This window comes from Apostichopus japonicus, chromosome 3 (assembly GCF_037975245.1).
Source record: "Apostichopus japonicus isolate 1M-3 chromosome 3, ASM3797524v1, whole genome shotgun sequence".
Lineage (NCBI taxonomy): Eukaryota > Metazoa > Echinodermata > Holothuroidea > Aspidochirotida > Stichopodidae > Apostichopus > Apostichopus japonicus.
The window spans coordinates 25,568,004-25,806,611 of NC_092563.1; the positions used below are offsets into that span (position 1 = coordinate 25,568,004).

The window sequence follows — 238,608 nt, forward strand, 5'->3', positions numbered from 1 at the left end:
TAAACGTTATACCAAGAGGAACACATTGAGAGAGTCAAATTTACCAAACACACATATCTTTATTTACCAACATGCAATCTTGACAGGTGTTTTAGACTTTTAGGATAACATCATATACAGCAAATGTGGAATTAGCACTGCAAACAACAATGTAACAATATATTACACTAACATGGACAGTTTAGATATCATTCCAAGACAGGGATAAAGTGTGAATTTGTCTACCAGTGCGTTGAAAAACAGTGATCTTATCATACTACTACTAAACTATCTCAGCATATTAATCTGGACTTTCCTGATGATATTAGACTTCCAAAGGTAAAATACTATTTAAGCAAGATTGATAAATGCTGAATAGCAGGGGGTCAATTTACCTTATGAACCTACCAAGGATACTGCTGTCCATTGTAATTAGCACTCTTACAAAGAGATAGTGTCTAGAATGAAAGAGCAACGACTAAAAAATACTACTCTATGACATACTAAAGAAATAAGAAACAAAACAATAACATGAACCTGGAAACCACTTAAGTTGCATTGAAACTGAACCTGAAACAAAAAGCTATAAACAGTGTGAAACTCAAATACTATTTATATGCTTAGAGTACTTAAAAGGATTTCTTCTAGTAAAAATACTTTGTTTCGAATGAGTACAGTTGCTACTCTTGGAAATAATATAAGCTTTACTGCTATCAGAACAACTCCCAAATCAATAGAAAGAAAAAAAGAAAACAGTTAGATTGATGGACAATGTCAAAGTGATGAAACTTCCATTGAAATGCTCAGGCACACTGGGATATTTTTTTGCTAAAATGAACCCTTTCCAATATATAGAACAATCAGAAAATCTACTTGACAGTGCTCAAATTTGGATATTTTTATATAGTTACATCCAACTTGTACTGCAAAAGCTATGAGGTTGTTCTGTACAGAATCATATTTTGTATTTCAGAATATACAATGTTTGGTTAAAATACTTCTGAAGCAAGCAGATTACCTTACTGTTTATTAAGTATTTTAAAAATCAACTTTAAGTTACATTGTAACATGAATCTGTAAAATTTAGTGATTTATAGCAGAATAGTTCACAGAGTCAGTGCTTTTGAAATGGAGGTATCATTAAACAAAAAACAAAAAGTATACGGCATTAAACAAAACAAAATTAAATGCAGTTAAACCAAGTAGCTTAATACTTTTGGCCACATTCACTGCATATCTCACTCTCTACTTTCCTTCATCCACTCATAAAGAGAAGTTACTTTCGGATTTATACACCATCTGTAAGATTTCTTTGCCCTAGACCCTCTCCCTGGATCAATCTCGAACAGTATTCTGTAGGGAATAATTTGAAAAAAGTTTCATGAGTCCAATCTATCATTGTTTACCAAAAACATCCCAGTGCTTAAAACCTAAATTTATTTAATTTTGGTAAAAGTATCCCCAAAATTAGTAAAACTTCACACAAAATTTATATATTAATATATATATATATATATATATATAATATATATATATATATATAATATATATATATATATATATATATATATGTATATAAGTAAAAGTTTTTATCCGTTTTATTATGTATAAACTGTTGTAATTTGCATGCCGTGACAGGTGCACTAGTAGTTTAATGAAAACATTTAATGTTGCACAACATTTGTTGGCATTGACACTGACATAAAGCTATTACTGAACAAACTGAACATGACTTTGCAGTTCTTCTTGCAGGATCTCAACAAGATGGAGGAACTGTAGTTTGAATGCACCTCCTTTGTTAATCTGTTAAGAAACTAGGTTTAAACTGTACCTCTGTATGTATTCCATGGTTGCTTGAACCTCTGTGGGATAGCATATGTTGAACACATAGTAGCTCATGAACAACATCTTCAACGCAGCAATAATGGATGTAGGATACAGCAGAGGTTCCCGATCAACTGTTATTGCCATTCTGTTTCTAAGAAATGGATTGCAACCTGTTACATAAAAACAAAAGCATTTTTTATTAATATCTTCAGTGGCGTAGGAAGGTACTTTTGAGTGGGGGGGCTGAAGACTGATTGCCGGCCTGGGGGAGGGGTCTAAGGGGAGGGGGTGTCCCCCTCCCCTTTGGAATTTTTTTCCATTTCAAGGTGGCCTCAGATGCAATTTGGTGCAATATAGCACACTTCAACCCACCCACTCGATTTTGTATATAATTTTGCATTTTCACCTGGCCTTAGATGCAATTTGGTGCTCCAAATGAGATTTTTTTCTCATTTGGAAATGAAAAAGGGGTTTTCTGACTTGCGAAGCGGGGGGGGGGGGCAGAATGATACTTCCGCCCCTCCATATTTTTCACTGGGGGGGCTGGCGCCCCCCAGCCCCCCGATTCCTATGCCCTTGAATATCTTAAAGTATAAAGATCCATGGATTATAATTTTAAAAGCAATTTCTTTCAGAAATTATGCAAGAGTAGCCTGCAAGTGAAACTCTTGCACTCTGGATGAGTCCAGTGGTCACCGTGACGCACTTTACCACGAAAAAAGTGAAACCCGATGATCTAGTGCATAGATATGTGAGACCAATCATAGTCTTATTATAGTCTGAATAACTTACAAAAATTCTGTTGCACTTTCTTCATGACACGTAAATTGAAAATTTGGTTGATTTTGATGAAGCGGGTAGTGACACATCTTTCTAGCTGCAGTATCAGAGTGAACACCACATGAACAAGTAACCATCTGCAAGAGAGTAAAAACATATGGAAATTAAAACCTTTCGGAAATGGGTCAGGCTCTCCAACAATACATTACAAATCCGGTGCCCCTGACTATTCCATCTCAGGTTTAGCCGAAGCCTATCCTATGAAAGGAAAACAATAAAACACTTTTGGTTACATATATATTGACAGATGACAAATCTTATCAGTTAATACTGTAAGTAGGTTACAGTTTGGCATAATTCATAACACCCACAATCAACACATTCATGCTAAGACCAGGTTAGTATAGCATACAACAGTGCATACATCAACTGATCATGATACTTAAAGTAGGCTAGGGGCAATTAGCAGCTCAGGCACAGTTCTGGATGGGTGGGGGGGGGGGGGGAGGAGGGCTAGGAGGTAGACTTTGCCTGTAATTTTTTTCTAGCCCGCAATACTCACATTTTCCCTTTACAAAGAAATTTCCTTCAGGAATTTTTTGTATAGTTAACTTCCACATAAGCCCTCTCCCACTCAAACATACCTATAAATACTAAATTTCGAGTTCAAACATCTTGGTTCTTGTGATATCGTGTTTATACGCCAAGGCATCAAATGACAGGCACATAGTACATACAGGGTTTCCCCATTGCATGCAGTAGCATCCTTCAGAATTGAACAAGGAATAACAAGTGGTTTTACCGACCAAAAATTAGTTTTCAAAATTCAGCGAGAAAAACAAAACAAGTTGTATTAGTAAAATTCTGATTTATCACTGGAAAAACGTGATTTATCAGACAAAAAAACCTATTTTATTGATCGATGATCTATTTTAGTGATAGACCAGAGTTTGTTAACCATAAACCTAGCCTAGATTGTTCATTTCTGAATTTTACCATTTGGCGTGCCATAGGGGACTGCACGACTCCCCCAAGATTCAGGACAGGGGACTGCACGACTCCCCCAAGATTTAGTGTAAGCCGATCGGGGGGCTTCAAACTAAACAGTAAAAGTGATATCAAGAAGTTTCCTAAGAGAATCTATGTTATATAGTAAAGCATAGACACTGATTGGAGACCTGTGTCTAGGCTGCGTTATATCATAGCCAATAGAAACGATACCGCCAAAGAATGAATGTAAGCTTAGGTTTGGTATGACTGTCAAAACAGCTACGACGATATGCTAGAAGTAAGCGATCGTATATGCTCGCCAAACAAAGAACTGCCATAGCATCTTGTGCTAGTATGTACACAATGGACCGACAGAGAGCTGTGCTTTCGGCCTAGCCTTCTTGCTTTGCCGCTTATTTCAAAACAAACAAACCAACAAACGAACGAACGTTTAATAAATGCTTACGTAAAAAGTAACAGTTTCATATGACTCAATTCACTATAGTTGCACTCATGTTAGATTAAAAAGGACTGAAAAGCTTTGAAATCATAACTTACCGTAATTACAGCGGTTTCGGACCATCGGTGCGCGCCCAGCGTCATTCAACTGTAAGTAGTGTACAAAGGTCATCTACAACTTTGCGACACAGTTGTTAACTTTACTATTTCGGAAAAAACTCATTGATTGCGTAAGACTAAACGTATATGCTACTTTCTAAAATTCCAACAACATGTAAAATACGGTTCTCGTTTTATGATGCAAGATTCGGTGTAACGTTTTCGCGATCACTTCGACCGCATAATGAAAACTTGGATCGAGCCTGATGCTTTTGTTCCGACACAGCAGTTGATGTATTGTTATGAAGATTTTGTTCCCATATACAGAAAATGTTGTTACAATACATTTTGTAAATGGACAACAATTTTTTTTAACAACATGATTAATTTTAGTAGATGAACGGTGTAAAGCTGTTATATCACAGACATTTTTTACAGTGTATTTGCTATACTAGAGAACGCCCGCGGCAACGCTTTCGTTTGATACTAGGGTCTTATATGGAACGCCAAAAGGACCACAGGTGGCGTTGCTACCCTAAACAGGGGGTGCTACTACCCTAAACAGGAGGTGCTACTACCCTAAACAGGAGATGCTACTACTCTTAACAGGAGGTGCTATACTATACCCTAAACAGGAAGTGCTACTACCCTAAACAGGTGGTGCTACTAGTACTACCTAACCAAGAGGTGCTACCCTATAGCAGGAGGTACTACTACCCTAAACAGGCGATGCTACTACCCTAGACAGGTGTTGCTATCCTAAACAGGGGTCGATCTACTTTGTAACTACGACCCGTTTCTGAAGCAAACCGCATTGAAGGATAATGCCATGAAAAATCTGCTGGTTATTCTTTTGCGGATACGTACACCTGCCATTCGGCAGCATTAGAGAGATACAATGTTTCAAACTTAAAGGTTAATTTTCAGCCGCTTAACATATTTGAGAAAAGTTTAATGGGTACAATTTTCTGGACGGAAGTCAAAATGATATCATGAGAAACAAAAGACAGGGCTCTTTCAACCCGTCTGTCAGTACAATGTTAAGTAAAACTAGATGCAGTACTATTCATGCCAAATTTTACCTGCCCAAGTTAGAGAATATTAACGTACTTTTATGCTATGTGGGTGTCTGGCGGGCATTTCCCACAACTGAAAATGTCTGACAGTGGTCATTCATGATACTTGTGACCAGTAAGAACAGTTCCTATAGTTTTTCATAATAGGTTAACGCATGAGCTGATCTACCTCACTTTTGGGGTACCAGTAGTTATTATAAGGTCTAGCGGGCCCACGTACCCTATCACTTGAAATTTCTAGCAATGGTTATTCATGATACCTTGGACTATGCCCTTCAGACGACATCACCAGAACGTGCCCGGCATACGGTCATTTCTAATATGGTCATGCACATGGATCATTGCTATATACATGAACATTGGTTAACTTTCCAAATAGGCTGACCCCTTTGCAGCTCCCGCGGTCTAGTAGTCAGTGTAACACATGTATTGCCAACTGTCCGTTTTTAATGCAGGTAGGCTGATTACAGACTCAAGATGACCATTGACCATGCAGCATATATAGGGTTAGTCTTGATGAAAAGCATATACTCAGTCAATGAGACACGAACCCTGCAGTTCCGGTATGGCGGATTTAAATCTCGCCCAGAGATGTAAAGTAACGCCATCGCAGTGCGCTTTCTGAAATTATAATTGACAGGAACAAGGCGGCGAATCTTTTGGGGTTGACGTCCGCTATGACGAGTTGCAAATACTCGTCATTCCTGCAGGCTCAGTTAAAACCCCACGATCAGCCAGGGAAAGGAAACAAGGCGAGCCCACATAAACACATGAATTAATTCACAATTAGATCCAGGAAAATCTACCAATACGAAATAGACACGTGACAGCTGTAATGCACTTGAAACGTCCGTCTTCCTAAAGCCTTTAATACCAGCATATTTTGATTGGTGCATATGTACAGGTATATGGTAGGCACTTTAAACTTTCTTACTCCGGGCTAGGCTAGTCAGCATAACATGCATGCATCAATTAGATTCAAGACAACGAGCAAAGCCTGTAATATCTTCTATATCGATTACGAGTCTCGAGAGGCATTGCATTGTGGGACACCGCAAGCAAAACTATTATCTTTTAGACATTACGGTATCAAAAACAGCAGTCGGTTGTGTGTTGGACAAATAACATGTTAGACCAGTCCTTATAACTGCCGATCGGTCCATACATTTGTTGTGTGTATATAGGACCAATAAAATGTTAGACCAGTCCTTATAACTGCCGATTGGGACATGCATTTGTTGTGTGTCTATAGGACTAATAGCATGTTAGACCAGTCCTTATAACTGCAGGTGCGTAGCCAAGGGGGGGGGCCAAGGGGGCAGCCGCCCCCCCCCCCCTTGAGCCTATTTTTTTATTTTATTTTTAAATGTTTTTATGATATCGCTAGTAATTTCAAAAGAGAAAATGCTAAGATGCAACTTACAAGGCCTGGGAAGTGCCATTTCCAGCGATCTGGGAGGCATTTTCAGCCAAAATTTTCTTGTACGCTTCGCGCCAACTCATGGTGGCGCTACGCTTAGATAGTATGCAATGCCATATCTACGGCTCTGAAATTTTTTCTACATTTTCGCCCCTCCCTTGGCAAATTCCTGGCTACGCGCCTGTATAACTGCCGATTGGTCCATACATTTGTTGTGTATAGGACCAATAATATGTTAGACCAGTCCAATTATAACTGCCGACTGTCTGTACCCGATTGTATTCGTGATCTGAAAATGGTTACAAATGCTAATTCAAAAACAAACTATGTAAGGGAACACCAATTTTAAATCGGTATATATGTTACGCCCCCCCCCCCCGCCCCCCGCCTCCTGCCTGAAGATGTGGCATAAATGTGAAATTTGAATTCCAAGTAATTCACACAAAACTGGACTCAGTCGTAGTCCGACTCGGAAGCTGGCGAACATTAAAATACTGATCAAGAATTAATTGCTGACATTCAGGATTCATGGGCTATATACAGCACTGAAACTTGTAATGTACTCTTCAATGTTCAATGCCGAGATTCGACAAATGATCGCTTCATCAACTTGGATATTCCCATCCTAATCAATTTCTATGGATATTCCACATTTCGCATGGATGTTTGCTATACTTAGTATTTTCCACATATATGATCAACTTTAGTCAACCGAACGACTGTTGTTATAGTTGTTTTAAGTTGTTGTATTTTTTTCCATTTACGGTCATAGCCACATTCAGAACAAGTTTAGTGTACTGGGTGTTTAATTATCTAGAAATGATATCATTCAAGTTACCATGGAGGTAAAAACAGTTACCATGGAGGTAAAAACAGTTTTACCTCCATGAAGTTACCGATTCGAAGAAACCGTCAACGTTTGGAGGCAAAGTTAAATACTTATGTGCTACCACAACCGCACGTTATTTTAGTTTAGTGCTATTGTTTACCGTATACGCGTACCGCGCACGGCGGAGAAGATCACATTCACGTTCGTTATTGGGGGAAGAACGGTTGTGTAAAGCAAAAGCTTACTTCCAACACCGGTACCGTGCTTGTGCAACAGAATCACGAGTGACAATAAACTACTAGTAAACTACTTATGTAACACCGTAAGTAGCCGGTCATTCTTTCACTTCATATGCCGCAGTTATTCTCATATTTGGCGATCAGTAAATTTAGAATTATTAAGCCCTTCTATATGTCTTTTGCCCAAACGTGAAACGGTGAAAGGTTATTTCTTGCTTTGTAAATTATTATAGTAAGCTCGACATGTAGGCTGTACTATACAGTAGTAACGGCTACAGTAGGCCTAACTTAGTACTGTAGACTCGTTCAACCGTAAAAGTAAGAGGCCAACGTTACACTTACAGGACGGATGAGCTTCGACTGACTGAATATGGTGCTATGTAGGCCTACGATAATTTTCCGTGTACCCTCACTTAGTGGAGGACTTGGAATGTCAATCTGTGTCATATGTAGCTGCACTGTTCAACACCTATTGTTTCCAAGCTTGAAAGTGTAACCATTCTTTTTTTAATGCATTAACCAAGAGGAAAACACCAATTTGGCCCAATCATACTATACCTAGCCTACACTAGTCTACAGTGTTTGTATTTGTAGTATATTGTGTCAAATCCGGTTTAAAGGAATAACAGGGATCAAAGACAATTCATATTGTTCAGTAACCTCAAAACTATCTAATATTCTATTTTTTAAGTGAATCGCTTTCTGTTGGACTGAATATGCTCGCTTTGAAAATTGGCTCCTTTAAACAGTAGTATTATAGCAAAGGGTCAAAATCAAAATCAATCAGCACATGATAGCCATGAATTAGTTATGGTAACATAGGTAAAATATTGGTGTAGCATGATTTCTGCATTGGAATGGCGACGTAAACTGATATAGGCCTAGGCAAGACTAAAGACAGAGTCCTTAACATTCTGAGTCTGACATTGTCTTTTCTAGTTTCTCAAGTGCAAAAGACAAAGTTAGGCTAGCCTAGAACTAAAATACAGTACAGTTATGTGTATGGAAGTAACCTAACTATTCAGCAGCATGGAATGTAATACTCACAGTTATTGCACTTGTTTCCTTTTTCTAGGAGTGCAATATAAGTACAATCATTGCGATGAACTGTTCATCTGAGAACACGTTCCATGCAAAGAATGCAGTTAAGTCCATTCATCTCAGCAGAGGTGAGAAGGCCATTGAATTGTCCTCGCAAGCAGTACAGTAGCTGCAATCCTAGTTGATGCTATTTACCTAGTCTCAAAAAGAAATTCTATCAGAGTGAAATGACAAAATCTGACGTAAACGTTCAAATTTTAAGCTCGGACTGACAATGAAATAAATATCAATAACTCATATGTCCTATCATAAATGTTTGGAGAAAAAATAGCTTCTGTCTTTTATTCATGCAACATCATGCCGTTTGTTGACGATATGGCGTTGTTACAACTTTCTTCAGAACTGTATCATGGTTGCAGTAACAAAAAGACTGAAGTTTTCATCTTGTCAATAGAAAAAGAAAAATTAGACTTCATTCCCAAGTTGAGCATAGGGTGTTCATAAGCCCCAGTGAAAAGTTTACATGGACTTGGATTGTGGATTTGTGGATGGATTTCCCGATGCCGTTTATTTACCGATTGTCTGATAATTGGCCCGATGCCGATTATAAGTCGAACACTTGTTGCAGTACAGTCCAGCACCTTGTTATACAGTATATCTAAAAGTATGGTTACCGATAAGGTTAAAGGTGGGCTCGCTCGTAGATTCTGTCCTTCACACCACCCGTCACACCACCCGATTCAAAATAATATCAATACTACCCTCTACTGGCTCGTCGCTGTTGTCACGTAATTTCTTAGCAATCCCGTATATATTACGGCTAGTAAGCAATATAAGCGGGAGCGGTGGCCTTGACAAGATTCCTGCATAGTTCTTGTCTGTGGCAGTGTCAGTAGTATGCGGTAAATTATTACACCGCATTTTCGTGTGTGTTGTGTGATACAAAACTCTGTGGTTTGTATATATACGTTCAGAACTGTTCACGACTAGTGGGCACACAGGTTACGGTCGAGTTTGCATCAGGCGTAGGCTTCTGTTTTTACCTCCACGGTTTGACCAGGGAGCTGCTACTCTAGCAGCTCCCTGGTTTGACTATTTTTAGGCCTACATGGTGAGCAGTCAAAGTCCGAACTGCTCGAGTGCCCTGGTTTCGTAGATGATTCACCCATTAGGAAAGCTTTGCATGCTTTATCGAATATCAAAAGTTTAGCATATAGAAGTGCAATAACCTAATGCATTTTTACTGTAACAGACCAGTGTATTTTTAACTTTTCCAGAAGCACCAGTCTTGTACTAACTGGAGTAAAATATTTGTAAATATTGTAACCGAACTTCCTTACTCTCATTCTCCCATTTCAGCGCCCCTCTTAACCCGGCGCCCGGGGCACGTGCCCTCCCTTGATCCCCCCTAGCTACACCACTGCAGTAGTTTATAACTTTATACTAGTGTTGCACCAATTATCAGCATACTGTACATCATTGCAATGAGCCGATTTTGATGATATCAGTTTCAATACATTTTGAATCAACTGCTGTTGTTGTTTCAAAATTAGTTGACATTTTTTTCTGAATACTTTTCATATATTTAGCCTCATGACAAATCCACAATCCAAGTACATGCAAACTTTTCACTGGGATTTATAAGCACGCTTCTGTACGCTTGACTTTGGGAATGCAGTCTAATTTTTTTTGGGGGGGGGGGGGCTATTGACAAGATAAAAACTTCAGCCTTTTCCTTAATCACAAAGCCCAAGTTCTTCAAGTTGGGATTAATGGTACTTTCATTGTGTTATCCGTATGCTAATCTACAAGCAAACGTAACATTTGTGAGTCTTTCTCCGGAATCTTTTTTGTGTACTATACAGTATATTGGATTGGATTGTGTACTCTATGTACAGGGAGTGTATCACTAGTTAAGCTCACAAGGGTTTCTTGATGCACTCCCTTTCACATTCCATAATTCTCTATATTCCCTACTTTTGTTGTATATATGTTGTGAAAAAAACAAATAAATTAAACAAAATTGAAGGCAGCCAGTCTAAAACGGTACTTGTAAGAATTTCTGCTGGCAAGATACAGACCTACAGTATAAACAACTTAGTACTGTAATTGTATTGAACCAGAAATCAGCCTTATGAATGAGTCAAGGGTAAGACCTGTACCATATGTGCTGTGACACAGATGGTGGGTGGTTACCCATTAACAGTTTTTATTCGAATACTGCAGGTTTTTTCAGTTTTTGTTTGGATAAAGTCCTGTCATAGTCATATACAATAGCCTAATAATTAGTGTTCAGAAGTAACAAAGCTATTCGTTGGTATGCTACTGTGATGAGTTCTCAGTGGCGTCTTTGAAACTTTCAACCGCCTGTTTGAGTTCAAGTTTAACTACGCTTGTGAGTAATACTCAAAGTTAAAACAGTTGGATAAATTTTTTTTTAAAACATGAGGACTTTCCCACCAAATAAAGTTTCTCACTCACCCATAAATAAATCATTATGCATTGCACAACTCTAAAAATTGAATGCAGACACTTTTTGATTCCTTGCCGAAAGGAAAAGTTAATCTTTGCAATGGTGATGGTGTGTGTGTAATGCCCTGGCAGGTAAACATAGTAAGTCACCAAGCCTACTGTACATTGCATGTACAGTACTTCACATACATTATATAGATTTACATGTAGAGTTCTTAGCTTTTTTTGTTATTGAGCAAGGTCAAAGGTCGTGTGAGGTCACTAGTGGCCAAAATATGAAAATCTTTTAAACAAGCTTAGTGAAGTAAGCTGTTATGATTTTTGACAGTATCTTTGTAGTGCTCATGGAGCTTAGCCAAAATAAATATAGAAAAGTGGGGAAGGGGAGGGGAAGGGGGTGTTGAAATCTTCTGTGCATTATAATACTAAGTTCAAAACAAACATGGAACATTGCAAACAACTCCTATCAGCTTTTGAAGGAAAATCCCAAGTTACAGTGTAAACAGATACAGTATGTGCCAAAGATGCTGTGTCATGCTAAAGCTCCTGTAGGTCACCTTGTCTGAATTGTGTTAATTTTTAGTAAATTTGAAGTGAAGTTGTTTATTCTATTGTTGGTAAAGTACAAAGGAGCTCTACCATATGAGAATGAAGATGTCACATGATCATGTTGTGTCTGTCGTTTGTTTCAAATTGGCAGCTTCTATATCTGATCAACTTGATAAGAGTACTACTGGGTATTATTGTGTCCTGTTCATTTTCGATTTTTTTTTTTTTTTTTTGAACATTTTCATTCCTGTTCATATTGGTTTCTTGCATAAAGTAGGTCGGCAGTTGTAAACGTTGCCTAGATGCAGTCATGTTGTTGTTGTCATGTATGTGAGCAGCAGATATCAAAATTGGCACAAAATCTCCAAACTGTCTTACTCTTTCTTTGTTTTCTTTCTTTGGGGGGGTGTGTGGGGAGGGGGGAGGGAGAGTGAAGATGTATGGGTAGGGTCATCTGAATTCAGCAAAAATAGAATTTCAAGTGCTGCCTTCCAAACCTCATACTTAACTATTGGCTTTGATAATCACCAGAAGTTTTTAGAACCCTATTGCTGAACTTTTTCCGGTCAGAGGTAATCGATGTTCTGGAATGATATGTCATGAAAGAATGAAGTGTCAGTTAAGAGGGTTAATCAAGATAGATTCATCAAAGTGATGTTTCAGAAGTCTCTCTCCTCTGCTTTTGAATACAATTTTCTTTTCATTGTTTGTCTTTTTTTGTTGTTGACAGGTACCAATATTGAATCAAGCACCGAACTAGGAAATATTTACCAGTTTTGCCTGGAAGATTTTGAAGCTGGGGGATTCAGCCAACTATTAGACAAATACAACCTGTTCTATTGCATCACATCTAGCTACTGGCATTAATAACTCAATAATAAAAGAAGAACAAAGTTCAAACAACATGGAACGGCGGAAGACGTTGAGGAAAGCTCTAGTGTGTCTGTTGGTGGTCTTCTTTGGGACTGGTTCTTGGGTCGCCATCAACGGTATTTGGGTGGAGCTCCCTCTACTGGTATCCCTCGGTATTCCCGAAGGTTACGGACTGGCATCCTATATCATCATCATAACCCAGTTTGCAAATCTCGGTCCCTTGCTATTCACATTAGCTAACTTCTTGACATCGAAAGATGTCAAACTTGAAGTGCCCACCGTGTACCTGATCACCACGGTCGGCTGGATCACCTGTCTGCTCATGGTATTTTTCTGGGATAGTTACACATTCTGGGCCGGGGAAACCCACAGCACTGCCTTCCTGATTCTATGTCTGAGCCTAGCCGTCGTGGACTGCACCTCCTCTGTGGCTTTCACACCTTTCATGGCGCGATTCAAGAGCGTCTACCTCACATGGTACTTTGTGGGTGAAGGCATGAGTTCCCTTCTCCCCGGGGTGGTAGCTCTGATCCAAGGCGTAGGAGGAGACGGCGTGTGCATCGCAAACTACACCTATGAATATGAGTTGGGCGGGAAGACCTACCAGTGCACCGATTGGATCGCTCAAAACAAACCAGCTAGATTTGGTCCCGAGGAATTCTTTTTGTTTCTGTTTGGTATGATGGTCCTTTCTTTTACCGGCTTTCTCCTCCTGAATGTACTGCCAGTGGTGAAGAAAGAACACGCACACGATTCACCGTCGCAGTCGAGTGTAGATACCGTGTCCAGTAAGGAGAGTAACGAATCGCATAACATGTTAGTCACAAGTACGAAGAGCGAAGTCTCGTTACCAGAGACGGCCGAACCAGCAGTCGATCTGAGCAGTCCCCAGCAAATCCAAGGTCGCCCTCTCAGGGACTTTGTCTACTTGTTTACAGTCTTGGGTGTGGTTAACGCCCTTAGTAATGGCATTTTACCTTCCATTCAAAGTTACTCTGCCGGTGCGTACTCCCTAACGACGTACTTATATGCTGCCACCCTTGGTAACATTTCTAACCCTATAGCTTGCTTCGCTGTGATGCTATGGCCCTTTGAGAGCTTGATCATTGTAGGCATTGCTGCTGGAGGGGGTATACTTGCAGGGATCTATGGTCTGTGGACAGCTGCCAACAGCCTGGAGCCACCATTGGAGGATCAAACAATCGGTAGTGTACTCGTGGTAAGTCAAACAGCAGAACTTGTAATCTGTGTTTTGATCATTCTCATCCTGTTTTTGTGTACTTACAGGGACCGGAGGCACACTTTGAGTTAGGTTCAACTCGAAGAATTATCAGTAAACCTGTTGATTTTCCCAACAAATTCTATATCATTAATTGTTTGTTTGGATAAGATAGTCTTTTGATGTGAAAGCAAGCAAACTATTCCAGTGTGTATTTCTGATTCAAGGAGCAATCATAAAGATAATGAAAGGAAGCAGATGCTTTTCAATGGCAAGGACGCTTGCCTTCAACTTGTCATACAAAGGTTCATTGAAGCAGAAGCTCATAGCCCTAGATCTAGCAACATAGCTTTAAGTAACCAAACTGTATCCCACATTAGGACAAGCTATATTATGATGGACGTGTGTCGTATCGGTGTGAAGCACTGCCTTCATGTGTCATTTAGTCATGCCAATCGCTAATTCAATTAAAAAATCTTTCATGAGTAAGCAATTTTCTATCAAGCTACATTACAGACAGTTAATAAAGGACTCAAGAGTTGCATTTAGACACAAGATCAATGACATAATTTAGTAATGACCATTTCATGTCATAATGGGTGTTGTGACTGACTACTCACATCCTTATCATGTTACCCTACTGTGAGTTTGACTAATTGCATGGGACCAATCCACCTGTGTTAGCCTGGCAGACCTACATGCTGGAATATTGCTAATGTATCATGAATTGGAAGCTAATTTTCAATTATATTTTAATCAATTAATGGAACTCAAGGGAATCAAGAAAATATTTGAGGGTACCACTGCAAAGGACTGGTTGCTGATGGCAATATCTAAGTGTGTACACACAGAGAATATAGTTCAAGTAATCTATTGTACAGTCAGTAAGAGACTCTTTGTAATGATACAACACAACACATTGAAATCATCTAACCTAGTCTTCTTGTCTTCTCTCCCTCGGTCATCAGGTGTTTGCATGGATATGTGTCGTGGCATTCTTCTCATACACCAAGGCAACAATTGGGTGGATTCTTCGCCAGGAGCCCAACAAGAGGACCCTTCTCATATGGTTTGGTGCTGTCACTCAAATTGGGTCGCTGACCGGGGCGTTAATCATGTTCCCAATTGTGACATTTACGTCGGCCTTTGTGGCTCCGTATCATGATCCCTGCGAAGGTAAATTAAACTGCACAGAAATGGTGACGATGGTAGTCGATGGGATCGAGTACCTGACGACATGATGACGTATATTTGCTAGTATTCCAGCTACCATCGACCAGTCTGAAGAAGAAGTGTCTTTGATACTAACAGACTTTGTATCGAAGAGTGGTCTAGATAACAGAATACCTCGTGGCAAAACCGTCTTTTTTTTTTTAATATGCACTGTGACCAACCATTACAAGCAACCAACAGGGCAAGTAGGCTTGTTTATTGCTTTAGTCAACAGAAGTTACAGTATCCACGATACTGAAATGTTCATTGGCCAAAGTGGCTAGAGGCCAGGATGCTTGTTAAACCCTTCCAGTCAACAAGGGCATGTAAAGGCTTTGTGCTTTTCAAAGCTATCAGTATGTCGGCAATTCCTCATCAATCTTTGTAAGATAATGCCATGTTGTCAGTATGTAACATTAATGTGTAACATTAATGTTCCCTCATCAGAGCAACACTGACCATGGTTTTAAAAATTTATCCAAACATTTTACCTTGTAATATTATTTAATAATAAGTTTGTTGTGGAGGCATGTACAATCCTTGATGCATCATATCTATGATACGGCCCATATATGCCATAGTATATCAAGTTCTTGACATCATTTCAAAGGGTGGAGTTATTGTGTTAAATGGGGCCACACAAATTTCCTTTCGGAAAATAATACAGAACCTCAATATTTTGCAAAAATTTGGTTAACTTTTTAGTGCATTGCCTGAAGTCAATTAGGTAAGGTTATGTTGTCAAGTAACTAAAACTTGACAATTTGGCATATAAAAATCAGATATCTTTCTAACACTGTGGTTCTTGTACAGTATCTCCTTCCAGGATCGCAGTTCTCGTAAAACATACTGAAAACCAAAATGGAATTAAAGATGTGTATCCATCTTGTCAAAGTGTGACAACAACTTAGAATATTTTCACATTAGTTCTTGCTGTTACATGTGCAGCAAGTGTATTTTAGTAATAGTGTTACCATAAACTACTTAGGAAGAGAAGGTGATGTACATAATATCACTATTGATGTAGCAACATCTTATGCAACTTTCTATTTTTCTTATGAATCACTACAAGAGTCCTGTTTGTATCAAGAGATGTCATTTATGAAACCATTGAGTTTATAGCATAATATGATAGTCACATTGAGAGTACTAATTGGTGATTATGTTGAATGCAGGAAAACCATGCAGCCATACAATATGACTGATATGGAAAGTATAATCCCCTAGCTATATTACGAAAAAAGAGATTAGCGAGGGGATCAGGACCACTATCCAGCTGCATAATTTGTGGTTGTTCAAAAGTCAGACGATTGTGTAACAGACAATTTGCCAGCATGCGACTGAGTATGAAAATGAGGTGAGTTAGGAAAGCTTAAATTGCTTAACTAAATGAAGGTGGAAAAAAATCTGAACTTGATTGATTTATCATCTTTAATTTGCTGAGAGGGTTTGTAATTGTAATAGATGTCTGTTTCCATGTAGACCAGCCACAGTAAATTGTTTTAGTTGGAACTAATAGATGTAGTTCCACAGTGTTTACCTCTAGATGCATTTTCAAACTTAAAGACACAGTTTCCATTGGACAGACATGTACACACAATTACCATGCTGGGCAGTTGAGTTTAGGAAGGCAGTACTTCATCTGCCACTTGCATGGTACATAAGGTGAAGCTTTCAAAGTCACTTAAAAACCAAATGAGGTTGATATCTACATTTCAACTCCAATCCCATTATATGGAGACCAAGTTCACCATGTGATGATGATGGTGTTGACTCAAGTCACTATTAATGAGTTCCATAGACAGGAAACAGATACCACTATACCTGGTGCATGGTCTACTCTGTATCATGATTGAATATCTTCTAGAGTCTCTGTATCCAATGCAGTTACTGTTGTATGATCAACATTGTATACATCTGGCTATCATTACTTTAACAAAGCTTATTGATAATTGAGGCAAAGCTCAATCATTTAGCCCCAATACACAATATGATTAGTATCACCACTGTAGGTGTTATATACAGAATTATACAGGTAAAACTCAAACATTGAGCCCAATACACAATATGATTAGTATCACCACTGTACCTGTGTTATATACAGAATTTATACAGGTAAAACTCAACCATTGAGCCATATATACAATATGATTAGTATCACCACTGTAGGTGCTATTTACCAAATTATACAGGCATAACTCAATATTGAGCCCCAACACAATATGATTAGTTTAATAGTATCACCACTGTAGGTGCCATGTACAGAATTATACAAGAAAAGCTCAACCATTGAGCCCAATAAACAATATGATGAGTATCACCACTCTAGGGTGCTATGTACCGAATTATACAAGAATAGCTCAACCATTGAGCCCAATACAAAATATGATTAGTATCACCACTGTATGTGCAATGTACAGAATTATGCAGGCAAAAGTTAACCATTGAGCCCAATAAACAATATGATTATAGTATCACCACTGTAGGTACTATGTATATAATTATACAGGCAAAACTCAACCATTGAGCCCAATAAACAATATGATTAGTATCACCACTGTAGGTGCTATGTACAGAATTATACAGGCAAAACTAGACCATTGAGCCCCAATACACAATATGATTAGTATCACCACTGTAGGTGCTATGTACAGAATTATACAGGTAAAACTCAAACATTGAGCCCAATACACAATATGATTAGTATCACCACTGTAGGTGCTATTTACCAAATTATACAGGCATAACTCAATATTGAGCCCCAACACACAATATGATTAGTTTAATAGTATCACCACTGTAGGTGCCATGTACAGAATTATACAAGAAAAGCTCAACCATTGAGCCCAATAAACAATATGATTAGTATCACCACTCTAGGGTGCTAAGTACTGAATTATACAAGAATAGCTCAACCATTGAGCCCAATAAACAATATGATTATAGTATCACCACTGTAGGTGCTATGTACAGAATTATACAGGCAAAACTAGACCATTGAGCCCCAATACACAATATGATTAGTATCACCACTGTAGGTGCTATGTACAGAATTATACAGGCAAAACTAGACCATTGAGCCCCAATACACAATATGATTAGTATCACCACTGTAGGTGCTATGTACAGAATTATACAGGTAAAACTCAAACATTGAGCCCAATACACAATATGATTAGTATCACCACTGTAGGTGCTATGTGCAGAATTATACCTGTAGGTAAAACTCAACCACTGAGCCATATACACAGTATGATATGTGCCATCATATAAGGTGTATGTACAGCATACAGACAAAACTCAACCATTGCATCATATCATTTGCAGGAAAAATTTTAAAAAAAATTATGGTCATGTCTGGTTATTGACATGTACTTATTATAAAGTGCAACAATTTCATTTCCATGGAAACTGTCTGTATTGTCTTTCAGCACAAGGTGCAAGTTCAAATTTGAATACAATTGTCTTTGTAATAATAGTTATTCATGGAAATATCATGCTGATTTGATTGATCCAATTTTTGCTAAGGGTTCATTTCCTTTATTGAAATAATAAAAAATAAAACAGCTGTGCTTAAGACTTTTCTCAGAAGTAGTTCCTCTACAGGGTACAAGCAACAAAGCTTTCTACACTCCAGTCTTTCACAACTCTAGATTTCATGGAATTCACCTTTCCTCTATACCTGCAGTATAGCCTGCCAAACAGATGGTTCAGCATATGGTTATTACCCTATCTGGAACACTTTCTTGTAAATTTGCAACAGATATCTCACACTTAGATAAAAGATAGGAAATACCCAGATGTGTTTCAAAATGTGCAGAAAACATTTAAAACTTTAAAAAAGTGACCACTTTAAAGGCATTGAAGACTCGCCCCAACTGTGTGCGGCCATCTGAAAAAGTTAACTTTCTGTTGCTTGCAAGTGACGTTTTGTTCGTGCGGCTAAAAAAATGCAGACAGTAATGAAACGTGGTACCTTGTTATATTTAGCAGAACCTGAGATGTCCATCACTGTATCGTTTGTATACTGTGCTGTGTGTTTTGACCGCATCTGTATGTACTGACTGTACACTAGTGTCTTATTACCAATGGTAGCAAGCTGTGTGTGTATTTTCTGGGATGGATGGTGGTGTTTAACACTTCTGTTACACCTCATTTGAACTAGGTCATATTACCAGCATTAGATAGGTTTTTTTTGTGCGAGTCTTCACACCCTTTAACCACAAATATTTGATTGTACTGTAGTTTGTGTAATATGCTCTTTAAGTTTAAGCCTTGCTGCCAAAAATTATGATTATTTTCTTCTTCAACTTTCATAGAGTGTCAGATAGTAAACAAAGTTGTAAAAATTCCTTCAGACAATTTGATAGAACTATATATGTATTGGTGTTTACCAGGGTGTGTACAAAGAGATTATTTATTATATTTGTATATATTTGATCACACAGAGAACTTATCAGAAGTAGAGCATTAATTTTACCCTGTGGTTAGTAGATGTCTGCAAACTTGTTGATTTTTTTTGTTAATTTTGTGGTGTCTCACTAGACTGCTGGGAAAACCAGTTGTCCACATCCAGGGGCTGTTGAAGTTAAATTATTCAGTCTGTAATAGATAGCGGTATTTATACATTATTAAAAGGATGTTTGTCATGTATGCAGTGAAAACACACAACAACAAAAAATGTTATATAGCAGCAAGCTTACAGTCATAGGTGGGCAATTTCCTACACTATCTGTCTGCCTCTCTTTGTGTGCTTTTATTTGTAAGCAAAAAGGGTTTTAGACAATGTTTTGCATAAATAACTGTTAACGAATCTAGAGTCTTTTAAAAAAGTAGAGGGAGATCTTAAAGAATGAAACTAATATTTTGAGGCCGTATTGTATAATGCTGGCACAAGTTGATATATATGTTCAAGTTTGAGTCACTCCCAGATTAATGTATGTCGACCAGTTACAGATTTGTTGACCGTTGACAATTCATAATCATGGACGTTAAAATATGAATGTAAGAGACTGACTTCGGTCAGCTTGAGGCTTTCATAAGCCAATGAGGCTTCTTCGCGAGTTCCTGCTGGTAGGAGGATCTAAAATACTAGCATTACTAGGTACATTAGTAATTTATGTAAGATTAAGTTTCAATTTTTGTTTGTTTTTCTGTTTACATACACCTTATATACATGTCTAAGTACCATACTAGCTGGGGTAATACCATATCTCTCCACTTGTCTCTTGAATAAGCATTAATTTTATTCTAGATGAGGTATGTGATTGGTAAATTGTAGTTTAATAACGTTCCAGGTACAGTATATACAAATGGCCGTGTCTATTATTGACTAATTACTGAAATATTTTGAGTAAATATAGCTGAATAGTTAAATGTATGATCATTGTCCCAATAGATTTGTATATATGAAGTGTATAAAGGAAGGCCTTTAACATCAAATAGCAGTGTGCACTGTACTGCACCATCACAACAAAATATTTAGTTGAGTTTCTTCATGTCTGCCATTCTCACTACTGAACTTCCTCCCTAAATTGAGTTGCTCCAGCATGCATCTAGGTAGTGTCTCTATGTCATGCTACAAAACTTGTCAGTTAAGTAACTGTGATATTTATTGATATGCAGTTAAAATGTTAGTGTATACACATCATTTAATTAATAATAGCTTCCCATAGCAGTGAATGCTGTTCTTAGACCTTAAAGGCTCACACTGGTGAAGAATTATTCAAACCTGTTGCAAAACGTATTACCAGACTTGTGTGTTGGCTGTTTGTTATTCCATATTTACAATAAGCTCAGTCTTCAACCAGACTGGTGTGTTGGCTGTTTGTTAGTCCATTATTACAATAAGCTCAGTCTTCAACCATACTGGTGTGTTGGCTGTTTGTTATTGAATATTCCATTATTACAATAAGCTCAGACTTCAACCAGACTGGTGTGTTGGCTGTTTGTTAGTCCATTAATACAATATGCTCAGTCTTCAACCAGACTTGTGTTGGCTGTTTGTTAGTCCATTATTACAATATGCTCAGTCTTCAACCAGACTAGTGTGTTGGCTGTTTGTTATTGAATATATATTCCATTATTACCATAAGCTCAGACTTCAACCAGACTGGTGTGGTGGCTGTTTGTTAGTCCATTAATACAATATGCTCAGTCTTCAACCAGACTTGTGTTGGCTGTTTGTTAGTCCATTATTACAATATGCTCAGTCTTCAACCAGACTAGTGTGTTGGCTGTTTGTTATTGAATATATATTCCATTATTACCATAAGCTCAGACTTCAACCAGACTGGTGTGTTGGCTGTTTGTTAGTCCATTAATACAATATGCTCAGTCTTCAACCAGACTTGTGTTGGCTGTTTGTTAGTCCATTATTACAATATGCTCAGTCTTCAACCAGACTAGTGTGTTGGCTGTTTGTTATTGAATATATATTCCATTATTACCATAAGCTCAGACTTCAACCAGACTTGTGTGTTGGCTGTGTGTTAGTCCATTAATACAATATGCTCAGTCTTCAACCAGACTTGTGTTGGCTGTTTGTTAGTCCATTATTACAATATGCTCAGTCTTCAACCAGACTTGTGTTGGCTGTTTGTTAGTCCATTATTACAATATGCTCAGTCTTCAACCAGACTAGTGTGTTGGCTGTTTGTTATTGAATATATATTCCATTATTACCATAAGCTCAGACTTCAACCAGACTTGTGTGTTGGCTGTTTGTTAGTCCATTAATACAATATGCTCAGTCTTCAACCAGACTAGTGTGTTGGCTGTTTGTTATTGAATATATATTCCATTATTACCATAAGCTCAGACTTCAACCAGACTTGTGTGTTGGCTGTTTGTTAGTCCATTAATACAATATGCTCAGTCTTCAACCAGACTTGTGTTGGCTGTTTGTTAGTCCATTATTACAATATGCTCAGTCTTCAACCAGACTAGTGTGTTGGCTGTTTGTTATTGAATATATATTCCATTATTACCATAAGCTCAGACTTCAACCAGACTTGTGTGTTGGCTGTTTGTTAGTCCATTAATACAATATGCTCAGTCTTCAACCAGACTTGTGTTGGCTGTTTGTTAGTCCATTATTACAATATGCTCAGTCTTCAACCAGACTAGTGTGTTGGCTGTTTGTTATTGAATATATATTCCATTATTACCATAAGCTCAGACTTCAACCAGACTGGTGTGTTGGCTGTTTGTTAGTCCATTAATACAATATGCTCAGTCTTCAACCAGACTTGTGTTGGCTGTTTGTTAGTCCATTATTACAATATGCTCAGTCTTCAACCAGACTAGTGTGTTGGCTGTTTGTTATTGAATATATATTCCATTATTACCATAAGCTCAGACTTCAACCAGACTGGTGTGTTGGCTGTTTGTTAGTCCATTAATACAATATGCTCAGTCTTCAACCAGACTTGTGTTGGCTGTTTGTTAGTCCATTATTACAATATGCTCAGTCTTCAACCAGACTAGTGTGTTGGCTGTTTGTTATTGAATATATATTCCATTATTACCATAAGCTCAGACTTCAACCAGACTGGTGTGTTGGCTGTTTGTTAGTCCATTAATACAATATGCTCAGTCTTCAACCAGACTTGTGTTGGCTGTTTGTTAGTCCATTATTACAATATGCTCAGTCTTCAACCAGACTAGTGTGTTGGCTGTTTGTTATTGAATATATATTCCATTATTACCATAAGCTCAGACTTCAACCAGACTGGTGTGTTGGCTGTTTGTTAGTCCATTAATACAATATGCTCAGTCTTCAACCAGACTATTGTGTTGGTTCTCCATTAGTGAACAGAATGGAAACAATTCCATTGTGCAGTAGATATTGCAGCCAGGATCATGTAATATACATTGTTAATCTCAGTTGTATTGATGTGGAGTCTTATTGTATTTATAGCTAAAGCCTCAAAAGTCACCAATTATTATCCCCATTTGCCCAACACTTTATTTTAGTGTTATTGTTCCTGCTACACATAAAAAAAAATAAAAAAAACATCAGTATTACTGATTCTGCATTGTCCTACCCTCTTTTTGTATATAATTCTGCCTGTAACCACTTCCCTCAGAATTGACCTATCCACCTTTTACCTGGGACCCCCAATTGTGTCAGCTACTGTAAAACCACAAAATGCAGAATTGTTGATTTGTATGTGTTCTAGCACATTTCTATTGCATCTGCATTGACCTGAAAGTTCAAAATTTAACCTATCCACTATTGTTCTAGCTTCCAACAATGTTTTTCATCCCTACAGGCTTTATCTTTATGTAGCTTTCACCTTTTGTTTTATTGTCTATACAAGAATCTATTTGTGTTTCACAAAATTTCGGTTATATGGTTATGGTTATAGTTTTCTCAATCTCGATAATTTTACTTTATACGTCTTTTTATATTTTGTTTTATTTAAGAGTACTTTGGTATTGATGTAAATTTATATTGAGCAGGCAATGTCAGTGTTGTATTCAATCAGGAGGTTGAATGGGAGGAACACCTAAGAGGAGGGTGAGTTGGGATGGAATGAAAAGTGCAGAGGTGCTCAGGTGTGTATAATTGATTAAGTAAGACAATGTATGAAATGTGATTGGATGAACAGTCATCAGGCAGAGGAACATGTTATAGTATCTGTACCATTAGTATTGTGGTGATAGTATTGTTATATTAGTATTGTTAATATTGTTTATATTACTATTTTGATCACATTGGAGATATATATATATAAACAAATCTGTAGTAACAATACGAAAAGCAATGGCTGTCATCAACAGCTACAAACTGTGACCTCACTCACTTTCAGTGATTAAAAAATCATATATTTAAATTCATTGACAATCAACAATTTTGTTTTCCTTTATTTCTTTATCTTCTTTATTTTTTCTCTTCTTGATGTTGGTTGTAATGTAGGTCTCTTCCCAAGAAGAATTAATGTATAATAAAGGTGTGTTTGTTTAGTCAAAGTGACAGCATTAAATAGCTACCCAACATAAGTCAATAGTATTTTATAAGAGAAAAGAATAAATAATAAAATTTGAACAGGAGTCCCTGACAACCTTTCAAATGATCAGTGGAGAACACATCAACATCTTCATTCATGAAACTATCCAACAGGGGCACCAGTGCCCAGGGCAGGAAGTTTGTGCAAAATCTCAAAAGTTCCCCTTTGGATATTTAAGAATGTCCTTTTTGCTGAGAAATTGAGGAAATAATTATGGAAAGTGTCCTAAAACATGTTCAACATTTTGTTTGGTAGTGATGGACCCCATCTGTACATGTTTACCTGTTTGGTAGTGATGGACCCTATCTGCACCCCTTGCAAGTTTACATGTTTGGTAGTGATGGACCCTATCTGCACCCCTTGCAAGTGTGGTAGTGATGGACCCCATCCCCACCTCTCTGAAGTTTACCTGTTTGGTAGTGCTGTACCCCATGTGCACCCCTTGCAAGTTTACCTGTTTGGTAGTGATGTACCCCATCCGCACCTCTCTGAATTAGACCTGCACAGTAGTGATGTACCCCATCCACACCTCTCTTAAGTTGACCTATTCGGTAGTGATGGACCCCATACACATAAATGAGGTATAGAGAGGGTGTATGTGTTGCGTCTGACAAAACTAGCTCCTAGATTATGTAATGAAGTTGTTCAAAAGAAACTTATTGTTGAATAAGATTACACAGATCATTGAATAGTTTCATAGCCTGAAACAGGTTGCAGTAAGTGAGGAACGGTGAGACCTCTAGTTACCTTCATGATCATTGGCATTGGATTTTTATTTCGAACAAAATACTTGTTTTGGGGTGTTTTAAGCTTTGGCATACTTTTTAATGTAGAATCACCAAAACCTTGGTGATCCTCAAAATGCCACCAACCACAGTCAACAGTAATGGTATTGAAACAAAATCTGAAATTCATAAACTTGAAAAGACCAAATACACTTTCATGAGTTTGTCTGGAATGATATTAAGAAGAAGATATGAAGAACAAACATTCTTGGATATCTTAGTACTTTATTTTATTGAAGGCAGAAGAGATGTATAAAAGACAAACAGAATTAACAATTTAATTATTGAAGAAAGGTAAACAACCATCTGTATACTAATGGATCAAAATAGCAGGGATGGGAAAGCTTTTTATGCCTCCCATGAATTGTCTGGGTGTGACAATGCATGTGATAAGAACTTCTGTAACAGCTACCCTGCAATTGTGAAGAGCAAATAGTAATGATACAATCATAACCTCTCTCAACATAACCTCTTACTCCCAGCCCTCCCTCCTCCCAGCCCTCTCTCCTCCCAGCCCTCCCTACTCCCAGCCCTCCCTCCTCCCTGCCCTCCCTCCTTCCAGCCCTCCCTCCTCCCTCCTTCCAGCCCTCCCTCCTTCCAGCCCCCTCTTATCTCTCCTCCCTCTCCAAACCCATATGTTACATTGATGTTTTCTGAAGCTTGAATGTGAATTATAACAGCAATTTTAATTATTATATTTTAATAATACTGTTCCCAATGCTTGTTTCATTTTCAGCTCAACCAGCTTTGCTGGGTTGAGCTATTGTGATCCACCACCATCACTATATCTGTCTATCATGTCTGTTCACAATTGTTTATACAATTGTTTAAGTGCTCTGGAACACTCATTATTCGATAAATTTTTTACTGCAACTTGGACACAATGTTTGTTGGATGTTGGGCTACTATCGACCGCCCGGAAGTGAAGGTCAAAGGTTATTTAGGGGTCACTACAGGCCATATTGTGAAAATTTTCAAATGTATCTCCTCTTTCCCAGAAGACCACATATTCTTGAAAGTTGGTTTTAATATTTCTTGGTTAGCGTTTCTTTCAGGGTGTACAGGGATTTTGGATGGGTCATTAAAGGTCATCAGAGGTCAAAACAGTCTGTCAAGAGCTCTTGAATGCTCATTCTAAGATTGATTTTGATGAAACTAGGACACAATGATTGTTGAATGTTGGGCTATATATTGGACCACCAGCAAGTTAAGGTCAAAGGTCGTTTACCGATCCTTACCGTCCATTTTGTCAAACCTTCAACATCTCTTTCCTAGAGCGACCAATATTACTGAAACTTGGACAGTTTTCATTGGGCTACTTTTGACCACCAAGAGTGAAGGACAAAGACATGCACTAATTTAATATTAGCAGGTACATCCTCGCTGGAACAATATTTGCAATAATTCAGATTTGAACGATTTGAGCTATTGCACCATCAGTGCTCTAGTTCTTTCATTTGAAACAACAAAAAAAGCATATTTAGTAACACACACCAGTATAATTTGGTTAGTACAAGGAAAACTCATATCTGTAAATATAATTTAGAAGTAAATGTTCAAATAAAGATAAGAAAGACTACAGTTCTGAGCACCATTAATTAAACATACTCAAAAGTCCTGCAAGTTCCACACTTGAGAACTAAACAGCACAAGTGATGTAACATACTGCAACCAACAGTTTGTTTCAAATATTCATTGCTTAAAAGATGATAGCTTTGGAACCAGTGTAACTACAGTATCATGGGATGCCACAAACATACAACTCTGCTGTATGATTCATATTTATTAGGAAGGAAACACCAGCATGTAAAATGATCAAAGATTCTACAAGAATATAAAGATATTAAACAAATGTTAGTGTTGATATATAAGTCACATCAAACAAAGGATGTAGCACATGCATTTCTTTAGTATTGTTTTTTTTTTTTGTATGATGCACTAACCTAGAAGAGAGACTAGTATGTGTTGTAAATTGCAGCTATATGGGCAACTTGTGAGTATACAGGTACGAATATGGTAAACAGCCTCCACATGCACTAATGACTCTGTGAATGTTAAGAATGGTAACACCATTGTTAACTGGGCCTTCAGACTCCTCTACATGTGAATTAAAATATTAGAAGTATCAGACACACTGATAATGACCATCCATTGTATCGTTAAGTTTTAATGGACTTTTCAGGGGAAAAAGGCACTTATGGTCAAGTGTAGAGCACTTAAGCATAAAATGAAAAGTCTGTTTTTTTTCTTGGTAGGTTTTAAATCAATTTTTACATAGTATTATTTATGCCAGAAATCTAGAATGTTCATTGCTTTCAAGGTGGGCTTCCAAGGAACTTATAACAAAAAATCTGTGTATATTAAGCTCTGATGGGCCTAAAGTAAGGTTGGCTTCTCATTCAGAGGTAATCCACAGTATTTTCATCTGAAATGGTCTTCTCAATTGCAATATTCCGGGAAAAAACAAAATTGGATAGCGGCCCAACATAAATGTTCGCCTTCTCCCACATACACAAGTTGAGGCTTAGCATCATAAAATAACTGTTTTTTCAGGATGATATTGACAAAATCAAAACCTCCATTTGGAACATCTGCTTCCAACTTCAGCTGAATTTAGATACTTTCATTAGCAGCTGCTTGCATCCAAATATCCTCTCAGAGTGAGGCCTTACAGTACCTCCTGTTATTAGACTTTGCCTGACTCCCTCCTAAACTTCAATTCTGTAACCAAAGAATTGCTTGAATTGTCTATCTGTGTGGTTAAAGTAGCTTGGTGATTAGCTTTGGCCTCCCTTTTTGGATTAAGTCAGTTCAGAGGGGCGTGACGAGGTCACTGTTGGACACACAGGGAGGCATATGCGAGCACGGATCTGGATAATAGGGCACAAACCAGTCTGTGTAGTGTACAAGTGGAAAGATGACAATGGCTCCCAGTAAAGACCCTATTTGATTGATGATGCCGTAACATATCAACAGGACACGATTATTTGGCTCCATTCGTAGGATCCATCCGATGGTTGCCCGTACAAAATGAAAGCATCCTGATGACAGAAACCAAGCCAAAACCTGTGGAAATGAAAAACAGGGACGAATGACTTGCCTTTATAAGTGTTGGTTATACTAATTTTACTGATTTTAATGAATTGTTGTAATATTTCCAATTAGAGCGACACATCGATTATCAGTTACTTTTCAGCAGTATATATTTAATATTTATTCTGCATCTATAGATATATTGGTTCTCGACAGGCCATTTTTTTAGCTACAGTAAGGCAACCCTCGGTTATTGGATGGATTCTTTGCTACCCAATGTAGGGTTGTTATGGAGAATAATTTCTGGCTCATTTTGTAATGCACAAATTTCTTCACACAGTCATGCTGACATTACAATTCAAGCCTTTTTGATGTTGCAAATTAAAATTGGAAAATTATGAGTTATATATTTATTTATTTTTGATTGATTTTTTTTTTGGCTCTTTCATCCCAACAGAAATGTAAGATGACACAATCCCTCCCCCCCCCCCCGTTCCCCCTCACAGAAGAACAATTAGGTTGCTTTAAGGGATACAATATAAATACTCCACATTATGTTTACAGACGATCATTTGGTGAATTCTGGGGCATATTTAGGCTATTAATTAGGTCTATTGTACATGCAAGGTTGTGCTAATAACTACTGTTAATGTTTTGTGTGAGGTTGGAAGGTGCAGTGAACACTATCAGGATCAAGAGTAATCTTAAAGCAGCATTTTGCGTCCTTTTCTATGATATTTCTCAACCTCACTGACTGCACTATGCCATAACGACATACATAACTAGCTAAATCTATTTAAATCTTACTTCAAATGGTGGCATAAAAGTCGAAAACTTTGCAACTTTCAACTTTGTTTTTTCTCCAAGATATTTTCCATTGGGATCCAAATAAACCTCGCCCATAATATGAATATTTAAATGCTACGAACGTCATTGACCAATAGGCCTACGTAATACAACACCATGCTTGATTTGTGTACAGTCTATATGACAGATGTACCAGGGAGTTCCATAACAACTCCCTGGTTGTACCAACGCAAAGTCTTGAATCTATTTTTAGCAACGGCTCATAACTAAACCTGCATCTCTGATTGGTTGAATTCAAACTAGTGGGTTTGGGGAAACCGTATGCGATTAATTTTAACCGTGGAATTTGTCGTCCGTGGACACTTTTCTCATCTGCAAAAATCCTTAATTACTCGCCAATTAACGTTGTTGGCAGGGAAAAACTTGGCTAATATCTTACTGTAGTTTGCTGTTTTGTGATTGATATATGTAAAAAACTCGATGGACATGTCAAAAAGTAGAAAATGGCGACCAAACGCAAAATGCTGCTTTAAGGGAGCAGTGTTTCATTTTAACAAAGCATAAATTTGAAGAAGCACTTGCTCCAGTGAAAGGTTCCCCATACACAGCACTACATACACACCTAGTAGTGCGTGTGAGATGGTGCCCGATATTTTCAGTTACAACCATTACTTGACATTCTACTGATTAAACTAGCGACTTACCACAAGTATGCTGCCCATTACACTGTCTTGTAAAGGTGGCAATGGACTCGTTAAGGCAGTCACAAAACAGTAGATCCCTGCAACTGTTCCTAAGGCAAAAACAGTGATGACCAGAACAAAACTCCTGGAGGGCTTTAGCATCACAACAAAACACGCTAAGGGATTAGCAATGTTGCCGAATGTTGCGGCTAACAGGTAAATGTTCAAACCGTATGCACCGGCCGAGTAGCTCTGTATAGAGGGCAGTACACAGTTCACTAATGCATTGGCTACACCCAAGATGACAAACAAGGCAACAAATTCCAGAATACTACTGCTCTGTCGTGGTTGAGACAAGACCGAGGATACTTCTATTTCATCATCCTCGTCTTTCTTGGAAGACACCATTTCATACTGCCTCTGCCTTTGGTTGCCCCCGGCATCAGAACTAGCTTCTCTTTGTTGGTTCAGATACTCAGGTGCATACTCTCTCCGAACAGATGGCAGATGGTTCAGACAGACAAATGCTACGAAGCAAGACAACATCATGACACTCAAAAATGAAAAGAAGACTTCGGGACCAAAGCGTGCCGGTTTAGTTTCATGCGTCCAAGATGTACACTGTCTTAGCTCTCCCGAGTCGTCATAATCATTGTACGTATAATTTGCCACACACACTGGGGCTCCTCCTACTCCTTGTATTATGGCAACTAAGCTAGGAATCATACCACTCAGGCCCATGCCGATGAAAAACCAGTTCATGTACTGGCTCTTCAATCGAGCCATGAAAGGAGGGAAAGTCACATTCGAAGTGCAATCGACTAATGCCAAAAGGAAGACAAATATCGTGAAATAGGTGCTGTGCAGTTGGTTATCTAGCTTCCAGATGGTGAAAACATCCCAGTAAAATATCAGAAAGACACATGTGGCTGTTCCAACCGCAGATATTAAGTAATTGGTTGGCCCCTCCAACTGGTATCCCTTTGGTGCCATGTAGTTGATGACTGCGAACAGAAGAGGACCAATGTTTGCCACCTGGATGATAATTACTAACCAAGAAGCGATCTCAAACTGTTCTGGAATACCCAAAGAAACAAGCAGAGGCAGCTCCACCCAAATTGAATTGATTCCGATCCATGATCCTTGCCCAAACAAGAGGACTAGAAAGATCACAAAGACCTGCATCGTGGTAGGTTTGCTAGTACTCATCCTCAAAGATGGCACTTGTACAACTTAATGAACTTGCCAAAACTGAAAAACAAAAGAGAACAAAATAATAAATTTGACATGAAGAAATCTGTAGAAACTTAAGTAAGAAAAGAAATCTGTAAATGAAAATTCTGCAAGTAAATTCTGTCAGAAAAGAAGTCTGTTTAAAAGTCATTTTCCAGACAAGAAAGTTCACAATTTTTATGATGCTTTAACTGCGTTCTTAGAAACTCACTGTTACTCCAGTCTACCCTCTGCCCCAAGCTGAGCTTGAGTAAGCCTCAAGATTTTTAACGTAAGGACACAGTTCACGATCAGATCTTTCAAACCTCCTCCAAAGGTGGATTGAACATCGGATAACACCCACTGTGTGTAAATAATCATTGCAGTAGGCGTTCCACCAGATTGCAATGACCTCGGCTTCTAACTTTCGGCAAATTTTGCTAAATTCCAGAGCCTGCATACTCATCTTTAAATAAGCTGATTGGGACATAGGTCGCAACCACAATATGTTTGGGGTCTGGGGCAAAGAACATCTTTTACTACCTCCGGGTAACACTGGATCAATGGGAACGTGCCTTTATTCACTCAAGAGTAACATGGGTACTGAAACCAAACAACTTGAACCACTCTCAACTTTTGCCTACTTTAAAACAAGTTACTATGTGACTTAAACCTTGATATCATGATGGTGATATAGCAATTGAAGTATCTTGAGTCCAATTCAAACTTCAAAGGGGATAGATACTAAGAAGTTTGTCCTTAAGTACCAGCTAGGCTTGGTAGCCTAAGCCTTAGGTTAGAAGGTAGATTAAGATTTAAGAATTTACTTTCATCATATTTTCATAACAACATACTGACATAAGCTAATCTTAGTCTGATCAAAGGTATAAGAACACACCTCATTACTATTTCAGGCTCAGTACACAAAGTGTGCGATTCACCTCTTACGTCTTAGGCGTAACTTAGGCCTGACAGTTTAGGCTAAGGTTTCAGTTGGGCAGCAGCTTAATGCTGATTGTGTAATATCACTATCAGATTGGTTACTTAACTAAATTTACTAGTAGCACAAACAATATTATTACAGTAGTTTGGATTAATGACGTTACTGTACTTGATATCACAGGAGACAAGTTGACGACTATTTCGGCTCAAGTCAAATTCATATCCATGACACCGTGAAAATAGACAACTCCATTTATGTTTATAACGATAGTTCATTCATTGATATTTATATTTATATCAAGGCACGAAATTTAACAAAGTAACAAACCTCCTCGCAGCTGTTCACTTCACTGCCTGCCACCGTTGTCTGCATACTTTTACAAATGTAGCCGATCGTCGCGTTGCGTAAGCAGCAAAAACTGTGGTCAATCAGCTGATCGAAATTCCCGGTCTGCAGGTTACGCAACAGTCAATGTTTACCCTGACTTCTGGCACATGTGTCACTACGGGTAATTTCTGTGACCGGCGGTATCAATTTGTAAATGAATTCCGTGGGGAGGTTTGTGGCATCAATCTGCAGACGGCAGTATTACAACAAAAAGATTTTCCCAAGGTCTCAGTTCGTAACAAATGGTATAGTATTTTGCACATTACCTTGGAAAACGGCACTTATTTATTCTCCATACTGGCAGGTGATATGATAAGAAACAAAAACATAATTAATTACGCGATCATAGCGGTTTCAAAAGAGGATTACAAGACTTTTGCTGCTATAGAAAACGATGGAAATGATGGAAATTATACGTATAACAAGTCGCTAAGGAAAACAAACATCAGTTACCAGGAAGGAATTGGAGTTAAGGGTTAGGACAGATCAGTGGTGTAGCTATATAACAGGTAGGTGCCCCCTCGCACACACACAAAATTTGGGACGGCCAAAACTTGCATACACACAAACTTTATTCTAAAAAATTTCTATCAATTATACTTGATAGGCTACTTGTGTTTTTGGCAGGTTTTGATCTGCTTCTCAGGTTTTCCTCATAAGACATAATAATAACAGATTTTATATATCGTTTGTGGTCCGGGGGATGAGTTCAGGGTAATTTAATTTACCTCCTGAATCCGGCACGTTGGTTGCCCTTCATATATCATAATGACAGAATAGTAAAGATATATTTGTTGCCAATCGTGTATGCACAATTACATTGTACCACATGCTGACTCATCTGATAATGTAATGGCGAGGCTAACAAAGAGAATAATTATGAGCAAATTCAACTGGGGTAACACTTACGAGTATAAACTCGTCTCTTCTCGGCCACCGTAGACAAATAGCCTACGATCTTAAACTTGTCCTTTCTCGGCCACCGTACACTAATAGCTTACCCTGGAAACAGCATCTGGCGCTATTCAGAAATATTGTGGTTGTAAACGTACAAACTGCATGTAAAGCAAACAGCTTCCATTGTTAAACAAATAACTGGAAAGTTTCTGTATCTGTTCGTCAATACCACATCCTGACAGCAAACATGAATTGTCCAATGTTTTCTTTGTTTTGTGAATGCATTTGCCAACAGAGTGATTGTCCTTCATCACAGCAATTTCGTTGAAAATAATTTTGTTTTTGCCAGGTTTTGAGAGAGTAAAATAGTATTTCTACAGTTTTAGTTTTTCTGAAGTTCTAACTAAGAGAACATTAAACACTTTTCGAAAAGATGTTACTAGAAGTGTAACACTTTAGAACAGCATCTACAATACTGACATTATAAACCATCTATGATCCACCTTCCAGGAGGGATGAACCAGACAAAGTAGGATGCATTCAAATCAACCGCCATATCTCAGGCTATAGGGACAAGATATTGAAATGGGGTTGTCATATCATCGTCTGGTATATTTTCACCTCCATTTAAGTGATATGTTGTTTACCACCAGGTAGTGCTACTTCTTTGTAGATATACAGCCCATTTCATAAACTATGCCAGAGATGGCGTCGTCGATCATTGTTGCTGATATACTCTTTAAATGACTTATTATCTACCAACATAATATGACTCTACCAACTTAACTCATGTGGTGGGGTGTCATTGTTTGGATATTCCCTTATTATTGAATTTTTGTTTTCAAACAGAGAGAATGATCTTTAGAACAAGAAGAAGCAGGAGAGCTCCAGCATCATTGAGTGGGGGGGGGGGGTACAGGGAACAAAAGTTGAGCACATTAACTACATCCTCCTCTTCCCACTTATGACCACCAATTTAAATGTCCTCCATACTAGACCACTGTCATGGGACACAACCATGGCAATATGGTAAAGAGTAACCATGGACATCATTTCCATCAAAATATGAAACCAACAAATATGTTACAAAAACGTCTACTATATTTTATTACTAATCATATACAAGTATGTAAATGCCATAATGGAAGTGTTGACCACTCTCCAAATCACTACAAAATTAAACTTGACAATGGAAATCACACTAAAAACTATTGAAAACAAAAAACAAACAAAAAACAGACAAGCTAGCAAAATAAACAGGTTACATTGGGCCTACGATGACAATGCAAATAAAATTGTAGTCTTTCAGAAGGTTCAACAATGAAAAATGAGTCTTTAAATGTTGGTTATAAAAATCAGATTGCCCATCAAGCACATCCCACTCCACGTCAGCAAACAGCATACATATTCAATTAGTGTAAAGGGGTTATGATAATATTCCATGGAATACAGCAATAAATGCACATTTTTCATTGCATACAAGTTCTCTCTGTGACATAGCAGTTTGTAGTTACAAAGCACACGTCATCACATAGGTTGAAATCACAAGACATTTCATCATGTAATTTGTAATTTCAAGCATTTCATCACACAGGTTGGAAATGGCATATATGTGTGTCATCACATAGGTTGAAATCAATTTTCATCAGATAATTTATAATTTCAAGCATTTCATCACACAGGTTGGAAACGGCATATATGTGTGTCATCACATAGGTTGAAATCCAAGTAATTTCATCATATAATTTGTAATTTCAAGCATTCCATCACACAGGTTGGAAACGGCATATATGTGTGTCATCACATAAGTTGAAATCAATTTTCATCAGATAATTTATAATTTCAAGCATTTCATCACACAGGTTGGAAATGGCATATATGTGTGTCATCACATAGGTTGAAATCAATTTTCATCAGATAATTTATAATTTCAAGCATTTCATCACACAGGTTGGAAACGGCATATATGTGTGTCATCACATAGGTTGAAATCACAAGTAATTTCATCATATAATTTGTAATTTCAAGCATTCCATCACACAGGTTGGAAACGGCATATATGTGTGTCATCACATAAGTTGAAATCAATTTTCATCAGATATTTTATAATTTCAAGCATTTCATCACACAGGTTGGAAACGGCATATATGTGTGTCATCACATAGGTTGTAATCACAAGTAATTTCATCATATAATTTGTAATTAAAGGGCATTTCATCAAACAGGTTGGAAACAGCATATATGTTTTCCATCACATAGGTTGAAATCACAAGTAATTTCATCATATAATTTGTAATTAAAAGCATTTCATCGAAGAGGTTGGAAACAGCATATATGTGTGTCATCACATAGGTTGAAATCACAAGTAATTTCATCATATAATTTGTAATTTCAAGCATTCCATCACACAGGTTGGAAACGGCATATATGTGTGTCATCACATAAGTTGAAATCAATTTTCATCAGATATTTTATAATTTCAAGCATTTCATCACACAGGTTGGAAACGGCATATATGTGTGTCATCACATAGGTTGTAATCACAAGTAATTTCATCATATAATTTGTAATTAAAAGCATTTCATCAAAGAGGTTGGAAATGGCATATATGTGTGTCATCACATAGGTTGAAATCACAAGTAATTTCATCATATAATTTGTAATTAAAGGGCATTTCATCAAACAGGTTGGAAACAGCATATATGTTTTCCATCACATAGGTTGAAATCACAAGTAATTTCATCATATAATTTGTAATTAAAAGCATTTCATCGAAGAGGTTGGAAACAGCATATATGTGTGTCATCACATAGGTTGAAATCACAAGTAATTTCATCATGTAATTTGTAATTACAAGCATTTCATCACACAGGTTGGAAACGGCATATATGTGTGTCATCACATAAGTTGCAATCACAAGTATGCTATCACAAAGGTTGCAATCACAAGTGTCGTCACAAAGGTTTTAATCCGAAAGCTAATACTGACAAACATTAAGTTGCAAGTCCACAATAATTATAACAAGGTCAAATGCTTGAATATTGCTTAATGACTTATTGTTAATTATTGGATTTTTTACACGGCATTGTTTTTAGAAGCAGAATTTAATTACAGTTCCCCTTCTGCTCTTGTTCCCCTGTGCTGTCAACTTATTCCAACATGTTCAAGTAACCTTACCGGTGACTTTCTTCATATATTTCTTATGTGCGTGTTTTAGAGGATTTCAAAGAAGGTCCCACACTCTTTAACAAAAGGCATGGGGGTAATACACAATAAGAAAAAAATGACCCTGAGAATAGAAAAGATAAATAAATATTTCACATGGTTTTAAAAAAAAGGGAACTGTCGTCTAGCACACTGGAGAATAAAGATATTTAAATGTGAGAAGCAAATAGCAGCCTTGTCTTTCTTTGGAACTAAACGTTGTTCAACATTGCTGAAAAATAAACCTTGTTTTCTTCTCAGACATTACAGGAATCTCAGCCCCATAAGTCTCACAACAGTAAGCTTTAAATACACTTATAATTCCACAGAGTTCTTCAAGACATAACTAGCAGCCAATTCCTTGAAAGGTGAAAATTAGTCATGGCAAAACACTTAGCTGAGCCAAGTTATCTGGTGTGCCAGATTTACTATTAGGTCTTTGAAGTGTTCACCAGAGTTGAGAGATCCACTATGACATAAATACATCATAATTTAGTTTATTTTGAAGCATATTTGATGATGAGAGGAACTAAATTAGTTCTTCTATCTCATTTAATAATTATTCTCAGCAATGATTTTTCATTACAAAAAACGCTTCATCTTTAATACTATACATAGTAATGAACTCACTGCTATGTAACAAAATAACAGTTTTGTTGTCTCACATTCTACTACATGAAAGTTGCATTAAAGATCTACACTACTCATAAAAAACCAATCTAATCAAACAATCATTTCTGTACAATAGAAGAATACACATCAACAGTTACTTGATAACCTTTCTTAATACATATCTGGAGATTTGGGAAGGAACAAAAATTGTAAAATCTTCGATACACACTTTTCTTTCGTTGTAACAATGAGGACATCGCGATACAAAGGAAATGTTTCTTTCAAAATGATCCTATATGACAACGCAAATGTAATAAATTAAAATTACAAAAATTACAACTGTACACTGGTAAATTACATATGTTTTACAAGGAATAGAGTAATACCTCAACAGATCTTAAAAATCACACAGATAATAGAATACAAAAATCACAGAAAATGCCCATAAATCATCACACACCCACCCTCCCCCTCCCTCAGCCCCCTGGCCCTGAGCATCAACATACCTGTAGTAATTCATTAACATACAATTCCAATTGGAAATACAATAGAACCTGAAGAGCAAGCCCAGCACAGCTCACTACTCAATGTACTCAAGCCCCTACTGCCGTAACTGCTAGCTCCCTATCCAATCAAGTGCCAACACAAACGTTCGATCAACACAATCTGTTCACTGCCAACTGCAAAGAGCAGTACCCTACATGTATGTATGTTTCTCAAATCTCATCATCATGTCAAAAATCTGGATCTTTGCCATTTCAACACCTGTTTGCTCCCAATCTTCACATCCTCCACACATACATAAGGTTTCCCTTAAGCATCATCTGTTTTCTGTACATATCCCCCCCCCCATCAGATATTCCCACTGTATGCCCTCCATCTACATCTGCCCAAACCCCCCTCCCTACCTCTCCCTTCTGTCTTTGCACAAGGTCTTTAATGTTTTTTAAGATGTTCTCATAAGATGCCACTGTCAATGCCATCCAGTAAGACTTAAAATAACATTTTCCTTTCAGAACTCTTTTTTTATTGCACATAGACTTAGCTGAGAGATGGGTTATACTTAGTAACATCTCCTTTGTGTAGGTAACAGTCCCATCTAATTTTTAAATATTTCAAGTCTTGTAAAAGACTAAATCCTTGCAGACACATGGGCTGACATCATACTTCATACCTCTCCGAGAATAACCAATCATGAAACTAACAGAGTGGAACAGTCTGTGAGAATGGAACACATATGAATTAAATACAAACATACAAGGGACTGATGCCATTGTATGGGAGAGCAATCACAATACATTTTATCACACAGGGGGTTATCTCCTACAATGACTTCAACCTTCTGAACTAAACAAAGTGTTTTAGTATTCATAACCAATTGGTGCTATCAGCCAGCAGTTGTGTTTCCAAGAATTTTAACAGAAAGTCTAGTTGTACACTACTTGTAGACTGAGCAACACAAACAGATGATAGAGTTGATATGCATAAAAAAAAATAATATTTGTAGTTCTATGCCAGAATACATGCCAGAAGAAGGCAATTGTCATTACTAGATCACTATATCTGCTTTTCTTTCTTACTTTATTGCAGTCTTTAACCTTGTTTCCTCGTATAGGGGAGGTGAGAGACCTGCCACCATCCCACCTCGGTACACTAATTTCTACGATACTGCAGGAGAACTGTCCTCTCATCTACTACCATGATGTAATCTATGATGTGGAGGTGTACTCAGCAGAACCATCGGTGCTCAGGGAGAGAAAGAAGCAGTCAGCACTGTCATAACACCAAAGAAATTTATCAAAATCTGTCCTCATGACCTCCACACAAGCCTCTGGTGTCTTCTTGTCTTGTTGCTGGGCTCACGGCACTGTTACAAAAACAAAATGGAAAATTCAAATCCATTACAAGGTGTTACACTTCCGATTATTTCTGTACAATAGAGAAATCCCAATGGAACTTAAAAGGAACAAGGCAAAACATCTCAATTAATTGTGCTAGTTTATTCATTATGCAAATTCATTATGCTAGCTTCTATCTCACAACGTGCATTCACGGGCCAGCCATTTCATGATCGTTTCCAAATTTCTTTCTCCTTTTTCAAGGTGCATCAAGACTTACTATTGTGAAATTTAGGCTAAATAATTCAAGAAACTATTTTTTTCTTCTTTTCCTATTAACAATTACATAGTTACATCCGAATACCTCCCACCCTGTATTCTTTCAGCCCTGCAAGACTATGACAAATAAGAAGGCCTGCTTTGGGGACTCGAGAAGCCTAGGGTCAACAGTTCATGTACTGTACATATGACAGGATATATACATATGAACAATGACCATGGAAAACTTTCTATTCTTTTATGTAACAATCTAATGTAATGTTCCATTTCATACTAGAACGCACATCCTTAAGTGTTCTGGTCACAGTAACTTACTTGCTTAAGTTGCTGCAAACTAGCAGTTGAATACAAAATGCTGAGCTGTAAATGTTTCAGACACAACACATCCCAAAAAACATGATTACTGGACTCAAAATAATTATGAAAAATAGACTACTAATGCATACTCAGACTCAACACAGTTAAAAATTAGCATTATTTCACAACTTTTGGGGTTTTCCTCTTTTACAAATTTATGGGTGGCAGAAAAAAATGATGAGCATCCGACCTGTCAAATCTTAACTTTCACCTCAGTTTACTTATATACAGTATGTGAGAATGCACTAAAAATTTACTCCAGCCTTTGATTATTTGCCAGTCATACACAAATTTCTTCTTCATATTCCTTGGTTTATATAGTGAGAATGCACTAAAAATTTACTCCAGCCTTTGATTATTTGCCCGCCATACACAAATTACTTCTTTATATTCATTGGTTTGTATAGTGAGAATGCGCATAAAATTTACTCCACCCTTTGATTATTTGCCAGTCATACACAAATTTCTTCTTTATATTCCTTGGTTTATATATCTTTGGCAAAGAAAATTTACACTAGATTACAAAATGTGTGGAATCGTGGTTAGCATGGTCATCAATTATTGGGATTATTGACAAACTAACTGAAAATCTCTGAGATTTGATTTCAATACATATTTACCTTCAAGATGACCTTTGAGATGTTCCACAAGACTTTCTTCAGTATTGCTCTGGAATCCACACTGCGTGCATTTGAAGATGAGGATAGGAGGCCCAGAGGCAGTAGTGCCATCTAGTGTTTGGTTGGCAGGCTCCGGTTGAGTGGGTATTACCATGTTTCGCAAAGAGGCAATATAAATCAAGTTCTGTTGGCCAGTTGGTGGATTACCATGGTCAGTTGGTGCATTACCATGGCCAGTTGGTGCATTACCATGGCCAGTTGGTGCATTAACATGGCCAGTTGGTGCATTACCATGGCCAGTTGGTGCATTAACATGGCCAGTTGGTGCATTAACATGGCCAATTGGTGCATTAACATGGCCAGTTGGTGCATTAACATGGCCACTGGTAGGGCTTGCATCTTTGATGATATCATCTACCATGTTGTAGTCAAAGCCAGGATCACGGGCATGACGCCACATATGTGACTTCATGGAAGGCAGGTGACAACTGATGTAACCACATAGTTTACATTTGTACTGTTCGCAAGACGTTTGAGTCACCATTTCAGAGTTGGCGTGGACCTTCAGATGCGAACGCAGGCTCTGTGGGTAGGCGCCACTAAAATTGCAGAGGTGACATTTGTACGGTTTATCCACGGCATGAAACTTCATGTGGTTCTTTATGCCACTCGGAGTGGCCGAAGTGTACTGGCAGAGAGCGCACTTGAAAGGTTTCTTGTGACTTTCCGTCAAATGTTCATTGAGTTCTTTACGGGTGTTGCCGACAAAGTCGCACTCGATGCAGGGGAACTCCTTCTTCTTTGTCGTGCACTCTTGCTCGTGTAGGTACAGAGATGCTTTTGTTCTGAATTTCCTGCCACACAAGGTGCACTTCCTGTTGGTGCTGGTGCCGATGCCCTCTGTGCAGGTTTGTACCGCCTCCTCGGCTACCTGCATCTGCTGAATGTGTATCCGTTCTTGCTCCGCTTGAGCTTTATTTGAGTTAGCAACAGCAGAAGCGGCAGAAGCAGCAGCTGGTTCAGTACTGTGAACCCGTTGATGGGTGATAAGTTGGGTTTTAGATGTGAACTTGGCTGGACAGGACGGGCAACTGTGCAGGATCTCATCCCTGCAATGATCCAGTAAATGCCTCTTTAAGGAAATGAAGCATGACACCTGCTCATCACAAAACGGGCAGATGATCTGACCGCCTGTTGACCAACCACGGTCTTTTTCAACAATCTCTGAACTACTGCTCTTAACTTGAGGTGTTGTTGGCTTTTCCACTAAATCTTCCACGACATTTAGAAGCAACTTACTTATTCCAGCAGAATCTTCCTTGGTCAACTTCTTTGCACTTGGCTCCCCACCTGATTGTGGTGGTGTTAGCAACCTCTTGATAGCGATTTTCACATCCTCCTTGACGAGTGATGGAGACGGTGCACTTGAAGGATGCGGTTCTTCTGATGTGGTGACCTCCACTACCGAAGCTGTATCCTCTAACAAACTAGTAAAGCCTACATTCTCCACTACTACGATGATACTACCATCATCACTCGGCATACTCATGTCCTTAGTTTGGGGGATTTCCGTGGTCTTTTCAACTTCCTTCTCACAACTGGATGGACAACAAGATTTCTCTGCAGACTTACAGCAGGTTTGACCATCTACTGACCTCTTCTTACCACCACAGACAATATTGTCCACTTGAGTTGTAGCACCATCTCGGTCCATCTTATCATAGAAATCATCAATCAGAGTAGAACATTCGTCCAAAACATGTTCCACCTTGTCGTTCCCCCCCTCCTTGGGAGTTTTTTTAATATCATCCACAGAAAGGTTCTTGTTCGACTCATCAGCTACTTGTGCAGTTTCAGCTCCTCCCATACTTTCATCATTTCTGCATCCATCAGTTCCTACAGGTGCGACTATCTTGCCATCATCGCTGACTGCCTCTGCTGTTTTGTTAACTATATCATTGAGGATAACTTTTAACACCGGTTGCTGCGACGCTGGAACATCAATGGACTTACACTGACATTGCCCAGCATTCTCAGAGCAGCAAGCCTGTCCTTTTGTGCCACAACAACCGATGGCCAAACGACTCAGATCCTTACTGCTGTCCATTGTCTTCTCGTCCTCTGATCCATCAGGGTCGGAACTATCTGGAGAATTTCTCATCGAGCCAGTCGATAACTCCTTTAGTTTTTCATTCACATCAATGGATGCTTCATCATCACTCTCCTCTACGGGGTAGGAGCAACTCTGTTCGCCAGCATGCCTCCAAGAGTGAGATTTCAAGGTGCTCAGCTTGTCACAGCTGTACCCACAAACTGTACACTTAAACACGACTTCATCATCCTCTTCACCCGTCTTGCATACGTCACCACATTTGCGCACGACCTTCATCCCTGTGGGTTCGATGATATGGGTCACCATATGGTACCGTAAGACTTCCTCCGATCGACAAGTGTAACCACAGACTGAACACTTTAAGACCAGCAACTTCTTTTGGTCATGGGATTTCAAATGCTCTTCCATCCTAGCAAAGTCGTTGGTCGAAAACTTACAGAGACTGCAAACAAACTTGTTGTTTATTTCTCGGGGGCGATGACTAGCCTGATGGCTCTCAATTTTTCCTTGTTTGGTGGTCACAAAGTCACAGAGTTTACATTTAAATATCTGTACGTCGGTATGACTCGCCAGATGATACAACAGACTGGTGTAATCTGACACCCATTGTGAGCAGACGTCACAGACAACTTTCCAAGACTCCAAGGGAACCACTTGTAGAGGAGTCGCAGTTTGCTCAAGTTTCTCCTTAAGAGCTTCTGCTTTTGCCTGTTTCAACTTTTCACAGCAAGAACAGAGAATCTCTCTCTCTTTCTTCAAATCCCTCTTTCTGATGGCAAACAAGCACGGACAGTGAGGACATTTATAAAGTTGCGACTTGTGACGCCTCTTTCGTGGTTTCTTCTTACTCTCTATGGCCTTTGGGGGCGTGTTAGCACCCGAGGAGCACCCGGAACCATGGGCTTTTTTGTTGGCAGGAGAGCAAAGACTCTCGCTACTTTTAACAAGTTCGGTTAGCTTCTGAATGACCACCGATAAAACGTCATCTTTTTCTTGCCGTGCTTGGTCTTTTTTCTGCTGTTCGTTTTGTGTTGACATTTCTCGACTGACTCCTTTGATTTCCTTTGGCATCTCTGCCCTGCTCATCTCTCCTGACTGTTCAAATCTATGTTCATCTATTACAGATTGATCTCTATCTGAACCCTCTCGGCTCTGACCTTGTTCCTCTCCGTAACTCGCTTGTTCAATGACATCAGAAGACATTTCCAGCGGTAAAACAGCTTCGACCACAACCTTCTGCGACTGTCTCTTGCCTCCTTTCAAGGGTTTAGCAGTTTGGTGTTTCTTCTCATCTTTACTGCCCATCTTCTTCATTTCATTCCGTGGACTTGACCTCAAACCAGCTCTCTTTGCTGTCTCCATAGTCGTACGGTCAGTTGGGTCAGCAGCAAACAGAAATTATGGAAACATCCATTCTGTCAGTCAAATATCTACATGTAAAAATTTAAAAAAATTGAAATAAATAGATCAGTAAAAGGAACCCTGAAATTGCAATATGTTAACTGAAAATTACTCATCTCAACATCTTTTCTCATTTCCAAACTAAGTTTTTGTTTGTAAATTTGGAGCCCCAAGTAACTTTATTTCATTTGATTTATTTGATTTTCCACAGATAATATACATGTATGTGGAGGGAAGTCCTCTAAAAAGCCAATTCAGGCTTAATAAGATAAAGGACTCCCAAGAAAAAAGGAGCTAACTTCACATTTCCAGTTGGGGATATTAATGAACATGGTGAGCTGTGTTACATGAGATTATATTTCACTTAAAGTTAAAAACAAAATATTAAAAATATACTATGGATGATTTTAATGGAATTAATGGAATTTTTGCGCAAAATCAACCGATGTGGAATGTGCAGGTGGTATGCATTCATCCAATGCTACTGGATAAGGCCTACTCCATGTCCATAGTAATTGAGTCTGAATGAATGCAGACCAAGAAATGAAGAAACCTTCATGTGTTCATTGTGTCGCTTCAATGTTTACTTCTAACTTCAACATATGCAAATAAGGAATCACCACACAAATTAAATGGCTTAAAGTATTCAATTGTCTTCAAATTTATTTCTAAACCCTACAGTATATCTACCGTTATCAACTCTGGCTCTGATTGGCCAATGTGGCATCATGTAACCATCCTGGTAATAATGACCATCTTGCTTAAATAAGTAGTATGCAAAAACAATGACAAGATTGGGGCATAAAATTGTGAACATTATCTCACACTTTTACCATTAATGAGGTGAAATCACCTCTTTTTAATGCTGTGGTACGTGATAACTGACTCTTATTTTCAAGCTAAGATATTTTGACACTAATTTAGAAAATATTCAAATGTCTAGAATGCTCTTTGGATGCTGAAAGTAACATTGAATGGGAAGCAAACAGTATTATCACTATCAAACCAGTTCATGCAGATATATAAATTGTACTCATATAACATGTCTGAACCAAGTCAATATCCATGAAATAGTCAAGTATTCCTTAAGCCAAGATCATATGTGCTCAAAATGTTTTCTATATATACTATATATATAGAAAGTGGGAAATCGGGATCCCTGTCTGCAACAAAAATATCAAATTAATAAATCTAAACTTATCTTTCCTACTTTTTCAAATGCCTTACTTTGAATGTTACATTTCAGTTATCCATCACTGTGTTATAACAATGAGAAATTTAACAAAGAGATGAAGTTAAAATGCATTTTAAGTACTTTCAACTTGGTCAATACTGGACCAAGAATTCATACAATGGAGAAAAGATCAACTTTGTATTCTGACTCTGAGGGCTGAGGCACTTTATGAATTGGATTTTACAGTTAACAACTTTAGAATTATTAAATTAATCATGCCATAAGTTAGGCCTAGCCTACTTTTATTTTACCTTGCCTTATTTTGACCCAAATTGTAGAAAATATGCAGTCCTGATGTTATCACCAATTTTGTATCATAGTACCGATACATATATGGGCCCTTTTTTCTTCTTAAGTTGTTAAGATTTAATGTACGTACGAACTTGAGGTTTCTCTTTACTTACCACTTGGTCCTTTGGTTTGTCCAATTGCTAACGCTTTACCAGTGCCAATTCTGTTAAAGTTACTTTATGCCTGTCCCTAACTGAAGTTAGGCATAACATTAAGTAGGCAATGAAGTATTATACTTAGTTATAGACTGATATAGTTATGGTTGTATGGGCCTAAGGCAAAACTTGAGTCTTACAGTTAAACCTAAGTTAGGCTAGGGTTACTCATCGGTGTAGGTCAGTGTAGGTCTATGTCAGAACGTTAGCCCTTACGTTCTATAGTACCTAGGCCTACCGTCTTATATTACGGCTGCTATACCCTAGGCCTAACACAGGCCATAACTTTACTTTAGGCGATGTCTAAAATGAAATAAATTTATATTAAAATCATATGACTTATACCATTACTATTCTTGTTATTCTCTGTACTCCAGTGAACATTGCATTGTCAGATGGATCCGGCATTTGAAGGAAAAAACGTCAGATTATTACATTCGAATTTGGGTATCTTGGTCAAGACTGATACTAGGTTCAATCACTATTTTGTACCAATACTTCTGTGATAGATATACGAATACTATATGGGCCTACACTGTAAGTTATTTTCGCTTGTAGCAGTGCAACATTGTGTAAAAGATGAAAACGCAAGAAAATAACCGGCTCGCGCCGATCACGTGACTAATCAGGTCAGGTGGTACATTATGAATAGTCATCAGTTCTTTTATGCAAATTAATACGATAACGTGATGGAAGCCTCCTCTCTCCGCTCACTTGAAAGAAACACCTGCGAATCTGTCGCCTATTTCTGAAACAATCCTGCATGTCTGGTCAGCTACTATTGCTGTATCTTCATCTTTGGTATCCTAAGAAGTACTTGGAGGTAGTTTTTATTCGGCAAAGGGGTAAGAAATAATGCCATAATCGTCTGAAAATGAGTGTACACGATGTTATCTTTTATCGTAAAACGTTGTTTTACAGTTACTAACGCGCAGCCGTTACAGAGTAGGGTAACCGCCATACATTTTGTGCACTTGTACTTTGAAGCAAAATCTATGGTAAGGCCTGAAAACGGGAAGCCTGTAGGCGAAACATTACCTCTAACAGATTCCGTCTTGAAGAACATAGCACTGGATGGGTATATGCAGAAAATTTCCAGTAACTCTCGCCAAGTATGAACAGTTAGTAACAGTTAAACTAATGCTACTTTTAAGATGGATCTTGAGAGTTTTATTTTCAATCGTATGGAGTTGGCTAACTTGGCTTAGCCTAGTGTTGTTATTAATTTTACCGTCAACTAAAAGCCTATCGTTAGGCTATAGGCCCCAGGCCTAGCCAAAATAGATAGGCTGAGCATGTAGTCTATGGAGACTTGACTACCAACTATACCACAATGCTGGGATCACCTGTCTTTAGGACCATGCAGTAGAGTAAACCTAGGTATGCGTAGATTCTTTGCCAGTGCATGACACTACTCTTTATCCAACATAATTTATGGTATATTATTAATTAAGCCTATTCGGTGATCTAATTCAAACATACAGGATTGTTCATGGTTTGGAGAATATTGAGTATGTTTTAAATTGTTTACCTTAGATCAGTCTGCCAAACCAGAGGGCATAGCTACAAGATTGCTTAGAAGCATTGCAAGTCATACACACGTCTCAACTATTTTTCTTACTTTGTTATTGTTAATAGATGGAACTCGCTTCCTGAGGTTGTAGGCTCTACAACCTTCATTGAATGATTTTAAGGCAAAATTGGATAGCCAATGGAATCTTAATGATGAGAAACTGTATATTTTTTAGGCAATTGGAATTTTACAATGTATCATTAGTGTCAAGTGCTGTTAGTCTATTTTTGTGTTTGTGAACTTTGGATGTTTTGTGCTGAAGTTGGAAGGGTTTAAAAGGACTTTCCTTTCTTGGAATCAAAAATCAATTACTACTAGTACTAACCTATGAAGTACCGTACTCTGTAGGTATAGCAAGCCATAGGATTTCAGATGTAATGGTAAGTTTTTCTCGGGTTACGTGATTTTTTATTGTGGTAACCCATTTAGGGTATGGTGAAAAAATTCATGGGAAACCATTTTTTTGTGATAACTCCCACATTAAAAAAATAACAAAATGTAATGTTAACCGACTCATGTAAAATTATTCTTCCCTACAATACATGAAGGAAATCATCTTGGGTCATTTTAACAAAAATCAGAAAATCTTTTTTAAACAAAATTTGAAAAATAAATTACATGTTTAGTTTCCTGTCCAGTCAGATCGTGCACTTTTAGTTTTCAACTTATAAGTATTTATAACCAGTATGCATTTTGATGTGAGTAGCATATGTCTTCCATCTTAATTTTTCTGTCATTTTGAAAAATAATTCCACTCATTGGAGACTTCATCAAGTCAAATATTTCCTTGTTATTCTGGCTTCCTATGTAGTTCGATGTCATTCTCTATAAAAAGGACTACTTGGCAGATTTGCAATTTGAAATTTTCAACAGTTTGTGTGTGGAATACAACATGTTAGAATGACGTAGTGTTAGAGCTGATTGCGATTTCTGCTCTTAAATGTTTCGCTGTGGTACGTTCTTTGTAAGCAAGTTGCAGGTTGTTCTATTATTGTATGGATGTAAGTTTTGGGAGCTATTTTGGGTTTTCAAACGTGAAATCCACAACATTTTAACAGATTTAGCAGAGGAATATTGTTTTTACGTTCGTTCTCTAAGTGCATGAATGAAGTGTATTTACTGTCAGTTCTTTTGGTGCAATTGGGCCTTTTTTATCCATAGAAATAATTACAATAATCTATTGCATTAAATAAGTTTGTGACAGTGTTTCCCAAAAAGGAGATGGCACAAAAAGGGAATTAAACCATCATCCTTCCTATGTCAATACAGTATAATGCACTGTAAGCAAACGGATAAACTGCTACTTTCTTTGGGACCATCTCAGCCCCAAAAATTCCAGGGCAAATTTTTAAGTGCTGGGTGGGCGCAGATTTTTTTAGCCCAACCCACTTTTGTGGGTAGAGCATATATGTGAAAATTTAGCTGGGAAAGCATACATGTGTTATTTATTTTAAAAAGCCTGCACAAGTACAATTGCTGGTTGACTTTTGTGAAATTTACAGTGAAGGTGCCACATTGGGATGGCAATATAGCTTGTTCATGAATAGATGATTGGATAAAAGGAAGTGGTATTTATTGCAATTATTCATCTTATTTCAGTGTCTTAGCATTCTTTTTAGAGTTCTCACTCCTTTAATAATGTGCTTGTAGGATATAGTAGTGAGCTGTATCTGGAGGGAGGAAGCTCATCAGAGTGCGGAACAGCAAAAAGTCATATAAGCCATTGCATATCAGGAGGCAGATCCTTTCAATACCAAGTAGATACAGTACTTACCCATGGGTGTGTTTTTTGCCCTATTGGTGTATCATTCCTTACCCTCAATTGATATATGTAAAATGTAATATTTGTTGCCAGTTGATCTTGGTCTTAGTAGGGAAGAGGTCTAAGCTTAGTGACCATGAGTAATTTGCTAGAATTGGGGGGCAAACTGGAAAATAGGGGGAGAACAGGGAAATTGTGGGGAAATAGGGGGACTGGGAAATCAGGGACAAACTGGGAAATGGGGGTGGGGGTTGTGCCAAATTGGGATATTGGGGTACTGGGAAATAGGTGGTGAACTGGGATATCTGGGACAAACCTGCAATGGAGCAATACTACAGTACTGTATGCACATGAAAACAGTAATTGCTTCAACCTTCAAAGAAAACAGATATAAAAAAAAATAACCATAATGGGCCATAACTTCAAAAATAAGACAGTTTTGCAGTAGGAAATGTAACTTTGGGAATTCAAGCTTGACAGGTTGGATTATGTGCAGACATTGTCTAGTTAGTATTTTCGTGTTAATAGGGGCAATTCACCTGTATGCTACCATATATACTCTATAAACAAGATGTTCCCGACTGGATGGTCTGCCTTGCTTGATGCAACTTTGTTTTCTGCTTGTCAAATTTCATTGAATGTCAAAGTTCATATCATGTCAACAGATTTCAAACTTTATGTAACCATTGTATAAAAAAATTCCTATTGAAGGTCAAACAATCCCCAAATTGTTCCAAAGAATAGTCAAGAGGTTTTCATATGAATGATAGGTAACCTGATAAATACAAAACAGCACTTCACCAAATCATGTGATTTACAGGTTAAGAAAAAACAACACTTGAAACTTACAACAAGCCCCAAAGAGACACTGCACAGCTGCCAAAACAGGTTTGGATATAAGTCTACAAATGCAAACAGATTTTTGTCATTCCGTATTCCTCACACTGATTAAGATCTGTATTGTTGCGATCCACTCACGATGCTGAAAGTTAACATATTCACAGTCTTATCACAGATTAGGAGCAAATGGGTTGAAGCAGAGGTGAGTGTGCCTCTTAATCTTATTGATTATCTATTGGTGTAAAGCACACTTCATTTAGTTGGTTGTACTTGACTTGACTTCTGTAATGCTCTGTTGTAAGTCACAATTGTGCATATTCAGTGGCGGATCCAGGATTTCGCCGAAGGGGGGGCCCAGATGGGAAATGCCTAATCGTCGTCCTGGGGGAGGGGTCTAAGGGGAGTGGGTGCCCCCCTCCCCTTTGGGAAAATTTCACAAAATATGGAGGTCCTCGGTGCAATCTGGTGCTACTTTTCGTGAAAGTTTGGAGTAAAATTTATTTCCAATAAATCATGTATTCATGGTTTGCCGGGCATATATTTGCAAATTCGAGCAATGAGCTGGGATTTACGTCTTTGGGGAGTAGGTGGTGATGCAAACTACTTTTTGGTTCCTTGCTGAAAGCAAAGGAACCTATGTATTCAGGTTGGCGTGTGTGTGTGTGTGTGTGTGTGTGTGACGCTTAAGCTTGTATGCACGATAACTCAACAAGGGATTGACTGATCATGATCAAACTTGGTGGGTGGGTGGCCCATAGTGAGTAGATGAACCCTATTGTTTTTGGTGCCCACAAAGGTCACCAAAGGTCAGTTATGGTCCAAAAACCCAAAATACTAAAACTGCAATAACTCCCAGTGCCAATGTGCGACAAGGTTGATATTTTGGGACAAGTTGTGAACTGGTTAGGGCAATATTTTGAAACTTAACGGTCATGTGATCTGAGGTCACCAAAGGTCAATTAATGTTAAAAAACTAGTATTTTTGCGATAACTTGAGAACGAATTGTCCGTTAGGGTTGGGAGTTGCTTCAGTGTAATCCAATTGTCGACCCACATCTGGGTGACCCTTGACCTCAATTTGACCTCTGGTGACCTTTTCATGTTTTGGGGATTTTTACAGTTTCGATGCTATTTTCAGATGTCAAAGGTACCTTCCGATCATAAATATCGATAGGTTGACCCCCGTGTGACCTTTGTGTGCGAACTTATATGGGGTCAAAGTTTTCGGTCAGAGTTAGGATGGCTGTACAGACTTATCGTGTTGATTTTTGGAATCAGCAGATCAAACTACATTTGAAACCAAGGTCAAAAGGTCAAAGGTCACATTAGAAAAAATGTGCTTAGTTTGGGAGAAAATGGGCGAAAAAGAAAATGTTTGGTTTTGATGCTAGATTTGGATATCAAAGGTACCTTCCGATCAAAAATGTCAATGGGTTGACACCCGGGTGACCTTTGTGTGTAAAGTTATACAAGGTCAAAGTTAATTTTCAGACATTTAATGCAATAACTCCCAGGGCCAAGGTGTAACAAGGTTGATATTTTGGGACAAGTTGCAAATGGTATAGAGGAATATTTTCAAACTTAACGGTCATGTGATCCGAGGTCATCAAAGGTCAATTAATGTTAAAAAACTAGTATTTTCGGTGAGAAAATGGGCAAAGAAAAAAATTGTTTGAATTTTTACAGTTTTGATGCTATATTCACGTCTCACCAATCAAAAATGTCAATAGGTTTACCCCAGGTGACCTTTGTGTGTGAAGTTTTATGAGGTCAAAGTAAATTTTCAGACATTTAGTGCAATAATTCCCAGTTCCAAGGTGTGACATGGTTGATATTTTGGGACAAGTTGCAAATGGTATAGGGGAATATTTTCAAACTTAACGGTCATGTGATCCGAGGTCACCAAAGGTCAATTAATGATAAAAAACTAGTATTTTTGCGATAACTTGAGAACGAATTGTCCGTTAGGGTTGGGAGTTGCTTCAGTGTAATCCAATTGTCGACCCACATCTGGGTGACCCTTGACCTCAATTTGACCTCTGGTGACCTTTTCATGTTTTGGGGATTTTTACAGTTTCGATGCTATTTTCAGATGTCAAAGGTACCTTCTGATCATAAATGTCAATGGGTTGACCCCCGTGTGACCTTCGTGTGCGAAGTTATACGAGGTCAAAGTTAATTTTCAGACATTTAATGCAATAACTCTCAGTTCCAAAGTGTGACACGGTTGATATTTTGGGACAAGTTGCAAATGGTATAGGGGAATATTTTCAAACTTAACGGTCATGTGATCCGAGGTCACCAAAGGTCAATTAATGATAAAAAACTAGTATTTTTGTGATAACTTGAGAACGAACTGTCCGTTAAGGTTGGGAGTTGCTTCAATGTAATCCAGTTGTCAACCCGCATCTGGGTGACCCTTGACCTCAATTTGACCTCTGGTGACCTTTTCGTGTTTTGGGGATTTTTACAGTTTCGATGCTATTTTCAGATGTCAAAGGTGCCTTCTGATCATAAATGTCAATAGGTTGACCCCAATGTGACCTTCGTGTGCGAAGTTATACGAGGTCAAAGTTAAAAATTATTAATGAGGTCACGGGTCAAACGTGAAAAACTCCCAAGTTGCAATAACTTAGCTACTATTTATTGGAATTTCGTCAAACTTGGTATGATGATATTGGTAGATAGTCTCCACACACTGATGTGTGTTGCAATTGATATAATGCATGTTTATAAGGGGGGGGCCTAGCATTATTTCGTTATGAAAAGTTTGTATGCACAATAACTCAACAAGGGAATGACCAATCATTACCATACTTGGTGAGTGGGTGGCCCATAGTAAGTAGATTATCCCTGTTGATGTTGGTGCTCATTTCATGAATATTAATGAGGTCATGGAGTCAAACGTGAAATACTCCAAATTGCAATTACTTGGCTACTATTACTAGTCGGAATTTCGTCAAACTTGGTATGATGATAATGGTAGATAGTCTTCACACACTGATGTGTGTTGCAATTGATATCAGGGCTTAGCATTACTTTGGCAACAAAAGTTTGTGAGCATAAATTACTGTTGTTGTATTAGGGCTTTGTTAGAAATTTCCCTATGAATGGAACTAATGAACAGCAGCAAGGAACCATGAAATGTTTTCATTCTGGTTACCAGGCTACTCCAGGCCATTTCATCTTGGATGCCCCCTTCCAGATGGAGACTATTGATGCAGTCAGAGTGCCCCTCTCACCTTCACTTTATCAGAATGATGGTGTACTCTTTTTGCAAATTTATTTTACAAAAAATTACACGCACAGTGGCGTAGCTAGGATTTTTTGAGTGGGGGGGCCATGGGGGGCTGTTCTTTCTTGTGGGGGGGCGGAGTTAACTATCTAAGCGGAGCGCCACCTTGGTTGGCGCGGAGCGTACAGAGAAAATTTGAGATTTCAGCACCCCCCAGATCGCAGGAGATGGCACCTGTGAGGCAAAATAGCAACCAAAAAGATGTGCAACTTTGGTGACAGAAATGCAAAAAAAGTTTTTTCTCTTTCATGCTGACTGGCCTTGCCAACTCAGCCAGACTTTTAACTTGAGGGAAGTTGGCATCATTTGTCGTTTCAAGCTGTCAAGGCCTTTCTCCCAACTCAAACCCCTGTGGGCTACCGGTAGATTTGCAGGATATGCCCACATGTGGACTTAAATAGCATTAGAGGAAGGGGTGGAAGACTAACACGCATCGATGTTTCGGTAATGGTCCACATTGATGGCTCGGTGCTTATTAGGCCATTTATTGGGTTTCTTGAGGCAGCTGTCATCAGAATCTGGCTTTTTGTGCCAATCGATGACCGATAACATGTATTGGTATGTAAATTTCTTCTTCATATATCTAGCAACACTCTAAAAACAAATGAGTGGATTTCATTCCATTGGAGTGATCACTCGGCGCGCTTCAAATTAAGAGTAAAATTTAACTCTATTGGAGTTAACCCTCACTCCTAATATGAGTGAATATAACTCTATTAGGAGTTAAGATTTACTCCAATGGAGTGGAAATTCACTCTTATACCGGAATGTGCTCAGTGATCACTCCAATGGAGTGAAATTCACCTATGTTTTTATCAGTACAGTACAGTGCATATCATCATAGACGTACGTACTACGTACGTTCGTATATCAGACGCACTCGATACCCACGATACGATACGGTCCTGGAGAAACTATTTCCACTCATCATTTTTTAAGGCGATACAGTAGTGAGTATTGAACAGGCACAGCCGCATGTTTGCAGGAAATTCAGAATTCCCAATATTTTATATCTCTACCAATAGTGAAAATCATGTTTCGACAGTTTCGTGGACATAAAAAGTTGTTTTGTGGAATATTCAATGACATATCAGGGGCGGATGCAGGATTTGTGACAGGGGGGGGGGGTCTGACTGGTCCAGCCGCGCCTGAACGTAAGACTATCTAAGCGGAGCGCCATCATCGGTTGGCGCGGAGCGTACAAGAAAATTTTTGGCTTTACAAACCCCCCAGATGGCCGGAAACGGCACTTCCCGAGTATTCTAAGCAGCATGTACCTAGCCTGAAAATATGGATCTCATGTCTGCAATTTCAGGCCCCCCGTAGCTACGCCACTGATCACGCATGGGGCACTTTCCCTCGAACGCGGTAAAAAAAAAAAAAAAAAAAAAAAAATCAGGATTTTCAAAAAGGGGGGGCCCGGGCCCCCCCCCTGGATCCGCCCCTGATATTTAATAATGACACTACATTGATGTAATAGAAATATTGTGTACTATTATTGCTAGGAAGGGTTTTTTTGTAAGTGGGAAATAGCTGTAAAGGCCCTAGTAATAATTTGTTGAAATGACAAGTTGATGATGTCACAGCATTTGAATCGTAAGATTTAATTTCAATGCAGCCCAAGTGATTGAACAGACTTCTTTTGGAGAATTAATCTCACTAAATCCATAGACACTGACTTGCTAGAGCAACCATGTCGGCTACATTCATGTTAACCACACTAACAGCACTGTCTTAAGACCTTCACATTCCAGTTGAGAATTGTACTCAAATGTGCTTGTTACTTTCTCTTATAAGATATTACGATTTGAATCAACAGCTATACTGCTGACCTGAGCTATCTACTTCCTAGTGGGCTTAATGAGGTTCAATGTTAGGCCTGAAGTTCTGAAGTTTTTATTTAAGTTTTAGTTAAGTTCTTAGTTGAAAATGAAATTGGCTAAGCTCCAAGCGGGGATTTTCTATGAACAAAGGAAGCCATGCAAGTGAAGTGATCTTTTAGAGTGTTTGATGTCATGAAAACAAAACAAGCAACGGAAAACTTTGCTTTCAGAAAAAACCAAGAAAGCAGCCCGAACATGCCTCAGTAAGGAAGGAAACAAAATTATGCAGTATAGTATGTTGATATGTTATAGTTAACACAAGTTTCTTGTATAGTATGATTTATAGAAAAAACTTTTATCTTAATTGATGCATTACTGTCAGACAGCTGAACTAGCCTGCTCTGTAATCACATGCAATTTTCCTACTGTACCTTCACAAAGTAGAACTGAGATTTTTGACATGTTTGCAATCCAGCTATAGAAAACTTTCATTTCAGAAAAACAAGAAAACAGCCCGAACAAGCCACAGTAATGGAAAAGAAACAAAATCATGCAGTTAAATATGTTATAATTTACACAAGTTTCATGTACGGTATGATTTATAGAAAATAATTTATATTAACTGATGCATGACTGTCAGACAGCTCTTTCACAGTGAACTAGCCTGCTCTGTAATCACATGCAATTTCCCTACCTTCACAAAGTAGATATGAAATTTTGCATAGTGCATGTTTGAAATCCATTATATACATCAAATTAAACTACTGTAACTACCTGTAGGTAGTGTTAGACAATATTAATTTCTGACACAGCTTTCAAAAAGAAAACTTGTTAGAATATTTTCCATATAGAAACAGGGGTGTTCAGTTGATAAGATGGTCAGCAAACTAATTTTTGGTGAAGTGTTCAGGATAGAAAGTCAAAGGTATGAGGATAGCAACTTTGTGTGAAGGAACATTACCATAACCGCTTTTTGTTTCAAATGATACAACCATTTCACGTAGTTGCAAATCATGCTACAGTAAGAATCAATGCACTAGAATTGGTAGAGAGCTATTGAGAGAGAGAGAGACACATGTATTAGAGTCCTGCTGGTTGTTAGCTATTTGGACCAATTCTCATTAAAAAAATATTTGAGAAATGCATGGGTAGACATCTATAGGCCTAAATTTAATGAAATATCAAGGTGGAAATTAGTCCATGATGCATACTATTTTTCTTACCATATTATATACTAAATAGATCTACAGTATACTTTGTCATCATCTGACTGATAAGAATTATGGCTGAAAGGAAAAGTGAAACAATCTTTTCATTTGTCACAGTATCATACATCTAAATGAAATAATCAGACATTGATCAAAAGAAAGAATTTGTCTACTGTTAACGATACCATGCTGTCTGTGAGGCATCCCCTTTAGTCACAGTAATAGGTGGTTTTTAGTGCAGAGTCAAAATACCCTTGTACTCGTATTGCTCATACTATTCTGAAAACTACAGTGTAGGATAGCTAAATCAAAGTGGGCAATGTTGAGAAGTGTGATAAGGCCTAGTATAAGCCCCCTCTATACAAATGCCATGGACTTGCTTCATGACAGCATAGTGTGTTCAACAGGTTGCAATTTCATTTTGGGCAGGTCTGTGTAACATTGGTGGAGTAACCAAATTGCATTATGAATATGTACAGTCATGCTAAATTGCCCTTTATGTTGCTGTACAGCTTCCATTGTTGTACCAGCAGCAGCATAATGCAATAAAGACACAACTGCACTTTGAACACATTTTGATGATGAAAAAGCTGACATTGCAAATTATGCAAGTAACTGCTTAAAGTAGCTGGTAGATCATAGGCAATGAAGTTGCTTCCATTCTTAGTAAATTTGACTATACAGAGGAATACTATAGAAAAACTGGATGACTTTGCCATGATATCAGTTTTGTATGCATTAATTTGCATAACAGCTAAGTACTTTGCAGACATCACATACTGTACTGTTGGCTGATATGATTTGAAAGAAGTCAGAAAGTGGGTTATCGATACAAATTAAGACAATGCAAGACACTTTCAATATGAAATTTGAGCTATATGTGTGGAGTCAAGTTTTATTGAATTATTCCAAATTACTTAGTATCCTAAAGTACCTGTAGTGCTTTTCTGCTAGAGGTTGTTACAGTATGGGTACAAAATCCATTGATTCAGCATCATTACTGGACATTGTTAATGTGCTATCCAGTTTTCATGTTTGCTAATCCCAATTCTCAATTATAATTTGAATTGTTATTTTGAGTCATGAAATTTCCCATAATTCTTTCCTTTTTTCTTAAAGAGTTTTTTCTTAAATACATTTAACACAAGTTTAATAACTTGCTGCATTGCCAGATTTAAAGGGTAAAATCTGTCCCTCAGAGGTCCATTGTGAAGGTACATGCATTGTAATGTATTTTGAAAGGATTGTCCAAATAGGAACTTTATCATGACGCTAGTATTGCACCTTTTTATCTTGCTACAGTACGTAGTTTCCTCAAGTTGGACCCTTTATAAGTTAACAAGTTTTAGCACAATTTGCATCCGTCTGTATGTGTCACTATGTTTGGAATATTTATTGAGAAATCACTCCGCTAACATAATTCAGTCACAGATGTCATATTGTATAATTTATGTACATCTCATTAAAGGTCTCAAAATGTATCTTTCCTTCCACTCTTTGTTCTCTAGGTGATTAATCAGCCAATTGACAATCATGGAGGAAGACGATGTCCATTATTGCATGAAGTGCAAGACAGAGATCCAGGGCCTTGAGCAATACATACAGCATCGTAAAGATGGTTGTCCAGCCAATGCAAAACCACAAGGTAAATTTAAGTGATGATGTGTTTGATTCATTTTCATTCCTCCTACAAGGTGGCCTAAAGGCTGCAAGACCCCCCATTTTGTGTATGGCTCATTTTCACTTTGTGAAAAATATATACAGATGAAGCCTCTAATTCATCAACACGGTTGGCATACAGGTCTGTGTGTTTTACGTTGTGCAAGATTCCACACATGGTAACATCCTTTCTATATCTTTTATTTCCCTTAACTTAATGTCAATGTCTCTTAGACAGGAAGGTTGCCACATAGTTGATAACTTTGGCATATCCTACCTCAACGGTGACAAGTATGCATACACAGCTAGCAACATTAGATATATCAATATCTGTTATTACTAACCTAACGTGACTTCAAAATATGTACACAGCTAACATCATTAGATATATCTATGTCTGTTATTACGAACCTATTGTGACTGCAAATCCTGTTGATATTAGTACATTGTAGGGCAAAGTGTAAATTAATTTGAACAAAGTATGAAAACTAGTATACATGCAAAATATGGTAATGATAACATTTATCCGGAAATGAAGAGGTGCAACTCTCAGAAATGTTTGCTGTATGGAGAAGGACATCCTGCTTCCTGTTAAGAATCTGTCAAGAATCAAACACTAGGCTGATTTTATGACTTTCATTATAAATTCTTGTTCTTATTGTACATCTATGACATAATTGAACTAACCGGACTAAAAAATTTGAAAGTTAAATTTTTGTGTGGAATTTTCCATTTCAATGTGGTAGTGTAAATTAATGTGTAACTTCAAGGAACTTGCTCCAGATACAACAAAAATTAGATCATATAAGTTACAATGAAACTTTGCATCGCTTTGTGGGATACAAAAGTTTCTGTTTTAGTGTGAGCAGTTCATAGCTAGATCTTATAAAAATACGCAGAATATCGACATGAATATCCTTGTTATATTATTATAGGGGTAATTCCTTTGTATAGGAATATTACATGGCTTGGTAAATATGATGCATAGTTTTTTCAGCCCAGGGCGAGATGTTTGCCTGAAACTTAGTGAAAGGTTGAATATAGTTGTATATAAAATATATATAATATATATAATTCAATTTTAAATTGGAGGTTGAGGCGAGGGGGGTTGGGGGGTTGGACATGATTCTTACAAAACCTTTTTTTTTGCTTCCTTGCTGGAAGCAAAGGAACCTGTGCCACAGGTGTGTGTGCGTTTGTGACACTTGCTTGGGTCCGTGATAACTCAACAATTGAGTGATGGATATTTGTCATACTTGATGTGTAGAAGTATTCTTGTGAGTAGGTGTGCCCTATCATTGTTGGCGCAAACCTTATGAATATTAATGAGGTTATGGGGTCAAACATAAAATCTTTACATTGCAATAACTCCGTAACCCTAAGTCGGACTGTAGCCAAACTCGGTATACGGTTGGTAGTTAATAGCTGGTACATGTAGGTCGTACAATTTTTGTGACCATCTTGACTCAAAACAATTTCAGATGCATTTTAGGGTTGGGTGGGCATAGGATCATTCATAAATGACCAAGAAGAAACAATATTTGTATATAATGTGGGAGAAAAGTAGTACGCATTTTGTCTTTGCTACTGCACAATGAGGTGACCGTGTGTATAGGCCTATGTCTGGGGGTTTTTTGGGGGGGGGGTGTTTTGTTGCATGATTTTGTTGAATGATGAAAGAGTTGTAACAATCCTGGGCAAATCCTTAAGGTTTTTTTCTGGTTGTCCCTGGGATTACTTGGTCTCCCATTTTGGTTCTCCGAAAAGCAAATTTGGTTGTCCGAAAAGCAAATTTGGTTGTCCGAAAATGTAGCACAATCATAGGAAAGCAGTAATTTGTACCAAAGAAAGGTAACGCCTGCAGTTCTCATATTTGGAATGTGGTTTCCCCATTATCGTATTGTGTAGAGGTCAAAGGTCATTTGGGGTCAACAGAGGGTAAGTGAAAATCTTTAAAACGCTGTGTCTCAAGAACTTGAACATCAAAGGAGCTCATATATGATTGGTAGGATAGCCTCATGTAGTGTAAAGTTTTTACCCAATTTGGTGTACAGTAGATCAGAGTTCATTTAAGGTGACCAAGGGGCATCACTTTTAATCCTTGTAAACACAATATTTACCATTAGGAGACTTTCTTGGCTCTCATAGATTGCATGTGGCTCCCCTACAATGAGTACAAGAACCTTATTGTTTTTGGTGGCCAAAGGTCATTGGGTTATCAAAGGTCACACTCTGTAAAGCCTTATAAACAAACCTTATAAACATGATAATTTAAGTTAAGTACATTTTCCTAGCTCAGTTGTCTAGGATAAATGCTCAGCCTACATTACTCTATGAAGAAATTGTCTAGGATACATGCTCAGTCCCTCTATTCTTTCTTCAGCAGCTAGCAGCAAAGAGAGCAAATCAGAGGCGGAGTCTGAAGAGATAACCGTGCAGCTACCTGAAGATGACACAGAGGACATTGCTGCCACAGTACAAGCAGAAGCTTTAGTAGAGGAAGCACCAGCCAATCCACCCAGAGGGGGTAGACCCAGGCGCAAGCAAAGGACACCCAGGGTCCGTGCAATGTTTGTTGATCCTGATCAGATATCTGAGGATGAGGACGAGGTTCAGTACAAACCTCCTGCGAAGAGAGGCAGACCACGGGGATCAAAGAAGGCGATCACTTCATCCCAGTCAAAGATGACAAAGGTTGATAGGAAACCAAGGAAACCACCTGGCAAACAGAGAACATGGACTAACTGTGAAATTTGCAACTTTTCAACGTCCACCGTAAACAGACAAAAAGCCCATGAAAAGACCCCTATGCACGAGGAAAACGTTGCACGAGAGGAAGGCATCGAGCGGCAGTTCAGATGCCACATCTGTGAAGAGACTTTCTGCCTGGACCGGGCATTACGTTCACATAGCAGAGTCCATTCCTCTAAAGCTGTCTGTCAACAGTGTGGGATGTCGTTCCCTACAAAGGTTTCACTTCGTAAACATCTGGAAGATAGTGGACATTCCACCAAATACTCCTGTAACATCTGTAGCAAGGAGTTCCCTATCGAGGCACACTTGAAAGTTCACATGACGGTACACATGGAGGAGAAACCCTACACTTGCAATGAGTGCGACTTCAAGACCAAGCGTAGAGCCGATCTGAACATTCACATGAAGAGGCACTTGGGCATCAAGCCCTTCAAGTGTACCCTCTGCACCTTCAAGAGTGTGAAAAGATCGGTACTGACGCGCCACATGGAGACCCACAAGGACCGTCCCAGGGACCTCATTTGTGAGCTGTGTGGTGCTGCCTATTGCTCCAAGATGGTCCTCCAGCATCACATCTTCACCCAGCACCAGAATGGTAGACGGTACAAATGTGACTTTGAGGGATGTACATACATCTTCTGTTACAAATCAGAACTGGTGGCACACACCCGGTCCCACACCAAAGAAAAGCCATACCTGTGTTCAGTCTGTGGGTATGAAGGTTCCAATACCTATGCTCTCACCAAGCACATGAGGATTCATACTAAGGAAAAGCCCTTTGTGTGTCCATTTCCAAGCTGCAAGTATGCCAGTCGTTTCTCTGCGCATCTGGTCAGGCACAAACGCTTGCACACCGGCGAGAAACCCTACAAGTGTCCTTTTTGCAATTATCGTTGTAACGCCCAAGAGAACCTGAGAAAGCATGTGAGAAACACTAAGAAACATGCTGGAAAGAACATGTACATGTGTAAAGACTGTGAGTTTACCACCAACAGCTACAAAGACCTTGTTCACCACACCAGACTGAAGCATGGTAACGAATACATCAAACTTCAGGATGTGTCTAGAGTTTGTGGTATATTCCAGCCTGGAGCAATGAGCAACACTGCACCTCAGAATATCGTGGAACAGGCCTTTGCCGAGAGCTTGGTTGGTACCGACGGTATGCAGGAAGATGGTAATGACGTGGCCAAGGTCGTCCCTAACCAGAAGAGTAAAGGACAGGACCAAGAGACTCAGGAGGAGGCAGAGCTTGTGATTGATCAGACCGGTCTCATCCATCAGGCGATCACTCAAGCTACAAGCAACATTGCAGGAACCTCAGATGGGAGGAACGGAGAACAGCAGCACTTTCAGCTTCAGGCCACTCCACAAGGGAATGGAGATTATCTGGTCATCGGTCCTGTCTACAATGGAGCACAAGGCCAGACTCAGGAGGTGGAACCACAACAGTTGGAAATAGCCTCAAGCGGAGCAGCGACTGCGAGCCAAAGTTTTGCCGAAGCGATGAGATGTCTGGCTCAAGGTCCCGACGAGAGGTCCCACCAAGTGAGCTTTGTGGTCACAAATATCGTCCACAAGGATGGTGGATTGCCCAGTCAAGGGACCCCTGCACAACCTCCCCAGGAAGTAGCCATCCACACCGTCCCCCAGGCAAATGGTTCCGCTCAGTACTCCTACTACAGTAATGGAGCTCCTGTAACAGGTCAACCAAGGCCAGAGGGAGAGGTGGTTGCTACCCCAGTGCAGATAGTGGCAGCTACTTCAGTAGCTACTACACAGCAAGGATATGTCCCAGTGGGTCGTGATGACCCAGTGGAAATCAGGACCATCCCCATGGCGACAGCCTACCAGACAGTCGCGGCCGATTCTCTGCCTTCGACGTCTCGTCAAGTTCAAGTAGCCACCGGAAGTGGAGAAGGAGGCCACCTACCATTTTCACAGAGTCTAGTGCAAGCCGTTCAGCGTGTTAGAGAGACAACAGATGAAGTCACAGCTGTCACAATCTTGCAAGAAATGGATGCCAATGCAGACAGAATTCTCCAACAAAAAGACAATAATTGAATCGCCTATTTCGCTAATTCAATACATATTCCACACCAAATAGCTGTACATAAAATGGATTTGTACCTCTGTGCGATTTAACACATACACTAGAGTGTACTGTTTCAACATCTGGTAGGTGATTTATATTCTTTAATTGTACCATACATTGTAGGCTGATTCTCATGTTACTGTTTACCATTTTTAACCAATGTTGCAACACAGAAGTAATGAATTGTTATAGTTTTTATTTGTAATTTCCTTACATTTGCCTTTACAAAGCTAATTTCTCTTGAAATCATTTCCCAGCTTTTTATTAGGGTTGGTTGACTGCAGTTGGTTGTGATTCCCCAATATGCAGTAAATAAAATATTGTGTCATCTTACAACAGTACAACAGTATGCAAATTTATTACGTGATAAGCCTAGTTTGGGGTGAATAAATACTGTACATCTTTATGTACAACAAAGGACTAAAATAGTTTGAGTGTGATAAGTACTCAGTTGGGAGAGCGTGCTATTCCTGAAGTAACTGGTTGTGCTATCAATCCTGGCATCGTGTATTTTCTGAATAATATGTAGCCATGAAATGCAAAGTTTTCATAAAAAGATAGTTGATTGTAAATATAAGGAAAAGATATTGCACATACTGTCAATTATAGTACAAGGGTGTTTTCATCTTTGTGTTATCTTTCAAGACTATAAAAGCAATTTCAAATGATGCTTCCTTGAAATGAGATAAACATTGTTCAGCAATAAACATCAGAGTAGATCATGTTAACAGAGGAAGCAATCAAGGATATAAACACATACCATTGTTCAGAGAACAATTGTTCAGAAGAGGATGTTGTCTCCATGCCTTCAGTACATTAGTAATAATATATCTTTAACACTGTAAGTAAACTTTGTGATATGGAGAATATTAGTGGGGATAGGATGTATAGTTTCAGACATATAATTATTCAGGCACAGAATCTGGCATAATAAAGTAAACCAGTGATAGAATTAAAGTTATCAAAACAAGTTATGTATTGTGACTGCAGATAGTTGAGACTTGGTAACTTGAAAAATACAAGTAGGTTGGTCTACGTGGTCAGTTCAAGCTAGACTTACAATTAAGTTGAAGACAATATTATTTAGCAATTTAGCTTATTTATTGGACAGCCATTGATCTCATTTATTTATCCCACAAAGCATAAATGAAAATCAAGAATAATTGAAATATTGAACTTATCAGGTTTAGCTCAAAGATAATATCTCACGCACATTACAACTGCTAAAGTGCACCACCGTTATGCAAGAATAGCTGCAAAGAGACTATTAACCAAGAACTTGTCAGTTGATATCTAGTGTGTAAAGAAATGTATTAACTTGTGTTGAGCTGTAATGTTGTAATTAATAGTTCCATTGTTTCTACATTGTCTTCTTCTTACTTGAATATTATTAACAATACAGTCTTCATGTATTTTATACCAAATCAATTAATACATTTATTAATTAAAAAATTGTTTGTCAAATAGGGTTGGTTACTCCATACCATAGTGGGTTCTTTATGTAAAACATAATTATGAACAAAATAAATGTGGATGATAAATATGTTTTCTTAATTGCCGGGGGGGGGGGGTTGGTAGGGGGGGTTGGCAGGTTATAAAGATGTGTGTATCAGCATAATTGCACAGTTGGATATGAAACCCATCTTAGCAGTACAATTCTTGAACTTTGGTTTCAAGGGGAATCTAGCAAAGATTTCATACCCGGATATTCTTCAGTATATGAATGTTTACTCAGGAAGTTTAAGTTATTACTAATAACACATCTGGAGATGTTTGCAAGGTGATTCTCAAGATAAGTGTAAGTCTTGTATTATGTCCCATAAAAGTAGTTTGAGCAAAGCACTATCATTACAAGCTACATTTGTTGTACTGTGTTCTCAATTGATGGCAGGGATCCGAGTTGTACAACCCGCTAATGCATGTTTAGTTACAGGGCGTGTTTTGTTTGTATTGGGAACTTGTTGCCAAACTGCATCATTCTACATAGTGAATGAATTCAATGAATGTTGCTACCAAGTATGATAGTAATTAAAGAGAATCAAGCTAAAATACCTTTTAAGAGATAATTATTTTTTCTTTCACTGAGATATTCAAATAAAAGCCAGTGTGTTTAAATCATCTGAAGCGGTGGAAGAGCTGAATGCTGCATGTGTACCCAGTGTGTAGTGTAGTTCAGCTACTTGCTGAAATTTATAATTTGGTGATCAGAGGAGTACAGCATGGATGAATCATGCATGAATTATACTGTGGGTAGAATCTTGGTGTGTGTGTGTAGCTATTTTGATACTGCACAAATCAAAGAACTTACCTGGTGTAGGATCCCCTTGCCAGTTAAATTGTATTTTATGATTGAGGAGTTCAAACAATTTTATGTAACATTTTGATCTTTGTATATTTAGATAAGCCCATATTATTGTTGATATTGAGGCACCTTCATTATGTTCATCAATGTTTCTGTTGGGATTCAAGGAATGGAGTGAGTTGGTTGGTGGAAATTGAAATTTTATGAAACAGAATGGTTGCAGGAATACACACAGCTGTTGGTGGTATTAATGGTGTATTACATCCCTCCATGAATATTGCTTACACAGTTGTGTTAAAGAGGATTGAAATTTGCTAGCCTGTTACTTGTCGAAACACAGCTTACACACTAAGCCTAGTCTAGCCGACTTTGTGCAGGAGTTGGGCAGAAATTGTTGGGATCTCTGGCCACTAGCAAGGTCAAGTTTTGACTCACTTATTCACCTTCATAAGACATGCTTCATAGAGTTATGAAGTTGCACCCATGATTGGTTTTGCTAGTTGTTTAAAACACATACCTGTGTATCTACCTGGCGCATGGTGTGATTGTAAGTAAGCCACACATTGCATTATAGAATATACTGTATGACGTATGTGAATGCGTTGTGGAGGTATTTATGTTTAAATAATCACTCATATTACAGAAATCATGAGTGATGTATTTACTCATGTCATCTCTATATATTTAACACAGTCCTTGTTAGGATCTAGCTAAGTCATGATCAAATATGTTTGAATCTTTTAGCTACATGCTCAAGGTAAATGTTTAGATTTGTATTTCTGTATTGAAGTATGCCAACTGAAGCAAGGTTTTAATCAAACATCTTGGTTACAACAGTCCAGTGGCCTGTGTTACATCACACTATTTCCCTGTATGTCTAACAACAGCTCTTTCTGAGTAAACTGCCTAGCACCATCTTAATTGATTACAGCACTTCTATTTTATCAGGACCCTCTCTCTCTCTCTGTAAAAAAAAACTGAGAAAAGAATCTTTGCAATCGCGCAATTGAATTCCAGGATTTGATAAAATGAAAGTAATAGAGCCGTTTAAATCTTATTTTGTGATTATCTATCCAACAGCTTATGGTAAAAGCCTATGGGATTAATTTCAGCATGAAGTCATTGTAATACTCACATTGTAGTAATAATTATCTAAGATTAATTTGAGATATGAAGGTCATCACAGAACCAAGTGTTATCAATTGTAACGATGGAATGTGATCAAAATACAGCAGCCTGAAGGCAAAGTTGTGTACACTCTCTCTTTTTATGATGAAAACTTGTGAACATTTTTGGGAGAAAGCATTTCAGTGGAAACTTCCCATTGGTAGAGATAGAATAGAGTACATTGTTGTACACAGTGATATTCTAATTAACTTTCTTGGTCATTTCTTTCCCCTTTAACATTGTTATTTGCTCTTTTCATTATTGTGTGGCCATCAAAGGTAATATTTTCTTGGGGGAGGGGACATCCTGATGTCAACATATTGGAAACAGTGGTGTGTTCTGGGGGCAGGTGCCCTCCCCCAAAAAATATCGTGCCCCCCCCCAGGTGGGTGCTATTTGTAGTGTTACAAAGAAATACTCAAACAAAAACTTTTTTTACAAAGGAGGAAACGTATTATGTTCATCAGTAAAACTTCTTTCCAACGACTATCACAATAACCACTTGTTTTCTCACTAAAAAGGTCATAGAGCCCCCGCCTGAATTGCTACTGCTTAAACTTCACTACTACCCGGCATGAATTTCAATTTTCAACACTCGAATAAACATCAAAGCAAAAGGGTTAATTTCCATTTTGTGTATAACCTTTTAGTCTGTCCAATTAAAAACAAATATCGGACAGACTATCCCGAAAATTCTTGAACATAAAGTTACTTCATGTTGCAAAATATAGCACCAGATTGCATCTAAGGACCCTTCATTAATCAAAAATTTCTCAGGGATACCCCCTCCCTTCGACCCCTCCCCCAGGATGGCATTCACAAATAAACATTCTGTCCCCCTAAGATTGAAATGTTTGCCGACACCACTGATTGGAAAGTCCATGAATTCAACAGGACAGGTGGGTACCTGCTTATTTATTTAGGTAAATGATCACAGAAAATATTTTTGTCCAATTTAACCCAATGTTCCAATAACAGCATATGTGGGGAGGGGCTTCAGCCCCCCCCCCTCCCAACCAAAATTTTTGTGTGAAAATTCGGGCAATATGCTGACAACTTTTCAGGCACCTACTGAAAGAAAAATAATTTGCAATGTGTTTTTCAATGGCTAAACTGGTATTTTTATGATCATTATAATTGTAACGACTTCCCCAATAATTATAACCAATATGGAAGAGTAATAACACGGAAAATGATTGTATGTTATTGGCATGTGATGTAATAACCGATGAATGCCTATATGATATGCACATTTACATGTTGAAAATTTTGGTTACATTTTCGGGCAAGTCGTTACAGCCCACCCCCCCCCCCTTCAAATCAAATTAGGCTCCTACGCCGAAGAATAATGGCATGGTAGCGCTAATCTTTCAATAGCACAGTTATGAGGTCCAGTTAGAATTCCCCATGATGTCTACCTTTGTGATCTTTGGGTTGTTATATCTCAGCAGTATGGATAAATAAGCAGATGTGTGTCATTGTGCAGTTGCTACAAAAGTTATACGCTTTAACCCAGCTAGTTGAAGGGGAGATTTATCATGTGGACAATTTCTTTAGAATCCTGTCATTTGTCTTGTAAACTGACTAAGTATGCAGCTGTAACAATAGCCAGTCATAACCACTGATCTGTACACTAACTCAGTGGTCATAACTTACTGTGCGTGAATAGCGCCACACTTTATGGACTTAAGCATGTTGCTTAAAACATGCCAGTAAACTAAGGTGAGCAGACGTCCCCGATTTTCGGGGACAGTCCCCGATTACAGTGTGCTGTCCCCGATGAACAAGTGTCCCCGAAAATGTCCCCGATTCGTCAAAATGTTCAGGAATTTCGAAAATATCCCACATTACTAGTAAAATAATTGTAAAAAAAAAATTAGTCAAGTGTGCAGTCGCAGAACGGAGCTAGCCAATAGTTCAGATGGGCCAGTGTAAAGTGGAATATGCAGATCGATCTAGCCTAGCACTCTTACGTAAAGTAATTAAAATTAATCTAAAAAAAAGCTACATTTTTGAAAATAAAATTGATATAAAACGTGCTTCTAAGTATCACCATTTTACATCTAGGCACTTAGGCACCTTAAACCCCTCCCCCATATCTGTCACGCAATAAATTTCCCTGATTCCAGTCAGGCAAATATGGTCACCTTACAGTAAACTATTATTTTAAGTTACTTACCACTCTATCCCAATGTCAGCATTGGTGGTATAGACAGAAAGGAAAAGAGTGATGTCATTAATACTTTTTATTTAAAAAAAAGTCGCCCAGGAAAGAACCTGGGCACGAAAACCAAACTACAGAACGACTGATCCGCTCTCAACCCCAGTCCCCTTGCATCGGGACTGTGACTGTGTGATCATCGTTGGGTGTGCATCACCATTCCTTCGAAAGGGAACAGATACTACACATGATCTTAGCCAAAAGGCCGAGAAGCGAAAGGAGGGATATCATTAATTGATTGTGGTATTTTTACTTCATTAAAATGGTACCATCTTATAATTAACAGCCCCGCTTTAAACAAACTATCCCACAAGAGATTCGCTGTAATTAAACCCAACAACTTATTCGCACATTCATTGCTACGGAAGCGTAGAAGAGACCTGTAACTTGACGTTTTCGGAAGAGATGCAACAACTCGTCAATATGTCAAGAAGTTGAAAATTACATTTTGACGACAAATTTTAAATCATCAAAATTTATGTTTTGTCGAATTGCATCAACTGAAAATGTGAAAACAAACATCTTGACGACATATCAACTCGTCAAGATGACAAAAATCTAAAACATGGTGTTTTGTTGAAATGCATCAACATCGTCAAAGTGACAAAAACATGAAAATTACCAACTTACACGCTTCCAAATCTGGCAAAATGACATAAATCTGGTATTATGTCGATGAAGCGTCAATCTTTATGTATACTCCATTTTGACTTGTTATTGCATCTCTGGCAAAAATGCCAATTATCAAATTGTTGACATTTTGACAAGTTAATGCGTTTGTCAAAACGTAAATTTTCCGATCCTATTCACTTTGATGAGTTGGTATGATGTAGTCAAAACGTAAATTTTCAGATTTTTGACATTTTGACAAGTTAATGCGTCATCACAAAATGCAAATTTTCAGATTTTCGTCATTTTGATGAGTTGGTATTGGTCGACAAAATATCAACTTTATATTCTTGACGAATTGTTGCATCACATGACAACGTCAATTAACATGTCCCTTCTACGCTTCCGTGTATTGTTAATCTCCGCTCTTTCATATACCATTAGCTAAATGCCGCTTCCTTTAGCGTAAATAAGTTCTGTTCATTTGACTGTCTCAAGCAGTTAAATCAAAATATTCTTTCACAGCAACGATTTTCACGTCGGCAATCCTAACACCACTGAACTATGATTTCTCCCTCCCTCTCCCGTCCTATCCAATCTGAAATCCCTCACGAGGTCTGCATCATAATGCCACTCGAGAAGTTAGGCTAGCAAACTAGGATAGAAAGTTATGATATTAAAGTAAACACAAAAAAAAAGTTAAATGATAAGTTAAGTATAAATTTTAGCGCAAAGACACTTCCGGCAAAGTTTGTGTGTACTAGGCAGCGATGTATAACATTGAATGTAATCATAATTAAAAGTTGAAGAGCCTCTCATCACATTACGTTGCTATAGTCTAGAAATCAGTGGAGGTGGTTCGAGGGTACCAAATGTTGAATAAGACAGCGGTTAGTATATGCAAACATGAACAAGGGGACATTTTATGAGTCCTTTACCCATTGGAACGAGAAAGAAACAGCTTTCTCTCCTGTTACTCCTCCATACCAATGGCGTGCGCACAAAGTGGGGGGGAGGGGGCGTCCGGGGAATGGAGGGAGCATTCTCCACCCTGCCTTCGAACTACACTCGAGGGAGGTCAGGGGCTTTCTGTATTCAGCAGTTAAAGAATTGGACCTCTTTCAACCTTACAGAAAATATTTATTGGCAAAGCCAATAAATAGTTGAGTGCTTTCAGTGCTTTTTATATGGAGATAATTTATATTCTAAATAGGCCAATGCCTCAGAATGTTTTTTTTTTCTGGGAGAAGGATTCCCAGACCTCATACATAGGAGTCGACTTCGATTGCTACAGGCAAGTTCCCTCTTTTATAACATTCTTCATTCGCCTTGGGATTTACATACAAGTTTACCTGATTAATTATATATATCAGTCGGGGATTAAAATTTTGAATTTGTCCGTCCCATCTCCCCACCCACCCTACTTCCACAATCACCACATTTGGAATCCTGCGCACGACACTGAACCATACCATGACATACTTGGGCTTTATCAGTTGAGCAAATCATTTATTGCACGGGGTGGACTGACCGTTCGGGCAATCCGACAGTGCCCTGTGGCTATATGGTAGGCCCTTCTGAATCCATAGCCTCCTAATCGAATTAGATGTTTAGTACGTCGCTTGCGAATGTTTCGTCAAGTGTAGTGGGTCTTATCCATGTAAAATGGGTTGTATTCAGAAGTGGGGTGTGCCCCTTCTACAACCACACACTTTTCATTGATGTCACTCTGTCTATGCCTTCAGCTTCGAGTGGCGCTCTGCATATTTCCGTTTTATTCATAGAAATTGGATCTGCCCCACCTCTCTACATAGTTCTCCGAATCCTTGAGTTATTTGACTAAATCAAACGCGGGGTAAGCAAACCTTCACATTTCATTTTAGTAGAAGTATCGCCCCTCTTCTCCCTTCTCTTCCTCTCTTTTTTTCCCTTCTCTTCTCTCCCTCCCAACAATCAGTTTCTGAATAAAGAAGAAAAGTTACGTCTCCCTCTTTTTTGTTTACTTTTGCAGCTGCTGAAGGTTTAAGCCACGCCTACTTTGCTACTCATCATGCATGGCCATATTGCAATTGCAGGGTTTTCTATTTACACTAATACGTATGTTACCTACTCTGTGCATTGACAATAGCCATCATGAGGATAAAAATTGTTCTAACCTTTCTGCGAAGATTAACATATTCTTCATCGTTCTTTCGTTATTAGTTACAACTAAGTCACTATCAGAATGCCAAGAAGGAAACAACTTACTCCAAAACGTCTTAAAGGTAAGGGTCTTACTTTGTTTAGTAGGCAATAGTGGAATGTCGTCTGCCGAGATCTGTCGCATTGCAACAGTAACTTTTGTACGGTCTAGCACCGTTGAAAGTTTGTGTTATGGTCCGCTCTGTATGCAGCTGTTGTGACATCTCATTTACTATGCGAAATCGGCGGTGTTCTTTTGCAATTGACGCACAAGAAGTGACAGATTTGATCGCAAATTCTCTATGTTACTGATTGACGGATGTCGGTCAAATACCCTTGAAGCCTAAGTTGGGCGTCGTAAGCGAGACTTTCAATCTTTATTCAATCAGTCCTCAATTGTTGTCGGCGATACGTGACACAAAGTAAAGGGAGACAGTCCCGACTTGACGACGCCGAATTAAGGTTTGACAGGACCTTGGAGAGATAGGGTAACCGAGACCATGTTGTGTTAGCTTCTGTGTATCAATGCTTGAATCTTAAGCAGGTTTTTCTGAAGAATGTTGGCAATGCATAAATGGTAAATTTCTTATGTGAAGATGTAGAATAATCTGAAAATAAAATCATACTGACATGGCCAGTTACTTCTAAAAATTATAAAATGTTACAAAATTAGATAGTCCTAGGCTACAGTGTTTTATTGTATTGAGACGTACGGTAGGCCTATAACTAAATTCTCAAGTAGATTTCCCAAGGATCCCTTTATAAACACAAGTTCAAAGAGAATTGTTGGGGAGAGGGTGGGGCAGAGGGTGGGGGGGTGGGTCTGTACATTCATTCTTGAAAGAGTTATGTCTGTAATCTTAACATTATTTGAATTGATAGGAATTTTCTTCAGAGCTCTGCTTCCTAACTGACATTTAGCCCAGGTGAAAGTCTAAAACAAGCACTGTACCAGGGCTTTATCTGCATGACTTTTATAGGGCATGTTTTCTATAGATACAAAAGTGGATGAGCTTGCATTGGTCAGGAGTGAAGTCACCTGAAAATGAACACCATTAATAATACTGCATACATAACATCGACCACTGCTGTAAACAATTACAATGAACCACACTACAAGTAATAATATAAGATTGGGATAATAGACAGTGCTCCATTAAAGAGAAAATTAATCATCCTCATGCAAGAGTTACATGCAGGTAGTGTGCCTGTTCATGCAGTCTATCCTGTTGTCTACTGGGATGTCTGTTAAGGATCAGGATAGCATGACTATTGTGTATCAAGTGATGTCTGAATAGCATGCATAAACATTGTTTCAATGCCTTATATAAAGCTTATATCCAACAACACATAGTGTAATTTGTAAACAATTTATGTACCTTTTGACTATAGAACCCACTCATTTTTTAAGTATATAAATAACATATTTTGTCAGTATTATACATGTCTTGTTTGAGACCCATTTCTACTGTAGGAAAATCATGGTAACTAATGATGAACATTCCATCAAATCTTTTCCCATTGTTGAAGAGAGGCATGCATTGTTTAGAAACCCCTGGATGTTCATATTCTCCCACATACACACACACAAACAATGCAACCACATAAATTACTTTTTTTTAAAGTCCATCCAATGTAATTATGTCACTGTATGTTACCCACCACTAAGGCACACTAACCCAACAAGTTGCAGTGCTGCAAGTGCAAATTGATGACACTGGTACAGTATTTCATACCCAGTAGTACATGTAGAGATAAAAATTCTACATTTCTTCAACCATCAAGTTAATTAGTTTTGTACTTTTCTTGTCTTACATCTGTACAAACTTAACTTGTGCTTTCCTAAAAAAAATGGCAACACAAAATGTTATCTGAGAGCTGGTTTTCCTTTGCAACCTGTCACCAAGTATTTACTTTAATGAACTGTGATTTTTCTGCCATCAAGTTTTACTTCATTAAGACTGAAGAGACACCTCTGATTTTATGCAGGTCTTTAGTTGCCATTAATCAATAATATATATTCCAGTTATTATTGATGTTACCCAAAAATGCCCCTAGGGCAGTGTTTTAGTGAGTTAATAGCCCACTAATTTTTAGGATTCAGATTTCATTCCTTTGAACTTGCATATGTACTATGTTAATACTAACTATATTAAACATTGGGTGTTTAGACCCCCCAGGTGTGTATTTGATGTCATTCATGCGTGACAGGGATTGTGTGTGTTGTTTTCGAACATAACCAACCAATCATAGAACTCAATTGGAAAGAGTAATTTGCTGTAGATTTCAGTTTCTATAATATGTTAATTTGTTTTCCGTTAAAGCATGTTTACATGAAAATAATTGAGAAGAAAGCCCTTATATGCCTCTGTCTAACACAATAAAACATTTCATACAGTATGTCCACACTTGTTGTCTGTGCAACTATCTGGTATTCTGGTTCATGTTTTGGGACTGTTCAACGACAGGGATTAATTAAGTTATAATGGAATCATTATACATGTATACTACATCAAATTGTCAAGTTCTTTTCATAGGTTTGACTAAATTGATGACATGTCTTGCGGAATTTTATGATGGACAGGTTTCCTATCCCATTCCCTTCTCTTTCACTCTCAAACATTTGTCCTACTTCTCCGATGGTCCTTTCGTATGAAATGTCTTGATAAAGTGTCAATAAATGAATCAATGACATAAATTTATTAAATTACATTGCCCCAATATCATTCAAATTGCTCTACGGTGGATGAAGCACAAATAAAGTTCTGCTGATATGTCTCCCTGAAACAGGTGGGCTTCCTTGGAGATTCCGGCAGTTTATTCCAAACACTCTGTTAGTTTCTAAATCCTACCCTCTTGTGCTCTGTCTTATCGCGTTGTGGACCTGGTTCCAATCTCCCCACTTCCATTACCAATGTTCATCCAATCCTCTGATGGGCCTCTCTTATATGCTGTCTTATTTCTTGGTGGGCCTGGTTCCAATCTCCCCTCTTCCATTACCAATGTTCATCCTATCCTCTGATGGGCCTCTCTTATGCTCTGTCTTATTTCCTTGTGGGCCTGGTTCTTGTCTTTTCCAAAATTAGCAAGTCTCCAAGACAATGTCCTCGACTGTTAGCTATTTCTCTTTGTGTAGATGTATGTGAGTAATGTGACGAACACTTAACAGAGTAGAAATAGACAAATGACTTATTATGAAACTAAGAGATAACATGCAATGATATATAGACTAAGGGTGGCACATTGTCTCAATTCATTTCCTGTGTTATGGCTCCTACCAGGAAGGAAAATAAACCATTGGTAATACATTTGACTATGCTGTTATACATGCCATTTATCATAGCAATATACTACTACACTTCTCTTGAAGTCTGGGTCTTCTGAATTATGATTCAAGAAGTTGGAAACACCAGTTGATGTAGCAATGATGTTTATGAATCAGTCTTTGAAGGATGTTATCGGGGGGGGGGGGGGGGGGAGGAGAGGCGGGAGGGAGAGAGGACAGGGTGGAGGTTTAAGGAATTTACTTCATCCCTTATTTATAATAACTTTTGATATATATGTGTACTAAACTGGTCATTCAAGGCAGGGTTTGAGTTAATTTTGATAAATTTTGGATGTTGTTTGATACATAAATCCCACAATGATAAAAAAAGAAGGTAAATTGTCAAGAGTTCTCTTCTTTGCTTAATATAAAATATCTTTAAATAAAACATAAATATAAACAAATTGGTTGAAATGAAAAGTGAAATCATTTATTATAAATTGTTCAATGATGCTTACTGTAATCTCAAGAGGATGGCTCAATTTGACCAATTGTACTTTTCTATGATTAATACTTGCCAATCCAATGCAACTGAGTTGCCAAATAGCATACATACTTAGTATTTTCTATGGCAAAGGTCTTATACATAGCATATATACTTAGTGTGTTCTATGGCAAAGGTTCTATGGCAAGGGTCTAATACATAGCATAAACTTAGTGTTTCTATGGCAAGGGTCTAATACATAGCATTAGTGTTTTCTATGGCAACGGTCTAATACATAGCATATACTTAGTGTTTTCTATGGCAAAGGTTCTATGGCAAGGGTCTAATACATAGCATTAGTGTTTTCTATGGCAACGGTCTAATACATAGCATATACTTAGTGTTTTCTATGGCAAAGGTTCTATGGCAAGGGTCTAATACATAGCATAAACTTAGTGTTTCTATGGCAAGGGTCTAATACATAGCATTAGTGTTTTCTATGGCAACGGTCTAATACATAGCATATACTTAGTGTTTTCTATGGCAAAGGTTCTATGGCAAGGGTCTAATACATAGCATAAACTTAGTGTTTCTATGGCAAGGGTTTAATACATGGCATATACTTAGTGTTTTCTATGGCAACGGTCTATGTATAGCATATATACTTAGTGTTTTCTATGGCAAGGGTCTTATACATAGCACATAGTTAGTGTTATCTATCTATGGCAAGGGTCTTATACATAGAGTTTTGGTTACTTGGAGTTAATGTATGTATGTTCCACAGGAGATATATACCCAAGCTTGCCTCGGCTTCTGTATTACATTCTTTTGGTTACAGGCTCAGCATGTTCTGTATAACACACAGTACAGTGTACTGATAAGTCTGGTCAAGTATATAATAGTTCGCAAACTTGGAAATGTTTACTTGTCAATTTCAACTGTTCACCATTTGTTTTGTCTTTTAATTGTTTTGTTCAGTGAATTTACTTAAATGGTTTTAGTTGTGAAAGTACATAAATACAGACTCTGGTACCTACAGTAACTAAAACCTAATTTAAATTATGGCATTCTGTACTTACTATAATGGTGTTCTAAACCTGTGTAGCACTTAAACCGTGTCACATTGTGACAGCTGTCCTTGGAGTGTGAATGTTCCATCATTTCCTATGAAAGCAAAAGCTTTCAATATATTTTCCATTATATTGTTTAATTGAAAATAGAAAGTGTGCTTATTTGTGTGTGAAGGTCAGTAATATTTTGCATCTTTTTTATCACTCTGCAGCACACTCTTAAGCTTACAATATTGTTTACTTTAATAGTACTTTATTATGTTATACAGTTAATACACTGCATATATCATTCCAGAATTAATAGGTCAGGTCAGGTTGTGTGCAAAAAGTACAAACGACCTTGATGAAATCAAGGTCAGTTTGTAACCTCTTACTGTTTTTGTTTTATATTTCAGTTGGTATAATTGTGCGATTGTGATGGACCAGAAATATTGACGGTTTAGGTTGCGGGTTGGTGTGTTACTGACAGCCACATTTAATACCATCAGGTGGACTTTTACACACTTATAACACAAGATATAAACCACATGTTACTACAGTATACTGACATGAATAATGTATTTGGCTAGTGTTTATTGTTCAATAAATGACTAGGATTTCTGTTAGGAAGGTAACATAAACAGTGAGGATTTATTCTGGTTAGATTTGAAAGCTGAGGCATCACCTCAGTGGCACAGTTAAAAGAATGTGTTGTTAGGGGGGGGGGGGGGAGAGGGTGCATCACCTCAATGGCAAAATTAAATGTTGGAGGGTGGGAGAGGGAAGGATCACCTCAATGGCACAATTAAAAGTTGTGTTGTTGGGGGAGGGGTGGTGAGAGAGGGTGCTTCACCTCAAATGCACAATCAAAAGTTAAGTTTTCGGGGTGGGAGAAGGGGCATCACCTCAATGGCACAATTGGAAGTTTTGTTGGTTGGGGGGGGGGGGAGGGACATCACCCCAATGGCACAATTAAAAGTTGTGTTGTTGGGGGGTGGGGAGGGGGAATCACCTTAATGTCACAATTAAAAGGTATGTAGTTGGGGAGGGGGGCTTCACCTTAATGGCACAATTAAAAGTTGTGTTGTTGGGGAGGAGGGTGGGAGGGGGAATCACCTCAATGTCACTTGTAATTAAAAGTTATGTTGTTGGAGGGGGGAGAGGGTGCTTCACCCCAATGGCACAATTAAAATATATGTTGTTGGGGGGGGGGGGGAAGAGGGTGCTTCACCTCAATGGCACAATTAAAAGTTGTGTTGTTTAGCGGGGGGGGGCCCTCCATGGCATAATTTAAAGTCATGTTGCTGAGGAGATCACACTGGTCCCATGCAGGCATCTATACTGTACCATCTGTGGACATGAATGAAGTATGTGCTACAGCTTAGAAGAAGTACCTAATGTAGCTGTTAAATTTTCAAAACAGCACTGGGCATTGAAAACTCCCATATGTACACTTGCTGCAGTTATGTGTTATCTAGCCCTGAGGTGATGATACAATGTAGATCATTTGTAAATTTCTCAGTACACAGGCAGCTGCTGTACATACAAGAATCCACAGTTTGGTTTATACTCAGTTTACAGGTCACAAACACCCATGATCAAACAATGTCAGTAACATTACATATCTCTCATACATTACAAATTCATTATAACCTTTGGTGAATTTGCTTGTATACTATGTATGATATATGATCCGAATTGATTAGTAAGGTCATATACTAGTACCCATATATACTGACATTACAAATTTACTAGAATCATTAAATTTTTATGTGCAGTAATAAACTATCATGAAATATTGACTATGTCAATTAATTGCTAATAATAATATAATAGTACTACATAATATTGTTCGTCACAATTAACAGCAGTGATGTTGTACAATAATTGTACTAAATTGACAAACCACAATTAATTACTAATAATAATGTAAGTTAACTACAGTATTATAAATACATTTGTACGTCACAATTAACAGTGCTGGTGATATTGTACAATAATTGTACTCATGAATTGACAAACCATAATTAATTGCGAATAATAATGTATAGATGTAAGAACAGGGTTATAGCTAGGAGATTGTGAGTGCTGGTTAAATAAATTTGCGAAGCGTAGCGAGCGTAGCGAGTGAAGCTCTCCCATCTCACAGCCGGGGGTCCAGGGGCCCGCTTAAGGGCCCCTGGTGGGGTCCAGGGGCAACGCCCCGGTGGGGGTCAAGGGTATTTTGGTAAATAACAGAAAAAGGTGACGTTATTATCATGTTTTACGGCAAGGGAAAGATAAATTTGTTACTTTTGTTGTATTTCACAAGCATTGTACTATTTTTTTGTGCCGGCCAGTGGACTGTTTATTCACTTCCAATGCCGGCCGGCAGGCGTGGCTATAACCCTGTGTAAGAATATGTTTGGGCATCAGAACCACTAAATGGTTTGGTTTTCTGGTTACTTAAATCACAAAAGACTCATCAAGGCCCAGTAATTGATACTTAAATGTCTTTTACATATTCATTGTATTACTAGCTTTCAAGGTGCTGTTCATAAAACATGTTTTAATCAAAGCTAGAGCAGCCCCCTGGTTATATGTTATATAACCAGCTTGCCTTTAACCAAGGTAGCATACTGTATTTATAAATGTTGTCTCATACCTACAGTAAGGTACCCTGCTGTATACATGTTGTATCATACCTATAGTATAGTACCCTGCTTTATGTATGTTGTATCATACCTACAGTATAGTACCCTGCTGTATGTATGTTGTATCATACCTACAGTATAGTACCCTGCTGTATACATGTTGTATCATACCTACAGTATAGTACCCTGCTTTATGTATGATATCATACCTACAGTATAGTACCCTGCTTTATGTATGATATCATACCTACAGTATAGTACCCTGCTTTATGTATGTTGTATCATACCTACAGTATAGTACCCTTCTTTATGTATGATATCATACCTACAGTATAGTACCCTGCTGTATACATGTTGTATCATACCTATAGTATAGTACCCTGCTTTATGTATGTTGTATCATACCTACAGTATAGTACCCTGCTTTATGTATGATATCATACCTACAGTATAGTACCCTGCTGTATACATGTTGTATCATACCTACAGTATAGTACCCTGCTTTTGTGTATGATATCTGCCTACAGTATAGTACCCTGCTTTATGTATGTTGTATCATACCTACAGTATAGTACCCTGCTGTATACATGTTGTATCATACCTACAGTATAGTATCCTGCTGTATACATGTTGTATAATACCTACAGTATAGTACCCTGCTGTATACATGTTGTATCATACCTACAGTATAGTACCCTGCTTTTGTGTATGATATCTGCCTACAGTATAGTACCCTGCTTTATGTATGTTGTATCATACCTACAGTATAGTACCCTGCTGTATACATGTTGTATCATACCTACAGTATAGTATCCTGCTGTATACATGTTGTATAATACCTACAGTATAGTACCCTGCTGTATACATGTTGTATCATACCTACAGTATAGTACCCTGCTTTTGTGTATGATATCTGCCTACAGTATAGTACCCTGCTTTATTGTATCATACCTACAGTATAGTACCCTGCTGTATGTATGTTGTATCATACCTACAGTATAGTACCCTGCTGTATACATGTTGTATCATACCTACAGTATAGTACCCTGCTGTATACATGTTGTATCATACCTACAGTATAGTACCCTGCTTTTGTGTATGATATCTGCCTACAGTATAGTACCCTGCTTTATGTACAGTATGTTGTATCATACCTACAGTATAGTACCCTGCTGTATACATGTTGTATCATACCTACAGTATAGTACCCTGCTTTTGTGTATGATATCTGCCTACAGTATAGTACCCTGCTGTATACATGTTGTATCATACCTACAGTATAGTATCCTGCTGTATACATGTTGTATAATACCTACAGTATAGTACCCTGCTGTATACATGTTGTATCATACCTACAGTATAGTATCCTGCTGTATACATGTTGTATAATACCTACAGTATAGTACCCTGCTGTATACATGTTGCATCATACCTACAGTATAGTACCCTGTTTTTGTGTATGATATCTGCCTACAGTATAGTACCCTGCTTTATTGTATCATACCTACAGTATAGTACCCTGCTGTATACATGTTGTATCATACCTACAGTATAGTATCCTGCTGTATACATGTTGTATAATACCTACAGTATAGTACCCTGCTGTATACATGTTGTATCATACCTACAGTATAGTACCCTGCTGTATACATGTTGTATCATACCTACAGTATAGTACCCTGCTGTATACATGTTGTATCATACCTACAGTATAGTACCCTGCTGTATACATGTTGTATCATACCTACAGTATAGTACCCTGCTTTTGTGTATGATATCTGCCTACAGTATAGTACCCTGCTTTATTGTATCATACCTACAGTATAGTACCCTGCTGTATACATGTTGTATCATACCTACAGTATAGTATCCTGCTGTATACATGTTGTATCATACCTACAGTATAGTACCCTGCTGTATACATGTTGTATCATACCTACAGTATAGTATCCTGCTGTATACATGTTGTATCATACCTACAGTATAGTACCCTGCTTTATGTATGTTGTATCATACCTACAGTATAGTACCCTGCTGTATACATGTTGTATCATACCTACAGTATAGTACCCTGCTTTATGTATGTTGTATCATACCTACAGTATAGTACCCTGCTGTATACATGTTGTATCATACCTACAGTATAGTACCCTGCTGTATACATGTTGTATCATACCTACAGTATAGTACCCTGCTGTATACATGTTGTATCATACCTATAGTATAGTACCCTGCTGTATGTATGATGTATCATACCTACAGTATAGTACCCTGCTGTATACATGTTGTATCATACCTACAGTATAGTACCCTGCTGTATACATGTTGTATCATACCTACAGTATAGTACCCTGCTGTATACATGTTGTATCATACCTACAGTATAGTACCCTGCTGTATACATGTTGTATCATACCTACAGTATAGTACCCTGCTGTATACATGTTGTATCATACCTACAGTATAGTACCCTGCTGTATACATGTTGTATCATACCTACAGTATAGTACCCTGCTGTATGTATGATGTATCATACCTACAGTATAGTACCCTGCTGTATATGTTGTATCATACCTACAGTATAGTACCCTGCTGTATACATGTTGTATCATACCTACAGTATAGTACCCTGCTGTATACATGTTGTATCATACCTACAGTATAGTACCCTGCTGTATACATGTTGTATCATACCTACAGTATAGTACCCTGCTGTATACATGTTGTATCATACCTATAGTATAGTACCCTGCTGTATACATGTTGTATCATACCTACAGTATAGTACCCTGCTGTATACATGTTGTATCATACCTACAGTATAGTACCCTGCTGTAGACATGTTGTATCATACCTACAGTATAGTACCCTGCTGTATACATGTTGTATCATACCTACAGTATAGTACCCTGCTGTATACATGTAAAGATTGATGTTCCACATGGCAGTTCTAGACAAAGGAAACTGACACATTTCTTCTCTCCCCCCCCCCCCCCTCCAAGTAAAAAATCATCCTTCTTGTTTGGCAGACAATTAAATCTGTTGCTAATACTATATTTCACATTTATATGAAATATATTGAACTTACATACCAGGTTACGGTCATATACCCTAGAACCGAAGAACCACACTACCTTCAGGACACTTAACCTATGATCTCAGAAGAGAAGTGTTTCCTCTGTCCATAGAAGTTCCAGCATTAATGAGACCACAAGGTACTGTGTTTCATTCATGCACTAGGTGGGTGTGAAATAACCACTTGATGACATCCATCAGACATTGAGCTCACAAACCAGGATACTCACAGTAAGAATAACATAGCAGACCAGCAGAGCAGAGCAGGGGAGTTTGCCTCATAGCATAGAGATGTTTAGGGGTGGGAAATATATGTGAGCCAAGCATGGTAACAGAGTCAGTGAATAAGATTTTGTAATAAAATAATTCTTTATTTCAGTCCATTGTAAAGTAATATTTCCTGACAAATGTTAGATGGAACCAAAGTGCTTCCAACTTTTTAATCAACTTTCCTGCACACTATTGTTGTACAGTCAAGGAAATTTTTCATCTTAGACAACCAAATTTCTGTTCAGGCCTCTAAAGGAGGTTGTCTGGAGGAAGACTAGTAAGACAGCAAATTCAGAATTCATCGCGATTAAATAAAACACCCCGCCCCCACCCCCGCCCCCGAAAAGTGAGGAATTGGTATCATCCTCCATGATTACTTTGAAGATATTTTGAAATAAAGAAAAGGCAGTGGTAGGCCTATAGATGATCCTGCAAAAGGGATTTTACTGGCTAATTAGCAATTTTATGTGCTGTGCATCATCATCAGTATTAGGTATCAAGTTTACTGTGACATCATTGGCATGGTCACACTTACAAGTTTGCTGTGCATTATCATGTACAGTATGTGGCATTAAAAGGTATAACTTAAGTAATTATTATTTAAACAAATACTAACTTTTGACAAGTGATTGAAAGACTCCAATTTGTTGTATGGACAAACTCAGGTGTTCAGATGCACTGGATTGTTTTTTTTTTCGGGGGGGGGGGGGGGTGTTATTGTTTTGTTATGGTCTTATTGTCCTATTGTATGAAATTGTGTATTTTGCTTTGTTGTACTTTGATTGGTTTCTTTCTCTGTATTTTAGGGAGCGCAGCACCCCGTCAAGCCCGCAAGGGTTTTTTGTTCCGCTTCCTTCACTTCATGTATTATTCAATACTACTTCATGTTATTTGTTTTTTTGTAAACGTTTAAATGCATGTTGTGAAAAACAAATAAATGAAATGAAATGAAAAGAGAATCAAACCCAACCATCATTGTATCTTTTCATGATAGAATTGTATGTTAAGAACAACTCCCAGTGTAGTAAACTCCCATCATAGGGCTGCCATTTTGTTTTGTAAATCTACAAGTGAAACCAGGAACATTGCAATGCGCTCAATGTTCTTGTAGATATTGTTACATTTCCATAAGGGATTTTTTTGCTACTTTCATTTTATTATTGAAACACTTGGTGACTTTTATGACGCTATTAAAACTCCAAAAGTTTTGTCTTGCATCTGGACTTTCATTGCTGCGCATGCTGCAATGTAGTCAACCTGAAGTTAAAAGAGTTCACCTGTCAATAAACAATCTGCCAACAAACTGTACACCCCTCCTTACTAATGGTTTGGTCCCTATCGTCATGCATGTTCCTGATTCATGATAGCAGAGTATTCAATTAAATTATGTCACTGTATAAATACATAGGCTTTATATGGACATTACTTGTTATGTCTTCTCCATGGGCTCTAGACATTTCACCAGGGCAAAAATCCCAGATTGGATAGATCTGATACTGCAGTGATTGACAAGTCAAACTTGGGCAAAATCCCAGGGTAGCTTCCTGACTCAGGAAACAAGAACAAAGGGTTCGGTTAACATGAAAGATATGTCATGTCAGTGGGAATTCATACTATCCTGTCCTGTGAAATGAGCACCGGCAAAAAAATCTGTATGTAACTGCTATCCCTGCATGGTGCTATAAGTCTCTCAAGGACATTATGACCTGAATGTGGATAAATAACTTTAATGGGAACTTGATTACATTATGGGTAGTAGACCTCACTGTAGTCTAATAAATGGTGACATGCCTTTATATAGCCCATGGCATAATCCCAATACCACTTTTACCAAATGTTGCATTTAGGCTGTGTTACAATACCTTAGATTTCCCTTTATATTGACTGGGAAGTTGCAAGGAGGAGTCATGGTCAGATGTTGAAAAGTTTCATAAGCCCAAGATACTTCCAGCTGTGGTGACCTATGTAGTGCAAAGGTCAGGCGAGTTGATGCTCGCCTACCGCTGACCCTAGAGCACGTCTCACACCCCAACATTGCAAGCCTCGATGATCGACCCCGTTAAAAGTTTCTTCAGTATCTAGGAAAATGTAGGAAGAGAAAACAGGACTCAAAATTTAAAAAGCTTTTGCAATCTGTAATATAGTTACCTGTAACTGGTTCTAACATGAATGATTTGTGTGAGTCCTTCCTTAATTTGTATCATTTCTACTCATTTGTTTACCAACAGTAGTAATCTTGGTACTCATGTTTCCCTGTGGAGTACTCTTTTATTCTTTCTTGTTTCTGCACAAAGGTGCGATCTTGGTCCTCATAAACTGTGTCCACCCATTCAGGAATACAACTTCTACAAATTGGTCTAGCAAATGGTTATGTTTGTTCTCACTAGTACTTGAGTACTTTCTATACTTGCTTACAGTGTGTTTATGAACACTTTGCAATTATTTTTTTTGTTCCCTTCATGAGGAATTACACTTTGCAATTGATTGTTTATTTCTCTATGTGTTTATTCTCTAAGAACTCAATATTTCTGTATAATTTCAATTTCTCTCTGAATACAAAATCGGAGCAAAATGGGTTTCTTTGATGCTGTTCTGCATTTGAGCAAGATTCCATCTGGATGCCGATTGGCAGTGACAGACCAATTTTCCCAGAGCAATTTAGTTAAACTTCTGAAAATGCCAGTATAAAAATATTTCCTATAACATACAGTATATGACCACTAAAGGAGAAGAAAACCCAGCCATCGTCACTGATCTGTGACTGTGTATTATAATAAAAAATTTCCTAGGCACCTAGAAGGCAAAAATATCCATGTTGAATATTCATTCACACATATGGCTGATGGCTTGAGCAAGTCTAAATAGGATTTCGTTGTGACTAACATTTATAATGCACTCTGAGCTACACAGCTATTCATAAATTGGTAACAGCTTTTAGCAATGCAACCCTGTTGGCCCACGTCCAGGTCAGTGTCCACACCCTCTCTCAGATTCTGAATTTACCATTATGAAGCTTGCAAAGGTTGCTTGTTGGGTTCTTCATATTCCCTGGAATCTTGTTGGATTTATGATACATCATTTTCAGTAAATTAGAGGTGCAGAGGTGAACTCTTAAAATGAACTTTGTACTTCCATTGGGTTCAGACAGTGTCAACACAGTTTATGGATGCCTTAAAAAATGTGAAAAGAATGGATTTATAATATTTTATAATATTAAAATGAATCACCTTCTAGTATGTGGGACGATGACTTCTACCGACAAAGTGTCCCTCCCCTCTCCTCCCACTATACGCAACCTCTCAAACCCTCGTATATCCCAGTCATTTTCCTTCTATATTTCAGGAGATGTTCATCACAATGATCTCTATGTAAGCTAAGGATGATTTTTCCTCCTTTATTAAGTGTTTTGTTTTTCTGAGTACAACATTGTTATCTCCTTCACCTCTTTCTTTTGTTGTTTTTTATTCGTCGTTAGTTATGAGGAACAGCCAGATTGTATTTATTGAGAACTAGTGTTAATGTCTGGACTGTAGGCTGATGATGTGTCCAGGCTGTATGATAATGCAGTATAAAGCTGTACAGTATATACTCAAGGTACTTGACTATAATGCAGCACTGGTATTAAATTTTGCTTTGTCCCTTGCCTGAGCTATATATTATACACACATGCTCACAGCCATAAAGCATTATTTCATTGGATGTAATGCACATAGATATCTGCACAAAGCTTGTCATAAGGTAGGTAGAACTGTACATGATTAATGTTGGTATTCTCATTAAGAACGGAGATAACAAAGTAAACACATTTATTGTGAGGGATGGAGATAATCTGTCATTCCTTCCTCAGATGCCTGTAGCGATGAAAGAAGCAAAAACATTAGATTCCTTGCAAACTCTACCAGCGAGCAAACACTAGTCAATAAAGCTACATAGCACATTGGCAATAAATCTAAAGAGCACATTGGCATAATGGAAATACCAAATAAGAAATTGTTGACAGATTAAACTGCCTGTTTAATAATTTTTATTACCAAAATGCAGCTTTTTAGTTGGTGTATGGCAGGAAGTATCGACACACGTATATAGTTGAAATTATGACAAAATAAACAATTCTGAGTGCAGGTTTTCATCATTTATTTCCCTTAAAATTGTTAGAAAATTATTGCAGGAAATGTGCTTCACTAATAATGACAGCAAGCTGTGTTGATTACTTATCATTTAATCTTAGATGACTATGTTTCACTATAGAGAGATATGTAGTATATAATCAGGAACATCAGACTCACTGGCTATACAAATGAGCACAACAATATTGCAACAGTATATTATATACACTTACACTATTACACTATATATACACTATTTTTACTGTACTGGAGTTTCCAACTATATTCATTTGCCTTTGTCGTTTACCTCCATTTCATTAACATAAAGTCTGTTCAAAGTATCTCTTTCCAGATCCGGCTTTAGGAATCACAAATGATTTCGAGTTGGTTAGCATCATGGTTGATCTCTAGAGTAAGGCAAAATATGTCACCTAAACAGAACTAGTATTGTTCGATACAGGTGACAAACGCCTACAGTGGAATTACGACCTTCCTTACCGGTTTCGAACCTTTGGACATACAATCAGCGTCCATAGCCTAGTGGTCAGGGAGTCTGCATATAAAGCAGGAGGCCCGGGTTCAAAGCCCGGTGGAGGCTGGAAGTTTTTTCACTGTTCTGGATTTTCCAACTCATTACAATTTCAATAGACAAAGCCTACTAGTTTACTTGTTAGACCAGAGAACTGTTAAATAATTGTCATTACTTGGCTAGTTCAATCATATAGCTACCCTGTACAATACAAGGGGAAACCCTTCCAGCAATGTTACTTACTACCCAGCTGGTGGAAATAGAAGATGTTCAATGATGTTGCTATGGTTCATGTTGCATATTATAAGTTATTACTTGGTGCCTAGGTCTTCTCATTGGCCTACATTCACACATATTCCATATAATTTCCCACTGGCTTACACACTGAATCGCCAAACTGATGCGGTCTTTAACTCGGTTAAAGCTATCGTTCACTGGCTAACTGACATCTCGGTCATTTCTGTCTCCTTTAATTATCCACACCGTGAGTCCGTGACCATGTAGACTTGTTGTGACAGCCCAAACTTTTCTTCACTGTAATCCAAGCCTCCTTACTCACCAGTAAACATATTTCCTATTCTTCTCCTTGAAAGCACAAAATGGTCTTAACATAGCCTCAGTTGCCTAAAGCAACCCCCCCTCCCCCCCCCCATTGCATCTGTGAAATTTACAGTAACTAAAATTTATTGATTAGACTGTACATACATTATATGCCAGTGTACAGTTATCCACATATAATTCTAACCTCTCTGTATTTACCATCAATCTGTTTACAGCATCCTTTGATTTTCAGTATCTGATCGCTCTGTGATAGCGAATATTAGCTGAAGTAGAACATTTTGGACATCATCATGTTATTTTTGTCAAAGTAGACAGTTTCACAACCTGTTCCTTATTCAGGAAGTGACTATGTCTTGTACAGTAATAATGGTACCTGTTCACAGCTGTTCCGTGGAGTATTAGGAAGGAAGTTATTTTCTCTCACCAGCTCTCACCTGTTTATTTAAGAATGTAGTCTTCAAACTATGTAACACTAGATAATGAGAGAAAAACGTGGGTAAGTCGTCTGAAATAATACTACCAGTCACATGAAAGTGGCTAGAATTGTTTCTACCGATGTTTCAAATTCTACCTCTCCGAGGCCATATACTTATGTTTTTAAACCGAAGAAGAGAAGGATCTTGTTTGCCCTTGGGCAGGTAATAAATCTGACCCTGGAGTTTTTCTTTTCCTGATATGATAATTCAGATTTTTCATCGATAAACCAGTATTTTTGACTGCTACGGTAAACCAAGTTATGAACCAGGATGATCAATCGATAAAAAGGGTTTGTTGGGTTGGTATTCCAAGTTAATTTGATATTAAATCAGGTCTGTGAGTCCAAAATCTATTTTGTTGGTGAAATAATCCCTTTGGCTTTATCAGCCCACACCTCCATGTGTGGCACATAGGTAGGGATGACTCACACATACTGAAACATGTGTTACAGTAGAAGCATGTCGGTACAATATCAATGGCTCACATGTACTGTATTGCACATGTGGCCCAGTAGCCATTGAGAGACATACTATATCCATTTTACCTCCATGCTATATCTAAGTGAATCCTACATAACATGAATGGCATTCTGTTGTGTGTGTGTATAAGATTAAAACATGGTTAACCTTGTATGCATGGCCTTGAACACTTGTATTTGTTGTGTGAACATGATGTAGTTACTTCCTAAACTTAAAAGTCACAGGTAAACTAAGAACAGATTGGTGCATATTGCTTTGATCATATTTTTTGGTATACCGTACTGGTCACATCAAAGTACTATTATAACTTGAAACAAGGCCAAAGCAGATGCTATCCCACTTCATTCTTCCATGGTCCTAAAAGCTTTGCAACTTCAAGTTATGCCTATTTGTTTAGTTCACAGCCATGGAAGAGGCACTTGGGATAATATTCCATGGTTACAGTGTGCATATTGCATCCATAGTGTTGTGTATACTGTTGAAATTTGCAGATTACCAAATACCTGAGTCTCAACTGATAAATGGTTGAACTTTCACACTGCTGTGTGCAAGATTGGAGAGGCTTGTGACAAATGATAAATAGTCTGATTGACAGTTGTCAATTAAATCAAGGGAAAACAAAGTTGAAAGAAGAAAGAGAGGGGGTCAAGGGGGGACATTCTGCTAGATCCAGGGGCCAAGAGAAACATCAATCAAACCCTCTCTGAAAGACCACCAATGACAATAGAATTCTAAGGTGGAATTACTTCAATCATAGATAGAACTTTTTGAGTTCCAAGGTTGTCACTTTACAGAAACATTTGAGTCTGGAGTCTAGCGACCAACTAGCTTAAAGGAGCTGTATGCATTTGGGCAGTGATTCCCTAGCAATATTTCACCAAAACCAACCAAGTGTTACTTAAAGCAGAATTTTAAGCTGTCACTTAATTATTTAATGTGTCATTCCATTCAATCCTAAAAATGTTGTCCCTCAGAGACACTCTTTTGTTCTTATATTTAAATCACATATAAAATGCAGATATTATTTTATTAGACATATATTACAATGCAATATGCCATAATATCGACATGCTTGTTATAGTATCAATTCTGTTGGAAGCCTCTTAGTCAGAACTACTCCAACATAAGGAATCTTGAAGCAGACCAATAATTCTTTTCAATTTGGACGTCTTAGTTTGGGCAGGCCATGAGGCAGGTATTTTTTACGACCACAAATGTGGGAGAAGCCCGCAGGGGCATATGGATTTTCATCATCATGTCGGGTGGCTTCCAATTCAACATCTTAACTTAAATTTGGAATCTAAAACTAAAACTTCAATATCATGCATGTGTTACAGCAGTGACACTGTCGCTATTTAGTTTTTTCATATCCATTACTAAACTCACATATAAGCATGGTCTAGCTCTTATTATGAGAATCTTTTTTTTTTTTTTTTTTAAATACTGTCAAATTTTATGCCATTTCCATTAGTTTTATCAAATATCACGGTCATTTTCAGTCATTAAATGACATGTTAGATCCATGAATAATACCGGTGGTACATTGAAGAGTAAAGACAAAGAAAACATCATATGTTTTTCCCTTTTTCGGTACGCACGTAATCACTAACTTTAAAGTGTGCATTGTATGAGCCATCCCATTTTATGTACAGTATATTGCATGGTCAGCCATTCCTTTAACATGTACTGCACAGGCCTAGTTCCTCAATCATAATAATTTTTGGCCAGGTATTGGCAGGTTTCATGTAAGATTGAGTAGATTTACTTCGCTCTTCGCTTACCCGTCTCCCCACAATCTTAGCACTCTCTTTCTTCTGTGCCTAGAATGAACTGGTAACTGTGTGCCCTCTGTGACCGACCCTTCCGGTCAATGCCCTTGCTTCTCATTCTTCCACCCAAAGATTGAGTAGATTTGTGTATAAGCATCAAAGTAGCTTTTAATTTGTTTTTTACCACAATCCTACCCCCCCCCCCTTCAGTCCCCATTTTGACCATACCTTTACATCTCTTCCATACCTTCTCTTCCCAAACCTTTGCTTTATTGATAAATGTCCTTTCTAAGGCAACTGGTATTACTAATTTAGTTGGGCCTACAGTGCCTCATTTGATAAAATTGTACAAATTGCCTGCAGCCCAGTATGCAGTATATATCTAAAGTATACACAAAGATACATAAAGTGTACAAAACATATTTTTTTCCTGACATTAATTGTTCCATGTGTCTTGTGTCAATACCCTGTGGCACTGGAATGACCTTGAGGTCACTTGCAGCTATTGCATCAGAGGGTCGGAGGATATCAAAAGTACCAGCTTTATTAATTTAAAGGAATATAATTCAAATCAAGTTACCAAAACAGTAATAAAGAGAGGTGAAGACAGGTATGTGGAAATATCTATTGCACTGAGCATGCAGGTACCGTATTGTATAGTACAATGTGTTATATATTAAGAGTTTAGTGACATGTGCAAATAAAAGAAGTTTGTGTGCAATATGTAGATCGTGTGCACACCACCCTAAGTATTATTAACGGCCGTGCATACCTTATGAAAAGCCATGCATACCAATTTTGTATTGTGTTTAATAATGTAATGAAAATAAAGTACTCAGACACATTCTGGCTGTTGACCACGAAAGACCGTCTCCGGGTACTTTATAATATGTCTCTCTTGGAACCTTTCGGGTTTTCTTTACACCTTTTCCACTTGGATATAAAACAAAGCATATGATATCATATACTAAAAATCACATTATTTCTGTATTTAATTGACATGGTGGTTGATCTGATCTGAATGTTTTGCACATGTACAGTATATACTATAATGGCAAACAAAAGCATCGCTGAAGATATTTTGTGAAATTTCTTCTTACTTCTTGGAAAAAAAATTCTACCACTCTCTTACACAATTGCACATATTGTACCGAGATATTCAGCCATTTTTCTCTCAAACCACAGTTTGTCTAACTTGTAAGGCGATGACATCATCATTATGTTCACAAATTTCCTTTCAAGCACAGATTGTGCCGCCCGCTTCTTTGAAGAAGCACTTTGTGAAGCAAAGCTTCTCATCAAGTCAGTTTTTGTTACCATGACATAGTACAGAGAGATTCTATAAAACCATACAATATGTAGGAGAGATTGAACCAGCCAGTCAGACAGAATAGCTGAAGGCAGTGAAATGGTTGGTTGATGGTGATCAGGATAATAATTTAAGTGCTTTGAACTCTCTCTCTCTCACACTCTCTGTTTATACTGAGATGAACTCCTCCGTGTACTATTATCATACTCTGTTAGTGAAAGGCAGGGTCAATAAAGGAAAGACATACATATTTTGTAGCTTATCTACAATATATCTTAGAGCATGGGAATATCATCTAGTTACAGAATTGATGATCAAGCCTTTGGACTGTGTAAAGTTCAAGCTGCACGAGTAATTATTAGGTTTGATGATACATTTTTCATGAGGTTAGAGAGAGTCAGTCGTGTTTGTGGTAGTTTACACACGGATGGATCTCACGCTATACCGACCTAATTGTCTTCTAGAGGGCCTACTTAGCCGCCTGTAATTATTCCCTTTTCTTATTTGATATTATAAGTTGTCTGATTAAAATAATATTGCAGCCGGATTAACTTGTCAACTGCATTTACGACAAGACAAAGAACCTTGTGCGTTGAAGTTAACATTTAATGGGCTCGTTCTTTGTGAGGGAGCTGAAATTTGCGGAGAAAATATATACCTGATATTTTATAATTTGTTTGACTGTCAAGAATCTATGAGCATTGATGGTGATGATTTGTGCCATCAGGATAGGTATAAGGTGCTGTGTGTTTGACATAATTGATCATTGGTCATTAGATATTACATATCAACCGAATACTGTCTCTAAACCAGTGGACGAGGTGCAGATAATTTCATGCACTTGTTTACCTTACAGTGTCCTCACAACTTACAGTGTCCTCACAACTTGCAGTGTCCTCACAACTTACAGTGTCCTCACAGCTTACAGTGTCCGCACAACTTACAGTGTCCTCACAACTTACAGTGTCCTCACAACTTACAGTGTCCTCACAACTTATAGTGTCCTCACCACCTTACAGTGTCCACACAACCTTAGTTATGTACCTTGTGTCCTCACAACCTTAGTTGTGTACCTTGTGTCCTCACAACCTTAACACTCTCATTTTATCGTGCCTAATGTTCCTTGGTTATTACATGTTTTGCCCTTTTACATCAATTTAGAGCAGGGTTGTCCAACCTTTTGCAGAGGAGGGCCACATGGAATGATTATGATGAAGGAGGGGGCCACATGAACCCTACGCTCGATCTTTTGCCCGAAGCCCAAGGCAACAAAATGTGAGCACTGCGCGCGGAGCACACTGATTTATTTTCGTTCCTGATAAAACAGATGAATAAAGTACAGCCGCCCGACCCCCCCCCCCCTCCTCCGCTGAGAGTGTCACACAAACTGACCTGTATGCAGTTATTTGGACCCAGAAGGTTTGAATGATTGATTATATAGCTTCAAATTGTTATCAATAAATCTGCTCACTAAAATTTCGCACTGTACAGCATCTCTGGCGGGCCGGACGCAACCCTGCGGCGGGCCGGACTGTGGCCCGCGGGCCGTAGGTTGGACAACCCTGATTTAGAGAGATCATGGATCATGCATCCCCAGTTTTATACTCCAGCTCTTTCTGCCACCCATTTTGTGGCCAAGTTTATTATAATATGGTTCTGATTATTTTCCTCATCATCTGGTTTATTTTGGCTAAGCAGTTTTCTTTTCTTTCACATAGCTCTCCACATCAACAGTATTCTACTGTGTACCATGACTACTTTAGGACTAACAAGCATAACAATATGTTTCTCTCCCTTCCCATCATCTGCCCTTTTTCAAATCTCTAAATGGCCGATATTATCAGCTTTGGTAATGCTTTTAAAGAGAGATTAATAAAACAAATTAGTCTTGTTAAAGTCAGAATATTTATTGATTTTAGTCCTATACTATGACCTTGCTAGAGATCAGCATTTTGAGTAATTTCATTCATATGAGAGATATAGTGTAGAAAGCAGAGCTTAGTAGTCCCAACCCACTGGGCTGTTGCCATTCAGGCAGACAAAATGTGCCAGAATCTGGAAATCGTAGCAAATTTTTTAAATTGGGGATAATTCCAGCACTTGATTAAAAGTTGATAACAACTCGTCATGCATGACTACAATTTTACTCATGTAAAGATAAGATTCACAGCAGATTACAATGCTTAGAGGCTGTGTTGCTATGGATTGTAGTTTGTAGTGTTAATAGTTCTGTGCGATTTACACACAAATTCTAACATTTTATTGCACGTGTATATTTAATTTTCTATGAGATTGTTTTTTCAAAATGGAAATGATAAAAGTCATTGTGCCAAATTGATTCAAGTTCACTGAGGCAATTGTAGGATAAAACGAAAAATGTTATTCAATGGCTTCTTCAGTTGTCTGATATATATTAACAATTGGCAAAGCTGAATTATCCTGTAACTTCCAGGGAAATTATTGAGGCAAGGGCGGCGGAACCGGGGGGGCACAGGGGGCACGTGCCCCCCCACTTTTCCTCAGATGAAAAATGTGCCCTTTTTCTACATAAAATTTCTAAATAAAAAAGCGAAACCCAAAGCGAAACCCACGTCAAATGAAATATTTCGGGAAGTTTTGTTTACTACCACAGGCGTAGGAGCCCAATTTGATTTGGGGGGCTGTAACGACTTGCCCGAAAAATATTACCAAAATTTTTCGCGCGCGTTCAACATGTTAATATGCATATCATATAGGCATGCGTTGGTTATTACATCGCATGCCAATAACACACAATCATTTGCCGTGTTATAACCCTTCCAAATCGGTTAGAATTATTGGGAAAGTCGTTACAATAATAATGATCATAATAATATCAGTTTAACCATTGAAAAACACATAGAAAATTACTTTTCTTTCAGTATTTTGACATATTTCATTTGCTTTCATGCATGTATCGATCGCGTGTGCAGGGACTTGGACTTTATAATGATTTCACCTCATTTTGTTTTTTTTTCCTTTTTTCCCAATTTGCACATTAGATATTGCAGTGCTAGTATGCATTGTTTCCTTGGGGGGGGGGGGCTGCGTTGATGGAGTGATGTGTATACGCAAATAAGATAATACAATAAGAGTTAAAAGGGTACTAAATATCAGGCTGCATCAGTCCAATCGAATTTCTGCAAAGTGCCCTTCGACGTTGGTGCCCCCCCAGATTCAAAGTGCTTCCGCCGCCCTTGTATTGAGGGATGTCAAAGATTGAATATTTCTAAGCACTGATTGTATCGTAATGCTAGCTGTTAATGTGTAGTAACTTAACATTGTTTCCACTTGTTACCTTGACCCATAGGCGTAGGAGCCCAACTAAATATGGGGGGGGGGGGCTGTAACGACTTGCCCGAATAATATAACCAAAATTTTTTACGCACTCCGCGCGCATTCAACATGTTAACGTGCATATCATATAGGCATGCGTCGGTTATTACATCGCATGCCAATAACATACAATCATTATCCGTGTTATTACCCTTCCATATTGGTTATAATTATTGGGGAAGTCGTTACAATGATAATAATAATATCAGTTTAACCATTGAAAAACACATTGCAAATTATTTTTCTTTCAGTAGGTGCCCGAAAAGTTCTGAGCATATTGCCCGAATTTTTCACAACAAATTTTGGTTGGGGGGCTGCAGCCCCCCAGTCCCCCCGCCTCCTAAGCCTATGCCTTGACCCAGTCATTGAGTTGCATCAGCAGTACAGTAGTTATCAAGGCCTATACTGCAGACAAAGTACAAAATTACATTACAGGATGTTTGGCAAGTTATGACACTAGTTCAATGAACAATATATACTGAATATTGGTTTGGCAAGGGGGGGGGGGGGGGAGATCTATCATTATTTAATGAGATGTAAACATTTTAAGGAAGTCGACACATTAAGTGTTTGCCATGGAACCAAAGTCAGATAAATGATAATTTATCTGTTTGCATTGTACATGCTGCATGGTTATATCAAGATCCTGGTAATGAGCGACTTTGGTTTACACCTGTAAAAAAAAGTACAGTTACCTTGCACATGGTTCCCATAGGGAGAGTCCTAGAACTTCTATAGTGCCTTAACCTGTCACCACCCGGTAATTATACAATTTCATATTTTTGCTGGCATTTAATCTTCAGAGACGGAAAGTACAGTATTCCATTTTTTGTTAGCATTTTCTGTGAAGGTACATTAGTAAGCCATACTACTCTTTTAATCACTTAATTTCACTGTTTATGACAGTAGGCTGTATGTCACATGACCTGGTAACAAAATACATTCATTTCACAAAGTGAATTACTGTACATCTCTATCTAACCTTCTGCCACTTAAAGCAGCATTTTGTGTTGTTGCCGTTTTCCACCTTTTTGACATGGCCATCAAGTTCTTTACATATATCAATCACAGAACAGCAAACTAAGATATTAGCCAAGTTTTATGGTACCGTAAGATTTGAAGATAAGCTCATTATGTATGTCACTATTGCATCGTGGAGTCAGTGAGGTTGAGAAAATCATATGAAGAGAATGCAAAAAGCTGCTTTAAAGTCTCTAGCTGTTCCACTTTTGAAGACACACTGTACTCATGTAACTCCCATTTGTAATTGTAAATCTGCTATCGCTTCATCACGACACCCCAACTTTTTTGCCAGAACTTCAGAAAATAACTGGAGTTACTTCAAAGACCATATAACATCTAAATGTTTATTATAATCCGTTATGGATTGCCATGAGCTTTGATTGGTCGAATGACATCCAAGAGACATCCAGAATGCTAGCCAGTAGGTCAAGTTATGCATTCATGAATATTCATTCAAGGCAGATAACCTGTGTGTTGAATGCATACTAAATCTCCATAACAAAATTTTGATTAGTCTTCATTTTGCTATTTGCCCTGGTTGCTGAAAGTTTTAATTTGTTAAGTGAATTATGGTGTATAAGATAGCAATCTGTGCAGAGGCTGTGTTATGGCCGTTCGCAGGAGTTTCTAGAATTACCACCAGTTATTTCCTTAGGTGAAGGATTTGAGAGAATAAACTTGATGGAATCTAGATGTCAGCAGACTAAATTAATGCAGCCTCTTATCCCAGATGGATCTATAGTCACCCGTTATTTATCCTCCTTTAAACCATCCTCTATTTTACCTCTAGGGCTCTGTCAACAAGTCATGATAGATGCTTTAATTCTAATGTACAATGTTTGCCATTCTCTTGATTGTAACGTAGCAAAACTTAATGCCTTTAATTAATTTGCTAATGGATTCTGTTGCTCCGAAACTAATAGTTTAATAAATGAGATGCTGACAGTTCAGAAATGTCATGGGGTGCATTTTTCTTCCTTGGACAGTTGAGGAAAAAAAGGTTAGTTTAGAAGGAGATGGAGGTTTTCTTTCTCTAGTCAATCTGTCAAGTTTTATGGCATTCTGCAGAATCTGGTGAATGAAGAATTTCGTTGAGAGGTGAAGCTGGCTGACATTTGAATTTGAAGATTCTGACAGAATGAGAACTTATTAAGTCTTTTGTCCAGTAAAAAAGAAGACTTGTTATGAACTGATTAGTTACTGGGCATGCTTAGATTTAAATTTTTTAAACTGATCAATGATGCGTCTTTCCAACAACAGTTTGCTTTGTCTGTCCTGTTTAAAGCTGTGGAACATTTGATTGATACTGCTGAAAATTACTTTATTGAAAGTTATTGGATGCTGCGAATGGTTGCATGTTTTAAAATCGTGCCTCCTTTGATACAAAATCACAAGTTACAGGTACTCAGTGTACAAGGGTACAGGCGTGGTGTCGAGAGGATTGATGAATGGGAATTAGCTGAAGACGACAGTGACCCAGAAGAGAATGCAGGCATGGACCTGATGATAAATAGTTTGCTTGTTTAAATAAGTGTATGTGGGTATTAACAAAGTTGGTGAGTTTACTTCTCATGGAATCTAGGCATTATTTAAAATATGTTTGCTCTAGAAAGTTAAAAGTGATGGGGGCAAGGGTGGTGGCGGTTGGAGGATTATGGCCCAGTTGCCTCCAAGTTCTCTTTCTTTGATCCCATCCCTCCCCCCTTTTCTTTCTTATCTTCCAAACTTTGACTTATCTTGTCTTGTTCCTGGCTGTCAGACATTTCTTGTCAGTTTAACATCTATCTACACAGACTCATCTGCCAGTTTTCTCTCATGCTACAGACATTCTGGTATTGTAACTCTAGGAATGTGTACGGTAGACCAATGTTGCTATATAAACTGGCACTTTGTTAAAGGATCATATCCCCGGGGAACAGCATCATTAACCGTTTGAAATATCGGGAGCCCTAGCTCCTATAATCATGCACACATCATACATGGTCGAGATATATGTGGAAGTCTAACAAATAACATTTTCTTTCAAGTATGCGGGCCATTGCACAGAGCATGGTTTGTAACAGATTGAACTTTTCACGCACTCGACCACTGAATCTAACGTGACATCACGCACAGAAACATAATCACACACCCTCTAATTTGTGAATTAAGCATCTACTTCTTGCAGGCTGGTGAATATGACTGTCAGCCAAATGATGTTTCCTAGCGATAGGGCAGCATACGATACTGCACAGAGTAATTATAAAACAGCTGGCAAATAATCCTGGCAAATGTCTCCCGAATTGCTGACAGATCTTGTTTGCTCGAAGAAGTTGAAATGTTTAAAGAAAACGTTTTGACGACGCACGGACGGAAAAGTGCATTGCATGGGAAGACATGGCTCCCATGTGTCGGTCAGTTACCTCACGTTTTGTCTGCTTGCTATATATACAGTAACAGCAGTTGACTTGGCGAACAGATCTAGCTACAAATAATGGCAGGGAGGAAGGCTGATGAAATGTAGTCTGACTAATACATGTAGCTTTCCTGATCTAGTTGCTCTGTTTTCCATATTGGATGTTACAGGCTCACCCAGCTGTATCCCACAATTCTAAGAAAGCTACAGTATATATATATATATATATATCAAAAGCTATAAATCCTGTCATGGCCATCCAATTGTGGCACAATTGGGTCTGATTTAGATTGCCTTTCCTTGCCATTAATCATCTATACATGATACTGAGAGAGAAAGGATACAGGGTGGGTTACCGTGACCTAGTGATTGAAATGGGGAAAGGAAGGAGAGAGTACAGGGTGGTTTACCATGACCCAGGGATGGTGTTGAGAGAGGAAGGGAAGGGTACAGGGTGGGTTACCATGACCCAGCGATTGGAATGGGGAGGAGGAAGTGCTAAGGGTGGGTAACCATGACCCAGGGATGTTGTTGGGAGAGGAAGGTTAGATATAGGATGGGTTACCATGACCCAGCGATTGGAATGGGGAGAAGGAGGAAGAGCTAAAGGTGGGTAACCATGACCCAGGGATGTTGTTGGGAGAGGAAGGGTAGATGTAGGGTGGGTTACCATGACCCAGCGATTGGAATGGGGAGAAGGATGAGAGAGCTAAGGGTGGGTAACCATGACCCAGGGATGGTGTTGGGAGAGGAAGGGAGAGTACAGGTTGGGTTATCATGACCCAGTGATGGTGTTGGGAGAAGAAGGGTAGATATAGGGTGGGTTACCATGACCCAGGGATGGTGTTGGGAGAGGAAGGAGAGAGAAAGGATACGGGGTGGGTTACCATGACCCAGTAATTGGAATGGGGAGAGGGAGGAGAGAGTACAGAATGGGTTACCATGACCCAGCGATTGGAATGGGGAGAGGGAGGAGAGAGTACAGAATGGGTTACCATGACCCAAGGATGGTGTTAGTCCGAGAGGAAGGGAAGGGTACAGGGTGGGTTACCATGACCCAGCGATTGGAATGAGGAGAATGAGGAGGGAGCTAAGGGTGGGTAACCATGACCCAGGGATGGTGGTGGGAGAGGAAGGGAGAGTACAGGGTGGGTTATCATGACCCAGTGATGGTGTTGGGAGAGGAAGGATAGATATAGGGTGGGTTACCATGACCCAGTGATTGGGATGATATCATATATTAACTTCTGTAAAATAAACATTCAGATGATAGTATTTATAAGTACTGTAACAGAAACACTCAGATGATATCATTTATTAGTACTGTAACATAAACACTCAGATGTTATCATTTATTAGTACTGTAACATTAACATTCAGATGATATCATTTATTAGTACTGTAACATAAACATTCAGATGATATCATTTATTCATACTGTAACATAAACACTCAGATGATATCATTTATTAGTACTGTTACAGGCGCGTATCCAGGATTTTCTAACCCGGGGGGCGCGAATTACTATCTAAGCGGAGCGCCACCATCGGTTGGCGCGGAGCGTACAAGAAAATTTCTGGTTTTGATACCCCCCAGATCACCGGAAATGACACTTCTCGGGCTTGAAAATGACCAACCAAATGTACACTTTTGCCTGAGAACCAAGTATAAATTTTTTTTCCATCCATAACCTTTTTGAAGATTGTCACCAGTCACATATCGTGTTCGACCTCATTGCATGTCCTATGGATGATTGCTTTTGTAGGCGATTCTACGTCACGGCCCACAATACCCGAAAGCCCCACTGTTCAAGGTTTTAAGCCCATTATTTGTTGAGAATTTGAAAATTCACATTTCTCGTGAATAAAAATCACTTGAAAACATACCCATAATGTTGCACAAAATTCAATCTATGGACAACCAATAGGGAAAAACCTCCTTGAACCCCTATAGACAGGTACAAATTGCACGAGTAGAGGAAAGTATGATGAAGAATGTTGGTGAGGAATTTTTCTAAAATTCAGACACAGTTAATTTCTTGGTGTAGAAATATTGCAACCTCTTACAATGGCTATTATAAAACTTGGTTGAAGGAAATGAAAAATAGCAGATATTTCCGATATCAGGTATATCGAAAGCGAACACTACACACATAGGCGTAGGTCCCGTAGGAGGCGGGGCTGCAGCCCCCACCCCCCGCCCCGCAACCAATTTTTTCCCCATTTCTTCGGGCACCTACTGAGAGAAAAATAAATAACAATGAATAGCTTAAAAATGATCTCCTTGGTAATTAAAATAAAGTTCTAAGATTGGCCGACATTACTACTGTAAAAGAGAGTTTCACATAAATGGATCTGTATGCATTTTCTCCGTCTACATAAGACATTTGGTTGTTTACATTAGCATCCGGCGGTATACTGTGCTACTTTGACGGACCGTGCGGTACACGATGCCATGCAATGTAATGAGCGATGCTTGCTTATATGATATTGGCATCGATATGTTGAACGCGCGCTTCGCGCGCGAAAAATTTTGGCTTTTTTTTCGGGCAAGTCGTTACAGCCCCAAATCCAATTGGGCTACGCCTTCGACTACACACATAGACAGTTTTTGAGGCTGTTCATCGTGGAACCGGCATTTCAATGCTCACTGATATGATGTTATATCTGCTCTTTGCTTTACAAATTCGAACAGGCGTGTAGCGAGTAATTGCCAAGGGAGGGGCGAAGCCTGTATGCAAACAATCTAAGCGAAGCGCCACCATGAGTTGGCGCGAAGCGTACAAGAAAAATTTTGCCCGAAAATGCCTCCCAGATCGCTGGAAATGACACTTCCCAGGCCTTGTAAGTTGCACCTAAGCATTGTCTATTTTGAAATTACTAGCGATGTCATAAAGAAAATTTGCTCGGGGGGGGGCGGCCGCCCCCTTCCCGAAATGCGTCATGTTCCCGACGACCCCATCGAGTTCAAGACCAGCCACAGTTGGTTCCATATAGCACAATTGTACAATTGTTTAAGGCGTCCATACACACGCGCGTTATGATAGACCATATATAGTATTTATATAGATACATTAGTGAGAGAGGAAAAAAAACGTCAAAAATGGCGTTGTTGGTGTAAGGGGTAGGGTGAGGCGCACACCCCCTCCGTAATCCTTGATCTGTCACTGGCTACCCTGTGTATATAATAGGGATCAGCGCTTTAACTATGACTGTTTCTCTTTCTCTTCCCGAAGTCTTGGCTATCTTCTACTCCCTTCCTTTCTCCTTTTTCTCTCTTGTTTCTTCTTCTTTTCCCTTCCTTTCTCTCCTCCTTTTCTTTTTCCCCCCTCCTTTTCCCTTTTTTGGTTCCTTGCTTTAGCAAAAGGAACCTATGCAGTCAGGTTGGCGTGTGTGTGTGTGTGTGTGTGTGTGTGTGTGTGTGTGTGTGTGTGTCTGTGTGTGCATCTGTGACACTTTCTTGGGTACGCTCTATCTCAATAAGGGAAAGTTGGATTGAGGCCAAACTTGGACTATAGATCCGCCATATGGAGAAGGTGTGCCCTATTGTTTTTGGTGCCCACAAAGGTCACCAAAGGTCAGTTATGGTCCAAAAACCGAATATATTAAAACTGCAATAACTCCCAGTGCCAATGTGCGACAAGATTGATATTTTGGGAAAAGTTGTTAACTGGTTAGGGGAACATTTTCAAACTTAACGGTCATGTGATCCGAGGTCACCAAAGGTCAATTAATGATAAAAAACTAGTTTTTTTGCGATAACTTGAGAACGAAATGTCCGTTAGGGTTGGGAGTTGCTTCAATGTTATCCAATTGTTGACCCGCATCTGGGTGACCCTTGACCTCAATTTGACCTCTGGTGACCTTTACGTGTTTTTGGGGATTTTTACAGTTTTGATGCTATTTTCAGATGTCAAAGGTACCTTCTGATCATAAATGTCAATGGGTTGACCCCGTGTGACCTTTATGTACGAAGTTATATGGGGTCAAAGTTTTTCGGTCGGAGTTAGGATGGTTGTACAGACTTTTCGTTTTGTTTTTTGGAATCAGGAGATTAAACTTCATCTGAAACCAAGGTCAAAAGGTCAAAGGTCACATTAGAAAAAATGTGCTTATTTTGGGAGGAAACGAGCAAAAAAGAAAATGTTTGGTTTTGATGCTAGATTTGGATATCAAAGGTACCTTCCGATCAAAAATGTCAATTGGTTGACACCCGTGTGACCTTCGTGTGCGAAGTTATACGAGGTCAAAGTTAATTTTCAGACATTTAATGCAACAACTCCCAGTTCCAAGGTGTGACATGGTTGATATTTTTGGACAAGTTGCAAATGGTATAGGGGAATATTTTCAAACTTAACGGTCATGTGATCCGAGGTCACCAAAGGTCAATTAATGTCAAAAAACTAGTATTTTGGGGGTAGAAAATGGGCAAAGAAAAAAATGTTTGATTTTTTATAGTTTGATGCTCTAATTTAGGTCTCATCAATCAAAAATGTCAATAAGTTGACCCAAGGTGACCTTTGTATGTTAAGTTATATGAGGTCAAAGTTAATTTTCAGACATTTAGTGTAATAACTCCCAGTGCCAAGGTGTTACACGGTTGATATTTTGAAACAAGTTGCAAATGGTATAGGGGAATATTTTCAAACTTAACGGTCATGTGATCCGAGGTCACCAAAGGTCAATTAATGATAAAAAACTAGTATTTTTGCGATAACTTGAGAACAAATTGTCCGTTAGGGTTGGGAGTTGCTTCAATGTAATCCAATTGTCGACCCGCATCTGGGTGACCCTTGACCTCAATTTGACCTTTGGTGACCTTTTTAGTGTTTTGTGGATTTTTACAGTTTTGATGCTATTTTCAGATGTTAAAGGTAACTTCTGATCATAAATGTCAATGGGTTAACCCCCGTGTGACCTTCGTGTGCGAAGTTATATGAGGTCAAAGTTAATTTTCAGACATTTAATGCAATAACTCCCAGTTCCAAGGTGTGACAAGGTTAATATTTTTGGAGTAGTTGCAAATGGTATAGGGGAATATTTTCAAACTTAACGGTTATGTGATACAAGGTCACCAAAGGTCAATTAATGATAAAAAACTAGTATTTTTGCAATAACTTGAGAACAAAATGTCTGTTAGGGTTGGGAGTTGCCTCAATGTAATCCAATTGTCGACCCGCATCTGGGTGACCCTTGACCTCAATTTGACCTCTGGTGACCTTTCCGTGTTTTGGGGATTTTTACAGTTTCGATGCTATTTTCAGATGTCAAAGGTAACTTCTGATCATAAATGTCAATGGGTTGACCCCCATTTGACCTTCGTGTGCGAAGTTATTTGAGGTCAAAGTTAATTTTCACACATTTAATGCAATAACTCCCAGTGCCAAGGTGTGACAAGGTTGATTTTTTTGGACAAGTTGCAAATGGTATAGGGGAATATTTTCAAACTTAACGGTTATGTGATCCAAGGTCACCAAAGGTCAGCTAATGTTAAAAAAGTAGTATTATGGGGGGAGAAAATGGGCAAAGAAAAAATGTTTGAATTTTTACAGTCATGCTCTATTTAGGTCTCACCGATCAAAAATGTCAATTGGTTGACCTCCGGGTGACCTTTGTGTGTGAAGTTACATACAAGTTCAAAGTTAATTTTTTGACATTTAATGCAATTAAATCTCAATGCCAAGGTGTGACATGGTTGATATTTTGGGACAAGTTGTGAATGGTGTGGTGGAACATTTTGAAACTTAAAGGTCATGTCATCTGAGGTCACCATTGTTATCATATCTGTTGACACGCTTGTAGGTCTCTTATATTTCTTACATTTTCGACGCCATATTTAGATCTCAAAAGTGCCTTTTGATAAAAAATCCGATCACATTTTGTGATCACAAAAGTGTTGGCTATAGTGTTGGTTACTTTATGGGAACATGTAGGACCACAATTACTTGGACTATTTCAGCCCAATCTTGCTTGATAATATTATGTGTATTGTCATATACCCCAAGCAAGGAACCACAGTGCCCTTGGGCTCTTGTTCTTCTCTTTTTTTCTCTCCTTTTTTTCTTACCCGGGGGGCGCGCGCCCCCAACGCCCCCCCCCCTGGATACGCACCTGTGTTACTGTAACATTAACACTCAGTTGATGTCATATATTAACTACTGTAAAATAAACATTCAGATGATAGTATTAATTAGTACTGTAACATAAACACTCAGATGATATCATTTATTAGTACTGTAACATTCAGTTCACACTCAGATGATATCATTTATTAGTACTGTAACATTCACACTCAGATTATATCATTAATTAGTACTGTAACATAAACACTCAGATTATATCATTAATTAGTACTGTAACATAAACACTTGGATGACATCATTTATTAGTACTATAATATAAACACTCAGATTGTGCGAGAGCAGCCTTTGCACCTCTAGCAATCTGCTAGCACTTCAACAAAGGCAAGTCATCCATTAGGTGCCTGGTGTCCTGATGAAAAATAACATACGGTGGATGTTTGAACAAAGACACAAAATCAGCAAGTTTGCTTGTATGTTCACTCATGTTGCGGTCTGTATTACAACCATAGAGTTGAATATAGATAAGATACAGTGCTGACTCACAATACCAGGCGCGTATCCAGGATTTTCAAACCCGGGGGGCACGAATTACTATCTAAGCGGAGCGCCACCATCGGTTGGCGCGTAGCGTACAAGAAAATTTCTGGTTTTGATACCCCCCAGATCACCGGAAACGGCACTTCTCGGGCTTGAAATGACCAACCAGATGTACACTTTTGGCCTGAGAACCAAGTCTTTCCTAATAGTTTTTTTCCCATCCATAACCTTTTTGAAGATTGTCAACCCAGCACACGTCATTTTCGACCTGATCGCATCTCCTGTGGGTCTTAGCTTTTGTAGGTGATTCTACGTCGCGGCCCACAATACCCGTCAGCCCCACTTTTCAAGGTTTTAAGCCCCAAATTTGTTCAGAATTTGAAAATTCACATTTCTCGTGAATAAACTCACTTCAAAACATACCCATAATGTTGTACAAAATTTCATCTATGGACAACCAATATAGAAAAACTTCCTTCAACCCCTAACAGACAGGTCAAAATTGCACGAGTAGAGGGAAGTGTGATGCAGAATGTTGGTCAGAAATTTTCGAAAATTCAGACACAGTTAATTTATTGGTGTACAAATATTAAACCTCTTATAACGGCTATTATAAAACTTGGTTGAAGGAAATGAAAAAATAGCAGATATTTCCGAAACCGAACACTACACACATAGGCGTAGGAGGCGCGGCGGCAGTGGCGGAGCTAGGGGTATTGGTCAGGAGGGGCGAGAATGGTCTGTAGGGGCGCTTTCGACACTATCTAAGCGGAGCGCCACCACTGGTTGGCGCGTAGCGCACAGAAAATTTTTGAGTAAAGATACTCCCTAGATCGCCGGAAATGACCCTTTCAGGGCCTGGCTAATTTGCAGATAAACGAAGAATAGGGTGTCATCGCCAAATTACACCAACAAAATGTGACAAATGTCAATAAGTAGATGAGAGCGCAATAAAAAAGTCAATAATCTAGAATAAGTAAAAAGTGGTAAAGAGCTGAAAAAGGCGCCAGCAGTCCATTTGAGTCCGTCAGGGGGGGCATCCGCCCCCCTGACCGTATGGACGCTCCGCCATTGCTCGGCGGGGGTGCAGCCCCTAATTCGCCATTACTAATGTAAAAAAACTTTTGACATAATTGGACCTCCATGCTTTTTATACATCTACATGAGACATGTCGTTGTTTACATGCATCCCGCGGTATACTGCGCAATTTTAACGGACCGTACGGTACGAGGAATTTGCCAATGGAGGGGCGAAGCCTGCAGGCAAATTATCTAAGCGTAGCGCCACCATAGGTTGGCGCGAAGCGTACAAGAAAATTTTGGCCGAAAATGCTTCCCAGATCGCTGGAAATGGCACTACCCAGGACCATTTGTTAGTGCGAAGCGTACAAGCAAATTTTGGCCGAAAATGTCTCCCAGATCGCTGGAAATGAAACTTCCCAGGCCTTGTAAGTTGCATCTAAGCACTTTCTATTTTGAAATTACTTAGCGATATCATTTAAAAAAAAGCGGAATGGGGGGGGGGCGGTCGCCCCCATCCCAAAATGCGTCATGTTCCCCGACGACACGGTAGAGTTCTAGACCAGCCACAGTTGGTTTCATAGCACAATTCTACACACGCGTTATGATAGACCATATATAGTATATATATAGATCATCAGTGAGAGAGGAAAATGGAAACGTCAAAAAAATGGAGTTGTCGGTGTAAGGGGAAGGGTGAGGCACACTTTTACGAAATCATTGATCCGTCACTGGCTACCCTTCAGCGCTGTAATGATGTCACTGTTCCTCTTTCTCTTCCCGGTATCTTCGCGTTTTTCTTTTACTCCCTCTTTTTCTCCTTCTTCTCTCTTTCTTCTTTTTCTTTTCCCTTCCTTCCTCTCCTCCTCCTCTTTTTCCCCTCTTTTTTCCTTTTTTCTTCTCTTTTTTTTTCTCTCCTCTTTTTCTTACCCGGGGGGCACGCGCCCCCAACGCCCCCCCCTGGATACGCACCTGAATACTGTCAATTCATTGGCTCTCTGCAAACAAGGAGCCACATACACCATTACAAACCAGATGAGAAATATCACAGAGTAGAAGTATTCCTGTGAGTGTACCTTTTACCTCTAACCAAACATAAATGTTTTCATCTTATATTTTGCTTGTGCTAACAAGTAACGAAATAAACTGGGAGAAATAGTCAGAAGTTCTTCAGAAATCTCTGAGGAAAATTTATCTATTATTGCAAGAAAGTTTATAAGAAACGTTTGTCTATGAGCACTACGTCCATAGACGGTCTACTGATTACCTGCTAGCACACAAAAACCTACCCCCAGTGGGTTGCTATAGGCAGCTACTCAAGTTAACAGGGCTACGTATTTGTATGTATGTAGGTATTTTAGATCCTCCTGCAAGCAGGAACTCGCGAAGAAGCCATCATTATCATTGGCTTATAAATCAAAGCCGCAAGCTGACCTAAGTCAGTCTCTTAGATTCATATTTACCGTCAAATCGTCCATGATTATGAATTGTCAACAACTATGTAACTGGACGACATTCATTAATCTTGGAGTGACTCGAACTTGTGACCTTATGATTGAAAGGCACCGGCGTTAACCACTGAGCTAACACTCCCTAACATATATATTGCTATCTGTGTACGCATAGCCTGTGAAGGACAATGTTACCTGTTATCCTAAATCCTCAATTTAAAAAAAATTTGGCATGCAAATTTATGCAAACGTGCACATTTATCAGTTTTGTTTAAAAACATATATATCAAAACTCAAGTTGAGACTTTAAAAGAAAATCAGTGGCATCTGACGTCTGTTGTTAAATTTGTTGCTCTTCACTGAGAAGAAAGAAGCAACTGCCTCTGGTGCCAGCTTGTTTTACTAACACTTCCGTCGAGAAACAAAAGAAAGCAAAAGCCAGCTGACCCTCCGTCCGCTGGCTCGGTTTCATTTGCATCATTGCGACTATGGTAACATGTGCATATTACGTGAGAGTGAATTCTTGTAATCTATCGTATCCAGGGGGCCAGTATAAGCAGTGTGGGTTGTTGAATTTCACTGGCAGTAATCACATGCAGGCAGAAAGTATCCCAAGTAATTTAAAGTTGAATGAACATACAGTTTCAGTCAAACAGTGAACATTGTTAACTTTTTTGACCATATTTGTTGACTTTGCTTCATGACAGCTTTAAGTAAATTGTTCTCCATCTGGGGGCGGGGGGGGGGGGGAGGAGGATGTCATGTGGCTTTAGGGTCTAGTCTAGCAGTTATTGCTTTTGAGTCAATTTCATCATGAGCGGCAGACTTGGCAAAACGAAAATCTTGTCAATAATAAACAATGCTTTTAATAGTTAGGTTTTATTTCACATTAATGCGATCATAAATCTTTGTCTTGGCTGTTGATGAAAAAAAGGCTGTCAAACTACTGTATGAGGATATTATTTCTGAAATGTTTAAGATATATGTGTAGCTCTTGACAAAAATAGGGGTGCTGGAAAATATGAGTTTTGAGAAATGTTCCTTAATTGTCCAGAATTGTTTGCATACATTTTTTTCATTTGTTCTTTATTGCCCTCTATGTTTCATTTCTAATATACTTTGATATGATACATCTTTCCGTGCCAAGTTCGCATGTTTAGAAGTCATAAACCAGCATTTTCTAGTAACCAGCATGATTGTATTGGACAACTGTTGAATATATATTTGATAATTTATGCTAGAACTAAAATGGCTCTAGTTTGTAGGGTCATCTAAGTAAGATGATTCTGTAGTGATGAGGTCACGCATAATGAAATCCACAGTTCTTCATTGAAAATCAAATGATCCATTCAATGTTTGGATGATGATGATCCACAGAGCTAATAGTCAGAAACAACAGACTACAGTGTTATAGTCAGAACAAAAAATATATATAAACTGCATCTAGCCATTGTCAGCCTCATACAACATTACAAGTCAGATATTAGCCTGCGTATATGTAGCCAGTGCTATTTAAACCTGTATGCTGCACATAATACTTTTACTACGGTTTTCTGCAGCCTGTTAAATGAAAGTAAGTTAAACTACAAAAGGTGGCCTGAATGTCAGTCTATGACATCTGTTCATTCTCTCAGTCAACATTTAAAAGTCAAAAGCATCAACCCTTTAGAAGGACTGTCATGTTTGTCCTTTTATGGTTTGAAAGCACTATAAATTTATTCCAACTATTTTTTTTTCCAGTTTCAGTATTAATAAAGTAGTGAATGAAGAATCACTTGCCAACATTTAACAAAGCTAGAGCAATTTATTCATGTCTCTACCTATAGTACAGGACTAACCTTTTTCATTTACAAAAAAATAAATAAACTAAAAAGCATTTTCTACATTAAAAACATTTAAAACGGTAACGCATATCTTTTCGTTGCAACTGTACCACAGTCAAGTTTTTTCTCCATACCCAAAACATTTCCTACATCATTGTGGTGTGCACACAGAGATCTTTTTATTGCCACAGTTGGATGATATACTCTGCTGTGAATAATGTAACAAGAGATGGTTTAATGTCGAGCAAAGTTTGCCCCTGAAATAGAGCACATTTTTGTGCTTAATCTATGACAATCCATCAATGACACCAGTTAAGACTATGAAAGTACTTTAAACAAAAGCTATCACATATATTCCGGGCAAAATGGAGGCCTTTTCTAAATTTTTCCTCCGGATGCGTTCAGCCGAGTCTGTATGTCTGGACGTGATTGATGGCCTGCACGATTTTCATTTCAGTCAGGGTGTGATTGAGAGGGAATGTCAGAGTTCCATCTGCTCGGGATGTCAAACTCGTCAGATACAACTCTCCCAATGGCTACAGAACTTAAAGGAGATACACACACTGGCTTCATGCAGAGAGAAAATACAATACTGTACATGTTTTATGTTGTCATTAGGATGAAAATATATATATTTTTTTAGGCTTATTGATATTGTTTGGTTTAATAGTCAGTCATGAGGACCGTTTCATCCAGTTACATAAAGATAGTATGCTGATAACACATACTCCAGTAATATCACATTCTGGTACTCGAGTAATAACACATACTGTATCGATACTCCCAATAATAACATATATATGGATACTTCAGTGATAATTCACATACTGATATTCTCCAGTGATAACACACACTGATACCAATACTAACACATAGCCTACTGATACTTCAGTGAAAACACATGCCAATACTCCAAAAAATAATAACACATACTGATACTCTGCAGTGATAACACACACTGATACCAATAATAACACATAGTGATATTCCAATAATAAAAAATACTGATACTTCAGTGATAATACTGATACTCCAATAATAACACATACTGATACTCCAGTACAACACAAACTGATACTCCAGTGATAGCACATGCTGATACACCAGTGATAACACATACTGGTAGTTGTGACAACTTATACTGATATGACAACTTATACCGATACTCCAATAATAACACGTATTGATATGCCAATAATAACACATATTGATACTCCAATACACATATTGATGCTCCAATAATAACATGTATTGATACTACAATAATAACATATTGATACTCCAATAATAACAAATACTGGTACTTCAGTGATAATGTGCACACTGATAATAATAGGTTTGCCAACTAATTGAGGGTTTTGGTAAAATATTGAGCTCAGCTTCACATTAGATTTCATGGTTTGATATATATTTTAACACATGTCCAGCTTATTCCTTTAACATAGAACAGAGAAAGTGGTGAGCCTCATTTATAATTGCATGGTAGGTGCTCATATATTTTCACACTGTACAATACTTTCTGTAAACAGTCTATTTAAAGGCAAGTGTTAGGCAAGTGTTTATCAAATGTTTTTTCAAGCTGGTCTGTTTAACCTCTGTTACTGCCAAGAGCTGTTGAATAAATGTGAAAAACAAGCATGGACTGGAAGTGCAAGGTCTCTGCTATGATACTCACAAATCTAAAATTATTAAAGCAATATATCGTATGGACGTGCATTTAAACCTATTGGTTAGGATAGTACTTACATAGTAACTTGAAGGAAACAATGGTTCTTTCAAGGTCAGAAGTAACATTGATGATCATCTCTTTTGATTTTCTTTTGAGCAAGTTTTATATTCACCGATGCTTTGATCATATTTTATTGATATGCGATTATTCATAATTGTAAAAGGTCTGGAGGCAAAACTGTCCAAGCAAGGTAACATTTCCCTAAACTTTACACATACATTATAACTAGGATTACAGTTCCTATGAATGGGTCAAATAAGGTGTGAAAATGTCTTCCGTATGCATATTGATGTTTTCTTTATAGCTCAGTGTGTCAATTTAAGTTGATTTCAATGAGTGGAATTATTAAATTTGCTTTCCAAAAAAAGTGGTTACAATTTGTCTATTAAATATTGCAACCACAGTACCTTTTAGTACAACTATATACATAGGCGTATGAGGGGGGGGGCTGCAGCCCCCCAACCCCAATTTTTATTTGTTATTGGTTGTTAGGTGTGGCGGGTGCGGAGTATCATCCTGCTTGTACACATTGGTATAACCAGTTAGTAGATGAACCTAACCACTGCATGAATGTATAACCTGCCCAGAGCTTCCAATGTAATAAAGCACAAAGTTTAGTATATGTTTAGTAAGATCCCGACATAATAAACAGTGCAAACACCACCAGCTTAGAATGTACATCAGTACTACTTAACTTAAAACATTTAATTATAACTTTCCAATTTTAACAAACATTATATGTTTAATACTATACATTGTAACCTCAGTAATGTTTAACCAGGGCACCAGGCTTTAATCAGAAAGCCCAACAAGAGAATGTCTGGTGTAAATGTTGGTTGCATCATTTGACAAGTGAATTTAGCATCGCCTTTAGAACGGTCATCATCACTCACTTCTAGCCTGCCTGTGCGAGCTGGGAGCAATCTTTCATTTTGACAGGAAAGTATGCGAAACGGAAACTTTGTCCAGGGAAGCCAAGCTAAATGCTAAGCTCCAGTTTCTATTTGTCTTGACCTAGTTGCATTGGGAATCATAAAAGCAATGTGTCTGTAATCATCAATGGTATAATGCAGCACAATGGGTTTGGCTAATGCAAGGATGTAAGGAGAGCTGTCTCACTCATCATACAGAATACATGTATACTACATATGTATGTGTGTATACCTACATGAAATGATATTAGCTTTATCATGTTACGGATGTGTGCTGTTTCATATTTCATGTCCTTGTTATGCAGTAGCATATATGCTAATGTTAGTCTCAGGGTAATGTACAAAGTATCGTCCAGAGAGAACTATGCAGTATCTGAATTCTTCCATTGAAGCTACCTTTTCACAAAACCCTTTTGTTTGGGTTGTTTGGCAAAGGAATCTGGTTTGTGGGGGTGGGGGAGGGGCATATTAAATTTGAGTGCTATGTAAACATACCAACTGTATCATGAATGAGTCTAGGAGAAACAGTCAGAGACCTGCCATGGCATGTGTTCTCTCATTGGAATCAATTTGATGCTGTTTTCCTAGGCAAAGTTGAATGATCTTTAAGCTGTCTCAAAGCGTAAGTTAGACGTTACAGCTCTACATTTATAGGATTTTCATTCATCTACCTAGAGAGTGTTATGGAGGACTCTACTTCCCTTACTGATGAAACGTTGTTATCAATGTTGTAATTAAAATGTCAAAATAGCATTAATTTCATGGTATGTTTTTTGAACATGTAATATCATTGTACTATTTAAAAGTTATTTGTTGACTATTGTTGCTAAGTGCCGTGCATTAAACTGGACACATCGTAATACTCAAAAGTCTTCTTTGTTTTCAACTACATTGTATTTTGTGCATAATTGCATCAAAACTCAATTTATTTTTTCATGAGCAGCATTGTCTGATGCGAGAGTTACTGTTTGCTGCGACAGAATGTTAAGATTAACTTTGACAACAGAAGGTAGATCTAGACGTTTTACGAGTCCTGCGATTAATAGCCCGTTAATCATTTACCAGCTAGCCAGAACCATACCTGTGCATATAAGCATCCAACCCAAGTGTGACATTTTTGCATCAATTTATACCTGCCTGCCTGCTATCCATCTAAGGTCAACTATAAACACATGGCAGAAGGTTGCAGTCATATTCCCATAAAAACTGTTTGAAATGTGTTTTGTAGACTTCTGTTTATGATGTAAGGTAGAAAGCTAAGGATTTAGTGTATAGTAGAGTTTATTTGTGTGTGTGTATACGTGTGTGTGTGCGTTTGTTTGCTATCTGACCGAGGACTTGAACAAAAGAATTTCAGGTCCTCGGTTGTGATTTCTAAAGTTAGGGTACGTGGATTTGAACAATGGAAAATACAATGGGGTCCTCGGTCTGAATGAAACACAAACATGCGTGTGTATACGTGTGTATGTCTGTCATGTATGTGACACCTATTTAATTCATCATTCACTTACCTGTCTCAGCACAAAACAGGACACATGTGTTAGGGTGTATGATGTGCATTTATTAGATGTTTTACAGCAACATATATCTGAGCTGCTGTGTATGGGAACTCCTGCGGAAAACTAATTTTATATTCGTACTAGCCAAAGTGCAAAATCCATGTTTGCAATGATAGAATGAAGTAACACAAGCAATATCTCAAAGTTATGGATCTTGCCTCTTTTCAATCTCCTGTTCTTGTTTAAATTCCTTTTTGACCTGCAATCGAAACATTGCAAATGCAAAACCTTGCTGTCACCCCCTCCGGTACAGGATTTCATACTGTATAAACTTCAGTTGTATTTATTACTTGTAACTTCCTCAAATAATACAGATCTTTATAATTTTATGAATTTTGCGATGACCTTCAGTTATAAGACATGTCCTTTGTCCAAAGTAATCTAACTAATCTTGTCTCTTGTCAAAACCACTGTAATGAAACTCAACCACCCTCTCTAGTTTAATTTCATTCTATAGACTAGTTTAAAAGCAATATATACCGTTCCCTCCTCCCTTTCTTTCTCTTTTGTCTACACACTTTCCAAAGTGAAACATTTGTGGCGACAGCCTCATTGTTTCACACCCTGGAGAATGCCGAAACTCGCTCAGTTTTTGAGAAGGGAAATGTAAAAGAGGTGCTGCATCTTATAGCCGGCTGTGTAGAAGATACTTAAGATTGTTAATAACAAGCCCAAGCAGCTGACGTGTTCTGATTTATCACTCCAAAGGATCGCTTCAGATCTTGATGCTTTATCAAATCCAATAAACTCGAAATGAAGCTAAGAGCATAAATCCTGCCTCCCAGAGAGACTCGGCTGCTGCTGAGACTAATTTTGAATAGAAAGAAAACCCCGGCATGTGCCGTGAATTAGCACAAGTTATTGGCAAACATCTGCGAGAAGAAGTGACTTGGTCTTCTTTTTGTAATGTCATTGTTTATGTGCTGAGTTTAATTATGTATTCCAGTGAAAGGCAATCTGATATTGAGTTGAAGAAGGTTTCATTTGGATAACATTGTAACAGCATATGTCTACATTATTTTACATTGAATGTTTTTTAAATGGAGAAATAAAGTGGTTGATTTGTGTAGTAATGTTTTACTATTTGTCAGAGCTTTAGGGTGTGCAGAACTTTTTTTTCAAATGGGCTTCATTTGTGTTTCACTTTACCTGAGTATTGAAAAGGTGAGGTGAAAGGTCAACTGGTTATCCTCACACAGCAATAATGAGGTGGTTTTATAAAGCTGGTAAAGGACAAACAGAACTTTGTAGATGTTGATGACAAACTCACAAGGTGAACAACTGAACATACATTTGTGGTTTGGAACAATAAATCATGAATCAGGGAATGGCAAGAGGATACTTTAAGTTTACAGAAAAGAACTGTCAATGTAAACAAAGAAAGTAAACCTTCCACTTCCCAACAGCCCCCCCCCCCCCCCCGCCCCTTCTCATCTCCTTGAACACATCCACACCAATTGCTGAGTTTGATAACTGTTTATATGACCTTACTGTAACAAATTGACACAATGCTGTGAAGGATGTTATAATTTTTAAAGTTGGCTTCCTCCTGAGTGTAAAATCAATTTTGCCACTGACTTTAATATATGGAACTCTTTTGCTTACGAAAGCTAATTTAAGCTTTCAGACTTCTTGGTACAGGTTGCCATTTTACACAGCACGTGACTAAAAAACATAGGGATTGATACAGCTAGGACACACTATCCATCACATTCACTTTAAGTGGTTCAGTGTGTCACCCAGTTTTATCCTAAGCAGTGAAGTGCCTTATAAATTGTTTTATAATTTTTGCAGAGATTTTAATTAAATCCAGTCCAGAGAGGCTGTTGAAAATTGCCTGCTGCAAGAAAATTAATTTTTGCATCAATTTTGCATCATGTTTCCACTGATTCAACAAAGTGAGGCCCAAGGACCCTGGATGATATTTATAACACAAAACTGAAGAAATCACTAGCAGCTTTGTACTGCACTTAAAGCAGTTTATCAAGATGTAAACTTCTGATATTGATTTAACACAGTTTAGCTCATTACCGTGGATGATAAGGCTAATTGACATACGTACAAATGACTTTTGGTAATTTTATGCAGGAGGAAGACTTGCAGAGGCTGCTGGGGTTCATTAATACTTGATTAAAAGTACTCACCATTTTCAGATTTGCTATGTTAGTTTCTGAAGAATGTTTCCTGCAAATATAAAGAAAATTTGATCCGTTGTCACTTGGCCTTTTAGTTTGAAGCATGCAGTCACTATATTACTTTAAAGCAGTTAATTTTGCAATGGTTTTACCAAATACGTGTGGCCGACAAGTGTTTCGCACAACCCGAATATCGTCATGCATCAAATTTTTGACAATTGCCAGGTGTGTTTGCTCAAACTTACATTAATTAACAGTCCACAGATAATTAATTTAAAACAAATAAGTAATTCATAACATTCAATCCAATGTGAAGTCTGATATTTGATATATTTTGAATTGATGGAATATGGAATTGATGCAATGATGGTAGCGTGCGTGTGTGTTTATGCCTTCCCTGCTAAACACAATCACTCAATCAGTATATATGTGATGAATTAATTTCATACTTGCTATGAAGATCCACCTTAGTGAGTACAATAATGTATGTGAGGGATTAATGTGATGGATTAATTTCATACTTATTAGATCCACCTGAGTGAGCATAAGAACCTTATCATAGAGGTTACTGGTCATTTGGAAAACCTTGTTGACATAACTCACTTGGATGAACTGCATCTAGTTAGAATGTCCAGCTTGATGAACTAGTAAAATCAATTTTTAATATCTCATTCTCATGGAGGCCAAAATTCATTGAGGTTAGCAGAGGTCAAAATCTGAAAACCTTTAAATATGCTCACTTCAAAAATAAAGCTTAGTTGCAACGTTATGCTTAGTTATTTGGACCCATCATAATGAGATGTTTTGGTTATCATGCTGAATGTGGTGCGTGTGGGCAATGTCTATAGGCCTCACAACTCGCGACATATGACAAAAGAAATTCCTGTCACCAGTTGTCGAACAGTAGAGAACAATAGTCATCGGTTGTCCAGACAAAGCCCGGTTAGAATAAAGGGAAATGTCATCAGTCATTTGGGCCAACATTCTCGGGCTCATTGTTTGGGGCCAAATATATTTTTAAGCTCATTTATGTGGGCCAATTATATTTGAGACCTTTTGGTACCTTCCTTTATATGTTACCGCATTAGTCAATAGATAATCCTCATCGTTTTGGTGTGCACAAGTTCATGTATATAACATGCATATGTATGGCTCACCACACTATTAGTTTAGTCATCATAACCACAAAACGTTTTGGTTTTTTTTATTGTTTAGGTTATTTGCAGTCATCAGAGATCAAAAAAAGGAAAGATATTTGATGCAAATTCCAAATGTCAATGCAAGAGTTTGATTATTCATAGATGACACAAACATCTGATATCGCTGAATTGCCATCTGATCTGCATTTGAAGCCTTTTCCTTTATCGGTAGTGAAACAATTTCATTGTTCAATGTTGACTGAAATGTTAACTTCAACAGGCTATTCTCAAGATACAAAACAGTTAAGGTGATACTATCTAAAACACTCTGCATATCTCAGCCACATTCACTATCTTGGAATCTAATTATATGGTCATCACTCTCTGAGCATCTTATTATTATGGTCCTCACTCTCATTAAATAGTTCTAAAAGGAAAGAATTCCTGTCGGCTGACACATAAATTTCCCCCAAATATAAAAATCTCTGAGGGCCTTCCTTCTAAAGCAAACCTACTTCTTAAGGTACTTATGTAAATTGTCTTTTTGCAGTAATTGCAGAGGTACTTGATTTTTACCTGTAATATATTCCCAGCTAACTTTGAAATGTGTAAAACTTTATCTTTTGTGATCTTGCCTTCATCAACGTGATGTCCTAGTTTTCTACACCTTGCATAGCTGGAGGGGTTTTAGTATTTCAAGTTGTCACTTGTCAGTAAACCTTTGTCAACAACCCAGAGATCTGGAACACATTTCCCCTAGTTCAAGTAACAAGTGTTTATTAAGGCATCAGTTGTGATATTTGTATCAGTTTCTTGATCTCTGTTTCGAAGAATTTAAAAGAAAGACTTGCAGGGCCCCATTGTCTGTCGGGACCAACTTTTGTTTGTTTGTTGGATTTAGCATATTGGAGGTGGGTGGCGGAGTTCTCTACAAAAGTTGATGGCAACATTTAAAGGCAATTTACCTAGTTCAAAAGTTAAAGCTTCATCAATTCGTATGGACTGTTCTTTACATGTGATCGCCGGTGTCCAGCAAACTTTCCGAACTCAATTGTACTGAAAGTAAGGTTGTAAAAGATCATATTAAAACAATGTTCTAGATTACTATTCACAGAGTGTATAGTGTTTGAGCTATTATTAGTTTGCTAAGGCACTGTTACATATCAGTGTCATTCATGTTCCAGTACAAGTCTATAGGATGATAGACTGATTGGACTTTCAGAAATGTCACAGTTGAAGTTGAAAAATCAGAAAATGCATGTCACCTATGCTTGAATCTTAGTGGGTGCTCAGAAAATTAAGGTCAAAGGTTATGTTAAGTCATTGGTCGGGGATTTCAGTCATAAAATACGCTGTTGCTGTAAAGTAGAATACTCTCAACCTTAATGATGGTTTCATTCCACGAAATATCATGAATATAATTTCTTAGAAACGTTTCCTAATTGTTGAAGAAAATTAACCTTTTCAAATGCAAATATATCTATAATGCCCCATTTTATTTTGCTATCAAAAGTTTTGCTTCTTTGTGAAAAACTTAATCTTAGTCAGTGATGCCTGGAAGTAGTTCAGCCAGTTTGGACAATTTCCTAATGCTTTTAACCTCTCGAAACTGTACTCCGATGTCATGCTTCAAAGCACTGGTATTGACAGTACAAACAGTTCCTAACCTTGATCTGATAGAAGCATGATATTCATACTGCTCGTACTGACAATACGAGTGCTCTGAAGCGGGACATGACATTATAGTGTACACAAAATTGTCCCAACTGGGTGAGTAGTTTATTTGAAACATGCATATTCATTTGGTACTCCATAAAACATAGCCCTAACAAATCCAACAACTTATTGATCACACAATTGAAGTTATTTTCCCATCTGAGAACTTCATGAAGTCGGAGTATGAATTGAAGTGCTCTGCAATGACAAAGTGATTGCAAAAGAAAAATTGCATTTGCATACTATTGCTTCACAGTAATATTTGACTGAAAGGGTTAAATATTTTAAAAATTGTACTTTATAACCACAAATTGTACTTTACAGTATACTATCATCATTACTCTGCAGAACATATTAAACAAGCAAGACTTTTGATCTGTGATGTGATATTTCATTATTTTAGGTGGTGGTTGTAGACACTTTCAATGCTGCCATTGTATCAGAGTTGAAAGTTACTTGTCTCAACTGAACTTATTTAATTTTTGACATTCATGCTGAGATCAACATACTGTATTCTAGTTTCATACTAAACCAAGCTATAATACCTGCTGGAATGTGAAGCAGTCATATGAGCATAGTGGTTTACGTTCTTCAGTGGTAAGACAACTCTTCAATGGCTATTTCAAGATCACAAATATGATGACTATAAATAAGACTATAAATAACTTGCCTGCCTGTTTACTTTGGAAAATGGGACATCATTTTAATTGATGTTCATTCAATATCTCTGTGATTTTAAAATGAATCTACGTTATTGGTGTACTAAAGGTAACAGTATGGTCAAATCTTAAGTATTACCATTTGAAATGTCGCTTTCCTCTCCACATTTTAAATTCAAGTATTTTATTACCAGTCTCCTCATTTGCACTATTAAGTCCACTAACAATCAATGCTGCTGTCTGATTTTTTATATGTTACCTATTGATGTCTCTTACTTCATCTTTTCAGGGACACCAAGGAAAGGTACAACAGGAGAAGAAAGTGATGAAATACAAGATGCAGATGGTGATTCAGAAGAGAGAACATATGATGAAAAGGAGGAGCAGGACAGAGAAAGACTTGAAATGTCGGAGAGCCCGACTGTCTCTTGGTCTGTCAAGTTTACACCTTTCGGTTCAACGACAGAGAAGGTGATGGGAACCACTGTAGCCAACAATAGTTCCTCTACATCCAAAGTGTTTTCCAAAGGTACATGGTATCCGGATGACTCTATCGGAGCTGCAGACCAGGTTAACCTGATGGGTGAATCCAGTCAGTCAGAGGATGACCTGGAGAAATCCCATAGAAAGGCCATCAGTGGTGAGAAAAAAGAATCACAAGACAAAGTGAAGGACAGTGGTAAAGTTGAGAAAAAGCACGATAAGAAAAATGTACACCAGATGCACAGTGCTTCTGTAAATACTCAAAGAGATGTGGATAGCCTAGAAAGACCTCTGAAACATTCCACTTCCTCACTTGTCAGAGAAAATTTGAGACACTTCTTTCTGGACAAATTAAAGTCATCTGGGAAGTTAACGAATGGAGACGAGAGTAAGAAACGTAAACTTTCATCAGAGGATGAGCATTCAGAATCTGTGCAGAGAGCATCTACCAGTAACCATCCTGCTAGGGACAGTTATAAACACACTGTACTCTGGATGCCTTCAAAAACAGACAAAACAATTGGTTCTCCACCTCATAAAACTAGCAGCCCTGAGAAACGTCCCGGTGAAAATAATGAACAAGTAAGTAGTAGAAATATGTCAAGGATGTCAAACATGGAGGAGAGGTTAGGTCCATCACATGATTGTCACTCAAATTCGTCTACCGAAGAAAGATTGGAGAGCAGACGGGAAAGAGAGACCACTAGATCTAGCCACAGTCATTCCTCGCTACCAGAAATGGCCAGTAAATCCAAGTTGTGTGACAACGAGGGCAATCAAGATGCGTCATACAATCGTTCTTTGTCACCCAGTGACTACTACCACTCTCATGCTGCTGGTATGTCATACTACCCCACTCCATTCATGGGATATGGACTTTACCCTTCATATCCAAACTTTGTTTACCCTTACAACTATGGTTATGTTATGGCTGTCCCTGGTGGACTATTTATACCCATGGGTCATTCTTCTTATGCACCCAGTTCAGGATCAGGTCTGTCTGCAACACATGCACCCCACAAAGATGTCCCTCTGGATCTTTCATCATGTTCAACAACTAAGAAAGAAGAGGAGGAGGTCGTCACACCAAATGTAATAAAAACAGAAGAACCATCAGTATCTTCATCAGGATCATCATCGTCAGCAGCTTCAGGAAAACAGTCAGAAGGCAAAGCAGATAGTTCTGTCCCAAAGAAAAAGGGAGAGAAGACTATTGTTCTCTGGAAAAAAGTTCCAAGGCATGCAATGATGATGGACATGGCTCAGTTATCTGTGTTGGAGAAAGTTCATGTGCTATACACAACTGAGAGTACATTCCTCTGTTTTATTTGTTCTGACTGTCATGCCTTATTCAATAGCTTGGACCTCCTTGCTCTCCATGCAGTTGGAACAGCTCACTCATCCAGAAATGATATAGATGTCAAGGCCATGGGCCTGAAAGGGTTTGAGGTCATTCCCATGGATAAAATTGCCAAGAAGCAAAAACATGTTGACAAAAAAACAGATTTTAGTTTTGAGAGTCCCTTGCAAAGCACAGTATCTTTGCACCGTCGCAGGTTACCTGGGAGCAAGGACTATGTAATGAAGAACAGAGATGTTTACAAATGCTCTGTCTGCCCAGATACATTCCCCAACTTTCTACGCTACACAATGCACATGAATGAGACTGGACATCGACGGAAGTCAGTCCGATACTCTGACGTTTACAAAGCCCAGAAGCAAGTGAAGAAGATTCTCAAGTGCATGAACTGTGAGAAATCTTTTATGACCCTAGAAGAATTGACCATGCACATGATTAAAACAAAGCATTACAGTGATATTGCTGGCGGTTTTGCCAACCAGACGGAGCTTGACGAAGATGCTGACTTTGATCACCCGGACCATCTTGGTCATCCAGATGACGAACATCGGTTTCATAGCATGGATCATTCATCTCCATTGGATCGAGGGATACCCTCTGCAAAGTCTTCCCAACTGGATGGTACTATGGAGGGCACAAGTAGTGACAATGAAAGCCATCATAGCTTAAGGATGTCACCAGTAGAACACTGGGGTAATAACTCTGGAATTGAGGATGAGAAAGGGAAACATGATAATAGAGAGGACAGACTGAAAGAAAGTTCAAAGGAAAGTAACAATTTGTCTGAAGAGACATTTTCTCAAAGACATTGCACAGAGCCTGATCACCCCTCCAAAAATGGGAACTTTGCTGGTCCATCTAAATTGCCATCTTCTCACAGTACAAAAAGAAATTTCAGTTACCTTGATGATGAGAGAAATGATGATGATGATGATGATACACTTTGCAAAAGGATCAAAGTGGAAGCAGAATCAGCAGCAGAAGAAGAAGAAGACGAAGATGATGACGATGATGATAACATGACATATGGAGGTTATGAATCAGAGAATGAGTATGAAGAGGAGGATGAGATTGATCCGTTGGATCCGGAATATTCTCTGAGACTTTTCCATCCTTCCCTATCAAGAGACAGGGATGTTGGCAAAGATTTCTGTTTCCCTACTTCAGAGATGGGGCGGAGAAAATACCGAACGAGAATTTACAAACACTCCCTTCTTTATCAGTCAAGACAACATGGATCAGAAACAAAACAAGATGTCTCTGCATTTGATGGTTTGTACAACTGGGCAAAATCTTTGGGCTTGCTCTCATCTCCAACAGTGTCTGTATCATCAAAGGCTGCACAGGCTCCTAAAGCGGTGGTGAAGTGTGATGGGAAGTATGTTGACCCGGACAACTTTGATGTGACTTTGCCATATGGAGGTAAGGTCCATCCAGATGTCAATCCACTCAGAAAGTTGAGCTCTATGGTGGAAACAACTCAGATTAAACAACCACAAAATAAATCATTTGAGAGCAATTTCATTATGGACAGAGCATATTTTAACTTTGAAAAGACCCAGGGTAGTTCAGCTCAGAATGCACTCGCTATAAATTCAAGCAATCATTCTGATGATCAGGTCCGTCACACAGATTTGACAGAGGAATGGGAGAACATTCACCGACAAGAAGAACTTTCAGATGCTAAGAGTGAGATAGATAATAAAGATAAACACAGAGAGAGCATTGATAGCTCTTTATCATTCCCTAGTGCAGAGAAGAGAAATTGGTTATTGGATGGAACAATTTCCAAAGATGCCGTTTTAGAACGGCTTATTCTGAAAGCATATAATAGGCCTTCAAAGTCAAGTTACAGACTCAGAAGTGAAAAGGAGCAGATCTGCTCATGTTCAGCAGAGCCTGAAATTGAAATCAAGACTGGGGATTCAGAAACTAGGCCATCCAAGACCAGAATGAATATCTGTAAAGACCAAAAGGTTGATTCTGTGGGGAGAGAACGTGAGCTCAAGGATACCAGACATCTGAATAAGACTAAGGCTTCATGTGAGAAATGCTCTCACTTACCTAATGTTGCTTCTGTGAGCAAAAGTAACAGGCAGCAAGATGACAAACGTAACACCGCAAGAGTGGAGACTCAAAGAGGCTGGGGGAAAGATCCAAGGGTGAAAAGAAGTGAAGAATTGGAGCCAGCATCTGTGTCAAAAGAAAAGGTATCAGTACAAAGGCACAAAGAACAAAGCAAACAAAGTACTGCAAGTTTCTTGAGTAGAGTGGGAGTTGGGAAGGAACATTTACAAGGATTGATATATGGTCACAGGGATGCAGTAAGGGAAGTGAAGTTCACATGGGCAGATGCCATTGACACGCTCATCTCGAGATCATTTGGGTCAGAGGATGAGCCTTCTGACCAAGCACCTGTGGATAGTCTGGAGAAATTGGACAGAGATGACAAGGTGAAACATTTAGGTGTGTTAAATGAAACCTACAAAAGTCAGGATGTTGAAAAAGATGACGTTTGTAAGGAAACCAGGGTCAAGACAGAGCTTCATCAGAAAGATGATAAGGAAGTTCAGAAAGTAGTTGTGCGAAGCATAAAAAATGATGTAAAAACTTCTCAATTAAACAGAACATGTTTAGAAGAAGCAAATGCTGTAGAGGCATCGATGTCACCCCTTGATGATAAAGAGAAATTTGAGGTTAAAGATAATGCACATAAGGTACTTGCAGAAGGTTTAACAGTAACACCAGCAAAAGATGGTTGTAACAACCAGTCTACAGCTGTTGATTCGTCGAAAGATGATGGCCTTAAAAGGAGTGCATTAGAAATTTGTAAAGCTGATCAAAAAGATATGATATTGAAAGACAGGTTTGGTTATAAGAAACAGCATGGTGATAATAGAAAAAGCAATGAGGGTATCAAGGAAGGTTCATCTAAAACTTCCATAAACGGAATATCTGTTTCAACATCAAATTGCAGCAAGGAATCTGGTATCATTAGGGAGACTTCTGTTGTAGATGAGAGGGAATTACATGACACAGAAGAAAACAAGAGGATCAGAGCAGACAGTAAGGGTGAAATGGCTGAGAGGTGTGCTTCAAGAACTGTGACTAGATCATCCACATCGTCTACAGATGGAGCAGCAGATAAACCTGGTACTAGTATAACGAAGACTGGCAATAGCGTTGCTGATGATGATCTACACTTTAAACTTAATGAAGCAGTTGATGAATGGAGTTCTACTTCATTCAAAAAAGAAAAGCAGACCACCAGGGTTGAAAAGAAAGAGCTTACATGTGAAAGTCCATGTGAAGAGAGGACGAAGGGTGGGCGTCCTCAGATGTCATCTCATCGAAATAGAGATGTGGTCATAAACAGGGAAGAGGTGATAGGAGACTTAACTCCAAAGATTGAAAATAGTTCTGATGGAGAAGCTTGTTCCTCCAACAGTCCTACAAAGTCGTTCAGTCATGTCGATAGTTCGGAGCTAAAAATCAGGAAATCCCCTTCATCCAAGGAAGGACTCTCGTGTCCAGCTTCAAATTTGTCAGATAAAATGGCCACTGTAGCAACCCATCGACCAATTGGGTACTTCAGCTGCGGAAGCCCTCCGCCTCTGATACCCTCTGCGGATGCCAGCACAAAGGCTATTCGCAGGCTCGAGGAATTAACTAGGAAACCAGCTGTCACAAATGTGAAAGAAATGATCTTAAACAAAATCCAGGAAGAAGTTGAAAGGCTCATTGGACCTGGTTGCGAGGATAGGAAGGTTTCTCCTCCGCTTTCGTCGGAGCTGCCGTACCTTTTCCCGAGGGTCGACAATAATAATGATGTCGATTCATCCAGAAAGTCACTGAAAAGTCTGGAAGAGTTGTCCAAGTGTGCTCCATTGCCTCTGTTTAAGAGAATTCAGAAGGATGTTAGATCAAGAAATGATGAACCATTAATCAACAGGAGTGATCCATGTGTGAAGTATCTCTTACCTTCTTCCACTACTCCCGAATCGACTGTGTCTGCTATCCAGAGTCTGGAAAAGCTCTCCGCTGAACATCCAGTCCTAAGAAGGATTGAACCCCCTCAGGCCGTGACAGCTAGCCCATTAAGACCTACCTCAGCTGACAAGGTACAGTATCTGCCGCCATCCTTTGGAGGTGAAGCATCCAATGCAAACTCCATCCAAAGCCTGGAGAGGTTCTCCTCGGAACACAGTTTCTTTGGTTATTGTCTAACCAAGCCACATTCCAAACCCACTAACACCTGCTGCAATATCAGTATGTCAGAGAAGCCAGCCCAGCATGCTCATGCCACCACGAGAAGCTTACAAAATGGAATGGTCAGTCAACACACAGCCAGCCCTCTTGTGGTAACTTTACCAAAACTTGAACCACTGTCGCCAGTCGAGAGCAGGACGGAAGAAGATGGAGATCACATAATAAGGCCAAAGATGAAAACAGAGGATCAAGAGTCAGAAGAAGTTGACCATTCACATACTCAAGGTTCAAGAAGACATCATGAATCGGATAAAGAATCCTCAAGTCAGCAGCTGATCTCCAACAGTTCAACAGATCCACTCCTGGCGCTAAATAATTTGGTTCGAAAGAAGCAAGGCATAGTAGCGTCTCCCAGCCCCAGTAAAGTTGCATGGGAACTCGTCAACAAAGATATGAAACCTCCATTGTATATTTTACCGCCTGACGATATTAAGAACCAGGCAGACAAAAATCCATTGGAAGAAATTGACAAAATGCTGAAGTTTTCATGAAGTTCTATTTGCTCTTCGTGTCACCTCCAGTTCGATAGTGTAGTTCCAGGCTTCATTGTGTGAGACAGTGGAGGCAGACATAATGCCAGTACTTTATAAAAGATTCACAGTACATGTAGATTTCCAAAGAAATGACCAGTAGTCGCATCTATCACAACTTCATTCACTCAAAGAGATTCTGAGCTTGCATGTCATTAGCAATGTATCCATTGCTGTAAGTTTAATGCTATGACACTAGATTACTATCTAGTGAGAGTTCATTAGTGTTTAATACAGGGTTGAGGCCTTGTTGCCTGTCATTCAGAGAATGGTGCCGTAGTTAAGGATTTATAAATGTCGTTAGTATTACTAACTAGTTACTATGAGTTTTGGTTGAGTTATTAAAATTTCAACAAAAAAATGGATTGGAATAGTGGATCATAACCAATTGAGACTTAATGGAGCATTCCAGTGAGTAAGCATAATTTAAAGGTGAATACCTTGAAACCAAAATAGCTAGAGAAACATTACTAGCAATTTTACTTTTTCTTCACTAGAGTTTTCTTTTTTTCTCGGAATGCAACATATACAGCTCCTAATATTCTACCTGAAGTCATCATTTTACAACTATGCGTCCGATTGGTCAATCACATATATTGTCTACTGCCATCTATTATTGCACCAACTCATTACCATAGCTATCATACCTATAGGTAGCAGGTTTATTGAGGATCATCTCACTAGTGGTATGCAGATTACCTCTCTGGTAATACCACTGCTGTTACTGCTAGAGCTTCACCATCAAAAGACCAAGTTTATCATCTATACATAGGACTAACATAGGAATCAATTCTCTGTGTATGACACAGATCGCTGCACAAGTGGAATAACTCTACTTGCATATGACTAGACAAAGACTGTGCAATATACAAGCTGCAGGAGTTAAATGTATCTTACTCAGATGCTTACATCAAGACTTTTACCCCGTCAGTCATGCAGTCTATGAAAGAGGAAATATCTGCAATAGCAAACTGAAGGGCAATGTTATCCTGTTAAACATTGAAGAGTGGAACTTTAATCTTATGAATTTTTAATTAAACCAAAAAAAATTTCTGGTAGTGATTTTTCACTTTCATGATGTCATCCAAGATCAAATTTTAATCATAAGATTACAAGAGTTTGAATCATATCCTCTCAGAGTATGATGCCAAGTCTCGGAAAGTGTCGAAAAAGTTCAAACGAAGGGGAGAGTTGAATAGTATTTTCAGGAATCCATAGTGTGCCAAATGAAGGTGTGAGCCTCTCTGTGGATAGAGATTTACCCAGAAGGGAAAGTGTGTATGATTCTTGCCAACTTTTATTTCATCACCTTGATAACACAAATTTGGGGTACTTCAAACAACATTGAAACACGAACTGATGTTTAAATGTTTAATGCTAAAAATATAATTCTTACATATTCAGCATAATTGGGCATTAGTGTGTTACACTTTCTGTGGGAGAATTATTTATGATGATATTGTGTCTGTTATTATTCATGCTGAATATCAGTTAATTCCGTTTATCCATACTAAGGGAACATACTTCAATCTTTGGTCACTTCAAGAAACCTCTAGCGAGAAATAACTTACCACAGTGGCTGAGTAGAGTGTCACAGGACTGAACTGATGTGCCTCATGAGTACTTGTTATTGGTACTGCCATGAAACTCCTCATGAGTACTTGTTATTGGTATTGCCATGAAACTCCTCATTCGTACTTGGTACTGCCATGAAACTCCTCATGAGTACTTGGTACTGCCATGAAACTCCTCATGAGTACTTGTTATTGCCATGAAACTCCTCATGAGTACTTGTTATTGCCATGAAACTCCTCATGAGTACTTGTTATTGGTACTTCCATGAAACTCCTCATGATTACTTGTTATTGGTATTGCCATAAAATTCCTCATAAGTACTTGTTATTGGTACTGCCATGAAATTCCTCATGAGTACTTCTTATTGGTGCTGCCATGAAATCCATTTCCGAGATACTGAAATGTTGTGCCTATAGTGTCTATTCATGGTAATAATTGACACTTGCTTTAACTTTGATAAAGGGTGCCCTAATCCCTTCACCCCAAAATTGACCAAATTCACCTGGTTCAGTAATATTCCATGAGACAGATTGTAAATGTATCTCTTGGGGCAATATCAGTTTGAGAATGCTGGAATTAGTACCAATGAGATCAAACATGGTTCTGCTATTAAGTATGATGTTGTATGATGCCCTGTATTGAGTATGATGCTGCCCTGTTATTACATGTAGTGCTGTGCTGTTATTACATATGATATTGTATGTACATTGTACGTACATACATACTGTAACATAACATACATCAACAATGTTGATATCATTGTAAAGGTGTTGAGTATCATCTCCACATCATGTATGGTGCTTGTAATATAGAACCCATGCTTAAAGTTAATTAGCATATTAATAAGTATTTAAGATGTTTATATTCCTCAAAAGCTCAATTGAACAAGTAACTCTATTTAGGGGTTTGATGGTATCAAGTACCTTGCCATTTTATCATTATATTATATATATAACTTTGGCCTTTAACCAGACATTATTTATGGATGTATTTACATTACAATTTTTGAAACGTTTGTCTATAATCACATCATAAGTATTATTTTTATGTTGCCTTTATTCTTAGCCAATTGGGTATGTACTGTTAAAGGTAGATATAAAGCTAAAACACATTTGATTTAGGTATCCTAAACTAACATCTTTAACGTTTAACGTATGAAGAGAGAAATGACACAGGCGTCATTTTTTATTGCTGTTGTTGCAAGAAAACAAAATTAAGGAATGCCAAGGCTGGGTTTTTTTTTTGGATTTTTTTTACACGTAGACATCTTACATTTGATGAAACTATGTATTAAAAGAGGACAAATTTGGGGAACTGGCTTGTGTTCTTGATCGATTGCCCAACTGTAGCTGTAAAACTCTCCTCTGAAAAATGTCTCTGATTGGTCTGTTTTGAGAGCTGCATGATTTAAGTGAACACAATCTCATGGTACAGAGGATAAATTCATGAAACTCTAATACTGGCAAAGAATTTGCACTGATTTTTTATTTATTTCTTTAATATCCAATATTGAAATCAAAATATACTTATTGTGATTTCAAAATTTTCAACTAAAGTAAATTGCATTTTATACAGTTTTAATAGCTGGTATATTGTTGGCTCAGAGATTCAAAATTGAAAGGGCAATTATTTCCATCTAGTTTTCCAGCAACATCTAATGGATTTTTGTAGCATTTGTGACAACAGGTTCATGGCAATATGCAAATAAGTTCTCATTTGACAACTGAAATATGGCTATGATTTCTGTTCCATTAAGTAAGGTCTGTGATGGGGTTTGGCATCGAGTGTATAGTATATGTACAAATAATATATCTCAAGAAATATGTATTGTGTATAATGTAAATATTGTAAAGATTTGATCCAAATAGATGTTGTCTGTTAGTGTTACAAATCCTAAAAAGGTGTTGTCACATATCCTAAAAGGAAGGGCTTGTATAGGTTTCATTGGTACTGCTATTGAAATAGCTAACATTGTGACATGATGTAATGGAGGTAATTGCCCAAATTGAAGGTCATTTATTTCATGTGCATTTTTAAAAATTTGATATCCACATTTGTGTTTCTATGTCATGGAACAGTGCACTTTTTAATGTCCATATCTATAAATAATTTTCATTGGTTATAATTTTTAGAAACCAGGGTAATTGCTGATATATAACCCCTGTGTTAGTATAACTGTATATGTGGATATAAAGGTGATCTCTCGGTTTGGAAGACTCTCACCCAGTCACACCACTGGTCAGTATTTCAGTATGTAATGTGTCCCTTTGTCATGTGTATAATGAAATTAAAAGTTTTGCAACATCTTGATGTAAGCCAAAAGTGGACTTGAGAAGTCTCACAAAAGAATATAAGATTTAATTCTAGTCAATCTTGGTTTCAAAGAAATCAGTTCCTGTCTGTTTCAAGCAATCCAGTTGAAGTTAGTGTTGAATAATGTCTGTCAATATTGCTCATGAATAGTCATCTAGGCTGGATGATTATATGCTTCATGAATAGTCATATCCGCTAGCTGATCAGAAGCCAGTTGGGACAATTTCCTAAATGCTAATACCTCTCTAAACTGTACTCCAATTTCATGCTCTCAAAGCACTGGTATTGACAGTACAAACAGTTCCTAACCTTGATCTGATAGAAACATGCTATTCATACTGCTCATACTGACAATACGAGTGCTCTGAAGCGGGACATGACACGAAAGTATAGAGACAATTGTCCCAACTGGTTGCGATCAGGCACTTCCAAATCTCCATGGTGATTATTCCTGTATGGAGAGTTATTCAGTTAGTCATAATTTTCCAACTAAAGTCATTTATCTTTCTGAAATACAAATATTTGATAGTTTTATATTTGAGAGAATAAGTAACATAAGTCATGATATATTTGCCCAATCATTTAGTTTAATGTTTTCTTTTCTTGTAAAACACTACATTGTGTGCATTTTGTTGGTGCTGCCTTATTGCAAGAGCATTAGATCCAAATTAAGACCGTATTCATTATTTTATTACTTACATCAACTTTTCATTTCCTGCAGTCAACTGTTTCTTTACATAGTGTTATGTGATAGTTCAATGGTGGTTAGGTTTTGCCCTGATGCTAGTTGTATTTCTGTAAACCAAACCTCTGTACTGCTGCAGAATTTCTGTCAGTGACCAGGTACCAAATTTTCTTGTCGTAGAGACATTCAATCCCTCGGCAAATATCAATGGTGGGTTGCGCCTAGCTTAACTTACAAGAATTAACTTCAACTTTGAAGGCCATGTTTCAAATGTTATGAAGAAGAAAAAAATACAAGGTGTAAATAATTTACAAAGATAAGTTAGTCCTAAGATGACTTGACCCTAATGAACTAAATGTACATTCTCTTTGAACTAGGAATCCCAAACACCCATAAAAAACTGCTATCCTTGGTGATTTTGTTGGAATTAAGTCTGTCTTTAAAGAAGTATAATGAACCAGGCACCTTGATTTGATAAAGTATACAAATAGAAGACATCCTCATATTTAAATAAACTATCAGACTTGTGTGTTAAGAAAAATAATATGCTAGTAATATATGTTAACATACAGCGTGACTTATGGCAGTGGTGAAGGTAGTAACTGTCGATACCATTGGAACCTTCCGTTGTAGTGGCCAGTGTGACAACACAAAGGAAATGCTAAATCAATGTATATTTGTCTGATACTTACTTGCTTGTTATATTGGGAGTTGTTTGAAGATGTTCATAGCTTCATATGTTTTTGCCAATTTTGAATGTTCCCAAGAGAGACTCATAGCAAGGAAACACTGTCTTCTAACAGCTGACAATTCTGTCACCCAAGACAGCTGCATGGCCTTCTATCCTCAAAATCACTGAAATTGGTCACTAGGGGGACAACTTTTTTCTTCTTTTTGCAGCAATATTTCCAAATTTCAATGAGATCATTTACTGGGATGTAGTGAAATTCGTTTTTGTTATCAGGGAACAATATTTTGTGTCAAATCCTCTATTGTGTTATAAAAAGTTGGCAATTTAGTGATAACAACAATCAAGAGCTTCGTTCTTATTTTCGCTTGGAAAATTTTCTTACGAATGCCAAACAGTTTGAAATTAATTTTTGAATGGTCATAAGACGAGAAACTCCCCTACAGTGGTCAGTGTAGTCATGTGCACTGAACAGTTTTGGTCTCAAAAGTTTGAAGTATTGATTCATCTCGGATGATGATATGTGTCGTTGGTCATCTTCATGAAAGAAAGTTTTGTTGTGAAGAAGCAAAAGTGTTCCTTTGAGTTAAATTGAATGTGTGTGAAAAACAGTTTGGTCAAGTTGGCAAGAAGAATAAAAAATTTGTAAAATTTGTTCCTGAATGGGGGGTTATTATAGACAGTTACTACAGCGTCAGCCACAAAAATTACAGCAAGACTGATTCAATCATTTTTTTCACTGCACAACCAAGCATTTGTTAAGTAGCTATTCTTTTTAGCTGGACATTTCTTTAGCATTTTCAAATCGCATCATTTTGCTTACTTGTAGTTTTGGCCAGAAAAATTTCACACTGTGACGAGCTGGTTATTTGTGTGGATGGATGTGCGAAAATATTTTTAAGTGAGGGTCTACAAACTTTGATGTTTATGAATTTAAATGCCACCACTGCTCCCAAAAATGAAATTTAGTATCTATGTATGGTTGTCTGATTGGTTGTGTAGGAACGATCCCTTGAAGGTCATCTGGTTTCCCTTTTAGTTTACAAAGCTCACAATCGTGGCATTCTCGCTAATTGTTGAAATGTTGTGCCTCCTATTATGATAGTATGACTTACATAGATTGTTATACTGTCAAGCTTCAACCATCAAACATTTATTGTCAAGTCATCCTTATAATGCTTTGTCAGGTGTTGATTGCAAACATTTTTTCAATTTCATAGTCCTAAACTGGTCAGTCTGGTGCTGTTAATTTTTTCATCATTTGTGGCTGCCTTAGTTCACCATTTCATTGTCCCTTTGAGTATAAAAGGGAAATGATAAAGGGCATGTTTTCAAATTTCAAGCAATTACCAATCATCAGGGCAAAACCTGGCAATATTAAACAAAAGAAACTGAAAAAGCTGATTAAGAAATACACAAAGCAAGAATCACATTTATTTCTAGTTTTATTTCTAGTTTCTGTAAAGTTACCAAACTTGCCACTTCTTTGCCATTCGGATTGCTCAAGTACTTTTTTTTGAGATTCTTGTCATAATCATTAGATGAATATGTTTCTACTAAACCACTTTCATTTTACAAACAAATGTAAATGACTTCTATTTTAAGTGTATCTATCTATCTATCTATCTATCTATCTATCTATTATTATATAGTACTACTATCAGAAAGATGTAGAAAAGTGATTCTGTCTCTCAGACAAACTGTGATAAAAGTGATTTACCATCAAATATTCACAATCTGTTCTCATTATTACTGTCTAGACTACTTTCAGTTGCTCAGTTTGACAAGAAAACTAGGCAAGTTTTATTGACATTTTGAGATGGAGCAAGCAGTCTACATTCAAAGGTTGCCTCAGACATTTCCAGAGCAGTTTGTAGACAAACATCTTGAGAAACCAGTGAAAAATGTACCAGTGAATGCTGACAGTTTAGTTACAGATACTGTACACTGAAGCAACACAGCATATTATGCTAATGTCAGGCTGAACTCTATTGTGTCACTGGAAGAGATGGGTGGGATTCTCTCTCCTCCCCAGGGTGCGGATTCTCTCTCCTCCCCAGGGTAGGGAGTCTCTCTCCTCTTCAGGGTGGGGAGTCTCTCTCCTCCCCAGGGTGGGGATTCTCTCTCTCCTCCCCAGAACTGGAAATATTGCACATGTCAGTTAGTATAACACTGGGCCTTGTTGAGTAGTAACTAACAATGATGGCTGTTAGAAACTTTCACCTCTCGTAAGATATCTTGTAATTAGATCACCAAAGGAGAGTTTACGATAGATCCACCTTGGATATAAAACCTTCCCTTAAGAAAGCTTTCAGTAGGATGGAGACATATATTGTCAAAGCAAACACTTGTAGGAAAGCTACGTTTACAGTCCCTTTTGGAAACTAAACTTCTCATTGAGGCTCCATAGCTGATGAGGCCTGTGGTGAGGGCTTTTTGAGATGACACTGGTTGATCAGCGATGAGGGAAACCAAGCAGGTCCATCTTGGATGAAATGTTTTCATCGTCCATGCTCACTCTGACAATGTGCTGAAAAAGTAATAAATATTTGAAATTTTGAAAATTCCAAAGGTACGGAATTTGACCACTAGGATACACAATATCAGCAAAGCTTGTACACTAACTAGCCCTGGGCTAACAGACCAGTGCTTGCTAGGTCTAATGGACAGCTTAATACAGATCAGTTTTTGGGAGACCATGCTTAGTTTGATGTCGATGTAAATTGCACCCTCCACATGGGAACTCGCCTTTACTACATTATCATGAACAACTGGATTGAAACATTCTACCAGATCCCTAAACACAGATATATATATAAAAATAGAGGGTTATGCTGGATGGGGTGGTGGGTGGGACTAATCCCTCTCCCCTGCCTCTCTCTTGTAAATTGCTGGCATCAGAACTGGTTCTAAGCTCACCTAGAAAGAGGGAGACGCTGTCATTGCCTTCTTCATTTCGTAGTGAGCCTGTGATGTCTTCGTTGGTGATTATCGGCAGAAAGAGCTGGACAAAGTCGGATGAGTAAGGTGGAGTGATGATATCCAAAACCTAAGAGGACAAGACAACAACAAACTCTGGCATCAATAATGATTCTACCACAAATCATATCATGTATCTTAACAGGAAACAGAGAGCTTCCCAGCAGAGTTTCCTTGACAACCTGTCTCTCTCTGACCTTTTAACCACTTTTCAAGATTTTTGGTTAGAGACTTAAGATGACAAATGAGATGAGAATCACTGATATGTCTTAATTACATAAACGGTTACATCATTTGTCTTTATTACATCGACGATTACATCTTTTGGCTTGGTTACAAAGTTATAACTCTCACTGTTTAACCACGGTTCACAAAGAGAACAGACACAATGCTCATAAAAGGTCAATTGTTGGGAATTTATCCAAACTGTTTCAATATGATGAGAATACACCTAACCTCATCCTACTTCACAAGTTTAATAACATTCACCTCATCCCACATTTGTTATCTCTGGTTTGGTATTGATTCCAGGTAGATGTTTGTTGTTGTATTCAAACAGACCATCTGAACAGGTTTCTACTTTCATTCAATATTTACCAGGCATACCTTACTATATGCAGGGTTAACAAGACTATCTGTCTACATGCAGTATTGCCAAGGGTATCTATCTAGCTGCAGTACTGTTTATTACCAAGCATTAATGTCTGCAGTATTATTACCAGGAATACCTGTCTAAACAGTGTTAACAAGCACAAAGGCAGTGCTACCAAGCACACCAGTCTAATCACAGCATAACCAAGTATAATTGTCCAAAAACCATTTTACCAAGAGTATCTGTCTAAAACCAGCTCTTCAACAAACAGTTGTATTTTACAAATTGCAACCAAAATTTAGGTTTACTTTATACAAATAGTGGCCATAATTACTGATGCAGTTTTTACAATGTTAATGTATTTGTTGCTTGTGTGTTCTAAACACTAGGCAGCTTTCAGCTACAATCCTTCCTGAAATTGTATTCTTATTCATGATACAGAGCAGCTGAGCATTTGGCAAGACGATCAGTGAAAGCTGTCAAGTCTATGACATAAATTTACCTAAACATGCATATCGCCATTTTATGTTGGAGTCATGAAGTTTTGACCCCATCTATTCATATAACAACAATCTCCTACTGCTGTGTGTTTGAAATTGTCATAGTAAGCAAGTGGATAATTGATAATTCCGGCAGCCTTCACGTCCGGGCCGTTCTTTCAAGAAAGGAATGAAACCTACCTCCATGACAAAATATCTGATGAGGGAGATATCAGCAGCCTGGGTATTGACACAGTTAACCATGAACTCGATGATAGGAATCACATCTCCCTTACTCAGAAGATGGACCATTCGATCTAGAATAGTCTTCTTAAACTCCATCTGAAACACAGATAAGGAAAACTTTTTATATGGCACAAACCACTAAAAAGAACCACTTTCTGGGCATATTCTATTTCAACATCGCTTCTAGATTTTTAGTAGCTTTACATATCGGGGGCTTGTTTTAGAAAGTGGTTGCATGACCAAGTTTTTTGCAGACCAACTCAGCAGTAACAGAAAATGCAAGAAGTCTCTTGTGGGTTCAAGTTAAGAGTAAGGCATTGTAAATTTGGCAGAGGTAATCCAAACTTTGATAACATTACATATTAAATCTACTGTTTCTATTTCTGTTTGCTCATTTAATTCCGTCATGTCTGAGGATAATCTGTGAACTGTTTGAGAAACGACTAATCTATTGGCAGTTGAATGGTTTACAGCATTATGTCATTGATGTTGCCTGTCATTGACTTTCATTGATGCTGCCTGTCATTGCCTGTTATTACCTGTAAGAGGACATCCAGCTGAGGGTACGGATCCTGGAACAGACGAATCAGAAGATCGAGCACCTCCTTATGCATCAACTGATGACAGTTTATCACCTAAAATAATGAAAGTAAAATCAAATACAAATGTTGAACGATAAAACAGAATCTGCTACGTAACTCGCTATCCTTGCAGGTACTATAGCCTAACTCTCTATCCTTGCACGGTACTAGCAATTGTCTTAACGATGATATTTTTAATGTGAGGTAACAGATGACGGCCAATTAAAGCATTGATGTAGGCTACATTAAAGCAGCATAGGAATGCAACAGTTGCAATACATTTACTACAGGAATGCTTGCTACCATGATGGGCTGATAACAGGCATGCTGGCTACACTATTACATAATAGACATGTTGATTACACAACTACATAACAGGCATGCTGGCTACACTATTATATAACAGGCATGCTGGCTACACTATTACATAACAGGCACGCTGGCTATACTATTACATAACAGGCATGCTGGCTACACTATTATATAACAGGCATGCTGGCTATACTATTACATAACAGGCATGCTGGCTACATGATTGCATAACAGGCATGCTGGTTATACAACTACATAACAGGCATGCTGGCTACACTATTACATAACAGGCATGCTGGCTACACTATTATATAACAGGCATGCTGGCTATACTATTATATAACAGGCATGCTGGCTACACTATTACATAACAGGCACGCTGGCTATACTATTACATAACAGGCATGCTGGCTACACTATTATATAACAGGCATGCTGGCTACACTATTATATAACAGGCATGCTGGCTATACTATTACATAACAGGCATGCTGGCTACATGATTGCATAACAGGCATGCTGGTTATACAACTACATAACAGGCATGCTGGCTACACTATTACATAACAGGCATGCTGGCTACACTATTATATAACAGGCATGCTGGCTATACTATTATATAACAGGCATGCTGGCTACACTATTACATAACAGGCACGCTGGCTATACTATTACATAACAGGCATGCTGGCTACACTATTATATAACAGGCATGCTGGCTATACTATTACATAACAGGCATGCTGGCTACATGATTGCATAACAGGCATGCTGGTTATACAACTACATAACAGGCATGCTGGCTACACTATTACATAACAGGCATGCTGGCTACACTATTATATAACAGGCATGCTGGCTATACTATTGTATAACCGGCATGCTGGCTATACTACTACATAACAGGCACGCTGGCTATACTATTACATAACAGGCATGCTGGCTATACTATTGTATAACCGGCATGCTGGCTATACTATTACATAACAGGCATGCTGGCTACATGATTACATAACAGGCATGCTGGCTGTACTATTACATAACAGGCATGCTGGCTATACTATTACATAACAGGCATGCTGGCTACATGCTGGCTACATGATTACATAACAGGCATGCTGGCTATACTATTACATAACAGGCATGCTGGCTATACTATTACATAACAGGCACGCTGGCTATACTATTACATAACAGGCATGCTGGCTATACTATTGTATAACCGGCATGCTGGCTGTACTATTACATAACAGGCATGCTGGCTACATGATTACATAACAGGCATGCTGGCTATACTATTGTATAACCGGCATGCTGGCTATACTATTACATAACAGGCACGCTGGCTATACTATTACATAACAGGCATGCTGGCTATACTATTGTATAACCGGCATGCTGGCTGTACTATTACATAACAGGCATGCTGGCTACATGATTACATAACAGGCATGCTGGCTATACTATTACATAACAGGCATGCTGGCTACGCACTATAGGTGGAGTGAAGTGTACCCTCTTACACAACACAAATGCTGGCCATACTATTACACAACAGGACTGCTGGCCATACTCTTAAACATATCAAGAGAGTGCAGTCTGCACTGTACACAGCCTGTATGTAAGCTACACTATCACACTGTGTATACTATGAGTGGTTACTAATCTGATTACCTCATCCAGCAGAATAAGATGGAGAGGAGTAGTGTCCGTCATCCTCTGGAAATAGACAGGGTCAGAAACCACCTCCTCTACCCAACAAATCACTCCCATAGCTACCACAGGATACCTGCAAAAGAAAGGAACTGACATCATTGTAAGCAGGACTCAAACTGAATAAGATACAATAAGGGTCCTATGATCAACAGCATGGGAGCGGCAATTCAATGCTTAACATTATAGCACAAAGCTATCATTAGCAGTGAAACCATTTCAACCTTAATACTACAGGTACTGGAAGTATTAGAAAATACAAAGTATAATGTTGGGTGTCCATGCAACACTTTTTATCCCACTAGTCCTCTACCAGCTACACCATACATTCACCATACACTAAAATTAACTCTGCCCCACCAAGCCCTTCCTCTTTACATACACTAAACAACCCCTACCCCACCAAGCCCTTCCCTCCTCACCATGCACTGGACAACCCCTGCCCCACCAAGCCCTTCCCTCCTCACCATGCAATGGACAACCCCTGCCCCACCAAGCCCGCCCCACCAAGCCATTCTCTTATCACCATGTACTGGACAACCCCTGCCCCACCAAGCCGTTCCCTCCTCACATGTCATACACCAAAAAAAAAACCTGTCCCATCAAGCCCTTCCTTCTTCACCATACACTAAATGACCCCTGCCCCACCAAGCCCTTTCCCCTGACAATAGACTCAACAATTCTTGCCCCATAAAATACTTCCACTAGACATACTCTAGGTATGTCTAACATCACAATCTCCATACCTGATGTGCTTGAATATAACATCTAATTCAGCTAGCAGTTCTGTTCCACCTTTATCTTGCTTCTGACATATGGAATGCACTTTTTCAATAGCCTGTGTTGTCGTTTTCATTTCGTCCTTGATCATGGAAATTCTCTTACCCTGCAAATTAAGAGGAACTCATTTAATTGACCTAGAAAATGCTCAGAGCTTACAGTTTTCACTCTACAGATCTCTAAGTCTTTACTATTTCATGTTCTTTCTTGGTTTGTTTCACATGGCACAATTTGCAGTGGTATTTAGACAGGCGAGGCAGCCTTTTGAGTGAAGTGTGCCTGTGACAGTGATTGATCACATATACAGGTCGTAAATATAGGTGTTAACAGACAAGTTCCATATGACCAAGAGGAATGTTACACATGAATAACATGTTTCAGTGTATAAAAGAGGAGATTTGTGGTAGCGATGGTATTAAACGGCATCAACAAACATCTTAAGTAGGTCAGTGAGGGGAGGCCAGGGTGTAAATCCAAAGAACCCTGTACCTCTGCTTCTGACTCTTAAAGGGAAATTATCGTAGTCTCTGACAATGTGACACTTATATGGAAGAGCAAAATATTCTACTCGGTGAATTGCAAACCACATCTCGATATTTTGTTCCAAAATCTGGACATGGTAGTTTGAATGTCAACTATTTTGAGGAGGAATACCTTATTTATTTATTTTCTTGGGACTGATTGAAATTTCATTTACAGAAATAATTGCTAAAGTAAGGTGAACATAAGAAACAAAGGCCTACTGAGATGCCAAATATTTATTATCCGTACAATTATTACTCACTTTTTTCCAAGTTTCGTGGGCACAGGTAGCAAATGACAGGAGGAAGATATATTTATGTTTGTGATCTGGATTGATGACTGCTCCCGGCTTGAACAGAGACTTAATGAAAAGACATAGAAGCTGAGGCATTCTGATCAGTTCAATGGGGGGTGGGTCATTACTGGAGTACATCTTGTGTAGCTGTTGATAGATAGATAGATAGATCTATAGTAGATAGATAGATAGACAGACAGACAGACAGACAGACAGACAGACAGACAGACAGACAGACAGACAGACAGACAGACAGACAGACAGACAGACAGACAGACAGACAGACAGATAGATAGATAGATAGATACCAGTCAAATTGTTAAAGATAGTGGGAGGGGGGAGGGAGGTTTCATTTCTGAAGTTCATTATGTAAAATTGTGTAGAGACATAGGTAAACATATAGTTGGACATATTGGGTGTATTCACTTACTTTACATTCATCAAGGAAATGATTCTAAACTATCATGTCTTGTTGGTATAATCTTAGATAAACAGGGACATACTGTAAGTCAATGAATATTTATTCTGTCTGATTGAGATATTGTAGTTGATAGAGTATTTATCAAGCAACAAACAACTATGATTACTAACATGCTCCATCAACAGACATCTTTATTATTATTTGAAATCAATGAAAGTACACCCTCTGTGTTTTGCAAGTCATTTAAAGTCTCAATGTTCATTTGCCAAATTTTAACTTCGATCTTTTCAGCTTACTGCCCTAAAAGCTCAGTGAAAATAACACCGTTCTATGCAATTTTCATACTAATAATCATTATTTGTATTGAGCTATCTGTCGTTTAATATTAAATATAAAATTTGCAAGATTTGTTAACGGGTCCGTAGATTCTCCAAACTTCACTCATAATTTGCAAGCCCCGCCCAACAGATCATGCGCAAATCAAATCTCTCTGTTTTGTTTACAACCTTTAGGCATAGAACTTACAAGTGGATGATACAAGTATATATAGGTTACATTTGTGTAATGAACATGCTGATTAGGTTGCAGTGATTTTTACAGTAACAAAAAAAGGGCAACAAAAAACAAATTTCTTTCTTTCAATTGCAACAGCTTTTCTCCATTAAACCCACCTGGTCAGAGTACATTTAGAATAAGAAACATTGAATCTGCTTTGGAAGTTTGTTTTCCGAAATTCATCAGCAAGCACGTATTCAGACTTTAAGGCATTGAGGCTGTAGAAAACAGCCTGTCCATCTATATGTGGCACTTACCACTGTTACATCAGCAGGGTTCAAAGCTTGCCGTCCTACCATTGAGACCAGAGCTTGACATGCCCTAGGATAGAGGGCAGCAGCACTCAAGACCAATGTAATTTGGGTAACACCTTCACCTCTGAAAAAAAGTTAAAAACAGAAAAGGGAATTTAAGTCAAGTCATTCAAATTTTCAAATAGGGATTAGAATCAGGATAATAGACATGAGAGGACCAACAAAGGACTACAATGGTGTTAGTTTCTATTATTCTCTTCAGACCACAGTATCCCTTTAATACAAAGCACCATTAACCCTATACACAGTCTGTACAGTGTATAGCAGCGGTAGGTTAATGTACAGTGTAAGATGACTCAGAGCAGGGCAAAACTAAATGACAAAAGTAGTAGTAGCTATGTGAGTGATGAAAGCACAGAGCCTGACTTCCTCTATACTTACAGCTTGAACAAAAACATTCTAAATCATAACAAATGTGTAATGACGAACAGTATCATTTGATGATTCATGATCTAACAAACGGACATGTCATGAAAATACAACCACACAATGTCAAAACATGTCCTGGGTTACTTCTCTAACACCTCTTCAAGACACCCTCCTTTTAATATCACAAGCCATATCCTGGCCAATTGCTAATCTCAACTAGATAAGATTAAATAGACTCTTTTAAGAGATGAAAATATTTTTATGACTCTGTCAATGAGAAAGAGGTCAAATCTTTGACGTACAGTACTACAAAAAAAATATATATCTTTTGGATTGTACAGGTAATAGGGAAGATATTGCCCTCCCTGAGTGAGGACTATGCCACCAGAAACAATTTAAATGATGCACACACCATGTTATGTTTATTTGGTAACCATTTCTGGAGAAATTTACTCGTCAAAGTGTGTATTCTCCCAGCCCATCTCTCCCACATCCCCTGTCCCCCCCCCTCCCCCCCAGGCCCTCCAATCCCAACATTTCCAAGTAATGAAACAAATAAACCTGCCATCCTTTAATTCACCTTATCTGTTGACACTGATCTTTTAAAACAATGTAGGCACCAAACCGCCAGGTGGAAATTCAATGATACTTTAATGCCTTAAAATAGTGCCTTTAATACCTTAATGCGTTGAAAAGTGCAGGATTAAAACGCCCATTACATGGACATCTTCTCAAGGACAATACTTCCATGTTAGTATACTTCAAAATGGGTACATATCAATGTTAAATAGTCTGCACAACCCTCATAAATATGCTGTGTTTCAGGCCTATCAATGAAAACTTTGTTTCAAATCTATTGAAACTTAATCAGGAGTTGTTTGAGCTTGAGGATTTTTAATATCATGGCAGTTCAGCAATGCTGCAGAATCTCTATACTACTACAAAAGTGTATTAATTATGACAGGTAAGTCTGCACGATATTTGCAGGTTGAAGTTAATCAAGGCCTGTTTGTTAACAGAAGTTTGAATGTACAGAGTAACAGTAAAGCTATACCAAATAACACAGGATTACTTTCAGGATAACTTCAGCGAGAAGAAGCCTGATATCAAAAGCCAGTAGCAACAAAAAAGGATTTAACTTTAAAGAGTAGTTCCTGCCCACTGGCAGGAAGAAGGTTGCATTAATGTCACAATGATATTGCAATGCTAGGATGTCACTTCATTCAAAAAAATTGTAATTAAGGGTGCATTTTGTTAACTCATGTGACACTGATCTATGCTGCTTAGACCAGCAAATCAAGGCCCAACTTCACTGGCAAATAATGAATCTATTTCTTTATATTATTTCTTCTTTTTCTTTAACTTTATTGAAGCTGGGTTATATTGTATTCTGTGACAATGCCATTGTCAGCTGTTACTATGACAACATAAACAAGACTTATACATAAGGTATTAAATGTGTGTCAAAAGCTACACTTCTTTGCAATATAAGGCTTTGTTCATTACAGGGCTCTTGTCATGTTGTTCTTATTATTGTTTAGTCATTTTTTATATTTTATTTTACGAGTGGATTCCCTTGTTTCTGTGTCACTTGTTCGATGTTGTCTATTCTTTTTGCTGTTTCACTATTTTATTTTATTGCTGTATCAATTTTAGGCTTATGAAGTGTGTTCAGATCATGTTTTGATGTAAGGTGCTTTATAAGAATAAATTATAATTATTATTTGTAATTATTATGTATTATTAATCTATCAGTCACTTGCAGGTATCTCTGTCACACTTGTACTATATGCTAGATTAATAACTCACTCAAGTCAAGCTGTGAACTAATCTATCAAGATATTAATCAACACTCTTTCTTTACCTTCTTTCTTTACCTAGCTATGGTTGAGGTCATTTTTAGAAGGTTGCATTGTAAGGTAGATGCTGCAAGACTGTGTTATATGACATTGAGGCATAGCTTGTGTCATTCATCCACCAACATATCGCATATATGCCTCATAATTTGTCTTTGGTATGATTTAACACTACAAAAACAAGTAACTTTTGTAAAAAATTCCACATAGAACCAAGTGACAAATCTAAAAATTAATAAAATGCTCTAATTAGTCAAAAGGAAATTCTTCAATCTGGATTTAAAGCAAATAGCAAAACTAAAATTTCTACTTAAAACAAAAAGAAAGGGCAGCGAATTCCAATGAGTTTGTCCAAATTTAATGTCAGAATGATGCTGGTAGGATTGCAGTCAAGTTTTGGAAGTGCCGAGACTTGTATCAGAACTACAGAGACTTCTGGAAAGCTGATGGGGATACAGTAGCTGCTCATCTGTAGTAAGTGTGCACAAAATAATGAGAAGTTACCTTAAAGATTACTGTCTAATCCACAGGCAGCCAGTGTAGCTGATAAAGTATGGGGCTAATACTTGAATGTTAAAGACTTTCTAGTAATTGATATAACAGCTGAATTTTGAATGCTGCTGTAACTACATTGAGTCTGTGATAGCCCATAAAGAGTTACAAATGTCAAGATATACTGGTAATTGAAGGCAGGAAGCAGGTGTTCAACAGACCTAACACTTAGATAGGGATTTATCCTTCCAATGTAACATAAGTGAAAATACAAAGTTTAAAGTTAAGAGTTGATAAATTGTTCAATAAAAAGAGTAGCATCAAACAGTAATCTAAGATATCTCCCAGATGTAGTAGCAAAGTGTAAGCTCTCTATGTCTCCGATTTATAGGAGGTATATTCTAAGGAACCTTTATAATTTCACATGTCATCGTTTAAATAACCAATTAACAAGTGTCTTGGTGTCCTTTAATTTACAACTTACCGAGGGTCTTGTCCTCGTTTAATTTTCAAGTTTTACTCTCAACTCTCTGACATTACGTAGTAACTCAAATAAAAGTATTTATCTATTATCTTTGTTGGAGGAATCAAATTGCCTGTTAATTATATTTTTGTATCATAGGCATATTTGATGCAATCTATTATAACTTGTCTCCTAACTATTTCAACTGATTCTAGTTACACTAGAACCACTGTATTGCTTAGAGAGAGAGAGAGAGAGAGTACATTCCTATTCACTAATATCTACCTGACAAAGTACATTGTAAGGTCAAGTTATTCCAATAGTGCAAGTCTATGTAGAGCAACAGTCATGAATATGCAGTAGATGTTAAATTTGAACTCCTTGTTACCATGGTTACCACATCTTATCATCACACAGATGAACAAAAGAATGCAATTCCTTCCAATATATCCTTGTTAGCAAGAACATCTTTATATCGATATTTTCAAGTGAAGATGCAGATTTTATAGCAAGTCTGTTATATTTGGCTGGTATGTGAACAATGTACTAATAAGGATGCTCTTGACCAAACGTTTGTTAAACTCCAGATATTTGTAGTTAATAGAATTTAAGTATTTCATTAAATAAAAAATGTAAAAGGAAAGACTTGATGAGATAAATCACCGATGAACACAACACAGATGTTGTCTATGCTGTCTCAATGGTTATAGAAATACATGTGCATTTAACCAAGGACATAACTACCTTCAAAGAAACCTCAGCCATATCATATGCCCTACATATCAACATGACACATATATCAAAAGTACATACGAACTCCAGCCTCCAATTGTAAGTTGAAAAATGAAATATATTCAAACTTATCAATGAATTGTCTGTTATTTCTTGTCATATTAAACACACTACCAGCACATGGAAGAACTTTCAGACAGAATACAAAATCAATCTGATGTACCAACTTAATTGTGCATTTAATGGTAGGATAGCTATATGAAATGAATGGATTTATGGTGTCTATGGTTACACGAGTCTAGTCAGGCTTATCCAATTGATAAAAATGTTTGAAAAGTACAGCAAATATTCTTCCCAAACAAGTGCAAATAATACGGTTTGGCAGTATGCTGATATTGTCAACTATCCTAATAGTCATAGTGATGGTGTTAAAATCAGCCCTATTACCGAACCACTGATAATATCTGTGTACTGACGAACAACATAGCACTGCATCAGCACACTGACATTTATGACAATACACTCACATGCTCAAATATGGCTTCCCAACAACTGCAGTGACAGCTATCATATTTTAACAACAACACCTAACATCACTGCACACCACATCATCACCACACACTACATCACCACCACACATTTCATCATCACCACACACTACATCATCACTACACACTACATCATAACCACACACTACATCATCACTACACACTACATCATCACCACACACTACATCATCACCACACACTACATCATCACCACACACTACATCATCACTACACACTACATCATAACCACACACACTACATCATCACCACACACACTACATCATCACTACACACTACATCATCACCACACACTACATCATCACTACACACTACATCATAACCACACACTACATCATCACTACACACTACATCATCACCACACACTACATCATCACCACACACTACATCATCACCACACACTACATCATCACTACACACTACATCATAACCACACACACTACATCATCACCACACACACTACATCATCACCACACACTACATCATCACTACACACTACATCATAACCACACACACTACATCATCACCACACACACTACATCATCACCACACACTACATCATCACCACACACTACATCATCACTACACACTACATCATCACTACACACTACATCATAACCACACACACTACATCATCACCACACACACTACATCATCACTACACACTACATCATAACCACATACTACATCATCACCACACACTACATCATAACCACACACTACATCATCACTATAAATTATATCATCACTGCACACTACATCATCACTACACACTACATCATCACCACACACTACATCATCACCACACACTACATCATTACAACACACTACATCATCACTACACACTACATCATCACCACACACTACATCATCACCACACACTACATCATCACTACACACTACATCATCACCACACACTACATCATCACTACACACAGCATCACCACTACACACTACTACATCACTGCACACTACTTCATCACTACACACTATATCATCACTACACACTACATCATCACTATAAATTATATCATCACTGCACACTACATCATTACAACACACTACATCATCACTACACACTACATCATCACCACACACTACATCATCACCACACACTACATCATAACCACACACTTCATCATCACTACACACTACATCATCACCACATACTACATCATCACTACACACAGCATCACCACTACACACTACTTCATCACTACACACTACATCATCACTACACACTACATCATCACTGTAAATTATATCATCACTGCACACTACATCATCACAACACACTACATCATCACTGGGCCATTCTCTGGAAAATGAAACTGGCATGAAAAAACTAAAGTGTTCATTAGGACCGAATGTTACACTTTTTGTTTTAGAGGGATTCCTCAAGTTTTAGGTTTCATATTTTTTTCATTAAAATTACAACCATAACATACTAATTTGCATAAATTTGCATTATTGTAAGTTTTAGCCAAAATTTGTAGTTTTTAACTGTATATTTGTTTTTTCTACATGAGTATCTAGAAATAATATTTCAGTTATCAACTATCACTTGGAGTCAGTTATACATGGGTTCATTTATTTCATTCCTAAAGCAGAGGTTCCTGATCTTCAATTCTTCGTTTCACACACGTGACCAAAATAACGCAAAAGTTTTCATAAAAAGTAACTAATGTGCCTTATGATGTCCACACTTGATATGCAACCGTTCTTGGTACAGACTGTTAGTTCTGCAAAATATCCAGTCAAATAATTATTCCTATGATTAATTAATAGCCTCTTATTAGTCGTCACACACGTGACCGATGGTCACGTGTGTGACATTTATCCATGTAAATGCAGAATGTCACACACGTGACCCAACAATGTCACACACGTGACCCTCCAAATCATGGCAGTAAAACTGTTTTAAAGTAATTCCTATGGAATATCAACATCAGTGCTGTTCTGTGGTTATTACTAGAGTCAACATAAGCGCTGCAAAAATTGCATACTATGGACTGAAAATCAGAATGTCACACACATGACCCAACAATGTCACACACGTGACCGGATTTTTTTAGCTTATGTAGTACTATGCTAATTTTAAGAAGAGAAATATTGAGGTGAAATGTCTTGTTAGATTGGAAACACATTAAGGTAGAAACATGAGAAATTAGTGTTTTCCAGCCCTGTTAGAAACTGAGGAATTTGCCAATGTTTTTTTGTGCAAAAAAGCCAGTTTCATTTCACGTCACACGTGACCGACCTTTATATGACCTCTGCCAGCACATGAATGTTCTGATTTTGGCTAAGCTATATGAGTTTTTAAAAGAGTCCCCTACTGCATACTTAAGTACTACAATCAACCCAACTTTCTTTACCTAAAAGTAGTTACTTAGTGGTAAAGTGCAAATCTCCCCATTTTTCCGTCACACACGTGACCGAGAATGGCCCACTGCACACTACATCATCACACACACTACACCATCATTACACACTACATTCCCTCACACTACATCATCACCACACACTACATCATCACCACACACACTACACCATCAGTACACACTACACCATCATTACACACTACACCATCACCACACACACTACATCATCACCACACACTACATCATCACCACACACACTACACCATCAGTACACACTACACCATCATTACACACTACACCATCACCACACACACTACATCATCACCACACACTACATCATCACCACACACTACATCATCACTACACACTGCATCATCATTACACACTACATCATCACTACACACTATATATATGTATGGTAGGCCTTATGGTAAAACAATTCCACTGGGAGGTCAAAGTAAATCACTAGAGAATGGAAATGATAATCACTGACTCAAGTCATCAATGGTCTTCAAAATTTCCTGTCCTGATTCCAGTTCCTGGTTGTCTATTTTAGGCCGGCTTAAGCTCCTGACTAAAGTCAAGTATCTGACTTCAATAGCAGTGATTTAGGCTGGAAAACAGCCATCCCATCAAATGGTTGTTCTCATAAAATCATTTACTATATAAATAGACATTAATCTGCGACATTAGACTTACTTGCTCTTCCCTGCTCTCTGCACTTCCTGACAGAGCCTTCTTGTGATCGATGTGCCGCCCTCTTCCTGTGCCAGCAAACTTAAAATGACTTGAGCGTACATAAAAGTATGTTCCCCATAGCAAACCATTTTCTGTAATGCAAGATTAAGAGATAAATACACCATTAAACTAGTTTTGTTGAAGAAGCTGGTCGGTTTAGAAACTAAATCATATAACCAAAGAGTACTTCCATGAGGTCCACTTATTTTTCATGTAACTTAGGAAATTATGTTTGTTTCATTGCTGTCAACCATGTCTTCTCAGTACACTGTGCATATAATCAAACACTGGTCATTTCATTGCAATTGAAGCTTCAACCCATCCTGTGTGTCTCTCGTTATAATCCCTTGTTAGTAACAAACAAAGTGTTTGCTTGCACACACTTGAAAGACCAGGTGGAAGTGATGCTAATCAACTGTTTTTGTTTATGAAATTATGATCAAATAGTCCTTTAGGTTAATACGACAGACAGAGGCTAATGAAGAGATGACTTGTCAGTTCAAGTTGAGCAATTAAAGGCATTGTTGACTCGCCCCAAACCGCGTGCGGCCATCTGATAAAGTTAACTTTCTGTTGCTTGCAAGTGACGTTTTGTTCGTGTCGCTACAGAATGCAGACAGTAATGAAACGTGATACCTTGTTATCTTTAGCTGGACCTGAGATGTCCATCGCTGTATCGTTTGTATACTGTGATGTGGGTATTGACCGCAGTTGTATGTACTGACTGTACACTAGTGTCTAATTACCGACGGTAGCAAGCTGTGTGTGTATTTTCTGGGATCGATGGTGGTGTCTAACACTTATGTTACACCTCATTCGAAACTAGGTCAGATTACCAGCATTACACGTTTCTTTTTGCGCGAGTCTTCACACCCATTAAACAGTGATAGCCAGTTCTTGGCACAAGAAAAGTGTAAATCTTCACAAGTACCATGATGTCTTGAAAATTATAATTCCGAAAGAACATCACATATTATAAATATATTATCAAGTAAGGAGAGACATACACTAAATTCATCGATATGTTGGATGATGGCCTCCTCTCCGCCCTCTAGTAATTGGTTAAAGGAGGTCTGTAGTACTTTCGAGAAAACACCAATCTCGTGACAGGCCGTAGAAACACTACCGATCTCTCCCTGGTGCCCAGCATCAGATATCAACTGAAAATATAGGTATAAAGATACACAAAGTTGCATAAGAAATGAAGAGGATTCTGGAAGTTAGTTTCCATCTGTTTATTTGCTCCAGATAACTGGGAGATGAATTGGCTAAAATCAAAAGGCACAAAATAAGTAGTAACCTTACTGGAAAAGAAACACACAAAACACAAGAATAAAGAAAGAATATAGCTCAGATAGCTCTCATCAGATCAAAAAAAAAGCTACAATATCATTGAACTAAAAATACACAACTCTCTTTAATGACTTGCTAACAAAATTAAGCTACAATTTATTAGTTCTTCAAGAATTGAATGATTCAAAACCATGAAGCCAAACCTTGATGGTAAAGTTGAGCATCAAGCAATCGGGATATGTCTCTGCAAGTTTGTAAAAGAGCACCCTCCATGTGCGATGCTGTATCATCGATTCCAGCCAAGCTGGGGTCTAAGGAAAGAAAACAAGCATAACATTTCTACTCTTGGAAATACACAAAGGCTACAAGATCTGAATTTCTTTCCTATTTGTTCTTGGGTCACTATTGAGACCCTGCACATGGTATGGTCACCTTTATTCAATCTTTGATGCCAGGTGCCATGTCTTTAATTTAAATATACTAAAATTGCAATCCCCAACTTGGTTTAAGACATGGCAGAAGGCTACATCAATACTCCTAAAGACTGCATTGAGTATGGCACTGGAGGTTGACTACTTACTTCAATAGCATCTTGATAACTCACATACTGAAACTGCTTGAAATGTAGAGTCTATTTCATGTCCAATTGGAAATACTTTCAGCCTAATATCGCTGTACTTTGTCAGAAAATATGATATGTTTTTTACATGCTATGGGAGGAGTAAGAAATATTACTGAATGACTGATTGAGGAGACTAAGAAGAGCTAAGAGACTGGACACTGCCTGAAACAATACAAACAGCTGTTATATCTTTAAAACACTTTAAAATAGGCAGCATATTAGGCAGCCCAATTAGCTTGAAATCACACGGTGTTAATATATTTCAAGCATTCATGTGAGATGATGGGTATCACCTTGACAATGGTCTAAGCTTAAGTAGCTCACTTCTGTTTTAAATTATAAACAGGTAAGCAGAATCTTACTCCTTCTCCTTCGGTGAAGATCATGTCTGCTTTCTTTGGATCAAAATGTTTCAGGATGAGTCGCTTCAGGTGATCTTCCACCATCTGCTGCACTTCTGTTGGGTTGACTCCTGCAAAACAAGAGCACACCATTGTAGACTTTATTCTTTGGTTTGATGAAATGACTCATCCTTGATGTGGCTATGACCAATACTACCTTGTATACAGCATAATACAGCAATGTGTATGAATGACATTACGGGTTAGGGTCACCATGATCATATATAATCATAATATTCATAATAATTTATTCTTAAATAGCGCTTTACATCAAAGAATGATCTCAAAGCACTTCACAAAATCGCATAAAATATTACAACTTGAAATTAATATATAGCCTTGGAGAACATCTAAGATACATGTGTATTATTCAAGGTTGCCATATACCATGTTTCAGTATATTGAATTATCTCCTCAGATTAGGGTGCAACCAGATCTCGTAAATTATTAATTTACATCATCAAACACCGCCAGCCTTTAAGTTAGTGAATTAGGCATTCACTACCAATCAAATTTGCTAAGGTATAGCCAGTTAGCATGTAGATTATAGCAAGTATTTAGAAAACACAACATGACAGAACCATCATAGTGACAGGTAGTTTACTGTAGCTCTGAGACAGAGAGGGCCTTAGAATCTAATGTTTCCTAACATGACAAGTATCCACAGAAGTTTGAGAATACAAGTGAAGTTTGGTCTCAATCTTCATCGGATATATTGACATTAAGTAAAACTTGTATAGTAAACTCATAGTTAGGTCTTATAGCAATAAGGAATAGTGCAATACAAGACAGCACAGTACCGTACACAGAGTTGCTTTCAAAGGTTTGTGGTTTAATGCACCATACATGCTTTGAGGATTACATGCAATACAAAATTTTACAAATGCTTCTTTCTCATTCTTTTTTGAACAGTTGTAAGAACAGTTACCCACATGTTTGACCAAACAGTGCACACTGGTGACCCCTACAGTCTATACCCAATGAATTAACTTGCATCTTTTCAAAATGTTTTAAGATCCAGCTTGTTTAAAACAGCTTCCTGCACCTTTAGACATAATAGCATGAAGTCACTATACATGATGCAAGTGATGGGACCTGAAGATTTGACATATTATGGATCCATGAGTTAGTGACACAAGAAACTATAAGAGTTGATATGATAATGAGTAAAATCCCCATTTAACTCATAACAATTTTCAACTGCAGAGGTGGTAAGGCTTCCTTGTGACATAAGTTAGCAATGGTATGAAAGTTTCCATCCACAAACATGGGAAATTGAGGACAAAACAAGACACTAGATGTGGTGAAACGTCTCAAGGATGTTTAGGTCAGAACATGTTTTACATGATACAGGTTTTACTTCACACAATGTGCCGATATGTAGAGTTTGGAAAGACATTATTTTCACTTTGTTATATCATTTTTTAGAAGGATTTTCAGATTCTCACTTCACGCAAAGATTGCATAAAAGTGACAATTCCCTTCTCAAAATTTTGGATTTTGAACCAGAGAAGACTTGCTTGACCTAGCAACATTGGAGAAATAGGTGGACTTTTAGTATATTATCTGGCAGTGAAGACTGGTGAAAGGAAAACCTTGAAAAAGAACTTGCAACCCTGAAAATGAGCAGAAGATGCTACTCAATTCATAAGCCAGACAGTGTTTACCTGCCCAAGTCTGTACTGATCATTTTACATCAGGTATGCAAGATGAAGATGGAGAGAGCAGAGAGAGGATTATTGTCTGAACAGTCTTTACACAGTTCATATCCAGTCATAATGTATTTTCCTTTTTTCCTACCTGTAAATATAAGCCATTCTGCAAACAGATTCACTGTTTGTGCAAGAGCTGTGTAATTTTCAGACAAGAGGACGACCACCTGTTCTGGCGTTCCACCGGCTTTAAAATATCTGAAAAGAAAGTATAAATAAACACTACCACACTTCTACAATCCGGTAATTCATGAAACCCTTTTAAGATTATTTCTAGTAAAGGATGAAACTGAACCCAAACTTGAATATTGACGTGTAATGGGGTAGAGATCGGACATTATGTGAGAGTTTAATGGGGTAGAGATCGGACATTATGTCGGAGTTTAATGGGTTCAATTATTCTATGCCGTTTAGTGAATGACTGCAAGTACACTAGTTAAGTTCTTTTATCAATGTTTATGGGACAAAAACGATATAATTTAACTAAAATACATACCGTTTTAGGTCTTTGAAGACTCCTGGTTCCATGATATAATCTTTGCTGCCAAAAGACTCCAAACATTCCTTTTGAATTATTTCATCGTCTTTGAATTCATCTGGATCTTCTTCTTCTTCTGGGACAGTTTCCTTTAGGGAAAGAAAAGAGGATTGATCAAACAAACATTCAAAGGGACAATAATTGAAGCAACAAGAAGCGACCTTGGTGGTAACGATATTCAGTGACAACTGCCTGACACAGTAAAGTTACCACGAACACAACGTCAACGGCAAGATAGTTATAAGTGTCAATACTACGCAGAGACAAAATCTAACTGTCCATCATGGCTTAACAATTTGAAACGTTTTTTTCTCTACCTCACTGCTTGCATTGAAGTTTACTGTATGATTTTACAAAACGGTTGAAATATTTCATGAATGTGCCTGGGAATACAAAACTGATATTGCATTTTTTAACTGCAGTGGATTTAGCCTTTTTTTATGTGGGGTTTTGTAGATTGAAATTGTGTTCGTGGTCACAATTTGACTTACACACAAGACAACTGCTGTGTTTATCCGTGTAGCTGCATATGCTTAACACAGTACACACACTTTAGCAACACAGGAAGTTACTGTACACCACCATACAATTTTGGCAGAACAAATACATGTTGTAGAATACTAGATTTAAGGTGAGTAAAGTGATCATTAGGGCTACTTTAAGTTTGCAAATGAACATGTCTTTCAATGCACATCCCTGTAAGGTTTATGTATGTAAGTTCATACATACTGCAAAAATGCCAACTAGCTCAACCAGGTATAAGGTGACCCAACGCCCGAAGTACACTAGTCCCCAGATTTCATATGCCATCCCCAGATTAAAAGTGTCACAGGATTATATGTCCTTTGTAAAAAGCCCCTTATCATTGAATTATTTCACAGCTGGGATTTCACATAAGGTATCATGTCAAACTAAGCGATGAATAATAAGTCTTGCAGTGACCTTTTACTTTTTTTTTAGCTTTTAAAAAATTTATTGGACTTTTCCCTTGAAAGGCTTGATGCTGACTGAATGAGGTGTTGTATAAATTTGGGCATTTGACCATCATCCTTGAAACATAAAACGGAAGCGCCAAAAACGTATGGTGTAGTTATGAGTTCTTTATCAACATGGCCGGGAAGGGGGAAGGGTGGGGTCAGGTCCAATATCACGTTTCGCGATTTCCTGGGAAAAAAATTGGTTACCTAGTATACGTTAGAAAGTGCCAGTCAACTCGGCACTTGTCTACCATTTGGCCTAGTTGCACGAAATACCTGGAAACATTACGGTAGAGTGTGATAATCATTACTCTACGGAATATGCAACTTGAATACAATTGCTTAATCGAAAAATTCATTGAACTAGCCTTAATCAAGGCTTCATAATAATTTTACTTAAATATATCACCACACAAAGTTACAGACATTTTGTTCGTAGTCCGAATCACCGTACTCCTCGTCTTCCATGTTTTGTCTCCAATTTAACTTGAAAATACAATTACCGGCGAGAATTAGAGGGCGCTTACCGTAATCGTTTGGATAACGTACAGACGCTTACATGTGAAATACAGACACCCAGACGCGGTGTAATTTTCTTTCCTTGGTTATCAACGTCATCCAAGGAGTCAAAATGGTGAGAAATTTGATAAGTATAATTTAGTAATTTTCAAAGTTGATGTTAGTACTTTTGACGGTAATAAGCATACAACTTCATCGAAATATTATTTTAAATCTCGGTTATGACTTCAGCTCGTCTAGCGTATCCTGTTAGGCTTCCACCGTCCTACACTGGCCTATAAATGTAAACATCGGTATACTTACTAGCAATGCATAAACCTTAAGTTACAACATACATTTTAACTTCGTCTCGTTAGTCGTGAATTTCACGGTCAACCAACAAGTTCTTCCCGTAAAGTGAACTAATGACCCTTTATAACACTAAGTGTAGTCATATATTAAAGTACTGGGACAAATATAGGCCTAGACTAGTACTAGGCCTAGTACATACTTAACAAAGGGCCTAACTTAGGCTGCTGTACAACAAGGCTATGAGTAGGGACAAGTTCAATTTATTTGCCAGAAAAGTTTGATAAAATCAAGTGAGAGAAGCATTTAATATTGCCACTGTCTTCATGCAGAAAGATTATAAAAACTTATCCTTTAAAGGAATGGTTTTGCTCTTACTGTCTTAGCATCAAGCTCACTGATCAATCTTCTTTGCAGTGGTTATCTTGTGTGTACACAATTTCATTATGAATTATGTATTCAAAGAGTGTATTAATCCAGTGGTCTTCAACAATGTTGAGATATTTTATCACAAGGGTTATTGAGGAATATCATTTTTCCTAGGCCTACATTTAGGAGTTTGAGATAGGGCCTAGGCTAGATCAATGTGTATCAAAAAAAATATAATATCACAGGCTATCCACAAAAATGCTATCACATATTATTTGGACAGGTATGTTGCCTATCATTATACAATGTGATACCAGAGTTTATGTCAGGAATTAAACTGTCAACCTGTGTAGTGATGATGCATTTTACGAATCACCATGGAAATATGACAAACTAGTCTAGATACATGTGCACAATACTTTCTTTGTTTCTGTTTGCAGGTTGTTGGGAAGAGTTCGAAGATGTTGCAACATGTCAACTACAGGATGAGAGTTATCCTGCAAGATGGCAGAACATTTATAGGTGAGACGGGATCATGTCCCAATCATCACCGGTCGGAATATTCCACATTTATGAAGCTGTGTTTTGTATGTGTGTAGAATCTTAAACAGTCGTTTTACTGAACGTATAGTCTGGTGGAAAGACATGGACCTGGAGTATTTTTCTTTACAGAGTAATAGTAATTTCTTTCTTTTTTTCGGTATCGGACATGGAGCATTTTACCTCCTGTATCTTCTTTTTTCAGTATCCTAGATCTCTATTACTCTAAAAGGAGAGAAGATACTCCATGTTCGATACCTGAAAAGAGAGATAAAAAATACTTTTTACTCTGAGAAAGAGAGAAACAGAAATACATGCAGTGTATCTCATAATACAGTACCGACTGTGATTTCAATTAGTGTTCAACCGATTAACCTAATCGGAATCGGAATCGGTACGATTATTGCATAATCGGTACATAATCGGAATCGGTAAAATTTACGTGGAATACCAGTTATGTGATACCGATTATTCAAAAACACATGGAAGGTGAAAATATCAAGCGATGTTCTAGGTTTGCAATTTTACTACGAAAATTCAAATAAAGATACCCTCTATACGTGTTTAACAATGTAATTCCATAAAATTAGGGTGCTAGGATCGCCGATTTTGCATCCCTCGTGGTTCGTGACTTCAATGTTTCTCGGCACAGTAAGCATGGTAACAATACCAATTCCGCGAATTTACGCAGTTACTGTTTTGAACGGACTTTCATATCGCTCGATACAGCTCTTATGTAAATAACGTTGCGAGCGAGTTATTTATCAGTAGCACTAGTAACATTGAGTAATGCGCTGCACTGTAGACATAACTACGGCTAGTATCGGTTGCTCTGTCGAGTGATGTGATCATGTTTCGCCAAAGTAGAATAAACGGCAAACGTAGCGACATACTTCAATTGAAATTATGGGTTGGGCCTTTTTTCTGCTTGTATGATGAAAAAAGGACAGGCATGTACGATAGAATAGCTCTCTTTTCGTGTTTCGATTAGGATTGTTCTTTTTACGTACGCATGCGTTGGCTTCGCTATGACAGTATTTCCAAGAATTTTGTCACTCACATTCCTGAAAACTCAACAGACACAAACAAAAGAAGTTTTCTGAATAGGTGTTGCGCAGGCCGACTTTTCTGTTTACTGTACATCCTCTTTTTACATGAATGGCTTTTGAGTTTTGGCTGTGGTATTGGAAGTTTTAAATGTTTTCTAAGTAATTAACAGTTACTCAAGTAAACAGAGGGGACAAAATCAAATATCACCGTTAGGTTTTATGTACATTATATTTTCCTTTGTTAGTTAGACACTGATCAAGTCATCTCGATTAAGAGTAAGACGAGTGTGAGTGTCACACTACTGCATTGTAAAAAAATTCCATGACGAAAACGATAAAACTACTATGTGATGCTATTTACGTTTTCCATAACGAGTCTCCCACCCCCACCCCTCCCCCATTTACGCTTAAAATATTTTAGTCACCCGCAAACTAACTAATTTATGTGACAATAATCATGGAATGAAAGTGAAACGAAAGCATACGAAAATAATGCAACTATTAACAGTTCGTTTAATAAGTGACAAATCTTATCGTTAGTTACGTAACGATCTCTTGAATAGGCATGTAACGAAAATCACAGAGAAAAGGAAGAGTAAAAAAATCCAAATAGTGAAAACAATAGTAAAAAGAGAAATATAGTCCCTGACAAAAACAAAGTGACGTAGAGAATGCTCTTTTCAAATCGTCAGCTGAAAATATTAGCCTAATACTTAAAGTCCAATAGGGGCAAATTCCCTCGACACATCAGAACCATTTCTGCCTTCTCTGGTCTCAGACGATTCCTCTTTTCATCATATAAATCTCCTGCTTCGCTGAACAGTCTCTCGCTGGGCACACTGGAAGGTGGGGCACACAAATACTTCAGTGCTAATTTTCCAAGACGGGGAAACCTGTGGTAGTTTAACTTCCACCAGTCTAACGGATTACATCCGCGCCCTGGTAACGGTTCTGATATGTACATGTTCATTTCAAGTTTAAAATCAACTCCACTGTCAACACCACATGCTGAACGGGCGCCTTTCTCCATCACAAATTCTGCATATTCCTCACAAAAAAGACCCTCGCTTTGAGCTGCATCACCTTCTTGCTGTTGGGCGGCAGAAACTACGGCAGGGGGGTCGATAGCCACCTCATCCTCCAGCCAGTCAGTAGCTCTTTGGTGTGTTGCCTCGTCCGAGAAAAAGATTGTTTTAAAACGAGGATCTAGGAAACAAGCAAGAACTAATAGCTTGTTTTCCTCCACTGCTGTAAAGCGACGGTTAAGGGATGCCAACATGGTACTCGTAAGTGTCTGTATGCCCTGGTCATCCTCGTGTTTTGATAGAGAGCGTCTCAGCATCGACAATGATGGAATAACCATTGAAATAGTAGCCGATGCCATAGACGCTTGCCGCGTAAGTTCTTCAAATCGTCTCAATGTGGAAACAAGTGTAGAAGCAAGATTCCACTGATTTGCAGTCATCACTGGCATGTCATACAGACTGGCATACTCCACCAGGGCGTTCTTCTGTTCGAGGATTCGCTCCAACATATAAAACGAGCTGTTCCATCTCGTCGAAACGTCCTGCAGTATGTGGTGGCTTGGAATGTTGTGCTTAGTCTGCAAGGCACTCAGACGATGGTGGGCAAGAGGTGAGTGGTTGAAATGCCCTGCTATACCACGGGCAACAGTCAACATGTCATTCACTGACCGCTGTACTTTGATGGCATCATTTATCACCAGTTGGAGAGTATGTATTAGGCAGCTCTGGTGGTCGATGCCTGTCTGTGTCAAGCCTGCAATGACGTTGGCAGCGTTGTCCCTCAATATCGTCACCACCTGATCTTTTCCAATTTTCCATGTCGCCAGCATTCCCTCAATTGATCTCTTAATGGCATCTGCTGTGGGCCTCCCAACAAACGAAGCTGCATTCAGCACGCCATGTTTTCTTTCGAAGTTTAGCCCAATCCAGTGACCTGTCAGGCTCACCAATGAGTTGGATCCAACTGTTGAAGACCAAATGTCAGTTGTGAAGGCAATGTGCTTGACTCTGGTAATTTCTTCCTTCATTCTAGTCTTAACACGATCGTACATCTCCGGAATTAACTTCCTGCTGATGTGGGTGTCAGATGGGAGTGGGTACCTCGGATCAAGGGCGTCACAGAACCGCTGAAATCCAACATTTCTTGTGATTGAAAAGGGTTGTAAGTCTAGCACAATCATTTCTGCCAGTTTTGAATTCACCCTAATAGTGCGTGAGTCCGTTGGTTGCCACTTGGTAACTTTGTCCACCATCTGTGTCAGCTGCATCTGGTGGACTCTTTTCGCGCTTTGAGATGATGAAGGACCAGCTTTATCAGCGTCTAACTTTCGTTTCAGTTCATCTGCCTTATTTTGACTCTCTTGAAATTCCTTGAATTTATAAGTATGAGAATTCTTCAAGTGATTCTTCAAGTTGGTGCTGGTGAAGGTTGCCGAAGTTTTTCCCCCGCGAGAGATTAAGGTACCACAAGCAATACACTTCGCTTTAGTAATATCGTTAGGAGAAATACTAAAGTAATCCCAAATTTTACTGGTTGCGATACGAGGCATGGTTGAAAGTAAAGATAGATACTACTGTGAAAATTCAACAAGTTTTCTCAGTGTGATAAGGTAAATTGCATGCGTTTCGTTTAGTCGCCGAAGATATAGTGAACCAAATTGTTAGCACGACGGTGCGAAACTCGGTTATTATTTAAAAAACAACAACTTTTATTTATAAGCATTATCCTCTTTTTTTCCAAACTATCTTTCAGTGTTCCAATCAAACAGCCAATAAACTTTGTTATGGCTACCTGTTTAAACTTGCCACATCTCCTCGTCCAACTTAATTTAGAGGATAGTTTATCTGATCTAAAGAATTTCCGGTCGAGTCAGGAGTGGTCGCTAATGCCCTTCTTTTCGCTTTCTTTGAACTCAGCAATCAAATATCTTATCCTGTGTAACTGCTAAGCCGAGGGGGGGGGGGGGAGGGGGTTTATCATCTATGTGTTCTCACAATTAACGTGTTATTTGTCAATGTGGTTGATACGGCCTATGTTGATAAGCTTAGGTTATGTTTAGGCATGAAATGCTCCGTAGTGCAGTTTATTTGATCCCCTTATTCGTGATTTCATGTTTCTTTTCTCACAATTTGCAAAGGGTCATGTTTCCCGACCCATCCCCTCTGTTTTATCGTGGATTCTAGCTTAATTTTTTTCAACCTGGATAAGAAAACCCATCCTATACCCCTGTGGTAAAACGTCATTTCAACTCATTTTTATGCTTCGTGATTCGTTTAGCCTGTCGCTAGGAACAGATAACTACACCCATATCCATATTTTCCTTTATTGGAAGTTAACTTCAAGTTTCAATTACCACGCAGCAGTCAATAAGGCGCGAAAACTGTCGGGTTTACGTTTACCGTGTGTTTTCAACATAGTATTGGTTCATTGACCTTGATTTTCCGACTTGGAAACCCGTCACATTCTGGCGGGAAAGGCTTTGGTCAGATACACTGGTAGATGCATTGCTATGCACAGTTATTTCAATGATGCGTAACATACATACCAGGGCAGCTAGGGTGCTGGGGATACGATGTTTACGTATGTTCTCTTGTTGAACAAGGGCCCAGTTACACATGCCTCATATCGCAGCTAGGAAAAACGAGGTGTAATTTATTTGTAGAAATTAGTAATACTGGTTTTCAACCGTTTTTAACGAACGTAACAAGGAATGGAAACGAATTAAGACAATCGACGACGACCCGTGGCTTGAAAGTAAATAACAAGCCGAACGTATACTGAACTCGTATTTATGTTCGGCAGCGTGTATAACGTTGAAAGAAATGTTTATCTTTTCCGACGATAGTAGAAAAAGATAAGTGGTATATTTTTTTTCAATATTTCATTTCACCGCCTTAAGTTATGGTTGCCACTGTTAAGTTATCAAATCTTCAGTCCAATCTCTTACTATTGTGCGGGGCACGAATATACTCAACTTCGTGCTATTGTTTGCCGACACAATAACCATATATTACTAAACAATGCTGTACGTCTAGTTTTTTATTATCTCCCGGACTTGCGCAATGCATACAGGTCACTACTGCTAGTTTGATCCACTATGGTCGGCACAGGATAATGTGATGCTTCAATGATTATAACTCATTAAATTGTCAAGCAATCACTTATGTTTTGCGAATTACGACATTTCAAGTTAATAATTTATTCCTTGATTGAACCTTAAATGATATATATTTGCAAGAGCATACACAGGAAACAAGAAAAACACAACAACAATTGTTTCGACCACGTACTTTATTGCCGATTTCGTATAAATGGGATATTTTTTCTTTGTTTAATAATCGGAATCGGAATCGGTACGATTTGGAAAAAAATAATCGGTAATCGGTATTTCTGTTAAAGCATAATCGGTTGAACACTAATTTCAATACATTTGAGAAAATGACTGAACATATGCCAACCTTTCACCAACCTATTATCGAACGGTATAGTCTAAAATAAAACAACCAATCACGAATGGGACATGCTAAATTCCATGACTTGAGTGGACATGGATAGTCTTTAATTTATTATGAAAAAACTGATTAATGTGATATCTACGAGTAACCCTTACATATGCAAGTTTTGTTCTCTACTAAATATACCATCCAATCCTGCGTTTGTGGGGTACCCTATGTAAACATATCACCGTGGGTGATGCCAGTTAGAAGCCACAATACCTGCGTAGCATGTTGCCATGGTTCGCAACCGCATTCTATTTGATGAGTCCCAGAAACTGCTTGCAACTAGTCAGTTCTTGGGTCGGTAATTTGACAGAACAGTATTCAAACTTTCAGCAAACAACAAAGAGCAATGCAAGAAAAGTGTCAAGCATGTTCTTGAATTCTACTTTGCAGAAAGATTTCCAGCTGTACTGTAATGTTTGAGTGTGTGTTTCTAGGTGAATTGCCATCTCAAAATTAACTCTATGTGGTGTTTTTTGTTTTCTTTTCCACTAGGCACATTCCTTGCTTTTGACAAGCACATGAATGTGGTCTTGGGAGATTGTGAGGAGTTCCGGAAGATGAAACAGAAGACAAAATCTGGCGATAAGGAAGAAAAAAGAACGTTGGGGTTGGTGTTACTGAGAGGAGAACATTTAGTCTCAATGACAGTGGAAGGACCGCCAGTACAAGATGTAAGTAACAGGTCTATTTCTTTAACCCTATCCGTTGCAAAGAAATAATTATAGAGCATCACATTGCAAAATTTGTTCTTAATGCTTTTCGGTATTTCGTAAGGGCTTTTACAAACTAGCAAAACAAATTTGCAAATAAGTAGTATGGAAAAAGAGAGAAAATTCCAGCCCATTAAAATATTGTTTTCTTTGATGTTGGATATGGTCTTGATTTCAACTAGTGCGGATTGGTCAGCTACTGGCAATAAGTGAAAATGGATAAATTTATTATAAACATTGTGGGCAATTAAAACTTAAAAATGTCAGTGTTTTGGGAATGTTTGACCATATCCAAAATCAATTTTGAGGCAATCTGTAAGACACCATTTCAAGGGATTTTTGCAAATCAACAGGTCTAGTATTATGTGTTTCATTTGATAGATTATTGTATTGTGGTTGTATTACAGAAAGGACCAAGAGTGCCTCTCCCTGGTGGAGGTGCAGGTGGGCCAGGAACATCCAGAGCTGTTGGAAGAGGTATGCCTCCAGGTGGACCACAAATGGGTGCTCCACCAGGTCTTCAAGGACCAGTGAGAGGTGTTGGAGGACCATCTCAACAGATCATGGCTCCACCACAGCAGTACAGAGGAGGCCCTCCACCTAGAGGACCCCCACCAGGTAATATAAGAGTTGTAAATTCTTCCTGCACAACTTTCAGGTCAAATTTGTGTTTGGGATAAGTCGTAAAGGCTACTACTCATAGCCTCCATATGTGGGATGTTTTTTATAGTAGTCATTCATTCAGGCAGATTGTATCCATGTGACTGGGCCAGGTTGACTTCCCATTTTCATTGTCTGCTAAATTATCATATCCTTGAAGCTATCATAGTTCACAAATTGACTTCTTGGATATCAGGAATAGAAAAGATAAAGGATCATTTCTAATGGTCATTGATAAAGGCATCTGGTCTCATATTTATTGCAGTCTGCTCAGTGGAATTTATCTTTATGGAATTTATTTGTATAGTAAATACTTAGTGGCAGTGATTTGGCATCAATATGCCAAACGAGAGGAAAATATATGGAAAGCATTTTCCTGACCTGTTGCCTCTGTTTTTACAGGACGTGGAATGCCCCCACCTGGCATGGGTCCACCTGGAATGCCCCCTGGCGGAAGAGGAATGCCTCCTCCTGGGATGATGATGAGAGGTAAGTACATCCAGGAAAGAGTCTTTGACAATTTCACCTCATGTTTTATTTCAAATATGTTAGGGACAGACAGATCTAACACGGAATGCATTCTTTCCTGGATTCAGTTTAAAATACAAAATGACCGAAGTTTAGAGAACTTTCAATGAAATAATATTACACATAGGTAGTATTGTAATATGATATGTCCATGAGACAGATACACACTGGATGTGACATTGTGGTGATCATACCATTACAATCTGTATATACAGGGACTGGGGATGAGTTTGGATCAAATTTGTTTGGATTTTGTGCCCAGGTTTCATCTCGTATGACATTTCTTAAAAAATATCTTGGTTAAAAATAATATATTAAAAGGCTGCTATATCAAAGGTTTATTAATGTTGTACCTGTATTGTTAGTAAATAAACATCACAATAAGGCAGTATTGTCATTTCAAAATAATGTAAGACATGAATGTAATAAATGATAGAACACCTTTTGGAAATCAGTGAACTATTATAACCAATTTGTTTCTGATTCTCTCTTTTTGTGGTTTACAGGTCCCCCACCTGGTATGAGGAGATGAGGAGGAAGAGATTGCATCTATAAATAGAGATGGAGAGAGGACGACCGCCAGAACAAAGAAGATTGAGCATGGTAGCTGCAGAGGTTTCTTCTCCTGTATCCAGATTGATTTTCATCTTTGTTTATACCTTCAGGCTGTTCTTTGAATCACATCCCATTATCTGGTAAATTTGGTTCAAGAAGAAATATTTACAGAACAAGATGAATAATTATTTAAGATGGATTCAAGTTTTGAGTGAGCTCGGAAATCAAGAGTGCCAATGAGTAGTACAAATGTGTCATCTGGTTGTCCACTGTATATATTTGGGTTTCTAGTTTGAAATCAATTTCTTTCTTTTTTATATCTTTAATAAACAAGTAAAACAAGAAATTCTGGATGTCTTTTCATTAGTGTGATTGCCTTTTACTTTTATCTGATAAATAATTTTTACCAAAAGTTACCCAGATTGTGGTGGTGACAATTAATGTAAAATTATTTTCAAACCAATTAACAAAAGAATAATAATATTCACATTTTAAGCCACAGAAACAAAGCAAATAATCTATTTCCTGAAAACTTGGATGTGGTGTATTGCAAGCTGCAGCAAAGTAGTCCTTACATTCTGTCATTGCCAAATATCTAATTCCAATCTTATCAGGACTATACATTATAGAACAAGAAAGAGACAATTGTCTGTACCAACATCCATTGACAACTAACATGCTCAGTTTATGTTACCATGGAAACACAACACTAATCACAACATTATGCAAACCCAAGAATATACTTAATAGAACATAAAAGAGAATTGTCTGCACCAACATCCATTGACAACTAACAAGCTCAGTTTATGTTACCATGGAAACCCAGCACTAATCACAGCATTATGCAAACCCAGGACTAAACTTAATAGAACATATAAGAGACAATTTAGTCTGTACCAACATCCACTGAAAACTAGTTTTATGTTACCATGGAAACCCAGCACTTATCACAACATAATGCAAATTCAGGACTATACATAATAGAACATGTAAGAGACAATTTAGTCTACCAACATCCACTGAAAACTAGGTTATATTACCATGGAAACCCAGCACTCATCACAACATTATGCAAACTCTGGACTATACATAATAAAACATATAAGAGAATTGTCTGTACCAACATCCATTGACAACTAACTTGCTCAGTTTATGTTACCATGGAAACCCAGCACACATCACAACATTTTGCAAACTAAACATTCCCAAAGATTCAAGTTTACCATAGGGGTTTGGAATGTGTCAATTTTAACAGATCCAGCCATTATTGTGTCACACTGTACAGCCCCTTTCATGTACATAGTTTTTTAGACCAAGCTTCGATCTGACCTAACCCAAATAGAACATCACAACCAGTAAAAATGAAATTGATGCCATCTTATGACACCAGCAAAAACTTAGTTTGATTTTATTAAGTTAAAATAATACAATATAATTAAGTATGGATTCTGGATGGAAAGCATACAGTAGCTTGTAACGATCTATACTGCTGATATCATAATACCACAGAAACACTATTTATGTCACTAATAAGTAATAATAACATAGCAATGATGAGATTTTAGCAATTTATCTCCAGCAGTTGACCCTTCTGCTATTAAATCAATTGGTAAAAAAGATTAAACTTCCCTGATTTGAAAAAGGAAAAAAAAAACTTGCATTAACAATAGTAGAAAGGAAAATGGGTTTCACCCATTGCTTGCTATTTTGTTAATATTACAACCTTGATATAAAATAAAATATCTTCTCAGACAGTAACAAGGATTTCTGTAACAAGTGATGAAAGAAATATTAACAACTCCTTTCACCCGGATTTGATCATCAACTTGAGGACCTTCCCACACATAACGTCTGTGACATCTCTACTAAACAAGCAACAAGAAAAAATCTTCAATTTGAACAATTATTGGACAAAAAACTTCAAAATATCTGAGAACCAAAGAAGAATATACCTCAATTATTTTCCTGCTCTCAATTATTTTTATACTTCTTGCTTGATCTCAGGGTTTCTTTCCAAATGATCACAGGGATGTATGTTCCAAGATGAATACAAACACTTTTACCTTGTACTTCTGAAAGTATATTTGCGAGAACATTTAATACCACCTACACAGATTCTTCGACTTTGCTAATATTTTGCATGGTGTTAATTCCTCCAACATGAGATACATTCTATTGTGATAAATACTTTTGTACCCACTATTTTTCCTTACATCCGGAGGTTGATTGGAATCCTGAATTATCCATGCTTGATGGGATTTCATTCATGTTACCTTTCAATAAATAAAGAAGCAATAAATAAAAGCAAGAACTCTGCTTAAGTCCATCCCCCTTAGACAGGGAACCCTGCCACTACTTGATACAGTCTTTAAACTTAAGCAACGGGTCACCTTTCTTTTCAACCTTATGAAATGTTTCTTACTTCCTTTTAAAGATTCCCAGCTAATCACCATTATCTAAAAACTTGATGGTATACCATATGGTGAGAAAAGGCCACAGAGCTATTCCTGACTTCACCATCATGGATGCTGAGGTGGGCATTACATCAGTCGTTGAAAGCTGAACGACCGACTCACAGGAAAAGGAAGATACATCGTAGTCAGCCAAAGGAGCTCTACAGTCACACATCAAGTAACTTGGGTTGAAAGCAGAATTGTTTGGACAACCAACAAATGTGAATGGTAGAGACTTCATCTATCAAATAAAAAATATGATTCCTATGAACATGGCTTAAAATGTTATAATTAATTGCATTCAATTGAACTGCTGACTTAAAGACATTGAAGACTCGCCCCAAACCGCGTGCCGAGATCTGAAAAAGTTAACTTTCCGTTGCTTGCAAGTGAAGTTTTCTTGTCGCTACAAAATGCAGACAGTAATGAAATGTGATACCTTGTTATCTTTTATCTAGACCTGAGATGTCCATCACTGCTATATACACTGTGTTGTGGGTATTGACTGTAGCTGTATATATTGACTGTACACTAGTGTCTTTTTACCGATGGTAGCAAGCTGTGTGTGTATTTTCTGGGATCGATGGTGGTGTCTAACACTTCTGTTACACCTCATTCGAAACTAGGTCAGATTACCGGCATGAGACGTTTCTTTGTGCGCGAGTCTTCACACCCTTTAAGACACACCACCAAACCTTCCAGTAACTTTTATTATAGAATTGTAAAATGCAAAGAGTTGAGAAACTATACAAAACATACCATCAGGTCACTCATACTTTCATGCAACAACTACCTTGCTTATGAACAAAGTAGATTGAAATGACATTCAGTAATAGTCTCCATAGTACTTGAGTCTACACTCAGCTACTTCACCTGATGCAGTGTCTTGGTAATGGATGCTTACCTTGGGGTATTTAATGGACTTCATTATGTTTCTTTTGGTGCGAGGCTGAAGTTGTCTCTTGCCTCGACCTGGTTTCTCGATAACTGTGTAAACTGCAGTCATAGTGTATACAGCAGTATCCGCTATAAAAAGAAAATTTGCAATGACTTAAGGTGAGACCCATCTTAAACCTCTGATCCCCCCTTCCACCCCCCCCCTCACTCCTTCATCAGGTCAATCCCCTCCCAGTTCAAGCTACAATCTCTTCATCAATCATACAGGATGTGTTCTTGTCCATCTCTCTCCCTATGTTTGAATAAAAAAATATCAAATTTATGATCTGATTTCCTTATGCAACTTTGATTATCACTACTAGACTGAAGGGAGGATAAGTACTACTACAGCTGCAACTGGTGACTGGTTGGTCATGACTGCCATGTGTGGTGAACTAACAGACGTATGCAACTGAATATATACATTAAAACAACATGGCATGTAAGGATTCAATGTCAACAACTTGTAACAAAACCTTGCTATCATACAATAGAATGCAAGCTCTGCCCTACAGCTTCAGATTCTGGATGTAATAGATTAACATACTTGGCAGACTAGGGAGACCCACAGACTTGTCTTATTCAGACTTGTATCATTCATGCACTGATTAAAGCCTCAATACCTGTTTGCTGATGAATTTCAGAATTTCCGAAGCAGATTCAATGTTTCTTACCCTAAATGCACTCTGACCAGGTGGGTTTAATGGAGCAAAGCTGTCACAATCGAAAGAAAGAAATTTATTTTCTGTTGCCCTCATGGTGGAACGATTTACCGTAAAATCACTGCGACTGCCCAAAACAGCATGTTCATAAAACAAATGTAACCTATACTTGTATCGTCCACTTTTTTTACCCAATTCCACGGAGGAAATGTCTAAAAAAACCTGTTTATTCCTTGCAGTGGAAGGAAATGACACAATTTCGCAAACTACATCAGTAACATTGAAAGAAAGATACTATTCAAGAGACAGGATAACACAGGCTAGCCTTAACACAGCTTATATAGTTTCATATAAACTATTTGAGCTAAGCTGCGATTACTTAATTCTGGTCGGGAGTGATGTCAGTGAAAAGCCCAAAAGGAACGTACACGAAGCTTAAAAGAGAAGTCACGAAAGTGGTAAACAAAGAAGGAATGGGCTGATTACTCTCAAACTTGTAAAACCTACCGGACATTGCAAAGTTTGTGAAGTCAGAGCGATGGACTTGCTTGTCATGATCATACTCTTGGTAGTTTAATTCCTGCCAATCTTCAGGCTCTTGTATGACATCAGAGGTATAAACAATAGGGCCAGGATGGGTCACTGCTGGCACAGGTGGCTCTGCCAATAAATAAGTAGTGAGGTCTTATATTAACTTCTCTAATGAGGCTCTAGTGTAAACTGCAAAAATGAAAATGACAAAGGATGGATAATTACAAAGAGCTGCATACTTCTGACATCACACTATCTGTTCCCCTTTGGAAAAAAAATGTAGAACCATCAGCTTTTATTAACTTGGTTCCCTAAACCCAGCCCCCCCCCACACAATGGCTATTGGTGCCACTATTACACAAACATAAAATCATCTCTGCCAATAACCAGCTTGATTGATGTGCTCATATAGCACCACAAGCAGTAGCGGATTAAAGGCAGGGCAACAGGGGCACATGCTCCAGGCCCCCCACATTTTGGGGCCCCCACATATAGTGTATCCTAAAATTTAAAAAACTGTCGTAATTGTGATCCACAAAATTCTTAGCATGTAACGTTGAAGTGATGTGTTTCCCATGCTGTTTCGCTGACTGAATATTATTCGCTACTCGAATAAAGGCAGTCACTAATCAGTCCGGGAGAAACCCTCGATCGAGGGTGTGATTTTTCTTCTCAGTGAAATAGCCTGTGTACAGTTGTTATGTAAGCAGACTATATGGCCCCCCACACAATTGCATGCCCCGGGCCCCCCAATCGCTTAGTCCGGCCCTGACCACAAGACTGCTAATCGTGGAGTGTACACCAGCTTTATACATCACAAATTCAATCTGCAGAATGTAACAATTATCTAATATCCCTCTGACCCCCACCCCCTTAAAACAAAAGAAAAAAAACCTGCGATATTAACAAAGGTAAAGCACAAACCATGCATGTAATACTGGACAAACACAGCTAGTCGTGATGCTTTGCCGGTATTGGTTCCTGAATTCCAGTTGCTGCCAGATGTTCGTCTGCTGAACAATATTAATGGATAAGCAGCGCTGACTTGCCAGTCACAGGCGAATTCCACATCCCCATCTATCACCATTAACCATCCGCTCCTTTCTTCACATTTACCCAAATTTTTATCAACTGATAAGAACCTCTCGTTTCCATCACGGTTCCTAAACCACAACACGATAAGAAGAAACAATAGCAGAAGCTAATTAATTAGTCATCACATCTGCATTGTGACTGATTGTTTGACAGCCCTGCTGGGGGAGACTCATAGTAGATGACTACAAACCCATCAGTTAGGAGATGTGATCCAGCTAAGACTATCAGCTTCCATGTTGTATTCAGTCACTATAATTGCAAACCACCCCCTCCCCCCCCTCCTCCAACTATCATGTGTAGGTAACATTAACTTTGTACATATTATGAGAAGGTTAAGAGATCTCTGGCAACAGTCATTTACATATATCTCAACTTCTCAAATAAATTGCTAGTAATCGTGTTTAAAGAATTGTTAAACAATGTATAATTTGAAAACAAGAGATTTATCACTGCTTGTTTCTTCCTTCCCATTTACTTTCTCTCATGCTGTTTCTATTATTTGGAGAGTTTAAAGGGTGTAATGACTCGCGCACAAAGAAACGTCTCATGCCGGTAATTTGACCTAGTTTCGACTGAGGTGTAACAGAAGTGTTAAACACCACCATCGATCCCATCAAATACACACACAGCTTGCCACCATCAGAAATTAGACACTAGTGTACAGTCACTACATTCAGCTACAGTCAATACCCATAACACAGTGTACATAGCAGAGATGGACATCTCAGCAGGGAGTTGTTATAGAACTCCCTGATCTCAGGTCCAGATAAAAGATAACAAGGTATCACGTTTCATTTCTGTCTGAATTTTGTAGCAATAAGAAAAAAGCTTCAACTTGCAAGCAACGGAAAGTTAACTTTTTCACAGGGCGGCACGTGGTTTGGGGCCAGTCTTCAAAGCCTTTAAGCAAAAGCAGATCTATTTTTTGTGATAGCTGAAAGCAAAGATGAAATGAACCCACCCGGTGTGAATTTGAAAGTTTGGGGTTTCCTCGGCTGTTGTCAGGTCTGTGTAAGGCCATGCTGATGTTAAAGTGGCAGCTGAGAACCAAGTGTGTGGTTTAGTGTCAGCTCCATCAAAACGAAGATCCAACACCAGTTGATCATCAACATCATAAACAGCCAACTGGACCTGATAAAATAAAAATATTGTCAGTATTCAGTCTTATCAGAGAGCTACAACAATAACCACATACTTTAACAGAAATTCTTTTGTTTTTCTTAAAGAGAAAGAAATTTCTTAACCTTCATTAGTTTCTGGGGACTTCCTTTGGTAGGGAGGTTTTTCTGTTTTACATCATAACAGTACATATCATCTCCAAGAAGCCAATCACAGCTATTGCTTGACTGCACCAAGTAAGTTTATAACCTTAAATTAACTTCAGAGAATATCTTTCATTACCTGCTTATGCAATCAGGCATTGGCATTCATGGGTAATGATTAAGACTACTAGAGGAACTACAATCACCAGACACAATCTGTTCCCCTCTACAATTCAATGTTATGCCAACACTGACCTATTTGATTGACCGTACTTGTGAGTTCCAACTTTAATGGTATGTGACTAGAATTGCTTACATTCTAACAGAGTTACTAATGAGGATATGGTGGATGGTCTTGGCAGGAAGGGTGGGTTTGAGGCTATGATGAGTGAGTATGATGGGTCAGGGATATGACTAAAAAGTAAGACAGGTTTCGGGATATGACGAATAAGACGGGTTTAAGGATATGACAAGTAAGTTTGACGGGTTTTGGATATGACGAGTAAGTATGACAGTTTCGGGGATATGGCGATTAAGTATGATACAGGTAATTCCCATAACAGTACACATACGACGGGAGAACCAAGGCCAGCATGGCCACTGGTGATGAATAAAAATATGCTAAGGATACCCTCCCTTCTTTCCAACATACAACCTGAAGTTTATGACAGTCAACAATCTTCACACCAGAAACTCCTCACGGGGTTTTAATTTTGCTACTAACCTCTTTGACATAAGTGTCTCTATTCCACATTCTTATCAGTTCAGTGTCAAGAAAGTGAGAATTCCTTCTATTTCCTCCATTGAAACTGTCAGCCTTGTCCCTGTTGTCCCAGAGCATGCTAATACTCTCATCATTTCCAGCAAATGCATCAAACACAAGTACAAAATCTGGAAAATGGGCACAGAAGGAGAAACTTTATATCAGTGAATTTAACTGCTGTCTAGATTTAGTTCTAAAAACACAAACCAACCTGGAATACTAGTGTGTGGGGAGGGGGAGGGGATGAAGGAGGGGATGGGTTCCCTAGGAGGTATTAACTGCATGTGATTCATCTGTTGTTGACTGGTCAAGTAAATTTTGCCAATTAAAGCAATTGGTTGTCTTTGCATATTATAATGCTTGAGTCTGTGGCTGTGCAGTGTTCATTATGAAAATTAGAATTACTCTAAAAAATTTAAATTTGGAATCAATGAATCATGTACAAATATTTCAAGACCACTGAACTATCCAGATATAGAGTACATACTGCATAACCAATGCATAAACAACTGCAAAGATCTGCTTATAAGCTTTGACCTACACATTCTAGCTGCTCCTTTCAGAATAAATGATAACAGTAAATCTAGATGGGATTACCCTGATCAATGATAAACTGTCAAACATAGAGACAATCCCTCCACATGGGGGTAGCTCAGCTAAACAGCGTCCCACTAACAGTTTAATCTCACAGGTCTCCATTTATACACCTGGCTGAAGAGAAGCAGGACTCGAACCTGCAAGCTTTAGATCACAAGTCCACTGCCTTAACCACTTGATCACAATGCTCTCAACATTATCAGATTTATACATTTGCCTTGTGCTACATCAGCTGTTGCATTGGTCATTCCAATTAGATTCCCTATAGGCCTACCATAAATCTGATCACCTGGGGAATAAACAACAAATACATACCTTTGATACAAAATCCATGAAATAAGTCTGTGCACTCTGCAGATATAAGTTCACCATTTTTCCTAGAGAAATCAAATAAATAGTATTTCAAATGTGAAATTTATTTTGACTGAGGGACAAAAGAGAAAAGAGAGGGCATATGGATCAATAGGCTATGGCCAATACAAAAGAAAATGTACCTTTGTTACATTGTCCATTTTTGAAATTAGTTTTGCAAATTCAATATAAATAACAAGAACATGACCACTTTACCTTAAGAGTCTGCAGCTACTGGTTGACTGAGAGGATATCCAAATATGATCTAGAAAAACCAATATAGCAATACTGAATCAAACAACCATGTATACTGGAGTACCATGTATGATGGAGTACCATGTAAAAGTACCATGTATGATGGAATACCATTAAAGAGTACCATGTATGATGGAATACCATGTTAGAGTACCGTGTATGATGGAGTACCATGTAAGAGTACCATGAATGATGGAGTACCATGTAAAAGTACCATGTATGATGGTGTACCATGTAAGAGTACCATGCATGATGGAGTACCATGTAAGTGAACCATGTATGATGGAGTACCATGTAAAAGTACAATGTATGATGGAGTACCATGTGAGAGGACCATGTATGATGGAGTACCATGTAAGAGTACCATGCATGATGAGGTACCATGTAAGTGTACAATGTATGATGGAGTACCATGTGAGAGTACCATGTGTGATAGTGTACTATGTATGATGGAGTACCATGTAAAAGTACCATGTATAAAGAAGTACATTGTAAGAGTACCATGTATGGAGTACCATGTAAGTGTACCATGTATGATGGAATACCATTTGTAAGAGTACCATGTATGATGGGGTACCATGTGAGAATACAATGTATGATGGAGTACCATAAAATTACCAACCTCAGCATCTATTGTATGTGTGTTGTGTCGGTTTAATCAATATCATTTTACAATTATTGATATAACAAACTTAGTCACTGTATGCATATAACCACATACAGCAGCTAAGTACGAGTTGATGTAGTAGGCTGTGTGCTCTGGTAAATGATGATGGTGGTACTGATGGTACCAGTGATGATGGTAATGGAAGTTCCTTACACCATCAGAATGTACACAAGTAATGTAAATACATGCAACAACATCATGATACACGGAACACAGACTTACGTGCAGTTAATAGCATGGAAGCAATAAAGGGTAACTAGTTGTTATAACTGCTAGATATATATAACTGTATAATGGATACCATACCAGACTTTATTCAACTATTTCTTACCAAGGTGGGCATATTGTATTCTTTGTAACAGGTATTCATCTTGCTCTGTGCTGTGAGGGTAACTGATCAAATGAGCCTGCATCCTCCTACAGTATTCTGACATCTCAGTAAAGGTCATGACCTCTCTAGACAGAATGACATCATGAACAAGATCTACCATTAACAACGACAAAAAACATGGTTCCACGATAAATGATATATACTTACAAATAAGAAAGAAACTGGATACTTGAAAGATCTCGACAGATTTAAAGAAAGTGTAGATTCCTTCAAAAGATATTTCAGTGTCTCAAGTTGATGGCTTAACCAAATTGCTTGAAAATTTCTGTATCTTGTGTCAAAAAACCACATTCTCACAGCATTTTTGAAAAGTGAAAAATATGAATGTTTCAATGTGTTGATGTTTTGTGAATGCAGATCTGGCAACAGCAGAGTGAACATTATTATTACTTTTATTATTATTATTATTATTTTATAGCTTGAAGTTTATAAACATTTTCGGAATATGAAAAGTAACTAATATTCTATAATACGTTCGTTTCAAAACGGTAAAATTGTTTAACAATCGTTGATCAATAAACGAGGGAAAATCAATGAAAACCTATATGCCTGAAAAAAAAACAAAAAAAAAACGATATGATCAGGGCAATTGAGCTGAAATCTCTCTGTGTTTCTTCATACTATTTAAATACTATTTCTACAGAACTAAAACCAATTTTCTACAGAGAAAATTGTACTTTGAGGAAATTTTAAATATAAATTGGCATCTTAGGCAAACTTTCCAACTGTGACACAATTCCAGAGTAAATCAACAAGAATATAATCATGATAATAATAAGGAAGTACAACTATTGAAGACAATCTACCATGGTGATATCATAGGCCACCTTTTGTGATCCACTACCTGGAGTAAGGAAAAGTTTAGTTCATGCAACAACACTTTGAGTTCGTCTGTTTGGGACATTACGACTTCAACTAACAGTATGAAATATTTTTGCTCTTTCTAAGGTAAGTCTTACACTGACTGCCACAGCTGGTAACATCCCTTTAAGCGGTTTATCACTAAAACATATTTCTGAGGGAGATTAACCCGTTTCAAGCCATATTCTAAAACTAATACTGTCATGGCCGAGTTTGATGATGTCTACATTCCATTTCTGATGGAACCAACATTTATTCATGTTGCTCTCCCACAGACTGGTTTCACATTCAATAACTAATATCAACTCACCATTCATGTCCCTATATAAGCCACAGCGAAGCTCATTGCATGCCCTTGTTTCCATAGCAACCCCACTGCATGGTACCTGTGGGTCTAAACACTGTCTCTCTCTGGATTGTGACCCTCCCTCACAAGATGTGGAACAGCTTGCCCACTCTAACCAGTTACCCCATCCTCCAGCTAAGGTTACTTCAGAGGTCATTTGTGGTTCTGTGTACACCCAGAGACTAGAGGTATAGTCCCAATCGACAACGCACCCATCTACTCGAAAGCCAATCACATCCTCTGCTTCCTCAGTTCCTGACGCTGAGATGTAGGAAATACCATCCATGTGTCCATCATTACCCACCGTTAAATTGAACAGCAAATCATAAAAAGACTCGTCCACTTCAAAATCTGTTACTCCCTCAAAGACAAGATTTGGAATCACGGCTGAAAAGTCATCCTCGTCAGGGAACAATGTTGGTAGGACAGTGACGATCGGCTCATACAGAGCCACAAGGGGTAAGATGGTTGCTTGCAGCTGAGGTCCATCCAAGACCGACACCCTCACCACCTCCGCCATGACGTCAATCAATATCATGGATTCTTTATGGCTTAGCCAGCTCTCCAGACCGCTTAAAATTGCTTGAAAGTCTTCGGTGATCAGTTGGGTAGACTGTAGTGGTTCAAATAATATGAAAGCTTTGACCAGGTTTTGTACGACCGGCAGGGAATCATTGATTGTGGTTTCCCAAACCGTATCGAGAATTAACTGAGTAAGACTGTTGGTAACATTGGTCAATAGGTGGGTGGCCTCACTCATAGCCATGTTCCACAGTTGCCCTTGCAGAAAGCTCTCTTTGGTGCCGGACAAAGACTTCCAATTTTGAGCAGAGAGATGTAAACTTGTCAACGTCTGGTACAACGATTCAACGTTTCTCAGGTAAACCACGTCCTCGGTCTCCAAGTTCGGTGTAAACTCCACCAGATCCTGCCTGAGATATTCATGTCTGTGCTCAAGTTTTGGAAAATCCCCACAAGGGAGGTGATCTGGGTCAGTGAATCCAAAATAAGATAAATCGCTACCTGGGAGAGCTAGATATGCAGCAAACAGCTGGGATTTAGGATCCCCAATCCAGGAAGGCGGCATAGCGTCAAAAAAGGTCATAAAAAGAGTGACCTCCTGATGAATGTTAGAATCAATAGCTATCTCCTCGAAACGAGACTCATCGGTGATGAAAGAATCGGTGGGACCGATGTTGAGTAAAACTTTTCTATCTTTCGGTTCCTCTGAGGGAAATTGAAAAGTTTGTAAAAAGAAACTGTCCACGATATTGTCAACATCAGATGGCAACAATTCACTAGCTGGCAACAGAAGGGTGTCCCTTGTCTTGTGTCCAATCAGCATAAACTGGCGGGTGGTTTCCATGGAAACTAACAAAGGCAAACAAAGTTTGAAATATATCTCCATTGTAGTCTACAATAATCACATTGTTTGTTCATATGGTAATTTTATTTTAATATATATTTTGGCCTGGACAATGAATATTAAATCTTCTCTGAGTTAAGTATTGGTACTTATCTTGAACTCATCATCTAGTCTGCTGTAGTACTAATGGATCACATCAGCAATGTTTGCTACTACTACTGTCTGTATGTGATGGATATTTACAAATCAGGTAAATACATTATTGATATACTTTTCTCTATACACTACACAGAGGCCTATGTAGTATTGAGTGACACTGAACACACAGGAACCATACACCACCTACATATTGAATTAGACATCGGTACATCATTTCAATACTGCAACAGTTCATACTACATCTTCAAGGTCATGCCAAGTTAGAGGTCAAGTAATCAAAGATGACACAATGTCAAGAAGCTTTACATTTGAGTGCTAGTAATATGTAGATTAAAAGCACGGCTTCAATTGATTTTTAGCTAATTTAATTATGGTAGCTCCAAACCATAACAGCACCCTTAATACAGGACGGTGTTTATTTTAAAGAGTAGCAGTATAGCTTTGCATAGTTTTAAACTTCCAATTAGGATGGCTATCTTAAAGCAAGAAGACCATCTATATAGTCCCAGTTGAAAACATGTTCGTACCATAACGTGGTGGTTCTGTTGCAAAGGCAATAGCACTTGTAGGGGAAAAGTCAACAGCGGGAACTGTAATGAGAACAGATACAACTAAAAAATAAACCAAATACTTTGTAAAAAACAAAATCAAGGGTAAGGAAGAGAACAGTAAAGGAAGGGCAGAGTAAGGGAGGGAGGAGTAGGATAGGAATTAGCAAGGAAGGGAAGGATAAAGAAGGGAACCGTAAGGTAGGGAAGGATAAGGAAGCTAGGGATTAGTAAGGAAGTTAACAGTAAGGAATGGATGGATAATTAAGGAGCTAAGAGTAAGAAGGGTAAGGAAAGGAAGGCTAAGGAAAGATAAGGAAGGGAAAGTTAAGGAAGGGAAAGATAAGGAAGGGAAAGTTAAGGAAGGGAAAGTTAAGGAAGGGAAGTTAAGGAAGGGAAGGATAAGGAAGGGCAAAGTAAGGAAGGGAAGGATAAGTAATAAAAAAACAGTCCTCAAATTCACTCAATCATTAATAAGTTTTTACTTGATAGCATAAACTACCCCAAGTACTGCAATTAGGGTTCATCCTTGAGCGCACCTAATTAATTGATTAACCACCATATGATTGCAACCACAAGGGCTCTTATGGCTGGCACTACTCTCCTGTGTGAAGACAAATTTGGCTTGACCACTGAAATAGTACACTGTGTGGTTAATAATGAATTTGTACAGGGAAGCGTTCATTATGGCTAGCATTAGGAACTCGGTAGATTTTCAATCTCCCCGGGTCTGGCCAAAAAGAGGGGCTTGGGTGGTATTTGCTATAGGCAACGAAGATCATAATGGGTAAGGAAGGGAAGGATAAGGAAGGGAAGAGTAAGGAAGGGAAGAGTAAGGAAGGGAAGGGTAAGGAAGGAGAGGGTTAAGAAGGGGAGGGTAAAGAAGGGGAGGGTAAAGAAGGGGAGGGTAAAGAAGGGGAGGGTAAAGAAGAGGAGGGTAAGGAAGTTATGATAAGGAAGAGAAGAGTATGGAACGAGTATAAAATGGAGGGTAAGGGAGGGAAGGAAAGGTAGAGTAAGTAAAGGAAAAGTAAGAATTTAAGGGTAAGGAATGGATGGATAATTGAGGGTAGGGTATGGAAGGGTAAGGTCAGGATGGGGAGGGTAAAGAAGGGCGGTTAAGGATGACTAGGGTAAGGCAGGGATGGTACGGATTGGGAGAGTGAGGCAGGGAAGGATAACAAAGCGGAGAGTAATTAAGGCAGGGTAAGGTATGGAAGGGGAGGATAATGATGGGGAGAATAAAAAAGGGAGGGTATAGAAGGGAAGAGTAAGGAAGGGACAGTTAGGAAGGGGACAGTTAGGAAGGGGAAGGTAAGGAAAAGAAGCATAAGGAATGGTAGAGTATGAAGGGAAGGATCAGGCAGGGAGAGTTTAGGAAGGAAGAATGGTAAGACAGAATAAAGAATGAAAGGAGGGGGTAAGGATTGGGAGGGTAATGAAGGGAGGGTAAGGAAGGGGAAGATAAGGAAGGGGAAGGAAAGGAAGCAATGGATAAGGAAGGGAAGGGAGGATAAGGAAGGAGAAGGTTAGTAAGGAGAAGGTAAAGAAGGTGAGGATCAGGCAGGGAGGGGTAACGGAAAGGAAAGGAAGCAAGCAAGGGAGGGAAGGGTAGGAAGGGAAGCGTAAGGAAGGGAAGGGTAAGGAAGTAGAAGGGGGAAGGTTGGAGGAAGAAGAATATCTCACCTTCCTTTCACTACCTAGCTTTAGCAAACCAGTAACAGTACAGCAAATACTGTCCTTTTGGTGTGAACAATTGTCTAACTCACAGCTTATTCAATTATTAATTAATGTACTGTTCTTCCTCAGTGTCAATAATTGTCCATTGATGCTACTATCAGGGATACATAAATTCCACCCAACCAATCCTCCCATAAAATATCAAAACAATGAACCTTATTATTAGTGTCACTTATGACTATTGACGTTTTATGTCAGGGTAAACGGCATGAGTTGATTCAAATTTAAATCTAGCATAATACTCCTGCCAGATATGTAAATTGGCTATTAGATTTTACATGACTTTGGTTCATACGAGACTCTGACCTGTGCTGATGGTCTTCAAGTAAGCAGGGTCTTGCATAGGATCATATTCCATCTCAAAGTCATCTGCCACGAACGCAGTGTACCTTTCTGTATCCGTGGCTCCTAGGCAGCCCTAGGGGTAAAAGTACACAGCAAAGCATATTGATGCAGTAAATATAACACCAAATCAGCAACCACTGCTAGATATGATTTAGTACAACAATATCAATACGCGGTAGATTCGTTTAGAAAGAACTTACAACTTTGGAAGCCTTTAAGTTGAAAGTTTATGGCACATGTACATGCTCAAACCTGCCATAGCACATTGCAACAGCACTTTGTCTTGAAGACATGTCATGCTAACTGGTGTGATTTCTGACTCCTTAGATGGATTTCTGACTCCTAGAGGGGTTTTTCGATTCCTTGAGGAGTTTCTCTAATATTGAAACAATTGCATAATGGGCAGACACCCTACCAACATTCCTCTCTCTCACACTTTTACCGCCAAGCACTTACCTGTGTTGATTCTGAGTGACCTTCTCCTATGCAGACCATGAAAAGATCTAACTCTAACATGTACCGATCACGGAGAAATGCTGGAGAGATGTTGACTTCCAATGTTACATTTTCCATGTGCTTGACCCCTGACCCTCCTCGCAGATCTTCCCCTTTGTCATTTGTCATTTCTACAACTGATACCTGTATAAAAGATAAAAGTTTAAAGTGCTACATGAAATCAAACTACTGAAACCTGTGTAATGAGATAGTTTAAGGTGCTACATGAAATCAAATACTCATACCTGTAAATATGAGATAGTTTAAGGTGCTACATGAAAGCAAACTAGACTGATATCTGAAAAGATGAGTCTGGAGGGTTACACTCAGGAAAGCAAACTCTGTTCAAGCGTGTCAACTTTAGGTCATTGTTATAGCCCCTCCTTGCTCTCCACAACTCCCCCCCCCCTCCTTCCACCCTTACCCTCAATTTTACTATATAAAAGTTTGATAGCCTGGCATTTCCATCCTAGCAGGTTGTTCTTCAGAAACAGTTCACCTCTGAAGATCCAGCTAGGATTGAGCCTTTTAACTAATTATATTATTCACCTATGACTAGTACTTTTCAAAACAACTGGAAATAAAGCTGTCCATTGTGCATGTAATTACTGCAAATATATCAATGATTACAATGATAATTTGGATGTTATGGAGAATATTATTTTAAGCTGTAACAAGGTCCAAATGCAGTCATCTCAGTATACTGAGCACTTTGTATTGGTACCCCCTGAGGATGCTAACCATTTAAAAACATATTACTTTGTTACCACCAAAGAAAAGTTATGAAATGATTTTTGTTCAATAAAAAACAAATGAAACAAAGAAACACACCGCAACAACATCCATGTCTTCGTCCACAACATCCACGACAGTTTGTAGAGTCACATCTGCGCTAACATTCCAGAGTGGGAGGCCATGTGGAGTACAACCTGATCAGACAATATGTACATGATCTTCAGTGACTACTACTATAAGCAAACTATATTTGGAAAGTTGCATCTTGACATCACCATTACATTACCTAATCTAATTATGATTCAGTATTCATGCCAATATGTTTCTGGATATGGAATTTAATTGGGACTTAGTATCCTGATCTTGCGCACGAATATTCTTACATCCAACAAGTAGGACTATGGAAAGTTAATTGTGACTAATTGGTACCCAATCTTGAGAATGAATATTCCTATGTCAATCAAGTATGCCTATGGAAGTTAATTGTGACTTTGGTACCCGATCTTGAGTACGAATATTCTTATGTCAATCAAGTATGCCTATGGAAGTTAATTGTGACTAATTAGTACCCAATCTTGAGTAAGAATATTCTTATATATTCTTGTATAAGTACGGTGATTAACGTCACTGGTGTTGTTATAGCAGCTTGTGGAGGCAGCTACAGAGTACTACATCTATTATAAACACTAATGACAAACAGGGCATGAAAGAGCTGAGATAGTTGCATACATGTAAAACTAGACAAAAAAAAGTAAGATATATTGTCAGACATTGCATCAAGTGTGACAATAATTGTTTGATCTCAGGATCATGGTGGTAATAGAACAGCATGTCAGCCTTTAGCACAACAGCTATTACTCCGGTATCTGACTTTGATTGGCTGATGCTAGTTATACATACAGTGTGACAGTCTCCTATTAAACAACATAAACCATATGCTAAATGAGCCTTTGGTGAGCAATCTTTCATTTCTATCATATCAACACTAAAAGCCAGAAGAGAATACCTCCATGTGGAATCAAATCTTCACAGTAGAATGAATCGTACTGAAATGTAAACACTCCACTGGCATCCATGGGTTTCTCTTCACTGAGTAATGTCATGTTCAGCTCCAAGATAAATTCAAACTCCCACTTCTGACGACAATAGCCCACCTTCTGATAACTGCATCCTGGGGTATCCTCGATTATTGTAGGTGGCTGAAAAGACATGTATAAACACAAAGGAAGAATATTACCAGTAATTACAGCAACTGTAAAACTGCTGATGCGTGACAGAAAACTTTCCGGATGTAACTGACTTTACTAAAAAAGATTCAAATTTGAATGTTAGATGAGATTAAATATTAAATGAATGACCTCCTTCCTTACAATAACTTGTATCGAGCTTCAAAATCTACATTTCAGCTAAATATGCACAATTTAAACATATTCCCCACTTTCCATTCCTCTGTTCCAATCTCCCCTTATATTGACCTCCATGCCTTTTCCAGGCACAAATCCTTAGGGGGATGAGGGTGCCCAACCTTAACCCACCCACCCACATTCAAGATAATGGACCCACCTTATTTGTTCCGAATTTGTTGGCACACTTATTTTAGATTGGCAACAAATTAAACATTTTGTCTTGTATGGTTGGCTAGAAGAGCAAAATATTACTGCCATAATCGTAATCAACCATTAGGGAGAGCTTTCTGTTGAAGGTAATTGTTTATTATGACTGGTTCGTGTCATCATTCCCTTTTGCTATCGAGATCAGATTTTTAAAGAATTGTATAAAAGCCATGCAGGTTTGGTCAATATGAAATGATTGCCTAGGACGCATGTAAATGCACGTATATCAGTCAGGTTAGATTTGCAGATTGAATGACTCGTATTGAACGACTAGTCAGTCTATCAATTCAAACTGTCCTTGATATTGAAATCCCAGAGACTACTCTGTCTTCTTCCATACCGAATGTAGCCATTTCTAAATCTATATCTCCCACTCCTGTGTTAGGGTGTCTTAAGTCATGCATTCCCTTAAACAACTTTAATACTTTGTAAACAGAGTCATCAAGTTCTGTGATGAAATTAAATGTAACAGTAAGTAGAAACTTAGTTTGCAGCGTACAAACTCATTGGAAGAAGGGAAAGTGTTTAGTGATGTAGCACCATCACATGTTTGGTATAAGTTTCATATTTATATGCAAATGCTCCTTATTTGAATGTAATGTTGTCATACATCGACAGCAGTTACCTTTACAAAGTTGCAAGAGCAGAATACATTTTGGTTCTCAAGCAAGCAGTCTGTTTTAAAGTAAATCTCTATGTTTGCAGTTTCAGCTGGGACAGACAATACAGTGTCTTTACTTTGGTCAATTACAATCCAGATTTCTGATAATATTTGGTAACTTTGGTCAAACTCCAGACCAAACACAGAAAGCAACTTTCAGAAGCTAGGGAAAAGAATTGCCACTCACATATTGAAGTATTTCTGTCATTGTGTTTCCAGCCATCTCAGCTTCGTACGACATAAAGTCCTCCCCCATGAAGACAAGGAGGGAAGTGTTAGCGAGCGGGGTATAGGTAGAAATGCCCATCTCTAGATGAGTTCTGCTCGGGTCTGCCGTACCGTCCTCTGTGACATACGGCTCAACGATGGCAAAGTCAAACTCCACAATTACTCGTCCGACTGTCACAATCATCTTGGGTGTATAAATGGACTGAGAGGCAATAACAAAACTGAAAACAAGATCAGGTAAAAATCATTCTTATTCGAAGGCAGATGTGTACACTGTTACTCCATTTCATGGTACACAATGTTAGATTTGACACAATATAGCAGTATATAGAACATTCCCAAATTGATGAATCTGTACATGACTGAATTCGACTGGGATATAAACAAAACCCACACCCAGAAAGGTCATCTTGAGATAGGAATTTACTGATGGATATAACTATATCAGTACATGTTAATACAACAAATTTTAACATGAAAAACATTTACTGAAAACAGCAACTTGGTTTTTCAATGAAGAAATCAACTGAAATCAAGGTCATGCAACAATGAAACCTAAATACAAACTGCCCCAAATAATCGATTAAACAAATATAATATTATGAAAGACTGATGAAGAATATTTCTGTGCAGACTTACTTTAAGATTGCAATCCGTGATAAAGTCCAGGCAAGTTTAATATTAGTCTGTACATATGCTATGATACTATCAGGTCCATCATCCTCTGTGACTGGCAGAGGTCTGACATTGGTAGCGTACATGACTGTTGTGTAGGTTATGTCCGTGGTATGAATGACATACTGCCAGACCATAGAGCCATCACTCCTAAGACACTCCAGCCACCTGCCCATGGTTCCTTGGTACGACATCTGTGGTATAAAGTTTAAAAAAACTATATAAACAAAATTAACTTTGCTAGACCACTACCTACTAAAAAGAATAAAATATGTCCACATTGGTCGCATAGTTTGTACATTGGAACTAGTTTCTTTTAATAGATTACATTCTTGCACATACTGTTCAAACAGTAAATGTAAATAAGTACTTTCGAAAGTACTCACTTTAAATTAATTAGTGATCACTAGTTTTCCCAAAAGTCTATGGGCTTCCACTTACTTTGAATCTACTGCCTTCTCTTACACATTGACTGCAGTGTTCTGCAGTTTTCCATATTAAAGCAAGAACCTAAAGTAGAAACGCTGCAAACTTATTGGCTAAGAACCCACGTCCATCCATGTAAATTAAAACACTCTCAAGAAACTTTTAATCAAGACCTATATTAATTTTGTATTCATCAAAACTAAGGACTGATATTTAGGAATGATTTAAAAATTCATACTCTATGTCAATATATCAAATTGCACCAAGAACAACCGGTTTTACTTTGTGAGTTTAACTATTATTGTTGGCTATTTACACTGAGAGAGGTGTTCAAAACCATGTTTATTTTCCCAACACTTTGCTGCTTCAACTTTCATGGAAATGTTTTACCCTATGGACAAACAATCTCCAACTAACAGTCGACTCTTTTCACTCAAAATTATTGCACGCAAAGTGATAGCTTCCACACTCCTTTGCCTTCTGCGCTGTATTTACTAGCAAACTTGGAAAACATTCCATTGACAAATCATTTGAAGAACAAGAACAAAAACCTTGGCCAGCTTTAAGGCCAGTGGACTTATTTATATTTCAGATTATCCTGCAGTGATAACTCTTACCACATCTACCCTGGTTCCGTTTTCATCATATTCCCCTCGTTGGTACACATCAAAGAGATTCTTTGAACCTGTTCTATTTTCAGTTTGCATGAAGTCATCTTTGAAGAAGCCTTCACTTAGACGAAGATTGTCCTTAACATTGGAACATGTCCCTGTGTTATTGGAGGACAGATATCCTGTGGTTTCATTCACTGGACTTGCGCCAAAGAATTCAAAAGGCTGAAAATCTATGATCCACAGCTCATCTTCACCTGAGAAACAAGGAAACATGTAGTAAAAGTACCAATTTAAGACTTACAAAAATTTAAAGAGTAAAGTTACTATCAATGCAGTTTAAATTTCTTTCAATGGCAAAAATGTCAAAGAATTAATTTTGATCTGTGAACCTAACCACTATAATTTGAGGTATTGTGCTGTTTTGAATTGCCAATAATCATCAAGGTACTTGACACTTGACAGTCACTGAAGATTCACTTTCTTCAAGTGGCTATACACCATGTTTTTTGGTTTTGCGCTGTGAATTCCTGCCAGGGGAGGGGAGGAGAAGGAAATAGGTTGTAGGGAGGGTGAAGCTGATGCGGCTGTACGGTTTGAAGTACATACTGTACAGTTCGCTTAAGTTATTAATAGTTTTTGAACTCTAAAGGAAACTTTTAGCCTGGTCCTGGGGATTCCTAAATATCCTGATTAGGAATTAACTGTATACTGTATGTCACTGCCAACCTTCATGATCTTCCACTGTGACTTCAAAATTCACAACACCATCAACAATGTTGAATGCTGTAACTTCTGCTTGACCCATATTTTCGAACAGACTGTCGGTTGTTTCATCTTCAATAATTTCACCAAATAAGCCGGACACGAGCACTATTTGAGTAGAGAGACAAAGAGCTACCAGTAAGACAATAGTGACCCATCGAGTACTAATAATATTCCAGAATTCCATATTGTAGTCTGCATGGTTAGGCTCAATTGTCCTAACAATGAGTAAATGAATGTATGCTGCACTTCGAAGTTCGACGTAACCTGTCGTTTGCGATAAGCCAGCCCTCTCATAGTTAATTGATAATAAAGAAATGCCATCGGAATGCGAACAGAAAGTATGATAATACAAAACGTTTTTTGTTCTCCTCACCTTGTAAGCTATTCTCTGAAGGAAATGAATAAAGCTAACAATACATACCAGAGAAGCTTTTCACACAGTTCTAACACACATGGACCCTCTGAGACAACTCGGCACTCGGACCAACAAAAACTAGAATTGCTGGAATGTACTCCATCAGTGATTGAGCGACGCCATAACTTTTTGAACCAATCACAGTTTAGAATTCACCGTGTGTTATTAATTAAGCCATTATAGGAAGCAGCAAGCAAGTCTGCGCGTACATCAGTCGCCACCCCCCCCCCCCCACCCCTTCTCGTGTCTATTGATTGTTTTGTTTTTCTTACATATATTATTTCTTAAATATTTACTATTCCCAGATAACGTCTTTCTGGGATCAAGTTATGACAGTGAATGCTCATGAACTGTCAACATTTTCGTATCCTGTTCCAGATTTTGCAGTTGCAAAAGATTGAAGAAAAACTCCCCTTGTCCGTCTGGATAAGTTCTTTAGAATGTATTCACTGATAGGGATCCTGATTGCTTCGGGATGCAGCGCGTTTGCAGATAGGCCTATTTGTTCTTGAAGCGATCTTAAAATACAAAAATACATTTCTGAGTGAATTTAATTTCAGCGCAATTGGTTACTCAAGCCCCCGGTGGGCTACGCGGAGCTTTCTTTACTCTCCCTCTCATGCACGTCTCTATGTTCCGACGTATCTATGTTCCGACGTCTCTGTTCCGACAAAATGAAAAAATTAGGAGTCATTTTTTTTATCCTAAAATTTGTTTGTACCAAGTAAACAAGTTTTGTGACCCCAATATTTTTGTGACCCATCCTAAGTCATGGTATTACCATATGTAATTATTGGATGAATGCATAACATCCTCGCGACTCGAGATCGGTGGACCCAGACATATCCGCCGACTAATGAAAAGGTGAACAGCTTGTGTCAAGCATTCCTAGGTGAGAGAAAAGGAAAATGTACTTCTGTGATCCTATATGACATTGGAATCTCTCCTGTTAACTACCCACTCCGTCCCTCTCCCTCGTTCCGACTCATTCTCATATCAAATCTGCGTGCAACCATGGCGGTATAATTACACAATGGTTCAACATTTTACACCTAATGTCGATATCACACTTACCAGATGTGATATAGGAGGCAACGTACATTGCGACGACATGGGTACACTAGTACTTGTCTAATCCCTCCATTGGTGGTTTACATAACAAAGTTAGTAACGAAAATATTGTTCAAATATCTCCTTCTTTTGGACGTTTAATTATAATTTAAGCATTGCCGAAGTCAATTAAGATATCTCCGAGTACTGAGCGCATATTTGCAACGTGAATACAGCATACTATATCCAAAATGAACGTCGTGATTGGTAAGTAGTCGGGCTTTCCTATTAAGTACATGGAAGTGGTTACACGAAATTTTGCAAGAGCATTTACGTACACGCGAGTTAGGCTAGGCCTAAGTTTGCTCTTCTTACATAGGTTGCTATGAACACTGCGTGACATATTTTGTATGAACATACAACACGATCTACAGAATATGTAATATCTATCAAAATGAAGCAATTGTTTACATGTTACACATAATACCACAATTATTTATGTCTTTCAGTTAATTTTTAAGGTGCTTTTGATGTTATGAAAAATATGAACTTGACTTAATGATCTCTAGGTCTATATATATACTACACCTAGCTGTTGCCTACAAATGACAGGAAACTTGCAAGTACATATATAACAGGTTACATTGCAATTTACCCTGTACGGAAACAAGTCAAAAAAGTTCTTTTTTTAATAAAATGTGCTGTAACTAATCAATATATTGCCTTTTATCTGGAACAGGTGGAGGAAGTGGCTTCATAGGACGCCACCTCGGCCGTCATTTGATGCAAAAGGGATATAATGTTGTCAATGTTGGAAGGAAAGCTGGCAAAGGAAAGCTGTCGTGGGTAATTTCCATTTCAAACTTTTTTTAAACAATTTAGAAGATGCTTAGTTTTTAGAAATGATGGAAGCAATGATGATCTACATTTCAAAGCCTAAAGAAAATACTTAAATGTTTACATGGTATCAATATCAGGTGACACATTTATCATCTTCAGTGCAAGAACCTATTGTATTTGCTTACCCTTTCTGCCAGTTGGCTTAGTATATATGTCTCTAAATTTATTTGACTAAATTTTTTTATCCTTCTGCAGTTGTGTTGATCAAGTGCAACACATGATAGATCTAAACCTGGACAAGTATTTGATAATATGTATTACCATCAAGTATGTTGAACTTGAACTGTACATTATGCTGGCAATATCAAGCTGCTCAAACTCAAGCACTAGCCAACTTGTATTTGTCTTCTAGAATTTGTGACATTTTTGGATAATATATTACATAGTATAGTTTTCTAGCTGATCTAGGTCATCAGCACGTTTTCATGTTATGCCAAGGCATAAATTTTCATTTCTTTTTTTTTTTCATTCGGCCGTATATTTGTCTGTCTGTTTTATTGTCTGTTGACCTGCAGCACATGTTAATGTGTGAAGTAGTTTGTTGTACAGTATTGGAAAAATTTTGTTAATTTCACAGTGAATGTTAAGGTCAAAATATTGGACAACTGCATATTTTGCTTGAAATTTGCTTGATGGATGCTAGAAATTTGCTTGATGAATTTGGCTGGATGGTCAGAGCAATGAGTAGATTAACATTTGTCATTTAATCTACTAAATTCTACCGATACATTGACTATTGTCTTGATCAGTATTACATATGAACTGAATATTTATGACTTCCTCATCACCAGTCATGATAAATACATTTATGCACAAACTTTAATAACAAAAGACTTTCATTAGCATGTAAACGAGCATACTGACAGTAAAATATGGCAAATGTATTTATCTCAGAAGCAACAGCTCTGCTATTGTCTCTACTGAGATGTGGTATAAATTTTAGCTGCTGTGGGGCTGTTTCATTCCAAGTAATCATAATTGTGTTTGTCTTTATTCATAGGATCAAGTAGAAAAAGATGGCCTACCTCCCTGCAAAGCAGTCATCAATCTTGCTGGTCAGAATCTGTTTGATCCCACAAAGAGGTAACTTCAGAAACTTATTGTTAACCTATAGGAATTTTAATTTGTTACGTCATGATTTCATAGCATCCCTGTGATTGCAAAATAATTTTGAAAATATGGCCAACAAAAGAACAACTTTTAATATTTAATATTTGGTTTTGTTGTTCTCATATTTGTTTTTGTTGTTCTCAAATTTTTGCTATGTTGAATCCATATTGGTCTGCCTTATTTCTCAATGATTCAAATTCCTTTGAACAATGCATATTATAGAACCAAAAAGAAGAACTGGAAGTTTACATTTTGTAAGTAATTTCTTTACTTTTTATATTTCAAACAATTTCAGATTTCTTTTCTCACGTTCACTTTTCATCAGTAAGGTTCTAACTCGACGATAAAATTAATAATTTCCAACTTATGTCGCCAGGGGCGTAGCGAAGGTTTTTTTGTTGGGGGGGTGTGGAGAATTTGATTTGCCGACGGATCTGGAAGTGGTGACTGAAATGGGGGAGGGGTCTAAGGGGAGGGGGTGTCCCCCTCCCCTTTGACAATTTTTTAGTTTTGAAACGTCCTTAGATGCAATCTGGTGCATATTTTAAGTCAAATTTGATTTGCCGACGGATCTTGAAGTGGTGACTGAAATGGGGGAGGGGTCTAAAAAATTTAAGAAAATCTAAGAAAATTTAAAAAAAACTTTAAGTTTTGAAACGTCCTTAGATGCAATCTGGTGTATATTTTAAATCAAATTTGATTTGCCGACGGATCTGGATGTGGTGACTGAAATGGGGGAGGGGTCTAAGAAAATTTAAGAAAATCTAAGAAAATTTAAGAAAATTTTTAGTTTTGAAACGTCCTTAGATGCAATCTGGTGTATATTTTAAATCAAATTTGATTTGCCGACGGATCTGGAAGTGGTGACTGAAATGGGGGAGGGGTCTAAGGGGAGGGGGTGTCCCCCTCCCCTTTGGCAATTTTTTAGTTTTGAAACGTCCTTAGATGCAATCTGGTGCATATTTTAAGTCAAATTTGATTTGCCGGCGGATCTGGAAGTGGTGACTGGAATGGGGGAGGGGTCTAAGGGTAGGGGGTCTACCCATCCCCTTTGGAAAATGTTTAGTTTTGAAACGTCCTTAGATGCAATCTGGTGCATATTTTAAGTCAAATTTGATTTGCCGGCGGATCTGGAAGTGGTGACTGGAATGGGGGAGGGGTCTAAGGGTAGGGGGTCTACCCATCCCCTTTGGAAAATGTTTAGTTTTGAAACGTCCTTAGATGCAATCTGGTGCATATTTTAAGTCAAATTTGGCACGGAAGAAGCTCCCGTTCTCCTTTTCTCTATTCAGCTTTCCTTCTTTCTTCCCCTTCCACTCTCTTCACCTTTTCTCCTTTTGCCGACAGACCCAAAATTTGCCGACAGCGACCAAATTATTGGGGGGGTGTGACACCCCCCCACACCCCCCCGCTCGCTACGCCCCTGTATGTCGCTATCATTTTGTTTGCACCAGAGATCTGAAAACGACCTTATTAAAAAGAGGTCATTCTAAAGCTACATCGTCAATAATACTGAATCAATTGATCTGAGACTTCGGTTCAATTGATTAAGTATTTTTGACAAGTTTTGCTAATAAGGTAAATTTTCTGTGAAAAAGATTATATATGTAAAATTTAATTTTCAGATGGTCAGAGCAATTTGTTACGGAATGCTTCAATAGCCGTCTGAAGACAACTAGTCTCCTTGCTGAAGCTATAGTTAATATGTCACAGCGACCTGAGGCTTTTGTTTGCACCTCCGCAACAGGTAAAATATTAAAATCTCAAGATGTTATTGAAACTTTTTGCAGTGTTGGAAGCTAAAATTCTTTTAATTCTCACATGAGGTACTGTGACCACCATGGGTGCAATAACCATTTATGTAGGGGGAAGGGGGAGGGGGGGCAAGGATGTACCAGGACATCCACGGTAGGTACTTTGAGACATTTTGTTAAAGTGAAGGGTGCTTAGATGCAAAATGTTACTATATTTTGAAAATTTGAAGTGATGCTGATGAATATTTCAACTGTTCAGCATGTTCAGCATGTACAGCACACATTATGTATTTGATTTTGGTAATGTTCTGTCTGCCCCCCCCCCCACCATCTGAATTACTCATAGTTGCAGCTCTGGTGACTGCTACGATACTTATCATTCTCTTATCTCTATGGTTACAGGATACTATCCATTTTCAGAGACGGAGGAATTCACAGAGTCTTATGATGGCCCTCCTGCAGATTTTGTAGAGCAGCTGGTCCCCAAATGGGAAGCTTGCATAACTTTACCAGAATCTCATAAAAATGTCCGGACTGTGATTATTAGAACAGGTAAGAGCAATAAATATTAAAAAATTTAACTTAGTCATTAAATATTACAATTTCTCTCACATTTTTTTCTTCTTTGGATCAATACATTATAAGGACAAAGATAGTCATTTTGAAGATGCCAATCCTTCTGCTGGAACCAGATACAATCATAAAACATTTCCATGTTTGAAAAACTTAATATTTAAGCATTGTTAAGCATTTTTTTTCTTAACCAACTAGTAGAGTAGTTTACAGGGTTTTTTGATAACAAAACTTAATTTATGAACTGTCAGTTTACAATAAAAAAAATATTCTCACTTTCCAGCCCATAAATAGATAGATATGTGGTAGCTTGTGTACCTTGTGTGAACACATCCTAACAGTTTTCAGAGTTGATTGTGAGATGGACCAGCTATGGGTTCTCTCTCCTTTTGAATAAACACCAATTTTTTTTCTTCATTTAATCAAGAATGACATTTTCTTTTTCTTAAACAGGGTTGGTCTTTGGGAAGGATGGTGGCATGATGCAACAGCTTAGAATACCCTATTACCTTGGTGTTGGTGGCGTCATAGCCTCTGGAAAACAGTTCATGCCATGGATACACGTAGAGGATATCGTAGGAATCTTTGTGCACGCTATCGAATCTGATATTACAGGAATACTAAATGGCACTGCACCACACCCAGTAACAAACTATGAGTTTACCAAAGCCCTCGGTGCAGCCATGTGGAGACCCACCATATTTACTGTACCCGAATTTGCCGTCAATCTTCTTGTTGGCAAGGAGAGGGCACCAGGATTGATCAAAGGAAATAAAGTTATCCCACAGAGGGTTCTGGAAAGTGGTTATAGGTTTAAGTATGAAGACATCCATTCAGCATTCAAGGAAATTTGCAACTGACATAGTGACATTGAGGGAGTTCTACAGGTTGGTCTTGTGAAGCTGATGTGGGTCTGATATGCAGTGCACTGACGTGACTCATCTTATCAACTGGAGAATCTGTCCAGTTGTCATTTCATCCATTGTTCAGAAGACAATTCTGAACACTGGAAGTATTAGAACGTGCTATTTAAAAAGTTCCAAGGTAACAGCAGCTACGTTGACATCTTGTAGAATTGTTCAGATTTGCAAACACAACCATTAATCTATCACAATTTTATAGTAACATGTCATCAAAAGGTTTGTCAATGGTTAATTTAATTTAATGTATTTTGTCAATGAAGCCAAAATAGAAAAGATGAAACAAGAAAGAATGTTATCTTTTTTTATTGCAACCTCTTTTTCTATGTTAAACCTTTTTACAGAAACTTTTTGTTTGCATGCAAATAGTAATATCAGTCGACAAAAAGACAGCCTCAATGAAGTGAATATGAATCATCACTGTTATCTCAAGATGAAGAATATAACATATAATATAAATGTCAAAGACTGTTTTGTGTACTACTGAAAGAAATATAGTTATTTAAGTGGGAAGAATATAACATATATATAAATGTCAAAAACTGTTAGTGTACTACTGAAAGAAATATAGTTATGAAAGTGGGCACACCCCCCACCTCCCCTCCCCCAAGGTTACCCACTGAAAATAGATGTCTGATAACTACTGAAAATATGTAATTTTGCAGGCATATCCTGAGTATGATAAAGGCAAGGATAAAGGACTTGATGGATTTGTGGATAAAATGAATACTGGTGGGAAGCATAAATAATAGATAATGATGTAAAATAAAGCTGTCTGGTTTATATAACAAATATACATACCCTGAATTACACAGCAGGGCTGGCAGAAATACAACTTTTATGTGAAAACCTTATTTTCTTTACATGAGCAGTTGTTCACATGTTGTCTTAGTTCAGATGTCACCCCTCACCCCTGTTATTAACAATTAACACTATTTGTCTTGTATTTATTGTTTAATGCATTATAAACATGTCAATTGAGGCCATAAACCACCTATGTTTTCACAATGTTGTTTTGCATCTGAGGAATTGACTCAACAGTCTGTGTTTTAGAGTACATAGTTCAATCACTTTCTGTTTAAAGTGTCATATAGAAAATACAGTCTGGATTGATAGCAGTGTGTCTTAAAGGTGTACAACAAATCAAACTTAATTTTGTGTCTGAAGTCATCCTTTAACTGCCCAAAGGAACAAAAACGTCACACCAATATAGCACTATTAAAAAAAATATCAGCCAGATAAAATTTGAAAAGGTTTCTCAATAACAAAGATGAAAAAGAAAGATAGAAAAGCTGTGCTGAATCCATCACTGAAAGCTACAGTGTGTTTCTGCCATCTGGTGGAACTATAGGCATACAGTGTTGCCTTGACTTTACTTAGGATGTATGTATCCCTGTTCCAAGTTACTGTAAATATCTGAGGGTCTGTAACAGAGGTGATGATATCTTCTGACATCGGTCATTTCTTGATCTGTTGTAGAGCATGCCTAAATGCCTTTTGCCAGGCTTCCTTGTGCAGAATTGGACTATATCCCTGTAAACATGAGAAGTCACAAAAAGAAACATGTTTCCTTAATACTCTCTTCCCTTTCAAATTCTACAAGCAATGCTACAGAGTCCCATAAAATTAATGTTGTGAACTAGTCATATTCTTGGGACACCATAAGAACTGGCAAGGATGGATCACTGATAACTAGTTTGTGTATTACTGGGAAGTGGACTTCTTTCTGGTACATGTGATGGGGCATCAATGAGTTTTATTTACCAAACACATTAAGAATAGAAGCCAGTACCAGCATAGAAACAAGGTATTACATGGAAGGTTTCAACTATCAGGCTCACAGAAGCAAACTTCCTAACCAACCAATCAAGACAAGAGTTAATTTAGCTGCCACATCACATGACCTCAAACTACCAATCAAAACATCAGATCAGGAGCCACTGCTTGCATCTGCTTGGCAAACCTTTTGATCCTTGCCAAAGGTATAAGAAACATATGCAGTTGTGATGGCATGTGTGTTTGTCTGTGCATATGTGACACTGCTTTTAAAACAAGAAAAGTCAAGAAGTACATGATGCTGACCTTGCTGAACTTAATACTGAACTTGCTACTGAACTTGATACTAAGTATGTGGATTTTGGCGTAGAGGCTACAAAACCATATTGAAATTGATGGAGGTCTAAGGTCATTTGAAGTCAACATTAATGAAAGTCTTTAAAATTCTGGTAAACTTAAGAAAGCCATACTTTGATGGACAGCACAGTTGGATGTGGATGCACCTTAGTGAGTACCAAAACCCTAGTGATATTTACAGAGATGACAGGTCGTTTGAGTATGAAAACCTCAACGAGTACAACAACCCTATTGTTGTTAATTGAGGTCAAATTGAAAACCTTGTAAACAAGGTAACCTCAAATTTGAAACTTCAATAATCTTCATACTTTGTAAATATTTTCAAATAAGTGTCAATAGCATGTTGTGTTATATGGAGGTCAACAAGGTCAAAGTATCAAAACTTTATAAAGCACACTTACTCCAATATTTAATATTTGCTAATGAGATCCATATCAGTGAGAGCAAGAATCCTTCTCTTTTTCAAGGAGGTCATTGGTCAAATAAGGTCAACAGAGAAAATCTTGTAAATAGGATATCGTTTCAAGTCAGCAAAGCACCGAACCTCAAAGTAACCACAAAGTAAAGCTGCTTAGTTTTTGGATTTCGTTACCAACTTCTGGTAGACACATCAATACAACCAAGTTTTATTCAAATCTTTCTGTAAATTTAAAGCACTTGTTATATCAAAGGATTAACCTGTTTGCTTGCTATTGCTACTATTACAGAATGTTTCTACAATAGTAAAAGAAGTAATTGAGGTTGTCCTCACTCTGGTTCCAGTTTCTTCCACACTTCCCAAAAAAACATAACCATGCATATGAACTTTGGCAAGGAATCAATTAGGCTTTCTGGTTCAAGCAAGAGACCTGTTTTGGTTTACACTATCCTGTCAGCCTATTTATGAGCACACAACACTGCATACAATGAAATATTACCATGGAAACAACGCTGAAGGTATTTGACACACACATATCAATACCGATGCTGCAAACAATACTATATAACTGTTACATAAGTCTTTCATACCTGATGTAAGGCATAAGGTGGAGGTCTATTATAATACGTGAGTCCACCCACTTTAATCGGTTCTACAGCACTCTGAGTTCGACTGTGGATAGTGCTAGATTGTTCCACCGACGAAGAGTTCAGCTGTATATGCCCAGCAGGAAGACTAGTGGAACGTTGAAATGGATGAGGAACTGTAGACTCGTCACTTGTACACATTAGCCTGACAGGGTCTTCAAAGGGTGGGCCCTGGAAAGACAAAACAAAACATACATGAAAAGGATAGGGAAGCTGAGGATTTCAATTGGAGGAGGAATTTCTTATTGATGTCAAATCTGAATATTAGAAAAAGAAGCAGAATGGATTTCTGCATTGAAACTGTTACCTAACTAATGATGTATGATGTATATCACTAGTCACTATCACACTTGATGATGTATGCTACATCACTAGTTACTATCACAATTGATGATGTATGCTATAACACTGGTCACTGTCACACTTGATGATGTATGCTCTATCACTAGTCACTGTCACACTTGATGATGTATGCTATATCACTGGTCACTACCAGACTTGATGATGTATGCTATCACTAGTCACTATCACACTTGATGATAGGATATTCTCATACTTGATCAAGGTTGATACTTAACTTGTTACTTTTGTCATATTTACTACATCACTAGTCACTATCACACTTGATGATGTATGTTATATCACTAGTTACTATCACACTTAATGATGTATGTTATATCACTAGTTACTATCACACTTGATGATGTATGCTATACCACTAGTCACTATCACACTTGATGATGTATGCTATATCACTAGTTACTATCTCAATTGGTGTATGCTATATCACTAGTCACTGTCACACTTGATGTATGCTATCTCACTGGCTACTCACACTTGATGATGTATGCTATCTCACTGGCTTCTCACACTTGATGATGTATGCTATATCACTAGTCACTATCACACTAGATGATGTGTGCTATATCACTAGTCACTGTCACACTTGATGTATGCTATATCACTAGTCACTATCACACTTGATGATGTATGTTGTACCACTAGTCATTATCACAATTGATGATGTACATGCTATATCACTAGTCACTATCACACTTGATGATGTATGTTATATCACTAGTCACTATCACACTAGATGATGTGTGCTATATCACTAGTCACTGTCACACTTGATGTATGCTATATCACTAGTCACTATCACACTTGGTGATGTTTGTTGTACCACTAGTCATTATCACAATTGATGATGTACATGCTATATCACTAGTCACTATACACTTGATGATGTATGTTATATCACTAGTTACTATCACACTTGATGATGTATGCTATACCACTAGTCACTGACACACTTGATGATGTATGCTATATCACTAGTCACTGTCACACTTGATGATGTATGTTATATCACTGGTCACTAACACACTTGATGATGTATGCTATAGCACTAGTCACTATCAGACTTGATGATGTATGCTCTATCACTAGTTACTATCACAATTGATGTATGCTCTATCACTAGTCACTGTCACACTTGATGATGTATGCTCTATCACTAGTCACTGTCACACTTGATGATGTATGCTCTACCACTGGTTACCATGTACTTACCCTGATGATATAAGCTATATCACTGTTTCTTATTGTATGTTGAAGGCTGGAAGGCATGACTTTACAGAGAGGTGATGACCAGCATCCAAGTAGAAAGTTCCGAGTGTATTTGATATCTTTCCCAGCATTAACTGTAGAGTAAATATGATAATAAAGCCATCAAAGGAAACATAAAATGAAATAGTAAATAATTTGTAAGTTTACTATATTTCTTGCAAATTATTACCAAATACATATCAAACCTCAGTGTACTTAAAAACAGCTCCTTTTGAAGATGATTTGGTAAACACTGTTGATCAAATCCTCTTAACTTGTTTTTGAAAGCTTGGTCAAGTTTACATTTATCAATTAGACTTAGATGCATATGAAACAAATAAACATGACAAGTTTATTTGGAGCAGTCTATATTTGCATTAAGCTGATTGGTTTCAAGTTATCAATCAGACTTTACTAGAACGACAATTAACAACATTTTAGGTAATTTTCCATAAAGTTTGGAATTCTATTTAAGTTGGTAAACTTTGCACGACTTAGGAAGAAAAGTTCACCTCACATACACTATTGTATCTCTGCCAGGTATTGAAGCTACAATCTTAACATATTATTAACTCCAGTGATGTCCAGTCCTACACTCACTGATTAATAGCCTTTGGAAAAAGTGTCACCAAAAGTACAGCCAACTCTTCTGATTCAAAGTGATCACATGTGATTGTTGTTTCTGAAGCTATTATAGGTAAATAAGGAGAAACATTTAAAATTTAATGTAATGTAATTTAATTTTTTTTTTTTTTTTTTTTTTTAAATACAGAAATTTCTGGGTGGTATTTTCCAGACCTCTGACGTAACCTCACCTTTTAATAACCTGTACTGTGCTGAAGATACGGATGAAGAGCTGTTTGAGCCGGCATCACTTTCGTTTGAACTGTCCGAACCATCGTCAGGAAATCTGTCCTCTGTATCGCAATCACAGAAAATATCTTCACTTATATCTGACTTTCTGCTGCTCTGTCTGGACAAACCACTGGCTGCACTATCCCGTCTTGAATATGTCAATATCCCACTGCTGCTGCTACTTCCAGTTCTTGATCTCCCACTGCTGCCACCACTAGCCATCCTTGTCCTTGTGGATGGAGTATCTGCAGGAATTTTTGCAGGTTTAATTAATCTAAATGTACTCAGTGCTTTAGTAGGCATGAACTCCTCTTTCCTATTGTTCTCTAATTTTATCATAATGTTGAATTTCTCCCTCTCTCTCTACAACTCTGTACCCTTCTTCTGTGTACATGTTTTCTAATGGAACCAACTTGTATACACCCTGAAAACATGACTTTCAAATGACACAATATCTCCTTCTGCCCTGTAACACATCAAACTCTGCTGATCATCTCAATGCACAGATACATCAGCCAGAGAAGGATGGATGTGTATATAACAGATATGTCAATGAACAGATAGATTTCAGAAGACATAAGGTTATGTTAATTTCACCAATCATACATGTTTTCATTCAGAACTCTTGTAGGTATGGCAACAAAACAAAAATAAAACGTCAATATATGGTTGCTCCAACGGCCATATTCAATGAGGTTAATCCAAGTGAAAATGGATCGTTAGCTTATAAAACAATGCTACCTGAATTGTTTTCACATGATTATGGACAACCTTTCAAGAATCTAATACCATTCACCTGTACAAGAATCTGATAGTTCACCTGCCTACATAAAGGCTTTCAAAGACCAAACAGTGCACGCCTCCTTTACAATCATGCAAGAACTTAAGGGTTCTAGTTGAGACTATCAATGGGCATCTTCAAGCCATTGACATTCAACAACCTAATGACATCAAAATGTGGTAACGACTCAAAAAGTATGGAATTATGACAATTGTTATCAAACTTTAGCCATGGAATCATCTGTACAATGTTTGTGATGAATACATTACACTTATGAACTACTCACATGCTTGAACAAAACAGAACACACAGGCAAACTTTGGGCAAAAAATTAACTTGTATCATTGCATGTTTCAATGCAGCCTGGAAGAGCATGAATAGCTCAATGCATCCATAATGCTGCACAGGTCTACAGAGTATAGAAGAGCACAGTATCATGACAGCTTTACACAACATTTTAACCTCTGGAAAGCTGATATATTCCAAGTTCATCTGCCACTGCCCAGTTCTTGAATCAAACATAACTTTGTGCAAAACGTAACATGGTCTTACCTTGTGGTGGAGACTTTGATATGTCGATAAATGCACAAGGTACCTGCAAAATAAAGATAATGGTTTCATAATGGAAACAAAATTAGCATATGTTTCGTAATTCCAAGTACAATCGATATCTGGATGATCATTCTTCAATGAAGATAGATTGGTAATCTATATTATGGATTAATAGAGATGATAAATGCAACAGCTTATTCTCTGCATTATCTTTACTAAGCTGCTTATAAGCATCATTTAACCCTATAAGGATTTAGACTACAAATATTATGCTCTTGTATGACCCAGGTACAAATGGCTGCTTACTTAAGGAACCAGTTAAAGCACCCTCTACATACAGCTGTGAGACAGTGTTACATTCCACGTCATATTAAAAATATTACACCATAAATTATTTAGTATGTTACCAGACAAATTCCGGAACAAAGTGTATTGTAAATGTATCTATAGTCAAACATTCTTGTTAGTTCCTAACAAAGCCGATATTCACCATCGCAGCCCACCTAAAGAATGATACTCATGAATATCACAAGACACTAAGTAATTTACGAGATTAAGGCCAAATATGAAGCAGAAAAGTTTTGAAAAAGTGCTCCTTTGCAGTTCTGCTTGAGTCTTTCCAGTGTATCCAATTGTCCATCACCATTCAACACGTTACTGACAGATCAACAGCGACTACCCTCTCAAAACTGACACAACATTATTTTTATGTCACAGACAGAAAGACACTTCCTGAGAAGGATCTTACTTTGAAGTTAGCTGGGTCTTCATAATACTCAGCTATCCTCTCACTATCCTCCCAGTTATTGGCTCTCAGTTCCAATAATTCCAGTATTTTCCACCTTGCAGCTTCGCTGTGAGTTTTGTTCAATACCATATCTCTCAAGTTGTTGAAGGTTTGATTAACAGTGTCTATTACAGAAAGAAAAACATCATGTATTGATTAGTTCCAAACAGGCCAAATGGATATTACAAGAATGCAAAATATTAAACCCACCTTACAAAAACGTTACACCTTACAAAAACGTTACACCATACACAAATGTTACACCTTAAAACCTCTCAAATAACTATTGTATAATACTTTAAGCTGTGATTGAGCAACAACATTACTTGCTAAAATGGCATCCCAACCAAATGACGTCTGCGGTCAGTTTTGGAAACCAACTGATCTGTATCTTTGTTCGTTACACACCCTTACCCTAGCTATTTCTTAAATGCCGCATCGAAATGAAACTGGGTGTGTGATAACTAGTTTCACTTAAGCACTGTGACGTTTTGTAATTTCAAACTTCTCTGAGTTGAGTGTCATTGGACTGAAGTATTACGTAATGAGATGAAAACGCAACTATTGACATACCCTGATAAATATTGTGAAAATGATTGGATATTGACTGATTGATGTTACTAAGGTAAAACCTCTATGGAGAATAGATCTATTATCTTGGACATTCTCTGCCAGATTTAAGGGCCATGTGATAAGAAGAGAAAAACCTACACCGTTCTTGTTGAGTGGTTACATTATACACCTATCTATTCTATTATAAAAGGTTAAGTCTGTATATATCGCTTCATGAAGATCCCCTATGACAAATACGTAAATGCCAACACTTCAAGTTCATCTTTTACACATTTACTCAGATAATATTGATGAGATCACCCTGTACACAAAGTCATGGATGACTCACCGTGATCTTCCATATCCAGATCGGACCCAGATGTCTTCAGCACCCAGTATAAACGACCCATCAGTTTATCAAACTGTCTGAGATTGGGAAAGGGAGTGAGACAGAAGTGGAAAAAAGGTAAAATTAAATATGCAGGTGATGGCAAGCAGAGTAACAATGTGGATACTATTGAGCAGTTGTGAGAACTGAACAGGGACAACAGGCTGCAGAATAAGAGCACAGTGAGGTAATATTATGTGAAGAAAAAAATGACATAATGTGAAGAAAATTTGTTAGAAATAACTTATTCTCTAGCAAAACTTTCAAAAAGGGAGAATTGTAAAGGTAACTTTGGACACTCTAAACTGAATTATTTAAATATTCTAGAACTTTGCCAAATTTTTGGGAATTCATATGGGTTACTGTGTACAGTTTGTGGTAGACATTTACTCAATTTGCTGTGATCTGCACACATAACATATATGTGCAGTTTATAGAGGGCACTAACAAGTTTTATAACTAAGATTAACTGCACTCACAGCACTGACTACCTATTTTCATCCCTTTATCCATTTTCTTTCTGTCTAATATCTGACGGTTCAGGTATTTAATGGGACTAAAAAGTAAAGCAGGTAACAGGAAGATAATAATAAATGCTCTCTGTTATAGAATCACTGTTGTAAATATATGGAATACATTATAAATATCATGTTAATGAGACCTGCAGGCAGAACATTCAGAGCATTGTTTAAATTGGAAACATTGTGTTCTATTTAGCAATATTGAGGATAGTATAGTCCCTGAAGCATATGAATACAATTTAAGAGTTAAATGCTTTCTTCCATAGTCCCATTAAGCTTCCACAGTAACTTTACTCAAGCCCTGTTAATTGCACACATACTTATTTCCTCTGTGGCTGCCTGAAGCATGCAAATGTATTTTAAGAGTTTATTGCTTTCTTCCATATTCCCTTTAAGTTTCCACACTAGTTTTACCCATGCCCTGTTAATGGCACATACTTACTTCCTCTCTGTGGCTGCCTGAAGCATGCTAATGTATTTTAACAGTTTCTTGCTTCCTTCAGAGAGCGGTTTCTTACTTCTGAGCAAAAAGTCCCCCTCATCTAGGTCACTGCATTCTTGAGATGATCTTCTGTGATCCTTACCAAATAGCGCCCTCGCTGAATATCCAAACGATCGCCTTGTGTTCAACTGAGACATCTTTACAGTGCTCACTTCAATTTCTGAAATAGAAAATTTGAAATCAGATGTTTATGAATACTAGTTTGTAAACTTAAATCAAAGGTAATGCTTATTTGTCACAAATTTGTTAATGCTGAATTGAAACCATTCATAGTTTTGTTATCTGTTGGTATAGCTCTTTTATTTATTTCCAGTAATCAAATGTAAAGTCCTCAGTTCCTGAGGGTGTTTTTTAAGAGGGGAGGGGGGAGGATGCGTAGGTCGAGGTGGGAAAAGGTCAAAGTCGATGGGATATTGTAGACCATTTAAAAGTATATAGCTACAACGAATGAAACTGGGTTAGCTGGCAAACACCAGTTGCCTACTGATAGAAGTTCTGCCTAATTAATCCAGTTACTAATGGCAAGACAAAACTACACAACTATTTATGTGAGTCACAATAAATTTCTTCCATCATGTTTTTAAACTATAATTATGATTGATGTAGGCAATTTACTGTGCCCTTAGTGTTTGGACTTACATTAATGCAAGGAAAGACTAGAGGGGTCATTTTGGGGGCCACATACTGTAACTCTTGTCATTCAAACATTGCAAAAATTTCACTCATGCAACAATCCCAGCTTACATTAGCCATTGGTTTCTCACCAGCCCATTTTAACCGGGCGATGCAACTGGTTTAATTTGATTTTGATTCTCAGCACCAAGTTTGAAAATTTTGCACCCAGGTTTGTATGTTGAGCACCTGGTTTTAAAATTGTAAAGAATAATCAATACTAACAAAAACAACTAATACATGTGGGCCTCTTTAACTTCAATTTAAGTTTAACCTTAATACAAACATTAACTAAAATATGCACTTTTTTCAGTAAACCCTATTCCCTACTGCAACTATAGTCTACAAGCAGCCTAGACGCAAACAGTTGCGCAGTTAGCTAACCCAGTCTCTAGCCTAGCTGTCTGTTGTTGATAGGGCCTTATTTGAGGCCAGAAATTCTTATGTTAAAAAGTTGAGTAGGCCTTGGCCTAAGCTTTACTCAGTTAATTTGTATGGCTAGCCTGATTATGCACCGTATGTTTTATCTTCTATAGGAAATAAGTTCTCACAACAGTGTGACTCAGCGTAGCCTTGTCGAGGTTGAAATTCTAGGTTGCGTTATGCTATGGAGAGAATTAATGAACTAATTCATTCAACTCTAGCCCGGCCAGATGGCCAGGAACGGCAGTATCGCACCGTGTCCATGGAATATGGGCCTCCCGTGACTACCCGTACTAGTTCATGTAGCATATATGCTGTCAAGTTGCATGGTTACAGTCTTATTCTGTACGTCCTAACACTTTCGTGCCACACGTACACAACACCCTATAATAAAATGGACTGCGCTGAAATTGAACTTCTACGCAAGCATACCAAAATTATTTCAAAGTTACATTGGCGTAGAGTTAAGCAAATAAAAGAACAAAATATTAAAGACGTGTATGATGTCGTAACATCCCGTCACATTAATATAAAACAAAATCTACCAAAACAACCGTCCACATCTAGGTGTTCTCAATTTTCACAAGGGCTAATATTTATTATCTCTGCACATGTGCTTGTGTTTATGTCCTAGAGAAACACATTTATGGAATGTATTTATATTCATGTGCCTGATTTTTGTTGACCTGGTAACATTCAGTCTATTTCATACCGGGATTTATGACATTTTCAAGTTAAATTCAGGGGCGTTTAAGCTAACTCCCATGTACGGAGGTAAGGGCCAACAAGCAGAAGATGAAAGATAGACTGTGACATTAATGGCATTGAAGACTCGCCCAAACCGCGTGCCGCGCTCTAAAAAAGTTAACTTTCCGTTGCTTGCAAGTGAAGTTTTCTTCTTGTCGCTACAAAATGCAGACAGTAATGAAACGTGATACCTTGTTATCTTTTATCTAGGCATGAGATGTCCGTCGCTGCTATGTACACTGTGCTGTGGGTATTGACCGTACCAGTATGTATTGACTGTATACTATTGTCTAATTACCGACGGTAGCAAGCTGTGTGTGTGTATTTTCTGGGATCGATGGTGGTGTCTAACACTTCTGTTACACCTCATTCGAAACTAGGTCAAATTACCGGCATGAGACGTTTCTTTGTGCGCGAGTCTTCACGCCCTTCAAATGCTGCATTCTAAGTCATTGGCCAATATGGGTTGATGTGTTTTATTGGCTCAATTATAGCATGTTATTGCTAGCTAGAAAAGTTTTGTGATTACGTAATCGACCTGCTACGGTCGTAAAACGACATGCGGGCTTTACAATTAGCCTGCATACCTTCTTAACACCATTAGTCCCATTGTGTAAACACTTTGTGGAAATATGTTCATGTCTACATTGTAGTTAACCCAGGGAGTTGTTATGGAACCATACAACGTTCACACAAAGATCCTCATACAAGAAAAAATATGCGTCAGGCGTTGCAAACTAATTGGTAAAAAAACAGGTCATTTTACGACCAAGGCAGGTCGATTACGTAATCTCAAGAAACTTTTCGATGATAGCATGCTATAGTCTATATAGCAGACCTGCCAGACCTTGAAACAGGTCTATTATTAGGTCTACACGCAAGGTTACGCCGATAACTACCCCTTTTTTGCGGCGTCGTTATTCTCAACTTATTTGGAGAACGACAGTACGTGCACATCCCCTACCTATTTTAATTTAGTGAATTCATATTATGATTACTCCCTGATCTATGTTGACTTTTACAGGTGTTAAACATAACGCCAACCTATTATCGAATATTCCGACCAGCGACGAATGGGACATGATCCCGTTTTATTTTCGAAGTGGATGACGGTTTCCGATTCCAGTTTACTATTTAGCCGTTATTCCCGTCTGACATGCGCAGTTATCAATCTTGCGGACTTGCGATATTTTTTGTTCATTTTTTTTCCTCTTTCATTTAATTTTTTTTTTTTTTTTTTTTTTTTTGGGGGGGGGGGTTGTTTTGTTTTGAAGTGACGGCTAAATAGTAAACTGGAATCGGGAACCGTCTGACGGCTATATATCCACTGCCTTTTTTTTTGGTTAAATATAAAATAGTACCTAGCTTAGAAAAGTTGTGTCGACGCGATTTCGATTGCACTGAAATCCTATTGCTATTGGCAAATATATGTATAGCGTGTATGTATTTTAGATCTTCCTTCAAGGGGGCAATTTTTTGGCCCGACCCATGGTTCGCTCCGACACGCCTCTACCCTTTAGTGAGTGGTGATTCATATAGGAGAAAATACAGGAAGTATATAGGTAACAATTAATGCGAATACTTCCTAGTGACGAAAGACCACTTCTAATTTAGCAAATAGCTCCCCTCCCTCCTCCTCCCCCACCATCCCAACCCATCCTAACATGCAGTTAGAGTGCACTCTATAGTTACCCCATATGTATCGCATTCATGCCTATAGGCCTACAGCTAATGGTTTCCCATGGAACATAATTCACGTCACGGCGTGGTTGGCCATATATAGCCATTCCGTATACATATGACGTTATTACAATACTGAACATATCTTGCATATATACGGACCCCAAGTCGATGAATTAAATGTGTAAGATGGTACTCACCTGTTGGAATTTCTTCTCTTTCGATTCTGTTGCGGTCATCTCCGATCCACTAGTTCTGATAGACTGATTGTTCGCTACTGCTACTAAGATAATTTACCTTATTACATAATATCAAGAGTCTCACATATGGGAAGAGAGATGCTCTTTGTAACATGAACTAATTTCCCTGTGAACACATCATAGTCGACCACACAATATAATGCGTGGTGGTTCGGTGGATTAACACTTGATATATCAAAGTAACCGCTTAAAGTAACACATCTTTAAGAATTAAGGCTAATTTCTACCGACTTGTGTCCAAATCAATAGTTTATCTCTGAATGAGAGAACGTCAGCTCTTTGTTAGTTGATTAGTAATAACATATACTGGTACAGCCGAGAACATTGACTAAACTATATACCTGCAGTAGGCCTATATGTATAGCCATAGCTATGTCGCATTGTCCTACCTTCGAATTGTGTATATCGTTATATTGACGTAATGTAATTCAATAACTCGAACCCGGGCGCAACTTGTACGAAGGCACCACGAGAGGACAAATCAGAAACCTCTTGTATACTGATCAAGATCACAATGATAAAGTAAGGCGTGTATTTCTATCCTGATAAAACTAAAAGTTGTGTAAAAGTAAGTTGGCCTGACGTGTCGATCCTAGCAGGATCTTCTTCAGAGGCTAAAAAATCTAAACGTTGGATAAATTGATTGATTCCTGTCAGTTCATACTGCCATGTCGGTCCATCTAAATCGGTGCAAGACCTCCCTATTATAACTGATCGGTATAAGAGTATATAATGTCATAAAAATATATCAGAGTGGTCTAGATTCGTTCATTTTTAGCCGTCTATATATTTGTATATGAAAAGAACTGGGCATCATAAGCTGTAGTCATAATTCAGATTTTGTACTCACATCTAAATACGTGATAACTGCAACCACTGTAGGTTTTATATATAAAGCAACGATACACAGCGTTGCTTTAAATGAATTCATGCGACAAACTCTCCCACAGGAGCGATTACATTGATGAATCATACTACGGCCAAATTCTGACACTTCTTGACTTTCGTTATTCCTGGGTAACATCATGGGACGCGATCTCCATGGTAGCAAGAGGTCATTGCGATGCGAATTGTATTCTTTTCCGCTACATTTCCGATACAACTCAAGACCATCTTGTCAGGGAGTACCGTATTCGTGCCAAAACCACATGGTATCAAATACATCACTTAATATCATGCATGGGACAAAAAGGTGACGAGAAGCTCGAGGGGAGTAGTTTCTATTAGGAGATAGCCCGCCCCCCCCGCCCACCCTCAGGGCAGAAATCACCCAACACCTGTGCCCCCCCCCCCAATAAAGGGAATTTTGTCGTGAATTGGGGGCATGGGTTCGTCCTTGTAGCAAGTCTTTGTAATCTCGATCAATTGATCACAAGAAACGGTGATTTCGATCTAATTATGCGAAATTTATTAACAACACTATGAAAGCTGTTAATATCGGGAAAAGCAGCCCGTTACCATCAGACTATTCATAAACTTTTAAAATTATTATATTTCATCAGCATTTATTCCATCAGTATACGGAGGCTATTGATTTACAATTTGCTTGGCAGGCACTCCAGGCGTTTGTCACCTGTATCGAACAATACTGGTTCTGTTTTGGTGACATATTGTACCGTATTCTCTATAGATCAATCATGATGCTAACCAACTCATGATTATATATATATTTATATTTGTTTATTTATTAATTTTTCTCTAAAGGTTACCCAGTCTACCCAGTATTATCGACCATTTCAGTTATTCGTCGCTCAGACTATTTTCATGATTATCACATGCATGTACAGCAAATAGAAATATTTAAATGGTTACATCTCTATGTTCCGACGTCTCTATGTTCCGACGTCTCTATGTTCCGACGTCTCTATGTTCCGACGTCTCTATGTTCCGACGTCTCTATGTTCCGACGTCTCTATGTTCCGACGTCTCTATGTTCCGACGTCTCTATGTTCCGACAAATTGTTTGGACTCAAAAAATTTTTTGACCAAAATTTTTTCGGACCCATTTTTTTGTGACCCAATTTTTTTCGGACCCCATTCTTTTTGGACCCAATTTTTTTTGGACCTAATTTTTGTGGACCCAATTTGTGGGGACCCAAATTTTTTTGAGACTTAATATTTTGGGACCCAATTTTTTGGGACCTAATTAGGAGTCAGGGAAAAAATTGGTCAGAAATCATGTTGGTCCAAAAGTTGGGTCCCAAAAAATTTGGGTCCGAAAAATTTTGGTCCAAAATAATTGGTTCCAAAAAAATTGGGTCCGAAAAAAAATTGGGTCACGAATGGGATCCGAATAAAATTTGGTCAAAAAAAATTAGAGTCCAAACAGTTTGTCGGAACATAGAGACGTCGGAACATAGAGACGTCGGAACATAGAGACGTCGGAACATAGAGACGTCGGAACATAGAGACGTCGGAACATAGAGACGTCGGAACATAGAGACGTCGGAACATAGAGACGTCGGAACATAGAGACGTCGGAACATAGAGACGTCGGAACATAGGGATGTCACCATTTAAATATAAGATATTTTATTCCAACTTAGGCCTGCTATATGAAATGAAACTCACTTATGCGATAATGCGAACTTGCATATAGATTTTCCAAAATTTCGGCCAAGCCGATCTAAGTAGGTAAAATCTTTGACTTGTTCAGTGGAGATGTTTATGTAATATATATTTCACATAAAGGAATAACGAAGGCAGAGATCAAAGACAATTTATATTGTTCAGTAACCATCATGTTGGAATTTGCGTAATGAAAGGCGGCTTACTGTGCATTGTGGTTAGGACTTAAGAACCAATTTTCAAAGCGAGCGTATTCAGTCTAACAGAAAGCGGTTAACTTAAAAATCGAATATTAGATAGTCTTGAGGTTACTGAACAATATAAAATTGTCTTTGATCCCTGCCTTCGTTATTCCTTGAAAGGCGCGGCTTACAGTTGGATAATTAACCGTTAGTGCTACGAAATTATCTGCCCAGTTTGCTACAAGTTTGGTAAAAAAACTGATATATTGTTGCGCAAAATATGTTTCTTACATGTGTTAAAGTAGCATAAGATGACAGCTCATGGTATATTTTGGCGTCATGTTTGGATGACTTTTAAACGCATTATTGACCTTTAAGCAACAACATCCTTGAAAACACCAGTACACCTATGAAAACACCAACGACCCTGAAACCTGTATAATGTCAATACTGACATCTAGCAGATGTGTGTAGTCTATACATCTCAGTACAATCAGTATATACTTCCTACAACCATGGAGTTGTTATGGAACAACTGCTTGCTACAACAGGATAATATTATCGAGTGGAACATGATCCCTGGCTATGTTGTTCTTCATTGGCAAACTTGTTGTACAACAAGTACGAGTGAAGATTACAAGACTAGTTGCCATACTGGATTCAGAAAGGTCCTAAGTATGACAACAAATCCAAGAGCGAGGGCGTACTCACTACAAGTCTCGTGTGCAAAATATGGCTTCTGAAACCACCTCCCCTTCCCTTATCTAACGGCGGGAGGAAAATATCTTTGATCTTTGAAAATATCTCTTATTTGCTAGTCCACTTTAATGCTATTGTTGCTTTATTTGCTAGTCGTCTGCATTTACACCCAGACAAACAATAGAAAGCCAGTTATAGATTCAGCGGTAGGCTCATTATACATTGATATCGCTTCCGGTCTACATATCCTCCTGGTCAATAGAAGAATTATTTCCGTTCGAGTTGTGAAAGTGTGAAAAACTGCCTGTATAACCAGGGAGTTGCTACTCTGTTCCCTGGTATAACAGCAGGTGAAATGCCCCTGGTAAAATTATTATTCTTCGTGTGTAAGTTCCCCACGTAAAGCATGAAGATTGGTGGAAAGGAGGGGGAGGGGTGTTGTTTGAGTGCATAAGTATATGTAAGGTATGCAAAGCTGTTCATTGGTCGGTTTGTGTATGTCTTCTTTTTTAATCTTTTCCTAGTGTTCAGCTGACACGATGATGGACTCTAGCCAATTTCACACACAATTACCACCTGACGTTACATGTCGCAATTTGCTGAGCCAAAGTGACAAAACAAACCGGCAAAATGAATTCTATCAGATAAACTCTCTAGATTAAAATTCAAATTGGGTGAAACCACTCTTCGAAACTTCTCACTGTTTTAATTAAGGGTGTAAGGTATACTTGCAATTGAACAACCACTCCCCCACCCCCACCCACCCCATCCTCATTACAATTTTTGTTGGGTTGATGAGGGTTTTACCGTAAGTATGGGATCATGATGTTTCCCCCTCTCCCCGGTGGCACGGCACCAGAAATCCCAAAGTGGCGGTGGAGGGGGAACAAACAGTTTAGTAGAAATTGAAATCGAAAAAGAGCATCTGTATACAGTGCACGTTACGGGTAAATTTAGGGTGTTAGGGAACACGTGTTATCCCCCTTCCCCTTCCCCTTCCCATACATTCTTTGAATACGATGGCTAAAGTATACGCCACTGGGCAATAGTTGGATTCAGAAATGAAGTCAAAGATCACCAAAGTGCATGGAATTCAATACTCGCTATGTTGGTAAACTAACTGTTGTCTAGCCGGGCCTAGATAGGCCTATACTGTATACAACGGGAGGGCTAGTTTTAACACGTATTGTATCTGTCTCTCCAATCTATAGTGGTCATTATTTATAATTCAAGCATTGTTTATGTACACAAGCTCCCCATGTGTGGTATAGTTCTGCACAGCAGTTGTTGTTATAACAGGAAGTGAGCTGTTATTATCCTCACCTACAATCAAATAGGATTATTGCGGAAGCGTAGAAAGGACATTGCATTGACGAGTTACCAACTTGACAAAACGACAATTTTCTGCAAATTGACGAGTTGTCGAGATGGTAACGTGACAAAATTCAGAAAATTGACGTTTTGACGAGATAACGGATCTCGTCAATGCAGCAATTTTCTGCAAATTGACGAGTTGCACACTTACTACCATCTCGACAAAACGACAAAATTCAGAAAATTGACGTTTTGACGAGATAACGGATCTCGGCAATGCATCAATTTTCTGCAATTTGACGAGTTGCACACTTACTACCATCTCGACAAGATGACAAAATTCGAAAATTGTCGTTTTGACGAGATATCGGATCTCGTCAATGCATCAGTTTTCTGCAAATTGACGAGTTGCACAGTTACTACCATCTCGACACTTACTTGCACACTTACTACGTATACCATCTCGACAAGATGACAAAATTCAGAGGCGGGGGGGGGGGGGGCAGGGGGGGCAGATTGCCCCAAAAAATTTCCAGAGGACAAGAAATTCGGGCAAAAGTCCTGAATATCCCGAATATTTCCGTGAAACACCACCGTAAGCGCAGTTCATCTGGGCTACCACGCTTTTTGCACTATCGCCCAAAATTATTAACTGGGAACGCCGCTCACAGTCGTGGTGACATGCATGCATGGAGATTAGCAGTCTCTGAAGTGAAAAAACAGCAGTAAACATTTTTTTTAACTAGTCAACTGTATACCTGGACATCCCCGACATGAGTGTATATAAGAAACATTTTCTTTTTCATGGATGGTGGGGGGGGGGGGAGGGGAGTGCCTACAAGCCTAAAAGTGCAGGTTTATCATATTCTTTGTTATTTTTTATACTTTTTTTGTGAGACAAATTGCAGTCTCACCCGACACAGCGACATTTTCCCGCCTACAATGTGTGTTTTTCTGGAGGTAGCTGAGTTCTGTGTTAAAATAATAAATACGGTAAAAAATATACTGTCCTATTTTTCCCCTTTAAAGTGATTTTACCATTTTTTCTTCTTCTAATTTACCAAATTTTTGGGGAATTGTAAATTTCTAAACGTGAGATTATAAAATAAATAATGTATAGATGCAACTTGCAAGGCCTCAGAAGTGCCATTTCCGGCAATCTGAGAGGCATTTTTTGCCAAAAAATTTCTTGTACGCTACGCGCCAACCCATGGTGGCGCTCCGCTTAGATAGTGTCACGGGAACTTTTGGGCACAAAAGTTTCTGCCCCCCCCCTAAACCGAAATGGTCCCGTACGCCTATGGTTCCACATTCGGAAATGCGAATTTCCGAAATATTTCTTTCCTTCTATATATATTAATATTGCCCGTCTGTATGTGCGGCTGCTGTTTTAATGTTAATGGAGATATATGTTTGTACCTACGAAGGAGACAGACTTTAACTATATATTATAACATGGGCAGTCTGGAGGACCATTAAACAATGTTGTTTTGAAGAAAAGATTACAGTCGAAAAGTAAGTGTCCCGAGACAGCCCGAATTTTTCAACAACTTTTGCCGAATTTGGAGTCCCCTGAAATTTTGGGATATAAAAAGGCTGGCAAGTGCTTAATTTCTCGCGACGTTTTAATTATGTGTCGAAATATTCAGGCAAGAATCGGACACGATCTGGGCTAAAGTCGGGACCGATTCCGCCTAGAATCGGGAACGATTTTGGGCAGGAATCGGGAAAGATTAGGGCAAGAATTGGAAACGATTCGGGCCAGAATCGGGAACGCGACTAGTTGGGCAAGAATTGTGACCGTTCGGCAAGAAATATAGGAAAATTGAGACAAGCGACCGTGTATTAAACCCTTTTGAAATAGATTTGTTTTAAGTTTAAAATTGAATTTCATGTTTTGTAACGAGGCTGCCCGAATTTTTCAACAAATTTTGTGTCCCTTGATTTTTTGGTAGTCTGCCCCCTCCCACACCTCGCCTCGTACGCCTAATTGTTGCCAGGGAAATCTAGTGTTCCTATTGGTGTTCTTCAAGTCTTATGTAATATATGTTAGAGAGATTAAAATAAAATTATTTAATGGACAGTGAAAACGATAGACATACATGACAGAGAACCACAAGATTGTTTACATCTTGTAGCCCGATGGTATGTCTTATGTGTTGTACCATGGAGCTATTACCGGTAATAGCTCCATGCTCCATGGTTGTAATTAGTTAGTGTTAACCCTTGGCTTCACTGTAGCTTGCAACTATGTCGTCCGGTAAATGAGTTAAAAACCCTGGTGAAGTTGTAATTTGACCAGTTATAAACTTTGTATGTATACAAAAATGATGTCCCCTCTCAATCTTATATGTGCTAAGATTGGTAGTGTTGACTCTTGCAGCCTTCTTCATATATGGTATCCGTGTAATCAAGCATTCATTCAGTTGCTACAGATCTTATCCAGTTCGCCTTTGCATAATATCCTTGCTGTATAGGATCGAAACGTTCGCCGTATTTACACGGCCCTGCACACATGTTTACATGTGCGCTTTGTATAATAGGTAACTACCATAGAAATTGAACCACTAGGTCAATTTCTATAGTTATTACAGACTCAGATTTTCTCTCTCTCTCTGATCCGATTTTTTTGGTTTCAAAGGGAAAACTCTGGAGTCACTCTTACCATGGAGCTATCACCGATAGCTCCATGCTCTTACCTACCTTGCAAAATTGTGAGGGGGACCTCGGATTGCAAAGACGGCAATGACCAAAACGGGGATCGCGAAGCCGGTAACTACTATTATGGTTACATTTTCCCAAAATGGCAGCATTCAGAAAATGTTCTACTCAAAAGCCGACGCCAAAGTTAATTAATTAGGTCACACATCCGGGTATTCTAAGTTCTTCGATACCACACTTATTACCTTTCGGGAAACATATACTGTAGGTTTGATCAGTCATTACTTGTAGTAGTGAAGTGCTTTATGTTATTTGCTGGCAAAGGTTCCAAAAATCTACACTGCAAATCCCATTAAAAGGATTGTCTGGTGGCCCAAAGAAGTTACCTTAAAAAATAGTAAATAATTTTCCAAACATGTTGTCAAAGTATGAGAACGCTAATGTTGCGTTTGACAGAGAAACGATTTTTTAATCGTTATGGATAGACATTTCAAATATGATTTGAACAGTACAATACGTGACGTCAGCTCTGCCATAGCAGATTGCGTCATAACCCACCCTCCACACAGTACCTATACGGTAATCACAACAAAAACAGCGTGTGTATACAGATAAATTTCTTCCTTAATTTCCGGTGAAATTTCTTAAAAATTAGATATGTTTTCAAAAACTCCTTAAGCCACCATGTACTTGAGCGGTGGTTCCGTGGTCTTTGTGTAACACAAGGTAAATTTTAACAGCAGACTCTGAGTTGTTCAGGCTATACATCGCGCTATCCAGCTCCAACGCGAAAAATGTTCGCACGTAGGCTGTACTCAAACGTTGACAATCGGACAGTTCTGCGAAGCCTAAGCTTTTCAGCGCTATATTCTGCTCTGACAACGATTCGATCAATTTCTTCAATAATTTCCGGTGAAATTTCTTATAAATTAGATATGATTTAAAAAACTCCGTAAGCCGCAATATATTTAGTAGATCGGTGGTTTCGTGGTCTTTGTGTAACACAAGATAAGTTTTAACAGCAGGCTCTTCGTTGTTTATACATCGCGGTATCCAGCACCAGCGCGAAGAATGTTCGCGTGTATAGGCTACCCTAACGTTTACAATCGGACAGTTCTGCGATGACATCGATCCCGCCAAGTTTCATCTTTCGGTTTAACGAATACTTTATTAGTTTCCTTTTACTGTTAATTTGAACCGTGAATTTTATTTCAGCGAGTTCGAAGAACAGTTAATGAACTGTGGTTTGAGTGTGAGTGTTATGTGTAACGCTATACAAGTACACCAACTGAGCATCGTAGTATATACGTTCGCGAGTATGTACGTTATATATATGAGGCAATTCAATGTGCTTACACGTGAGTTAATTTGCTGCGGAATTGGGAGTGCTAACTTCAAGTCGCCTGTTTTGCCTATCTGCAAGCACTACGTCAAACACCATATTGAAGCGTTCGAACAAACGGTACTTTTGGTGAGAAACTGGTGAATTTGAAAACCAGATTTCTACAAGAAAAAAATGTCGAATGGGGACAATTTTTACATGGTTAGAAAGAGAAAAATAATAACTACAAGGACAATGTATCAAAATCTTCCACCAGACAATTCCTTTAAGAACGGATTTCCTGAAGATTGCATAATCGATTTTGGCAGAAAATGCCTCCCAGATCGCTGGAAATGGCACTTCCCAGGCCTTGTTAGTTGCATCTAAGCATTTTCTATTTTGAAATTACAAGCGATATCATAAAAAATACAAAATATATGATCAAGGGGGGGCGGTCGCCCCCCCCCCCTTGGCTACGCGACGGGGGTTAGAAATCTTGAAGGAAACAGGCCAAATGGAAACCCAGTGAACCCATATCAATGTGGATCATATATATGATTGTACGTACTTACACTCATACACAAGAGATGTACAGACATTACGATAATAATCATGAGTGAAAACTTGCTATACGGTCACAGGTCACAGGAACGACCACGAAGTGTCATTTACCACCGTCAAATATGATTTGGATAAATAATCTCACGCATTATTTTCAATTTATAGCCACACAAACAAAATATGCCACCAAATATTGGGGGGATATTAGATACTATATCCCCTCACCTAAAATATTGGGGGGAGGTCCCCCGTCCCTCCCCCCCCCCCCCCCCATGATCGCCGCCCATGGTTGCATTAGACATTCAGTAATAATGATTGAAACCACCAAACTTGTTGATGGTCAAAGCCGTATCTCTATATACGGCTCTGTTGATGGTTTGATGACAACGCCCTTAACCCCTCAACATCCAATAAATTTCGAACTAACGTTTTTGATCGAGGGCGCTATACACATAGACTGACATAGAACTCAATCGTGGCACAGTTGACCTATGTAAGTTTCAATTTGCTCTGCATGAGATGTGACATTAATATAATAAAAGTGATGAAGTCATATTGCGATGTACACCTAAAGCTTTGAAGTAAAGCAGAAAGACAACAGGCTTAATAATTCGGTTTAAAAGAACGCATATTGTTGCAACAGTGTGCACCGTGAGTTTCAAGTTTTGACCTTTGACTTCCGTCTACGGATAACAATAGAGTTCTGGTGCTCACTATGGTGAATCTATATACATAAGAAGCTCATCCCAGTGGTAATTTGGGTTAAACCATAGAAATTGAAGGTCTAATTCAATTTCTATGGGTTAAACTTAGTTTATAAGATGGTCACGCATTGATCACTCGTGACCTTGACCTCCACCAAAGTAGGGTTTTCTAATCTGGAAGTATGATCCCCATACCAAGTATGAAGTTAAGCCACCATATACGTTTCGAATTACATTGTTGAGTACAGCCTGCCGACAAGCAAGGGCGTCATGTATAGGCCACGCATGCATACATACACATTGACACACTTGCATATATACCTGCATTTTCGCATAGATGTATTTGTCTTCAGCAATGCAAATTTTAAAAGAACTGTTTTCAGTGGACATCTATAACATTACACTTGTTTGCTTGAAGTTATCTTTTGGTAAAATTAGGCTTATCGACTTTAAATAGGCCTACTGGTTATCTCTAAGCGGCGAGTACGAACTTGTTTGCAAATTTATCAAGATGCTTAGAATCGGTTAAGTTTGCAGTCAACGGCTACAAATAAAGTTACCCTGATTTATTTTATTACAGAGAGAAATTTGATGCTCTATGCTCTTTTCCTGGAATAGTTCGTAATCCGCGGCGTGTATCAATTGCATTATAAATACGCTTATTCGGCGAACCGAGGGCGCACTGCATCAGCAGTGGTCATGCAGAGCAGCATATAGACATACAGTATACACGGCTCTGTAGGTAGTATTCCGTCAAAACAAACATAAACGATTTTATGACACAAAACTTGCTAGGTCACCGCTGTCGTGCAAGAAAAGAACGGAGTTTAGAACAAATGCCAATTATAACAGGGTAGGCACATGATAATGTGTTCGATAGGGGCGGGTAGTGCCCAGCTTGACTCACAGGAACAAAACCCTTAGTTCATCCAGGGAGCTCTGTTAATAGCTCCATGGTTCATCAAAGAAGTCCTCATCTCACCCCACCCCACCCCCCCCCCCAATTAATTATATAACTTCATTGTCGCAAATCGATCGAATGTTCTTGTGTACTTGTCATTACACTCGCATGTTCTGTCTATTATGGCAAGCAAAGAATACCCCCTCCCCACCGCCCTCAACCCAACAACATGCATGTCGATAAGCTTGTTTCATGTGTGAATGCTTAATATAACCGCAGATTCTTGAATACTGCAAAACATTTACAGCTTGTTGAAACAATAGATAGCAAAGCTCTAGAAGTTGAACTAGTAAAGTACCTATATATATAACTCCTCCTATACTGTTTACGTAGAGAATCACAGGAAGCTGTTTACCGCATGTAATGAGGTTAAGTATCAGCTATAATTACTCCCCTGACGGGGGAGTGGAAACTATTATAGCAACCCACTTGTAGCATTATACAGATTTATCGAGAGGATTTATCTGGAGGAAAGAAAAGGATATTATGTTATGTTACAAAAGTAATGAACGAAAGCAGTTACGGTGGCTTAATAGTGACATAGGGAAAACAAATTAAGTGTCCCCAAATCTCAAAATTTTGACTTTTTATCTCAAAATTTTGACTTCTTTTCTCAAAATATTGACTTCTTATCTCAATTGTTTTCTTCCTATGTCCCTATTAAGCCACCGTAGCCTACTGATGTTCAAGAGATTTCTCAAACGGTCCAGTACGGAGCCTTTGAAGTGCCAACGAGATATTAATATATTTTATGTGAATAATCCTTGTATGTGTGCATTAGGATATTGAAATATTCTGATACGACATCTTAATATTTCAATCCCTTTACTTCAAAATATTGAAATACTAAGATACTTAATGTGCTAATATCCGTACATCGAGATATAGAAATATTTAGATAGGATATCTTAATATCCTAATAAATAAAATAATCATAAATACCAAATAATAATAATAAATACCAAATAATAATAATAATAAATACCAAAATACTTAAAACCTGCACATTGAGATACTGAAATATTAAGATGTGACATCTTAATATCCATACATTGAAATATATTGAGATACGAGATCTTAATATCTGTACATTAAGATATCGAGTTAGTCGCAATTAATTGTTTACCATGACCCTACAGTGTCATAAACCTGACCCGGTTAAACAATATATAAAGGACAGCCCTTTCATTATCTGTGTCAGAGAAGGTGTAAAAGTAAGTTGACCATTCAATCCTAGCAGGATCTTATTCAGCCTAGCACATATTGTTGACCTATCTTGGTCTATTGTTTATCACAGAGAATAAGCATTCTGAGTTTGGTAATTGTTTGTTGTGAACTCATTGGCACTCCTTAAATCTTACCTTTTTCGAAAGTATTATTCATTTTAAACCTCCAGTTTTATTGTTTGTGTTGCCATCATTTTGATTGTTTAAATTATTCAAATTTATTTTCTATTTATATTGAGAGTCTTATTGTTACTCATTTTCGGCAGTAATAGTTTTGGTATTTTAGTTTTATTGTATGCTGTCATATTTTATTGCTTTCGTCTTTAATTTCCGAATTTTATTGCTTTAATAATTATTGTTAGGATATTTGTTTATTTTTGTAATTTTTATGATGCAATATTTTTAGGCTGTAATATTTTTAAGCTGTAATAATTTTAAGCTGTAATATTTTATGCGATTTTGTGAAGTGCTTTGAGATCATTCTTTGATGTAGAGAGCTATATAAAATAAATTATTACTATGTTATTATTATCTAAGTCATGTGACTCCCGGCAAAATCTCATTGCTAAGCAAAAGTCGCTGATGTCCTGACATACGTAGAATATGTTTCCAAGTTTTTTTGGGACTAGTTTACGTCTGTGCCTTCTGCAGGGGTTGTGTCCATGAATGGGTGTAATATAACAGACAAATTCAAAAACAGGAAAATGAAACTTTCCGTTTTGAACAAAATAGAGAAAGTGATACAAGAAGTATAAAATTTAAACCGCAAAACAGGTTTATTCAATGCTGTGCATTCGAAAACAAATTTAAAAACGTGCGGATGACAATGAAATTTTAATTTCTTTCACATAGATCTGTTTTTAAAGGTACAATAAAACCCGTGAATATGGCAAAAAAACAACACTTAACATGGAAGGATTTAGAAACAACCACATAAGGTCATCTTACATTATTTAGGCAATAATAATCTTCTCACCAAATCAATCATTCCCAAAGGAAATGAAGGAGAAGAAGAAAAAACATGAAAAAAAAACACACAAAAATACAAACAAGAGATAATAACAATAGTTTCTATGGAAAGCCTTGGTCCCTTTAAGCCGTACAATCCTTAAATAATTTAATTGCGACAAAGATGGTTTGCATATTAGGAAGAGGGCATGGCAAATACTATGGATAAGTTTCAGTTGGATGTATTCTCCTGTTAGTCTTGACTATTTTGATAATGTAGACTAAAGAAATCATAAAATTGATGTTAACAGCCAAAAGCCAAAAAATATTAACTTCTTTATAAAATGGTGTCTTCAGGATGTGCTGGAGGAATTAGAAGAACCCCCACTCCCACCCAATTACCCACACTCACTTGGTACAGTAGGTGGGGGGGGGGGGAACACAGAAACTATTGTTACTGGGAATGTCAGTAGAAATGTCAGTAGAAATCTGCTAAATGTATAACAAGTACTACAGAGCTAATGTTTGCAAGATACTTAAGTTATTACCAAAGGTGGCTGAGATCAATTCATGATATGTATGTTATTAACTTCATGGATATAAAATCCCCTACAATGATGATTGCAGGCAATAATACAAATCAGAAGTGGCTACAGCTGATTATCAATGCTGACCAGAGCAGGCACTGGTTCATTAGAGCATACTGTTCGGTTCCATGTAGCCAGTAAGTGGCAGTAACATGATTACATGGTTCATCATAAGAATACATACCAACAAAAGAGCAACATTAGGCTAACATTGATGTTAGTCTCATTACCAAACACACCAACTTAATCGAACCGGCCCACGACAAGCACTACTGGTAACATGACGGTCAAAACTATGTTGCGGGAAGAAAAATATTCAGAAAAAAATCTGCAAAGTGCTTTGGCATTGAGCATACAGGTAAATGTGATCTTCTACTGGCTACTTTAAGTATGTACGTCATACTTATTCCATTTTTAGTCGTCCTGTTTGGGACTCTTGGTATAAATATACCTAAATGGAAGTTTGGGAGAAGTGTATTGCTGGGTGCAGGGACCAAGTGGATGGAAAGAATACCCGATGAGAGATGATTAAAAGTACCAACTGGGAATCTTCCACAATCAAACATATCAGGAGGAACGTTACTCAACATAATTTATGTGGTTACAATACAACACTTGAACTTAAACTATACACAGACAAAATAGTACTTTACTGTTAAGCAGCTTTACTGGCAGTCTCTTGGAGACTTACTGTGGCATCAGAACATGTACTACCAAAACAATTGGATTAATGAGTATCTGGCTAATTGAACAGGAGGGAAACAAACAGAAGGCACAGCCTCGCAATTTTAAAGTCGCGCAAAACAAAAAAATATTTTAAGACCCTGAGAAATGGTCTACTTGTGCATATGTTGGTTTAGACAAATAAAATGTTCCATCCATAATGAAAGTAAAGAAAAAAATTTAAAAATATTTTTTTTGTATTAATTATATCACTATTATCTGATCAGAGAACAGTGGCTAAACAGTCAGCTTAGGATAAGCAGTAAACAATTACAATATCAAAGTACATTAGACAACAGAATCCCAAACATACTTGGAAAATATTAAAACATTTTGTAGCACTTTTTGAGGAAGCATAGTGAAATTATAATATCTGGTATAGTGTACATATTCAGTGTCCTACTGTACATACATGAATGTTAGTACAAGCTAATTATTATAAAAGCATACAGGGACAGTGTGACTGCCTGACCGAACTTCCAATATGCATGGTTGTACAAGCTGGTTATTATAAAAGCATACAGGGACAGTGTGACTGCCTGACCATACTTCAATATCCGTGGTTGTACAGGCTGGTTATTATAAAAGCATAATGGGGTAAGTGTGACTGCCTGACCGAACTTACAATATGCATGGTCGTACAAAGCTGGTTATTATAAAAGCATAATGGGGCAGTGTGACTGCCTGACCGAACTTCAAGATGCATGGTTGTACAAGCTGGTTCGTGTAAAAACATACAGGGACAGTGTGACTGCATGATGTACTTTAATAAGCATGTTTGTACAAGCTGGTTATTTTAAAATATACTGGGACAATATGACTGCCTGAACATACTCCTATATGCATGGTCCAACAAACTGGTTATTATAGAAAGCTTACAGGGACAATGTGACTGCCTGGTCTGGAACAGTCTTACTCTCCTTCCATACATACAGAATTGTAAGAGCTGGTTGTTGTGTATTTTCACTGTAACTGGCTAGGATTATCCTGATTTGATACAATATACATGATGCCAGAATGCCAGTAGACACAATTTCTAGAAGTTCATAGCCACTTTCCAAAAGCATTCCACAGTATTGAAGATGCATGCTTCATACAGTAAGAATAGGCTATATTGTTGACCTCATCACTGCTATTGAGGTCAAGTACACACTGACAATGTGGTCAAGGACACACTGACCAGTACTAGGGCTATTGTTCATGTTGCACTTGGTCCGAACAGAATTTACTTGCAGTATTTACCAACTACTGTACTAACCCTAGCTGAAACCTAGAGCAATATGATCGTTTTGAAACAATTGAAATAAAATTTCCATCACACCAGAACTTTACAAGAGCTGTAAGAGAAAACTTTAGAAACAAAGGATCCTTACAGTAAATAGCAAAGTCTTATTTCATTTTTTGTGAGAGAGAAGGGGTAATGTTACATCTTATCATATTGAGAGAATGGTTGAGGTAGTTGTAGTTTAAGCTAACTTATTCCCTTACTTCACCTCCACCCCTCCCCCACCCCCACCCTCACACACCTCTTAACTAAGGACATCACAATGCATCCCTCCCATTGAAGCCAATGCAATGTACTCATAAGGGTTGAGGCATAAATGATGATATTTAAGGTTCATTAACTGTTTACTGAGGTACTGTAGCTCCTTAGTGTAGATATAAGACAAATGCAGAATGAATTGCAAACATTACAGGAAGTATGTAATGACTAGTGGAAATTACTAAGTATGTAATCATTACAACCAGTACCAGTGGTACTTTCAATCTGAGTATTAACCATTATAATAAATGTATGTTAATTAACTAAGTGACCTTTACAGAGAGTTACTGTATGTAATAGCCACAACACTGTAGAATTATATACAAAAAACAAAACAAATAAACACTACAGGAATACATAATCAAAATACAGATCTATGTAAATAGGAAGCAGCATGTAAGAAACATATGCATATTACAGGAAGTATTTAACAGCCAGGCAACCATTTGAGGAGACCTGTACGTAGTATTTATAACAGAATGAATATTACAGAAGTGGGAGAGGATAATTTGTTATTGGAGGTATGTTATGAAGGAATGGCCAGTAGGAGGTATGTTATATAAACTATTTGACAAGATAACAACTGAGGTTGCACAGCTATATTACAGAACCCCTTACATGAGGTATATGTAAATCCAAAGTAAAAATTATCAGAGGTACATATTAACGTTAAAATATATGAAATGAAGTACCAAATGTTTGCCAAAAAACACTTAATAAGGAAACACATAAATGCAGCTTTTGAAAATTTCGGGAATCCCACAAGATTTATGTAAATATTTATAAAGGAGGTATTTGGTAATATAGTATCTAGTTAAGGAGGTAATCAGGAACATACTATTGTGAAGATACCACAAATGGAGGTGTGCAATATGTAGCAACTAGTAAAGTAGGTATTTAATACCATACATGTAGCTACCAGTTTAACACTTAAGGAGGTATGTGATACATGTAGTATCTTAGTAAAGAGGTATGTATTTCTATATAGTTACCTCTAAAAGAGGTGTGCAATATGTAGCAACTAGTAAAGTAGTTATTTAATACCATACATGTAGCTACCAGTTTAACACTTAAGGAGGTATGTGATACATGTAGTATCTTAGTAAAGAGGTATGTATTTCTATATAGTTACCTCTAAAAGAGGTGTGCAATATGTAGCAACTAGTAAAGTAGTTATTTAATACCATACATGTAGCTACCAGTTTAACACTTAAGGAGGTATGTGATACATGTAGTATCTTAGTAAAGAGGTATGTATTTCTATATAGTTACCTCTAAAAGAGGTGTGCAATATGTAGCAACTAGTAAAGTCGGTATTTAATACCATACATGTAGCTACCAGTTTAACACTTAAGGAGGTACGTGATACATGTAGTATCTTAGTAAATAGGTATGTATTTCTATATAGTTACCTCTAAAAGAGGTGTGCAATATGTAGCAACTAGTAAAGTAGGTATTTAATACCATACATGTAGCTACCAGTTTAACACTTAAGGAGGTACGTGATACATGTAGTATCTTAGTAAATAGGTATGTATTTCTATATAGTTACCTCTAAAAGAGGTGTGCAATATGTAGCAACGAGTGAAGTAGGTATGTAATACCATGTAGTAACCAGTTTTACCACACGGAGGTATGTATTATCATGAACTAACCGGTAAAGGAAGTCTGCCTGTGTAGTAACCAGTAAAGAGAGGTATGTACTATCATGTAATAACTGGTACAGAAAGTCTGCCTGTGTATTAACCAGTAAAGAAATACTTCTCTGTAACTGGTTCCAGAAATGTGCCCATGTTATAACTGACAATTTAACTCCTGTTTGAAGTTGTTATGTAGATATCTAGTTTATCAACTTTATCAAGGTATGAACACTGAAAAAATTGTCATATTTCTTTAACCAAACAAAATACAGTAAAATCATGTACTTACAACATGCCCTCTTACAAATACAAGAAACTCATCTGGAAGGTTATAACCTTCTTTTGAAAACCATTACATTTTTTAAACTGCTTAAAATTCATTTACAGAAAGCTACCCAATTCTGTCTGTAAGATATTTGACAAACTACATATCATGCACTGTCTTGCCTCAATGGATAATTATGTAAGGTGTGACAAAAAAATCCATAATCAGCCCAATAATTCAGTTGTTAATACTATCAAAACTATGTTCAAACAAAACAAAGGAGTGGAAAAATTTCCCTCATAAATAAAGTTGCCTACAGTAAAGCCAGTGTTTCCTTAATTTTGATCAAATGACCAAATTTTCTGTCTGAACTATTGGGGCTTATCATGCAGTTATCTTCCTACCCTCTGACCCGAAGAAAGTTTTCCCACATTTCTACATCTACTGACCATGATTGTATTGTTTACATATAATATATATAGTACCCACCCACAGGGATGTTTCCATACGACTAATTACAAACGTATACTGCTCTCACAAAACAACTTTAAAAGGCTCTTCAAAAGTGCTTTACATAGCTCAAAGGGAGAATTTTAAAAGTTATATTAACAGACAAATGCTTAGTCCATGCTAATCGCCAAGCAAAGATCAAAAACAAAAAGAAAGTAAGAAAAGAAACATCAACGACAAGAACAAGAACAAAGGGATAATAATAATTAATAATAAATATACAGGATCGACTATATGGCACGATATACATTAATATTGAAATTGACCAAAAAATTGGGCAAACTTTTATCTTCACCTGAACAATTTGATAAGAATTTTTAATTTCCTTTACAATTTTTGCTTTAGAAATATGTGCAGCACATTTTGAACATAACGCTTTGAAAAAGTAGAAAAATAATTTTTGAGGTAAAAAATGCAAAACAAAGAGTTAGGGAGATGACAATGTCCGCAACAAGACAGATCAAAACAACAAAACATTTAATTGTACACGTAAGAACAATAATTTTGAAACAGAAGCCTAGAAGTAGGCATTTCCCATGTGGCATTTTAGAAGGGTTGAATGTCTCTTCTCTTCGAACAGTATAAATTGCAGTTAACAGCTGCTTGTTGAAATATCACACCCTAAAGCTTGTAGATAGGCAATTTAACTTCCTGAGAATGGACTTGCTTTGAGCAATGCAATATTTATTTTTTTCCTTTTGCTATTTTCATCATTTTAATTCTCTTTATTTAAATACTTTCATTTACATTAAATATTAGGTAACAGAAAATGAGGTAGAAAGCTTCTTACATTGAGGTAGATAAGTATTGAGCAATTGCAACAGTTTTTAATACAAAAAAAAAAAAAAAAAAGCTTATGTACATTTCATCTGCTATTATTCATATTTAAATTTTGTTTTAACTTAGCTACAAAAAGACATGTTTATTTATTCTCCTTCACGGGAGAGTGACTTGAACGGCAGTTACAATACAATGACCCGTAATAAATGTCCTCTCATAGAAACAAACAGCCTAATATTCGGCAAATCGTGATGTTGTGAATGAAAAAAAAAAAAAAAACACATTCAGAACATCAAAGGAATAAAACAAGAAAGAGCAATATATACTTTTCTACAAAATACCTGAGCAAGCGATGTAAAGCATTAGATAATTATTTAAATGCTAACAATTTCATTTGGGATTTGATTAAAGGTTTTCTTTTAAAGCTGAAAACAGCTGTGAAGCCAACATTTACAGACTGAGCAAAAAACAAACAAAAAAAAACAGGGCAAGAGGCAGTTGGAACTTCCCAACTTCAGTGGCTAAAAATGTAGTGAGATTGAGGTTAAGTCTGTAATATGTATGTAATCTACTCAGCATAACATACATACATGTATGAGAGTCTACATGTATCAAACACCAGGCACTATTTTGCCAATATCAAGCAATGAGGCATGTTACTTCCCAACAGAATGCATGACAAGCACTGTCGTTCTTTCCTCATTTTCAAAATGCTTGCACTCTATTATTTCCAAAGTCTACGACGAGTATGAGACCATCGGGGGAAACACATATGCCAGAGGGACGATCGAGTTCCCCCAGACTCACACCGGGTCCCGAACCGAATGAGCACACAAAATTACCATTAGGCTGAAAGACCTGAATCCGATTATTTCTAGAGTCTGCCACGATGATATTACCCTCCTGGTCGATTGCCACCCCCTGAGGCCTCAAGAATTGGCCGTTACTAGTCCCCTCCGAGCCAAGAAACTTGGCAGATTGGAAGTCAGAGTGGATAACCAAGAGGCGGTGATTATTGAAGTCTGTGACCACAAAGTAACCTTCGTTAGTGAAAGCTACACCTCTCGGAGAATCAAAGTGTTTCCACAGGGGACCATCAAAGCCATACTTATTCCAAAAGGACCCATCGGCATGAAACATTTGGATACGGTGGTTACGGGTATCGGAAACCAGGATCTTTCCTTCATTGCTTACAGCAATGTCCCAAGGGTAGTTAAACTGGCCATTTTTACTTCCTTTCTCACCAAATTTGAAAAGGAATTGTCCATTAAATGTGAAAACCTGAATCCTATGATTATCTTTATCTGCTACAATAATGTTATTGTCTGGTGTTACTGAAACACCAGCGGGGCGGTCAAACTGGCCATTTCTAGACCCAGGGGAACCAAACTTATGGTGGAAAGTACCATCGGCTTTAAACACCTGAATTCTGTTATTACTACGGTCGGCCAATATTACATACCCATCTTTGTTGGCGGCAATACCCCACGGGCGACACATCAACCCATCCCCATCTCCCTCACCACCAAATGTGAGCAGAACTGCACCAATAGTGGCATAGTTCCTTGGTCTTCCCACACTGACGAGAAATGGACTACCCTGAATGTGCTTTCCCCTGATGGTCACTGAGAGTATGTGTCTCCCTTCTAAATGAGGTATGTAACTCACGGTATAGCTACCATTCTGTCTATCAGATACCTCGCCAAACTGTGTTTTACCTTTCGGGTCTTGCAGCATCGCCTCGACGACATCCCCACCAGTAAAAGACGTTTCGTTGCAGTGGTTCTTGCCATGTACCAGTATCTGTGTTGTCTTGTCAATCAGGGCTCTCCTGAGACCGCCTCCTGTAGCATACGAATTGGATGCATGAGCACCTGTGCTGAGTAGTCCCATGGATGAAATTGCAGTCAGCAAGGCATTATCTGGTGGTGTGAAAACTATCTCATCTGTTTCGTGAGGGTTGAAATAACTCTGAAGGTTCTTCAATACCTGCATCTGTTTCACTAACTTTTCTCTCATTCTTAAGATTTCCATGTCTGCACCACTCTGCAAGACCCTCTCACCATCCTCCACATTTTCAACGAGGGTGGACAAAGCATTGGATATTTCGGTGACTTGTTGATTAAGCGACTGCACTTTGACCTGTCTAACGACTTCAATCTTTCTTAGCATTTCCCCTTCTCTTTGCTCTAAGGAACTAACGTGACGAGCAATTGTGGACCGCACTTCTGCAGTCACCGTTTGGCATCGAGCAGTGACTCTATCTCGCATTGCCTGCACCTTTGTTAGACTTGATTCTAGAGCCTTCTGTGTTTTAGAGACTTCCCTGAGTAGTTGCACAGACATTGCTTTGCTTTCTTGTACTGCATCTTGGAGATACACACAACTATGGCCTTGGTGCTCTGAGAGTGTGCAGTCACGGCATATGGCCATATTACAGGTGTCGCAAAAAAGTCTAACAATTTCATTTGGATGAATATTACAATAGCATGTAAGGTGCTCTGGGAGATGAGGCGAATAATACTGAAAGTTAGGGATTGGAGTTGCCTTACCACTGCTTCCACTTTCGTCAAATTCTGTGATAAGGTGATCTTTGGTAAGTTTAACTCGATGGTGCGCAGACACACAACTATCACACAGGGCCTCATTGCAATCTTTGCAGAGGTGAGTAGCTGAAAGTCCATCATCACAAGAAGTGCAAATTTGCACAGAATTGGTGGTTCCATTTTCAAGTTCATCATCATGGCCACTGACAACATCCAGGAGATTATTAATAAGCATGTTAGAAGGCAACCCATCTAATCCCATCCCTCCCAAAGCCGTCTCTTGGAAACAAACTGGACATTTCACACTTTCTTTATCATGAACCTTATCCTCAAGGCAAGGCTTGCAGAAACTGTGAAGACAGGGTAAAATACGTGGTTCATTTAGTCGATCGGAACACAGTGGACACCATAGCTGAGAGTCGTTCAGCTCATCCGATCCTGCTGCTGAAGCCATGGGCATTGTCTATCCTTTGTAATGTTTATTCCTTAGCATGCAGGAAATAGGCAAGCTGGGATAATGTGCTGCAAATGCTACCAGGGGGAGAGTAGGCCAACCAGTTCTCTACATCGAAATCAGCCTAGCTAGTTAGGGCTACAACTACAAGCCTAGCTTAAAACCAGGGAAATCCTAACTTAGGCTCCCGCAGACTATGAAGTATGTGTCTTGGTGTTGGTCTGTGAAGGGCAAGATTTACCAAAATCTTGATGCCATCGCTAATTTATGCCAAGCCGAGTGAACTTCTATCCACTATCAAGTATTTTAGGCCCAAGTTCAATTTTAAAGGAACCTGGTTAGGCTTTATTTACTGGGCGTCGTCGTTGATTAGTGTAGCCTATGCTTACACGATATCACTAGCTTGAGCACGTATTTGTACAATCCAAGTCACCGTGTAACGTTACGTATTTCCCTCTGTCGCAGTTTTGAAGTGCTGGATTGTCTTCATGGAGCCTCATACTCCCCTGGTAAATGGTTTAAGTTATCCACATCATCTCCATGATAAGGATTTAAATGGCTATTACGTAACATTCTTTGAACAGGAATTCCTGCTTCTCCATGCTACGTTCGTTGCATTGTTCCATAACAACTCCCTGGGCATGGTTCGTCCATTGCGTTCTAATACATTTTCAACGTGACACTAGCAAAGCGCTGGGACCTCAGCAGTATAACGTACATGCAATACTAATAAGTTAGCTACTTTGGCTTACGTTAAATTTATGTTTAGGTCACTTTCATAATATTTCTCATTTTGATTGTGTTCATCAGTGTTTTCGTGAATACTTTTTTATGATAAACTGTTTTTGGTGTGGACAAAATTTCCAATATATTTGAAAGTCACAGTGATCATAGTGACCCTACATGACCTCGAAAAGTGTGTGCAATAACAGGACACAAGCTAGATAGACACATGATGATTGCTATCAAGTGACGTCACGAGGAGGTACAGTAAGCAGATCTACAGAAATTAATAAGCACAAATACGCTTTGTACATTAAACGGGACTAAACATTTACAGATCAGGGCATGCAGGTCCTTCATAATTCACAAGTGTGTGTGAAGGGATAAAGAAAGAAACCGCCACACACGTGATAACATGGTGCTGTATACGGGGGGGGGGGGGGGAGACCCATGCGGTTGTCAAGTGTTCAGTGTTGGGAAATTATCACAATTTTTTGTTAGTAACTTTCGCTGAAATTTTGATACCAAATGGTTAACATTTAACTCTTCGAGTTGAAATTTTGGTAGAAAGTCGTAATCTAAAGATACTAAGATGATATGATATGCAGATCAGAGACTGCGACTTGTTTACGGCTGGCCGGGATACTTCGGGGGGGGGGGGCCTGGGGATGGATGGTGGGGAATGGTGTGGTGGAGGCCCCTCTGTCTACTGTGGCGTTATCCCGTGACGTTTTGGTTCTCGCTGGGTGGGTCAATACAACACAATATCAGTCATACGCGTTACCGTAATAAAAGGAGACGCATTCGGAGGCATTTCTTATGAGAGGTTCATTTACCTCAGAACAAATTTAAGATTTCTTCGGATGAGATGAAACAGAAAACTGACATAGAAAGATACAACACAGGGAAATAATAAATGTGGAACTTTTTCAATTTCCCTGTAACTTATTGTGATGTCTTCTTTACACAGATACGGTATAGCTCCACGATATGTCTCTTTAAGGCCACCGTAGAAATCGCTAAGTTTTTTTTCTGATCGCTCGATCACTCTGACGTTACAATTGTAGAGTGGGCCTACCTAGGCCTTAATTCAGCCCCTTCCAAATGATGGAACGCGAAAGCGTCAGTCCCACTCGAGTGTACCTTCCATGGAAGACAAAGACAAGAGTTAAAGATAGAAAGTTATTTGAATGCAGACATTCGAGCCAAAGACAACCAAAAGCATAGTTGCCAAATTTGTTAGTCCTAAACAGTGTGAATTATATATAGGCTGATATTTATAGGCCTACTTCATTTTATTTGTTGCCTTTTGCTATTTTATTTGCTCACCTTTTCATGTTACTTTTCATCCACCGTTTTGTCTGTAAATGCATGAGTTATAGTCGCCTTGTTTAGAACTAAAGAGGAAAGTCCAAAATAGGCCTCATTACTCTTTATTAAATTACATAGAAATGATCCAAGCACCAGCAAATCCACCCATGCAGTTATAAGTTTGCTATAGTCAGGGCCATAAATATGATGGTATAATTCGCGGCAGTACGAGTATAAATATTATTTTAAAAGATTTCGATGATGATGATGATGTCGCTGATTTTTCTCACTGGTTTAGTTCTATCAATTGAACTATTTCATTTCATCGATAGGTTGACCAAAGTTCACCAAAATAGAAAGAATTTTATCCTGTAAAGGTCGGGAGTCAAACCCCATGCACGAAGCAAGGAAATATTTCCCTAACAACAACTCGAGCTGGGCTTTGAATTTTACTAAATAATTTCGCTAAATCGGTGGAATAATCCACGAAAGTGTCTCATAATACAAAAATTATGTTTTTTAGTTTCGGCACCGCGGGCAATTTTGGCAGTTTTCGTTAAGGTTATGTAGATTAAAATTGCGATTGCAAAATTAGTTACAATTTGACTAGAGTTCCTTTATATAGAACTCTACATTTGACTAACAAACACTGCCACAAATATTGTCTATCATTGCAGCTGCATATGTAGCTATAACACAGTATGCGAATTTAGGAGACACACGAAGTGACCGTGTCCCACCATACAGGTGTGGGATGTGACAGCCCCACCCCCATCCCACCCCCACCATGCAGTGAAATTAGAAGCCGGTCTCAAGTCGGAACCGGAAAACAGTCAGCTCATAGTTTTACACCCATCGTTGTGAGAGGCATATAGCCATACAAGAACAGATCGACATGTCTAAACCAGTGCACCTATATTCTATGGTTCATCTACGTTTCCCATATAAGCAGAACCTTTAGCAGACTTTGTAGGTGTTGGGGGGGGGGGGGTGGGCGAGGGGCCTATATCCCCCTTTAAATATTCAGAGCATTGAAGTTGAATTAACGCTAATTGTATGGATCAGACTTGATATGAAAGGATTCTAACCCTTCTACTCTGCCATGGGATATATCAAACCGATTGCCACATCCGGGGAGTCTGGGTCTCCACCCCATCAAATGATACATTCCGAGGGATATTTTGACTTCAAGTTAGATTTAAAATTGGGTTTAATCGCTTGTGATAATAACTCCCTTTTAATTCTTGTGTGAGTTTAAAAAGGGGATCGGAAGTGTTGTGCGTGCTCCCACAACATGTTGGATCCGCGCCTAAATGCCGCCTTTTTTCGGATGGTTGTTCCCTCCTCTGTGAGGGTGTGGGCACAGGGGATGTACCCAGTTTGGGGAAACCTTTAAATGAGGAGTGTCCTATAGAAAATATATCCATATTCAGGTGCGTATCCAGGGGGGGGCGTTTGGGGCGCGCGCCCCCCGGGTAGGAAAAGGAGGAGAGAAAAAAAAGAGAAGAAAAAAGGAAAAAAGGGGGAAAAAGAGGAGGAGGAGAGGAAGGAAGGGAAAAGAAAATGAAGAAAGAGAGAAAAAGGAGAAAAGGAGGGAGTAAAAGAAAAACGCGAAGACATCGGGAAGAGAAAGAGGAACAGTGACATCATTACAGCGCTGAAGGGTAGCCAGTGACGGATCAATGATTTCGTAAATGTGTGACTCACCCTACCCCTTACACCGACAACTCCATTTTTTGACGTTTCCATTTTCCTCTCTCACTAATGATCTATATATATACTATATATGGTCTATCATAACGCGTGTGTAGAATTGTGCTATGAAACCAACTGTGGCTGGTCTCGAACTCGACAGCGTCGTCGGGAAACATGACGATTTTTGGGATGGGGGCGACCGCCCGCCCCCCCCCATTCAGCATTTTTTTAAATGATATCGCTAAGTAATTTCAAAATAGAAAGTGCTTAGATGCAACTTACAAGGCCTGGGAAGTGTCATTTCCAGCGATGTGGGAGACATTTTTGGCCAAAATTTGCTTGTACGCTTCGCGCTAACAAATGGTCCTGGGTAGTGTCATTTCCAGCGATCTGGGAGGCATTTTCGGCCAAAATTTTCTTGTACCCTTCGCGCCAACCTATGGTGGCCCTACGCTTAGATAATTTGCCTACAGGCTTCGCCCCTCCCTTGACAAATTCGTCGCTACGCGCCTGTTTGAATTTGTAACGCAAACAGCAGATATCACATCATATCAGTGAGCATGAAAATGGCGTTCCAGGATGAAAAGCCTCAAAACTGTCCGACTTGCCTGAAAAAATAACCAAAAATTTTCGCGCGCGCTCAACGTGTTAATTTCAATATCGTATAAGCAAGCCTCGGTTAATACATCGCATGCCATCATGTACCGTACGTTCCGTTAAAATTGCGCAGTATACCGCGGGATGCTAATGTAAACAACGACATGTCTCATGTAGATGTATAAAAAGCATGGAGGTCCAATTATGTCAAAACTCTCTTTTACATTAGTAATGGCGAATTAGGGGCTGCACCCCCGCCACGCAGTGGCGGAGCGTCCATACGGTCATGGGGGCGGATGTCCCCCTGACGGACTCAAATGGACTGCTGGCGCCTTTTTCAGCTCTTTACCACTTTTTACTTATTCTAGATTATTGACTTTTTTATTGCGCTCTCATCTACTTATTTACATTTGTCACATTTTGTTGGTGTAATTTGGCGATGACACCTTATTCTTCGTTTATCTGCAAATTCTGCCACTGCCACTGCCGCCGCGCCTCCTACGCCTATGTGTGTAGTGTTCGGTTTCGGAAATATCTGCTATTTTTTCATTTCCTTCAACCAAGTTTTATAATAGCCGTTATAAGAGGTTTTAATATTTGTACACCAATAAATTAACTGTGTCTGAAGTTTCGAAAATTCTGACCAACATTCTGCATCACACTTCCCTCTACTCGTGCAATTTTGACCGGTCTGTTAGGGGTTGAAGGAAGTTTTTCTATATTGGTTGTCCATAGATGAAATTTTGTACAACATTATGGGTATGTTTTCAAGTGAGTTTATTCACGAGAAATGTGAATTTTCAAATTCTGAACAAATATGGGGCTTACAACCTTGAAAAGTGGGGCTGACGGGTATTGTGGGCCGCGACGTAGAATCACCTACAAAAGCAAAGACCCACAGGAGATGCGATCAGGTCGAACATGATGTGTGCCGGGTTGACAATCTTCAAAAAGGTTATGGATGGAAAAAAAACTATTAGGAAATACTTGGTTCTCAGGCAAAAAGTGTACATCTGGTTGGTCATTTCAAGCCCGAGAAGTGCCGTTTCCGGTGATCTAAGGGGGGGGGGGGGGGGGTAACAAAATAAGAATTTTCTTGTACGCTGCGCGCCAACCGATGGTGGCGCTCCGCTTAGATAGTAATTCGCGCCCCCGGGTTTGAAAATCCTGGATACGCGCCTGATATTTCCAGTTTTGTAATCAGAAAGTGCCCTTTTGTTATGTGAAAGTGCCCTTTCGTAAAATACAGTTCAAATGTGTTTCAATGTTCTGGCATTGTGTTACATGAAACTAAAAATTGCTTTTCTTCTTAACATTCAAAGACTGGTATTTATGGTTCAATTCTATAGGGCAAAAAAGGTAGATCAAGATTCCTCAGACAAGAGAAAAAGTTTTATTAGAGGTACATTAAATACAGTGGCGGATCCAGGATTTCGCCCCCTCCCCTTTGGAAAATTTCACAAAATATGGAGGTCCTCGGTGCAATCTGGTGCTACTTTTCGTGAAAGTTTGGAGTAAAATTTATTTCCAATAAATCATGTATTCATGGTTTGCCGGGCATATATTTGCAATTTCGAGCAATGAGCTGGGATTTACGTCTTTGGGGAGTAGGTGGTGATGCAAACTACTTTTTACCAGGCTACTCCAGGCCATTTCATCTCAGTGGATGCCCCCTTCCAGATGGAGACTATCATGCAGTCAGAGTGCCCCTCTCATCTTCACTTTATCAGAATGATGGTGTACTCTTTTTGCAAATTTATTTTACAAAAAATTACACGTGGGATATCATTAAGGTGCAATAATTTCATGTTCTTAAAAGTAGCCTCGTGAGGTCACGCAATATCCAGTCATGGACTCACTTATTCCTGATATTCGTGCCTCACCAGTCAACAAAGACTTTTCCAGTCAAGGCTCATCACTCTCACAAAAGAAATCTCTCCGATAGACGGCGATCAAAACGCCACCTATCAACTCAAGGTCCAAAGAGACCCACCTAGACTCCCGGGGCTACTGAACCACTCGGAGGAGATTACTGATTCTTGGAATCAAGTACTCCAAAGAGCAGACAGGACACTCCGTAGTATCTGGAGAGAAGAGTTATCCCGCCAGGCAAAAAGGCAACGGGAGAGATTTCTAGAAAAGAAATATGTCCGATCAGTGAAAGCTACTAAAAGCTCCGAAAAAATCCGCACCACCAACAGGGAGCTACAGACTACAAGTAGTCACTCAAAAGCCCAATGTCTTCGAAAAGAAGCAGAAACACTAAAAAAGTTCGTAAAGAACCTATCAGACAGAAACATGTCCAATATAGAGTTTATTGCGTTGGGGAAAGGTCTGAAATTCATAGCAATTCCAGAAAAACCTAAACGTAGTAATCTTCTCAAGTCATTGAAAGACCTAAAAAGATAAATGAGAATCCGCTTCATCTTTACACAAAAAAAGCAATAAGGTTTACAAAACGCATTTGAAAAAAAGCACTTTTGAAACATTGGCACTTAATCTCGCAACACGCGGAATTATCCAAACTGTTTCCAAAAGAACCGATTCTAGCCTACAAAAAGGCCCAAAATCTCAAAGATTTACTTGTTAACTCAAGGTTTCGTACTAACGAAGAATCAGCTAACTCTCAAGGTTTACACGAAGCTTTTTTAGATGCTCTTATAGTTGCACCATGAGTCCATAAAAACTCGTGCACAGAAAATAGATGCATTTTGAGAACGAGACGCTCATGCCGAATATAAAATATTCAAAGGCTTACTACTGATGAAGCTCCTCCTATAAAAGTTGAGAGCAGAAACCGGTCTAGTTGGTCATAAGAACCTACGCTAGTCTTTCCTACTATTAAAAGTACACTCAATTCACCTAATAGGTGCAATTATGTTTCACCATGAGGAGCATGCTATAAGTTCATGTTCCTCGGGCCCTCCCTTAAAAATACTTCAGGCTCTTGGCGCCTACGTTGCGTTAGATAGTGTAAAACCGCCTCCACCCTCATTTCATTTTTGAAAGTAATAATTTCATATACACACTGTGCGTGCTTCTGTGCAGCATGTAGCATGTATTGCTTTCGTCATATACTCACGTCTAGTTGCGAGTCGTTTCCCTCTCTGCTAGCTTCGTGCTTACCAGGGGCGGATGCAGGATTTGTGACAGGGGGGGGGGTCTGACTGGTCCAGCCGCGCCTGAACGTAAGACTATCTAAGCGGAGCGCCACCATCGGTTGGCGCGGAGCGTACCCGAAAATTTTTGGCTTTACAAACCCCCCAGATGGCCGGAAACGGCACTTCCCGAGTATTCTAAGCTGCATGTACCTAGCCTGAAAATATGGATCTCATGTCTGCAATTTCTCAATTGATGAAAAAAAAAACAATCTATGAAATATGGTAACACATATCAGATGAGTTGAGATGATACGAAAATCATAATGCCTTTAGCCCCCAATCCCCCTCCCGTTCCGTCACCACTGTTTGATGCAGGGCCGGATCCAGTATTCTGGAAGGGTGAGGGGTTTGGCCTCCAGTGATCCTAGGGTCTAAGGGGAGTGGGTTTTCCTCCATCCATTGTGAAATTCTTGGATATTTAAGTACAACAGGGAACCCCCTTCAATTTAGCCATGCAAAGCACCTACAAAAACTCACTCGAAATGTATCTGCATCAGTAGGAGTTCCTATGCAGCCTACCGCTCTGCCACATCACCGCCCAAAAAAATTCGAACACCACCTCAATTTTGAAACTTTTCGGTCTGAAAATTGAGATTTTTAGGCATTTTTGGCACGTGTAGCACGCGTGCACACTATAGTTCATTTGACGGAAAAGACACACCTGAATGACTTGTAAGGATAACCGCCCTTCTGACGTCCTACTCTCTTAAAATGAGAGACTGAAATTTCAGTCTAATCGACTGAAATTTCAGTCTAATGATGGATGGGATAAGGGATCAGACTACTTAGACTGAATTCCAGTCTGAAATGTAAAGACTGAAGATCAGTCTTAATTAGACTAAATACTCTTCAGTCTAATAGACTGAAAATCAAACCACTTTAGACTGAACAGTCAGCAGTTTAGACTGATTTATTGCAGCACCAGTCTTAATAAGATTGAATACTTTCAGTCTATAAGACTGATATCAGACTGAACAGTCGGTCCTTTAGACTGAATTATTACACATCACAGCTATACTGTCAATTTTATAAATTGCAAATTCTGGATTGAACAAGCTTTTCTATAGATCCTCCGTGTTGGCTAAGTGCTGGAATTCTTCAATAAAGATGCAGTTAAGGTCATCAAGACAACATTCAATGATCTGTTAATGCAGGGGAATTTACTGAAAGGTGCTACTTCATGGAGTGACTTCACCTTCACATCCAATCATGTTAGGCTATAAAGACCAGAAAATCATTGTGACAGTCACACACAAAGTACATTAAAAATGGTATTCCATCAAGAAATATAATTGTCAATATCCACCGAACAGTAATTTTATTCCCACTAACCCACTTATATATTCTTATATAATTTTTAATATATTAAAAAAAAAACAGAAATCAAAACTACAATATTCTGAGGGATGTTCAACAAAACATGTTATCTTTGCAACAAACGTTCAAATTATAAAGATACTTTACATAACAGTGACATATTTTCAGTTCAATATTAATCTGTCAAATTTCTGCTTGAATTGGGCCTGGATCTAAAATGTTCTTTAATTTTTTTGGAAAGGATTAGGTGAGCTGAGAACAGATCAGTGGTGTCGCCAATGGGTGGCCTGGGGAACCCCTCCCCCGAGAAGGAATTCACAAATAGACATATCACCAACCAAGATTCAAATGTCTGGCAACACCACTGTAACAGAAAGCACTTTAAATTCTTTGTATGTCACCACCAGGTGGTAATACCCTGGAATTCATTGACAACACAGCTGTAAATTGAGTGGTTATATACCCAGCTGATCCCATCTCCCGATCTCACTGAACTTTAAATTTTCCACTGTAAAGGATATAGTAACTATACGATCCTGCCTTTACAAAAGGGATATTATGGAAACACGACCATAGTACAATGGATCTGGTACATTGCCTTTTTTCCAGTTGTGAATCATTAATGTATAGTAGCAACAATTTTCTTAGAATGATTTCAAAATGGGGAAAACATATGACAAATTTTCAGCAGGTTATTTATAAAATATTAGGAATGGTCAAACTATATATCAGTGCGGTGAACATTTAATACTTTGTGTTTCAATGATATAGATTGGCGATTGCTGAAAGTCATTATCCAGCACACACAAAACAACATATTACAAGCAGTTAACAGAATGGCACAAACTTCATAATGGCTATTAGATAAACATGAACTATTATATACTGCATTCACGATTTCATGATATGGCATTCATATAAAGCAAATTTGTATGCAAAAACAGTACATGTGACTATTATACCACCCTCAATTATTTCTTAACTTTCTGATAGTAATCATATATAGTGATTTTGATTGGGATTTCAATCAAATTTTAAAGTTTTATAAATTATCTCACGTGAATCCTTTAATGTCGGCCTCTAGCTGAAAAAGAAATGTCACTCGAGAGTCGACTAAAAAATTGAAAACAGTTTTGACTCATTACATCACTAAAATTTAAAAAAAATGGGGGGGGGGGAATAATGAGGAAAGGATATTCTCAAATGGAATTTTCTACAGTTACTGACTTTATAATAATCAGGTTACTTGCTTTTCATGGAACAAATTATGGAATATTGTGCACAATAAATAATATTAGCTTAATTAATTGCTTAATTAAATAAACCTTCAACATAGTGAGTGCAGTGAAATGTAGGAACATTAAAGTAAACATTAAAATAACATGCTCGAAAAATCATACAACAAAGTTTTTTTGGCAACTAGGTGTTTGTTTAATTACATTCATAATTAGATCAGTATCATTAAAAAACATTTTTAAAAACCAAAAATCAATTAAATATTTTTTTCTGGAGCCCTCCCTATTCATATAAAACTGTTTGTAAACTCCGGGTAATCAATTTAACGTTTTAGGGTATGTGTTAGTTACTCCTTAAAGGCATTGAAGATTTGTCCCAAACAGCATGCAGCCATCTGAAAAAGTTAACTTTCTGTTGCTTGCAAGTGATGTTTGTTCGTGTCGCTAAAAAAGACAGACAGTAATGAAACGTGATACCTTGATATCTTTAGCTGGACCTGAGATGTTCATCGCTGTATCGTTCATACACTGTAATGTGGGTATTGACCGTAGCTGTATGTACTGACTGTACACTAGTGTCTAATTACCGACGGTAGCAAGCTGTGTTTGTATTTTCTGGGATCGATGGCAGTGTCTAACACTTCTGTTACACCTCATTCGAAACTAGGTCAGATTACCGGCATTAGACGTTCTTTTTGCGCGAGTCTTCACACCCTTTTAAAGCTACTCCATGCTGACACACGTGGTTCCGGACTACAGAGCAATAAAAAAGTAACATTCACTCCTTGAAGTAACTCCATGCTGGCTGCCCTTATAGATGTGGCATGGATACGGACGAGAGACTTCACTTCTGTTGGTTGCAAAATTCCATACACCATGGAAGCATGGAACTCACAAAACTAGTGTTGTAGAGGGGGAGCATAGTCTATGTTAAATGTATGTTCTACGCCTCTGTCCCAGCTGGAATGGCCAGTTTATCTGCCACAATGAAGAATTGTTTGGGGTTCAATTCTGGTCCGAGAGATAGCATGAAAGGCTGTCAATATTGTCCTTGTCTGCCCTGTGCTGCACTCTCAATATCTGTGCCCTCCTGTTTGGTGAAGATAAAAATAAATGTGATAAAGGACAAGCAATATGGTATAAATCAAAACATTCTTAAAAAAAGATATGTTGAGAGGTAGAGAGACTAGACTAGAATAATATTTAGGAGAGAATGGAGAAACAAGAACATGACTGGCATTGTACAAAGGAGATATATCAATTCACGATAGGCAGCAATATGTCATCCATGGCGGGTGAGATGTGTTATGTGAAGGTGGATTCAAATTCAACCTAACATTTATGGGTTATCATGTTGATTTTGGCAGGTACATGGTTACCAAGCAAGGTTTGTTGTTAGTTGTTTTCAGAAATTTCTCTTTTTAAGGATAAATTGTTCATGACATCTCCTGATTCCATTACATCAGCATAGAAAACCAGTGAACAAGGAATATGATTTACATTTTAGCCTACTGATTTCACTAATATGTCTATCTGCTTGTAAAAGAAACTGATTTCATAACATTAGTGAATGGTAATATTACTGTAAAATCTTATAATAAAGACTGATGGCCCACTATATGTTTAATAAAATAACAAAAGCATACCAATTTTTTTCCAGTTTCCACATGATTTAAATACAATGGTAATGGTTTAACAGAATCGTGTTAGCTTCATGCTGTAATGGCTGTAGAAGTCACTACATTTTTTCAAATAATTAAGGGTGCTTACAATCTATGCATAATAGTACTGTGTTTTGCAATTTCTTGAGCATTATTATGTTCAAGTATTTGTTATGAGGTTAACCTAGCCTAGATTCATTTGGGACGATCGAGTACATATTGCAGTCCTGACAAGCGTGCTTATTCGCCCGACGATTGGGTTCATATGCAGAACAGGCGGGCTGATTTGCCCGACGATCGGGGTACATATGCAGGACCGGCGTGCTTATTCGCCCGACGATCGTGTTAATAGGCCCCACCAATTATAACA

At 38.2% G+C, this 238,608-nt stretch overlaps 12 protein-coding genes, 1 long non-coding RNA gene and 1 pseudogene across 29 annotated transcripts; 5 read left to right on the top strand and 9 right to left on the bottom strand.

The window, feature by feature from the left end:
- Positions 1-536: 536 nt before the first annotated feature.
- On the bottom strand, positions 537-4,571 carry LOC139965610 (uncharacterized). Of its 4 annotated transcripts, none has more exons than XR_011792348.1 (4): positions 4,135-4,571; positions 2,599-2,723; positions 1,811-1,976; positions 537-1,332 (listed from the first exon to the last, which is right to left on the bottom strand). It is a non-coding gene; the product is annotated as an uncharacterized lncRNA (long non-coding RNA). The 4 variants fall into 4 exon arrangements; XR_011792347.1 differs by having other exon boundaries at positions 2,599-3,685; XR_011792346.1 differs by having other exon boundaries at positions 3,583-4,571.
- Positions 4,572-7,038: 2,467 nt separating this feature from the next.
- Positions 7,039-23,802, top strand: LOC139965611 (solute carrier family 52, riboflavin transporter, member 3-B-like). Of its 3 annotated transcripts, none has more exons than XR_011792350.1 (4): positions 7,039-7,781; positions 12,491-13,852; positions 14,821-17,550; positions 17,628-23,802. XR_011792350.1 is itself a non-coding variant. In XM_071968151.1 (3 exons), exons 2-3 carry the CDS (start codon positions 12,665-12,667, stop codon positions 15,091-15,093), a joined length of 1,461 nt encoding a protein of 486 aa, XP_071824252.1. In that variant the 5' UTR covers positions 7,039-7,781; positions 12,491-12,664; the 3' UTR covers positions 15,094-23,802. The 3 variants fall into 3 exon arrangements, 1 of the variants encoding a protein (XP_071824252.1); XR_011792349.1 differs by having other exon boundaries at positions 14,821-17,233; positions 17,317-23,802; XM_071968151.1 differs by having other exon boundaries at positions 14,821-23,802.
- A 1,266-nt stretch (positions 23,803-25,068) lies between these two features.
- Positions 25,069-32,007, bottom strand: LOC139965612 (solute carrier family 52, riboflavin transporter, member 3-B-like). Of its 2 annotated transcripts, none has more exons than XM_071968153.1 (3): positions 31,869-32,007; positions 29,408-30,637; positions 25,069-27,929 (listed from the first exon to the last, which is right to left on the bottom strand). In XM_071968153.1, the coding sequence occupies exons 2-3, from the start codon at positions 30,593-30,595 to the stop codon at positions 27,675-27,677; spliced, it is 1,443 nt and encodes a 480-aa protein (XP_071824254.1). In that variant the 5' UTR covers positions 30,596-30,637; positions 31,869-32,007; the 3' UTR covers positions 25,069-27,674. The 2 variants fall into 2 exon arrangements, with proteins under 2 accessions (XP_071824254.1, XP_071824255.1); XM_071968154.1 differs by lacking the exon at positions 31,869-32,007 and adding an exon at positions 31,710-31,862.
- Positions 32,008-33,908: 1,901 nt separating this feature from the next.
- Positions 33,909-45,461, bottom strand: LOC139965614 (uncharacterized). 2 transcript variants are annotated; one of them, XM_071968157.1, is made up of 3 exons: positions 45,281-45,461; positions 39,736-43,278; positions 33,909-38,508 (listed from the first exon to the last, which is right to left on the bottom strand). In XM_071968157.1, the coding sequence occupies exons 2-3, from the start codon at positions 43,208-43,210 to the stop codon at positions 38,501-38,503; spliced, it is 3,483 nt and encodes a 1,160-aa protein (XP_071824258.1). In that variant the 5' UTR covers positions 43,211-43,278; positions 45,281-45,461; the 3' UTR covers positions 33,909-38,500. The 2 variants fall into 2 exon arrangements, with proteins under 2 accessions (XP_071824258.1, XP_071824257.1); XM_071968156.1 differs by having other exon boundaries at positions 45,275-45,461.
- A 169-nt stretch (positions 45,462-45,630) lies between these two features.
- On the top strand, positions 45,631-65,487 carry LOC139965615 (uncharacterized). 5 transcript variants are annotated; one of them, XM_071968159.1, is made up of 3 exons: positions 45,631-45,774; positions 56,939-57,075; positions 59,473-65,487. In XM_071968159.1, the coding sequence occupies exons 2-3, from the start codon at positions 56,964-56,966 to the stop codon at positions 61,905-61,907; spliced, it is 2,547 nt and encodes an 848-aa protein (XP_071824260.1). In that variant the 5' UTR covers positions 45,631-45,774; positions 56,939-56,963; the 3' UTR covers positions 61,908-65,487. The 5 variants fall into 5 exon arrangements, with proteins under 5 accessions (XP_071824260.1, XP_071824259.1, XP_071824264.1 ...); XM_071968158.1 differs by lacking the exon at positions 45,631-45,774 and adding an exon at positions 45,886-46,041; XM_071968163.1 differs by lacking the exon at positions 45,631-45,774 and adding an exon at positions 45,886-46,041 and having other exon boundaries at positions 59,476-65,487.
- Positions 65,488-67,642: 2,155 nt separating this feature from the next.
- On the bottom strand, positions 67,643-67,845 carry LOC139965857 (U2 spliceosomal RNA; annotated as a pseudogene).
- A 2,473-nt stretch (positions 67,846-70,318) lies between these two features.
- LOC139965618 (uncharacterized) lies at positions 70,319-126,389 on the top strand. The gene is made up of 2 exons (XM_071968168.1): positions 70,319-70,501; positions 118,268-126,389. Exons 1-2 carry the CDS (start codon positions 70,462-70,464, stop codon positions 124,579-124,581), a joined length of 6,354 nt encoding a protein of 2,117 aa, XP_071824269.1. The 5' UTR covers positions 70,319-70,461; the 3' UTR covers positions 124,582-126,389.
- A 4,919-nt stretch (positions 126,390-131,308) lies between these two features.
- Positions 131,309-153,393, bottom strand: LOC139965624 (negative elongation factor D-like). Its single transcript, XM_071968186.1, has 15 exons — positions 153,237-153,393; positions 151,792-151,922; positions 151,384-151,493; positions 149,545-149,654; positions 148,764-148,871; positions 148,275-148,427; positions 147,229-147,359; positions 139,614-139,734; positions 138,348-138,527; positions 137,530-137,669; positions 136,745-136,859; positions 134,717-134,812; positions 134,133-134,273; positions 132,801-132,930; positions 131,309-132,411 (listed from the first exon to the last, which is right to left on the bottom strand). The coding sequence occupies exons 1-15, from the start codon at positions 153,276-153,278 to the stop codon at positions 132,383-132,385; spliced, it is 1,737 nt and encodes a 578-aa protein (XP_071824287.1). The 5' UTR covers positions 153,279-153,393; the 3' UTR covers positions 131,309-132,382.
- Positions 153,307-162,903, top strand: LOC139965628 (small nuclear ribonucleoprotein-associated protein B'-like). The gene is made up of 6 exons (XM_071968199.1): positions 153,307-153,444; positions 154,427-154,508; positions 160,597-160,775; positions 161,222-161,432; positions 161,877-161,963; positions 162,509-162,903. The coding sequence occupies exons 1-6, from the start codon at positions 153,442-153,444 to the stop codon at positions 162,532-162,534; spliced, it is 588 nt and encodes a 195-aa protein (XP_071824300.1). The 5' UTR covers positions 153,307-153,441; the 3' UTR covers positions 162,535-162,903.
- On the bottom strand, positions 155,628-160,590 carry LOC139965623 (zinc finger BED domain-containing protein 4-like). The gene has a single exon (XM_071968185.1). The coding sequence runs from the start codon at positions 158,148-158,150 to the stop codon at positions 156,282-156,284; it is 1,869 nt and encodes a 622-aa protein (XP_071824286.1). The 5' UTR covers positions 158,151-160,590; the 3' UTR covers positions 155,628-156,281.
- A 252-nt stretch (positions 162,904-163,155) lies between the features above and the next one.
- LOC139965620 (uncharacterized) lies at positions 163,156-184,654 on the bottom strand. Of its 4 annotated transcripts, XM_071968169.1 has the most exons (20): positions 184,519-184,536; positions 184,059-184,202; positions 183,336-183,586; positions 182,257-182,486; positions 181,577-181,838; positions 180,122-180,314; positions 179,212-179,309; positions 178,342-178,524; positions 177,847-177,958; positions 175,780-175,842; positions 173,692-175,098; positions 172,461-172,613; positions 171,424-171,472; positions 171,172-171,233; positions 170,221-170,387; positions 169,196-169,365; positions 168,064-168,302; positions 167,116-167,268; positions 165,915-166,036; positions 163,156-165,251 (listed from the first exon to the last, which is right to left on the bottom strand). In XM_071968169.1, exons 2-20 carry the CDS (start codon positions 184,135-184,137, stop codon positions 165,000-165,002), a joined length of 4,245 nt encoding a protein of 1,414 aa, XP_071824270.1. In that variant the 5' UTR covers positions 184,138-184,202; positions 184,519-184,536; the 3' UTR covers positions 163,156-164,999. The 4 variants fall into 4 exon arrangements, with proteins under 4 accessions (XP_071824270.1, XP_071824271.1, XP_071824272.1 ...); XM_071968170.1 differs by lacking the exon at positions 184,059-184,202 and having other exon boundaries at positions 184,519-184,654; XM_071968171.1 differs by lacking the exon at positions 184,059-184,202 and having other exon boundaries at positions 184,471-184,601.
- An 823-nt stretch (positions 184,655-185,477) lies between these two features.
- LOC139965627 (epimerase family protein SDR39U1-like) lies at positions 185,478-191,088 on the top strand. The gene is made up of 6 exons (XM_071968198.1): positions 185,478-185,829; positions 186,302-186,408; positions 187,463-187,545; positions 189,198-189,319; positions 189,729-189,878; positions 190,353-191,088. The coding sequence occupies exons 1-6, from the start codon at positions 185,814-185,816 to the stop codon at positions 190,757-190,759; spliced, it is 885 nt and encodes a 294-aa protein (XP_071824299.1). The 5' UTR covers positions 185,478-185,813; the 3' UTR covers positions 190,760-191,088.
- Positions 191,089-191,109: 21 nt separating this feature from the next.
- Positions 191,110-204,656, bottom strand: LOC139965626 (uncharacterized). 3 transcript variants are annotated; one of them, XM_071968197.1, is made up of 9 exons: positions 204,286-204,656; positions 200,504-200,723; positions 199,502-199,578; positions 198,562-198,725; positions 197,814-197,856; positions 196,441-196,725; positions 195,590-195,720; positions 193,961-194,188; positions 191,110-192,352 (listed from the first exon to the last, which is right to left on the bottom strand). In XM_071968197.1, the coding sequence occupies exons 2-9, from the start codon at positions 200,698-200,700 to the stop codon at positions 192,278-192,280; spliced, it is 1,200 nt and encodes a 399-aa protein (XP_071824298.1). In that variant the 5' UTR covers positions 200,701-200,723; positions 204,286-204,656; the 3' UTR covers positions 191,110-192,277. The 3 variants fall into 3 exon arrangements, with proteins under 3 accessions (XP_071824298.1, XP_071824297.1, XP_071824296.1); XM_071968196.1 differs by lacking the exon at positions 204,286-204,656 and adding an exon at positions 201,787-202,005; XM_071968195.1 differs by lacking the exon at positions 204,286-204,656 and adding an exon at positions 201,751-202,005.
- Positions 204,657-217,294: 12,638 nt separating this feature from the next.
- On the bottom strand, positions 217,295-227,358 carry LOC139965636 (E3 ubiquitin-protein ligase TRIM71-like). Its single transcript, XM_071968210.1, has 2 exons — positions 219,412-227,358; positions 217,295-219,339 (listed from the first exon to the last, which is right to left on the bottom strand). The coding sequence occupies exon 1, from the start codon at positions 226,542-226,544 to the stop codon at positions 224,244-224,246; it is 2,301 nt and encodes a 766-aa protein (XP_071824311.1). The 5' UTR covers positions 226,545-227,358; the 3' UTR covers positions 217,295-219,339; positions 219,412-224,243.
- Between the last annotated feature and the right edge of the window lie 11,250 nt (positions 227,359-238,608).

Coding starts and splice junctions, on each gene's coding strand:
- LOC139965627 (XM_071968198.1), top strand. Junction 186,409..187,462: donor GCAAAGGAAAGCTGTCGTGG/GTAATTTCCATT, acceptor CTTTATTCATAG/GATCAAGTAGAAAAAGATGG. Junction 189,320..189,728: donor TGTTTGCACCTCCGCAACAG/GTAAAATATTAA, acceptor CTATGGTTACAG/GATACTATCCATTTTCAGAG.
- LOC139965612 (XM_071968153.1), bottom strand. CDS start 30,595: ATGAGTACTAGCAAACCTACCACGATGCAGGTCTTTGTGATCTTTCTA. Junction 27,930..29,407: donor TAATGGGCAGCATACTTGTG/GTAAGTCGCTAG, acceptor TCATTTCCACAG/GTTTTGGCTTGGTTTCTGTC.
- LOC139965615 (XM_071968159.1), top strand. CDS start 56,964: ATGGAGGAAGACGATGTCCATTATTGCATGAAGTGCAAGACAGAGATC. Junction 57,076..59,472: donor AGCCAATGCAAAACCACAAG/GTAAATTTAAGT, acceptor TTCTTTCTTCAG/CAGCTAGCAGCAAAGAGAGC.
- LOC139965623 (XM_071968185.1), bottom strand. CDS start 158,150: ATGCCTCGTATCGCAACCAGTAAAATTTGGGATTACTTTAGTATTTCT.
- LOC139965626 (XM_071968197.1), bottom strand. CDS start 200,700: ATGTCTCAGTTGAACACAAGGCGATCGTTTGGATATTCAGCGAGGGCG. Junction 197,857..198,561: donor AAGACCCAGCTAACTTCAAA/GTAAGATCCTTC, acceptor TTTATTTTGCAG/GTACCTTGTGCATTTATCGA. Junction 194,189..195,589: donor ATATAGCTTATATCATCAGG/GTAAGTACATGG, acceptor TTGTCTTTCCAG/GGCCCACCCTTTGAAGACCC.
- LOC139965611 (XM_071968151.1), top strand. CDS start 12,665: ATGGAACGGCGGAAGACGTTGAGGAAAGCTCTAGTGTGTCTGTTGGTG. Junction 13,853..14,820: donor CAATCGGTAGTGTACTCGTG/GTAAGTCAAACA, acceptor CTCGGTCATCAG/GTGTTTGCATGGATATGTGT.
- LOC139965620 (XM_071968169.1), bottom strand. CDS start 184,137: ATGGGTCAAGCAGAAGTTACAGCATTCAACATTGTTGATGGTGTTGTG. Junction 167,269..168,063: donor TGTCCAGTATTACATGCATG/GTTTGTGCTTTA, acceptor ATTTATTGGCAG/AGCCACCTGTGCCAGCAGTG. Junction 165,252..165,914: donor AGTCCATTAAATACCCCAAG/GTAAGCATCCAT, acceptor TTTATTTGATAG/ATGAAGTCTCTACCATTCAC.
- LOC139965614 (XM_071968157.1), bottom strand. CDS start 43,210: ATGGAGACAGCAAAGAGAGCTGGTTTGAGGTCAAGTCCACGGAATGAA.
- LOC139965618 (XM_071968168.1), top strand. CDS start 70,462: ATGCCAAGAAGGAAACAACTTACTCCAAAACGTCTTAAAG. Junction 70,502..118,267: donor TACTCCAAAACGTCTTAAAG/GTAAGGGTCTTA, acceptor TCATCTTTTCAG/GGACACCAAGGAAAGGTACA.
- LOC139965628 (XM_071968199.1), top strand. Junction 160,776..161,221: donor AAGGACCGCCAGTACAAGAT/GTAAGTAACAGG, acceptor GTTGTATTACAG/AAAGGACCAAGAGTGCCTCT. Junction 161,433..161,876: donor ACCTAGAGGACCCCCACCAG/GTAATATAAGAG, acceptor CTGTTTTTACAG/GACGTGGAATGCCCCCACCT.
- LOC139965636 (XM_071968210.1), bottom strand. CDS start 226,544: ATGCCCATGGCTTCAGCAGCAGGATCGGATGAGCTGAACGACTCTCAG.
- LOC139965624 (XM_071968186.1), bottom strand. CDS start 153,278: ATGGAAGACGAGGAGTACGGTGATTCGGACTACGAACAAAAT. Junction 151,923..153,236: donor ATTCGGACTACGAACAAAAT/GTCTGTAACTTT, acceptor CTTTCCCTAAAG/GAAACTGTCCCAGAAGAAGA. Junction 134,274..134,716: donor AGCTGGATGTCCTCTTACAG/GTAATAACAGGC, acceptor TCTGTGTTTCAG/ATGGAGTTTAAGAAGACTAT.